Genomic DNA, 242,354 nt, shown 5'->3' with positions numbered 1-242,354 from the left:
GATTCTCAGCCATAGAACCTAGAAAGGTAGAGGGAAAATTCTTTTTCCTGCCCTACAGTCTGGTTCTAAAGGCACAATACTCATTATAATTGTGAAAGATGAAATGTTTGAATGGATGGATGACACTAAAAACAAAGTAATAAAAAAGCAGTTGATTCATTGCTAGTGGCGAAACACTTGTCTCTAGGCCAGTGAACATTGACCAGGGATGATTTTTTCTCCCCAGGTAAGACTGCCAGATCTAGCAAATAAAAATACAGGGCACTCTCTGGAGACATTTTTGGTTGTCACAACCAGGTGTGGGCATGATACTGGCATCTAGCAGATGGATGCCAGGGATGCTGCTAAACGTCCTACAGTGTACAGGGCAGCCTCTCACAGACAAGAATTATCCTGCCCAAAGTAGTGCTAAGGTAGAAAAAACCTCTTCTAGGCCAACAGGAGAATTAAAGGTGAAGAAAGAGGACTTGGATCACTTATACTGTGAGAATGGAATATAGTCATAGAGGAGGAAAGAAAACCTTTTTCTTCCTACCCTTCTAGGTTCTTGCTGGGGTTCAACAAAAGACAGACCAACAAGAGAACAGCAAAGGGGAGTTTGTTAGCATATATATCTTATATATACATGAGAGAAACTCAGGGGATGTGGAACTCCAAGAGGTGTTTAGAATTTACGACTAGATACCATCTTAGGCTAAAGGAAAGGTGTTTGGGGCTTCTGGGGAAGGTTGGAAGGGGAGCAGAGGCAAGTTATGGAGAGGTGGCAGGAAAAGTGAGGTAAACAAGGGTTGAATAATAAAGTTTGTCAGGCAGATTTAAGTCAATGCCCCCTTTATTGCCACAAGTTGTTCAGTGTCTTCCACTAATGTCAATTTCCTTTATAGATATAAATTTCCTTTACAAAAGGAAAACTTGTACCCTGTTTTTAAATCTTGTCTTGCATCTGCTGGTTCTCAATGGTCTTTGGCTCAAAAAAATAATCCATATGCCAAAGAGGCATATTTGGGGTTAGCGTGTTCTCATACCCCTCATGGTGAAACACTGTCCTAATGAGGTCTGAGAAACAGATAATTTTTTTAAATTGTTTAAGTTTCGCTAGATGTCAAACTGAGCCATAATTACAAAAACAGAAAAGAAAAAGTTCTAGGAAACTATTTTCACACATGAACATCTATCAAGAAATAATATTTGAGTCAGACACTACAGGCTTAAAATTAAAGACGTCCATTTCCTATGGCTGTGTTTATAGCCAACCCCAGCTGACCAGCACCTAACTCCCTGTGAGGGAAAAGAGGCTCCTTCAAGGTGTAGCCCAAAGACTTGACCCCCAAGAGAGGTTCAGTAGAGCATACCTAGGGATCTTAACTCACCACATTGTCTAATGGCTCCCACTAGAAGCATCTGATTAAAGGAGTGTCATGATCAGAATTTCATTTATATAATAAAGCCAATACTCTGGCCAATGTGTGGAGAGTGGATTTGAGACAAGAGAGAAAACAGCAAGACCAGTTAGGAGGCTACTGCATTAGGTCAACTGAGAGATTATGGTACCAAACAAAGGCAGAAGAGCAGCAGTGGGGATGGAGAGAAAAGGAGGAACTCTGAAGGACGTAGGGTGCCACGTCAGCAAACCCAAACTTACATAACTTTCATGTCCTTGTAAATGCTCTGCTTGACCAGAAACACAGTATTTCCAGCCAGTCAGTCCTCAAAACACCAAGAATCTGTTCTGATATCCTTGTTCTAAATAAGGTCAGATATGCAACCCCAGGGTAATCAATTTAAGACAAATACATTTTCCTTATGCCCTAATTGACCTGGTAGCCTTATGAAGAACTCTCCAACCTCCTAACCAATCATGCCCTATTTCTGTGTTGCTGCTTCTAACAACCTATACAACTCACTCCTGCCCAAACATCCTTGGAAAGAGTACTCCACTGCTTCTGAGGCACTGTACTCCTCCAATCCATTGATTGTTTCCCCTTAAATAAAGGACATAAAACTAAACGGTTTTATTTTCGTCATTTGACAGCTACTCTCTCCCAACACCAAACACGCTTGTTTATATTTTGTTCTGTGATGCTGACACTAGCTCTCTGTGGACTATATTTCTTTTCTCCCCACTGACCTCATGTTAGGTTCTCCCAATAGGGAGCCCTCAAGGGAGACTACAGGCTAAGGAAGGAGAAAGAGAGCCTCTCATTCCATGTTTGCTGATCCTATCAGTTTAAGCCCAGCAATAGTTTTTCACCCTAGAAACAGCCATTGGTCCAACTTTTGGTTTTTTTTAGATATTTTGGCCCAGTCACATGCTGCATGTGGAATCTCAGTTCTCCGATCAGGGATGGAACCCGTGCCCCCTGCAGTGGAAGCGTGGAGTCTTAACCACTGGACCACCAGGGAAATCCCTTGGTCCAGCTTCGTTTCACACTGCCTGAACCGGCCTAATCATCCCCCGAGAGGCCCCAGCACCAGCTGTCTCCCCTCCCACTGCCAACTTGATGCAACTCCTCTGCTGAGCTCCTGCAGCATTAGCGACAGCCAGACAGTGGCCCCTCTTCAAGCCTGGGTCCCAAGAATTTCAGGGTCCTTCCCCCAAGTTCCTAAATTCTGATAACCCCAACCTCTGCTCTCTGTTTCTCCAGTCCAAGAAGTGGTGGCTGCCCCCTGCAATCCTCTCTCCGCTACCTCGAGGTTCTCTCTTTCCCTTTTCAACCTTCCAACACCCACCGAACTGAGTCCTTATATTAAATCTTTCTGTTGAAATAACTAGTGTGGTTTTTCTTACTGGACCCTGGCTGATATAATATTCTAGAGATGTTTAGACATTAGAAATAGCAGGAATTCTTACTCTGACATAAGATACATGGGAAATAGCATATCAAGGATGACATGCATGTTTGCTCCTTGGGAAATCTGGTAGATTTTGATACCTTTCACTGAAAGTCAAAACACTGGAAGAGGAGTCAGACTAAGGAAGGGCTGGGGAGAGATGATTTGTTCCAGTTTGCATAAGTTGTGAGTAAGGGATACAAGTGTAGCACAGGTAAGGAGAGATATCCAAAAGTAAGTTTGTTATGTGGTTTCAGAACTTTGGAGTAAGAGTTGTTCTAGAGATAAAGATTTTGAGAATTATTAGCATATCAACCAGTAGTTTTCAGTGTAAGAAATGAGAGAGTTTAGATACCTTATTTTAGACTTTTTTTCTCATCTACAGCCTGTATAAATTCCTCGGTTGTATGGGGTTATTTCTTCTTTAAATAACGCAAGGACATTGGCTTTTCATTTGAGCACCTTTTTAATGCTAAGAATTGCTATTTAATCATATAAGTACTTTTGCTAATCAGAATGTTTGTGTTTCTGAGTTTTATGCGTTGGAGCCCTGCCATCTCATTCTGTAATTCTCTCTTGTTCTGTCAGTGCTTTTTATATCATTTGTTCACTTAAAATTAAGTCCAGGATTCAGAAGCCAAACAGCAGTAATACTTCTTGTTTTGTACTAATATAGGGTTTTTACTTCAAAAATTTAAAAATATTGTCAGATTTGAAATCACTTTTGAATTTTCCAGTAAATACAGAAATTTATGGTAATGGAGAAGGAAATGGGGTCAGCCAACCCTTAAAATAAAAAAAAATACTGGCACTGCAAGTTTAAATTTAAAATAGGTTATTTAACGGTTTAGCTCTTACGCAATGATTAATTCCACAGTGTGTTCTATTTCTGTGTCATCCTTTACCATGTGCTTACAGAATTAGTTATTATCATGTGCTTTAATGGAAACACAAAGAGTAAATATCATGCTCGTGGTCCCATAGTCATTGGAATGCTGAGATTTTTGTTTCTTAATTTTGTTAGATAATTTAACATATCTGAGACAAGAGAGTTAATTTTTATTTCTTGATAAAAACAGAAAATAAAACTAGGAAGTAAATATATTGCTCACAAATCCTGTTACACTGGATGGCTGTTTCAAGATACAGCCACCTACTTCTGCAAACTTTCCACTCTTTCTCCACTGACTCAAGAAACTGCTGGATGACTTAAATTGTAAGTCTCTTTCAATTTCGCAGTAAAACCAGTTGCACACTGTGAGACAAGGTATACACTTCAGGGTGTGTTTACTACTCTGACCCACGATGAAGAATGTAGCCCACTTAACTGTGTGACCTATAATTTTCTTTTATTCCTGACGTCTTCGGGGCTTAAAAAAGAGATGATTTATGTCTACTCCCTTATGAGATCCTAATGTTCATTGGATTAGATTCAGCTCCAAGCCTATGAAATGCAGTCTCAAGTTTTTATGGGATTTTGTTTGGTTGGCTCTAGTTTATAATAAAGTGTTTTTCTGGTATATACCCTTCAATCTTCTTCCTATGGAAGTGTACACTATTTATTTGAAAAAAATGAGATTTTTGGCATGATTTTTTTGCATCTTTTTTTTTTTTTTTTTTTTTTTTTGCGGTACGGGGGCCTCTCACCTCTGTGGCCTCTCCCATCGCGGAGCACAGGCTCCGGACGCGCAGGCCCAGTGGCTATGACTCACAGGCCCAGCCGCTCCATGGCATGTGGGATCTTCGCGGACCGGGGCACGAACCCACGTCCCCTACATCGGCAGGCGGACTCTCAACCAGTGCGCCACCCGGGAAGCCCATTTTTTTGCATCTTATGTTTGCCCTTCAACAGTACATATTGACACCCTTCCATGTTACTAAATAGTCTTTAATATCATTTTTAGTGACTACCTAGCATTTCCTTGATATCAAAGATAACAGCTCTCATTTATTTAGCACTTACCATGGATTGAGCCCACTGTCAGCTGCTTATCATATATTGTCAAGTTCAATCCCTGTAGTGATCCCTTGAGATAATAATAAAAAATAACGGCTAGCCTTTATTGAGTGCTTACTGGGCAGACCTCAAGAACCTCATCCACCTTACCTCACTCAGTGCTCTTTTACAATAACCCTATGAGGTTAGTAGTATTATCACCATTTTTACTGATGAGGGAACTAAGACTTTGAGAGGTAGGGTTACCTGCTCAAAGCCAGCAGCCGGCAAGTGGTTGAGCATAGCCAAAAGCCTTCCCTTGAGCTACTGTGCACTCCTGCTACCTCTGAGAGACTGTAGTGCATTTGATTTTAACGTGCTTTAGACCTCAGAGGCAAGTAGACTTCTTGCCGTTACGACAGTTTTTTGGTTTACAGATGTTTGTGAGCAAACATCTGTTCAGATCCCCAGACACCACTAGACCACAGAAACTCCATATTGCTTGTCATGAGCCTGGATTCCCTGAACTTTTAAGAATCCAACTCGGGGACTTCCCTCATGGCTCAGTGCTTAAGAATCTGCCTGCCAATGCAGGGGACACTGGTTCGAGCCCTGGTCCAGGAAGACCCCACATGCCGCGGAGCAACTAAGCCTGTGTACCACAACTACAGAGCCCGCGCTCTAGAGCCCATGAGCCACAACTTCTGAGCCCGTGCGCCTAGAGCCCGCGTGCTCCGCAACAAGAGAAGCCACCACAATGAGAAGCCCGCTCGCTGCAACTAGAGAAAGCCCACGCTCAGCGACGAAGACCCAATGCAGCCAAAAATAAACAAATTAAATTAAAAAAAAAAAGAATCCAACTCAACCAGCTATTGTCCTGTTGCATTTCAACACAGGCCTTATTAACTCTGACCAAATAAATGGTCAGAAGAGAAATCCACAACTCTTAGAATGTTCCCCTCTCAGAGCAGGCCCTCCTGACGTGAGCTCCGAGGCTAACAGCCTCATTTTCAGGTGGTCAAACAGAAGGCTGAATTAGCTAGGAGCTAGGGTCAGGTTTCCTATACAATTTCCCAGCCCCTCGCCTCACGGCTCCTCTTCTCCCTGTAGCTCCTTGTCACATAGGGCGGATGAGAAATGTCTATTGGTTCACTTCTGCCTCCTGCATGACTGAGCACATCTTGGAGCCCAACAGTTGGCAGCCCCTAACACTCAGACGAGAGAATGGGGAAATGCAGCCAACACAGCTGGACAGTCTGGTGAGCTCACACAGCAGGCACTGCTATGGGCTTCCAACCCCTAAGGACAGTGCTGGACCTTGGCTTGGACCGTGGTATGAAATGTTAGGACACCAGATTTCCAGTTCCTGCTCTGATTTTCTATGTGAATTTGAACATACTTAGACTTCACTTTCCTCATCTGTGAAGTGAAGGGGCTAGACACGATTATTTCTCAAGTCTCTGAGTTCAGAGTTGTTTAAGTTTATGCCGAAATGGTGTCCTAACTAAATATTTCAAAAGTGAGAGATGCTGTGGTATAATTGAAATGAACTCGGGCTTTGGGATCTAAGCAACAGAGGTTCTATTCCTGGCTTTGTTACTAAAAGGCTGATGACTTCAGACAACTTTTCTGACTACTGGTTTCTTCATCAGAGGATTGAAAAGGTAATCATCAAAATTAAATGAGCTAATGATTAGAAGTGTCTGAATCATAGCAAACGTAGGAAATTGTAAAGACAGTCATCAGTCCCTCCCATTCCTGTGCACGCATATTGCTCTTCCCATCAATATGGGACAACCCTGTGATTTGTTTGACTAACAGGATGTGACAGAAGGGATGCTATGCCGATTCTGTACCTAGGCCAGTTTATTTTTCACCTTCTCTTGGGATCTAGCCATGTTTAAAAAACGTAGGCTAGGGCTTCCCTGGTGGCGCAGTGGTTGAGAGTCCGCCTGCCGATGCAGGGGACACGCTTTCGTGTCCTGGTCCGGGAAGATCCCACATGCCGCGGAGCGGCTGGGCCCGTGAACCATGGCCGCTGAGCCTGCGCGTCCGGAGCCTGTGCTCCGCAACGGGAGAGGCCACAACAGTGAGAGGCCCGTGTACCGCAAAGAAAAACAACAAAAAAAACCCAACAACGTAGACTAGACTACCACATGATGGGGCGCCGCAGAGAGCATCCCACCCAACCTCCGGTAGCTTCAGCTACCCAGCTGAGGCACCAGACATTTGAGTTACAGTATCTTGGATGTTCCAGTGCCAGGAGCTCCCAGCTGAATGCAACCACATGAGTGATCCCAGCAAACACAATGTGAGATAAAGGCACCTCCTAGCAGAGCTCAGCCAACTCTCAGAATCATGAGATAAGTTTTTTTGATTCACTAAGTAAATTTTGGAGTGGTTTGTTACACTGTAAGAGATAACTGAAACAATGAACACAATTCATAGCTGATATGAATATTAGTTAATATGTTTTGATCTCTAATTCTTTGCTACTTTGTTTTCACTGGAAATTCATGTTTTTTAAGCTGACTGCTTCCACTGATTAGTATTCTCTGTCCTCCCACTTCTCCCCTTATAATCAGACTACATAACATAGGAATATGACTGCAGTGTATATAGCCAGAGTTTCTCCACAGATAGAATTTCGCCTGGAAACAAAGGGAGAATGCAAGATGGCAAAATGCACTTAATATGAGCTCTCTGGACTCCAGAAGAGGATAGGCCTGGCTTGATTTAGAAGAAACCAGTTTTGGGCAGGGTAACTCATGGACCCTAAATGTTCCTTCCAGCTCCTGATACTCTGATTCCTTACATCAAGAGCTGGGTTAGTTATACGGTGTAGCCAGAATATTAGATGCTGGGTCAGATATGCTTGTTGGAATGACTGGTGATACATTTGCATCAAAAATATCAGGGATCAAAAGATTGAGGAAAACATTTGGACTCCTCTTTTGATAAATCTTACCTCCCTCCAACCTCCTTTCATCTCTGGGTTCAGTAGCTCTTTTTGCATCTTGCCATCGGTAGAGCCTTACAGTGACATGCAGTTAGTGTGCTCACTGAATGGAGTGCATCTCTTTTCAGTAGTAAAAGTTAAGAGCACATGCTCTGGACTCAGAGATGGATTGACTTGCTCAAAAAACCTTCATATTACTTTTATTTATTTAGTCAATAAATATATATTGATTACCTACCATGTGCAAGGTGCTATTTTATTTTATTTTAAGAAATTTATTTAGTTATTTATTTTTGGCTTCATTGGGTATTTGTTGCTGCGCCTGGGTTTTCTCTAGTTGCGATGAGCAGGGGCTATTCTTCGTTGCGGTGCGCAGGCTTCTCACTGCGGTGTCCTCTCTTGTTGTAGAGCACGAGCTCTAGGCACGCGGGCTTCAGTAGTTGTGGCACAGGGGCTCAGTAGTTATGGCTCACGGGCTCCAGAGCACAGGCTCAGTAGTTGTGGCGCATGGGCTTCGTTGCTCCATGGCATGTGGGGATCTTCCCGGACCAGGGCTCGAACCCACGTCCCCTACATTGGCAGGCGGATTCTTAACTACTGCGTCACCAGGGAAGTCCCAAGGCACTATTTTAAATGCTCAAAACCAGTAGCAGAAAAGAAAGATAATGTCTCTGGCCTCATGGAATTTATTCCTCTATTTCTTCACCTATAAAATGGAGGTTTTAATAGTTCGTACCTCAGAGGGTTACTCTGGGATTAATAAAACATTATGTATATAAATAACATTTACCTACATTCCATCCAAAATTCTGTTAACGACTCAAAGACATTTGATGATCCAAGATGGAAGATTCTATACAGCTTCAGAGCTTGATGTCCCTCAAAGTTTAGCCCCAGTGCAGGTGGGAGTATAAATTGCTATAGCCCCTCCGTAAAATTGTCTGGAAGTATTTATTAAAATTCTGCACATGACTATCCCATGACCAGTAAATGCTACTCTTAGGTATATACTTAAGCAAAATGTAAGTACCAAAGACATACAAAGATGTTCAAGCAGCATTATTTATAATAGACAAAAGTTGGACTCAACTCAAATTCCATCAACTATAGAATGGATAAATAAAATTTGATATGGTAATATAATGGAATACTACACAGCAATAAAAAGGAACAGACTATTGTTACATGCAAAAACATGGATAAATCACACAAAAATAATGTTGAACAAAGAAGTCAGACACAAAAGTATATATACTTATAATTCCATTTTTATAAAATTCAAAAGAGCAAGCTAATATATGATGTCAGGATCAGAATAATGTTTACCTTTGGGGAAGAGAAAGGGAGTGACTTGGAAGGCACTTGAGAGAATTTCTGGGGTATTTGCAATGTTCTATTTCTTGATCTGGGTTATGATTTCACAGATATATTTGCTTTAGGATAATTAATTGAGCTTATGATCTGCACATGTTTCTGTATGTATGCTACTCTAAAATTAAAAATAAAACACACATACATACAGCAAGGTCAAGGCTTCTACATGATAAAGGGACTTAACGAATATGATCTTCTAGGACCCTCTCCCCCAGTGCTGCTTGCCCACTCCTAGCAACTCGCTGTTCTCTTAGAGAATCTTCCCATCTTCAGTCTTGCCTCTTTCCTTGTTATCCCAAGTGGTGGTGACTGGCTTCCACCTATGGTTCTGGCAGGCCTTGGTCACCTGTAACTTGCCTCATCCTAGCCCTGAATAATCCATGGCTCCATAGGAAACCATCTTATTTGAGATATATGAAAGGAAACACTGGAATTTGGCCATATCTCTCTTCTTCTCTTGGAAGGATTCTGGTGTATCCCGGCTTGCCTTTCTATGAACAAGTCATAAAACAAACAAAAACAAAACAAAAAATCCCCCAAATCATCCAAAACAGCTCGAAGAAAGCAGAAGTATCATTACCACTTAGAGTGCCATCTGGTGTATTTTTTGCCATGTGTCATAAACATCACTGCCAAGAGCCATGGAATTTAAAGCCTTTCCCTGAGGGATATTATAGACCTCTTTCTTTAGATCTAACCATGGACAGAGTCCTAAGAATTCCTGCTATGTATCAATTTGAGAAATATAGAATAACTACTGATGTAGTGAACACTTGTCTGTACTTTTTCCTGTGTTCCTAAAAGCTATGTTTGGAGACTTTCCCTCTGTGGAAACTGTAGAAAGACAAATATTGGATTTCCTGGACTCCTGTTCACCTCAGACATGGACATATGACCTAGGGTCCACTGATTAGAAGCAACTGTCACCTGAGCTTAGAATTGGAAGTTTGGAAGAGAAAAAAGGCTGAGACTGCCATTTCCATTCTAGTGGTGGCCTACAGTTTCTTAAGACAGCAATGGGAGTAATTCTAGCAGCAAGGTGCAAAAACTGATGGGTATGAGGTTTTGCCCTACTTTAATAGGTTCACGTGCCACAGTTGGGTGGATGCTAGCAGAAGACACTAAACCCTTGGTCAAAGACAAAGGACTCTATTAATCATGGCACATCAAGCTGGATGAATATTAGCATAGGCACTTGATCCTAATTTTCATGGGAGCAATGCAAATGGGCCAGATAGATGCCTGAACACGCAGTGGTTGTGTTACAGGAGAAGAACCTGGATCTTTTATAATGGGCAGTGAGCATGTCTACTCTTTGCTCTGGAGGGAAATACTATCTCTTCTAAGGCTTCTGCTGTGCAAACATCCTTGAAAGATAATCTGAAACGAAGGCAACCAGTGCCTCTGCTTGCAAGACACGCAGAAATGCAAGACGCCAATGAAGAAGTGTCTTCTAACACTTCAAGGACCAGTGTTGATGGAACTGGGGGTGTTAATTGCAGTGACTCAGCTGAACAATGGTGTCAGTGGTACCTTTACCAGACCAGTTCTGCAGCATTATTTTCAGCACTGGCCCAGGCTGCACTGTCTCCAAATCTGATTCTTGGACCCATCTGGGGTTAGTGAGCTCTGGCCGATATTTTCTGCTTGATTTCTTTCACTCACACCTATCAATGCGGACTGATATATTAAAGAAGTGGTGAGAAAATGCCCATACACAACCATTTCTTGTCCTTTATTTTGGTTGGTTCATTTAGTCTCTTAGGTGTTGGGTAAATCATCTGCCTTCTCATCCCCCAAAGCAGGTATAAGCTCTCTCCTCGGTCCAGTCTTAAAGAAAAAAGGAAGTGGTATCTGTATCACCTCAAGATCCTGGACCTGAGTTAAAATCCCCGGATAATACAGTTTCTGAAGGTGCTGGATCTCTGGCCTGCAAATTGCTAGAACCCTAGAGATTTTGTCTTAATCAAGAATATAGAGAAACTCAGCTTCATGAGGGCCATTGATGAGTTTTTTCAATTGTTCTCTTTCTCCACAGCAATGCTGCCTAGGATAGTGTTTCATGGTTCTTGCAAGATGTAATTTTTGTTTATTGATTGTTGAATAATGGTCTTAGTTTTAGTATTTCTTGATTAGCATACACTATCATTGCTGAGAATCATAAAAAAAAACTTAGGCTTGAAGGTTTACTTCTCAAACAGTTCACAATTTGATATTGACTTTCTTATCTAAAAAAGTTATTCAAAGTTTCACTATTGTCTTGATAGTGAAAAATACTTTTCTAACAGTTTTCCAAGAAGGATTATGTATATTGCATCATCTTCCCTCCAAGACCAGCTACTTTGATTATATTCCAACTCTACATTTCAAGTTAATTAAATGTCACATAATACTCCCTCTTAATTTAAAGAATCATGGACTGATAGAGAAGGAAGGGGCCTTAGAAGTCATCTTCTGGTTTACTGCTTAATTTTAAAAGAAGGAGGGAATCCTACCTGCTATAAATTTTAATACCATTTCTATTTCTTTTAAAAACATACCATTTGCTATATTTCATTTGAAGCAATAAAGTAATACTTGCTTATTTTTTTTAGTTGGAAAATAAAGAAACCAGTTTTTTACAAGTCACCCAGAGAAAATTCATTATCAGTGTCTACATGCATTTTTCCCAAGCTCTTTAGTTCTCCCTGTATGTATATTTTCACACACCTTAAATTACAGTGTGTATTTCATTTACATCTTGGTTATTTTTCCACTAGTTCACATCACTTTTTTCTTAAAGTGCCAGTGCTTCTTAAAGATGTCCTACCTTTTTGCCCAAATGATGAGGAAAGTTAACAGTTTTATGAAACAGTTTTCAGATACTAAGTTGATTTCTAATTTATTTTTCATTTTATATACATAGTCTGTTGTTAAAATAATCTCTTCCCAAAAGTAATTTTGAATTGAAGGGCTTCTTTAGGTTTAAATGGGATGGTAAACTGTAGAGTGTACGTGGCTATGATAAAATGTAAAGGTAGATTTATGTGCCCTGATGTAAGTGAAGACTGTGCTGGTTCTTTCTAAACCAACATGGGCACTTATGTATCCTGGAACTATATGGCCCCGAAGAAGAGAAAAGAATGTGGGAATTCCTGCTGGGAAATGGAACAGCTGTGCAAGATCAGGATAACAGATGTCATTGAAAAGTGTGGTCAGAACAAGCTAAATAACATTATTAATAATGGTAATAATGTTATTTTATATTGGCTGAGAGTTTGCTATACACTAGGAACCATACCTTAATGGCATTGTCTTACTTAATCATCACACAAACATCAAAGTAGATATTATTATCATTACTATTTTAGAGATCTGAAAATTGAGGCATAGAGAGGTTCAGTAACTTATCTAAGGGTGAAGAGTTTGTAAGTGACAGAACCAGGACTCTTGAAGCATCTCTTTTGGTGCTAGGCATTTAGAAGTCAACCAGTAGGGCTTCCCTGGTGGCGCAGTGGTTAAGAATCCACCTGCCAATGCAGGGGACATGGGTTCGAGCCCTGGTCCGGTATGACCCCACATGCCACGGAGCAACTAAGCCTGTGTGCCACAACTACTGAGCCTGCACTCTAGATCCCACGAGCCACAACTACTGAAGCCCACGCGACTAGAGAGAAGCCCGTGCTCCCCAACAAGAGAAGCCACCGAAATGAGAAGTCTGCGCACCGCAATGAAGAGTAGCCCTTGCTCGCCGCGACTAGAGAAAGCCCGCACGCAGCAACGAAGACCCAACGCAGCCAAAAATAAATAAAAATAAAATAAGTGTAACATTAAAAAAATATATTAAAAAAAGTCATCCAGTAATGATCTGTTGAGCTGACATAGTTGGATGTAAACATTATATTTTAGGAATATATTTAAAGATGTAGGGGGAATTCCAGTTGTTAGGACTCTGTGCTTTCACTGCCATGGTTCTGGGTTTGATCCCTGGTCGGGGAACTAAGATCCCTCAAGTCACGTGGCACTGCCAAAAAAAACACAGATGTGGGAAAATGTTCACAATATGTCAAGAAGAAAAGGTTATTTAAAATACTCTAATGTATATTCTAATACTAATTTGGTAAAATAAGTATATAGAGTGATATATGGAGTGTATATATGCACGTACACGTGTGTGTGTGTATAGATGAATCTGAGAACAAAGACAACAACGTGTTGGTTTTTTCTGGGTGGTTAGATCACCAGTGATTTTTATTTTCCTCTTTGAGGTCTCTATTTTAGAAATAGTCTAGTTTTATTATAATAAGAAGCAGATCGTGTGCAGTTTGCCTCAAAATGTTGGTTGAGTCATTGGTTAAATGGTATATTAGTCAAAGTTTTCCAGAGAGATGGAATCAATGAGGTAAATATAGAGATATGTATATAGAGAGATGTATTATGGGGAGGGTTTGCTCCCACTGTTATGGAGGCTGAGAAGTCCCATGATATGCCATCTGTAAGCTACAGGCCCAGGAATGCTGATGGTGTAGTCCCAGTCTAAGCCCAAAGGCCTAAGAACTGGGATCACCTACCTATGTTTGAGGGCGGGAGAAGGTGAACGTACCATTTCAAACAGAGGGAGCAATTTTGCCCTTCCACTGCCTTTTTGGTCTCTCCATGCTCTCTTTGAATTGGATAATGCCCACTTACATTGGTGAAGGTGATCTTCTTTACTCAAGCTACCAATTCAAATGCCATCTCTTCCAGAAACATCCTCGCAGACACATCCAGAAATAATGTTTTCCCAACTATCTGAGCATCTCTAAGCCTCATCAACTTAACACATAACATTAGCCATCACAAATTGTATCCTACCAAGCCTGGGGTAAGAGGGGAGGAATGTGTTATCGTCATAAACAGGCCAGTATGCAAGCAGATGTGGATACCAAGGGTATCTAAGCCAAGTCTCAGAGTCTCATCCTAGATTTACTCTATAAAGCACCCACTGGGAGTTCTTAGTTTAAGGCAGGGCCTCTGGGGCACAGCCTAGATACCCTCAGCAGAAGACTCACTGGAGGCCTTAGCTTTTATAAAACCTTCCGATCAACCAGGTCTGTCTCCTGAAACAAAGGCTATATCCCAGTCTCACCCTCCACCCTCAACCCCTCTGGCAGCTTCAGATATCCCTGTCCTTCAGTGACAGATTTTCTTTTCCATTACCAGGAAGACAAAGAAAAAAAAAAAAAAAAGGAAAGAACATATTGGGGATAAATCCAAAGTTTTCCATCTTACTCACAGATGCTTACCTTCAAGCCCTCTCCTCTCCAAACCATTTTATTTTTCTTTTTTTTGGGCCACTCTGCTTGGCTTGTGGGATCTTATTTCCCCAAGCAGGGATCGAACCTGGCCCCGTCAGTGAAAGCACCGAGTCCTAACCACTGGACCGCCAGGGAATTCCTTCCAAACCATCTTGAACAGAGTGGCCCGATTCCCCTTTCAAACTGGTTTTTCACACTGGTGTGTTTAGTGAGAGAGATGTATTTCCTTAATACCTTTTAAAAATTTATTATTATACTTGTAATAGGTGTTCTTGGCAGAAATACTGAAAAAATAGAAAAATCATACAATTAGAAAAACTACAAAAAAAGAAGAAACTAAAAATCGCATATAAATCCATCCCCTGTCATCCAAGAGCTTCCAGAATTCAAATCATTCTCTAGGCACTAACACAATGCTAGAGTAGTTATTCCTATTGCAACAGCTTCCTTAGGCTAAGTCTATACCGATTTTAATCAAGTTGAATCAGATCTTAATGAAACATCTGCTGACAGATGCATTTTGTCTCTTTAGTCTAGCCTGCATTGCAGATATCTCTTTTGGGCTCAGATATCAGGGCTGAAAGAGTATCCAAATGCTTACAAGTAGAGCACACCACTTTCCAGGAAAGTAAGCTTAGATATTTGCATGCTAAATGGCCTGTAGGTAGATAGGCAGACTCTGTGCCCCCAGCCCTCAGACCCCACTCCATACACACACTATTCTGTGGCTGAAGAACTTGCAGGATGGCTCAGGGATGTCTCTCCTTCTGACTCCGCCCATCTGACTGCCCTGCTAACCGGGACTCCTCTTTCACTACTATTGGTGACTATTGAGGGCCCACAGGGTGCTGATCACTGTGCTAAGTACTTTACTACAACAGCTCAGTGAATAGTTACAAACTCCCTTTGAAGTATATTATTATCCCTGTTTTATAGATGAGGAAACTAACATTCAGAGAAGTTAATTCACGGCTCAAAGGTCACACAGCTGCAAAGTGGCAGCATTAAGATTCAAACCCAGGTCTGCTGACTCCAAAGCCCTTTCTCTTAATCATTGCAGTAAATGTCCTCACTTTTTGCAGACATGGTCCATGTTCATGGTTCTCATGATCCAAGTACGGAGGAAAATGCTGAACCAAGATGTGTAAAGGGTCTTCCACTCAAACCTTAACTCCTTAGATCCCACCTGGAAACCTAAAATTGAACACTCAGGGGTCAGTAATTACTGCATGGCTGATGTCTGTTCCTATCTCCCTGAAGCGCCTCTACCTGATGGGATGTTAAATCAAAGAACTTTGTTTTGGGATGGATACCACAGGCCTTCGACCCTATACTTTTCTTTTCATCCTTTCCTTCTGCCACAGATGACTTGCTTGTGACAAGAATACATGTTCATATATGTTCTCAATTTTCCGCTCTCTTCTTGGACTTGGAGAGGTAGCAGGAGGCGGTGAGAGGCTTCTTGCTTATAGGTTAATTCCTGGTCTCTCCTTGTAGGGAATCTGAATAATGTGAGAATAAGTCATTGGAAAGAGTCTAGGAAGCTATGTAGATTTCACAATAAAGACAAGGGGCTTGGAGTAGAAAAGGAACACAACAAAAACCCTGGCGTAACTGCCATTAACAAGATACTAATTAATGAGGGAAAAAAAAACCCATTTAGCCATGAAAACAAGTCCTTTGGCATCTTTGGGTCACACAGCAAAGTTTTAACTTGCTATCTAAAGCCTGGATGCTGAATGGATGTTTCTTTGAATACAAGAGTGTGCTAAGAAAGAGTTCCAAGGCAGTAGAACATGGGAAGTTTTCTTCTCTTGTTCTGAAAACAAGTCCTCCCGCCTGCATTACTGATCCCACCCTTCAGGATCTTACTGTCTTCATTAACTTTTTCCATATTCCAGTCTTCTATCTTCCTTTTGCCACCAGCTTCCCTGCCTGGAGGAAGAAGCTACTGGGCTTTTGTTAACCCCCTGATTACCAGTCTAGTCCTTGCTTTCCTTTGGGGTAACTGGTGCACAGCTGGCTCCCCATTCCTTTCCCGATACCCCCTCTTCACTTCCCTGTAACATGGTGGATGTGCCCACCCCTCTTCTGAAAATGTACTCTTCACGACCAGTGACATAAACGGGAAAATCCAATTGCCTTCTTTCAGACTTTGTTCTCCTTGCCATCTCTGCAGCATGTGGCCCTGTTCACCACCCCTTACTTCTTGAGATCCTCTGTCCCTGTGGTTCAGAGTGCCAGCTCTCATCATGGCTGCATCACTCCATATTCTCACCTGGAAATAAAGAAGGTGATGATATGACCTACCTTGCTGGGTTGTGTGGATAAAGTGAGGTGATGTAAGCAAATCACTCAGCACAGGGCCTGGCTCAGAGAAGGGCCAGTAAAGGGTGGCGGTTTTGTAATTAATATTCCCCACACTCAGTTACGCCTGGCTCTCTTCTAAGATTGCCCTTTTCTGGCTCTTCTTCCTTCTGCAGCCCAGTACATGTGGACATTTGTTAAGGTTCAATCCGTGGTGCCCAGGCCTTCCCCATTCATCCTTGAGGCTTTCATCCATTTTCTGGCTTTTATTTATTACCACTCAGCAAATGTCCTCCAAATCTACACGTTAAGGTTAACTTCCCAGGATTACTAGGCATTTCCACTTGACTGCTCTTCATCATCTCCAACACATCACCGTCTCATATAGCCTATATTATTGCTTGATTTTTTTTCTAGCAATAATAATGTGAAAAATAATAAAGGGAAATCTCACAAAAATTGAATTGAGGGGCCAGAAGAGCGAGCTCTCCCACACATACCACTTGCCATCAATACAGATTCCAACAGGGACTTCCCTGGTGGTGCGGTGGTTAAGGCTCCGTGCTCCCAATGCAGGGGACCCAGGTTTGATCCCTGGTCAGGGAACTATGATCCCACATGTATGCCTCGACTAAGAGTTTGCATGCCACAACTAAGGAGCCCACGTGCTGCAACTAAGCAGACTGCTACCACTAAGGGCCAGTGCAAATAAATAAATATTTAAAAAAAAAATACAGATTCCAACAGAAAGAGGCGTACCTTGCACCTCTGGCGGGAAAAGACACTACTTTACTACCACCAGCAGGAGGAAGGAAAATTTTCTCCTTGCCTGGTAATAGCTCAGCTAATGAGAGACTGTCACAACTCAGCCAATGAAAAGCCACTGTACTTTGAACTCCTCCCAGTCTCTTCCACTGGACTTTTGTTTTGTTTTGTTTTGTTTTTGCGGTACGCGGGCCTCTCACTGTCGTGGCCTATCCCGTTGCTGAGCACAGGCTCCGGACGCGCAGGTTCAGCGGCCATGGCTCACGGGCCCAGCCGCTCCGTGGCATGTGGGATCTTCCCGGACCGGGGCACGAAAGCGTGTCCCCCGCATCGGCAGGCGGACTCTCAACCACTGCACCACCAGGGAAGCCCTGGACTTCTTTTTTTATAACAGCCCCTCCCACCTTCCCAGTCTCCTCTATAAAAGTAGAGTTTCCTCTCTTTTGCTTCATCAGACTTGCATGTGGTTTGCCATAGCTGCATGTCCTGAATTGCAATTCTTTGCTGCTCCCAAGTAAACCCGTTTTGCCATAAAAATAACTGGCTATTTTATTGCTTTAGGTTAACAATAACACCATTCTTTTTGTAGTCCAGGCTTCAAAACCTCCTTCAACCCCTTCCTGCCTTACACATAGTGCTAGATGCTTTAAAGATCTGATTTTATTTACTCTTCGTGAGAATTCCATTGGGACTTCCCTGGCTGTCCAGTGATTAAGACTTTGTGCTTCCACTGCAGGGGGTGCGGGTTCAATCCCTGGTCTGGGAACTAAGATCCCACATGCCTTGTGGTGCAGCCAAAAAAGAAAAAAAAAATTCTATTGTATTTATTACCCATCAAGAAACTGAGGCTTAGAGAAATTAACCAACTTGCCTTTGATTACAATTTGTCCAACTAAAAGTACCCATTTTTTGTGCTCAACTACCCTGCCACTTCATATCCAATTTCACAAATTCATTTATCCTTTATACTATGTAACAGATACCCATTTGTTTCTATGTGGCATTTGCGTTCCACTTTAATTCTGACCCTTATTGTCATATGTTTTGCAGATTTGCAGTCTTCTGTCCTCCACACTTTTAGATTGTACCCCTTCTAGAAGCATAACCCTTTACCCTCTGGCCTCACATATGGCCTTCTGGTTTCACAGGGTTAAGAGAACCAATTGACATCATGTCTGGGAAAGGAATGTACAGTCGGTAAAGGTAAAATCTACCAACAATAGCTAGTGGCGAGCTAACCATGTTTCCTGACTGTAATGGAACAGACTCAAGACGCGGCTGTGGTGCTGCAGTCTACAGTGACCTTGACAAGTCGACGTCACTTTCACGATCTCAGTTTCCTCCTCTGTGAAGTAAGAATGTTGGACTAGGTGATATGTGTGGTAACTTCTGATTCTCAAATTTGAAAACTCTGCTTCTTCAGGAAAATGTACCCTATTTTCCACCTCAAAGAACGATAAAGATCTTTCTGAGTAAAAACACATGACGAAGTCAAAGAAAGGCAATAGCAACAACCTCTTAGAATTTCTCCCTTCACTTTTTGGAGGGCAGAGTGTGTTTTGTGTTTATTCGAGTCTCTGAAAACATAATGGATTATGACAGAGTGACCTGTGATGGCAAAGTTTGACATTTAGTCAGAGAAACTGAATAAATGAGTGTATGACAATGGCAGAGTCATGATTATTTTGTGCCTTGGAGTCAAAGAACCCTGCAGTTTTTATGAGACTTGTATGGAACTATGTGGCTTCATTCAAGGTCTATTTTGGACTTACTTCAAATGGCAAATAGGTTGCTAGCAACTGAATTGGGTCTCCCCAGATGTGACTCAATATGACCGTACTTAAAGACAGGACTTTTAGGGAGTGATTAAGGTTAAATAAGGTCATAACTGTAGGGTCCTAATCCTACAGGACTGGTGGTCTTATAAGAAGAGGAAGACAGAGAGAGATCTCTTTCTCCCCTCTACCCCCATATGAGGACACAGTGAGAAGGTGGGTGTCTGCAAGCCAGGAAGAGAGCTCTCACCAGCAACCCAGTCGGCCAGAACCTTGATATGAACTTCCCAGTTCCCAGAACTATGAGAAAAAGTTCTGTTGTTAAGCCACCCAGTCTGTGGTATTTTGTCACAGCAGCCCGAGCAGACAAAGATATTAGTGTTTATCTACATTATGATCCTAAGCTTTAAGCCCAGCAGCACATGCCTAAATGTATATTTAGAGATCTGCTATTTTTACTATTTGTCCTTGGAAAAGGTCATGTCTTTGCTTACATAGCAATAGATAAGTTTAATAGTTGTATTTTAGGAAGGTATTATTCAGTCCAGTGAAAACTCCAGTGGGCACATTTTTCTATAAACAGAAGGTACTCTTTTTCTGTTGACCAAAGACATTTTAAATTTAAATAACAAGCACAGTGCTATCTTGTGTGTTTTGCACTGTTTCTGCTCAAACCTACTGAATAGCTGTTAAATAATAGTCAAAGCTTACCACAGAAGGATTTCTATTGCATGAAGTAGCCCCAGGGGAGATGTGACCAATCACAGCATATGTTTTGACAGTGAGGGCGAGGGTCAGATGCTTTTCTACCACCTCCTTCCCGCTCTCGCTCCACCTGTCTGTCCCTCCCCACACATCCTTTTTATCTGTAAGTCAGACTGCAAAAAAAGGTCTTTAGAAAAAGATCTATTGCTCCAAACACTACTACTATTTGTTCCGCATTTATCAATATCTTATGTACCTAAATCCAAGAGATTAAATAATGTCAGCTGAAGAGAGAGTTCACATTTTCATCAAATGTCTGTCTGGATGTTGAAATGTTAAGTAGTAGTAAGCCTTATATCTGTAAAGCACATTGTAATTTCCAAAATGCTTTCTTATTTATCAGCTTCATAACTACCTTAAGAGCTTCCCAGCTACCTTTGTAACATGGCCAACATTCCCATGTTTTGATGGAAACACTAGGCTCAGTGGGATGAGGTTCCAGGAATTCTGAAACCTCACCTCATATCCAGTATGCTGGATATGAGAACATAATGGACATAGAATTCTCCAAGCCTAAGTAATTAACAGGAAGAGAGCAGCAAAATAAATCTCAGGAGTGGAAAAGGTCAAACGTACCTGCACTTTCCATTTTTGAAGCACTTGCTTCCTGCATTTGCTGACACAGGCTAGTTGCCACAGTTATAATTCCTCAACGAGGTTTGAGGAAAAAATAGGTTATTCAGAGCTTATTAGTTCCTTAATGGCACAGATTAGTGGTTTTTGCAAACTTTTCAGTCTCAGGATTCTATACAGTCTTTTTCTTTTTTTTAATTATTATTATTTGTGTGTGTGTGTGTGGTACGCGAGGCTCTCACTGTTGTGGCCTCTCCCGTTGCGGAGCATAGGCTCCGGACGCACAGGCTCAGCGGCCATGGCTCACGGGCCCAGCCGCTCCGCGGCATGTGGGATCCTCCCGGACCGGGGCATGAACCCGCGTCCCCTGCATCGGCAGGCGGACTCTCAACCACTGCGCCACCAGGGAAGCCCCCAGTCTTTTTCTTTTAAATTTATTTTTTATTGAAGTATAGTTGATTTACAGTGTTGTGTTAGTTTCAGGTGTGCACCTATACAGTCTTAATCTTAAAAACTATCATGGACTCTAGAGAGCTTTCATTTAAGTGAGTTATATCTATCCATTTTTTACTATACTAGAAAATAATATAGAGAAACTTAAAATATTTATCAATCTATTAAAAATAATAAACTGATTACACGTTAAACTAAACATCTCATTTTCATTACAATGTAATGATATTTTTCCCAGACACAACAAAAACTAGTGAGAAAATTGGCACTGTTTTATATTATTACAAATCTCTTTCACATCTGGCTTCATAAGAGATGAGTGGATTCTCACACTTGCACCTGCATTCTAGCTGTGGCAACGTCATCCATGTAGCTCTGGAAAAGTCCACTGCAAACTCATGAGAGAATGAAAAAAAAAGTCAAAGAATGGATTTGTGTTTTCATGAAAACAGTTTTGACCTTGCTGAGTAGACTGGATAGTTTTGACTGTCTGAAAAGATTTCAAGGGTCACTTCCATACTTTGAGAATTATTGGTATAAACGAAAGCAAACCCCAGAGTTTTAAGAACACATGTTTTTAAGAATATAGTAATTTCTGAGGTACATGCTTTTAAGTACACAACCTATGAGATGAATTTTTCTTCTAATAGAATGAGTTGGGTATTTTAATTCATTCTCCCCCTTGATTTTTTTTTTTTTTTTTTTTTTTTTTTTTTTGTAGGTACGCGGGCCTCTCACTGTTGTGGCCTCTCCCGTTGCGGAGCACAGCCTCCGGACGCGCAGGCTCAGCGGCCATGGCTCACGGGCCCAGCTGCTCCGCGGCATGTGGTATCTTCCCGGACCGGCGCAAGAACCCGCGTCCCCTGCATTGGCAGGCGGACTCTCAACCACTGCGCCACCAGGGAAGCCCTTCTCCCTTGATTTTAAAGATAATCCAGAGCCAGGAAACTCTAAATCTGTGAAACAAAGAACAAGAACTCCAGTCCATCTGGTCTCAGCAAGGACCTCCTGTAAGGGCGATTATTTCCCCAAGGAGCACCATTTTATGTGCAAACACCAAACAATTACAGGAGGGTACAAATTAATTTCAGTTCCTCAATCAATGTAAATTCAACACTGCCCACTTTCTCCTGGTACTGTCAGTTCCAACAAATAAGATTCTCTTAGGATGTCGACTGATGGGGAGAATAAAGACTACTCCAAACTCGTGGACTTTTGGGTGCCCCAAGGAGAGTGGCAGACCTCCATGTGATGGCCAATCAGAGGCAAGAGGTTGCCTCTTTTTCTTGAATACCAGCACCCTGTGCTCATCCAGCTTCTCTGAACAGATCTATCTCTGATGTTGTGGAACGGGAGAGAATTTTGAGTGCTGACTCCCTGTTACTTATACAGTGAGAAAGGTATTAATGTTTTGCCACTTATCGCATTTGGGAAATACTCAAATGCAGCATTACTTAATAAAGCAATTTAGAATGTAATGTCTTGTTTCTATATGTACCATCAACTAAACAAAAGACAGGGGAGTCCCTTAATTCATCACTCTTCTTTGTGAAATAGTGTGTCCTTCATTTTTTCCTCTCTCTCTTCTTTATTCCTACCTTTGTCCTTTTCTCAAACATTTATTATGTACCTATTTTGAATGAGGCACTGTGATAGATACAACCTTATATTTTTCTGGCTTCCAATATTGTTTATTTTTAATTATGAAATCTTTTTTTCCTTAAAGAAGATGAAATCATGCCCTTTATAGAAAATTTAAATTACAGTAAAGTATAAAGAAGGCAATTATAATTGCCTATAACTAATCTCTAGGGATAATTTTAATAAATTCTCCTAGATGTTTCCCTGTGTTTTTACCTATTTGAGATTATATGTTTTTGCAGTTTTGTATCATTCTTATTTATTTAACATTGTATCATAAGCAGCTTCATCATAAACATAACTCTAATGCCCAAAGTTGGTGATAAATATCCCAGTGGAAAAATCTGATTCCTCATTTCAGATTTCCTTAGGATACATTGCTTCCTGGAAGTGAAATTACTTTGGGCAAAGGGATGTGTGTATTTTACAGCTTCTGTTAACATACTGATAAATTCCTTCCCTGGCAGCGTATCCAAATTATACCACCAGATGAGGGGGCTCATTTCATTGCATCCTCACCAGTATTGATGGGCAATGTTTATTTATATACAATCTTTGTTAATATAATTGATAAAGGCAAAAAAAATCTATCTTTTAAAGGGATTTATATTGAAATAGAATCTTTAAAAGTGCAAGCAAAATTATAGAACACTTTAAAATTCTCTAAGATAAAAGATGTATAAATATTTCTGTGCCCACTTTTCACTAATTCAGTTAATGAAAGGGAGGCAGAGCTTGGATCAACCCAACCTCACTGTGTCAGAGTTCTCATGGCAAACACTAAAACCAATTCTGGTTAACTTAAGCAGAAGAGAAATGTCTTGGAAGGCCATTACATAGAATACCAAAGAGACAGAAAGGTTGGAGAATCCGGCTCATGAAACAGGCAGGGCAGCTTGGTAGCTGGAATCAGAACAGGCCACACCACCCAAGCAGCCCACTTAGGACACCACTGGTACTGCCATTGGACAGTCCCACCTCTGACTGCTGGCACTGCTGTCTATGGGCACGAAAGCTACTCCACAGATAATGGTATTATTTCTAAAATGTCCCTTTGAATCAGACTGCAGATTCAGAGACTTGGGTAGGAGACTCTGATTGGCTGAACTTAGGTCCCATGATGCTTGCTGCTAAGGGGAGGAGACAGTGAGTGCTGAGCTATTTTGCCTTTTATGAGAGTTTGGGATTCTAGGCAACAAGACTATGATCAATGACCACTATAAACATTTATGTGCATTCTTTGTTTCATAATACTTTTTAGGAATCTGATTAATCTTTTTTTTTTTGGCTGCCTGTGGTCTTAGTTGCTGCACGCGGGATCTTCATTGCTGCACGTGGGACCTTTCGTTGCAGCACACAGGCTTCTCTCTAGTTGTGGCATGCGGGTTTTTCTCTCTCTAGTTGTGGCACACAGGCTCCAGAGCATGTGGACTCTGTAGTTTTGCAGCACGTGGTCTCTCTAGTTGAGGCGTGCAGGCTCAGTAGTTGTGGCATGCAGGCTTAGTTGCCCTGCAGCATGTGGGACCTTAGTTCCCCAACCAGGGATCTAACTTGCCTCCCTTGCATTGGAAGGTGGATTCTTTACCACTGGGCCACTGGGGAAGCCCCTGATTAATCTTCTTAATTATCACTGAATTTTAGATTGTCTAGTAGGTCATGAGATTATCTAGTTCTGAACTACACACTCAAATGTCTACCATATCCTCAATGTCAGGGGATGGGGCATATAGGAGTGGTGGGGACTGGGGAAAACTGAAGAGCATCTTCCCAGTCTAAAGGATACACCTACTACTTAGTTCTAGCTGATGGCTGCTAGAACCCACCATGAAGCAAAAGTTGCCAGTCCTTCCAACTTTCCAGCACATGCCCAAAGTCTGAATTTTTGTTAAAATTTAGACTCAAATTCAAAATTAGAAAAAACAATGATACCACTGCTTCTTAAAAATCAAGGCTGCAGGCTGCCTGTAATAGTCAGACCTCTCCATTTCAAAAGCCAGTGCAGGGAGATGAGGCCTAAGAGGGTGAAATGCCTTAAGCCAAACAGCTCATTTGATGACAGAACCAGGGCTAGAAGTTTGGTCTCCTGAAGAAAAGCAGGTTAGAAAAAGTTCATGTTCCATTTCCTCTCTCTGCAGTCACTTCCCTCTCTTGGAAGTAACCTCCCAACCAAACTCAGAAAAAGTAAAAAAATGTCTGTATTTCACTCAGAAGTAGTAGTGTTTGTATAATGTTTACACATTCAGAGATTTACACATTAAAAGCCAATAGGAATAGCCTTTGGTGTCTGATCAGAATTTAAATCTTAACTTCTACAACTTTCCAGGTGGGTCACCTGGGACAAATTACCTTGCTCCTCTGTGCCTCAGTCATGGGAAAAGTAAGAGTACCCTTTATAAGGGCTGTGGAGGGGATGAAATAAGATTTCATGTAGAGTGCCTGGCTCAGTGCCAGGACCATACTAAAAACACTGCACATGATAATAATATAATATCCCAAAGATATCATAATAGCCTGCATTACCCCAGGACACAGAGCGGGGAGAGGGGAAGAGGACTAAACTGTTTCACGGTGTGTGGGGGGGGTTATGGATAAATCTCAAGGTGGAATTCCTAATACGGTGTAAGTGGGATTTTCACGAAAACCCTATCCTTCCTCTGACTGCGATGCGAGTTCACGGTCAAATCCAGCTGTATCACCTCACGTGTGCACTTAAAAGGCACCCACTCTGGTCCCCCTCAGTGAAACTGATGGTGGAGCGAAATGAGAGTTCACGTGGTTCTGGGCTGAGAAGGGGACGGGCAGGGTTTCAGAAGAGAAAGTCGCACCCGATTGTTTCACATTCGCTCTAGGCCGAACCGCGGGGACCTGCTTCCACCCGCGAGCGTTTTCTGCGGAACACGGGAGGCCGCCGCCGAGGAAGGGGCGGAGGCAGAGGCGGAGGCGGCACCCAGGGGCCGGGGCAGAGGAGGCCGGGACCATCGCAGTGACAGTTTATTTTCCTGCGGCGGCGGCGGCGGCATCAGGGACGGCTGCTGCAGGCTCGGGATCGCCAGGCCTGCGCGTGGGTTTTCGAGGGAGCTCTCTGCGCTGGGCGCTGGGGAGCTACGGCAGCGAAGGGAGGAGGAAGAGAGGAACGCACAGAAGCCAAACGAGTGAAGGTAGCAAAGCTCCATCAGTCCGCAGAGAAGCGGAGGAGGGTCGGCAGAGTGAAGGGAGCGGGCGCCTGCTCGCTGGGTGCCCTATCACCCTACTGCAGTGCCTTCTAGCAAAAGCCACCGCGGCCCGGGCTGCAGCGGCCAGACGGATGCCAAGGCCACACGGCAGGCGCGGGGACAGCCGCTGCAGTCGCCATCCCACGCGGGCTCCAGACATCAGGGGCTGCTGGTGAGTAGGCGCGCGCGCGCGTGTGTGTGTGTCTGTGCGTGTGTGCGCGCACCGGCACAGGCAAGTGTGCACGGCGGACGCGTGTGCCCGGTGGCCTGGCGCGCGCCGGCCCCTCTTCCGCTGGCGACGTCCTGTCCCGGGCTTGCTCCGCGGGAGGAAAATGCGCTTTGCGGCCGCTCACTTCCTTCCTGCGAGTCCTGCGGTCGGCTGCCTCAACCTGCGTTGCCTCTGTCCGCCCCGCAGCGGGCTCCGAGGGGTTAGTTTCACCTTGATGGGGAAAGCAGGAAGCCGTGGCTCCTGGGGGCAGGGTGGGACGCCCGCAGTGATCTACCTCCACGCGGGTGTTTCTGGTTTAGGCTTGGGGCGCGGCCTCGGAGATGGTGTCGGCGTTCAGAGAGACCCCCCGCATTGTCTTTGGGGGTGCGTGGTGTGGGGAGGGAAGGGGCGGCGGTTGGAAAAACAGGCGTCCTTGCAGGACCGTGTGTCATGCCTTTCTAGATGATGCTTACTGTTACGCCGTTTATGAGCCACTGTTACGCCGTTTATGAGCCACTCATAAGGCATTTTCCCTCACCTGAATAATTTATAAGCCTTAACGGAGAGCCTTTAATGAAACACACAAAGAAGTGGAATGTCACTAAAACATAATTTTCCAGAACTCTCTGAAACAAGCCACACCGCTGATAGCCAAGAGCCTAAGGTGCTGTAATTACTGAAATTTGAAAATAAATAAATAAACAATAAGTAATTCAGGAAACAGAACCTGATCGAGAGGATTGAAGAAAATCTTAAGTGTCTGGGTGGCTTGGGGGTGGCCTTCTGGAAATCGGTGTTCGAATCTTTGAATCTTTCAAAGTAAGCCCCAGAGAGCACAGTGCTTTCCAAACATCCTGCTAATCACTGAGAATAAAATGAAGTCTTAGGTTTTAAGGCATTTCTAAGTTTATAATGGATATCACCAGGATGCTGATTTATGATCTCATGATTCAAGGCCCTGTCAAGGTCAATATGGCAGATTTGTTCCAGCCGTTCAATTACATGTGAATGTTTGATTTTCTGTTTCAAGTTTCGGGGAGTAGTTTTCTATGGTTGTTTTACACAGAGTTTAAGCCACTATCTTCTATGCTTTTCCAGATCTTGTTTCAGTTGGCAGTCTTATGTTTGTGGGATGGATGCTAAATTGAACTTCAAAAAGGTACTCTGTTTTAAAATATATACGTATAAAAAATGTACTCTGTGACTCTATTATTGTAGACATTTTATAGCTACACTGTAAATATCTATGTTTCTTTTTAATACTGAGTCAATGCCTTTGGGAAGGCACTGGGAAGTAGGTACCTCTTGTTTACCGTTTGCTCCATTACATCTTCATTCAAAGGCATGAAATGTTATTAGAATCTCCCTGGAAAATGAACAGGCTGCTTGTTTTCTGTTCAAGCATGTGTACAGCAAATTGCTTGCCTCTTGGGAATCTGCTCTTGAACATACTACTTCACCTGTAATTTATGTATTAGCTGGTTCTTGGGAATTTTAAGAAGAAACGTGTTTTCTTACAGTCTTTTGTAACATAAGCACCATTTAAATCAGCAGGCAGAGAATCCAAGTCCTTTACCCATATTGTGGTCTTTAGGGCCAGTTTGTTGCATACTTTTGCTCTGTTTTATAGGACTCATTCCCATTGAAAGGCTTGGAGGGAGAAGTGGGAGCATCGTGGTCCCAAGGGTGTCCTCAGCAGAGAGATTATTTCCTGGAGAGGAGACTGTTTTGGGGATTAGCTTCTGAGAAGGACTGATAAAAAATAAAGAATTGTTAGTAATAGTTACCTCTGTTTACTTTCGGCACAAAGGTCTTAACACAGTTCGATCACATTCCTCCTTCAAGGACTCTTCCCAAGACTACTTACAGCTACAATCCAGAGAGCGAGGTTGCCTTTTATAGAGAAGCAAAACCTGGTAATTCTTGCTCAGGATCGGAGGGGTAGAAGAAATAGTAGATGCTGCCCAGAAAATGCCATGTGCCTTCAGGGAGGATACATTTACCAATTAGACACACTTATAAACCACTGGGTTTGTGATTCTGTCTAATCCTAGCATTTTTTTCTCTCCCCTGTGAAAGATTTAGGAGTAGCTTCAATTGAAACTACGGGAAATGACTCATGGTCATCCTTGAAAATGTGAGAGTCAGTTCTCTACCCCTGAGGGCTAATGGATCTCAGCTGCCCATTAAATATTTGTTAAATGAATACCAATTCTAGAATCTTCCCAACCTTACTACATCACCTCTTCTAGTATTGATTATTTTTAGCCATAACTTTATATGAATCATCAAACATCAAACATTAAATTGGAGCCAATTGATAGTCAACTAAGACCAACTTCCTCAACTGAAGGAACAATAACGATCCCGCTAAAACAAAACCAAACCAAACAAAGAAAAAACCACTGTATTGGTACTTACTGACTTGCTTATTTCAGCTATCTGAACATGTGAATTGTCCAGTTGGATGTGTTGAGTGTACATTCAGAAATCCTGAGTTGACATCGTAATGTTCAACTCAGGAATGATCTAGATGTAGCTGCATCTGGATATGCCTTTTGTCAGAAATTAGTTGCATTTCTAAGCAAATTAGATGAACTTCTAGTACAATCCTTCATCTCCTCATGTTGAGTAGAAAAGCCAGTTAAACTTTTGGCAAATTGCTAAGTCTTCAAAGTTCATATTTGATTTTCTTTCTAAATTTTAAATTAAATCCATGTTATGTTTGTCCATTGATGTGGTTGGCTTACAGACATTAATTCAGACCACTGGCTACTGAGTAACTTGTATTTATTAAAAGCAGCCCCTTGATATAAACACCAGTAATTCGTATGTTTTGATTAACTCTAGCTAGCCTTTCAAAATAAATGAGTGCATTGTATGATCTTGAATATGAAGAGTGTTATGCCTTCCGTTTTTTTTTTTTTTTTAAATAGCTCTGACTTAACGTCCCCAGTCATTGGAGGTTTACCCTGTGATTATGATTCATGATCTAATTTCAGGATGAACGATTAGAAAGCTGACTGAAATTTGTCTGGATATTAACATTATGGTGCATATAATAATGCAGATTTTTCTCTGATATTCTTCCCTTTTTGTCCTCCAATCAAGCTTGTTTCATCCTGAATAAAAATCAAATGAGATCCTTAAACATTTCAAAAGGTTTTCCTGTTGGGCTGTGTCCAAAATAAATAAAATTTAAAAATTGCTTATTACTGTTGTGAAGTAACACAAACACTACTGCTATTCTCTGCATAATGAAACATGGCCATTCTTATCAAGTATTCATTTGATAAGTAGGCACCTGAGCCCTTGAACTAGAGTTAAAGGCATGTTCCTTCCATGTCTCATTAAGTCCCTTGAAAGCAAGGGGGTGGAATTTTGATTTAGATCAAGTAGCCAATTCAAGGTAGGTTCCTTGAAAGGAGTATGTAATGAAAGCATCTTTTTGGAAGAGCACTTGGGCAGTTGGATGGGGAGTGAGTGGGTTAACAGAAGGAGAGAGTGGAGGTGAAATGTGATGTCAGATAATGACAGCCTGACATAAGATCCCAGAGACACTGAGATGAAGAAGTGAAAACTTCAGACAGCCAGACATCAGGATTCTTTGTTTTATGTGGAAGAGGAATCGTAAACCTGGGGCATAGTGTGATCACACACGTATTCCACATCCACGGAACACCTCACCAGTTGATCACAGCATTCTTTCCTGCCGAGCCCTGGTGTAACCTCAGAATCTTGCAAACGTTTGACAAATACTTATTAATAAATACTAGTTATTAAACATGTGCTATATGCCAGGCACTGTACTCAGCCTTTACATTTGTTATCTCAAGGATGATGGAGTGGTTGGGAACATGAATTCTTTTTGCCATTTACGAGTTGTGGGTCCTTGATTAAGTTACTAACTTCTCTGAGCTTCAGTTTCTTCATCTTTCAATTGGGATATTAGTTTCTGTCTCATAAGGTTTGGGGAAGGATTAAATGAATAAATAGGTATAAACGAAAAGTACTGAGAAGTGTCTGGCACAAGGTTAACTGCTACATGTATTAGTTGTTACTATTGTTATTAATTCATAAAACAACCTTATGGAATAGGTGCCATTTTGCAGATTAAAAAATTGAGGCACAAAAAGGCCAGGTAATTCACTCGGGGCCATAGGCTGGGATAGAGTGATAGAGCTGGGCATCAAACCCAGACAATCCGACTCCGGTGTTTGCTTGCCTAACTTGTGTGTATCCCTGATCACATGCCAGGTGCTGGGGACACTGACTGGGGAGAGAAAAGTGGGGGCTTGTCCTAATGAGATCCAGGGCTCCAGTCATTTCCACTGCAGAGTTTGTCATCTCCTACATAGATAGAATTAGTACCCAGATTATTGTACAAAACGTTTGCTGTTTTTCCTTGATGTTTGGGTATTTTGTAAATGTGTTTCATTAAATACTTTAAGAAGGGGTCCAATTTGTGTTTTCACATATGCTTTAAAGATAGGTTATTTTTTGTTTTTGCCTAACAGTTGACATATGCAATACATATTATATTCATTTGTAATATCTTTCCTTGTACCTAGTGATCCTTCGCTGGAGGCAGCAGGATATGTCTCCCTAATATAATGTACAATATATACATTATATGTTTTATATATATTGTGTGATGTAATATTATTTAGCTATATAATATATATTAGATGCATTTTATACAGTGTATGTCGTGTATACATAATATAATGTATACATTATATATAAGGTATGTATTATAAAATATATACATTATACTACATATTATATGTAATATAATACATACTGTATAACACATATTAGGGAGACATTTACATTAGATGTAAAGAATCACTGGAGAAGAGAGATGTTATGAATGAGTATGTGTACATTATATTATTGGAAAGGTATCAGTATTCTGAAAAACTTCTATGCCATCCACCTTTGTCCACACTCTCAGAGTCTTATATATCTCCCATTCAGAAGCCATGGTGAAGTTATGATGACATTTCATAACCATTTTTATTCAGAATATTTTATAGAGTAAAAGCAGAGTAAATTTTAGCTGTTCTTTGACTTGACATAATTACGTGTAATTATAAAAGGCCAGGCGTTTTTATTATTGGACCTGCCATTAACATTATATTATACTTCGACTATACCTCAATTAAAAAAAAAAAAAAAGAGAGGCCAGATTTTAATTATAGGTGGGAAGACTGCTGCAGCAACAAAGAATCAAACATTCTGCATGCCTCCAGCACTTCCTTAGCAAGGTGTGTGTCATCACTGATTTCAATATTTTAACATTGCATTAGTCCCTATAATTCTTGATTCTCATAAATAAAGTTCAGAAATCTGTAACTAGTATTGTTTTTTTCTAAGGAGGCAAAACCTTTTCTTGGTCTTGTGTAAAGTTCACAGATACTGTTTAGTTGAGGAAGATTTTTTAAATCTCATTTTTAAAAACACAGTCTGATTTTACCCTTTTGTGCAAATTACATAATTATTTAACTAAAGTCCAGTTTCTTTTAAAGGAACTATTTTAAGATTTTGTGAGTTTAAACTTGATTAAGTTTGAGTTTTGGTGAATTCGGTCTTTTGATTTTAAATTTTTGCTACACTTAGGTTTCAGTGCTTTCACCGTAAATGAACCAAAGATTCAGCCCAGCCTCATACAAGAGATAGCTGTTCAGGGACTCATCACAAATTATTCCTTTTGGTTGCTTGACTTGATTTGACCCTAGTTTATTGGAAACAGGAGGCCAGTGATGACTCATTTTTAACCCTTCCAGTCCCCAGTTAACGCTGCCTGCCTGTTTTGCCTTTGCAGGTACTGGGGGAAACTCCACTGTGGGTCTTTTTTGGGAGTGTTACTTCAAACTTGAGTGGCTAGGACAGTAATCAACTGTGCACCTTTTCATTAAAGGCATAAAGAAAACTGCAGTCAGTGATGGTGATCAAGTTTAAATTCAGCTCATCTAAGGACCGTATAATTTTATTTAACCTGTTGCTGGAGCCCTGTCTTTTAACACCGGAAGTATGCATTTCAACCACTGAGAAGAAATATGGAGAGGCCTTTATGCCTGTGGGTTCATGCTTCAGTCTTCTGACAGATTGACTTCAGTTCCTTTTCCAATCTGTTTTGTCCTTGATAGGTTGGTTTACAAACTGTTCCACAGCATAAATTTTCTTTAACAAGAGGAACAATTGGAAGTGGTAGATGGAATGAGATTAGGAAAGAGAAGCCTGGAATAAATCCTTCATACGTTCCTGTTTTTGTAAAAATGGGGCAGAGAAACTGCTTACTGAATCAATATAGTACTTTAAGGAAAAAAAAAAAGATGAAAATCACTTACAATCATTGGTGGGTGTGGAACTTTTTTTTGTCCAAGTATTGAAAAGTTCAAGAAATTCAAATGTGGCTTTTGAAAGAAATGTAAATGACCATCACATTCTTATGGCATCAAGGTTCTTTGTCTTTTGTCAAGTGTAATATTATTGAAAGACTTAGAAAGGTAACTAGGGCAGTGCATCGCAAACTAGTCTCAAAAAACCAGAATCACTTCCGTGCCACCCCCGTAGGTTATTATTCAGTAAGTTTGGGCGGGGCCTGGGAGCCTTCTTCTAACAGCCTTTCCAGAGGATTCTGATGCAGGTGGTCAATAAACCATACTTAGAGAAAAACCTATTTAGGAGCTAAATCTAATTTTATATGCAAATTTGTGCTTCTGTTTTTAAGTTTTATGCATTTATTCCTCTGATTTTCATATACATTTTTATGGAATGACATAGCCATCAAGGCTGCCTTGGAGTTTTTATAATGGCACCCAACACTGTGTTTAATTTTCTTATTAATACCTGTTTTCAGGTGGACGAAATCAGAAAACCACAGAGTTGGCAGGAAAGAATGTTGCACCTCCTTCTGAACGACAGATGTTGGGATAGGGCAGAGAGGGTTTGATCAAAAAGAAAAGTAGGGCAAGTCTTCTATATTGGGAAGCAGTGGAAAGCAAAGTCTAATAGTACACAGCACTGAGGGCCAGCAAGGGTGTTTAGACCTCTTCGGGTAGACACTAGGTTATCAGTTGCTTTTTTGAGCAGGGGACTAACCTGATGCAAACAAGCCTTACTCTTGTGCTAGGGACACATGGTACGTGGTCCAGAAGAGAGGATTAAGGAAAGGCAGAAGGGAGCAGGGTGAGCACTTGGGGCTTTGAATTTGGCAGGACTGACTGAAGGGTTCATGCAGCAGTGTTCTCCTGTGCTGTTTTCCTGAAGGTCTATAGCCAATAAACTGCTCTCCAGCAGCTGCATGTTATGGTGTGACACCAAGGCTGCCCAGTCATCAGGCCAGATAGCCTTTCTGGGTTTAGAAAGCCCTTGAATAACTGTTTCAACTACCACTACCTTCATAACGTTGTGAGGCAAGGGTCTCACGTTAGACAAGGGAAACAGACTCAGGGAGTCATTGATCAAAATCCACACATCTAGAAACTGGCAGGGCTAGGCTTCAAATCTGGAGCTACCTACTGAGAATGTATAGGCTTTAAAAACAGTATAATTTGTCATAATGAAGTGATACATACTTGTAACAAATTGTACCGAAATGAAGAAGTTAAATATGAAATCCTTCATGATTTCATCCTTGAGAGAACAGCTGAGAAAAATCCAGTGCATGTTGTTCAGATACCTTTCTTGCAAATGCCAACATACATTAAATACATATGTGGGAGTCATACGTTATATGCTTTTTACAACTTGCTTTTTTTTTTCACTTAATGCTGTAATGCGGACAACTTCCTGGTTCAGCACGTATAGATGTAAGTCTTTTCTAGTGGCTTCATTTCCTGTACAGATTCTTTTAACCTCCTTTTGATGGCTGTGTATTTTAATTTCCAAAATTGTAATATTTTTAAGCCATGCTACAGTGGGAGCAAGTGTGTGTGTGAGAGAGTGTGTGTGTGTGTGTGTGTGTGTGTGTGTGTATTAGTGTATTATTTGGGCAGGACAGTCTATGGGGGAAACTTAGAATTGCTTGGTCAACAGGAATGTGTATTATTTTTTTAATTGCCAATTTCTCTTCCAGTCTTCATCCATATTAAGTATGACCAATCATGTAAATTTTATCAATCAAATAAGTGGAAATACCATTTCAAATCCATAGTTTCTTAATTACTAGTGAAATTAATATTTTTCACGTGCTGCTTAGCCATTTATATTTCTCTCATGACGTGTTCATTCCATTTGCCGATTTTTATTCAACTTTGTATCTCTTTCTTACTGTTCTGCAAATATGCCCTATAGTTTAGACATAATCAATATTATATATGTTGCATATGATGCAAACTTTTTTCTTTTTGTTGTCATTTTACTTGTTGAAGGGATCGTTAAGGTACTAATTGAACATTTTAAAAATATTTAATTTTAAAATAATTTCAGAATTCCAGAAAATTGCAAAAATAGTACACAGAATTTCTGTGTATCCTTTTTACCCATTTCCCCAAATATTAACAGTTAATATAATCACGGTAGTTATCAAAATCAGGATACTAACATTGTTACAATACTATATTGTCTCATCTACAGATCTTATTCACATTTCACCAGTGTCCTTCTTCTGGTCCAGGATCCCATACAGGATCACACATGGCATTTTTTGTCATGTCTCCTGAGTCCCTTTTGATCTGAAACATTCCTTCAGTCTTTCTGTCTTTCATCATCTTGACACTTTTTAAGAACACTGGCCAGTTCTTTTTGTAGAAAATCCCTCAGTTTGGGTTTGTATGATATGTCTTCATGAGTATATGACCAAGAGTGTGACTTAGTTTGGAAGTGGTCAAAAATATCTGCCTGAGGAAGAGAAGCTTAAACTAACACTGGAAAGATACAGAGGAAGTAGAAGTGTGAAATGAGGGTGAATAGAAGGCTGGTGGGTTGGCAGCTGGATCAGACCCAGCTTTGTGGGACCTATTAAAGATGCATGATATTGACAGTGATGGAAAGCTATTAAAGGGTTTTAAGTGAAGAAATGACAATATCTGAATAGCATACGTGTTGTATATAGAATTAAACAAAGGGGAGCATGATGGAAACAAATAGACCAATTAGAAGGCTATTCGAGCGATGCAGACAGAGTAAAGGGTGACACAGATTGGGTACTGTAAGGAAAGATGGTGAGAAAATGCAGATTTGAGAGACATCTTGGAGGGTGACTCAGCAACTATAAGTGGTAGAATGGATGTGGAGTTGAGGGAGGGAGACAATGCATGGTGACTGTTTCCAAGTTTTGCCAGGTTGTGTGTAATTGGGTGTTGATGCCATTCACTGAGATACAGGAGAAGTTTTCTCTTGAAGTCAGAAGCATCACCATCTCCACTTCCCTTAGATGCCAACATTTGCAGTATCTTTGCCTACTTACGCTCCTATATCCCTGTCTGTCCACTTAACTTCCAGGTTCTATGTTTTTTTTTCCCTCAGAATCGCTCCCAATAGCTATTTATCCTTCTACATTCTTTTTACCACTCTCAGTCCAGTCCTGGGGTATCTCAAACACAGTTGCATACTTGCCTCCTCTCTGAATTGCCGATATCTCTTCTCTATGTAAGTTTATCCATCACTCCCAGACTTTTATTTTTCAGCTTCATTGAGGTATAATTAACAGAGACTACTTCAATTTAATAAATATGTACTTAGTTCCTAGTTTGGGCAGATCACCTTATTGAGCAGAGTTGAGAATTAAATAAGAAGCTAAGCAAAGTTGAAGAGATTCAGGGTCTTTTTGCCTAATGATAAAAAGAATCTGTATCCTTGTCATACTACTTACATAAAAATAAATTCCACACAGATCAACGGTATTTATTCAAAAATAACTAACCATAAAATTACTAGGAGAAAAGATTGGTAGACATATTTAAAAAAAATTTTTATCATCAGTCAGTTTGAAGACCTTTTAAAGAATGATGAAAAATCCAGATATCATAAAAGAAAAAAATAGATCCATTTGACAGCCTAAAATTTTAAAATTTTGTACAAAAAATTAAACAACCTTCAACAAAAACTCCAACTAAACTAATAAATATAGAAAGAAGGATAGAAATAGAAAATTCACCATTTTCAAACACCACAGTAATAATCACTTCAGAAAAGAATAATCTTTGGATGCTAAAATGAATGGGCAAAAGTATACTTGCATATTGGCAAAGTAATTCCCTATAAGACACTTTGTAATTACAAAAGGAAAAATAGTATCTTTACAGGGGAGAAACATGGCAGACATAACTTAGGTGATCAGAGTAAACATCGCTGATAACAGGGCAAATCAGTGTCTCCTGATGTACTGAGAAGGACACACCACCACTTCTGAGATATTTTTGCCAAAAAATGCATAACCACCTCTGTTGTATTTCGTATTTGTAGCACTTACCGCAGTTTTAATGATATATTTGTGCAGTTAGTTGTTTAGTATCTTAGTACCTCTGTGCTCAACCTCCTGCCTCTAGCAGAAGGTAAATTTCAAAAGATCAATATCCTCCGTGTCTTTGCTCACTAGTTCCTAGCAGGAAGTAGGAGCTTCATAAATAATGTTGAATAAATGAATGAATGAATGAATTTACTTGGAGCTGATACTTGTGGGAAAGATATACAGTAGTTATTAGCCTTGGAACTACTGAGTGAGAAATCACAGTCTGATACCCTGGTGAAAGTGGATGGAGTGTAGACACAGTGCTCAGATTAAGCCTTAAATGAAGCCTTGAAAGAAATGTGTCCCATGGAATAAAAGTATGTTACAAGACAGAAAAGTAATAGGTAAGATGCAAGGTGAGGGAAGTGGGAGGAAAAAGGAAATGCCTCTACTTCATTTAGAGCAAAGCAGGAGTTTGTTCTAAAGTAGGCACTGTTCAGCTGATCAAGGCAGGTATTTAGGGGGTTATTTGTAACTGTCTTAGAGCAGTTTTATCTGATGCAGTGAGTCTCAAGTTTCAATGTGCATAAAGATCTCCTAGGCTGCTTGATAAAAATAGAGCTCTGTGGGGCACCCTTGACAGAAATTCTGACTTGATGGGGCATAGAAATCTGTTTCTTATTAACAACCACCCTCCTCCTCCACTGAGTAATTATGGTGCAGGTGGCCCAGGAACCACACTCAGAGGAAACTTTACATCAGAGTAGAGGGGTATAAGCTGCAGTAAAGAAAAATAAGAAGGAAGTGAGTGGGGCGAACAAAGAGAAACAGTGGATGGCCACTTGCTAACGACTTTGGCAGTATAGGGAGGGGGCTCTTTAAACATTTAAAAGTAACCTGCCAGGGAAAGTTATGAAGGGACACAGCCTGTTTTGGTTTTGTCCACCTCGTTGAAGAGATTGTCTAGTTCAAAACCAAAAATGTGACTGCAGCTGTCTATTGAAATATGTTGAACAGTTAGAATATTTCCTTTGGTTGAGGAACACTGGACAAGCAGCGTATGAGAGGTATTCTGGGACAGCTTTTGCTTTTGAAAGTAGTGCTGGGGCTTCCCTGGTGGCGCAGTGGTTGAGAGTCCGCCTGCCGATGCAGGGGACACGGGTTCGTGCCCCGGTCCGGCAAGATCCCACATGCCGCGGAGCGGCTGGGCTCGTGAGCCATGGCCGCTGAGCCTGTGTGTCCAGAGCCTGTGCCCCGCAACGGGAGAGGCCACAACAGTGAGAGGCCCGCGTAACGCAAAAAAAAAAAAAAAAAAAAAAGAAAGAAAGAAAGTAGTGCTGGACTAAATTCATGCCTTTCAAGCACTGCCCTTAGGAAATTTATGAAAATTAAATAAAATTGATTAATAATGCCCAAGGACTGACCTCATCTCTGGGCTTCAGGCATCTGGCAGGCAAGAAGATGATGTTATTTAAAAAATGTATTTCTGACTCATTGTGCTTCATTGAATTAGATAACTTGTGGATAGTATTTTCTTTTCTTTTTTAACATCTTTATTGGAGTATAATTGCTTTACAGTGGTGTGTTAGTTTCTGCTTTATAACAAAGTAAATCAGCTATACATATACATATATCCCCACATCCCCTCCCTCTTGAGTCTCCCTCCCACCCTCCCTATCCCACCCCTCTAGGTGGTCACAAAGCACCGAGCTGATCTCCCTGTGCTATGTGGCTGCTTCCCACTAGCTATCTATTTTACATTTGGTAGTATATATATGTCCATGCCACTCTCTCACTTCGTCCCATCTTACCCTTACCCCTCCCCATTTTCTAAAGTCCATTCTCTACCTCTGCATCTTTATTCCTGTCCTACCCCTAGGTTCTTCAGAACCTTTTTTTTTTTTAGATTCCATATATATGTGTTAGCATACGGTATTTGTTTTTCTCTTTCTGACTTACTTCACTCTGTATGACAGACTGTAGGTCCATCCACCTCACTACAAATAACTCAATTTCATTTCTCTTTATGGCTGAGTAATATTCCATTGTATATATGTACCACATCTTTATCTATTCATCTGTCGATGGACACCTTAGGTTGCTTCCATGTCCTGTCTATTGTAAATAGAGCTGCAATGAACATTGTGGTACATGACTCTTTTTGAATTATGGTTTTCTCAGGGTACATGCCCAGTAGTGGGATTGCTGGGTCATATGGTAGTTCTATTTTTAGTTTTTTAAGGAACCTCCATACTGTTCTCCATAGTGGCTGTATCAATTTACATTCCCACCAACAGTGCCAGAGTGTTACCTTGGATAGTATTTTCTTAAAAGCAAATTGCAATAAAAAGGGAAGTATGTTCAAGTGGATGTTAGAGTTTAGTGGCTTATGGGTGGCTTATTTTTAGAATGTATAATTTCCATGAAATTTTAGTATTTCAGCAGCAAGATAACACAATTAAGCTCATATGAATCTATCTTGGCAAATTAACTGAATTTCTCCCCAACACTTCAAATTCATTTTCCAAATGTTTTATGAATTTTTAATTGTTTTATGAAGATATTAATTGAATCACCTCATTTAAAAAGTACAACAGAATCATAAATTAGTATACTTGTGAGCATATGAAATGCCTTTTGAATACCAGAATTTATTTTATTTTTTTATTGAAGTATAGTTGATTTACAATATTGTGTCAGTTTCAGGTGTACAGCAAACTGATTCAGTTATACATATATATATATATTTTTTTTCCAATTCTTTTCCATTATAGGTTATTACAAGACATTGGCTATAGTTCCCTGTGCTATACAGTAAATACATGTTGTTTAGCTATTTTATATATAGTAGCATATAATGTTAATCCCATACTCCTAATTTATCCCTCTCCCCCATTCCCCCTTCAGTAACCATAACTTTGTTTTCTATGTCTGTGAGTCTGTTTCTGTTTTGGTTTTTTTTTTTGTGGTACGTGGGCCCCTCACTGCTGTGGCCTTTCCCGTTGCGGAGCACAGGCTCAGCGGCCATGGCTCACGGGCCCAACCGCTCCGCGGCATGTGGGATCTTCCCGGACCGGGGCACGAACCCGTGTCCCCTGCATCGGCAGGCGGATTCTCAACCACTGCGCCACCAGGGAAGCCCTGTTTCTGTTTTATAAATAAGTTCATTTGTATTATGTTTTAGATTCCACATAAGTGATATATGTTATTTGTCTTTGGCTTACTTCACTCAGTGTGATAATCTCTAGGTCCATCCATGTAGCTACAGAGACATTTATTTCATTCTTTTTTATGGCCAAGTAATTTGAGTACCACAATTTAGAAGTTACATTAAAAACCAGCACATATTTTGAATTAAACTGTGTCTTGTTCGAATAATTATGCATTTGAATTTCTTCACTACATATTCCAGGTGGTCAGTCCACAGACATCGCATCACTCTGCCTAAGAAACAAGTGGAGGGAATGGATGCCCTTTTATTTCTTTGGCCGGAAGACTATGAAACAGATGTAATGCTGAACTGAAGTCTCATTTCTGCAATAAATCCTATCACTCTTGTCCAAAGTCCAAGAATTTGACCTTCCCCTGATTTCACCATCAGCTATTAAATATTAATTGCGAGTATCGCTGTGTGACTACGAGTATGAACTCTGGGATATTACACACCTAATTTTGAGTCCTTGCTCCACCACTTACTTAAGTTGCTTGTCTAGTCTAGGCTCAAGTTTCCTCCCCTGTAAAATGGAGATAATGGTCATTATCATTTGCTGAGTGCTTCCTGACACCAAGCATCTCGCTGTTGGTTTCACAAGCATTTTCTCACTTCACCTTCTCAACAGGTCTTTCCTTAGTTACTGTTATCAACCCCACTTTGCAGTCTGGGTAGTTGTGATTCTGCAGTTATTGCTTGGAGTCAGGCTTTGAACCCATGTGGTCTGACCCTGGGGGCTGCATGTCTAATCTCTAGACTCAACTGCTTCCTATTTGATAAGGCGGTTGTGGGGGCTGAGAATGGAGGTCAATGCATTACTTCAGGGAAGTACCAGGGAAGGAAAGCTTTTGGTTAGTATATAATTAGTAACCCATTACTATAATATGATATTATATTATCATTATAATATAATTATTATTACGATAGCTCTTTTGCTGAATTAAAGGTGATATACATAGTCCTACCTCACCTGCCCAGAACTCAACTTGCTCTTATGTAGAAGACAGTAGAGGAAAGAAAAGGTGAGAAAAATGATTTTTGAGCAGCCAAGTTAGAAATCAGGTAGCAGTCACTGTAATCAGCATATAGTTTATTCACAGGAGATCCTTTCAGACCCATGTCCAGTTAAACTTTAATTTTACAAATAAATTTAAATTATTTTATCAGTAATCAAGATAGACTAAAAGGAGAGAAAGACTGAAGTCAGAGAAGTTTAGTAAAGAAGTTGTTTTTTAAGTGATTTTCTAGATGAAAGCAAATTAGAACTGGAGGGAAGCATTGCTGTTGGCAGGTACATTGAAATAAAACTGTGAATCATGAAGAAAGAGTTAAATAATATTTATATTTTAATCAAAGAAGAATGTAATATTATAGAAATATTTCCTTCAAAAATTGTTAAATCTCACAAACTTCTTCCCCTTCTTCTTCTTCTTCTTAATATTAGTGTTAGTATTCAGAATTACCACTTTCACCATTGGATTCACATAGGTAAACATTTCCTTATGTTGCCAGAGGAATCCTGTATCAATTAGGCAGCAGATTACAGAATCCTAAGAGTGCCTTAAACAATGGTACTTATGTCTTACACAATAACAGTTCAGAGGAGAATGGTTTCAAGGTAAGCTCAGCAGCTCAACAGTGTCTGCAAGGAGCCAGGCTCCCTCTACCCTCCACCTCTGCCGTCCAGCTGGGTCTTAGGCTTGACCCGTCTGGGTTGCAAGACGGCAGCTGCATTTCAAGTCTTACATGAAGACACATGTGCAGCTGATGAAAAGGCACATATTCTCCAGACTATCTCTTTGTGTTAGAGATGAAAATATCTCAGAGTCCTCTCAATAGATTTCTCCCTTCTGGTCCCATTGTCCAAGATTTGGTCACTTGCCAACTAGTCAAGTCCTGAGTGCCAGGGAGTCTGGAAACGTGAATATCTCTAGTGAGGCTGGGCCCTGCTGGCAGGAAGAAGCGGGGGTGGGGAGAGTGGGCGACTGTTGGATAGACAACTGACAGCGACTGTCAAAGACTAATTGCAATGAAGCAAGTAGTTAAACATTAGTCATCTCTGCTATGTATAATAGAAGCCTACGTACATCATCTTACTTTTCTAACCATTTGATGTGAAAAGGGACTGATTTTCTTTGAGTTTTCTACTGCATGCCAGGAACTGTAATAGAATTTGTGTGTGTGTGTTTTAATGATCTTTATTTAATTTGGTCATGCTGCGTGGCATGCGGGATCTTAGTTCCCCAACTGGGGATGGAAGTGGACGCCCCCTGCAGTGGAAGCGTAGAGTCCTAACCACTGGACCGCCAGGAAATTCTCTTTTTTGTGTGTTTTTTTTTTTTAACCTCATGTAAGCTTCCACTGAGTTCTTCTGGAAGGGTGTTATTTCCCCCCATTTAATAGATGAAGATAAAGTACACAAAAGGGTTAAATAAGACACCATAGCACTCCCACCTCACAAGTGGTAGAAGCTGGTTTCTCCTACACATATACAGCCCCAAACCCCGAGCTGCTGGGTTAAGGGCGCCCAACCATCTCATTCTGGTGTCAGAATAAAAATTGTACTGCACTATGAGAAATAATTCTTTTCTGGCCCAAAGAGCAACTTGATTGCCCTCAGGGTAGCCTAGACTTACCTAAAAGTAATTTAAAACGTATATTGGGGGCTTCCCTGGTGGCGCAGTGGTTGAGAGTCCGCCTGCCGATGCAGGGGACAGGGTTCGTGCCCCGGTCCGGGAAGATCCCACATGCCGCCGAGTGGCTGGGCCCGTGAGCCATGGCCGCTGAGCCTGCGCGTCCGGAGCCTGTGCTCCACAACGGGAGAGGCCACAACAGTGAGAGGCCCACGTATCGCAAAAAAAAAAACAACAAATACAAAACCTATATTGGGCATGGTGTTTTACTTAATAATCTTTCCTGTAGCAACTGCATTCTTGCTGATTGATCTAATCTTAACCACACTGCTGAGGTATGTTTAACTTGGGATATCCTTCTAGGAATAAGAGACAAATGCCTGATACCTAGCAGGTACTCACATGTAGTACTTACAAGTATATAAAAAAGACAATAAAAGCTATTTCTAATATTCGGATCAAGGTTCATATTTATCAATATTTTAGTACAAATAATGTTATCATCTGGGTCACAGCAGATGATAATTTCTGATTTACAAATATTGTATAAAAATAATCTCTTGAGTATAAAAAATAATCTTTGGTTTTAACATCTGAATCCTTCCAAATGACAAGCAAGGATGGGCTTAGGTCATTTTTTTTTTCCTGAAGCAGGTCCCAATCTGTAAGCCTCCTGTGACTCAGGAGATACTCCTTTCTGCCTCTGTCATTTAATTTTATTTATTTATTTATTTATTTATTATTTATGGCTGTGTTGGGTCTTTGTTTCTGTGTGAGGGCTTTCTGTAGTTGCGGCGAGCGGAGGCCACTCTTCATTGCGGTGTGCGGCCTCTCTTGTTGCAGAGCACAGGCTCCAGATGCGCAGGCTCAGTAGTTGTGGCTCACGGGCCTAGTCGCTCCGCGGCATGTGGGATCTTCCCAGACCAGGGCTCGAACCCGTGTCCCCTGCATTGGCAGGCAGACTCTCAACCACTGCGCCACCAGGGAAGCCCCCTGCCTCTGTCATTTAAAGCGTGGGAGTGACCCTTTAACCTCCTTTTATCTAAATCAGATTAGGTCACTGCAGCCCACAGTCTAGGTTATGATCATTTGCTTTATCTCCAACTAAGTAAATTGCACCATGTTCTTCCAGGAAAACCTGAACTCTAACCCAGTGGGGAGAAGAAAGGCTGCTTTTGGCCAATTAGAAATGAGACTACAGCGTGTGGCATGAGGTGTTCTGGCCTCTCTCATCTGCCGCCCCTGCTTATCCAGTTCCCTACAGCACTCAGCCTGAAAGGAGTACCAGTGAGAAAACGACACGTTTAGGCGATGGTCTCACTGGCTGTCCTGTGTGCCCGGTCTCTCAGGAGACTCTTTCCTGCCTGCTTAGTCTTTTGTATTCTGGAAAATCTGGCTCTGTGTATGCAAGTAAGTCAGGATTCTGAGCTTAGCACCCCTGCCCCCCCAAAAAAAAAGTATTTAAGAAAAAAAAAAGAAAGAGAAGGAAAATTAAGGGAATTAATAATTTAGGCTAAAAAGGTCACAAAAGAAACACTGTGTTAACAGATTTGATATTGTTCTTGGCATTACTTGCTGCTGGTTTTAAAGGGCAGAATCGTAGAGCTGCTTCCATATTTCCTTGGGGGCAGTTGAGGCATAGAGACATCCAGGCTATGTATCAACTAAAAATTTATATTTTTATATTAGAAAAAGAGAATGGGTATTGCAGATTATATAGCAGTCTGCCACATTTGCTCTTGTGGGTCTTGGGTTCTGTGAGGTAAGGTATCTCTTATTGTGCCCTCAGTGTTCTAATTATTTTAGTGAGACCTTAGTAGTACAAATGGAAGGTGATACTTGACCATTATTTTTTCATCTTTTAGATTCTCATGGCCCACTATATTTCTGGTTAGATTGAAGTAGCATGGCGAGGTTTTGTTTTGTTTGTTTGCGTAGTTGATCTGGAGCAGCGGGTTTTCAAACTTTTTGGTCATGAGACCACTTTACACTCTTAAAAATTACTAAGGGCACTAAAAAGCTTTGTTTCTGTGGGTTATATCTATTTATATTTATCATATTAAAAATTGTAGCAGACATTTACAAGAAGATACAAGTGAGCATAGCCATTAACTTGTACCCTATGGAACTCTCCACTATACAGATGGATGGTAAAAAAAGCAAATAATGTTTTAGTAATATTACGAAAATAATGTTGACCTTGCAGACCCCTTGGGGATGCTGTATCACACTTTGACATCTACTGGTCTTGAGAACATAACCTGTTTATGCTGACATTGGTAATTGTTTATATTGCAGGGGATAAGTGCTAGGACTGCAGATTGAAAAATAAAGGAATTAAGGTAGGACCACTGCCACTGAGTAGTTAATGGTCCAAAAAGAAGCAGTTAACTGACCAATGTATGAACGTCTTTCTTATTAGATTTGAGGGGAGTTGGTTTCTGTTTCTGAATTATAAATAAATTTGTGTGTGGGAGTTAATAGAGTTAAAGAGAGATTTAACTATTGGTTTTCATCTATAGGAATTTAATAAATTCTGGTGTTCAAGATATACTGAATTAAGCATTTTGTATGTCTAGAAGCTCATTGTGGAAAAGTTTGATTTTTCTGTGCACTTACCATTGTTTTTGGCCGCCCAGCCCTGAATCTACCTTTTCTCACCTGGCACATCCCACTTTGCCTCCTATGGAAGTGTGAAGTGCTAGATATTTGCGTTTTGCGTTTTTAACCACCTTTGCAGCCTGGCTGCAGGCGTGTGACCTAGGTTCTGCCAGTCAAGCACCTCCATCTCATATTTTGAAATAGAAACTAGTGACATGAAAAAATATGTGGCATCTCCACAGGTGGTTTCCCAGACAGCAGCTGGTGTCGGTGATGGAAGCCACTGGCTCCCCCGCCCATCAGTGACAGGCAGCAGACCAGTGCTGCTGTGTGATTTGGGGTCATGTTGCTGGGTATGTAGCCTCCAGGCCCAATTTCTCTGGCCTTCTTGGAAATTTGTGACCTTTCCATTATCATTCTGTGGATTCAAGAGTCAGTGCCTTTGCTTGCAACTAAGAATCCTGCTTGATACATTCTCAGATGCAGTGTCTTTCAAAGCGTTGTTTGGAAGTCTCATGTATGAAAATCACCTGCACCACATCCTAACAATGCTATTGGTGGGCTTAAAACTAGGGGATCCAAAATCCTTTTGAGTTCCAGGAATCTGCATTTTAAACAAGTCTCAGGGTTATATGATTTTAGAAGTGCTGTGCTAATGTTTCCAACTTTTTAAATTATTTGTGCTCTGTTTAAGGATCTGAGTAACCCCTAAAAGAATTCATCTTTGGCTTTTAGGAGACCCTAATCAATGAGTACCTAGTATTTCCTTGTCCTGTTCTCTCCCCACCCAGCCTCAAATTCTCCATAAGCCTCTTTGTTCTGTCTCCTTAACTCTTTTAACGTCTTTTTTTTTTTTCCGTTTTATTCTCACCGAGAAGTGGTAATTCCCCCAAAGGGATTGCCTACATTCAGTGGTCCCAGGATTAATTTGGATTTTAAAACTACACTGTGACTGGGGCTCTCTGTAGGTCCTTTCTTTCTTGGGCATTTCTGCAACCTGCAGGCCGACAGCTTGATGTGTACTCCAGGGATCACTGGAGAGGATGAAGGGGAAAGATCAGAACACACTAAGTGACTTTCCTTGGAAGGATTGTCCAGCCATGGATTCAGGTCAGAAAATAGCACGGAAGGATTGAATAATCTACTTCTGAAGTTTTTGAGAATCACAGAATGTTGTAACTTGAAAGAGTGTAGCTTAACCCCCTCATTTCATGAATGAGGAACTGAGGAGAAAATATGTGTTCAGAGTCGCATAAGTGATTAGTGGAATATATAAGCCGACATAAATTTAGAAGTGGGAAGTGATCATGCAGAGCTCGACCTAAACTAGCATACAAAGGAAGGAGACTAACATTTATCGAGTGATTATTTGAACTTGGGTACATTCACTTAACATCCCTGAACCTCAGTTTCCTCAACTGCAAAATCAAGATTCTAGTAATAGTGGACATTGATATGATACTGACTATGTGCTGGAAACTGTTCTAAGCACTTTATGTGCTAAGTCATTTAATCCTTACCACAATGACATGACATAGGTACTCTTATTTTCCCCCTTTATTCAGGTGCACAGAAAGGTTAGATATTTACCTGCAGTCACCCAGCTAGAGTATTCATTTTCTATTGCTGCACTGCAAATCACCCCAAGCTTCATGTGTTAAGACAACATACATTTGTTATCTCACAGTTTTGTGGGTCAGGAGTCTAGGCACAGCACAACTGGGTCCGCTGCTCGGGGTCTCACAAGGCAGCAATGGAGGCGTTGACCAGGGTAAGGATCTGATCTGAGGCTTGGAGTCCTCTTCCAAGAGCACGTCATTCTTGGCAGAATTCATCTCCCTACTGCTGTGGAACTCAGGATGGCTGAGTCTTCCAGGTCAGCAAGAGAGGTCTCCCACTCAGGATAATCTCCCTTCTGATTAATCATTGAACCTCAAATGATTAGGGGCCTTAATATATCTGCAGAATCTCTTCGTCTTTGCCATGTGACAGAATATAATAGACATGGGAGTAATCTCCCATCACCTTTGCTATGTTCTGCTGAGATGAGAAGCCAGTTATAGGTCTTGGCCACACTCAAGGGGAGGGGATTACACAAACCTGTGGATCCCAAGGGGCGGGAATCACAGCACTCTCTTAGAATTCTACCTACCACAGCCAGTAAGACTTAGTTTAAGCCCAGATGGGCTCCAGGTCTGAGTCCATGCTCTCAATCACAATGACCTTCTTTCTCCTTTCGAAGCAAGTAAATCCACTTTATAACCTTGCATAGTATTCTAAGTAAGATAACACCCAGCAGATTCATACTGGGTACTAGGCAATAACTAATTCTCTTCACACTTCCTGTTTTAAAAGTCTGCTTCAAGAAACCTTATAACCACCTGCAGTTTTGTATTTTCAGGAAGAGATTTCCAGTAGTCTCAGATAATATAAGTTATTTCAATTTGTTCATACTTTTTCTGAGGCAGAAATAAGCCTGGCATTTGGGATTTGAGACTTGAGTTCTCAAGAAATAACCTTAGCTCTGCTTTTTGTCTTTGAAACAGATGAAGTGATTGAGAAGAAACAATAAACACCATCATTTTGTAGACAGGACAACATGGATCAGCCGTTAACGGTGAATTCCCTGGTAGGTGGCACCAACCAATATTTTACATGTGGTCTGAAAACCCAAAAAGAAGAACAGAAACACACTGAATGTGAAATGAGTCACAATTCAAGAAGTTGAGCATTTGCCGTTTTCAACCATCTGCGTGGTCCTCTCCTTTGAGGAAGTGATTAATAAACCCATCTTTGCTAGAATTAAAAATAATGCTTTTTTTTCCATGGAAGTGTGAAATGTTAATTTATCTGGTTCGATTCCAGGAGTGTAGACCTTTAGCACAACACTGGGCAGAAGAATTTCACAGATGACATTGTAGCAGGTACTTCAACTTCTTTGTGCCTCAGCTTCTTCCCAGATAAAAATTAGAGGCTTACCTTGTGTGGTAATGACCGAGGAAATAACTTTCTATTTAACACCTAGATGCTGCTCTGGGATCTTTGTGTAAATGTGTGAATACTTGAAACTCTCATCCTTTTCATCTTTTCCCCTTACAGCCAACATAGTACACACCTTCTTGAGCTACATCTTAGAAGAAATAACGTGCTGGAGAGGAAATAACAGGGGCCTTGGGATCCCATGAGCTTATTGTGTGTCCCAGATCAGTCTCTGAATGTGAATATAGGAACGTTATATAATCTCCATGGCCCTGTTTTTGTACTTTGTGCCTTACAACTTTTGGAAACCGTAGTTTTAATGTTGCCAGCCTGTCCTTGGGACTTGCTAAACGAAAGCTGTCATTACCCTCCCCTTCCTCCTGATGACCCTCCCAAACCCACTCACTACCCCTGTAGCCCTGGGAGCAGCGGTATACCGAATACCCTACACACACAAAGCTTAGCACCAGGACATAAAGAAATAGAGCCTGGTTCTTGCTCTGAAATAGGTTAGTGTTCTCTCTCTGAGGAAACGTCCTTCACAGATGCTCAGTTGCTTTTGAGAGTATGTTTGAGGAGCAGAAACTTGTAGGAACTTTTCACTTTCTGACCCCATATTGTCAAGGCACTGTGGGATAATAAAGGCTGACCCATTTCCACCTCTGCAGAGGAAGGAGTCATCCTTATGGAGTGCCTTGTGTGTTTTTCTAGAACATTATGTAGGAATAACTAAAATTTTAGTGGACATGTCAATGTAAAAATGAACACTAAGGCTTTTTCCTCTGGAAAATTTATTTACATCTAAGAAGTTCATATGCAAATGAAACACTACAGATTGATGAAGAGTTTAGGCTATTTCCCAGTTTATCTCTGAAATCAATTTTAAACTTAGGAAAGGCAGCACCATTCCCATAAAGGGAAAATAAATCTTATTTTTTTCCTTCAGATAAAAAGATAATCTAATTATAATCATATTGCTCCCTGTCTCTCTTCCTCCTTTATTTGATACATTTATTGGTTATCATCTGTGTTGCAGGGAATATACTACATTCCAGAGGACAGAGATGAGTGTAAAATGATTCCTTTCCCTCATGGAGTTCATAAGGAGTCAAAAATACTTGTATACAGGGCTTCCCTGGTGGCGCAGTGGTTGAGAGTCTGCCTGCCGATGCAGGGGACATGGGTTTGTGCCCCGGTCTGGGAAGATCCCACATGCTGCAGAGCGGCTGGGCCCGTGAGCCATGGCCACTGAGCCTGCGCGTCTGGAGCCTGTGCTCCGCAACAGGAGAGGCCACAACAGTGAGAGGCCCGCGTACCGTAAAACAAACAAACAAACAAACTTGTATACAAATAATTATAATTCAGGGTAGACTGTATAGTAATAAAAAACGGACGAGTTACTTTTGTGCACACAGGAGGCTAGAAGTTTGCTTTAGAAAATGTCCTAATTTCCATAGATTTTTTTTTTCCAGTAACTTTATGATGTCATTGAAACATTTACCTGTGGTCAAATAACAATATTTTTGGAACACAGTCAGGATTATTTGTTTACGTGGGGTTATGGCTGCTTTCACACCAGCGGGGCTGAGTAGCTGCCATGGAGACTATATGTCCCACTGAGGCTAAGAAACTGCCTTTAAGAGAAAAAATTTGGCTTTTTCACCTTTCAGAAGCACTGACTTTTTATTGAAGAATTGAATAATTATCCTGAATGTATATGTTCCATGTTTTTCAGATGTGTATAAATGTTGTTTTTATTAATAAAATACAAATATATTAATATCACAGACATTTTTTTAGTAATCATTATTATTTTCTCAGTCAGGGAATAATTAATGGTGTAGTTACTATTATGTCAAGCTCTGAGAGTGTCTTTATGTTAAAAAAGGGGTGGGGGGAATGGCCATATGTTTGAAAAGGTTTTTCCTGGAATTACTGGTGGGGTTTTATTCACTTGGTAAAGATACAGGGAGGCCCTGAAAGCTACTTATAAAACCAGTTGTGTTTTGGAATAGAATTGAATCCTGATAGTAACTTCGAATCCAAGCCATCTCTTGGAGGCCCTTCAAGTATAATGACATGATCCCTACCCTGGTAGGAATCCATCTCTTGGTTTGCTTCCATGAGGATATAAGGGTCAATGATATTTTACCTAAAGTGACCTAAAACATTTGCATACCCAGAAACTGCCACATAATTGTAGCTGAAACCTATAAGAGGTCTTAGTCCAAAAGAGTGTATGTTTACCCTGGAGATGTGTATCTTTTTGGTGTGTAGACCACACGTTTAAGCAAAAAGAATTATTTTTATCGTACCATTAACTTTTATGAAAAACTTTCCTTAGGTATTGATGTCAGGTATTTAGTACAGAAAATACATGTATAATTTCAGTCATGTTCATTTCTTCTTATAACCAGAGATTCAAATTTGACTTTGCAGAAAAAGTTAGCTGCCATGCCGGACCACAGGGATGTTTCCCTCAGCCCGGAAGAGCGAGTCCGCGCCCTAAGCAAGCTGGGTTGTAATATCACCATCAATGAAGATATCACTCCGCGCCGCTACTTTAGATCCGGAGTAGAAATGGAGAGAATGGCGTCCGTGTATTTGGAAGAAGGAAATTTGGAAAATGCTTTTGTTCTTTATAATAAATTTATAACGTAAGTGTTTTATTTTGGAGGTCTTCAAAATGAGAAAATTGGGGAAAATATTTACATGGTATTTTGGTGAGACCGCTTAGATGCCGGCATGTTTTCATATTCAGACTGAATTTACAATCTCCCAAAGCATGAGATGTCCAGGTTTTTAAGTTACCAAGTAATGTACTCAAAGGCGGCCTTACACCATCTCTGAGGCTTAGGGATGAATGATCAGGGATGGAGCGAAGCTTAGGGATGTCAGACACCTTTCAACAGGCCAGCGCAGTAACCAGCATGCCCCTTCCCTCTCTTCACAAATAAAATTTCTTGTTTTGTGTCATTCTTCCTTCACAGGAATGCAAGCTTTATGAAAGCAGACATCATATTGTAGCTCCATCTACAATACCTGGAATGTGCCATTAACATTTTAAATATTTAATTTGATGGGTTGCGACTAGGGGATAAATTGACGATCCTAGGAAGGAACTGATTCCGGGACAGAGTGTAGTAGTTGGTTTCACATTGTAGTTAGTATTTTTTTTAAGGCAATTATTTAGCTGTGTAAGAATTGTATGTATAAAAGAGCTTCCAAAATATTGAGTGAAAGTGGCTCCATCAAAACAGCCATGTAAAAATATCACACTTCACCGGGCTTCCCTGGTGGCGCAGTGGTTGAGAGTCCGCCTGCCGATGCAGGGGACGCGGGTTCGGGCCCCGGTCCGGGAAGATCCCACATGCCGCGGAGCGGCTGGGCCCGTGAGCCATGGCCGCTGAGCCTGCGCGTCCGGAGCCTGTGCTCCACAACGCGAGAGGCCACAACAGTGAGAGGCCCGCGTACCGCAAAAAAAAAAAAAAAAAAAAAAATCACACTTCACATTAGATAGATATTTGTTAGTAAGATATCCTAGTTTGAACTAAAAGAAATGGGATTTGGGTTTTCTATACCAGTTTGCCAGCTTACTGATTGGGAGGATCTCCTGTTACCAAAAATTATTTCATCTGAGCTGAACCCCTTATTTTTGTTTTAGCTGGAAATCACACATTGATTAATTGTATTAGTTTAGTTGGGGACTTAACCTGAGAACATTTGAGAAGCTGAAAAGATCAACTGTTTTAAATACTGCATCCATGATTCTACCATGGGCGAAATTAAAGGCAGTTAATATGGTGTGCAAAGTGGGCTCTGCACTTTATTCAAGTTAATTAACTTGTTGGAAATTTAGAGAATGGTTGGCAACATTCATCCTACCTGGGAAAAATCAAGTTTCTATAAAGTTAAGCAATAACCATGAAATTGGACGTTATAAACTGTCATTGATAGCACACATTTTCCATTTTAGTTTCTGAACTATAAGTTACTAATTGATAATATTTTTTTCACCTTCTTCTGGGTTTTGCACACACACACGTAAGTGTGGTAAAGGGCCACTACACTCTCTGAGTTACTGAGTAATCAGAATATTTGAATTCTCTCCTGTCATTAACGATATAACCATAGGTAATTCAGTTTTCCTCTGTGAGTTCAGTTCCTCATCTACGTAAATGAAAGACTTATGGGTGAAAATCTCTGAGGTCTCTTCAACTCTAAATGTCTACGACTTTATGCTACTTACAAAAGCCCTAGGCAACTGACACACCTTATGTAATTTCTTTAGGCTTTAATTTTCTTATTTGAGAGATAAGAGTTATAATACCATTCCTCTGTATTCTATAGATGAGATGATGAGTGTATGTGTGATTTGTAAACAACAGAACATCAGTAGTTATAACATATTAGTTGATCAAAAACAGTATTTGCTCTAAGAGCTTTTCATTCATTTAACAAATATTTATTGAACATTCATTACGAGAGGGGCACCATTCTACAAGCTAAGAATACATCAATAAGGAGAAAACAAAAACAGAACTTCCTGCCCTCGTGGAAGTAATATCTTCACTTTACCTGGAAGCAACGTATCTGGTTTGCTATACTGATTTCCCTTCATTTTTATTGTCCCTTGTTCCTCAAAAGGTGATGAAAAATAATTAACTCTTAATTAGCACCTCCTAGTCCATTAAGGATTCTGGCTGACATTTCTCTGAGTTATGAATTTTCATTTAAGACTTTTTAATATAGACATCATGGCCACTACTGATTCATCAGTGGCCCCTTGAGTCTTTCAATGGTGAGAAGGGGTTACATCCATCTTTCCAAACTCTTACATTTTCACGTGATCCTCGGTGTTGCCAGCACTACACATAAGTAAAATGATGCTCAAGTGGGATACAGTGCCAAAGACCCGAGAAAAACCAAAGTGATGTGGTCTCTTCAGGGAGCATCCCAACTTTAACTCTCTTAACCTCAGTGCTTACAGTTAACTACCCTGTAATGCCAAAATCATACTTGGGCCAACCTTTGATGGAAAGGCAAATGGAAAGAATAGAGGTTAAATAATGTTATTAACCATGTCCTTTGTGAAAAGGAGGCTCATTCTCAAATTAGAAGCCATCATTGAGCTTTTTCTGTCATTTAATGCTAAGGACGTGTTTTCTTTTTCTGCAGTTTGTTTGTAGAAAAGCTTCCTAACCATCGAGATTACCAGCAATGTGCAGTACCCGAAAAGCAGGATATTATGAAGGTATTGTGGGATAGACTCTCCCCCGGGGGGTTCAAATGTTCCACAAGTATCCATTATTGATTCATCCCCTTCCTCTCCTCCTCTGTCTCATCCTCTCAAGAGTTTAAGCACAAAAGATTCATTCCATTAGCTATGATGTTTCGATCTCTTCCTAGACCTTTAATCATCATTACTGTGGGATGTCTACTTGAAACGAGAAAAAAAAAAAAAAAGAAAAAGATCAAGAATGTACTTAATCATATTAAGACGTGAAGAAGGAATTATTTTATATTCCTCCCAGAAATTGAGAGAATGGTTGTCTATTTCCCCATACTTATTTGAGACAGTCATTTTGGCTGGTTTTGATTATTCCATACAACTCTGAACCCAAAACCTATTTGAATATCAGTGTTGATTATTAAGGCAGCCACAAAGTTCTAGTCATTTTCTTCTTATAGTACTAGCCTATGAGACAACAAAGTGTTTAGTGAGTGGCCTGAAATATTCCAAAGGAAAAAGAAGGTTGTTGAAATGTATTTATTTACCATCAACATTTGCTGCATATATAGTTCCAAATATCATTAGCTAAGAATATATCCTTTTAGATAACATTTTTAAATGTTTTCCATTTGTCTTAAGTAGTTTGGATTGATTTTATATGATGGAAGGTCAGTCACAGTATGAAATTTTAAATTACTCTCAAAAAATATTTTACCACATAACAGAATAAAAGCTTTCTTGGGCTTCCCTGGTGGCGCAGTGGTTGAGAGTCCGCCTGCCGATGCAGGGGACACTGGTTCGTGCCCCGGTCCTGGAAGATCCCACATGCCGCGGAGCGGCTGGGCCCGTGAGCCATGGCCGCTGGGCCTGCGTGTCCGGAGCCTGTGCTCCACGGCGGGAGAGGCCACAACAGTGAGAGGCCCGCGTACCGCAAAAAAAAAAAAAAAAAAAAAAAAAGCTTTCTTACCAGCTATGTCAGGCCTGGGGGTGCCTGTAAGCAGAACACAAATTTTTGTCAAATGGTCATCTACATTTTAAAATTTCTGTACACTATCTGAAGGGTCATTCATTATCAGGCCTTTGAGTAGCATTTCCCCTCAATTCTCTTGTTCACGTAAACTCAGAAAATTCTGTATGGAAACCAAGGTCTTAGGCTGCCAAGGTGTATCTTTTACTCTAATTTAGGGTTATCCTTATTTTTACTTGTAGGGAAAGAATTCTCCAAAAGCATATACATTTTCTGTTTGTGCTTGAATAAATGGATGGATGGATAGATGGATGGATGGATGACAAAAGATTGGCTAGAGTTAGGAGTTTTAGTCCTAATGAGGCCATTAGCTAGTTGTATGACATTGGACAAGTCTTTCAATCCCTCTAGGCCTTTGTTTCCTCATCTCTACAAAGGCGGGACTGGTGGGTGCTTGGACTGTATCAGATTTTCCTAAATTATGATCACTGGGAAATTGTTTGAGATCCAGATCCCAATCCCTTCTCTAAACATGTTGTCTCAGTAGGTCTTGGGTTAGGCCTGGGAATCTATATTTTTATAAAAAGTGCCTGAGTTCCTTTTTTACAGTCTGTTAAGACTAGGGATCCCTACTTACGGTGTTCTCTGAGGTCCCTTCTAACTATGATGCCATAAAATTTACCTACCATGGAATGTGCGGTTACAAACCCACTACCTAAAAATGAGGTACCTACTAAACAAAATGCTTATCTAACCAGTGAAGTCGATAAAGGTCTTACAAAGGGGATAATTTTTTCTCTTCTGTACTGAAAAGTTATATTTTGGAGCCCTAGAAAAGATTGATTTTTCCGCGATCATCTTTGGTTACTTGTATCTTGATTTCTAATGCACATACCAGCTGTTTTTCTTTCTCAGCTGATGATCTGAAAGCTGACTATACTGAAAATCCCACTAATCAATATGTATATATATATTTTTTAAAAGAAACTGAAGGAGATTGCATTCCCAAGGACAGATGAATTGAAAAAGGACCTTTTAAAGAAATATAACGTAGAATACCAAGAATATTTGCAAAGCGAAGTAAGTTCAGTTGTTACAGTTATTGCATGACTGTTTTCTGTGCAAATATTTTTTGAATTTCATTTTAATGAGTTTTTCAAATGTCGTATGCATTCAAATTAAAAATTAAAAATACAATGACGTAAAACCCATAAAAAATTCATGTTGATATCCTGGTTAAGCACTTGCACCAAGGATGTGGTATTTTTATTTCCTGTCAACATCTAATAAAGTGAAGCATTAGGAAATAGATTCTTACAGTGATTTAAGCAGAGCTTTTTGACCAACTCTTGCCAATGTAATCTTGAGCCAGATGGCTGCGTTTTAGCAATGAAAGGAGACAGTAAGAGCGGTAGGGCGAACAGTATATAGTTTCTGATGTGTCTAATTACGTATGCCTTGGAAGTGTGAATTTGATTCTTAAATATTGTAATCAGTATCACATCAGATGGAATAATGGCTAACCATATGAGTGAAATGTAATCATATCACCAAGGGGTGATGGCTCCTGGATTCCTATTAAATAGAGAGTGAAAATGAAAATGACGTCTGAGACTGAAGGGCATTGAAAGAAGCAGCTGACCAGTCAGTCTATAAGATACTCCAGTTCAACACTTGAACTCTTAATGTTTACAGCATAATGATAAAGGTTGTTTTGCTTTTTTGTTTGGCTATGTGTTTATGTGCTTTGGAAGTTGTCACTTTTACTGACTCTCAGTTCAGTCCAATCTTGTTACCTCGGAGTGTGGTCACAGGCCTTCTCTGCTTCCTTTGGTATAGCTAGAAGGCAGGTTTGAGTGAGCTGTTTGCACTGAGTGACAGAAGGAATGTTGAAATGAGAAGATTTCCTCCAGTGTGGTTACTGATGATTTGATTTGAACTATGAAAGATAAAAGTGATTTTGGCAGCTTGGACAGAACAGCAGGAAGGGATTTAATTTAACAGCCCAGTTAAGCTCCCTTCCCTACTCAGCAATGTGCATGCTGGTCCTCTCAGGAGCGCTCTGGGAGGAGCGGCCTCAGCAGTTGTTACCTGGTCTGCCTTTGGTGACACCAGTTACTTCCTAGTCCACAGTAGGATCCCAAGTATATGACATGTAGAAATCTTTGGGGGATGGAATGGCAGGCTTTATGCCTTGGACAGATGAACAGACACACTGATAAGCCTTTGCTACAGGCAACACGCACATCACCGGGGAGCCTGTTGGAATGCAGATTCTCAGGCCCCACCCCAGACCCGCTGAAGGGCAGTCTGCTCTATAACAAGACCCAGAGTGCATATCAAAGTGTAAGCTGTTTTGATGTAAGCTTACACTGCTGTAAGCTCTGTCCCCCACCTCACCCCTGCCTTATAGTAGCTCCCAGAGTCTAGTTTTCATCAGAATTATTTGGGAAGCTTGTTAAAGATTTATTCTTTGACCTAATAATGCCTGGATATTTTTGTTAAGACTGGGGAGCTTGGGAATCTTCATTTTTAACAAAACTCCTAGTAGTTTGTTTTGATAGAGTTGATTGGACCACATTCTGAGAACCATTTGTTAGTGATTCCCCCTTCTCCATAAAGTTCCAGCAGTATGAGTTATAGAGTCTAATGCAAACGCTTCTAGGGTGGCACTGTCCCACAGAACTTTGTATGATGATGGAAATGCTCTATTTGGCACTCTCTGATATGGGAGGCACTAGCCCGTGGTACTTTACGTGTGGCTAGTGAGAACTGAGGAGTTGAATTTCTAATTTCATTTCATTTGAATTAAACTTAGGTAGTCACATGTAGCTAGTGGCTACTATATTGGACAGTGCAGTCCAGGGTGATATAACTATTTCTGAGGTATGGTCTGATCAGTCAGGCTGTGCAGACAATCCTGACTTTGATTACTAATATTTAAAAGCACAGGAGGGTGGAGGGAACTTGATTGTCCTGGCCCGTCTCTGGTAAAATATGAGTGGATTTAGAACTGCTCCTGTAATCAGATTAAGGGGCTTTTGCCACGATGTTACATATTTTCCTGGCAGTCTCAGGAGTGTCCCTGTGGGCATATCGCAGTATCTAGCTGTGTCTCTCCGTCTGCTAGAAGATTGAAACTGTCTAATCCCAGTTTGATGCTTTTGCCTTGGAAACTAACCTTTTCTTCTGGCAACCACATTTTTTTAGAACAAATATAAAGCTGAAATTCTCAAAAAACTGGAGCATCAGAGATTGATAGAGGCAGAAAGGAAGCGGATCGCTCAGATGCGCCAGCAGCAGCTAGAATCGGAGCAGTTCTTGTTTTTCGAAGATCAGCTCAAGAAGCAAGAATTAGCCCGGAGTCAGATGCGAAGCCAGGAAACTCCAGCGCAGTCAGAGCAGATTGATGGGAGTGCTTTGTCCTGCTTTTCCACACACCAGAACAATTCCTTGCTGAATGTATTTGCAGATCAGCCTAATAAAAGTGATGCAACCAATTACGCTGGCCACTCGCCTCCCGTAAACAGGGCCTTAAAGCCAGCTGCAACTCTAAGTGCTGTTCAGAGTAAGTGAGGAAATGCACCCCACAAGACGTGGAATCTCCTCTAATGGAACCATATTTCTGTGACATCTGGGAGGGGTCCCCTCATTTTATTGTTAGTTGTGGTAGTTCCCCTACATGATGTGGTGTGAATGACAATATCACCTGACTTTTGCTATATGTAACCTCAGAATTCCGGAAACGTGATTTACCCCCTGGTAGAACAGAGGCTCCATGATAAACAGCACTGTATTTGATCGTGGTACAGAGATCTTAAGAGAGAAAAATTCCAAGCAATTTTTTTTCCTTTCACGTATTTTGACCAAGAAGCACTGAATCCTAAAGGTAAACACACTGGAGAGGAAAGGAGATGCTGGAAAACTTGTTTGTTCAGAACCTTGTTCAGTCATTAAATTTAAATATTTAGCGTTTCCCTGGCCCAGGAGGATCTGTACACATGGGTGTTAACCTCCAAAGGGGTTATGTGTTTCTGCCAAAAGTTAGTGCTGCCTGGACTGCTACATCAGTGCTGGCAGCTTTCCAAAACCAAACGGGAAAATTTCCCAGCAGACACTGTTAAGTGGAATTTATATTTCCATTTATTTTGAAAGAGTTATGATAAGCAACCATTTTATAAATTACTCTACTGCCAATTGTCTCAAAAAACATGGTGCTCTTACCTAATGATCACCAACTTTCATAAGATATAAGTAACACATGGCAAACACACAAAAAGACTAATCATACCACTTATAGAATATGAGATGTATACTATGCAGCCTGTGCACTTTGTGCCAAAAGAAAACACACACATACATGTAAATAGTTGATATAAGGCACAAAGATGTAAACGTGCTCGCACCTTCCCACTTGTAGATAAATAATTTATATGCAAGGGGTAATTTTACCTTCCTTCTAGTCAATGTTCACTTTTACAAGTTTTAAAATGAAATACAGAAAGTGGAGCATCTGATTGTTTCATTTTTGAAATTTATATTTACCTGCAGTCACTTGCTAAAAACAGTTTTGAAGGATGGGATGTAAGGTTTCTTCTTTTTGTCTTTTCTCCCTTTTCTGTTTCTTAGATTTAGTGGTTGAAGGACTGAGATACGTCGTTTTATCAAGAGATCTTTGCCACAGATTTCTGCTCCTGGCAGAATCTAATACAGTGAGAGGAATAGAAACCTGTGGAATACTCTGTGGGAAACTGGTATGGTGTTTGTTTCATATCTTCCCTGCACAGGATACTTTCAGTAGAGCTGGCTTTCTTGTGATAAGCTGAGCAGAACAAGAGCATCCTAAGTTTCGTAAACATTATGAAATTAACTTAATATAGATTAATTTCATAAAACTACTGTCATTATTAATGGAATTATCCTTCTAGAAAATGGATTGTAAAATTTCAGAGATACTATGAAAGTTTATTGTAAAGAACTAACTAATCAAACCATAAGTTAAATCTTTGTTTAGAAAAAGGGTGGCTTTCAGATTTCCAGAACCATCTAGTTTCCTGAATCAAATTTCCGTTGCAATTGTTAGTTTCACATATATTCCTATGATTAACTCAACCTGCTTTTGTCTGTGGTAGGTATAATCTCGCCACCCTTTTTCAGATACATGCAGAATAAAGCTAGGGTTTTGTTGTTTTCTTTAACGCAGTAGTTTCAACAAACTGCAGTCTTATAGCACAGGTCATATTTAAGTATGGAAGATTTTATCAGAAATAAGTGATGAAAGACAATATCAAACTAGAAGGAGATAAAAGAGAGAAGATACATTTAATTTCCTACTTCAAGAAAGAGGAACAATGTTTCTTTGGAAGTGCCTTTGTACCCTCTGTGGGGTATCAGTTTATGTTTCTAAGTCCAGACACATTTTCATCCCTAAACATTTACTTGGAAACTGTTATTTAACTGAATAGGATGTTTCATTCAACACACATTCTCCTACTGTATTCCAGTGTTGCATCATCACGTTTCCCCCAGGGCAGAAGAAACACAGGAGACAAGCAAAGGAGAGTGACCTGCCATCTCCTCCCCACAGCCACCTTCTTTGCCCTGCAAGGGGCAGTATACTATGGACGCTTCTTCCCCAACACCACATTTTGTACTTAGTTTGATTCACTCATTCATTGATTCATTCTTCATTCATTCCTTCATCAGACAGGCATTCAGTCACCTACGACAGCCTCAGTCTTTGCCATGTGATGCTTATAAAGAACCAGAGAGATGATTAATTATAAATGGAGCTGGGTGCTCTCAGTGGAAGTGCAGGGTATCATGGGAAGGTGTACCTGGGAAACCCTGCCTGGGAGGGTCAAGAAGGGGTTCCTTGAAAGCCGATGTTTATACTACATACGTTTAGAATACATAAAGTTAGCCATGAAAGGAGGAGCTGGGATGGAGAGAAGTGTTGTAATCAAGGCCAAAGGAATAGGGCCCAGTTTGCCGAAGTGCCCTAAGACTAGAGACAAGATGGCGCTGGGCAAGGATGGACAGCTCCTCAGCACACAAACTTCTTTTTTCTGAGGATCCTATCACTACTTTACAGCCCTCTTCCTTTCAACTCTTATCTTTTACCTAAGAGGGGCAATTTGTTTTTCCTTTCTCTTTATCTAATTGCCAATCCAAAACATTACCTTGATTATGGAAAATCCCAGTGAATTCTACGCCCCCCCACTATAGTAGAAGAAAGTCGTAAATCTTCACGCGAAATTAAATAACAATAAACTAAAAACAAGACCATCAACCTTCACAAACCTTAGAAATGTCCTTCAATAAAACCACAAAATTATTTACTTAGCATCTCCCCGCCAAATAAACCTGCTACTGTTTTGTTCTGATTTTTTCCACTGCAGATGTAATATAACACACCATTATTTACTAGCTAAACTTCCAGGGACCAGCCCAGGATGCTAATTCCTATTTATGATACATTTTATATTGTGAAAATGGGTTTCAGGCTCCAAACAACTGACTCTCAAATTTTGGGCAGATGATCCGTGTTCAGGTGTGGGGCTTTGCTTTTGAATTGTGATGGGTCGGGGTGAGAGGATGATGATGTAAGTGGTGGGCACTTTCTAGTCTTGTTAAAACATTATACTTCTTACTCAGGCTTTTTTTTTTCCTGTCAGATGCTTATTATTCTCTTTGCTATTTGTTTTTCAGACGCATAATGAATTTACTATTACCCACTTAATCGTGCCAAAACAGTCTGCAGGACCAGACTATTGTGACGTGGAGAATGTAGAAGAATTATTCGGTGTTCAGGATCAACACAATCTCCTCACTCTGGGATGGATCCATGTATGTTTCACATTTGGGGTTTCAGTTTATTTATTTTTTTTTTGGCGGGCTGTTCTCCTTCTGGAGGAAGTTTAGCTTAAGAAATAGTTTCTTATTTTAAAATTTTTCAAGTGTTATAAATGTCATCATTTTAAAGCATTTTCTTCAATGTTAGGCCGTGTCTACAGCTGTCAAATCCAGATTTGGAGAGGGCTATAGTATGCTCTTTCCTACCATCCCAAGTTGGAAAAGAGATAAACATTTGGAAATCAGCTGACTTGTTTTGATGATTTTATATAGTCTAATGGAGACCTAGGCAGATTTTTAACTAATATGATTAGACAATTATTAACATTCTCTTTCCCATGGCTGTGGGTCTAAAGTAAATTATTTTAAGAAAATTTCTGAAAAGGTCTCTTTTAAAAACGTGTTTGTACATATCAAATAGGGACCTTACCCTCCACTTCACCTCCCCTACAGGCCAAGGATGTATGCGTCGCTGTATAAACAGCCACGGAGTAGGGCCAAAAACATTGGGTTCCAACATCCACCAGGCCACCATAGGAGCAGGAAAGGGCTTACAAATCAAAAGACATGAGTTTAAGTATCAGCTCTGCTAGGAATTCACTATAGGAATGTTGGCAAGTTATTTAAGCCATCTGAGCATCAGCTTATCATCCATAAAATGGGGACCATAATGGACTTCATGTGATAGTGAGATAATGTCAGTGAACTTAGCACATTTTTTCTAGGAACTCAGAATATTGTAGCTGATGATATTTGGTGATGATAGTGTACTTTTCCTATCCATGGTTTCATCTATCCGGGGACATTTTTCCATTCAGTCTCACGCATCTGGGCCTGGGGTAGGAACAAGTCATCTCACGGCATGAGATGCTAGTCAGGGTTTCCAGGGCACATCCTAGGGACCTCCAAGGGCCTCTGAAGAGTGAGAAGGAGGCATTTTTTATTTTACTTGCTTTATAGAGAAGTATTGAGGAGGGGCAGGACACACATCCTCACCCACACCTCAACACACACACACACACACACACACACACACACACACAATCACCAAGCGTTTGGTGTTTTGTAATTCAGGAGGGCAGAGGAGACTAGTCCTATCTCCACCTGCAAATTACTGTGTGCCTGTACAGTCCTTCGATCAGGACTCTTAGTGTCCTGTTTCCAGGTTCCCTCATTGATCCAGTAGAGCTAATGAATGCCTTCTCTCCCTCACCGATTTGTGTGAGCTGTAAGCAACATACTAGATGTGAAAGCCCTTTGAAAACTATAAATCACCTCTCAAATACAAGAAATTATTTATAATGAAGACTTTGCAAAAATTTTCTGTATGTCTGTTTGTTTTCCTTACCAGTATGCGCCTTACCGTTTGCTTAGAAATTGGGTCATTTTAAAGGCATTATTTAGTTTGATGTAACAAGAATGCATTTTAAAGGAAAACAAATTGTAGCAAAGCAATTGTAACATAAACTGAGAAAGAATGACAGTTAAATTACGCTTATGTTGAAAAGTCAGTGTTAGTTTATCTCATAAAACATTTCCCAGATCAGAAACAAAAGATTTTCCCTTATGACATGTACATATAATGTATGCAACAATGAAGTCATTTAAATAATGAATTTAGCATAATTTTAGAATCCTAAGACTTTGCTTTTTTTAAATTTTACCAGGTCAGATTGTTGTGGTTCAATGAAATCAGTAACATGTTGTATTTCTAAACTCAGTGGTTGTAATGACTTTTTGTGATGGTCTTTATTGGCATAACGATAGCAACAAATTCCAGAGCTAACATTTTTTGGATATAAATTGGTCATCGGAAAGAAAGGTCGAATCAGAATCAGACGGATCTGGATTTCAATTTAGGCGTCTCAGCTTAACTAGTTCTATGCCCTTAAGCATGTTATTTACTCTTCTGCTTAGCTCAGTTTCCTCATCTGGTAAAATGGGGATAATAACAGCACTCATCTCATCTTGTAAAATTAATTCATGGAAAAGTGATTAGTTCAGTGCCTGGCATGTTATTCAATTGTGATAAATGGAATCAGCTGCTGAAGTTGTCATCATCGTCATTACCATCATCATCATCATTTTTATCTCCATAGAATGGGGGCATGGGATTGGAGCACCATTCTCCCATGGGCGAGCTGTCCTTATTGGAGCTGGAGTGATTCCTCTTGGCAGAAATGAAGGACTCAGAATATCTTAAGGTGCAACACAAAGACACAAAACAGAAACAATGAAAACAAAACAAAAACAAACAACAGAACGTCTTAACAGTGTGCATTCAGTCTGGAAATAAGTTGAAGGGAAAGTGATTTGTCTGTTTGACAATCTGCTTGCTGCCTCCATAGCACTAGAGCTTCTTTGAACACTTCTTACTTTTTCATCAAGGCATAGAAGGCTCTATGTATGAATCAGGTAACAGGCAGTCAGACCCTCCCACTCATGCCCTCACTAAAGGTTTGGGCTTTAAAAGTTAATTTCTATTCTTCAGTTGATCTAGGTCTATGCAGACCAATAGTTATTTTTTCCCTGCCAGACATTTATCTTTCTATAAATAGGTATCAATGGATTTTACCTTCATTTTATTAAATAAAGTAGAAAGGGGTTTTGAAATCTTGCATTTCTTCAACAGATCATAGTTCTGTGTAAAGGCATGAAGCGGTTTCTATGCACCTATGCCCTCTAGTTAATAATGACAACATTAGACAGTCTCTTCAATAAGACGTGCTGGCAAAAGTGTAAAACAGCTACATGTAGAAGAATGAAATTAGAACACTCTGTAACACCATACACAAAAATAAACTCAATATGGATTAAAGACCTAAATGTAAGATGGGATACTATAAAACTCTTAGAGGAAAACATAGGCAGAACCCTCTCTGACATAAATTACAGCAAGATCTTTTTCGATCCACCACTTAGAGTAATGAAAAAAAAAAAAAGATAATAAATAAATAAATAGTAAACAAATGGGACCTAATTAAACTTAAAAGCTTTTGCACAACAAAGGAAACCATAAACAAAAGGAAAGACAACCCACAGAATGGAAGAAAATTTTTGCAAATGAAGCAACTGACAAGAGATTAATCTCTAAAATATACAAACAGCTCATGTAGCTTAATATCAAGAAAACAAGCAACCTAATCAAAAAATGGGCAGAAGATCTAAATAGACATTTCTCCAATGAAGACATACAGATGGCCAAAAGCACATGAAAAGATGTTTAACATCGCTAAATTAGAGAAATGCGAGTCAAAGCTACAATGCAGTATCATCTCACACCAGTCAGAACGGGCATCATCAGAAAGTCTACAAACAGTAAATGCTAGAGAGGGTGTGGAGACAGGGAGCCCTCCTGCACTGTTGGTGGGAATGTAAATTGGTACAACTGCTATGGAGAACAGTATGGAGGTTCCTTAAAAACCTACAAATAGAACTACCATATGATCTAGCAGTCCCACTCCTGGGCATATATCTGGAGAAAACCATAATTCAAAAAGATACATGCACCCCAATGTTCATTGCAGCTCTATTTACAGTAGCCAGGACATGGAAGCAACCTAAATGTCCATCGACAGAGGAATAGATAAAGAAGATGTGGTTCATATATACAATGGAATATTACTCAGCCATGAAAAAGAATGAAATAATGCCATTTACAGCAACATGGATGGACCTAGACATTATCATACTAAGTGAAGTAAGCCAGACAGAGAAAGACAAATATCATATGATATCACATACATGGAATCTAAAAGAAAATGATACAAATGAACTTATATACAAAATAGAAATAGACCCACGGACATAGAAAACAAACTTATGGTTACTAAAGGGGAAAGGGGGAGAGGGATAAACTTGGAATTTGGGATTAACATATACATACTACTATATATAAAATAATCAACAAGGACCTACTGTATAGCACAGGGAACTCTCCTCAATATTCTGTAATGACCTATATAGGAAAAGAATTTGAAAAAGAATGGATATCTGTATATGTATAACTGAATCACTTTGTTGTACATCTGAAACTAACACAACATTGTAAATCAACTATATTTTGATATAAAATAAAACTTAAATTAAAAAATGACAACATTACAATAAAAACAGCAATAACAACAGCAATCATAAAAGCTAATGATTTTGATTCCTATCTCTGTGCTAGGCACTGTTTTAAGAATTTTACATGGATTGTCTCATTTAAGTTTCATAACAATCCCATGAAGAAAATGATTATTATCCTTATTTTACAATTGCTGAAATAGGCATGAGGAGGTTATGGAATCTTTGCAGTGTCATACAACTAGGGAGTGATGGAGCCAGGACCCAGCATGACGGGGATGTTGGAAACATGATTTAAGTGGTTGCACCCCTTTTTCAAGGGTGGTTGGGGTTTACTGTGAATTACAAATCATGTGGGTGCATGTGTTTGTCTCTCCTAAACACAGGTCTGTATATAGCCCCAAACCTGGAAGACAGCTCTTTTAATTTATAGTCTCCCCTTCCCTACCGTCCTGCGAGATGAGTCCCAAACATCTTCAACACCTTGGAGAGCTCTGTTCCCTCATCTGTAGGGAATGGGGATCCATGAAGGGATACCAGCATAGTGTGGAATATTCAGCGAAACTTTTCCTTTTATGTCCGCGGTGTTGTATATAAGTGTCTCTGGGTTTCCAGTCACAGTTGTGCTCCTTGCAAGCAAGTTCCTTAAAGGAGTCTCAGGATCCTTGTACGTAAAACTGAGACACTAAATATCTCCCAGATGAGTTGTGATGATTAAATGAAGATCTATGTAAAGGCTTTGGCAAGTTTTCAGTTTTATGTTATCCTAATAAGCAGAAAGTACATAAACGCTCCCAAGAGCCTCTTCTCAAAGTTGTAGTTATTCTATAGATGCATAAAGGGAAGGATTATGTCAGCAAGACATTTTCAGAATCCTCATTTGATTAATGACGGTAAAAAAGAAAAAGCAAATAACTAGAGTTGTTTCTTGGCATGGGCTCTGACTTTGGCCAGCACTCAGCTATTGATTGTCCAATAGGATTGTCCAATAAGAGTGTCCTCTTTTCTTTTTATAGACACATCCAACCCAAACTGCGTTCTTATCCAGTGTTGACCTCCACACTCACTGTTCTTATCAGCTCATGTTGCCAGAGGCCATTGCCATTGTCTGTTCACCGAAGCATAAAGAGTAAGTGTGGCTATTGAGAGGGTTCAGGTAAGGCTTTGTCTGGGTCTGCTAGGTTCAGGTGTGTCCACACACCAGGTTGTAGCACTTGGATAAGTAGGCAAACCATGCCCTTGGGAAAAAGAGACTGGTGCCTGCTGGCTTCCATAACTTGTAGGTCTGCCATCTTTTGCTTTTAAAGGTCCTTTCCGTGGTAGAATTACTGGTTTTCCTTCTTTACATGACCTTGAAGTGGATAAAGCAGATGTTATTCCAGTTTGCCGTCTGAGATCTTAGTTCTATTGTATGATTTCTGCTGTGAGAAAATTTCCAGCCTTGGAGACTTCCCTAGCGGTCCAGTGGTTAGGACTCTGCGCTTCCATTGCAGGGGGCACAGGTTCCATCCCTGGTCCGGGAACTGAGATCCCACATGCTGAATCGTTCGGCGCCCCCCCCCCCCCAAAAAAAAAAAAAAAAGAGAGAGAAGAAAATTCCCAGCCTTAGCTTAATTATCTCCAAAACTTTCCTAAATGTGGAGGACAGTGACTATCATAGCACGATTATGAGCAGAGGAATCAGACAAACTGATACTGGAATCCCGGTTTGATACCTGACCACTGTGACCCTCAGTCTCTTCATCCCTGATACTTATCCATCACAGATTGATGTGAAGGTGAAACTAGATGATAGTCTACATAAAGGGCTTAGCATAGTGCCTGGCACTACAGCCAGCACTCAGTAAATATTTGCTGCAGCTATAAATACTATTTATTTCTCAGAAATATTGCAGGTTCAGTTCCAGATCACCACAATAAAGCAACTGACACAATAAAGTGAGTCACATGAATGTTTTGGTTCCCCAGTGCATATGAAAGTTATGTTTACATTGCAGACTATTAAGTGTGCAGTAGCATTATGTCTAAAAAAACAATGTACATACCTTAATTTAAAAATACTTTATTGCTCAGAAATGAGAATTATCATCTGAGTCTTCAGCGAGTCATAGATCACTGATCACACTTTACCATAACAAATATAATAATGGAAAAGTTTGATATATTGTGAGAATTACCAAAATGTGACAAAGAGATGTGAAGTGAGCAAATACTAGAAAATGGCTCCAGTAGACTTGCTTAATGCAGTGTTGCCACAAACCTTCAATTTGTAAAAATGCAGTATCTTCGAAGTGCAATAAAGTGAAGTACAATAAAATGAGATATGCATGTATTAGAGAAATTAGAAATATCCATCACCTGCAATTTCCTCCTATGGGGTCTCAGCTTTTCTCCCAAGGTCTCACACAGCAGTTCAGGCACTTGGCAGTAGCATTGGTCTCTTCAGTCTTCCTCTAGGCCGTCAGCACAACACTAGTTTAAAAAAATCACTGTAAAATTTTTAGTGTGTCGTTTCTTTCTCCATTCCATTTGAAGAATATGTATGCTTGTGCCATTCAAATGAAAGCATCTGGAAAGCCCAAATGATCCTTAATTTTTGTACCTTTTTTTCACTCTGAAACTTAGCACCGGCATCTTCAGGCTCACCAGTGCTGGCATGCTTGAGGTTTCCGCTTGTAAAAAGAAGGGCTTTCATCCACACACCAAGGACCCCAGGCTGTTCAGTGTGAGTAGACAATGTTGGTTATTTTTTGCACATAGTGTTTATTTTTCACCCCCTCCTTTTTGTTTTGATTGAAAATAGTTGATGTAATATGTTACTTTCAGGTATACAATATAGTGACATTTTCATACCTTATGAAATGATCACCATGGTAAGTCTAGTAACCATCTGTCCCCATACTAAGTTATTAAAATATTATTGACCATATTCCTTACGCTATATATTACACCCCTGTGGCTTAAAAAGATGTGAGATATATACGTACACACAATGAAATATTAACCATAAGAAAATGAAATCTTGCCATTTGCAACAACGTGGATGAATCTAGAGGGTATTATGTTAAGTGAAATAAGTCAGACAGAGAAAGACAAATACCATATGATTTCACTTATATGTAGAATCTAAAAAACAAAACAAAACAGAGTCATAAATAGAACAAATGCGTGGTTGCCAGAGGGAAGGGGGTTTGCAGGTGAAATAGGTGAAGGAGATTAAGAGGTAGAGACTTCCAGCTATAAAACACATAAGCCTCTTTTTTTTTTTTTTTAAGGAGAGAAATAGTAGCAATATAATATAGGATAAAACACTTTATTGCTTACTTTGGAATTTTCTTATCTCATAAAATTAAGCAATCTTTGTATTTTCTTCTGATTTCTTGTCATTACTATTTACTTACAAAAGAATGACAGTATTTCTGTAACAGAGTTGATTATACATAAAGTTTCCTTTCCATTTACATATCTGTGTGATACTTAAACAATTAACAGTTTTCTCCAGGGTCCCAGCAAGCAAACGATTATTAAAGAAAATGATATTAAATGTGTCCTGAATTATTTCTGCTTGATATGGCCAAATTAGTTTTTCATAACAGTTCAATGAAAACTGTAATCCTATTTTTTTGATTAGCTTTGTATAGCCCCAAAGTAACGTTATTTGAGTCCTTTTCTGTTTGCTTGGCTGTTCCCTGGCTGTGACGTCAGAGAAAGTATTTTGAACTTAGAATTTATTTAAAATGAAAATTACTTGCACCTTTTGTAAACATTTTCTTCTTGTTGAAAATGAATACATACGATTGTATTTGTTCTGAGTGGAAATATTTTTTAAATTAGAAACATTTTAAATTAGGAAATCCATACTCCCTCCCTAAAGAGAATCATGTTAAACATCATGAGGTAAAGCCAATTTTTTCTTTCCTAGATATGCAAACATGTGTTGGTAAAAGACATAAAAATAATCGTACTGGATCTGAGGTGATATGTTCCGAAGATTAGCACCGTCCACGCCAGACACTTACCCATGGACCTGTGGTTGCTGGATTTTCTTAAGATGTTTCCAGAAATGACTGACATTTTATATTTATACATTTTAGATCAGAAAGTTTGATATTTATTACTTTTGCACATTTTGAAGCTTTCTTTTTGGGTTGCTTTGTCTCAAGAGAGGTTACAATGGAGTTAAATCAATACCTATTAATGTGCCCAAATACTATGACCAGATAATAAATTGTGCCACAAACAACAATATGTCTGGAATTTTTAAACTTTTTTTTTGACGTATAGTGGGTGTACAATATTATATAAGTTCTAAGTGTACAACGTAGTGATTCACAATTTTTAAAAGTTATACTGTTGTATTTTTAGAGGTCTCTGCATGTGTTTTCAGAGCTTTAGATGTTTTGCTGTATTATTTTTATTCCTGTAAAATGTAGTTCCACATAAGAAATTCTGAGTACCAGGGGGTTTCCAAGACAGGCCATATGTTTCTGAGACTTTTCCCTGCGGTGGTCAAAGAAGGATGTGAGAAGAAACACAGCTGCAGACAGCTGAGCCCATCGTGTGTTTTCAGTGTCAGCGAATCCTGGCTCAGAGTCTGTAGTCAATCTTAGTGTAGGAGACCAGAGCCCTGAGCTTCTACTCAGGGATCAGGTGTCAGAGGACCTGAGATAGCCGATGATTCATTAACTTGATTTAGAGGACTAAAAGCAGAGACACTTGAGAGAGGAATAAAAAAAGGCTCAGATGGAAATGTAAAGCCTATTTCTGTGAAAATCAATAGGGATGACAGGGAGAAAAAATGAGGTATAGGAAATACTGATAATTCTCAACCAAAAAGAATAAATAAAATCATTTGGAAATAACATTCATAATTAAAGTATCTATATAAACCAAGGCACAGGGAATAGGAAGAAAAATGTATTTAAACTGAATAGGGTATCATGAATACCGAGTTATAATATGACCAAGGCTTGGAATGGAATTTGTGACTGGTACCCAGATAATAAAGGCATTTACCTGGATCAAAAGATAATAGATTAATAGAAGGAATGGGGGACTGACGGAGTATGTTGGCAAGTTGAATTGGTAGGAAAACATTATGAAGAAAATGTAGCCCCAATAAAAGGAGAGAATGGAAGTCAATCTGATCCGATCTAACCTTCTCTCTTCCCAATGTTTTTTGTGCCAACCTCAGCTTTCCCAGACTTTGCTGTCCTCCTGGCATTATATCTGAGTTGCCTAAATGATCTTGTTTGCATGTACTAGCATCCACTTTTTAGTTCAAGGATTTCTGTATTCCTAGGAGGAATATTCCCTGCACTCTGTGCTTGGACGAGATAACATTCCGCCCCCACTTGTCTCTTCCCTAATATAGGTATCATGTCACCTAGCTTCTACTCTAGTTCTCATTCATAAAGAGCCTACTGTGGGCAGCTCAGTGACTCGTTTCTGCCTATGACAACTTGTAGGCTTGGAGAGTTCAGGTCCCAGACTCCAGAAGCAAGAGCTTTGCTTGCCCAATGCACGGGGACTTGAGTCTATAGTCTTCCACAGCTAAGGGCATATTAGCTCCGCGAGCCTGGCTCCACGGACAGCCCACTTTCCCCCGAGTGATGCTGTCCTCGACGTCTTAGCATTTAAGGACAGCATGATATTCTGACATACTTGATCACAGGAAAAGATTATGTAATTTATTCAAGTAACAATGACTGTTGGGACTAGGGAGAGTTGAGAAATGAATGATATCCTGAGAGCGGAAACCAAAGATACAGTAGTAGACCAAGAGGGTGTCCAATGAGAGGTGTCTGATGAAAAAACGATGCATTGAATGGTACCTAGAGATAGAAAGGACTCAATTGAAAGCCAAGAACATTTGGCTTCTTAGATTTCTGGAGAGAATAGAAAGAGCTACTCTGAGCATTCAGAGCCAATTATATCGCTTCTGAACAGCAAATTAGAAGGGAACTCATTTTTCATTAAAAAGATATATCATATTCCCTAAGGGAGTGGGGCATTCTTGGCATTTTTATTCCCTTGCAAGGGGACGCAGAATCTCAGGCCTGAGACGAAGTTTGAAAAGCTGCTCTTGAAGGGCGTATGGTTTTCTTATTGCCAGGTGCAAACCCAACTAACCAAACTTCCCAGGAGGACCTTGTCACAGAGCTGAAGGACTCCTGGAGGCTGCAAACCTATGACTCGCCCTGCGTGGAAGAATGAGTTCCTGATGTTCTGTGTCTGAAAGAGGAACCATCAGAGATGTGGCCACGCCGCGGAGGGCTGGGCTGGCCGGGAGCAGAGCCCACGTGAGTCACCGTGGAGGCCCGTATGAGTGTGAGTGTGTGTGTGTGTGTGTGTGTGCGCGCGTGAGTGGGTGGGTGTGTGACCATTGACGTTCCCTGGAAGAGCTTCCTCTGGAAGATCTCATTCCCAGCAGGCAGTGCAGCTCCCTCTTTTGAATATGAATCCATTCCAGAGCCCCATTTGCCACTTCCTTACCTTCAAAGGCAAAGCTAGTTCATTTCTTTTCAGATTTGTGCTTCTGTAGAAAATGAACCAATTACGCCTGAGCTTCCTTTGTATTTTTTTATAATTTTTATTGGACTATAGCTGATTACGATGTTGTGTTAGTTTCTGCTGTACAGCAAAGTGTATCAGTTATATATATATATATATATATATATATATATATATATATATATCCCCACTCTTTTTTAGATTCTTTTCCCATATAGGTCATTACAGAGTATTGAGAATTTCCTTTGGTTTTGAATGCTGGTCTGTTTGTACTCAGTGCCTGACACCTGGTACGTACTTGTTATGGGCTGAGTTGTGTCCCCCCGCAGAATTCACGTGTTGAAGTCCCAACCCCCAGTACCTCAGAATGTGAATGTATTTGGAGAAAGAACCTTTAGAGAAGTAATTGAATTAAAATTTGGCCACTAGAGGGGGCCCTAATCCAATGTGACTGGTGTCCTTACAAGAAGAAGAGATCAGGACACAGACACAGAGGGAAGACCCTGTGATGACACAGGGAGAAGATGGCCGTCTACGGGGAGAGAGGCCTTAGAGGAAACCAAATCTGCCAACACCTTGATCTCTTACTTCCAGCCTCCAGAACTGTGAGAAAATAAATTTCTGTTGTTTAAGCCAACCAGTCTGTGGTATTTTGTTATGGCCACCCTAGCAAACTAATATAATCCTCAAAAAATATTTACTGAATTTGTTTTCTTTTTTTCTCAGAGATGGAATGGAAATGACTTTCTTTGTTTCATGCAGAAATCATTCTCTTCTCCATAGACCTTGGAGCAAAGCAGGATGTCTGTGGATTATTCTCAGCTACTGAAGTTATTCTTGGTTTCTTTTTAGTAGAATTTTACTTGTGGAAAAAGTGGCATTATATTTGAGATACAGTATCAGTTAAGGCCACATCCTAGAATTGGTTCAGTATTTTTCCCCCCAATTCATCCTCTGCTGCACCCACTTCGGTCGTGCTGGAAACTGCCTTATTATAATGGTTTGGACTTATATCGAAATTTCTGTTGCAAAACCAGCTACAGTTGTCCCAAATGTGGAAAGCAGATGTTTCTCTTCCAGCATGTCTTGCAGAATTTTCTAGCAGGCGAATGTCTTCTGTGAAAAGGATGCTTGAGAAATGTCATGTTTTTGGCAGAGATAAAGGAAGAAAGGTAAACTTTCAGCTCCTTATTCTTAGAAGACATTAGCTTGTTATTTATTGTGAAGACACCAATATGCAAAGAACTCTTCTGTTTTTTTAAGAAACTTGTTTCCTTTTCTAGCATCTTGGCTTTTCACGAGGCAAGAATATATTTTTCTTGGGGGCAGCTGACAAAAATATTAGTTTAGTTAGTCTGGGGAGATGCAGAGGATGAGGGAGAGAAAACAGGAAAATGGAGAAGGACCCTGGAGGAGAGAGGGTAGAATTAGAATACTGTAGACCGCAGACCGGCTTTACTTAATTTGTTTGAAGTCAATGTCTTGAGCATTATCTAGACCAAAAGACATTCTAAAACCAAATGGAGACAAATAGTTTAGTTTAGTTTTGTCTTGTTTTACCTCTGTCAAGGAGGATTAACTATTCATCTGCATCGAGTTAACCAGCATTGACTGTGAAAAACTAAAATTGTGTACTCAAATTAGTCATGATCTGGGTGCGTCCCAGATGTGTCTGTGTAATGAGTGGTGAATCTGTATTCTTGAGTCCCAAGAGGATGTTTAAAATTCCTCTCTTCAATTTTTCAAGGAAAAACATTTATAGGTTGTTCAAAAAATAAGCTCCATTTTGTGTCCTCCTAATATAAAGGCTGATGAACAAGAAAAACAAACAACCAGAAGGAATTTACTCTATTCTTGACTTTGGGCAAGGTTTCATTACCTACAGAAATGAGGTGTGTGAATTAACCGATGTAGCAGGTTTTTTTCAGGAATAAAGCTTTGTACTTACTGACATTTTTTCCAGGGCAATACATAATCTTAATTTTTTTATTAAAAAGTAATTTATTGGGGTGAAATTCACATAACATAAAATTAACCATTTTAAAGTGAACAATTCAGTGACATTTAGGACATTCACAGTGTTGTACAACCATCATCTCTTTTTTTTTTTGCGGTAAGCAGGCCTCACTGCTGTGGCCTCTCCCGTTGCGGAGCACAGGCTCCGGACGCACAGGCTCAGCGGCCATGGCTCACGGGCCCAGCCGCTCCGCGGCACGTGGGATCTTCCCAGACCGGGGCACGAACCCGTGTCCCCTGCATCGGCAGGCGGACTCTCAACCACTGCGCCACCAGGGAAGCCCCATCACCTCTTTCTTGTTCCAAAACATTTCCATCTCGCCAAAGTAAAACCTCTTACCCATTAAGCCATTTATCCCCATTCCCCTACCCCACCCCCTGGCTATCATCAATCTGCATTCTGTTTCTATGAGTTTTTCTATCTAGAGATTTCATATAATTGAAATCGTAAAATATGTGAACTTTTGAGTCTGGCTTCTTTCACTTAACGTAAACTTTTACAGGTCTATCCACATTTTAACATATATATCAGTGCATTCCTTTTCATCCACTGTATGTGTATACAACAATTTGTTTATCCATTCATTCATCAATGGACATTTGGGTTGTTTCCACCTTTTGGCTATTGTGAATAGCACTGCTGTAAGCATGCATGTACTTATTTGTTTGTACAAGTGCAAACGTGTACTTGTTTCAGTGTATGTTTTCAATTCTGCTGGGTATATATTTAGCGGTAGAATTGCAGGGTCACACGGTAGTTCTACGCTTACCTTTTCCACAACAGCTAAACCATTTTATATTCCCACCAACAATGTACAAAGTTCCAATTTCTTCACATCCTGGCCAACACTTATTTTTTTTATTATTATAGCCATCCTAGTAGGTGTGATGTGATATCTCATTGTAGTTTTGACAGAGCAATACATTATTAAGTTAATTCTTTTAAAGCCAACTTTTAATAATAAAATCAGAGGTGATGATGAAGGCGCCTGAGGTTTCTAGAATGCACTCTCATCACAGTCTTATTGTTGTGGGTGACCAGTCCCAGGCCTTTATCAAGTTCACTAGAACCAAATTCAGAAGCAGAATTTTATTTTATCAAGGATGGTCAACTATTTGGGCTGCAACCAACTAGAGCCACAGTGATAGCGCTCTAAAATACTACTTTTGCTTTTCATTAAATGCAGTGGTGTATGAATTCACAAGAATATTACATCAGAACATCCATCTGAAATCACAACTTCTTCTGTTTTTAAGGATGAGGGCTAGTTCTAAATTTGGAGGATACAATTCACCTGCTTAATATATTAGGTGATGCCATTTTGTAAAGGAAGGTTGAAGTTAAATGATTTTAGCCCATTTCTTAAGGAGTTTTACTTTGTAGCAGATGCAGAGAGATCTAAAGTGGGGGAGGAAAGAAGTGATCCAAGGAGAGGACTGAGGAATAAGGTTCAAAAACTGAATGAGGAGGGAAAGAAATAGAAGACGGGATCTAAGAGGAATATGAGAATGTGAAAAGGACATCTTTTAATTTGGTGTGACTACAGTGCTTTTTCTCCAACAAGAGGAAATCTGCTTAAGGACCCCTGAGCTTTAGGCCACTGAAAACTGTCATGAACTATACTACAGAGGAGCCTGTGTCATCATCTGTTTTCCTTGAAGATAACATGTTACAAAACCAATCAGGCAAGTGGTAATCATTTATATTCCCTTCCATCTTTAAGGGGCATGAAGTTGCCACGTAAAGAACAGTCAGGAATAGCTGGAGCCATCAGGAACAAATCAGAGTGAGAGATGGTGGTTTTAGGGTGTTTGTTTCCCAGATACATTTCTGAAATTGAGATGAGGAATTGATTTAACCTGTAAGAAAATGCTCGGGAATGGCAAGCGAATCAGAGATAACAAAGTTCTCACTCAGCGTTGCCTTAATAGCTTGTAATCGGTGTCTGATTTCAAGACAGATATTTCACAGAGAAAATGTTATGAACTCTACTTTGGAAAATTATAGTCAAGTATAGTCGTACTTCTAAAGTCTATGTGTGGGTTCAATTCTTTGTGTTCTCTTTTCTGCAGCACCCTGTCCCATCTCTGGGCCTCTGCCTGGAACACATTCCCTATATGCCCTACTTCCTCTTGTCCAGCCTCAATCCTCTCACTCCCCGCCCCCCCCCCCCGCTTTTTTTCCTAGTTATCTGTAAACCTCTGCTTAAGCACTACTTCCTCAGGGAGGCCTCCCCTGAGGTCATAAGAGCTCCTACCCCGTCTATTTCCACTTTTGTAATCCTCACCATGCACCCTAGCTACTTGTTTAATGTCCATTTTCCCCACAGATTGTAAGTCCCATACAGACAGAACCTTGTTCTTTGTATCTCTAGTATATGCCCTTCAAACATTACCTGAATTGACTTGGTTGTCCCAGGAATAAACATTACTTAAACATCTGGTTTTCCTACTCTGATGCAGAAGAACCACGTCCCCAGCTGTCCCATCTCCTTCTCTCTTTTTTTTTGTCCGATCTTTTTTTTTTTTAAACATATTTATTGGGGTATAATTGCTTTACAATGGTGTGTTAGTTTCTGCTTTATAACAAAGTGAATCAGTCATACATAAACTTATGTTCCCATATGTCTTCCCTCTTGTGTCCGATCTTTTTGAATAAGCTTAGTTGCAGTCAGTGACTGTGTTGGCCCACACAGCCCCCTTCCTTGCAGGAACTGCAGATTCTTTTCCAGGCTGTTCTTTGTTTGAAATCCTGCTAAAAGTACTCAAGCTCGGCCTGACTACACAAATGATGCCACACAGACAACGGAGAATTATTCGTTTTTAAAAAATAGTGCTTCCTTTTGCTCATATGCTCGCAGCAAAGGTTGCCTGATGTGGATCAATGTTATTAAAAACTCATGTCATCTTCAGGGGCTCTATGGGCCCGTTCTGGGAAAATTGGTGGTCATAGGAGAAGTGTCAGATAGAGTTTGGTTTGCTATTGTTAGGGGAGAGAAGAGGACTCATGAAGCAGCCAAACCTGTCTGTTGCTGGGTTTACCTCCTCTGGAGATTCATGTGAGGCTCATCGAGAGATGCTGCCACCTGTCCAGTCCTCCAAGTCATGGGCATCTGTGGCATGAAGGGGAGGAGTCACTGATCTATGACTGGGAGAAGGTGCTTAGGCACTGCGGTTGGGTGCTCACAAGGAAAGAACATTTCACTAATGCACATTCGGTGGGTGGTTCAGGTTTTCCTGATTTTTGCCTCGGGCCACGCCAGTTTCCAGATGAGAGTGTTCGAAACGTCCTTTTCTTTACCGGAGAGCTCGCGCCCTCTGGTGGTGAATGTGAAGTACAACACTACAGTCAACTTGGTTCGCTTTACCTAAAACCCTGCAGGGACTACAACGGGAATGCTTGGTGATCTTTGCCTCAATTTTGAAAGTAATCTGTTTCCAAGTATTTGTACACTAATCCTTAAGTTTCAATTTAGTGGGCATGGAGTGCCTTGCCTGGTAAGCATAAACTTGCAACTGGAAAATTTCAATCATAGCACGTTAACAGTGGTTCTCAAATTTTGACGTGCAGAAGAATCACCAGAGAAATCTGATTAGAGCTCAAGTTCCCAGCCACAGCTTCAGACCTCCTAGTTTGGCAGGCTTTGGGTTTCCCAGAAATCTGTCCATTTAAAATGAGGTCCCGATGAGGTTGACCTCTGTGACCTGCTCTGAGAAATGCTGGCTTCAAGGCTAAGAGTATGGATTTGGAAGCAAGCCCAAGTCCCATCTCTGCCAGTAGTATAACATTGGGTATGTTCCTTAACCACTCGTAGCCTCGGTTGCTCCGTCCGTAAAAAGGCCGTGAGACTATCCAATCCATACGGCTGTTGTAGGATAAAATGGGATCCTAATATAAAAGGCTTGGCAGGATCTGGTCATGACAGTTACTCAGCACATGCCAGCTCTTATTATTTGTAGTATTAATCTTAATTGGCTGAAGCTACAGGGAAGAGGAGACCAGGGGAAGCTTGGATTTTCTGGACCAAACAGGCATTAAATCTTTGACTCTGAGGTCTCTGCAGTGAGATGCTTCCATGGAGATCCACCTCCTAACTCCCAAGGACAGCCAGTGGCTGCTGACCGCACTCAGATATTTACACCCAGGAGGACAAGTGGCACCCAGCCGGGGAGCTGCGAGGATGCTAAACAGCCTGGGCAGAAAAGTGCTTTGAGACAAAGACGCTTTAGGGCAGGGAAAGTATTTTTATACATCTTTGTACCTCCTGGGCCAGTTGGGTAAAAGAGAAGTTGGCAGCTCTCCTATATAATGATATTAAGGGAACGCTTCTGTTTCTTCCTCTATAAAATGTTTGGGATTAACATATACACACTGTTATATAACAAATAGATAACCGGGACTTCCCTGGTGGTCCAGTGGTTAACACTTCACACTTCCACTGCAGGGGCCACAGGTTCCATCCCTGGTCGTGGAACCTAGATACTGCATGCCGCGTGGTGCGTCCGGGAAAAAAAAAAAAAAGATAACCCACAAGGACCTACTGTATAGCACAGGGATCTCTACTCAGTATTTTGTAATAACCTATAAGGGAAAAGAATCTGAAAAAATAAATATGTATGTGTGTATAACTGAATCACTTTTCTGTACACATGAAACTAACACAGCATTGTAAATCTATACTTCAATAAAAAATTAATGTCAAAATAAAGTAAAATAAAATGGACATGATAATAATATTTTCCCCAAAGTGTTCTGAAGAACAAATGAGTGAAGATATGTGTGAATCCCTTAGTGGTGATGATTGACACCAGTGGTCCTTGGAAAGTATTGTTATTTTTCCCATCCCTTCTGGTGTGAAAGTAACTGTAGTATCATTTTCAGAGACAGATATTGATTAGGAGAAGGGAAACAGATGATTTAGATGTGTAGTGAGATTTTAGGGCACTGTTTCTGTTTTTTAAAAATCTATGTTTCCTCTGGTAAACTTAAGTCATACTTTCTTTTAATATATATTTAAGTTTAATATGTTATATATAAAAAGTCATATATATGTGCATGTATAATATATGTGTGTATGTGTGTGTACAAGCACACACATACACACACAGAGTTGTTGTTGTTTTATTTTCACCCACCAGGCTACCAGTCAGGAAGTTATAGAGAGCAACGTTATATAATGACTCAGCAAGTTGTGAGTCAGTGTGGATTATCTTGTTGATACACTTTAACCCATGTTTATGTTTATCTCCTGTGTGTTTCCAAATTCTTCCCACTTACGGCATTGGTTGGCACTTCCCGTGTTAATGTGGTTCCAACCTTTCCTGGGAAGCTTACACATCCTGGTTGTCATGTCCTCGGCCGTACCACTAGAGGGAGCCACTCTGTAATGGGTGAGGTCAGCCTAACAGAAATAACGTGATCAGCCCGGTGCTGATCAGAGGCCAAGGCGACAGGTTACAGGTAACATATTTCAGGTTTATTAAAAAACACATAGGTAACAAGTCAGAGCTTTGGCTAGGAATGATCTGGAAAAGAATTGAAGGCATTATTCCACAAAACATTCACAGTGTGTGCTACAGACAGAGAGCAGGGAAGTGTTCTAGAAGCATTTGCGGTGGACGATGGAGGGCCCGGCCTCGTCGTACTCCTGTTTGCTGATCCACATCTGCTGGAAGGTGGACAGAGAGGCCAGGATGGAGCCGCCAATCCAGACAGAGTATTTGCGCTCGGGAGGGGCAATGATCTGTTGGTCAGGATGAGGAAGAAGGGCCGTTAATGCACTAGAACGGGGCCTGGGCATTCCAGCACGGTCCGAATTTGGTGACCCCTGCTGAAGCTTCATGGGCAACAGGGACAGTCTTGGCTGTTAGATGCTGAACCCGAACCTGAACCCTAACCCATGGGGTGTGAATAAGTTGTGGATTTAAATATTCTTCAATGAGCACATTTCGTTTCCCAGCTTCTTTTTACACAATCTATTCCAAAGCATCTATGACACCCCTGCTGCATTCAGTCTAATACTGGGCAAACTGAAAGTTGGCCCCAAATCCTGCACGGCCTCCACTTAAGCCCTGACAATGTCCCCGACTTTCATAAGCTGTTCTTCAGCACTCAGCACGACACATACGCTCTGTGGACACAAACACCAGCAACTTCGAGGAGAAGTTTTGATTGTGCCAGAGCTTACCACACAGGAACTTACTGTAGACCTGATTAAGCACACTGAGATGCACTGTTTACCACAGAGGGACCCGAGCGTCCCCCACTGGGATGAACATTCCCCTGGGATAGGTCCGGGTTAGGCTGCATTGGCTGGCCCTACCCACTGCATAGGCCTGACATGTAAGGACATGTGGACATTTCTTAAATCAATGAATGGTTTAGGCTCAGAGAGCAGGGTATGTCTCCCTACAGCAACTCTAAACATAGCTATAGTTGAGTAATTCCAAATTCCACATCAGACTTGGATACTTGGGTAGAAATGAATATGGACACTTCGGCCAACAGATAAGGTATTTCTGAAACGGTGGTGAAAGGGTTTAATTTCTGTTTATCCCTTGAGCTCTGGTTGAACATTTATTTTTAGTACAAGTACGTGATCTTTACCGAGCACTTACCATGTGCTGAGCACATGTACTATCTCATTTAATCCTCATAACCACTTTGAAGAGTAAGTACTGAATTACTCCCATATTCCAAAGGAGGACACAGAGGCTGAGAGAGGTTTAAGTAATTGACCTTGATCACACCGGTTGGTACGTATCAGACCCAGTATGCAAACCTGGACCTCTCCCAGGTATGTTTTTGTTTTGTTTTAGAAATAACTTTTCATTTTTGTATAATTTTGGTTTTACAGAAAAGTGGTAAAGACAGTACAGAGAGTTCCTATAGACCACCCCCACCCCCATTCAGTGTCAGTTTCCCCTAATGTCACCATCTTACTGTGCCAGGTTTTTAATGGTTTGCTCTCATCACACTGGAGCTCAAAGTTCTACATTCATTTCTATTCAACACTCCAAGTTTGAAGAACTAGAAACTACCCATCTCTAGCTGGGTGTCTGTCATATACCCCCAACCTAGGTTGCTTTGTCAGCAACCCTAGCAGCTGGTTTCATGTCCCTCCCTCTGGGGTGGGAAGATGAGGTGGTAAGTGCCCATCGGAGGGGCATCCGAGAATCACAGATCCTCAGAACACAGTCTCTCTCCTCTTAACCCGCAGAATTCCGAGCCTCTAAGGTGAAGAGAGAGCAGGCTTCCGTCTATCCCTCCCTGTCATGTTAGCTGCAGACCCTTTCAAAAAAGGCGTGCAAATCACAGAGAACTTGTCTGAACACCTCTCGTGTGTGTGAACTGCCCCCAGGGGGCCGCTTCTCCTGCTCCCTGGGATGTGGATCAGAAGGTCCCAGCCTGGCCTCCTGATTTCAGAGTGATAACAGCCTTTGAGAAGTCACCAGCCACATGTAAGTTTGCCTCCAAAGAATGATGGCCTTTTAATCTGAGTTTCTTTGACTGTCACTCAAAACTCACACAGTGTAGGGGCTCTGAGGCTCAAGGACTGAGCTTGGTCATCCTGGGGTCATGCTGCGCTTTTGAGCACTTGTATCAAAGGGTATGTCAGACAGAGAGTTGAAGATAAAATTCTAACTCCTGGCCACTGAGATGGAGTCACATTTAGTACCAGAGGAGGAGTATACACTATTGAATCTAAAGGGTTTACACCTCTTCAGAAATAAGTCTGGCTCATCTGTAATATTTGTAATGCTCTACACATGACATGCACTATTTTTGTGATGAGGAAAAACAACAAAATGTGTATTTTAGTGAGATATGGACACATGGGGGGCTCTATGGACCTTCACTGCAGCTGCTGAAAGTAGGTGATTGACAAGGATAAGTACAGATTAAATTTTGTACAAGATAATTCAACTTCTTTATGAACTGAACTGACCTATATCGTTTAAAGTATGGGACTTGTGGACTTTTAACCACTGCCTAGCTCTAAAACCCGTGAGTGCGTGTGACCAAGATGCAGCCTCTGAAGAGTCCTTCACCTCTTGGCTGTAGGGCTGGCATTGCCAGCAGCATACATGGGTCCGTCACTGAACTGTACCTTGATCTTCATGGTGCTGGGCGCCAGGGCCGTGATCTCCTTCTGCATGCGGTCGGCAATGCCGGGGTACATGGTGGTGCCCCCGGACAGGACGTTGTTAGCATAGAGGTCCTTCCTGATGTCAATATCGCATTTCATGATGCTGTTGTAGGTGGTTTCATGGATGCCAGCAGACTCCATCCCTGGAAAAGAGACACAGGCCATGGTCCTTGGGTGGTGAATAAAGCCCAGGTTGACGTGGAAGACGATGCGAGCAACTGGATGATCTTACACTGGACCGAAGCTAGGCAGGCATGATGCTCTGGGAACCAGCCATCTCAGGACCGAAAGGTCCTCGAATGCCCCATGTCCTCCTACCTCTTGTCTAGGGAGGAAGCCCTGCCTCAGCATCTCTGGGAGGGTGGGGGGCTACAACATCATATCCCTAATTTTTAATAGACTCACTACTATAAATGATTCAAATAAGAAGCCAAGTCTTCAGATTGCCAGCAGAAGCTTCCATGCTGAGCCAATGTTGCAGCCGTTGCTCAGAACTTTCCCCAAGTCTCTCTTTGGCTGCTGCCTTGTTTTTACTCCTCAAAGCTTTATGATGCTGAATCATCCAAAAAAAAAAAAGCTTCATTTTATTCAGACAAAGACTCGCTTTTCTTCAATCTTTGCAGTTTTGTGATGCAATACTAATAACGCTTAGTGATTAATTACAGCCAATATCTAATAAGCATTGAATGCTCATTTCGGCCAAGTCCTGGGCTAAGTGCCCCCCCCCCCCACAGCTCGTGTAATCCTCACAGCCACCCTATGAAATATGGATGACAGTCCTCTATGACAGCCCTCATTTTACAGAGGAGGACCCTGAGACTTCAGGGTCCAAGGTCATGAATAGAGAATTAAGACTCAAACCCAGGCTCACCCCTCCCAGAGCCTGCCCTCTGTAAACATCTATGCTAACCCATCTCCCAAGGTCAGTGCTAACGTAGGATTGGGCATTTCCATTTTTCTCTCCCCCTGTTATTCCCAAACTCAGCATTCAACCTATCCTTCCCATCCATCCATCGGGCGGCTCCACTGTGTCCTAAGCACAGAGAGTATCTGATTCTTTCACTGTAAACCACACACCAAGAATGCTCTGGGCTTGACTACAACATAGACAATGTTTTCTTAAAAAGAAAACTCCTTTTCTGGTCTCCTTAACTCTTAAAAATGTGACATTCTTTCCTTTGCCCTGGTTTAGAAATGCACTTGGTTTTGTGGCCCCTGTCACATGTCCCCACACGCAGAAGGGTGCTGGGGGCTGAGGGTTGGCTGGGTGCAGGAGGAGAGGGTGGTCTCCCCAGAAGCAGGAGCAGGGTGTGCTGCCTACCGATGAACGAGGGCTGGAACAGGGTCTCTGGGCAGCGGAACCGCTCGTTACCGATGGTGATCACCTGCCCGTCAGGCAGCTCGTAGCTCTTCTCGAGGGAAGAGGAGGATGCAGCAGTGGCCATCTCGTTTTCAAAGTCCAGGGCTACATAGCACAGTTTCTCCTTGATGTCCCGGACAATCTCACGCTCAGCTGTCAGCGAGATACAAACATGGTTTGCACAGGCGGTAAAAATCCACCTGCCCGGGCTTCCCTGGTGGCTCAGTGGTTGAGAGTCCGCCTGCCGTTGCAGGGGACACGGGTTCGTGCCCCGGTCTGGGAAAATCCCACATGCCGCGGAGTGGGTGGGCCCGTGAGCCATGGCCGCTGAGCCTGCGCGTCTGGAGCCTGTGCTCCGCAACGGGAGAAGCCACAACAGTGAGAGGCCCGCATACCACACACACAAAAAAAATCCACCTGCCCTACTGCAGGCTCTCCTACAATACAGGCTCCATCCACAAAGTGTATAAGTTCGACATTACATTCCGCACCCCCAAATCCATCAGGGCAATTAAATTACAAATCCACTATTGAACCGCTTCTGTTCCCAGCGGAGTGCCTCACACAGAAGGTTCTTAGCAAATATTGTCTGGAAAGTTCAGGACAGGATGAAAATGAGCTGGCTAGAAACAGGCAAAGAGCAGGAAAGCCTTAATACATTAACTTTTTTGCACGATTAACTAATGAATCTCCATTATAAGTGCTTTATAACAATTTGTTATATTGGATTTTCAGTTGACCAGGAAGATGCGTGCCGAAGCCCCCCCTTAGAGGCCCCTACAGTTTCAAAAGCTCCAGAGACCCGTGTCATCTGGGCCAGGTAGATTCTAGCTCAAACCCTTGGAAAATTCATCACCTTCCAGAAAGAGGCAGGCCCTGGCTCAGGACAAGACCCAGTTGAGAAGGCCCCAGTGGTGCCTGGAAGAAGTGGGCAGGCAGACCACTTTCAGACCCCTGCCCTGTGAAGTTATAAGCTATTGGTTCCATCTGGGCCCCTGGGAACCTTCTGGAAGCATCTTGGAATTCTTCATAGGGAGTAGAGGAGGAACAGAAGTCACTCAACTGCCTACTGCAAAAGGAGATTTTAACATCTTCAGGGCTCAAACTTGGAGTCTAGAATAAGCCTCAGGGATGTCCAGAAACCTAAGCATTTGGACAAGACCAAACTGGCCAAGGGAGGGCAGGCGGCCAGGGTCAAGAGCACTGAGGACGTCCCGACATCTCTAGTATAGTCTGCCTCTGGGCAGCAGAACACCAGTTTATAGTCTGAAGACAAATGTGTCGCTGCCTGCGGGTTGATATTAATAGTCACTAACAAGTGCTGCATGCTTCCTCAGGGCCAGGAATTCGACGTGCATGATCTCATTTACTACTCACAACATCCTTGTGACAAAGGGTCTATGATTACTCCCATTTTACAGATGAAGAGGCTATGGCTTAGTGAACTTGGGCATCTAGTCCAAGGTCACACAGCTAGTGAGTGGCAGAATTGGGACCCAAGTCCTACTGAGATGTCTCCAAAGACTGCCCATCACCACGCCATACCAACTTCAGTCTCTATGTGTGAATGGAAGGGACTAAAAAATGTTCAAGTAGTGCAGCTCTGACTAGCTCATTATACCAGATGGGTATAACTGTTCTTCTTGAAGAAATAGTGTAATCGTTTAGCGATTTCACATAGCAAAATATGCACTGCTTTGCCCTGGGCATTAGAATCAGGCCTTGACACCTGCAAGGCTGCCTCCCATTGTTTCCTTGGATAATCACCAAGTTCCGGAAGAACACCCCGCCCTTACACCCCCTCCCTTTATCTCCCGTAGGCCTCACCTGTGGTCACGAAGGAATAGCCTCGCTCGGTCAGGATCTTCATGAGGTAGTCGGTGAGATCTCGGCCAGCCAGGTCCAGACGCATGATGGCGTGGGGCAGGGCATAGCCCTCATAGATGGGCACATTGTGGGTAACACCATCTCCAGAGTCCAGCACAATGCCTGGGGGACAGTTGTACACAATAAAAGTCACCAGGGCAGCTGGTATGTGATCACTTACTGGTCTAGTAGAAGGGGAATCTTTAAGCCTCTTATTTGAAAGGAAGGAAGGCATTTGATAGGAGAAGTGGGGCAGGGCTGGATAAAGAAAAAAAAAGAAAAGAACAGGAAGAGGGAAACAATAGGAGAAGTCTTCCTGGAAATACAAGTTAAAGGGCTTAATTTTAAAGGTGAGAAGAAGACCTCTGAGGGCTGGAATTAACCCTGTCAATTTGAACTAAACCCCAATCCATCACAACCCGCATGTTTATGAACCATTAAATCCTGTAACTGATGGTGTATTCAACTGAGGCTCTCACCCCTCCCAACCACTTACCAGTTGTACGTCCAGAGGCGTAGAGGGACAGCACCGCCTGAATAGCCACGTACATGGCTGGGACATTGAAAGTCTCAAACATGATCTGCAAAGCAATTCAAAGAGCTGAGTTAGTGATGCTGCCAGTCTTACCAAGAATGCACAAGACAGCATCTTGTTGAGGAATGCAGAGGGCCCACGTGGTTCTGGGTAGAGGAAACTAAGGTAAAGGAGGGCCAGGGCAGCCTTGGTTACTAGTCAAGGAGAAATGAAGGTGTAAATGAAGAAACCATTATACCAGAGGCCTGATGGCATGGAGAGGGGGATACATGACCAGACAGGTATAAGGAGGGTCTAGCTTCTGGCCCTGGCCCTGGCCCTGAGTTGAACATGACCTGGGAGAATTCACCAAACTAACAGCTGAATAACGTGGGCTTCATTCCAGGTCTCTTGATTACAAATGGAGGAGGAGTTTGGATGAGAAGCGTTCTAAGTGTCCTCCAGTGTGAACAGCACAGGACTTAATACTGTTATCAAAGCCAAAAGAAACAAAAGACAGCATTTATACTTCTCTGGTGTATGAAAGAGCTCCCTTTTTTTTTTTTTTTTTTTTGGCCACGCGGCTTGCAGATCTTAGTTCCCTGACCAGGGATTGAACCCAGGCCCTCTGCAGTGAAAACTCAAGAGTCCTAACCACTGGACCGCCAGGGAATTCCCGAAAAAGGCCTTTTAAACCTGAAGCTCAGACTGGTTGAATGAGCCCTGTTCTGTGGTCTGAGGTTCGTTTAATCTGTTCCACTTTTTTATGTAGTTGCAGCCCTAGAATCTGAGGCCACTCTGGCTGCAGTGAAGGAGCCCTGATTCCTGGAAGAAAAGAACCACCTGCTGGTAACAGAGAACCAAGCATGAATGTCAATGTGGCAGCTCATGCAGTCTAGGGACACGATTAGAACGAGAGTCCCTCCGGGTCAAGCATTAGAAATCTGTGCCCACGGAGATGCCCACAGACCATGATTTCTCCATCTGCAAAACCCTCCCTGGTCTATTCACCAGAGTGAATATCTAGCATCATTTGCTAGATGGCCATAATTCCCAACTATATTTTTCACCATTCACAGGAAAAATAGCCCCCATAAGAAACAACATCTCTTGCTACATGAGCACTTCCCAGGCACACAGACGTTCCCCTGTAGAGAACAGCTGCTAGTGTGTTGGTGTAGCGCCTAGAACTCTTCCGAGAAAAAGACCCTGCAGTATTTACATTTATTATTCTCCGAGGTCAAAAGATCATGGGCCAAATCCAAGCTCTGCCACTTCTAGCTGTGTGACCTTGGGACAATCACCTAATGTCCTTGAGCCTCGATTTCTTCATTTATATGATCAGCATACGAATAGCTCCTGCTTTACGTCGTTAAGATTTAAAGAGACAATGCGTATAAAATGCTTAGCCCAGGGCCTAACCATAGCAAGCATGAAATTGACACTAGGTGTATTTATTTAGCAGCTCATCCAAACTGGAAATCTTGTCTGGCTGGTGGAATGGATGGTCTCCTGATCCAAAACTTTTGAGCTTCAGACAAGTGACAATAATGACAATAATAACTATTTGTTGAAGGTTATCATACCAGGTACCATGAAACACATTTAGCATTTACCTCATTCATCTTCACATCAATCCTTTGAAAAATAATAGTACTAATATTATTCCCAACATATGGACAAGGAAACTGAGGCTCTGAGAAACTAAGTGGATTCTTTAAAGTCACATAACTGATTAAGGGACAGATCGAGTTTTCAAACCGGGATCTGTTGGACTCCAGAACCAAAATTCCCCATTTTATGTTATCCTGCCCTTTGAAATGACTTCTCCTTAGAAGGTTTTAACCTAAACATGTCACCTTTTCAGTTAAATCTTGGAAATTTCCTGTTGCTCTTGGAACCAAGGGGCTGTTCCTGCAGTAAGGATGTCAGTGCCACCAGGATACTCCTGGCCTTTGGAATTCTGGAAAGTTATCAGCCTGTGAGTGGATTGTTTGGTGGGCCTTCTCGCTGCTGTCCTGCACAACCCCTTTAACACAGGACTTTCCCCAGACACCAAAGTGCTGGGCCCTGGAGTGCATATTTACCTGGGTCATTTTCTCCCGGTTGGCTTTGGGGTTCAGGGGTGCCTCGGTGAGCAGGGTTGGATGCTCTTCAGGGGCAACGCGAAGCTCATTGTAGAAAGAGTGGTGCCAGATCTAGCAGGGGGACCGAGGAAAAGCACAATGATGTGACGCTGTAGGGGCGCTGCAGTCCTCAAAACGCAATCAAAATGGGCTAAGGAAACCAGGTTCAAATAAAATGCTAGAAGTACTCATTATGTGTCCACAGCTTTACAGATGCAGAGACTGAAACTCAAGGACTGTAAATAACTTGCTGAGGATTCACAGCTAGTAGGTGAATGAGCAAAAACGCAAACCCAGGCCTATGAGGCAGGATGGAGTAGTGGTTAAGGGTACAGGCTCTGGCATCAAACCTGGGTTCAAATCCTGGCTTAACCACTTCTTGGTTATGTGAGCTTAGGCAAATTTTAACCCTTCTCAGCCACAATCTCTCCATGGGTAATATAAAAATAATTTGTGGGCTTCCCTGGTGGCGCAGTGGTTGAGAGTCCGCCTGCCGATGCAGGGGACACGGGTTCGTGTCCCAGTCCGGGAAGATCCCACATGCCGCGGAGCGGCTGGGCCCGTGAGCCATGGCCGCTGAGCCTGTGCGTCCGGAGCCTGTGCTCCGCAACGGGAGAGGCCACAACAATGAGAGGCCCGCATACCGAAAAAAAAAAAAAATTTGTATGTCTTTGTGAGACTTAAGTCAGGGAACCCTAGAGTTGCTACTTAGCCCAGAGTAAATGTTACTATTATTCAACAATATCTTCTTTACCCGCTATTTCCACTTTAGTTAATATTCATGGGCAAATGACTTAGAGTAGCAAGTAAAAGGACAAATGAATGAATATATGAAAGGATGAATGAAGCTGACCTAATTGCCTAATTGCCACTTTTAATATTGGAGGGAAATTTTGCTCTGCTCCATTCCCCTCTTTGTTCCCCAGGGCTGAGAGAAGCCTGCCTTGGTCAGCACACTCTGGACTTTTCGTTCATGGGCAGACATTTGGCCTTCAGGTGTTTCCAAAAAAAGCCAGTGTCTATTTCTAGCATGTCCGTGCGATGTACTTTGGACATACTTGTGTTTGCTTCATGGTTGAGCATCCTCTTTATTTTTTTATTTTTGAGCTGTTTCTTTTTTTAATTTAATTTTTATTTTCTATTGGAGTATAGTTGATTCACAACGTTGTGTTCGTTTCAGGTGTGCAGCAAAGTGATTCAGTTATACATATACGTATATCCATACTTTTTCAGCTTCTTTTCCCATATAGGTTATTACAGAGTATTAAGTAGAGTTCCCTGTGAGCATCCTCTTTAATCCCTGGATGCCATAAAGAGCAAACCACTGTGAAAAAGGTTCAGTTAACTAGTTATTTTTAAAAGCCTGAAAATTCTCCCCTAGCACCAGAAATATTAAATTCATTCAGAATTAAAACAAAATAAAACAAGAACTGCTAGCGAAAGCTCATACACTAATAAAAGCTAGATCGACTTTAAAGAGTGTTTATCTTATCGCAGTTACTTTGGTTTTGAATTTGTTGTTTCTAGAAAGGAAATGAGACTCCTGAAAGTTCTATTCCTTTGATGGAGTAAAAGCAGCACAGTGTTCAAGAAATCAAAAAAAAAAAAAAGTGAAGAAAAGAAATTCTACCGATCATATTATATACTACGGATACTCTGAAGCATCGTTTAAAAACCAACCAATCCCTCTCTCTCTCTCTCTCTCTCTTATTCTTCTCTCTCTCTCTCTCTTATTCTTCTCTCTCTCTCTCTCTCTCTCTCTCTTATTCTTCTCTCTCTCTCTCTCTCTCTTATTCTTCTCTCTCTCTCTCTCTCTTATTCTTCTCTCTCTCTCTCTCTCTCTCTCTCTCTCTCTCTCTCTCTCAGACCCTTTGAATTTAAATTTTAAAAATTATGGAATGCTTTATTTGTTCCAAGGATCTTTCTCCAGGTGCGTCCCTCTGAGACGCTGCCAGCTCCATGGAGAATCTCTTAAAAGAGTATTTTCCTCCTATTAATATCTTCTTCACAGTGAAAACTGCAGTCTTAACCAAATCCAGAATCTTAGACTCAGTAAACCTAAGGAAACACAATTTTTGTAGAGAAGCAGAAGTTTCAGCATTATTACTGATAAATCCTAGCAACACTATTTTCTTTTACACTAGAGGAGAGAGAGAGAGAGAGTGTGTGTGTGTGTGTGTGTGTGTGTGTGTGTGTGTGTGTATGGAGCTGAGAGATATATAAAAGTCCAGATGTTCTGGTTCTAATATATTTGCTGCATTTTAAAAATTTAAGTCACTTTCTCATTATTTCTTCTGCTTTTTCTCTGATCACTTGTGTTTCCATAATGCCTAATAACAAACATCAAAATCCTAGGATTTAACTCTTCTCCTCATTAGCTCTTCTATATGGGTCTGGGAGATAAAGACTTCACTTAAGGCAACACAGGGAGATACTTTTAAAAATGTTTATTTAAAAATTTTTGTCATGTGCTTGGGCTTCAATATGTTGAGGAACATTCAGGAATGTATGAATGTATAGCTTTCTATAGTGCAAACTAAAAAATATATATATATATTTTAAATGTTCAGGGTGAGTTAATGAAAAACTTTCAAGAATGGGTGGGTGAAGGCAACCCTTTGTTCTCCTGGCTGCTACTCATATAATGCTTGTCCTCGGAGGGCAAGCCAGTGGACTGAGCAAGTCTATTAATACCCACCATTGTCTAAGGGCTACTGTTCTCATCTGCAGAGCTAGCTCACTCTAATTGGTTTATAAACCCTGATAGGCAAAGGATTTGCTTTTTCTTTTTTATTTAAAGAAACAGTTCAGGATTTTCTTTTTTCCAGTTAGTAATAATCTAGAAGGAACATCAACAAGTAAAAGTACAATTGGGCAAAGTGAGCCAGTTCTTTTCCCCAGCAGTAGCAAGATGTTTGGAAACAGGAGCCCCAGGAATTATGCATGAATCTCCCGGTACCTTCTCCATGTCGTCCCAGTTGGTGATGATGCCGTGTTCTATCGGGTACTTCAGGGTCAGGATTCCTCTTTTGCTTTGTGCTTCATCACCCACGTAGCTGTCTTTTTGTCCCATTCCCACCATCACCCCCTAAAAAAGGTTCAACACATCACGAGCCAGCCTCTCTCAGAACTTGTGAACTGATTACAGTCCAAACACAAAGGGTTAAATCACTGCGCTAGAAAGTTCCTTTGGGTACCAACAATGATTTGCTGAATCCTACTGTCACTAAGTTCTTACGAAACAGCCTTAGTTGATTGGAAACAGGCCTGACTAGTTCTCTCAAATAGCAGAGAACCCTGGGGGTAAGGCAACTTTGTGTCATTTATCTTCTACATCCCTTGATGAGCTCTCTTAGGGCAAAGATTGTATCTGTCTTGTTCTCCACTATGACAAATTGCCTGGCACACATTCGGCACTCAATCATTATTTGTTGAATGGATATGTAAAGTTTTACATATTAGTTAAATGGCATTTTGCCCCTTATAAATCCTTTAAATTGTACTTTTGAACTTGCCACCTACCCAAGAGTATATCTAACCATTATAAGCAAAGACATTATTTCTACAAATGATCACTCTGTGCTTGATTTCTCATAGATAAATTCATACCAATCAACACTGACATCTGCCTAAAGTAGTGGGATGTATCTTTTAATCATTATGGTGAAGCTTTAAAAAAGAGAGAATTCTCATTATTAAAATTTAAAATTGCACTGGAGTGACTTAAAATTGCAAAACAGTCGTGGCTACTATAGTTCCATAAGTAGTGATTTATGCAAAATATCTCCATCCCAGAAGTTCAACAAAGGGACAGAGTTCATTCATGGGGAGAGGCTTCTATTATTTGCTCTTGTGAATCTATGCCAAATTGAAAGCTTAAATATCAATCAGATAGGCTCCATGTGCAAAATACATTTCTGCTGTGAAGGAGAATTTCTGAGATGAAACTCTCAGTTTTTACCCTGTGGCTGCCATCAACATTTTGTTTCTACATAATGCTATGTAAAATTACCGTGTGGCTGTCCACATGTGTTTTGTTGACAGCTAACAGATGGAAAATTACATTTGGTAACAATGCTGATTTTCATCTAACATTAGGTTCTGTGAGAGTGAGTGACCTGGGCTTTTATTTTAGTTTCTTTCCAAAGAGTAGCTATGGAATACATCAGATAACTCATAAACTCATAAATATTTCTGATGCTGATGACAATGATTACATTTAGACAAAAAGGATTTATGAAAAAGGGTCAGTCTTTGTATCTGATAGACACCCAATAGATAATCTATCAACATCGTGTATTAAATTGGCACTTATTTCTAGACATCAATCATCAGAGGTACATTTTTAACATGGTTACATAATTCCCGGGCAGAGAGCAACAGACAATCTATGAATACCCATAGCGGGTACCAGAGACATAGAGGGACCAAATCTATAGCCTTGTTTCTCTCTGTTCCAGAGAAAATTTTCCTCACCTGATGTCTGGGACGTCCCACAATGGACGGGAAAACAGCCCTGGGAGCATCGTCCCCAGCAAAGCCAGCCTTACAGAGCCCAGAGCCATTGTCACACACCAGGGCGGTGCTGTCCTCTTCTTCACACATCTTGGCTGGAGCTGCGACACAGGGTCCTGCAGGGAACAGGGAGGAAACCACCCCGCTGTTATCCAACAGTCTTGGCACTTAACCTGACCACTCCCACCTTCCAGGCTGGGTTGAGACCCCTCCTGTGCACTCCTAGAGCGCCTTCTGCTGATTCTTATCTAACACAGCATTTATCTCAAAGTACTTTCATTAGACTGAAAACTTTTTATACTAAAACTCTGATGTCCACGTTCATACAACAGGTCTCTAGCACCGTGGCTGGCACGTCACACGTGCTCACAAGCACTTTAAAGACTGACTAAGTAAGTGAATGAATGAACTACTGCAGAGCACATATGGAATATCAGACCATGAGATCAGATATTCACAGGGACAAGTCATTTGTTAAAGAAGTATCTGGAATTTGCTGTCTGTATCCAACCATCTTCACATTTTTCTAGGTATGTTATAACTTCAAATTTTTTTCAAAAACGTAGATTTTGAGGAATGGGCAGCATGTGAAAATTTGGATATATTGAGACATTTAATGTAAAATGTTTAAAAGAAAATTCTCTTTTGGATCCTGAAGACTTTAAATTTTACCCTTGGAAAAACATTAGAACCAATCAAAACTTTCTAAGAAGGTGCTTTAAATTTTAGGGACCACAGTTATTCCATTAATAAAAACCACTGCTACCCCGTAAGTCCAACAAGCCAGGGTGAATCCAAAACCTTACACATCATGCAGTAGAATGCTTTGTTGCCATTAAAAAAGATAAATAAAAGGATAAGTTACAGGTATATTCTTATGTGATACTAGGTTAGAGAAATTAACATTGTACGATCCCATTAAAAATGTATTTTTATGCACTAGAAGAAGATTAATCATATTTACCATGATGTTGATGGGGATTATTTGTGAAGTGGTGGGTTTTCTGGGTGTTTTAAATGATCATCCCTGGGTTCTGTAATATTTTCTAAATAAATTGAGCGTGTATTCTTTTAGTAAGAAAGCAATATTTCAAATATCCCATTGTTAAGCTTGTATCCTACGGCAAAATTTGGAAGGCTGGAGCACAAGTAACAACTTAGAGATCTGGGAAATCGAAGGCTTATTAGAGAACGTTTTCATTTAATGCCCTCGTTTCTCAAATGAGAAAACTCAGGGGAAGTGATTTGCTCAAGGGCACACAGGGCCTTACAGGCAAAGTTGAACCAGAGATCAGGTCCCCTTGGCTACCCTTCAGCTTTCAATCTAGACCCCTTCCATTTTCTAAGCAGAATTAGGTGAAAAATAGTTTTTAAAGAGAAGGACACCCAGAGTTCTCTGCCTGACTTTGAGATGATAGGATTTAAGGTTCAGGAAGAGTCTTCTAAGTTGGTGAACTCATTGCACCCCCAGGCCTAGATATAAAAGGTAACTCTTTTAAGGAAATTTCTGGGACCTAAGAAAAGAAAAAAAAGCTATTACAGTTTGAGTTGCACCAGACCATTCCCATGAAACCAATGCTCTGTCTTTCCAAATGCCTAGAACTTCCATGGCAGTGTCTCATACAACATAACCCTTTGCAAAGAGCATGAACCTCAACTGAGAGAACATATCTTAAAATCGAGGACATGTACTATTATCGCCAACTGACAAACCAGGGAATCAAGACTCAAGTTGGAACGATTTGTCCAAGATCCCAAAACTGGCAGAGTTAGGACTAAAAATCACAGCACGTGAGGATTATGGGCTTGGATCCTGGAGTCTCACTCTGGACTTGAGTGTGGCCTTCACCGCTTAGAAGCCATGTGACTTAGTCAGTTATGTAACATCTCTAAATCAGTTTCTTTATCTATGAAACAGCGGTAAAATCTGTATGTAGCCCATAGAGTTCTTATGGGGATTAGATTTTCTAACAGGCATTAAAAATAATTTATGGTGGCATATACATTATGAATAAATATTATTTTAAAATTTTTAGCATCATTATGTGATGATTATCATTCTCCAGATCTTTTTACTTCCAGTCTTTGCTTTCTCTCCACACTCCCTCTAGGCCTACCACAGAAACCTTCAACTTGTGGATTCTACTTGTAAGAATGGAAAATGAGGTTTATCAATGGCCTACTCTTTCTTTTCCCACCCTTCCCTTCCCTTTCCAGACACTGAATTCTGTTTGGCAGTCATGTGATTTGGCTTCCTTCCTAGCAGATTAAGAAGCAAAAAGAGAGATGAGAAATGTAAGACAGAGAAGGCGGAAAAGCAGTCGGCGTCGGAGGCATGTGTCAGAGGCTGTCAGCACTGGACCAGCAGCCTCTCTGGATGTGCTAAGCAGACTTGCCAAGACAAAAGTAAGGGCTGAAAACAGGATAAAATATTTGGAATTAGAAGGCTCTAAAAATGTGATGGTGTGGTCACTATGAATACACATGTCCTTAGTAACCCTTTCCTGGGACAGGAAGGGTTTGGGGGAGTGTTAGAATGCACTGCAGACAAAGTAGACTTAACGCTCAGATCAGCAAGCCTGCAGAAAATAAAAAGATCTCAACATTTGGTAAATGTGTTTTTATTTGGCAAAAAAAGAAAGAAAGAAAACGTCCAGGAAGAATTTTAAAATCTCTTAAAGGAGCACTGTCATTAGAGAAATCTGTGTCCCCAGAAAGGACCCAGCTCAGTGGTTTGCAACTCTTACTTAACCTGATGAGCAGCTGGGTTTGGAGCAAAGCATTTCCTAATTAGGTAAAACACACTCGAATGTCTGCTTTTGGAACAGCACCCGGGTCAGGGGGTTTGCTCTAACCGACTCGGGTGCATCTTGTGCCAAAAATGAGGAGTTAGTGGGAGGGGAACGCTCCAGGTCCCAGCTCGACAGTCTTGAAACACAAACCATATTTAGTCATGAATCACAAAATGGAAGGAAAATCTCAGTGTGAAAACTCCAGTCCGGGCTGAAGCTGCCAACTGTTGATTTACAGCAAAGAGCAGCCTGTGGTGGCAGGGCTGGCTCCCAGGTCCCGCCCGGCTGAGAAATGCAAACCAGACATTGCACAGGCTGAGACGCAAACAGCTGTCAGACGCACACCCGGCTCCCTCTCTCTTTATTCACAAAGATTCAGCGGGGCGCCTGCTGCGCTCTGCTGCAGATGACCAACCAACCGAGACGCATATATCTTTTTTTTTTAACATCTTTATTGGAGTATAATTGCTTTACAATGGTGTGTTAGTTTCTGCTTTATAACAAAGTGAAGCAGTTATACATCTACATATGTTCCCATATCTCTTCTCTCCTGCATCTCCCTCCCTCCCACCCTCCCTATCCCACCCCTCTAGGTGGTCACAGAGCACCGAGCTGATCTCCCCGTGCCATGCGGCTGCTTCCCACTAGCTATCTATTTTACGTTTGGTAGTGTATATATGTCCATGCCACTCTCTCACTTTGTCCCAGCTTACCCTTCCCACTCCCCGTGTCCTCAAGTCCATTCTCTAGTAGGTCTGTGTCTTTATTCCCGTCTTACCCCTAGGTTCTTCATGACCTTTTTTTTTTCTTAGATTCCATATATATATGTGTTAGCATACGGTATTTGTTTTTCTCTTTCTGACTTACTTCACTGAGATGCGTATATCTTGAAGTGTAAGCTCACAGTTACACTCAAGAGACTTTCCCACAGAAGATACTACCAATGAGAGCCAGAGGAGCCCAGATGCAAATACACAAAGAGCCAATATCAAAGGCTAGGCAACCTCGGTTCAATTCTAAAATCCACATCCAGACACCGTAGCTGCACCAAAAGTACAGTCCAGTGAGAAATCCCCACACCAAATCTGAACCACAAGCAGATACTGGAGTTTCCAGTGCCTAAATATAAATCATCATGTAACTTACTGCAGACAGCTTGACTGCGTCTCTGAAATGCACTGCAAGACCCGGGCAGTTGGTTTAGTATAAACAGATGTTGCAGGTGACACACATAGATTTCATTCCATCTTGCTCTCCCCACCCTTTCCCACACCAGGCTGCGTCTTAGCTTGGATTTTAAGGTTAGATAATTAGAGCTAAAAGCTACAATCGTGTTAGTAGTACAACCTTCATTCAAAACTTTCAGAGTGTGTGAGCCTGGCCAAAATCCCCAGAGATGACATCTGATTATGCTGGGGAATGTCAGAGCCGCTGGAATCTAAGTCACATCCCTGGGCCGGTGCCACTTACCCTGAAAGTGCTCGGCTGGGCTCCTCTCCTCTGGCTGGTGTTCGGGGAAGCTGAACGCTGAAGGGTTATATAGCTCCTTGGTCTGCTCCCCTCCCACTTGCTTCCCAAACAAGGAACAAAGACAGACTTCAGCCCTCCGTTCAGTCTAACACAACCATATAGGGACCTCAGCACAAAACTCTCTAATCTGGGTGGCCGGAGGTCTGGGTCTCTTCCACCGCATTCCACTGCTCTGCTCATGAAAAGGCAGGCAGCTCAGCTGCCTGTGGGAGATAAACACCCCAAGCCTTCAGAACAATTGCTGAAATGCCCAGAGATATTGAGTGAGCCTCATGGGGCAGATGCCGGCACGGTTCGCACATTCCTCAGGAGATGCCAGCCGGCTGTCTTGCTAGCATTTCGGGTCATGTCCTCATGAACTGAGCACAGAAAGAAGCTGCCTCTGAGGAGGAGGGACTTTTAAAAATTCCCCTAAAAACAGGGTCTGCAATGAAGAAAGAGATGCTGCAATGGTCCATAAGTTTAGAGAGGGAGTGAGAACTTTGTGGTCGTCAATGCTGGGTTTATGAATCAAGTCTGGGGCGGGGTGGGGGGTGATGGAAGTAGGAATTGAAGTGGAGACAGGTTTGAAGGCCCGTGTTTTCACAGAGGCGCTTGGAAGTCAGCACGACCTTGAGCATTTTGGTGCCCTGGTTCACTAGCTGTGTCTGCTAATTTGTCCTGAGCGATGTAGCAGCGTGATAGGGGCTGTCCTTCAAGCAGAGTCCATGCAGGCACCTGTCACAGAAGCAGTCTGAGAGCAAAGGGCGTATTTAAGGGAAGCCTCTCTGAGCCTCCTCTTGCCCCGCTGATGCACCTGACAGGTGACAGATAACAGGTGACCCAGGCATTCCTCAGAGGAAGGTAGTGAGTAAACACCAGTCTGACCTTAAGCTCTCATTCCCAGGTGACAACAAATAACTTCAATGGTTTTACATTTGCCTGTTCCTCTTTGCCAAGCCAAGGTTCTAACTAAATTCATGGTAGAAATATTTTTGACAGCTACCATGAGCATTTCTGCTGACATATGAGAAAAATCCCAGGATGAATGTCTCTGTTTTACAGCTGTGGCCAGCCCTTCACTCATGTTACTGTGTCTGACCCATTTGATTTATGGTACACACACACGCGCACACACACACACATTTATCTTTGAGAAATTGCACCATTGATGATTATGTAATTTTATATGGCTTAAGACTAAATGATAACAGATTGCTCTGTATTTTTCAAGGATTTGTCAACCGTTTCTAGTTTTTGTCAACCAGAAAACACAATTGTGTGAATGTTCAAACTTGAAGACTATGCAATTATACATAAAGTTGGGCATTTGGAATTAATCTAGTGGTTTTTATCACAGGGAACACGTGAAGCAAAAATTCCATTATTTTCTTCATTGGGAGGGCAGTTTGAGCCGAGGTAGGATCCTGCCTCCTCCCACTTCTGTCTCAAGCAGTGTCTGTGTAGTCCCTGACAGTTTATGTAGTGAATGTTTCTTTAAATACCGAAAATAAGAGTTTTGTTGTTCACCTTCCTGATTCTTCTGTCATTTTCTCCCTTGATTCTACAAGTGTGCATTCACAGCCCTGATAGCAATCAGACTATGACGACACGAACAGACATACAAGACGATGATTCAGGTTCAGTTTTTCTTACAAGTTTTTTTTCCTTTTTCCTTCCTTCCTTCCTTCTTTCCTTCCTTCTTCTTTTTTTTTTTTTTTTTTTTTTTTTTCCGGTACGCGGGCCTCTCACTGTTGTGGCCTGTCCCGTTGCGGAGCACAGGCTCCGGACGCGCAGGCTCAGCGGCCATGGCTCACGGGCCCAGCCGCTCCGCGGCATGTGGGATCTTCCCGGACCGGGGCACGAACCCGTGTCCCCTGCATCGGCAGGCGGACTCTCAACCACTGCGCCACCAAGGAAGGCCCTTTCCTTCTTTTTTAAAATTTATGACACTAACCAGGGAGGACCTGTAACTGAAAATAAATTTCTGAACCAGTGATTAAATGGTCTCATTGTCTGGGTTTGAGATTTATACTTTCATATCCCATCCAAGTCTCCTCAGTGAGAGAAAACAGCACTGGATGAGTATGTGTGTGTGTACAGAGACATCTCCAGTCAAGTGGCCAGATATCTTCTGGAGCTCTCAGTCATGTATCCAAGAAGTTATGGAGCAATTAGAAAAACAGTAGTGTCTGATGACTTGGTTGCCATTCAGGAAAACTATAAAATAAATTCCAGGCTATAAGCACATTCAAGAATCATACCCAGACGTGTGCTTCTACAACAGCACACACCATCTTGGTAGCATTATCCAATGATGATTTATTGTAAATTCCTAGAGATCTGGGACAATTTTAATCTCAGTCCAGAGCTGAGTAAGCAGTGAGTGCTCACTAATTGCCTAATGATTTCTTGATTAATCTTTACCCCCAGTACCATGTGGATTTCACTTGGCCATGTCAGTATTGGCAAACAGCCATATAATATGGATGTCTGGCAAGGAAAATGATTTTCTGCTGCAGCTGAAAATTTGGGCTGTAGAAATTGTTTTCTCTAGACTGATCACACTCATTAACTATTTTGTTCAGCTCATAGAAATCATTTTGCCTGAGGAGACTCAGTGAGAGCAAGGCATCCTTTCTGTTTCTAATTCTCAGAATTCTCCAGAATCAAAGGCTGAGTTCTCCTAAGACAGCCCCAGCAGACAAACTCACCCAGCCCATGCTGGCACAATGGCCATTCCAGCCACATCTGCAGGGATTTGCTGGACTCTGTTCTGTTCTTTGCTTGAGCAAAGCAGAAGTTTTTTATTGCTAATTTGATCTGACACCTCCTATGGGAAGGTAAATGCAGGTATTTGGGGGATATGCTAATACTCAGTAGATGGTGTTTATTTTCACAGTGCTCTTATTTATTTCAAAATCTGAGAAGTTTGAAGGAATGTCCCATAAGAGAAGACACTTGGCACACTAAATGTGAGAGAAACAACCTGAAGCATAAGGAGGAAATGCAGTGAAAATCAGCCTTCAGTCCTTGTCTTTGTACAAAGGCAAAAAATTTTAGAGCAATACACAAGGGATTTTGATTCAGAGTTCAAGTTCTAGAGCTACCACTAGCTCTGTGTCCTCTCTCTCTCTCTCCCTTTTTAAAAACCTTTTTATTATATACTGGAGTACAGTTGATTAACAATGTTATGTCAGTTTCAGGTGTACAACCAAGTGATTCAGTTATACATATACATGTGTCTATTCTTTTTCAAATTCTTTTCCCAGTTAGGTTGTTACAGAATACTAGGCAGAGTTCCCTGTGCTATACAGTAGATCCTTGTTGACTATCCATTTTAAATACAGCAGTGTGTACATGTCAATCTCAAACTCCCTAACTATCCCTCCCCCCCCCCCCACCAGCTTTCCCCCCTGGTAACCATAACGTGTCCTCGCTCTGACTCTTAGATTTCTTATATGAAAATAGGGTTAATAATCATATCTTATCACAAGGTGGTAGTGGGATGTGAAGAGTTAATACATGAGAAGTGCCTGGAATACTGCCTCGCCCGTGGAGAACACTATGGGATTAGTAGCTATTATTATCATCCAGTGTTCTATGAGCGAAAGTTAGATCTAGAGGCGAGGCAGTTTCTCAGACAAAAAAAAAGCACAGACTTAAACGTTTAACCAAAAGAATGTGACACTCTGTGTTAGTTTCCTTTTGCTGCTTTACCAAATTGCAACAAACCTGCTACAAACAACAAAATTTATTATATTACACTTCTTGAGGTCAGAAGTCCAAAATAGGTTTCACTGGTTTAAAATCAAGATAGTTATCTTTCTTCTGGAAGCTCTGGGGGAGAATGTGTTTTCTTGTCGTTTCTATTCTAGGGGCCGCTGCATTTCTTGGCTCGTCGCCCCTTCCCCTATCTTCAAAGCCAGCTTTGTAGCATCTTCAAATCTCTCTTTCTGACTCTGACCATCCTGCCTCCCTCTTAGAAGGACCTTTGTGATTACATTGGGCCCTGCTGGATAATCCAGGGTAATCTTCATATTTTAAGATGATTAACTTAATCACATCTGCAAATTCACAGGTTTGGGGGATTAGGATATGGACGTGTTGGGGAGGCCATTATTCTGCATATCATATATGTTTATTCAATCACACACAAATGTATTTCCTGTTGCACATCAATACATTTGTAACAGTTTCTCAGATAGAAAGAAAATTTCCACCAATGGCGTTGACATTAGATATACTGACTAACATCCAACAGACGTTTAGAGATAATGCACAAGTCCTGTGTTAGGAAAGGGATCAGAAAACCCTAAAGCTGTCTGTCCACAATGCCATAAAGGCCAACTAGGAAAGTGGAATAAACTTGTGCACTCCTTAAAGCTTTTCAGAGTGTCTAGACTATGTAATGTATTTCAAGATGTATTCCAGTGCTTTACTATATTTTATTTTATTTGTAAAAGAAGAAAATGCATTCTGGCTTGCAGAATAACACCCTGTTAGATTTTGGAGGCAGAACAGCTTTTAATATTCTCGCTGTCACCAAAAGATAACTTGGGAAATTAGGGTTAATCATGAAGGATCGAGAGCTCCACAAGCTGAGTTGAATTCCTGGAGCAGAAGGACACTAATATCCCTCTGTTAACAGCACTTGTGTTTTGCCTGTATCTTCCACCTTATCTACCCCCACTCAGAAGTAGTATGCTCCAACATTGCCCCAATAATCCTGAACAATGGACTTTTCCACTAACAAATCAGACTAGCTCACAGCTTAGGATCTCTGCTCTTGCTGTTCCTCTGCCTGGAACAGTTTTTCCCCATTTACCACTCTAACTCCTCCCACACATCCAGTTCTTCTTCTACGCGACCTCCTCAACTCAGCTAGGTGTCACTAAGCCCCATTTTGCTTAAGTGCCCCTCCTCTGTTTGCCCATACCATACCATGTTCACCTTTCCTCTGGGACCCACAGCATTGCTCTTCTATAGTGAACCTAAATTCCAGGCTAGAGGGCAAAGACTAAATGCATTTGAGGGCAAAGACTAAACTGGTTTCATCTTTGTATTCCTAGAGTCTAAAACATGCAGTAAATGTTTCTTGTTTTTGTTTTTTTGTTTTGTTTTGTTTTGAGGTACGCAGGCCTCTCACTGTTGTGACCTCTCCCGTTGTGGAGCACAGGCTCAGAGGCCATGGTTCACGGGCCCAGCCGCTCCGCGGCATGTGGGATCTTCCCGGACCGGGGCACGAACCCGTGTTCCCTGCATCGGCAGGCGGACTCTCAACCACTGTGCCACCAGGGAAGCCCATGAAATCTATTTTTGATAGGACCTCCAATGATGCTTATCCAAACCTAAATTTGGGAATCACTGGGCCGAAGGGCAGAATCACCTGATGTCCTGGGGTTCCTTCCAGCTTGATGACTCTCTGATTGTCTGAGTGTGGATGACATGGTGGACGGTTGGATTTGCTGGACTTCTGTGGAGACTGACTGATAGTCACTTATTTAGTCTAGAAACCGAGTCTTGGATCCTCTAGACACAAAACAGTGGATAAACATAGAATTGTTGATATTACCAGTGTGGAGTGTTTTGGAATTGGAACCCAGCATGCTGGAGGAGAAGAAAGCCATACCAAGGAGAATATATACAGCGCTTTGGATGGGAGTGCTGGACACTGCTGAGGAGTCAGCTAAAGAAGAGGAAGTATCAGCTATGTCAACCAGAGGAATGGTGTCATGGGGGCCCAGGATCCTGGGCTATATAAGGCTGTGGGAAGAGGGTCACGTGGCACACGAGCAATACAGGGCACCTCAGAGCTACAATAGCATTAACAACAACCATGACGGACATTTATTAAGCTACTGGCATGTATCAGGCTTCAGTTGTACTACTAATATATCCATTCTTTAAATTAGGAAACTGCAGCTGAGCTTAACCCAAGGTCACACCATTACTGAGTGACGGACGGATTTAGGATTCAAATACAAGTGTGTATGACTTTGGACCTGAGGTTAAAACAAAGGATTAGGTAAGCTGTATTCTTAGAGGAAGGAGTCATTCCCGAAGTCATCTGAAGGCCGTAGTACACATACAACAGGTGAGAAGCAACCATGCTCCTACTTGGGAAGTACGTCTATGAAAGTCGCTGACTTCGGAAAAACTATACAGGGAAGGCAAGCTGAAGATGAAACCAATAGCAAGAGTTTGGGCACATGAACTGTTGAGAGAGTTTATGGTGTAAAAGGTAATTCAGAGACTCATTTGTCCTTAACAGAAGCCTTGAACTAGTAACAAACTGCTACCCCAAGGGGAAAGTCTTTTATTATTGCTGTTTATAAACCAGAGAAAGTCTCTGCAACCTGGATCCCAGTTTGGCTTTAGCAAACTGCAGTTAGAGACTCAACCTGTTGGTTTCTCAAGGCATTGATCGGCAGAGTGTTACATGTAAATTATCAAGGAAATGGCCGGTGAGAGTCCTCATGATGGTGAGAATTGTGAGTGACCCAGAAGCCTGGCCACAGACAGGAATGGCTCTGAGTACCCAAGAAGGCTTAGTCAAGAGAAAGGATCTTGGGGAGACGTGAGGTTTGCCTAACGGCCTGAAGTGATATCAGGGAGGAGAGTGGGTGTCTACATGTTTCTTGAGAAAATATAACTAGCAACTATGGGTCACATCTACGGGAAAACAGATTTCATTCCCCCTTACCTAGAAACTTAGGTTAAAATTTCTAACAACCCAATAACACGGAGGACAAATTGCCTTACGGGGTAGAGAACACCTTGTCCATTGAATGAATTAATTGGAAGCCAGATGGTTTCAGGGCTATTGTAGAATGGATTCCTGTACTATGTGGGAAATTTGAAGAGATTTTTAAGTACCCATTTACTGTTTGGCTCTCCAGTCTTTCGCTGCAGGATGAGTGACACCATACTAAGTTTCTTGGATGAATGACACTGTCCACCTCTGTTCCTTAAAAAATGAGAAAGATCAATAATAATATCTCCTGTTACAAATATGCAACATGCAGCTCTTAGAGTGGTTGATTTACACACTTCAGAAGAAAACTTAGTGCAGGCAAGCCGGGAGTAGCCACAGTGCAAAAGAAAGACCTCTGATATGGGAATTCCACAGTTCTGAATCTGCCACCAAAAAGCTACTGTGACTGGGGACAAGATCTCTGCATCGCCGAATCTCAAGAACTTATTTCTGAAATGAAAGTTTGAGCTCCTTTGCCTCTCGGTTTTCTTCTAGTTCTGACATTCTCTTCCATATCCTCTTTGCCTTTATCTTTAGACAGTGTTTGCTAAATCTCAGTGAGAAAGTACTAGGCATTACCAGTCCATAAAAATCACAAGCTTTGAGACTAGGTTTTACTGATGATGCTGCAGAAGGTATGAACAACAGAATTAACAACAGAACAACTTCTGCATTGATTGACCTCTCTACTTCCTAATTTTTTTAGGTGTGCACAATCTTATATATGACATTTTTGCCATGTGTCGGTCATCTATGTCCCAAAATCTACAGCAAGTTTTGCAAATCTAAATGCCTAGAGAGGCAAAAATGACTGAAAAAGTCAAGTGATAACTTTGATGAACAGGGAACCCAGGTATCCTGTAAAGGGGTCCTCCCCCATTCAACTCTCATCTGTTGTTGATATGCTAGTTCAGAGTTGCTTGGTTTTCCACTTTTTAAGAGAAGGCAAATTGCAATTTTTATGGACAATCCCCTGATTTTTCAACGATGGCAATTAATTCACATTAAAAAATTTAAGGAGGTTAAGTCCTTTCTGGGGGACTTCAGTTTGTAAACTGAGGTACAAAATAATAACAACCAGTCCAATCACAATTCCAGTGCTCCCTGGGACTCCATCCTACAGTATTTCAATAGATTATTAATTTTAAAAGGGGAGGAGCAGAAGTGTGGATTGCTATCAAGGGTTTGTTTAAAACAATACTTTACACGATACACAGAAGAGCAGGAAAAAGGGCAACAAATCCAGTGAAGGAGGTGGTCTCAATTAGGAATATTTCATATATACGTATAGTATCTATATATCTTGTACCAATAGACCTCTTTCCTTCTATGTTGCTGTAAGAATTCAACTATCAGGAGAGCGAGAACATTCAAAGGAGGCTTCCTTCCACACCTCCCATTTGCTGCCCCCTTGCAATTTCCACTTCAAGCTTTACAAACATTTTTAATGTCCTGAGTTTCCCCTTTCCTTCAAATTTAGACCGTTCTGCCTCAGAGCCCTCATGCATCCAATTTCCAGAGCCTGAGATACCTTCCTACTTCTTATTCTGCTAAATCAGGTTCCTGCCTTATTTCAAAAGCCTGCTCAAATAAAGCTTCTTAGATTAATTTTTCCACGTGGAGAATGTTCTATCACTCCAGTGATTCCCTCATTACATTTCCTTGTTATAAGCCTCTACATTTTCTCATGTGTGCCCTGCGCCCACCATTAGGTTGCCAACTTTTACAGGCAGCCTGTGTGTTCGTTATTCCCTGAGGGCACAGAGCCCTTCCACACAGAGTGGGAACTCAGGAATGCAGTTAAGCAACTTCCTATTTCTCCCAAACCTTAAAAGAGCTGCAATGACCATCTCAGACATTGAAAATAACATTGTTATTTTCAGAAAGTTTTCCTAATGTATTTTAAGAAAAGAACAGATAAGATGCATACGATAAGGAAGTGCTCTGGCTCTAGGCTTTCTTTAGCACATTTCAGGGTTATTACAACATTCTAGCATTGCCCTCCTTCTCTTAAACAGTGTGGCTGTCTAGTATCGAAGCCTTAGGAGGTCAGGCACACTAGCTGCATCAGTATACACCCGCTGCTGAAAACCAATGCCCAGAACAGAGCCCTCGGCCAAGCAGGCTGGACCACACAGTTTGGGAGGTCAGGTTACTCAGCAAAGCAGCCAAGGGTGGCCGTTAGGCTTCTCTTTGCACTTCTGCTGCAAGGGGCAGATTTTCCCAGGATTTCTGAGCAGAGGAACTTTTTACTAAAGGAACAACAGACTCATTGGAGGAGTCTCTATTTTATGATACACCACTGGTTTGGGTTGACTTTCTGCTAACCGATTACTGATCACCATTATAACTGGTCTCTGGGACAGCCTTACAAAAAGTAAGGCTTAAATGTAGTTAACCAATGCATTTCCCAACCCAATCCTTGAAAATAGTGAGTTAGAGCAGAGTTTCTTAAAGCGTGGCCTAAGTTTATAAAACCTTAGCCATTGGAATTACTCATTAGTTTCTCAAAATGAACATTCCTGGGGTTCACCTGAAACAGATTCTTTGGGGTGGGGCTTGAAGATGTGCATTTAAACAAGAGCAACCCAGAAGCACTGGAGCAGAGTGTAGGGAGATAATGTGACATAGAACTATCAAAAGTATAGGAAAATTGTGTAGTTCGGTTCATTATTATCATTATCATCTCTAGTTAGATTACAGGTCCCAGGCACATGTCTCCAGAGAGCAGACACAGAGACAGGGGAAGGCAACTAGGCAAGACCCGAAGGCTTTGCTCTATTTTAGGCTCTGTCACTAAGTGTCTGTGTGGCTTTGAACAGTTCACTAACCCCTGTGGCCTTGGTTTTGTCATCCATAACTATAAGTGTGTGGGCCTATATATTTTAATGTCCTTTTTACTTCCACTTATCTCTGATTGAAATATTAAATCTGAAAATATATAGTATAAACTGGCCTGATGGCATCTATGAGGTAATAGGCTAAAGAGGTTGATAGTTTTCACAGAAGGAAAGTGTGACCCAGATACAGTGGCTGAAATTCTGCCCCAAGACCTGGTACCTTATTATCCACTGGCTGTGTATGACTTGCACCCCAGTCTCCTCATTTGCAAAATGACAACGATACTGGCTCAACCACTGCACCGGGTTCCTGAGCTGGTAGAATTTACAGAAAGACATAAACTACTCGAGTGTCTTGAAAACTATAAAATGCCAATCCAGGGGGCATATTATAAGCTATCACCTAAAGGAGGATTAATTCAGCTGAATATCAGGTGTCGGGAGATGCTTAAATGTTTGTTGTCCAGAGTGCCATGGGAAGCTTTGGAAACTTAGGGTTCTGTTAGATGATGCTAAGGTTTGAGTGAGATGATTCCATAGAGAGCAAATGTGGCCTGATTGGCATTGAGGTAGGGCAGGCTGTGTGCCGAGATCGGCCGGGAGCTTACACAACACTCTCTCTCTAGCATCAGACACACTTTTAGGTCCCTAGAAAAGAAAGTGAACAGGAAGGGTCCCATGAGATATCTTTGGATGCTTCAAGAAGTCTAAATGCTACAATTTGGAATTCAAGGCATTCACTTCCTTTTCCAACAAAATTGAGACCCTATAGGGTAATTTCAGGCTGAGGAACTCCCAATTCTTTAAAACCTGATTGGAATTTGAGATAGTTGGAACAGGCCAAAACTCTCACTGTATGTGATGAAAAGCTTCATAAAGTAGGAGAAAGCACATGGGCTTCGGAATTAAGTTGGATTCAAACACCAGTCAGTTGTGACTCAAACTCAACCTAATTTGAGTCATTGGGCAAATTATCCAGCATCTCAGCTCCTCAGTTTTCTCATCTGTAAAACAGTAATATTATAACATCTACTCCATCAAATTGTTGTGAGTACTGACAGGAGAACGCAGTGGAATAGTGAATTCTGGTGACTTGCTATAGAATGTTCCTCAGCACTGTTCCATTCTTACATGCATTTGATCACACTCCACATTACCTGAACCCAAATTGCAAATGCAGCACATCTTGGCAACCTTCAAACACAAACAAAAATAAGCCTAAGAACCCTTGTATCTTAAACTTTCAAAGATTAAAGATAAATGTATAAAGTAGAACAAATTGTTTCATAGTTTTCTTATCATAGGCCATGTCTTGTAAAGGCCAATAAAAAAAAAAACCGGCTGAATCTCTGTGAATACTTCAGCCAGTCCAGAAGCCATGAAGTTCACATCCCTGAATCCAGTTTATTTTATTTTTCTGGTGATATATCTGATTACCTTATGCATTTATTCTTTTTCTTTTATTAAAGTATAATTGATGTACAATGTTCTGTAAGTTATAGGTGTGCAACATAGTGATTCACAATTTTTAAAGGTTATACTCTGAACCCATTTTAATCATCACTAAATTAAAAAATAAGAAGATGGTTGACAAGTCTTCCCCCATCCCCTAACTTGGGACCTTACTAGAAATAAATATAAATTTGAGGTTTTTAAATGAATCTCAAGATTTTGTTGGTATTATCATCATACTGCAATCTTATATTTTATCCAGAATTCAAACTATAGTGTCCAAATAACAATTTTTTTTTTTGGTGTAACATATAACAATAATTGAGATTTTTCACTTGTGACCTGAAGGTGTGGCATGGTCCTGACAGTTCTTCAGAAATAAAGTATTCAATTCAGTAGGGTTGTATAGATAATTATTTGTGGACAGCTTGCATGTTGTATAATAAATCTATATGTAAGTCTTTGAAAACTTATAACTCAGATATGTTAGATTTAGCAACTCTCATTTATCCAGACTATCTGACTAATCACAATATTTAATTATGTTTCCATAATGGTCCCACCTATGCATTAATGAAATTCTTTATTTTGCAGTAATTTTCTTATATGTAATGTAGGTGATTCCTCACAGGCACAGGAACCCAGGAAGACTTCAGGCAGGGTCTTTGGTCACCTTGGGTTTAAAATTCATAATAGAGCAATAAAACATGTTTGTTTTCCTGAACCCATGACAACGAAGACTTTACCCAAAAACCAGCTGCGGATGCTGGTATTACAGGCACTCCGCTGACCTGAAAGAATGCAGGCAGGATCTGTATCTTGCGCACATATTTGTTGATGGAGTACTTTTTTGGTAGAGAGGAACAAAAAATTCTGGCTTCTTCAGAGAACTGGATGCAGGCAACCCCTCCTCCAAAAGTAGTCAAAATACCACTCGGGAGAACCTTGACTTTATAAGGGAAGGCAGCTTCTGAGTCACAAAGTCTTTTCCTGCTTAATTCTCACTGGCTGGCCTGGAATGAGGCTCTGCTAAAAATGTTTCAGGCAACTGCTGATTTAGGAATTTCTGTCCTCTTTTCTAGTAACGAAATGTGTATGTGTTGTGGAAATTCTACAGACCCCTATACCTCATTCACCCCTTTTAAAGTCTTTTTCTTGGAAAGTGGATGTGGATGGAAGATTTCCCAGACATACAGAAGGAAAAGTTTCTGTCCATCAGAACTTTATATGGGTTTGGCATTTGGTGGTAAAACACCACATTGTTTTATTTTTTTCCCAGACTACATACAGATGGAAAATGTGTCTGGGTAGAAGATCCTTCTGAATAAAAAGAAACATCCCAGAAAACATAAAGGTTTAGGGGCTTGGAAAATTACTATCTACGTTGCATTAAGATCTTTTCCCTCACATTGAATGGTACTCAAGACAATTTAAAAGTAGGATCTTTTTTTTTTTTTTTTTTTTTTTTGGCGGTACGCGGGCCTCTCACTGTTGTGGCCTCTCCCGTTGCGGAGCACAGGCTCCGGACGCGCAGGCTCAGCGGCCATGGCTCACGGGCCCAGCCGCTCCGCGGCATGTGGGATCTTCCCGGACCAGGGCACGAACCCGTGTGCCCCTGCCTCGGCAGGCGGACTCTCAACCACTGCACCACCAGGGAAGATCCCTAAAAGTAGGATCTTGATGGTTGAACCAACAAGTGTAATCCTAAGTGATGGGAGTGGGGGAAATTGGGACACATTATTTCCATAAAATTAAAATAGCTTTTTCCAATGTCTTGTTTGCCCTGCCACTTCTCTCATCTCCCGAAAAACTTTCTTGACTTTAGTGTCAATATTCCATCTTTTTTTAAACAAAAAAACTGCTTTGTAAGAAACAAATATTTCCACATTCTGGTATGTTTGGGGCATCAACTGTGCCTAAACACATGTTGTAACCTGAGCGTCACTCTGCCTTGATATGACTTTGATGTCTCTATTTGAAGGGAAACAACCCGCCCAGAATGGCGTATTGTCTTATTGTGCAAAGGAAACTTTCAGATCTTTTGGTTTCATCTCTCATCATTCTTTTCTGGCTGGTTTACTCCCACTCAGAATTTTCAGATCTCTGAGATGATCAACTTCTTGGAAGCCTTTCCTGAACACCACACTCCCTCCCAACTAGATCTCAGTATGTAATTTAAGAGCACTCAAACTTCACCTCGTAGTACTTATCAGTATTTGTGATAGTGTATGATTCTTTCATTATACGCACCTTTCTCACTAGGCTAGGGCAGGGACCCTGACTGTTCACCACGGTATCTCCAGTGTCTATTAAGTGCCAAGGGCATAGCAGGTGCTCAGTAAACGTCTCTTACGTGAATATTGGTAAATGATCAACTCTGCCTGGATTTTGATGATGAATGAATGCCTCTAATCCTTCAGGAAATAGGCACTTTTTGCAAAATATGCTGATAGCAGACCACACTTATAACTAAAGAAAGATGAATTTAAATGCATTTCTAGTGATAGAACAGTGTTTTCAATATTCAGGGAATCCATAAATTCCTCACGTTTAATGTTAAACTGCAGGATACGATGCTTAAGAAAAATTTTTACTTTTATGTAAAAAAGTAAAGCTTGCAGCTTACCAGCTCTTTCTCCACTCACAGGCAAAGTCACCACTCCATTCAAGTAGATCTATTTCTCCAAGAAGCATCACTCCAATCTCCACATCCTATTCCACTCTCCAGAAACACTCTGAAATCCCAGAAAAGTCTTGCTGACCTGACTGTCCTCTCCTCTGAGTTCCCTTTTGAATGCAGCAAATTGCTGAGTGTTCTCTCACTTCCATCCCCACTTTTATCCCAAGGTTTCCTTGGAGCTCAGGCCCCTGCTCCTAAGAGAGGGCATTCAGTTAGGAATGCGGAGACCATCTGAATAGAGCTATTTCCAGCTAAAAACAACTCAGCCCTAGCAGTGAGTAGTAGGGGGTGGGAAGAAGGACATCATACCAGAATATTAATATTGCATTTAGATAGTCCTGAAATTAGACACTTTGTGCAGCTTTAGAATTTTCCACTTGGTATTTATGAATCCAAAAATCTGACAAAGAGATATGTCTGAATTTGTGTCTGACACTGCGATTTTACCACCAAAACACAGCAAAATGTAATGACAAACTTTGTCTTCGCTTACTCTTATCCATAAAAGGGACAAATAGTAGACATATTCCAGAGTGATGGAGTCTGATTTTTAAGCTCTTCTCAGACAACTGTGGATTGGGGCAGGAAAGGGTTTTCCAGAGCCCCTAAGCTGGAGAAGGCAGGCTCCAACCAAAGGACATAGACTTGCTGAATGGATACAGAAACAAGACCCATATATATGCTGTCTATAAGACTCCCACTTCAGAGCTAGGGACACATACAGACTGAAAGTGAGGGGATGGAAAAAGATATTCCATGCAAATGGAAATCAAAAGAAAGCGGGAGTAGCAATTCTTATATCAGACAAAATAGACTTTAACATAAAGACTATTACAAGAGACAAAGAGGACACTACACAATGATCAAGGGATCAATCCAAGAAGAAGATATAACAATTGTAAATATTTATGCACCCAATATAGGAGCACCTCAATACATAAGGCAAACGTTAACAGCCATAAAAGGGGAAATCGACAGTAACACAATAATAGTAGGGGACTTTAACACCTCACTTTCACGAATGGATAGATCACCCAAAATGAAAACAAATAAGGAAACGCAAGCTTTAAGTGACACATTAGAAAAGATAGACTTAATTGATATTTATAGGACATTCTATCAAAAACAACAGAATACACTTTCTTCTTAAGTCCTCATGGAACATTCTCCAGGATAGATCATATCTTGGGTCAAAAATCAAGCCTTGGTAAATTTAAGAAAATTCAAATTGTATCAAGTATCTTTTCTGACCACAACACTATGAGACTACATATCAATTACAGGGAAAAATCTGTAAAAAATATAAACACACGGAGACTAAACAATACGCTACTAAATAACCAAGAGATCACTGAAGAAATCAAAAAGGAAATCAAAAAATACCTAGAAATAAATGACAATGAAAACACGATGACCCAAAACCTATGGGATGCAGCAAAAGCAGTTCTAAGAAGGAAGTTTATAGCAATACAATCCTACCTCAAGAAACAAGAAAAATCTCAAATAAACAATCTAACCTTACACCTAAAGCAAATAGAGAAAGAAGAAGAACAACAACAAAAAACCCCCCAAAGTTAGCAGAAGGAAGGAAATCATAAAGATCAGATCAGAAATAAGTGAAAAAGAAATGAAGGAAACAATAGCAAAGATCAAAAAAACTAAAAGCTGGTTCTTTGAGAAGATAAACAAAATTGATAAACCAATAGCCAGACTCATCAAGAAAAAAAGGGAGAAGACTCAAATCAACAGAATTAGAAATGAAAAAGGAGAAGTAACAACTGATGTTGCAGAAATACAAAGGATCATGAGAGATTTCTACAAACAACTATATGCCAATAAAATGGACAACCTGGAAGAAATGGACCAATTCTTAGAAAAGCACAACCTTCCGAGACTGAACCAGGAAGAAATAGAAAATATAAACAGACGAATCACAAGCACTGAAATTGAAACTGTGATTAAAAATCTTCCAACAAACAAAAGCCCAGGACCAGATGGCTTCACAGGCGAATTCTATCAAACATTTAGAGGAGAGCTAACACCTATCTTTCTCAAACTCTTCCAAAACGTAGCAGAGGGAGGAACACTCCCAAACTCATTCTACAAGGCCACCATCACCCTGATACCAAAACCAGACAAAGATGTCACAAAGAAAGAAAACTACAGGCCAATATCACTGATGAACATAGATGCAAAAATCCTCAACAAAATGCTAGCAAACAGAATCCAACAGCACATTAAAAGGATCATACACCATGATCAAGTGGGATTTATCCCAGGAATGCAAGGATTCTTCAATATACGCAAATCAATCAATGTGATACACCATATTAACAAATTGAAGGATAAAAACCATATTATAATCTCAATAGATGCAGAAAAAGCTTTTGACAAAATTCAACACCCATTTATGATAAAAACTCTCCAGAAGGTGGGCATAGAGGGAACCTCCCTCACCATACTAAAGGCCATATATGACAAACCCACAGCCAACATTGTTCTCAATGGTGAAAAACTGAAACCATTTCCACTAAGATCAGGAAGAAGACAAGTTTGCCCACTCTCACCACTACTATTCAACATAGTTTTGGAAGTTTTAGCCACAGCAATCAAAGAAGAAAAAGAAATAAAAGGAATTGAAATTGGAAAAGAAGACAGTAAGGCTGTCACTGTTTGCAGATGACATGATATTGTACACAGAGAATCCTAAAGACATTACCAGAAAACTAAAATAGCTAATCAATGAATTTGGTAAAGTAGCAGGATACATAATTAATGCACAGAAATCTCTTGCATTCCTTTACACTAATGATGAAAAATCTGAAAGAGAAATTAAAGAAACACTCCCTCTTACCACTGCAACAAAAAGAATAAAATACCTAGGAATAAACCTACCTAAGGAGACAAAAGACCTGTATGCAGAAAACTATGACACTGATGAAGGAAATTAAAGAAGATACAAACAGATGGAGTGATAGACCATGTTCTTGGATTGGAAGAATCAACATTGTGAAAATGACTATACTACCCAAAGCTATCTACAGATTCAATGCAATCCCTATCAAACTACCAATGGCATTTTTCACAAAAATAGAACAAAAAATTTCACAATTTGTATGGAAACACAAAAGACCCCGAATAGCCAAAGCAATCTTGAGAAAGAAAAACGGAGCTGAAGGAATCAGGTTCCCTGACTTCAGACTATACTACAGAGCTACAGTAATCAAGACAGTATGGTACTGGCACAAAAACAGAAATATAGATCAATGGGACAGGATAGAAAGCCCAGAGATAAACCCATGCACATATGGTCACTTTATCTTTGATAAAGGAGGCAAGAATATACCATGGAGAAAAGAAAGCCTCTTCAATAATTAGTGCTGGGAAAGCTACATGCAAAAGAATGAAATGAGAACACTCCATAACACCATATACAAAAATAAACTCAAAATGGATTAAAGACCTAAATGTAAGGCCAGACACTATAAAAATCTTAGAAGAAAACATAGGCAGAATACTCTATGACATAAATCACAGCATGATCCTTTTGACCCACCTCCTTGAAAAATGGAAATAAAAATAAACAAATGGGACCAATGAATCTTAAAAACTTTTGCACAGCAAAGGAAACCATAAAGAAGACAAAAGACAAGCCTCAGAATGGGAGAAAATATTTGCAAATGAAGCAATTGACAAAGGATTAATCTCCAAAATATACAAACAGCTCATGCAGCTCAATATCAAAAAAACAACCCAATCCAAAAATGGGCAGAAGACCTAAGTAGACATTTCTCCAAAGAAGATACACAAACTGCCAACAAACACATGAACAGATGCTCATCATCACTAATCATTAGAGAAATGAAAATCAAAATTAGAACGAGGTATCACCTCACACCAGTCAGAATGACCATCATCAAAAAATCTACAAACAATAAATGCAGAAGAGGGTGTGGAGAAAAGGGAACCCTCTTGCACTGTTGGTGGGAATGTAAATTGGTACAGTCACTATGGAGAACAGTATGGAGTTTCCTTAAAAAACTAAAAATAGAACTACCATATGACCCAGCAATCCCACTACTGGGCATATACCCTGAGAAAACCATAATTCAAAAAGAGTCATGTACTACAATGTTCATTGCAGCACTGTTTACAATAGTCAGGACATGGAAGCAACCCAAGCGTCCATCGACAGATGAATGGATAAAGATGTGGCACATATACACAATGGAATATTACTCAGCCATAAAAAGAAATGAAATTGAATTACCTGTAGTGAGGTGGATGGACCTAGAGTCTGTCGTACAGAGTGAAGTAAGTCAGAAGGAGAAAAACAAATATTGTATGCTAACACATAAATATGGCATCTAAAAAAAAATGGTTCTGATGAACCTAGGGGCAGGACAGGAATAAAGACGCAGACGTAGAGAATGGACTTGAGGACACGGGGAGGGGGAAGGGTAAGCTGGGACGAAGTGAGAAAGTGGCATGGACATATATACACTACCAAATGTAAAATAGATAGCTAGTGGGAAGCAGCTGCATGGCACAGGGAGATCAGCTCGGTGCTTTGCGACCACCTGGAGGGGTGGGATAAGGAGGGTGGGATGGAGGGAGACGCAAGAGGGAGGGGATATGGGGCTATATGTATGCATATAGCTGATTCATTTTGTTATACAGCAGAAACTAACACAACACTGTAAAGCAATTATACTCCAATAAAGATGTTAAAAATAAATAAATAAAACGATGAAAAAGAAAAGAAAGTGCTGAGAAAGTTCTACATTTGGAAAGGTCCCAATGGGGTGAAGCAAGTCAGGGAAGGCTACGAGTTTTCAATTTTGTCTTATGTGAGAAGTGGGATTTGGATTGTCAAAGTGGAGGAAGAGAGTCCTTCCAGAGGGGCAGTTTGATGACAGGGTGGGGAGAGGGTGTGGGGAGGCCAACTGCCAGGAAGTCAGCAAAAGCAAAGGGCAAAAGACAATACACCATCAAAGAGGGAGTGGGGTCAGTTGACAGAGGGGTAAGACAGGTGGTCCAGCCCAGCTCTAACATACACTGGCGTGCGATACTCAGGCAAGTTACTTAAATTCACCACACCTAAGGTTCTTAACCTGTAAAATGAGGATAATCTTAAATAGTAAGATATTAGGATCAAATGAGATTGTGCATAAAGTGCTTTCTAGTGCAGTTAAACTCTTCATAAATGTTAGTAATGTGTCAATCATTGGGCTGAGAGAGGAAATGCTTCTTTTGAAGAAATTGGCCAATGCTTTATCCTTCATCATTGTGGTTTATGAACTTTCGCTCTACTGACAAACATGAAAAGAAGATAGGAAATTCTATTTTGCATGAGGGCTAGACTAGTATCTAAGGAAAAGAAAGCAAGATGAAGAGAGGCAATCCCACACTGTGGGGAAGCCCCAAGCGAAAGCAAGGGAGGGATATTTTCCAATTCCATCCAATGTCTACTTTGTCAATAAGGCCACAAAGAGGTAGATGGGCAGAGATGAGAGACATGAGGTCATAGGAAGAGGGAACTGTGAGAGAGGTAGGAAAGGTGAGGTGGGGAAAAGGGTAGGAAAAACTTAGGCAAGGTATTTTAGACCCTTTCAGAAAGAGTCCCAGAACCAGATAATATATGTTCTAGTCTGTGCTCTGGTGTATGCAAAGGTTTCCGATTGGCCCTACATTAACAACAACAACAACAAAAAGCAAGAGGCAAACTCTCATTCACTAAAAAGCTGGTAGATATCAAGATATTGTGCAAAGAGCACAGGATTTAGAGTCAGACAGACCTGGGTCCCTTACTTGACTTGAGAATTTGATCAAGGTACCTGCTTATGTGAATAAGAAAAGAATGAATATATGTATATGTATAACTGAATCACTTTGCTGTACACCTGAAACTAACACAACATTGTAAATCAACTATACTCCAATACAATAAAAGTAAATAAATCAAAATTTTTTAAAAAGTTAGTCTTTCCTTGTAGATGTGGGTAGAATTAAATGAGATAATATATGGAAAAGGGTCTGATGCATAGCAAATGCTCAGTTAGCTAGTATGTGCTGGCTCAGGAAGAGGGCAGCACACTGTTAAATGTAAGAAGCAATTGTTTGGTTCATATTCCAGCTCTACAATTTACTCACTATGTGACAAGTGCAAGATCCTTAACCACTTGGGGCCTCACTTTACTGCACCTATATGATGGGTATAAGAAAGACCTCTCTCGGGATTTTTATTAGCATTAAATGACATGATATTTATAAAACTCTTAGAATAGTACCTGGCTCATATTAAATGCTCTAAATGCGTTAGATATTATCATTAAAAGGTAATCAAAAGCTGCATGTGTACTAAGTTTAACATAAAAAAATTTTTACATGGGAGATCCAATGTGGGTTTTTTGTTTTTTGTTTTTTTTTTGAGAAGGGGAAAGTAAGACATAAAAGGCAGAGTATGTGGCACCGAACTGTGAGATACATGTCCCCATGACAGAAATAAAGAAGGCAGAGATTCACTGAGGGGGGAATTTATGGACATTTATGGTCATATTATTCTGATTGGCTGAGGGGATCAGCAGGCTTCTCGCCAGTTTTCTTTCTGTTCACGGAAGTAAAAGCTCAGTGTGTTTGAAAATGAACTAAGTTTTTTTTTTCCCTTCTTTCTCTTGATAGAAAGGATTTATTTATGTAGTCAGGGCAGACTTGTTTCTGCTAAGTGAAAATTTGGCCTAGGGAGTATAAGAATAAGCTAAATGGAAACCGGATAAAAATACGTTTATTATGACATTATTTGGTTCGTTGACTTCCCTACATTCCCTACCTAACACCATGAAAGAAATCCTCAAATAATAATACACCTGGTCAAAATGTTAAAAGTGGAGTCAGCTTGTTTGTATCTGTATGAGATCAGACAACTGGACTGATGGCTGGTTTCCCTGAGCTGATTACCTTGCCAATGCAAGGGTCCTCTCCAGCTGTACCATCTACATCTTGTGGGAGCTTGTGAGAAATGCAGAATCTCATGCTCCTCTTCAGACCTACTGCATCAGAATCTGAATTTTAATAAAATCACCAGGAGATTTATCTCCATATGAAGGTTTGGAAAGCATTGAGTTCGAGTGTGGAGTTATGGCCACACAATCTTAATCATCACAGTCTTCATTTCAATCCAATTGACATGGACAAGAGCTATGATTCTTAGAAGGGGCGAATGGATATAAAGACAGCAAAATTTCTTACTTGGTAGAATCGCTCAGTACAATAAAGAGTACCCTTAACTCATGAAGTCTTAGGAAATAAAGCCTGAAATTGAAGAAAATAAAATGATAAAAGTATGACATTAATCAATGGGAAACCATGTGTTCAACGGAACCACAAAACAATCAGGTTCTGTACTTGCTTAGAGAGTTTAGGTCTTGATCATAAGGCCATTGATGTAACTTGTTTGAAGAGGAAGTAGATTCAGCATGGACTTCAGAACTTCACCTCGGCTACCACATAACCGTGTGACTTTGGGTAAGTTGCTATAACAAGTTTCTTGTCTATGAAGTGGGATGGTAACAGGACCTACTTCATGGGGTAGTTATGAGGCTTAGATGAGTTAATAGGAAGGTGAAGAACGCACAAATGTCTGTTTAAGATTAGTTATTATTAAGCGTTAGACATTACTATTAACATCTGTTTATGTATAGCTGATTCACTTTGTTATACAGCAGAAACTAACACACCATTGTAAAGCAATTATACTCCAATAAAGATGTTAAAAAAGTCTAATTAACATTATTGGATATTATTATGAATAATACCTTAGTTTTGTTGGATTTCACATTCCTTTCTCCTTAAACAATTCTCCCCAACATATTTTCATGGTTTAAATAAAAATAAGTTTGAAGAAAAATTTTAAAGCCCCTTGGATGACTTGGAAATTCCAAGATTTCAAAGCCAGGTGAGTGGGCGATGCCTGCTTTGTATCTTTGCTCAGTCTCAGCCTCTCCAAACCCAGCATACTCATACCCACTACAACAATTGGGAGAGTCTTCTAGAGAACCATCCTTCCTAGAAGGTGGTGTGTATATGGGAGGAGAGGATGCTTAGAAATTTAAAACAATTTTAAATCATATATCCATGACACCCTCCCTTTTTGGGCATTTCTCATTATGGGTTTGAACAACTTTGTAATAATCACTGAGGCACATCACAAAGCAAGTTATTAAGATCTTTGTTCTTTGTCAGTACCCATTTGGTGGACTTGAACCAGCAAATGAACCACAGACATAGCACAAACTGGGCATGCAATTTGCATTTAGTTCTTCATGAAACCTTTGGGCCTGTCTAAATGGTCAAGTCACATATGAAGAGAGAGACCTGATCAGAGCCAACAACAGATGATCATGAGAACGAGGAGCCTGAGCCAATGATTTCTTTTTATTTCTTTTCCAAAAAGTTTAAAATATACTGTTTCCTTTGTGGAGAAGCCAAGATGAGGGGCTGCAGGCAATGTTTATGCTCTCTGACCTGGTGAAGAAGGAAAAGCAGTACAGATAAATAAAAGGGCAGCAATGTTGGTAACTTTGGGCCAAGGCCACATAGGTTGTTACCTACGAAAGGTGTTGGTGATCACGTAGTCTTGAGAGGACATTTGCACATTGCAAAGATTAAAATAATATTACAAAATACAAGACCAACTCCCAGACAAATCATTATCACTGCAAGCACTTAGGTTTGCCAGGTGAGAAAACTGAGGCCGAACGAGGTTAAATATTATGCAAAGCTTCTCACAGCTAGTGAAGTAACTGAACTAGGATTTAAATCCACGGGTCTATCCTCCTGACTCTTCTGTATTAGTTGACTAAGGCCATCCTCTGCAGAAAACCATCTACTTCTTCCTTCTCTCCAGGTGCTCTGTGCTCTAAATTAGCCTCCTGTTCCCCTATCACCTCTCCTCTAATACCTCACTCTGCATTTTCTCTCTAGCTTTACAGGACTTGCTGTAACCCTCCCCTCTTCCGCATCCATCATCTCCCTCGATCTGTCACTCAGCCTGTTCTAATAGGGAAAGGTTTGTGCCCTGGTGGAGGGTTGCCCCCAGTCACACTCCTCCAGCACTAGATGGGGCTTAACAGGCAATGACTGTCCCTAACCCCATGCTGCTCTGACATCTCTTGCTGTTGACATTACCTAGAGATGGGCCTGAGGTCTAGGTTTGCTGGTCTTTTCTCTGGCTGTCATTCTGGAGGCAGAGAGGAAGGCTAAAGCAGAGACTTTCATGTCTTAGGCCAACCTTTCCAGAAGTGTAGTGGTACCCTTACCACAGGTGGTTTGGGAAACTTTTTTTTTTTTTTTTTTTTTTTTTTTTTGCAGTACGCGGGCCCCTCACTGCTGTGGCCTCTCCCGCTGCGGAGCACAGGCTCCGGACGCGCAGGCTCAGCAGCCATGGCTCACGGGCCCAGCCGCTCCGCGGCATGTGGGACCTTCCCAGACCGGGGCACGAACCCGTGTCCCCTGCATCGGCAGGCAGACTCCCAACCACTGTGCCACCAGGGAAGCCCGGGAAACTTTTTTAGTGGTACGCAGGCAAATATTTTGTTTCAATGGTTGTGTATTTATTTTTATGGATACCTTCTATCTTTGGTAAGGAATGCTGATTTTCCATTTATAGTTACAAAGTAATGCTTTGCTTTTAAAAATAAATTACTGAAGAAACAAAGCAAGTTGACTTAAACATATATATTAGTTAAATGAAAGTACAAGTGGACCACAGATATGGCAAAATGTGGACTGAGGCTTAAGAAATACAGCCTTAAAATAAGCCTTAAATCTCATCTGCCCCAGATTAGCACTTCTTGCAAAGTGGTCCTACCTTTTCGTGTGTCGGTTCTGAACACCTTGGGTGGGCCCAGGCCCACTTTTCGCGTGTGGATTCATAGAAAATCTGTGCTTTCGGGGCACTCAGGGGAGGAGTGCCAACTGGATTACAAAGTCAGGCCCTACAGAAGAGCTGTTTTCTCCAATTACTTGCTTCTCGGGGTGCTCTCTGCGTCCTAGCCGCTGCAGTCTAAATGCTCTCTAATCCATTGTCTTTTTCAGGTTCTTGCTAAAGAGGTAGGTTAATATACCAGTTTTCACGGTGGAAGACTTTGGGAGATTGAGTAACTTGCTCCACATCCCAGGGCCAAGCTTTCCAGCTTCTGTCAGCCAGGCTCCAAGCACGTTTCCTTGGAGAAAAAGGAAAAGTACCTTCCTGTACCTTTGGGCCCGTGAACACACTCATATAGGAAATAATACAGGAAAGCGGTTGTAAGCTACTAAACTTGTCTTTCTTTCTACCTGAACTGTGACCCCGGTTAGCAACCTGTCCTGTGACGGCACCTCATTTAGGAAGAGCAGTGCCAAAGTAGTAAGTAGTATTTATTGAGTGTGCTAGGTGCTTTGGATACGTCATTTCTTTAACCCTGAGAGAAATAAGATCTTCTTTGGGAGATGAAAATGTCTCAGTGATCAGGTTCACAGATTACATACCCAAATCAAAACATTCCCTCTTCTTTCTTCCATTTCCCAAGAACTCAAATATATTTCTATTCATGGATGGAAACAGTATTCAATTTTCTTCATCACTTGGCTGATGTGGTATCTGGTGCCCTCTAGCTATAGAAAAATTCTTTGGTAGAAGTGATGCGCTAGACCTTCGGCCATCTATCTCTACAGGCTTATTTAGGCCTTTATCCTTACTTGAGCCTGAAACTGCAACAGTCCATTTGTAACAACTAATTTTGATAACAGAGAGTTTCTTACACTGATTATAAGCTCTGATGACATAGTAGTTAAGATTCTTTTAGCTGTAAGAAGCAAACACTGAGAATGTACTGAGCCAGGTAACTGTGGGTAGTCTAGGTTTCAATTTCAGGACTACATCAATCCAGGACTCAGGCGACACTCCTAGGCTCAGCCTCTCAGGGTGGTTTTCTCTCAGCGTGGGTTGACTCCGTCTCCAGCTCTGGCAGGAACCACCTCACCAGTTCCACACTTCAAATATTCCCACTTCAAATGCAGTGGAGAAAGAAAAAAAAGAGTTTGTGTCCCACTGTTTCCAGGAAAGCTCATGACAGAATGTGATATGCTGGTTGCCTTAACCAACTGGGATTCCCTGTCTTCCTCTCCCCTCACTACATACACACACAGGCCCTGGGATTGGTGTCAATGCCACTGTGATGGTTAATCCTATGTTGACACATAGGATGATGTGTCACTCTGACTAGGCCACAGTACCCAAACAGTTGGTACTATCTGAGGTGTTTCTAGGTGTATTTCTTGAATGGGATTAATATTTAAATCAATAGACTTTGAGTAAAGCAGGTGCCCTCCATAGTGTGGGTAGGCCTCATCCAGTCAATGGAAGGCCTTAAGAAAAGGAGTGACCTCTCTTGAGAGAAAGGGAATTCTGCCAGCAGATGGTCTTTGGACGAGAACTGCAATTCTTCCCTGGGTTTCCAGCCTGCTTAAACTGCCCTGCACATTTTGGACTTGCCAGCCTACATAATCAAATAAAACAATGCCTTACATCTTTCTCTCTATATATATACATAGGTCTATCTATCTATCTATAGGTAGATAGATAAATAGATAGATCTAGCTATATAGATCTTGATATCTGTCTGTATATATCCTATTGTGTTTGTTTTTCTAGAGAATCCTGACAAGTACAACCACCCACATCAAATAGCTAAGAAGCGGGAAGAGGAACAAAGGCAACTTAGAGATGCTGTTACCAGGGAGAAGGGGAAAGATGTAGGATAAACAGTCATGAACGTGCACTGCAAGTGGGGATTATTAAAATCAATGTGTTGCCATTTAGTGAGAGCAGTTTTTTTGATAACAATTTTTAAAACATTCGTGGAGAAGAAATAAAAGTAGTCTTGATGGTAAAAAGGTATTGGCGGTTTTCTTCCTCCCAGCTTTTTAAAATAGGCAGATGTGTGTTTAAATGTTATTCAGAAGGAAATGTTCAACGGCAAGGATCTCTTTAGAGTAGAACAGGCTTTAACTCATATGGTGTGGTTTCAGGAAAATCAGGACGGTTGTCCAGAGTATCTCCCACATCTGGTAGAGTGCCAGAAATTCTGTTACTAAAATTGTATTTCTTTGCCCTTGAAGGCTTGGAGGCCCGTAGGAATCCACTGTTAAATAAAAATAACCATTAGAGATGTCTGAACTGTTTCTCGCAGAACACCAGCGTTCCTAAGGTGGCCATTCAGAAGGTGTTCTTCAAAGGACTCTATAAAGAAGACAGAGGCTGAGGAACAGTATATATCATAGCCCCCTCTTAGACAGTCACAGTGCATATTAGCATATTGAAGGCTCTGAGAAGTCTTGGATTAAGAGACCTGTTTAAATTAACCCAGAATTTTCTAAAATCATTTGATCATGAAACACATTCCTCCCCACAAAGCATCTATAATTATTTCATTGAACTTGAGGGTAATTGGGTGGAGGGGGGCAGAGCGGGTTAGAAAGAGCAGGGCCTCAGGAACAAGAATATCGAAGTTTAATTCCTGGATCTGCTATTTATTAACTACCCAAATGGCCAATGTTGCTTAAACTTTTTTGGCTACAGTTCTTTATTTATAAAGTAAGTTTAATAATCACCTACCTCACTGGGTTAAAATGGTAAATATTAAGTAAGGAAGAACCATTTGTAAAAGTTGCTGGCTCATGATTCACTCATGAGATGCTGATTTTGTCAACTGTTCTCTCTGTCTCTCTCTCTTTCTCTCTATCCTCCCTCCCTTCCTCCCTCCTTTCTTCCCTTCCTTCCTTTTATGATTCTTTTTTAATTTCAATAAACTTTTAAATTTCAGAACAGTTTTAGGTTTACAGAAAAGTTGCAAAGATAATACACAGTCTCTCCACATCCCACACACACCCCCAACTTCCTGGCTCCAGCCCCCCACCATTCACGTCTTTTTGTGTCTGTTTTGGGCTGGGAACTGTAGGAACCGGACTGGCCAGCCAGGGTCTTCTTCACAGCACTATCAATCTGCAGGGAGATGAGCAGAGACAGATAAATCCATACCTACAAGACTGGGCCATGAGGGCAGTGCAAAACACCAGGTGAGTGAAAGCATTTAGGAGGGTGACCTCACCCAGACTTGGGAGCCTGGAAAGGCTACCAGAAGAAAATGTCCACAGAGAGGGCGTCTGATGGATGAGGAATGAGCCAGGCAAAGGGAGGGAAAGGAGAGTGTTCCTAATGGGATACAGCCATCTGGGAAGGAAGAAGAGTACCTGAGTGAGGGTGTAAAGCTTAGTGAAGGATGCCGAGGAAATACCGCTTCACTGGTGCCCAGCCTAGGAACTACTTTCAGAGTCATGCTGCTTGATGATGTCATTATACAAACTTTCTTCTGTAAAATTCTTGCAGAACTGGCTAAACAGACAGATCAACTTTTCCAAAACAACAGTGACTTCGAGCTGTTAACCAAAGCACTAAAGTACTACTTTTTTTTTTTAAGAAAATTCGCCAGGAAATAATGAGTAACAAAGGAGGGGAAGTAATTGTGAACTTCTAACACAGCTGGAGCTGTGTGATTCGGCTTGGGAGTTAGCTTTGTACTCCTCTTGAGAAATAAAAGGCAAGGGGTCCGTCCTCTTCGGAATCCCCACAGCACAATATCTGAAACTTTTCGTTCGGTAACTCTCACTACATACACTAGTCCGGGGACTCCTGTGAGCCTCTCAGGTCACCACCACAACACGTGGAGCTGAGGGAAGACTGGGTCTTTTCTGAGAATCCCAGCAGTTAGCCGAGGCTTCTGCACGGAGGCAGGATGTCTGCGCTCTGCACCCCAGTCCTCCCCAGCCTTCCCAGTTTAAACTGCGGAAGAGTTTAGAAAGGACATCAAGCCCGCTCTCAAGATCCTCACCTGAGCTAGGCATGCCAGCCGACTGCGGAAACGCCCGCCACGGGGAATGCCCGTTTGTGTAACAAATCCCCACTCCCGGCTCTACAACCCCGTCACCCCCCCACCCCGCCCCGTGCGCGCGCAGGCTGAATCGACGGCGCCCTCCCCCACCCAGGCGTTCCGCAGCAAAGCTTCCTCCTCCAACCTCGGCTCCCCCCGCCCCCGGGCCCGGGGACCTTTCTTTAAGTCTTTTCGGGTCTCTTAGAAGAGACACGCAGGTGCTCGGAGACGCTGCTGGAGAAAGAGAAAAGCGCTACCGGAGTAACTGTGCGTGAGCGCCCCGGGGCGGGTCCCGGCGGGAACACTGTCTCAGGCTGGCTGGAGCGCGGGGAGGGGCCCGGCGGGGCTGTGACTTCTCACGGGGCGTGTGACCCGCTCGGGTGCCAGTTGGAGAGGCTCCTTCACTTTGGCGATTGCTCCACAGCCATGTCCGAGATCTGGGTTCTCTGGCCACTGGTGAGTGTTTTCCTGCCCGGGCGGGAGCCTCTCCCAGCTCGGCCACTGGGCGGGCGCGGTGCGGGCGGGCGCGGTGCGGGCGGGAGCTGGACTAGCTCCGGGGGCGTCAGGGGGACGCGCGCGTGGGCGGCGGGCTTGTCCGGCCTCTGACAGGCTGGCTCACCAGAGCTGCCAGGACTTTCCCTGAGGGCGGGATCTCAGGAAACCGGGGAACTCGTTTTTCTTGGGGCTGGATATAGAGCGGTAAGCCCGCGGGGCAGGCGGAACAGCTCCGGGTGCTCCCCGGGGACGCTGTTCGCGGCCCAGAGAGGGGTGGGCGCGGGGGGCGGGCCGGGGCGTGCGAGATTTGAGTGTCGCTGGAGGGACCGGAGACTGGAGGGGATCTTCTGGACAAGTCCTTACAAGTCACGCCGAAGCACCGCTGCTGTGCTGGTGGATGTGCGCGCCGCGGGGCGGTGAGAACCTGCACTCCCTGCACTGGTAATACAGGTTTTCCGGCAGTTCCCAACTTTAGGGAATAAATCAGCCCCGAGGCGGTGGTTAAACCTGAGGCTTTGGACTGCGCCGTTTCTTTCTTGAAAAAGTTATCTTGGGGCTGAATGCGCCTTAAGAGACTTGTTTACCTTCTTATCGCTACACAGAAAAAGAAACTGTTTTGTTTCCCTTCCGGTAATCCCTCTCCTTAAGACCGTGAGTCACTATCTCAGGTTTGGTCTTTTTTTTTTTTTTTTTTTTTTTTAATTTTCTTCTCTCCATTTTCTTTCTTGTTATCTTTCATTGCTTGCTGAACTCCGGGGCGGTAGGGAACCTGGGCCTCACTGCTCAGGCGGTGGTACCTGCTGCCACCGCGCACGCGCTGGGGAGCCTGTACTTGGCCTAGAAGCCTAAGCAGCGGCCACCTCTTTTGGAGAGTCCCTGCCTCAGCAATGCCAGCGTGGTGATGGCTGATCGAAGACACTGGGCCTCCAGAGGTTCATGTGAGTTCCGAATTCTCTGAAAGCCAACGGATTCTTACTTTGTTGGTCCCCATCAAAGTGCCAGGCACTGTGATCAGAATGTCTACGAATGTGATCTCAGTTCATTCGCAGCTGCACAGGAAGGAAGATGTCCTCATCTCCATTTTACAGATGGCGAAATGGGGTTCAGAAAGCTTAAGTAATTAGACCGAGTCCAAACAGTAAGCGGCAGGGCTGGGATTTAATTTAGATCCAGTTCCAAAGCCCGGGCGGTTCGTTGATTGCACCTGATGTCCAGATGACAAGAGTTGAAAGGAAGAAAGCACTGATGTCTGGAACAATCTTATGATTGGAAAAAAAAAATTTCCCTGATCCTTTCAGAAATAATGTACAATATTTGGGCTCCTTTAGGAATTTTCTTCGAGAAAATTTAGGATTCAAAATTGAGAAACCATTTATACAACCTCAGATCACACTCTTCTCTTCCTTATCATTAACCACTGCCTTATTGCAGTGTTAGTTGCTTTGACAATCTCTTAGCTCTTGGAACAACAATACTAATAAGTGTAGCAAAATTATCAAGGCCCAGAGCTATGCTTGACTTTTATACTATAGCATCTTTACCAGAGGTGCATGTTTAAAGCACCAAGGAAACTGCTTTTCTGAAAGAATGCACACACATTCATACACACACATATATGCATGTATATATACATACACATTTATTTATATATACATGTTATAATATCTATAATATATATTAAACATAATTTGCTTATTACTGTTATATATGATATGTGGCCTAAGAAATTAACATTTATCAAATAAAATTTATCAATACAGAGGTGTAAAAAGAAAAAATCTGACATAACCCTATCACCTAGATAATCATTGTTTGCATTTTGTAGTATATCCTCTATTTCTCTTTTCTAATATGACTTTTAAATTTAGTTACACAGAATGCTGCCCTGCCCCCATCACTGGCACAATATCACGCCTCTATTCTTAAAGAAGTTTCCACACCATTATGTCACCTTGTGTGTCTCTAGAAAATGCTTGCTTTTATGACTTCGCACTTAGTAGGGCTTTATTTACTAGTGTGCAAATAAATTAAATGGGGGCTCGAGTGCTAATTACATGCAACGCAGAAGCAAATTTGGTTTAATCGTGTCAGTGGGCTGGAAGTGGATGGGAGGGAGCGGCCATATTTTCTCTTTTCCTCTTTCTTCCTCTAGTCCTCTTGTGTCTAGCGCAATCTATGGTCAGCAAATATCCCATCCTTTACCTCTTCTTTACCTTGCTTCTCCTCCCTTTTTCTTCCCTCTTGGAGTTAGTTTTCTCTCCCCTAGTTTCTGGGTGTCATTTCCATGGGACCTACGATAAGTAAGTTTGAAAGCCCCAAACAATTCACAAGTGTCTAAAGGATACAGAAAAAGAGGCAAACTTACTTTAGAAATTTGTGTGAGAAATAGCTGTGAGGACTGCTGCTGCTTCTTTTAATAGCACATAGTCCTCATAGGCTTTGTCTTGTACTGTTTAGGTCTATGGTTAGGCAGTTACTAGATTAGCCATTTTCCTCTCCTTTATTTCTTAGAGCACTTCTCAAAATTATGGTCGAGGACAAGGAGAGGGCCGCTGAAAAAGAAGTCGGTGTATTTATAAGTAATCATACAGAAGAGTTTCAGGGACAAAATAAAAGACAGTTGTTTAGTTTATAATTTAATAATTTTTCTTAAACCAGCCTAAGAGACATGAAATAGGTTGCAATGTGTTTGTTTATTGTTGTTTTTAACAGGTTTTCCTTAAATCATAAAAAACTTGAAAATTCTTACGAATAAAATAAATTATGAAATGTAATTTAAAACATTAACAACCAGGATGGAAAAACAGAAATTTATAAAAGATGGCAAGATTGAAAAAAAAAAAAAAAAGATGGCAAGATTGGAAAGGAAAAATGAAACTGATATATGGAAATCTTTGGTTCCTTCATGACTAGCTACAATTGGGTGAATGAAAAATCTTCTATTGTCTGTCTCCATAATACAATTACCACCCTTGGTGGCAAAATTAGAGTTTAATTTAGAAAAAGCAATTTTTATTCTTGCGTTGAGACAAAGAGGACTCAGGATTTGGATGTTGTCTCTAAGTAAGTTTCTTTGGGACACTAAACAAGTAATTTACTTCTAAATAGTTCTTAATGGTGGAAATGTCAGTAGTTCAAAGGAATCTCTCTGAAGGCTACCACAACTGCCAAGGACAGAGTAATGATTTTCTAAGAGATGATCAAAAACCTGAATAAGGAAATCCCCCACTTGAAAACCCCTAGTGAGTTAAGTGCCTTTTGGTGAATTATCTTAGGTTCCAAAAGTCCCTTAAATGAGCACATGTTTTGTAATAGGTACTAAAGACTTATTGACTTATGATGAAAAATAATAAGTAATAATGTAAAGATAATACCATATATAGCTTATTACCAAAAAATTATTTGTAGGACCATTGTAAGTACCTTAATGGATAGTATTGTATTCTTTTTGCTGTGTGTGTGTATCTATTCACAAAAGTGGGAAAACAGCATTTAACTACCTAATAAGTCCTTTCATTTTCTGGAAGACCCTTGCTTTAAAATGAAAGAAATAAAATGAATAAATAAATAAACAAAATGAAATAAAATAATGTATCTTTAGCTTTTTATGTAGTTGGACTCCTAACACCAATTAACTATCTTCCATTCAGTCTTAAACAGGAACAAATAATTCAAAAGTACTTGCCTACTTGCATACTATTTTCTTTGAAGTGAGACTATGAGTTGTAAGGCCCAAATTAGAAAGTTGATCATTGTAAGATTGTTAACTTCACCTTCCTCAGAAGGAAATGGGCTAGTTCTCCTCTTTGATCACAGCTCCCTTTCTGATTTGGAATGAGCTTTTGTGCAACCAAGCCATCCCCATCTTTGGGCAGTTAGAAACAGCAGCCATTGCTCTCTTGGACACCTGGCCCGAGATCCACTAAGTGCGGGATGATAGCGACTTTCGTATGAAATCGTACATTTTGAGTAAGGCCAATCTTGTAAGTTAGCAAATCTGACTACAAATTCAATCGTCAGAGGTACTCAGCCCAGCAAGGCAAGCAAGCCTACCGCAGGTAGGTTTTGTTAAGCTGCGAACTGGGATAAACTTGGAAAATTAGAATAAACTTTGCTTCGGAGTCATTAACGTCAGTCTGTCCTACAGTCAAGTGATGCAGCATTCTGGATTTAGTCTCCTCTGTGTTCTGGGAGGCCATAAAAATATAAGATGTGAGAAACATCAACACTTTTGATTTCTGAGGTCAGAGATCTTAGAAAAAAGAGAGGGGAGACAGAGAGAGAAAATGAACTCAGAACACGTGGTGTAAGTCTCTTGCCCCTTGCTGAGGATTGAGCTATGGTTTTTAGCCATCGTCACAAAAGGATCCTTGTTCCTCATGGACTGTTTTTTCACATGGATGTCTGTGTGGATTTAGGCCTGATTTCAAAAATTGGGCTTACACTGCCCCAGGCTATGTTTTGTCTACCCTGCACAGTACTGACACATACAGTATGTATGTGTGCAGGTATATATTTTTAATATTAGCTGCCACCACTTAAATGTTGGAAGATTTTGGTTTCTCTTGAAAACTGGAAGATCTGGACCCACATGCCACCTGACCCCCACTCCCCTGGATCAAATGGCTGCCCCTTTGGTCCACGTGCACCTCTCCATTTGACCAGCCCCTCCTACACTTTGTTGTCTGTTCCACCTGGATGCTTTACTCCTGTGATAGCCCTTCGGACCCCTCTGGGCATTAAAGGACTCTAGGGTTCTAGTTTAGGACTTGGTAGCCCTCCCATCACCCATTTCCTCCACCAAAGATGACTTCTTTTCTTTTCGGGCTTATTTTTAGAAGGGTCATTATTTCTCCATGAAAAGTCAAATTCTGATTTGCAAGTGCAGAGCACAGATGCTGTTACTCTGTAACACTCTTATCTTCTCACATGTAAATGTAGTCGCCTGCTAACCTCAAACTGTGCTTCCTCCAGTTGGTCTTCAGCTGGGAGGAGCATCAAAATAACCACCAGGGTTATTAAATATTAAGTAACAGGGTTGAACATAATCATAAGGAGACCCCATTCTCAGAGATCCAGATTCTTTAGGTCTGTGTTGGGACCTAAGCATTTTTTAAATTTTTAATCCATCACTACATGATTCTAATGTCTTTCAGGGTTTTGAAAATGATTTTTCTAACTCTAGCACTAAACTCAAAATCTAATCCCAGATGAAATTCTCTGGGTTTCCTCATTTTGTTTTATTTATGGCTTGATTCAGTCAGGGGTCTAACCAGTCCTGTACTCCCACTGCCTCAGCTATCTCTCTCCTGGTCTTCCCAAGAAACTAGCCTTAAGAAAGAATGAAAACATTACTGGAATAAGATTACCTTGTGTAATTTTATTTACTCATTTTGAAAAAAGTAAGAACGAATGGGATCTTCACTTATCTCTTTAATATAGAAAATTTTCTTTTATTTGTTTTTATTTCAGTTTTTCAATAATGCACCTACTACAAAATGTCATTACTATTTCCTTACCCTTTACACAAATATATTCGAGATGCATTACACAATCGGAAATGGTGAACTATTAATGGTCTTTTTAGAATTCCTTTTTCCTAAAGTATTGATAAGTAATTAAAAGGCTAAAGAGCGAATGACCAGACTAGCCTGTTGTTGTAGTTGTGTCCTGGACAGTAGGGGACAGTGAGATTTCAACCCCCTAGTGGGGCCTGTAAGACTGGGAAGAAGTTCAGGTTACTAGGGGCCCCTGATGATTCCGGTTCTGAAGACTGTTTGCAATCTCTTGTCTATTTAGTTCAGTGATAGTTCAAGATGGGAAATCCTAGTGCTCAGCTATGAGGAGTTCCCAAGTGTGTATGCACCACTGACCTCCCTCAAATCCAGAATCTGAGGGAATCAAGAGATGGTGGTTTGGGCCTGTATTCATTTCCCGTGGCTGCCGTAACACAGCACCACAGACTGGGTGGCTTAAACAACAGAAATTTATTTTCTCTCAGTTCTGGAGGCTAGAAGGAGCCTAGACTCTGAGGCAATGATCTCTTCCTCGCCTTTCTCCTTGGCTTGTCAATGGCCCTGTGTCTTCACGTCATCTTCCCCTTGTCTGTGCCTGTGTCCAAGTTTCTTCTTATAGGGACACCAGTCATATCGGATTAAGGTGCACCCAAGGACCTCATTTTAACTAATTTCCTCTTTAAAGACCCTATCTCCAAACATGGTGACATTCTGGGCTACTTGGGGTTAGGACTTCACCATAGGAATATAGATGTGAGGGAGATACAGTTCAGCCCATAGGAGTCTGAATCTCTTGAGCTAGCTGTGTGACATGGACCAGTCACCCCACCACCAGTTTGGGGCATAGCTTCTCCTATAAGGCGAAGGGCTTGGGTCATCTCTAAAACTCTTCACCATGATTACTGGAGAGCTTCTAGTCAGCTTGAATATCTATAATCAGCCTGAAGTGTGTGCTCAGTATTGAAAAATCTCGCTGACTGTTAGAGATGTCTACTTATTCTTGCTGCCATTTTTCACCACCAGACACCTTTTTTTTTTTTTTTTTGCCTCTGCTTTTTAAAATTCTTTTCCTGTTTGCTTTGAACTTCACTAAGAACAGAAAAAAAGGTGATTTTTTAAACTTCCTTTTCAAACCCTAGCTCATCTCTTAGGGCCAATTGCCGCACTGCTTCTTTGAAGTAATGCTAATGGGATTCTCAGTTTCTTCCAGTAGTTTGTTTAATTCAGTCACTGCAATGTTACTCTATTTGTAATTGCCATGTTAAATCTTGGGTGTTTATGATTCCTGGGAAAGTGTGGAGAGCTTGTCAAAGTGAAGTGATATACCTCAAGGGTGGCCATCAGTTTCTGGGTCTGGCCATTCCTGCTTTGTTTCTTCTACGTAGTAACCAGGTTGACTATGAAAAGTGATTCATCACTGCTGCAGATAATTAATAAAAATCCAGCTGTTCTCTCAGTTTCTCATCATCTGATACAAGGGACAAAGTCTCACGTCACCCTGTTTCTGAGAGTTTCAAATGGAGCAAATGCAAAGATTGGAGGATAGGAAGACTTCTGATTCCTATTTGTGCATTGCAGATCCCCACCCCTGCAAGGGACTCACAGTGGGTGTGATGGCACTCAGGCTGGAGGAAGGGAAACCTAAACTCCCCTTCCTTTCAAGCTGCAGACCAGGGATGGGAAGTTTCACCTTCCCTGCCAGCCAGAACCCTAACCTGGACAGTCCTGCTACAGTTTTCCCAGACTAGAGGGCAGGGGACTGACTTCTGGGTTCCAGGAAGTTCCTGCCAGACTGCCTCCACCTTCAACATGCATTTGCTTTGAAGGTTCATTGTATAATTAACACACAGGCATCTTGCGAACAATTGTCTGAAAACAAATTGAGTTGTTCGTGTGCCTACGTGGAGAAAGCAACTAGGAACCTGAAACAGCCCAGAGGTGTTTGGGCCAGAGTTGTCGAGTCCTCCCTTGGCCAGTCCTAACTGTGGGTTATTGGACGAGTCATTTCATATACTCTGTGCTCAGCTTCCTCGGCTATAAAATAAGGCCGTAATAATTCCTCATGTGTAGATTTACTGCAATGACCATGAGGTGATGTGTGTGAATGAACTTTGTAAAAAGCTAGGCAAATGTCTAGGGTTTGGTTTCCTGACTTAACATTTTCACAAACAATTCAGAAGGAGAGAGAGAAGCAAATTTTCTGATTTGCACAAAGTATTAAAATCCTGTAGATAATCAAAGATGCAAGGAGATCCATTTTTAAAATCTATATTGAAGCTGAGCAGATGCTCATATGGTCCCTTTCTGCTTTGACGTTCCAGGATGCTACGAGATTGCAGCGTCTATGGTTATGATTGGCTGTATGATCCCACTGTGGCTTCAGTGGTCAACATGTTAATTACCAGTGTGATTCAGGAGACATTTACCTTTAACTCTCTTAATAGCTAGCTGCTAATATGCTGTTGCTGAGGTCCTCAGGTATGTCCCCATTTGGGCTAAGCCAAGTTCCTCTAGGTGTGACCTGCCTGGAAAGCCCTTCCCAGCTAGTCATCCACTTGCAACAAGTCACTGCCCAAATGGCTTCTTATTCTGTGGCCTTCCCAGACCACTCTTCCTAAAACATCACTACCTCACCCTTCAAACTCTCCATGCCCCCAAGCTTGCTTTATTCCTTTAAATAGCACTTATTCCTCCTTGACATATTTCTTTGTTTCTTTATCATTTCCCTCCACATGATGCTTAATATTATGTGTCGACATGACTGGACCATGGCACCTAGATATTTGCTCAAACATTATTCTGGATGTTTCTGCGACAGTTTTGCTTGTTTTTTTGTTTTGGTTGATTTGCACATTTAAATTGGTAAGCTTTGAGTAAGTTAGATACCCTCTGTAAGTGAGTGGGCCTCATTCAGTCAGTTGAATGCCTTAATAGAATGAAGACTGAGATTCCCTAAGGAAGAAGGAGTTCTGCCAGACTGCCTCTGGACTTGAGCTGCAGCTCTTCCCTGACTCCTCAGCATACTGGCCTACCCCATCAGCAGAATTTGGACTTGCCAAGCCTTTACAGTTGTGTGAGCCAATTCCTTAAAATAAATCAATCTCTCTCTCTTCACACACACACACACACACACACACACACACACGTGTGTGCGCACACACACAAGCACTATTGGTCCTGTTTCTCTGAAGAACCCTAATACAGTACACTTCATTTACATATAAATTCTATGAGAGCTAAGTTTTTATCTGTTTATTGCTCTGTTCTTGGATGTCTGTCTGGCACATAGTAGGTACTCAACAAAGTATTTACTCATTTAGGTAATTGATTAATGTGTTAGCTAATATTATTCCCAGCAGAATATAAAATTGAGGTCTCTCTGACTTTTGCATCTTTGTCATGATGGAAATTTTAAATTAATTTTATTTCTTTTTTTCCCATTTGGTTATCATTTGCCTTAGTTTATCCACTTTTCACATCTTTGATTTAACTGATTTTCTGGCCTTTTCAGCTTTTTGAAAAAAAATTTTTTTGAACATTCTGATCACTTAGTTCTTTGTGGGTTTCCTGCCTTGTCACAGTCAAAAACACCCCAGTTTCTGCCTGGAAAGTTTGGGTTAAATCTTTGCATACTACAAACTTGAGCTAATGCAAAAACTTAAAAAAACACAAGCTGTGTGGAACACTGCTTACATAATATCTTGTAAGAGTTAGAACATGCTCTTTAGACCCATCTTTCTTTTTTTATCCTTGACATAATTCTTTGATGCTGAACTAAGTAGGAAATGTTCCCAGAAATTCAGCTCTGTGAAGCAGGTGTGATCAAATATGAGATGAGTTTGGCGCTGGTATCTGCTCCACGGCCAGTGATGTTTATGTCTTTCACTGTTCTACTCCAAGATTCACATTTCTCAAATTCTGAATGTATTTTTGAACAGTGGGTTTTGATTTCCAGTCAAAAACTTCAAAACTAAAGCAAAATCAGAAAGTACATTTCTCTTAGACATCTCCAGAACGTTTAGTATATGCACAGTTTTTTTTAGAAATAACACTAAGGTAACAATTCATAAATGTTACATTACATAAATGTTAAGCACTCTCCGAGTGCTTGATCATTTAAACCAGGAATTGTGGACCTGCTTGTAATATTGTCACATGACTGCTGGATGAAATTAGCTTACCAAGGAAAGGATGGGACCTATAGCTGTAGGGGACACACACACACACATCCACACACTATTGGGTATCAACTTTGAGCACCTTTGACTTGTCAATTTTGGCTACCCAATTTTGACTCAGATCTCTTTGAGTTTAAATCTGTGTCATTTTCTTCAGTTTCTGGTGAGAAACCAGAATTGAAAGAGAAGGAGAGCAAGTAACATCTCACTGTTAACTCCCTCTTCCCAGCAACAGAGGTGGCTGATAACAGAAAGGAGTTGCTTCTACTCAGTTTGGTTGCCTAGATTCTGTTTTCCATTATCTCTTGCAAAAAGGACTTACTGATTTCTTCTAGCTACAGAGATTTTTACATTTGTTTGAGAATTTTCATGTGCTGGCAATGTCTGGAATGTTACATGGTTAGTATATTTAATTTCTGACTGTCAAATAGAACAAAGTTTGTTATAGAATAAGGATCCTAAAAGGTGAATGACTTTCATTTGAAAGCCCTTCCCATCTTAGCAGTTAACCCTTTGGTGTGATTTCAATCACACTATTATTTCCTAAAGTGCCCAATTCAGTTACTGTTCATTAGCTATTGATGCTCTGATCTAGAAGAGGGACTAATATTAACAAGATGACAGGATGACCTTCTGTAGAAAAGGTAAGAAGTGGGGAACTGTCATCTTGAAAAGAGAAATTGATACTAATAAATACTTTTTGTTCAAAGCTGCTTTAGAAGCAGATCATAGATTCAAATGTGTTTTAAAAAGTAAGAGTCATGCAAATATAACATTAAAAAATCCCCCAATGATTAATATATTACAAATAATACGCCCATGTGCAAATCTGCTTTTGGAAACTTAACATTCATTTTCAATTATAATCAATGTTACTTGTCTCTGTGTTCACAGAACCTGGCACATAGAAGGTGCTAATGAAATGTCTGTTGGGTTAAAAAGGCAGTGGTTTGATAGTGAAGCCAGTACATTTAGGCATAATTCCTCTGATCTGTTTACCATTTCCAATTATTCTTTACATAGAATTGTTCATATAGAGAAAGTAAGCTGTATTTTATGGTGAGTGGGTGTAGGGGAAAAAACACTGTAATAAGAGTGAGGAGACTCAAACAAGTCCTAGCTCTCTGCCTTTTGCTCATGAGTGACCCTGGATAAGTCAGGTATTTTCTTGATATTTTGGTGTGATATTCCCTCCTGGAGTCTGGATGTTAGAAATGTATTTTTCAATACATCAATACATCCATCCCAGGAGGAAAAGATGGCAACCGCATCTCCTTCGTCCCTCCTTCCTTGGAGGTCCCATGGTATCTTGTGACTTAGAAGGGATGCAGGCTTTGGTGACAAAGGGGGAAGGGCTAAAAGGGAAGATGTGGGGACTCCTGTGGCAGTGATTTATACGTGAAGAATATTTAGTTCCCTTGACCCAGTAGTTGCCATAAAGTAGAAGGAAAAAAGTATACCATGAAAACTATGAAAAATGACCTTGAGGGAAAAATCCTCAGAACCAGTAGTTTAAAATTTTTTGATGCTTAGCAATGAATTTACATATTCCACATAAGATGAAAAATTATGTGTATTTGTGTTTAGAGAGACAAACAATAAATGTTTAGAAAACCTGAGAAAGGAATCAAACAGACATTACCTCCAAATGTTTCCATACATTTTAGAGGCTCATTTTTCTAAGGAGCTCAAGCCTAACTAAGATGAATTTGACACAGTGTCACTTGGACCTATGGGTTTTGTCTCCAGAAAAAAGGAACAAATAATAAAGATTGGTTCTCTATTAAGAGAAGTTCATTTTTCCTGAATAAAAGTGAAGAAAATCCTGTTGGATTTATTGTATGGTTAGATAACCAGGAAGGAGTTCATCAAAACTGTAGATTCTATTGCTATATATAAAAAAGGAAGAAACAGAACATGCTGTAAGCTAAGTACCAGGATTGGGAGAAATTATCACTTTTTATCCTCACAATAACCCTTCAAGACAGAAAATACTGTTGTCACTTACAGATCAGGAAACTGAGGATCAGTGAGGCCCTTTAACTTGCCCAAAGTCAGTGTTGGCAGCAGAGCTGGGATTCAAACCACAGTCATTTTGAAATTTCATGTTTTTTCCTACTCTGCTATGTTGTCCCTCACTGGAACTTAATAATAATACTGCTTACCAGCCACCTATTTATTATGTGTGAGGAATTGTGCTAAGAACTTGAAGTGCATTATTTTATTTAATCATCACAGCAAACCTATGAAGAAGAGATTATGTCCACCTTATAGATAACAAAACAGAGACGTGGAGAATTTAAGTGACTTTCCCCTCAATCATAGGGCTGCTAAGTGGGAGCCGTGACTTTTGAGCCCAGAGCTGTGGCTCCTACCATCCGTGATGCTGTTTCTCGGGTAGTTTGGAGAACCCAAGATCTGGACTGTCATGCAATTGATCTGCTCCTTTTTTGGAGATGAGTCAGTGGAAGGATGGAACCCACGTTGATTTTGCCTGTGCATGGCAAATAAAATACAGCCATTTGGGGCGACTTACACCTGTTTACCAAGTTGCTTAGTTCAGAAGTCAGTAAAATTCTCTTCATGTTTTTCATTTACAGATATTTACCTCCATTGCTGGACCATTGTCTAAAGGTGATAATTCCCATGTGGCTGATAGCAACTCTGAGATGCTGAAATTGAGTAAGAATATTACTAAAAGGGAGAGCTGTGGTGAAGGCCTGTATCGTGAGCACGAATTTTGTTGTCAGCCGTGTCCTCCTGGTATGTTATACAAAAAAAATCTAGCGATCAGAATGAAAATCAGGGTGAGGAGTAGCATATAATAATAATGAAGAGAGTGTTTTTATAGCGTTTAGTTCTCCTGCATTATGGCCTGACTGGGAAGGAAAAAAAATATGACATTATTTTCCGAAGACCAGCTTATGTCATCTTTATCACACTGGTTTGATGTGAGAATAAGTAAATATAATTTATAAATGACATGTACCTCAGAAATGAGAGGATTTATTTATTTAGCTCCATTTTTCAATAGCAAAAGCAGACTAATTTGTGGATATTAAAACTTAGCACATCAGACTGGTGAGAATATATCATAATAATTGTGGAGCTCTGAAAGCAAGGGACTTCTATCCTTAAGAGATGTCTCAACACTTCCCTTCGATCAGAAAGTCTCTGAGAAAGCTGTTTGTCCTAGCACTGAAGCCTGCAAAATACATTTGCATTTTACAACCAAATAACTAGATAAGCTAGCAAAGCAATGGAGAAAAACCAACCATTTTTTAAAATCAGTATTTTTGAAATGAAAACCAATTTCAGATTGGAAATCCTTCAAACAGTAGCAAATTGGAAGCTAAGCAAAATGCAATTGGGCAGACTTTTTTTTCAACATGGAGTAGAGTTGACTACTATTTTATACAGATATGGATCTCCCAGTTGCATTGTGAAGGAAAACAGGAAGATAAAGGAAAACAACACATGGGCATATGCGATAGATTAATAGAACCATAAAGGACGGTGGTAAGTTTCATGTTTGGCTCTCCAGGCCTCCAGCACTCTAGCTGCTAAACAGGCATGGGCCCTGTTTATAAAAAGATTCTAACAGTCCATCTTGGCCTTCTCTCCAGGTTTTAATAACCCTTATGGAAAATCTCTCATAATCTAACCCATTTACATTTAAGCATATTCACATTTACTCTTTTCCAAATGAGAATGAAGAATGGCTTTCTGGCTTTTTTGTAACTTGCTAAACACCATCTATTTTTCCTGTGAATTGAGACCTTTACTCCTATATTTAAAACCTAAAATGCAAATTAAAATGAAGATAATAAGCTTTGAATATCAAACTGTTAAGGACTTTGTTTGCTTTTTGTTTGTTTTGCTTTGTTTTATTTTCGTTTTAGAAGTGATCTCAGTCCTGGTGAGTTTGCTTGTGAGATAACTCTCATATGTCATTCTTGGAATGTAAATTGTTAAAAAACCTTTTAAGAAGGAAATTTGGATATGTGGATCAAAACTTTGAAAATACACTGATACAGTAATAGGTTTATAGAAAAATGTCTTAAGAAAATAGTCAAAAATAAAAGAAAATATTGTATGCATGACATTTCACTATGATACCCAATGATGTAAGATTAAGTAAATTTTGGAGTATTCAAAGACTGGAATATTATGTATCAATCAAAGTCATGTTTTCTGATATATTTCTGATATAAGCCTCAATGTATATAAATTCCCTTAAGAGATTTCTAACTGATCCGCTGGCTGGATTAACTGATTCTCTCTGCTCCATCTCTAAAAGATCCTGGATGGTGTCCAATATATACTAAACACTCTTTCTACTTCTATTCCTTTTTTTTTTTAATTTTAAGCTTATCAATATTCAGATTGCTTCCAAATTTGTTTATGCTCATTGGTGTTGTGATATTAATATGTAATTTAATTAAATATTACATAAACCAATATATGAATACACAGAAAAAACAGATTTTATTTCTATGAAAATTATTTTGAATGCTTTGGAGAATTTCAGTAAAGTCGGGTTACTAAAAAAAATGTTAATGTATTAGGTGGAGGCAAAATACATGGAAAAATCACAAAAATGTTAACGCCTTTCATACAGATTATTGGTGTCTTTAAGTTTTCTTTCCATCAAAGAGAAAGGAAGAAAGAAAAGAAAGAAGGAGGAGAAAAGAAAGAAAGAAAGGGAGAAAGGAAATCAGGGACTTCCCTGGTAGTCGAGTGGTTAAGAATCCGCCTTCCAATGCAGAGGACTCGGGTTTGATCCCTGGTCGGGAAATTAAAATCCCACATGCCACGGGGCAACTAAGCCCCCATGCCGCAACTACGGAGCCCACGCATCTCAACTAGAGAGCCCATGTGCTGCAAACTACAGAGCCTGTGCACTGCAACAAAGATTCCCATGTGCTGCAACTAAGACCCAACGCAGCCAAAGATAAATAGATAAATAAAATAAAGATGAAGTCAGATTTTGCCCCCAAAAAAGAAAAAGGAAATCATAGGCGATGCATTTTGGATGTGACTTAAGTGAGAAAGACTGTAGAATTCTAATAACTTGTTTCTACATCACAAGAGTGGCAAATAATTATATAGTTATATTTTATAAATTGAAATATTGACAGTATTTTTTTCAATGATCCCTTATGTGAACTGACATTTTTAATCAAAAAAGTCCTCATCACATCACCATATCCAATAAGAAGGATTCTATGGTACACTGCATACATTTTATATATATATATATATATATATATATATATATATATATATGTATATACACATACACACATATATATGCACACACACACATATACTCACATGTATATATGTGTGTGTTTATATGCATAGGAATGCACCAAAATGAAAACAGTATCTCAGAGCGGTTGATGTATAGGTGCTTTTTACACTTTCCTAAATTTTCCAAATTTTCTACAATGAGCATATGTACTATTATACTCAGAAACAAATATATTTTAAAATATTATTTTCAAGAAAACAACTACTTTTTAAATATTTTGATAAATTTAGGTTGTATACATTGGAAAAAAGAAAGAACTTGTGATATTGTATCCCTGTCATGCTGTAGGCCTTGTGCCAGGCACATTCTGCAAGGTAATTCATTAAAGAGGCCAATTCATTTAGAAAGCAGTATAATTCCACTGACAAGCAATTAAAGTTGTACTTTGGCTTGGTTTTCTTAAACATACTGCTGCAATGGTATAGAACCCTTATGCACTGTATTTAAATTTGGTTCTGAGTTTCCACAATGTATTTTTTTTTCTATTGACCTATCATTGCCTTTGTTTACTAAAATATTGTATATGTTTAAATTTCATAATTTGTTTATGTAGTATTTTGTTTTATCAAAAAGAATGCTATGAAATCATTAAGAAAGTCATGTTCCTAGGAGAGGCAGCTTACATTATTTTTGCTGTTCATGCACATACAGCAGATGAAACTTTAGACTTAAACTGCACACCGGCTCTGGGAAACATCCTGACATCCTGGAAGGTATTACTGGACACTTCTGCTAACATCCCATTGGCTGGGACTTAGTCACATGGCCATGCAAAGAAGGCTGGGAGATGTAGTCTTGACTCAGGGCAGCCATGTCCCCTGGTAAATATCCTATTCCTATGGGAGAAGGGAAAATGGATATTGGGTGACAATCAGGGATCTCTGCCACATTGACTAATCCTTTTCAAAGTCCTAAATTAGGGAAAACGTAAAGACATTGTAATGTGCTGAACTGTGTACTAATCACCATTTGCAGTTAGGTTTTTGGCATCCAGAGTGGGCATACCAAGTAAATAATTCCTCCATAGAGTGATCCCAGGAAGGCAAATGGGGAAGCTTTGACTTCAGAGAGAGAGTTATGGGACAGTTTTAAAAAGGAAAAGGCAAAGCAAGTGAAGAAGCATGTCCCAGGGCACACATTCTCCAGTGCAGCAGACAAGCCATGGGGACTGTGAGATGAAGGCAGAGAAACAGGACAGAGCCCCTGACTTCAGGGAGCTTCCAGTCTTGGAATGTAAACTCCTACACTTTACCAGCTGTGGTAACACTTCAAAAGTTTTGTCTTAGTTTGTAACATGGTAGCTGAAATCTTTACCAAGCAGATATTGAATAATGTTTAATAGCTCAAGTTCTGGCATCAGTCCCTGCTTTCAAATCCTCCATCTGACACTTAGAGGATGACCAACATATTTTGGTTTGCCTGAGACGTCCCCAATTTTAGCACTAAAAGTCCCACATCCTGGGCAAACAGGGATGGTTGGTCCTCCTAGCTATTAACAAGCTTCATGTCCTTTGGCAAGTTACTTGACATCTTTGAGTCTGGTTCTTTAACTGTAAAATGGACATAATAATAGTTCTGACCTTTTATGATTATTGTGAACATTAAATGGAAATGTGTTAATAGTGTTTAGCAGAGTCCTTGGCTTAATAAGTGTTAATGTTATCATTTATTGTTCCCATTATAAGAATTGTTATGGATCTGACGGGCGCACGTACATTTTACTTGCATTCTTCTGGACGGAAACTACATGCTGAACTGGAATAAGTGAAATTGAGTATTTGTGTTGGTCTTATAACATATTGCTCATGAATGGCAAGGAGCTACTGTTACTGAGGAATTTTCTTTTCAAATTTAATCTAGATCTCCAGTGTTCCTTCTTTCACCTTCTCTGTATACTAATCTTTTTTGTTGTTGTTCTACTAATCTTTTTTTGTTGTTGTCATGGGATCTAAAATGAGAATATTTTCTGAACAGTCATGTAAAGTAATTGTCTGAAATGTTACAGTAAATTTTCTTTTAAAAGACACAAAAAAAAGAATGCTATGAGGTTATTAAGAAAGTCATGTACCTGGGGAAAGAGCATAAATTATTTTTGCTGTACATGCGAGGGGGGCAGATTAGATTTTGCCTATTCTTTTAAATTAGTTATAACATAATAATTACAGTCACTAGTCAGGCTTTTCTCTTAGATTTCCCTTTATATTTTCTATCTCTTTCATCTTCATTCTCTATTCACTTGCCCTAAACTAGCTTTCCCCACAGCACTAATCACCACTTGCCGTCTTGTATTTATTTGTTCATTGCCTGCTTCTACCTTGACAATGTGAAGCCTTTGGAGACCAGGCTTTGTCTTATTTCCTGCAGTATCTCCAGCTCCTAGAAAGTGCCTGGCACACAATAGGTATTTAATAAACGCTTCTTAAATAAATGAATTTTCCAGAAGGCATTGTTGTATAATGCTTACTAATAGAAATCCAATGACTCATTTTATTTTTAAAGTAAATAAAAGTAAATGCGAATATGATTTAAACTTTTGCGTATTAAGATAGCAAACCTGGTAATAAATTTTGTTGTAAATACGTTCATGCCTGCACATCATAACATATTCTGTCCCTTAACGGCAAAGGAATAGAAAGAAAGGGGAGTGAAAAGGGAACTGTGAGCAATTACTAGGCAGGTCCTGTGCAGTAATGTTAGCCAGGCAAGAGAAGTATGATTATCTCCATCATAGGCATGAGGAAGTTAGGCTTAGAGAGATTAAGCACTTATTTTTGTTTGTTTTCTTTTGTTTTATTTGGCTGTGTTGGGTCTTAGTTGAGGCACGTGGGATCTTTTGTTGCAGTGCACTGACTTCTCTCTAGTTGTGGCACATGGGCTCAGTAGTTGCAGCACAAGGGCTCTGTAGTTGCGGCATGCAGGCTCTCTAGTTGTAGTGCTCAGGCTCAGTAGTTGTGGCACGCAGACTTAGTTGCCCTACTGCATGTGGGATCTTAGTTCCCTGACCAGGGATCGAACCTGCATCCCCTGCATTGGAAGGTGGATTCTCAACCACTGGATCACCAGGGAAGTCCCAGATTAAGCACTTTGTTAAAGATATTGTTGCTATTAAATATTTGACCAAAGTCTTTAGAACTTCAAATGTTCTCTTCCTTAAACAGTACTGTCCTTGTCAGGATTTGTGGACTTTGGAAAGTAAAATAAGTCAGAGAAACAAGAATTAACTAGGTAACCTCAGTGGCCAGTGGCAGTCATCTCTACCATGAATATATACCTAGCAACCTTCTTTTCTCCTCCCCCCAAAGTTGGTAAAGGCGTCTCTTCTAGTGCTTTTTTGGTCATTCTAACCTCTGTTTTATATGCTCCTATTTTTAATCATCCTACTTCTGTAGGCATATTCCTTAGTGACTCTTTTAGCTTTTGTCTTGGGAGAAATTCTATCTCTTGCCACGAGTTTTACAACAACTTTCTCCCCTACTATATTTATATTTCATTAGCTTAGCCCCTCCACTCCTGTTTTATTATCATCCCTCAGACTTCCCTTGCTGTTGCATGACTACCTTGCATTTAAACACTTGCTCCATTTCTTTTCTTGGGCAGGCAAACGGAAAAGTGATGATTGCAAAATTGATGGAGGTGAACCAGAATGTGTACTCTGTGCAGAGGGGGTGGAGTACACAGACAAGAACCATCATTCTTTTAACTGCAGAAGATGTAGAGTTTGTGATGGAGAACATGGTAAGTTTCTTAATAAACAATCAAAAGGGACCAATCATGGTACTGCATGTATCACCATGTATAATACAGTCTGAAATTGGGACCTATTCTGGCACTATGTCAGCATACAGGAGGGACAGGATGGGCCTGGCTGGGGTGAAGCAGGACCAGGTACTGAGTGACATTTATGAGTCAAGTCTAGGCAATTCTCCCAGATGTAGGAGAATGACTAAACGTAAACATGGTGAACAGGGTCCATGAGCTCCAATCAAAACTGCGGGGACTTTTTTTTTCCTGCTTTGATTTATGCTTGTATAATGGCTTTTGTTCTTAGCCAGAAAGAGCTCAGACTCCTTCAGATACAAGGACAGAGGAACCCAAGAGGTGGGTGGTTTGCTCCCCCTTCTTTGGGGATCTGGTTTGTCCAGATAATTCCAGTTGGGGACCTGAATTTTCATGGATATCCCAATCTATCTTGAGGGTTCAGATTAAAATAAAACGGAAGTATTCCCAGTTTTGTTAGACATCAAGAACTCTCTGGATGTAAAGCTTTTCTTCTCCCTATTTAGGCTCTAAAGCAGTGTTTCTCAACCCTAGCTGTACATTAGAATCAAACAGGAAGCTCCGAAAAATGCCAACACCTAGGTCCCGTCTCAGAGCAATAAAATCAGAATCTCTAAGTGAGGGTTTTGGCATTGGTCTGATTGAGTAGGTCTGGGTCAGGGCCTGACACTCTGCATTCCTAACAAGCTCCCAGGTGATACTGATGTTGCTGGTCTCTAAGCCATACTTGGAGTAGCCAGGCTCTAGATGAGGAAAAGGGAGCCATTTAAGTACAGGTGGGGTTGTCTAGGTTACTGGATTGTCTGTCTACTTAAAATTCTGCTAAATGATTTCAACTCTTTCAACCTGGGGTTGTGTATTTGGCATTTAAATGCTAGTTGTGTTACTAAAGGTGTGATGGTGTGACTGCTAATAAGAGCTGGAACTCAAAAATCCATGCAGCTCCTGCCCATCCTTTTCATGTCCATTTATAACTAGCTACTCTAATTAATAGTCTGCAAATTGTTTTTCTAGGCCTAGAAGTGGAAAAAAACTGTACCCGGACCCAGAATACCAAGTGCAGATGTAAACCAAACTTTTTTTGTAACGTATCTCTGTGCGAACACTGTAACCCTTGTACCACGTAAGTTTTAGTCTTTCTCTGGTTAAAACACTAGGTATATCTTGAGAGAGAATGATTTCCTAAAGGGAAGCCTCCAAGCAACTAGATAACCATTTCTTCACCCAAACATCCTATATCTAAACATTTATTGAACACCTCCTATGTGCCTGATACTGTGCTGGCTGCTCAAGCCAACGATATGAGCAGACACGGGCCAGGCTTTGAAGGTCTAAGGCTAGAGGCAGAGAGTGTCAAGAAAAGCAGTGGTTATTGTGTTCACACCACGTGGCAAGAAGAGACTTGTACTCAGGGTGTTGAATTATATAGGAAAAGCTTTCAACTCTGCCTGGGGAGATGGGTAAAGATATGACACATGGCTTGAGTCTTGAAGGAAAGAAAGAGCCTTACCAGGTGTACACGGATGGAAGGGACATTCCAGGCAGGGGAACAGCCACTGCAAAGAGATAAAAGGAAGCTCTGGAGAACAGACGACCTGGCTGGAGTGTAGGAAAGACTGAGAAGGAGCCAGGATCAGATCGTGAAAGACCTGTCTTTCATGCTAAAAGAGCTTGGTTTTGACCCAAAGATAGAACACCTGATTATAGATTTCACTTTTCTTCTGATTAATTGGGTGATTTTGAGCAAATCACTTAACCTCTCTGAGCTTCAGTTTCCTCATTCATAGATGCAGATAATATTCATTTGTCTTATCAGCCTAATTTCTGTGAAGATCAGACTGGGTAATATGTGTTGTAAAAACAGCTTTCGCTTTGTAAGATGTTGTTTTGTATAAATATAAATATTTAGGATTATATTCATGTGCCTCTCCTTAAACTTGTAATTCACCTTGGGAAATTTTTAGGAGTTCACTTAGTAGACTTGAAAAGTAGGGACACAATGCCTTATGTCTCTTATTTACTAGAAAATGTTAAATTATGTGCAGTTAACCTAGACTCTCCTTTCTAGCCTAAGTGTCTGAGAGTACGGTCATGGTGACAGTGTAAGTGGGGATTGGGAGGGGAACTAATGTAGTAAAATAATGATAATAATAATAATAATTCTAAATACCTCATAATCTTGATTTAATTTTCTTTTCGCAGTAACCCTTTGAGGCAAGTAATATTATCTCCTTGTTATTGATGAGAAAACAGGCTCATGGTGGTTAAGTGACTTGCCCAAGCTCACCTAGTTAAGTAATAGGCAGAGCCAGGTTATAGTTCAGACAATTTGTCAGTGTTTGGCTGTCTGAAGAAAATCCCACAGGAACCTCTTGAGTGCTGTAATCACCACTTGATGCTAAAATGGGTAACCTTTAAGGACCACCTAGGTAGACTCCCTAAGCAGCAGCCTGGGCAGTAGCTATTGTCTGTCCATTTTATTGTTCTATGGGACAGTTTGGAAATTGCTTTTGGAAATTTATGATTTTAAGAGCACAGTTTATGACCAAATTAAACTTTATTTTTGTGTCTATTTCATCCTTTTTCTTCTATGTTGATGTTTTAATACCTTCTTTTACCTCAAGGCATTTTAAACCATAGTCATTCTTTGGGATATTTTTCATCTAAACAACCAGATTATGTTATGAATTTGTACCAGTGTAGATGCTAATTTAGAAATATTTGAGGGAATATGTTTGCCCAAAATGCAGAAATGAATAAAATGGCCCTGGATTTATAGTGTGTCATTGAAAACGATCAAGGAATCAGTCCACCAGGCTTTCTGAATTCCCTCTGTATTTTTTTCTAGGTGTGAACATGGAATCATTGAGAAATGCACACCGACCAGCAACACCAAATGCAGAGAGGGTAATTATTTCTTTTTATGATCATATTCTCCTTTCTTCCACCCCCACTGTAAAATATGAAGAAAAGCCAATCCAAAACTTTTGATTCTTTGAGAGTACTTCATTTTAATCTTAAAAATTGCTTACTTTGATTTACCATGTCCAGTGTTCCAATCTACAGGATCCAGATCTAACTTACACGGGTTATGGCTCCTCCTGATCCTTCCAATATCTGTACCAATATACTGCGGTAAGTTCTTACTTTGTTCAAACTGTCGATTGAAGTAACTTGGGAAGTAGTTGTTCACAAGAATTCCCTCCTGTCTCCTACCTACCAGGAGAAAGAAAGCTCCTACCCGGTAGGCATCTCTGGTATGGTGTTAAAATTCCTGTTTCTAAATGCACCCCTGAGAGCTGGTAAGAACAGATGATGTTATCTCTCAGCTACTGTTTTTGAGCAACCATTCTGGGGCACTGATTGGGTGTTCCCACCCTCCCCATGAACAAGGGTATTTGTATTTAGGCAGTAGCTGAGTTGGCCAAGAATCGGAAGTAGTCCTTCAGTCTACATTGAGATCATCCCATGCACAAAGAGAATTCAAGGAGCGAAGGCATTGCAGGGGACACTTGATAAATTCACCCCTGTCTGTGCCTCCTTTCTCTTGTCCAGACTCCATGCTTTTTGATTATTTCTCCACCTTAATTTAAAATACTGTGGCAATACCTTTTATGCGAGGGTTACTTAGTAAAGTCAGCACGTAAACCAAAATTGGCTATAATTATAATTACTCTAGAAAAATCCCTTTAGATCATTCATACAACACATGGTGGTGCCAACTTTCAATAACTCTGAAACATCCAATTTTTCTTTTTCTGTTGGAACAAATCACTGTTTCTCCAGGTCAGCTGAAGATAAAGAGATTGCCTTGCCATTAGAGATTGTTTAACTAAAAATATAAACACTTAAATTGTGCTTGGAGACTTCTAGATTTCTTTCTTCCACCTCATACTGACTTCAAGGCATACACTTATTGAGTATATATATTTGAATTATTTGTGAGTGTGTGTACTTGAGTTTTGGGGCATTGAATGCCACTTCATGGCAAACTGATGTCGACTTTCCATAGCCTATGGCTTCTGTGCCCAGCTTCAAGCCAGAGAGAGGGAGTGGTGATGGCCATACAATAAGTCAAAAGCCAGCTTCAGGCTAGGCCAGTGTGTGGTAACTGGATGGCTCCATTAAGGTGTGGCATATCTCTAGACCACTTGACTCGGTGGGATGGAATTTTCAAAATCAGGATGAATCTGCCTCTATGGTGCTCGGTTGCTTTAAATTTCAATGAATGAGTTTCTCCTTTCTTCTCACACTTCTCTTAGTCTGAGAGTATATTCTCACATGCTTCCTACAAGGCTGAGACCTGAGTCTGATAGAAATTTCTTGGATCTTTCAGTGGTGAAAAGACGGCGCAGGAATAGAAAGAATAGTCACCAGAAATCTATCGCCTCAAATACTGTAAGTGTTGAAACATGCATCAGCCTTCTTAAAAAAATAGAGAAGGTAGTCCTTCAGCTTTTTACTTTTACTTTTTTAAAAACAAACATTTATGATGCCTGTGTGTACATGGGTTAGAGGGGCATCAAAAATGAATTAAGATATGGTTCCCAGTTGATAAGAAGCTTCTATACAAATAACAAGAATTAATTCTTAGTAATAAATTCTCACACAAAGGGAGTTGAGAAAAGGATGTGGCCAAGCTTCCATGTTCCATGTTGGTATTATCCTGAAGAGAAATGCAGAGAGACATCCTTTACCAGAGCAGGGATTCCGTATCCAAGTCCAGGCACAGAGATAACACTTAAAGCCATTGTAAAGGTACAACTCAGCTCTCTGCAGACACTTGTTACCTTATCTGTCACCATATCTTTTTACAACATGGAATCAAAGCATTTCAAATAGCAAAAGAGGGAGTTCCCTGGTAGCCTAGTGGCTTTCACTGCCGTGGCCAGGATTCAATCCCTGGTCGGGGAACTGAGATCCCACAAGCCACACACAGAGCGGCCAAAAAAAAAAAAAAAAAACCCCACACACATATAGCAAAAGATACACTGGGGAGAGTAACCAGTTCACTTGATGAATAACGATTTTCTCATTTGGGGCCAGTGAGGCTTAGGGTTCTTTAAATCAATATGGTACAAAATCATTTCAACTTAAACTATGTTGTCGTGTCAAAAATTAGAATAGTTACAGTAAAGAAAATTTTAGAATGATTATGGTTATTATGTCTATTTTCATGAGTCTATATAAAGAATAATCTCAGCATATTCCACAAATTACTTAGGTTCCTTGCCTCCTTAAAAAAAAAAAAAAAAAAAAAGCCAATATTCCTTAGTTTCTGGTTAGGCTGGAAACTTTCAGAATAAAAATTTGAATGGTGAAAGAATCCTCCTTAGTCACTTAGTCTAAATTTATACATTTAGAGTATTTTATTACGTTTAGAGTATTCTATTATATTTAGAGTATTCTAAATATATTTTATTTCTCCTTCCCTCCATTTTTTTTTCTCCCCAGGAAATGATGCCACTGAATTTCACAGGTAAAACTTTTATCGTTTTATTTCATCGAGTTGGCTTCCTTAGGAGTCACAGGCTCATCTTAGAGTTAAATAATTTTGTGAATTTCAGTAACGTATAGTGGGGTCTTGCCGTTTCTTGAGGTTCCAGTTCTTCCTGCTCACCAAAAAGGGTTTATTAAGCAGTTTGTTTAAATGTATAACCAATACTCAGGTAACATAAGATGCTGTATTCTGAAGGCTTAATTTTCCTTCACAAGCAGTTAGGTGTAGTATAGAACTCCTGCCTACATTGACTCGGAGGCTAATCTGAATTGTAGACTCAGTTATTATTGGTGTATCCTAGTTCCGTAACAACATTCATGATTCTATTCTGTTCTGTTCTTCGACCTGTGAGTCAGTGATAAGATGGTCATATAAACTCTTGGCCAGCCTTTTAGATGTGTGGGTCATTGATCATCAAATACATACGGACGTTAGAGGTGATCTTTTCCAGCCCTCTTACTTTATAGATGAGAAAAGAAGGCACAGAGATGTTATGTATCTTGCCCAGGTAATAGAGCAAATTACTGGGGACACAGGAGGAATTGGGATTAGAACTCAAGGTTGTTTCTGTTTTTGTTTTTCCCTGACTGGCTCTTTAGATCTCTAGGACTTACCCATATTCTTAAGTACTGTAAGAGGAGAAATAAACATGGTTTTCAGAAGTGGGAATTTTGTTTAGAAAAACAAATTTTCAGAGACTATTCTCTATTTTTCAGACATTGACTTGGGAAAACATATCATTAGTATTGCTGAACAAATGAAAATAACTGAAGTTAAAGAATTTGTTCGGAAGAATGGTATGGAGGAAACTAAAATAGATGAGATCAAGCACGACAATCCCCAAGATACAGCTGAACAGAAAGTCCAACTGCTCCGTAATTGGTATCAAAGTCATGGGAAGAAAGATGCATATTGCACTTTGATTAAAAGTCTCAAAAAAGCCAAACTTCATGCTCTTGCAGAGAAAATTCAAGATATAGTCCAGAAGGACATTACTAGTGCACATGAAAATGCAGACTTGCAAAATGAAAATGAAAGCTTGGCTTAAAGTGAAAAACAACTAACTCAGTTCTAAGAATATACTAAAGAAAGATTAATGTTCGAATAAGTTCTGGGTAGCTGCAAGCTATAAATATTGCTTGGCTTTTTTTTTTTTTACTGGGTGTGTTTTCTTTTTTCATTTATTAGATTTGTAGAGCTAATATGTTTACAGGCGTTGAGCATCTCATGGTTCTGCCTTCAAGGATGTTTAAAATCTAGCTGGGAAGACGGACACAGTTAAGAGTAAATACAGGGGCATGTCAAGTGCGCAGAAAAGAACATATGCAAAGGACAAAAGAGTTCAGATCATGTTCAAGTATCTAACATATGATTCTGTAAGTGTGAATGTAATTAACATATGTAAATACAAATGCCTATCCACAGGCTGACCTCATTCCATAAATCAGTAGATGTGATCTTTTGTTGTCCTGTCACAATCAACTGGCTCTAAATTACCTCCCCAGCTCCACTGATAATTCTAGAGATTTTACCATATTTGTAAATTTTGTTTAGTTTTGAGAGGAGCGTACTCAGGGAAAACTTACACATACATCTGAATGTAGAATATAATAAAGTTCTACCTCAAAGGTCTTTGCACAGATTATTGGCATTTCATGGTGAAATATTTCAATTTTGAATTCACATAGAAAATGCAGACTCAGTTATAATGTTTGGCTATTTTATATTTGTTTGTCACTTTGGATCAAAATAATCCACTTCTTTCTCAGGTGTCAAAACATTTTGATCAGGAAAGAATTACTAGATCATTGGCACCTCTCCATTTTCTCCTTGATGTGCGTCTTGGTGGCCTGTGCACCCCCAGACTTGGAAGGACTGCCTAAGAAACACTTAACTGATGCATGCAAAGCTGGGACTGCCCTTGGAAACACCTAGCTTAGTTTGGAGAGACTAACTGGTCTTACGGAAGGTAGCTTTGTGGCATAGCACGAACCCATGTCTACCACCAAAGCTGATAAGGTAGATTCTTATTTTGCTCCACCCGCCACAAAATGTTCAGTAACTCCCCATGTGTTCTCTCTTGATGCAAAGGCAGCTTATACAGAGCAAAAGTGAAATCATGTCAGGTTTCAGGAATTGCTCTTGTTATTTCCTGTAGCTTCTTAGACAAACAAGCCCCTTTCCCCACTACCACTTCCTTACTTTTACATTAAACACTTTCGAAAGTTTATACTAAATGTGAATGTTAATAAATACTATTAATATTTATATAGTTGTAAGCTGAAGACAGTTATAAGCTGAAACAGATACTCAGAACTACCTAAAGAGCTTCCATTGATGGAAGGTGTTTTCCTCTTATGTTTGGAAATAGAAAATATAGGTAAAACTATTTAATTAAAATCATGTTTTTGGTATCTGTGGTTATCTCTTTTTTTGGTGGGGCCTTGCTTTTTGTTTTTGTTTTCTTTTTTCCATCTGTTGCTAAATGTAACCTGTTTATAAATCTTTCATCCTTCCTTTGGTCTCTTAGGAGGTATTTCCTTTTTAAAGCCCTTTAGTAGTTAAATAATTTCCTCCATAGGATGTTACTCTCAAAAATACCCCTCTCCTAAACACATAATTAGTTATTATGTGAGGATTTACTATAACAGGATTATATATCAGGCACTGAACGTGTGGTTAAGAAAGTAAATATTTCAAAGGGTTGGTTTTACTGGTAAGAAAGCTAAATGGGGATTTAGAAATAATCCTTCCTGCATACTTTCCATTTCTGGCTACATAGTGACCACTGGACTAGCTCTCTTTTTTAAAACTTAATTTTAATAATATATTTTGTTTAACCCATCATTTCCCAAATATTATCATTTCAAATGTAAGCAGTATAAAAACTATTAATGATATAATTTACATTTTTTTTTCATAGTAAAGCCCACAAAATCTGGTTTGTATTTTATTTATACTTACAAGCACATCTCAGTTTGGACTGGTTACGGCATTGTTAGTTCAGGTCTATATCTTTGTTAGGGCAGATCTGGCAACCTTGACTCTATGGCTGGTTTAGCCCTACTACTAAAGTCCAGTACTCTCTGTGGCTTTTCAACGGGATCTCTTCACTCTGGTTGGTTGGAGCATCAACAGTCTCCTACTCCTATGTCAGCTTTGGGAATTGTTCTGCTTACAGCACCCGTAGCTGTTCTTTGCTGGTCTTGGAGTCTTATCCCTGCATGTGCGCGTAGTATCATCCAAAGACTCCAGAGAATCTCTGTACCGATTTCTGGAACTCTTTTTCTGTGTAGCTTCCTTCTTTTCAGTATTCTGTTCCGAAAAGCCTGGCAGCCTCCGCCTCCTAAACTTAACCTTCTGCCCCTCAACTTGACAAGATGACTGTTCTCTGCTTAGAGTTCCTCCTGTACTAGGATCGGGAAAGGGCTTGTGGGCAGGAAGGCTGAGTGGTCATAGAGATCACCTCCTTAGTTTCTCTTCTCTGAGGGATAGTCCGCACTATCTGTTACCTGGTTTTCTGGTTCTAGACAGCAGGGGGGCAAGTCTGATACTAGTTAATCTTCACGGCCAGAAGCGGAAGTCCTACAGGCACACCTCATTTTATTGTGCTTCGCCTTATTGCATTTCACAGATACTGTGTTTTTTACAAACAGGTTTTGTGGCAACCTTGCATCGAGCAAGTCTATCAGCGCCATTTTTTTTTCCATCTGCTTACTTCATGCACATTTTGGTAATTCTCGCAATCTTTCAGACTTTCTCATTATGATTATATTTGTTATGGTGATCTGTGATCAGTGATCTTTGATGTTACTGTTGCAAAAAAAATTACAACTTGCTGAAGGTTCAGATGATGGTTAGAATTTTTTAGCACTAAAGCATTTTTAAATTAAGGTATGTACATTTTTTTGACATAACGCTATTACACACTAAATAGACTGCAGTATAGTATAAACATAACTTTTATATGCAGCGGGCGACCAAAAAATTTGTGTGACTCGCTTTATTGCGATATTTGCTTTATTGCGGTGGTCTAGAACAGAATCCACAGTATCTTCACCTTGTACTTTGCAAGGTGAAGTTGAGTTAGAGAACATCCTGTACCTATTCTGGTGAGTTCCAATCCGAGAATTTCAGGTTCCTTTGGGAGGACGAGGGAAGTTGAGAAGGTCTTGGGACTTGGTGGTATGGCTTTTTCCCTCATAGTTTCACTTGAGTGTGACTGTTCCCAATAATCACAGCCATGATCCAGAGCTTGAGGTGGCCCTTGGTTCAAGATCACCCTTATTGTGGTGAACCTGGTCTGGTCCTCTTTGTGGCGGACATCCTGGGTAAGAGTGTCACCCGTGAGCTGTAGAAAAAAGGTTATTTGTAGAAAGAGGTCGTGGATCATATGGTGAGACTTGCTTACTCAGACATCTTGGTCTTCCTCATTGGTTTGCATACGGAGTTCTCCCAACGTCGATTTGATCAGAAACTTTTTAGCTATTGAATCATCAGTTTCTGTAGAGCTGTCTGGATAAGGTATATAATCAATGCAACTTAGAATTTTGTCCGTCCTCGCTCCTGAAAGGTAATGTATCTGAGTATAGAATTTTATGCCAGAATACTTGCAGTTTTCCCTCATCACTTTGAAAATGTTCATCTACTGTCTTCTTACATTTATCGCTGCTGATGGAATGTCTGCTGTTGGTCTAAATATCATTCCTTCAAAGGTAATGTTTATTTTTAAATTCTGATACGTTTTAAAGTTTCCCCTACCTTTTATTTGGTGTTCTGCTGTTTCACTACAACGAGCTTTGATGTAGATTTGTTTTTACTGAACTTATTTAATAAGAGTAAATTTTTAATCAGAAAGATAGGGCTGTAGCTTCTGTCCTGTCTGGAAAATTCTCAGCTATTTTCTCTTTCAGAAGAGTTTCTTTTGAAACTCTTAGTATTATCTGGTGAAGCTTCTTGGCTTATTCTTCAGGTCTCTTACTTCTACTTTTTTAATTTTTTAGTATAATTGTCTCTATATATTGCATTTGGGGGAATTCCTCTTCATTCTCTTCAAATTAACCCTTTTCTTTCTTACTAATCAGGCTGGAGTATTACATCCACTGAGGTATATAGTTTGTTGTCTACATTTTTCATTCTTAACATTTCTAAGGGCTTCTTTCACACTTTCACTTGTACCTGTTTCATTTCTGCTTGTTTTTCACTGGCAATTTATTAGAGTTCAATAGATTTTATTCTACCATCTATCTCTTTCAGGATCTTACAGTTATTTTAAAGTCTCTTTTAGAATTGCTTTGTTATCTTAACCTTAACTGCAATGATTTCATGCTGATTTTATAGTGTGGCTTTTCTGGTGTGATTTTCTTCTTGTATTTTTGAGCTCTGTAGGTTCATCTTGAATAACAGATTTGGGTTTTTTCTTATTTCTCTTCACTCACCTCTATCTAGTAGTTTTGTGGCTTCTTTTACCAGGGCTTTCAGAGTCCCCAGTTCTGAGCCTGGATTTACAGATGCGTTTTGCAACTCACAGCCCTTGGTGACACTGGGGCTGTCACATATTCAGTCATGTATCTGGGGGCAGCTTGGCTCAGTTCCATGTCATGAGGTTGTGCCTAGGTCTTCCCAGATCCCAAGCCCCACAGCATCATATAAGCCATAGTCCCAGGCAGTGTTTGGCAGAAGTTCTGTTTAGCTGTCTTTCACCAGTCAGAAAGCTCTGCCTCAGTCCCCGATTTTAAGAAGGGAGCCTGGCTCTTGTCCTCTGCCTCAGGTGGGCCCATTTATTCTTGGCTAAACCCAGGAGCAAACTCTGCTTTCCTTCCAGGCATTGATCTCACGAGGCTTTGGCTTCTGTCCAGGTCATTAATTATCTTGCTGTTGTTTTCCATTCTTCTAGCAAGGAAGGATTTCTTATTCTTTAGCCTGGCTGTGCCTTTTAGTTTTTCTTTTAAAATGTGTTGTGTGTCACTGCCGTTTGGTCAGATGGAGAGGGGGTGGCCCTCAAGAAGTGCACTTACAATTCTATATTAACCCCAAGGCCCCAATTTTGTCATTAGATGATCAGAAACAATGTTTTGTTTTGTTTTACATTTTTAAGTTACAACTAGCACTCAAGTTGTTTTCAGTTACATAGAGGATTAATTAATTAATTAATTCAAATAAAATAAAATAAGTAAATAACAAGGCTACACTTTGCTCTCAGTTGGCCACAAGATGGCAGTGTTTCTCCTAGTACTAACTGCCCTCCTTGTATAAAAGACTTATCCCTACCAAAACATATCCCAGTCATCTCATATTTTGATTCTTTTTTTTTTTTTTTTCTAGTAGAGGCCAAGCACAGCCTGGAGTAGTAGGTCAAGACGCAGTCTGGAATCAGGCAAATCCAAGTTCAATTTCTGGCTCTGCCACAAACTAACTTACAGCCTTGAATTGAACATCTCCAAGTTTCTGTTTCCTCATCTAGAAGATGAAAGACACATCTGGCTTACCCTTCTTGTGACTTGGAGAGGAACAAGAAGAAAATACATGGGCAAGTGTAATAAATTATAATGTACTATGGAACGAGTTGTTAACTATTAATGTGCATAAGAATCACCTGAGGAAATTTTGAAACTGCATATTTCCCAGGTCTTGCTCCCGGAGATGTTCCGTAGATCCAGGGCCGTGCCTGGGAATGTGCATATTACCAAGCACCCTTGATAATCATCATGCTGAAGGCCCTTGGACCGTAATTTAAGAAACCGCATTATACAAATACATACGAGTAGGAAGAGAGATTAAGGCACAGAAGTTATTCTTAACTCCCTTTGTAATGGCACGTATTATTTTCTATTTTGAATAAAATTTTATGAAATCCCCTCTCCTCATAGATTAATCAAAGCAGAAATATGCATTTTGTTCATCCTTTCATGTTCACAGCAAGTATTTGGAAATATTTATTGTGTGATAATCAGATCTAGGACAGTCTGTAGAGCATCCCTAAAAGTTTTACCCCATTTATGGGTATATTTGGGTAACAGGACTTGACAGACTCAACAGAATTGTCTTAGCTTTGCTTTTGGACTCCCATGGGCTTATCTTTGCTTCCAAATAACTGACCCAGTGCCTTCTGGTAATGGCTGGATCATGGGCTTCACCCTGCCGAGAGAAGCAGATGTGCCGGAAGTTTAGCAATGAAGTTTCAGGAATCTCCTGGAGTGCTCTATCACTATGACTATCACAGACCACCAGGATTTTTTGACCAGTACTGGCAGCATTTTCACAATTTCTACGCAAAGCCTCGGCCCCCCTACTCTTCCAAGGATACTCCTCCAGTGGGCTGTTGCCCCAGCAGAGAAGGTCCCACTCAACGGATGAACAGAGCAGGAGAGCTATGCAGTCTGGCCTCTTGGGTGCGGGGCTAGGGTGGGATAGCTCAGACATGACAACCCCAGCACCTGGACGTGGGTGTTTCTAGTTTCACCTTAGGCAACAGGAGATAGCGAAGTTTTCCGAAAGGGCTATAGAATTTTGCTTCACTTGGACCTTGTTCAGACTTCACACTGCTACAGAAAGGAACGTGCTTAAACAGAACTACAGAATTTTTAGTCTTCTAGAAAATCCTTGTTGAGCAACTGTTTTTGAGCCAGCACCATTTTAAGCCTTTCACTAAAATGTTAATAAAATATCCAGAGACTCTGGAGCTGAGATTCTAACAACAGGAGACACACAATTAACAATAAGTGGACTTGGTTGCACTTGGTCTTTGTAAGGACCATTTGTTGAATTGGTGGAACCCTGAATCAGTAAATGAGGGGGGATCTCAACGCAGCACTTTCCACACCCCATCCCGCCAAGTCCTTGTGCAGAGTACACTCTGCCCTTGGGCATTTTCTTCACTCTGCCAGCTGTTCTAGGGATTGACCTATGCCTCACACCTTAGTCATCTTTTCACTGAGACAGGACTTCTTAAGAACACAGCATTTGGAAAGTCCCTTTCTTCACCCCTCCCTTTTTGTTTTTAATTGAGATGAAATTCACATAAGATTACCCACTTGAAAGTGTACAGTTCAATGGCATCTAGTATATTTGCAGTGTTGTGCAAGCACCCCCTCTATCTAGTTCCAAAACAGTTTCATCACTCCCAAAGAAAACCCTGTATCCATTAAGGGGTCACTTCTCCCCGTCTTCTCCCTCCAGCCTCTGGAAACCACCAATCTGATTTCTGTCTCTAAGGATTTAACTTTTCTGGACATTTCATATAAATGGAAACATATAATGTGTGGTCTTTTATGTCCAGCTTCTTTCGTGAAGCAGTATTTCCAAAAACATTCAAGTGAAGCTGCATATTTTAATTCTGCACAGTCAGAAAAGGAAGTGTAATGCCAGCTAGTTCTTATCTGATAGTAACAATCAAAGGCTTTTCTGATTTCTTCAGCTTCAGAAGGTGACATATACAATGATTGTCAGACTTCTATTTTCTGGGGCGAGTTTTCTTTGGGTAAAGATCTAGAATAACACCTGAAACTAACACAACATTGTAAATCAACTATACTCCAGTAAAAAATTTTTTTTTAAAATCCGGAATAAGGTGACAATGGTAATAGCTTTGATAGATCATTTCATAGCCTTACCTCAATTTCTGCCCTTACTGTCAATAAGAGCAAATGTTTCAGTAGGGAAGTTCAGTGAAATGTTTTCTTGCAGGGAGTGAGGATGGAGGGTCTCAGATGTGGAGAGCTTCGAGGTAGTCTTACTCTTCTATTTATGGAGAAATATCAATGGGCCCCTCAAGAATCCTTTTCAGTTTTAACTCCATCAATGCATATTATTCCCAGACTTTGAGGTAGGTATTATTACACCCATTTTAAGGATGAAGAAACTGAGGCTTTAAGAAGATAAAGCTTTGTACAACTTTACACATCTTTCTGCTGACAACTGAGACTGAGTTTTTATACTCTAGAGAAAGTTCTAAAATAATGAGCAGTGTCATTTCCTGGAACTCTTAGTACCCTCACCAGAAGCCTAATGAACTTTCATTGAAAACCAACATGGGTCTGACATAAGATTTAGAGTTAGATGAGAGGGTGCCTGCCCCCACCTAGAGAAGGCTCTCAGTGACACTCAGTAAAGATGACCAGACCAGGCTCAATTCAGCCAGGTATCCTCTATGCCTCATACTGCTTTTCACAAACTCTGTGTGTGTGTGTGTGTGTGTGTGTGTGTGTGTGTGAGAGTGTGTGTGTATGTGTGAATTCCCTATTCTGTTTCAAGTCTACCAGAGGCAGTGGTTCCTAATGAGAGCTATAGTAGCATTCTTTGTTTCCATGTGATGCTTTCATGATTGCTCCTGACAAAATGTTTGAGATGGCAGCTAACTGGCTTTAGAAGCACACACATACACACAGACCTTTAATATTACCCCTTGTTAACTCAAGAAATATATATATTTCAGGAATATATATATATTCTTGAGTTTATCTCATGGGGGAAATATATAGCAGAAACATCTATACTAATTAACTAAATAATTTCTTCTCTAATGAGGGATATCAAGAAAAAAGTACAGGTGCTATGAATTGGTGTAGCAGGGAAACCTAATCTAGACTGGGATGGGGCTAGAAGATTAGGGAAGGGCTTCTCAAGGAAATGATGTCAGACTGTGTATTTTTCCATATCTAAATGTATCTCTATATAGATACGAACAGATATTCATGAAAAATTAAAACATGATTACCTCCGGGCAGTGAGCATTGGAATGATGTGGGATTATTCTTTTGCACACACACACATATATGAAACAAAAGTTATTTTTTAAGGCATTTCCTATGCAGATAAAGCACATACACATTTGTTGAAAGTTAGGTTTAAGCACAATCAAATCAAAAGCTGGTTTAATCTCTGCTGATTTTGTATCTTTGACTTTGTAACTTTTACTAAATAAGGAGCTATTTGATGTTCATAGAGAAACTTAGGAAATCTCATGTTTTATGTTTCCGAGAATTGGATTGCAAAATAGGTATTACAAACTCAAATAATGACAGTGTCTGCTGGACCCTAACTGAAGCCATCACACGGGGCTAATTTTCCTGTAACACCAGGCAGTGAGCCTTCTTTGTGACGAACTCACTCAGGTCACAGCACCTTTGCTGGGTGGGTCTGTGAAGGAGGCTACTGGGCAGAGTTTCCAGTACTCGGGAGCTTGCTGTCTTGTGGGAAAGACAAGCCAATCACATAAAAGCACATTCTGAGTGCACGTGGGCTGCATTCTCTTATTCCTGCAAATAACCCAAAATGTCAGGCAGGACATATTGACTGTGGTCATTTAATCTGTATGGTAATGAGGGCACATGAATCACCTTGTGGGGTAAGTTTAAAACGTAGAGGACTGTTCTCGTGTAGATTCTAATGCAGAGGAGCAGAGCTGACATCTGAATTCCTAACATGGTTCCCCATTAGTGAATTCCAGTGAAGACCCCCTGAGAAATACTGACCTAGAGGACCTGTAGATGGGCTTCAAGGAGCCTTGAATCCTCTAAAATTATGTATTAAATTGAGGTTGCGTGTAAATTTGTCTAGGAAACAGCCCATCCTGTTCATCATCGTCTCTAAAATCCACGCTGAAAATGGGTTACAAATCACCTCCTTGAAGAGTATCGATTGCCGTGCACTTCTCAAGGGCAAGATGCTCATCAGGCATTTCACTTCACTCCAACAAAAACGTATGGACTGGGGGCTTCCCTGGTGGCGCAGTGGTTGAGAGTCCGCCTGCCGATGCAGGGGACACGGGTTCGTGCCCCAGCCCGGGAAGATCCCACATGCCGCGGAGCGGCTGGGCCCGTGAGCCATGGCCGCTGAGCCTGCACGTCCGGAGCCTGTGCTCCGCAACGGGAGAGGCCACGGCAGTGAGAGGCCCAAGTACCGCAAAACAAAAAAAACAAAAAAACGTATGGACTAAGTATTTTACAAATGACGAAACTGAAGCTCAGAGAAGTTAACTGTTCCCTCCACCTCCTCAACACCCCTGTACAATTCACCCATTTAAAGTGTATAGTTCAGGGAGGGTGGGAGGGAGACACAAGAAGGAGGGGATATGGGGATATATGTATATGTAAAACTGATTCACTTTGTTATAAAGCAGAAACTAACACACCACTGTAAAGCAATTATACTCCAATAAAGATGTTAAAAAAAATAAAGTGTGTAGTTCAGTAGTTTTTAAAATATTCATGGAATTGTGCAGCCATCACTATAATCTAAATTTAGAACATTTTCATCACCTCACCAAAAAAAACCCATACCCATTACCAATGAGTCCACATTTCCCCACCTCCAGCCCTAGGTAACCACTAATCTACTTTCTGTCTCTATATTCTGGACCTTGGATGTCAATGGAATCATGCAATATGTTACCTTTTGTGACTGGCTTCTTTCCACTTAGCATAATATTTTCAAAGTTCATCCATGTTATACTATGTACCAGTACTTCACTCTGTTTCACAGGTGAATACTGTATACAATATACATTGTATAGATGTATCACAGTTTATTTATCAGTGGATGGATATTTGGGTGGCTTAAACTTCTTGGCTATTATAAATAATGCTGCTATGCACATTCGTGTACTAGTTTTTGTGTGGACATATGTTGTTATTTCTCTTGGGTATATACCTAGAATTGCTGGATCGTATGGTAACTCTATGGTTTACATTTGGATGAACTGTCAAACTTTTCTGCAAAGTGGCTATGCCACTTTACATTTTCAGCTGCAATGAGTGTGGGCTCCAATTTCTCCACATTGTCTCTAGTACTTGTTACTGTCTGCCTTTTTGATTATAGCCATCCCACGGGGATGTGAAATGATATCGCACTGTGGTTTTGATTTGCAACTCAGTAATGACTAATGATGTCGACTTATAATTTATGAGCCTATAGGCCATTTGTACATCTTCTGTGGAGATATGGCTATTCATATCCACTGCCCCTTTTTTTTGGCTTATTTGTCTTTTTTATTACTGAATTGTTAGTGTTCTTTATACATTCTGGATACAAGTCCCTTATCAGATATACGATTTGCAATATTTCTCCTGTTCTTTGGGTTGACTTTTCACTTTCTTAATGATATCATTTGCGGTCCAAAACTTTTTAATTTTAATACAGTCCACTTTATCTATCTTATCTTGTCACTTGTGCTTTTGGTATTATATCTATGAACCCATTGTTTAACCCAATGTCACAAAGATTTATACTTATGTTTTCCTCTAACAATTTCATAGTTTTATACCTTTAGGTTTATGTCTATTTCAAGATAATTTTGTTATATGGTGTGAGATAGGCGCCCAACTTGATTTATTGGCATGTGGATACCCAGTTGTCCCAGAACCATTTGTTGAGGAGACTGTTCTTCCCCCATTGAACTGCCTTGGCACCCTTGTCAAAAATCAACTGACGATAAATATAAGCGTTTATATATGAACCCTTAATTCTACTCCATCAATCCATATATCTATCCTTATGCCAGGACGTTTTGAAACAAGAAAATACGAGTTCTAGCTTTATTCTTTCTTTTCAAGATTGCGTTGGCTATTTGAGGTCTCTTGCATTTCCATATAAATTTTAGGATCAGTTTTTACATTTGTGAGAAATAAAAAAGCCATGTAACTGCAAACCACATTTTATACGTTATCTCCCTCTTCTTTCTTTTTTTTTTTTTGTGGTACGCGGGCCTCTCACTGTTGTGGCCTCTCCCGTTGCGGAGCACAGGCTCTGAACACCCAGGCTCAGCTCAGCGGCCATGGCTCACGGGCTCAGCCGCTCCGCGGCATGTGGGATCTTCCCGGACCGGGGCACGAACCCCTGCATCGGCAACCACTGCGCCACCAGGGAAGCCCCTCCCTCTTCTTTCTTGATATTAGACCCAGAATATATATGTCATTGGCAGACATATATACTATTCAAGATGCTGTGTTATTAAATAATGTTTCCATATTCAATTTTCACCAAACTATCATCAAACACAAACTTAATTATAGCTGTCAAAGAAGGAAAACCCAAACTATCTGTAATATTATGGGCTTTCAAAGCTATGGGATCTTAATAACTTACTAAGTGTTGTGCTTCAAAGGCTTTTATACTGTTGATGACTGATTACTATATAGGAGTTAAGGTTACATGCTTAAAGTATAACATTTGAGATAAAGAAAATCTGCTGGTATATTGTTAAAATTTAACAATTTGTTTCTAAATGATGAGATGGGGATTCCATTCTGCTCTAGGTGAGCACTTTTCCATAAATAATATACTGTAGGTGAGAGAAGTATTCCTACCAATGAAAATTCACGTTGTATATAATTAAAACTCTCTTTTTTTTTCTTCTAAACTATATTTTTCGGCATTCAAAAAGGGCCCAGAATCCTATGATTTTGAAAAATTACATAACAGGAAAGTTAAGGAGAAAGAATTGCAAATATAATACTTTTTCTAGTAATGAGTGTCTTGTTTATTAAATTCATTTAAGCAATGCTAACTGAACACGTACCATCTGTGGCAACAGAACAGACAAGGTCTCAACTTCACGACACTGATAGTCAAGTGCAGGAAGCTTTCCTCCAAGCCTGCCAGTTTAGTACTGTGACCCGTAAATTCCTTCCAAATCGTTCTGCATTTCTAGCAGTGTGGCCTTGGCCAACACATGTAACCTCTCTGGATCTTAATTTCCTCACCTGTAAAATGTCTATAAGGTTAAAAAGATTAGATGATGTGAACAGAGCACTTAGTGTGCAGCAATGACATAGATAAGAAGAATAGGTTATGTATGGAGCACAAATCTTCTGAGCCCTTTCAGATTCCTTCAACTCCGCCTATCTCCCAGGGCCCCAACTACTACCCCACCTATCAAGTACAGTCCCCTAAACTCTGCTTATCCCTGTCATCTGCCGCCTAAGGCCACCCAGTAACTCGCACTGAGTGTGTTGACTCAGCCTTGACTGACCACCCGCGCTCTTGGCATTTCTGGTTCTGATCATCATTTCTGGGTTTAGACAGAATGCCCCATATCAGGGTTTGGAGTCTAGCATCCCAAGAGGTTACTGAAAAGACTAGATGACACAACCCAGAAGTACAGGGGCATTTTCTCTTTGTGGGGAAAATTTTGACCATTGAAAAACATCCATTGGGAGGAATCTAGGCAGATAAATCCTCTCTCCCTCCTCTTTCCTCAAAGGATAGTTTCTCCTTGCCACTCAATTGGAGAACATCCAAGTAGACAGAGATGCCTGCTGAGCAACTCTCTGTGTCTTTTCATGACTTGTCATGGAGCAGTAGACAGCATCATTTCTGATGGCTTCACATCCTTCCTTGCCAGGAATTCTCAGATACACATTTCAGCAGAGTTCAGTTCTAAATTTTATTGCCATTTCTTCCTTTTTTGGTGTAAGAATTTTCTTTTAAGAATTTTTTTCATGTAGATTTTGAGTAAGAAATATCTAAGAGCTATGACACAATCATTGATGAACTAGTAGAAAACTCGTGCCCTGAACATAAGTTCCTGGAAGACTTTTGCAGATCAGGTTCTCTGGAAAAGTCGGAAATGATAACAATAGAAAGGAAACATTCCAGCTGTTCTGTCTTAAGGAGAAATCATTTAAGCTTTAAAACTCAAGCATCGTCATCTTCTTTTTCTCCCTCACTTCCCACAGCCTATCTATCTCCCATGCGAGTCAATGGAACTTATTACTAATTTTTTAACGATGTCCTTGGTCTTTGTCCCATTATCAATTTACTCAGCCTCTACTCACCACACTTCTAGACAAAATCCTCAGAGTTGCTGGTTAGCCAGCCTCCAGTCTCACCCTACTTGAACCCATTTTCCAAATTGCCACCAGATCCATCTTTCTTTCTTTTCTTTTAAACACTGTGTTTTTAATATTTATTTATTTCATTTAAAAATTTTCCTTATTTTTTTTTTGGCTGCGTCGGGTCTTAGTTGCGGCACACGGGATCTTCGTTGAGGCATGCAGGATCTCCTGTTACGGCGCGTGGTCTCTTCGTTGCAGTGCTCGGGCTTCTCTCTGGTTGTGGAGTGAGGTTTTCTCTCTCTAGTTGTGGTGTGAGGGCTCCAGGGCGCATGGGCTCTGTAGTTTGCAGCACACAGGCTCTCTCGTTGAGGCGCGCGAGCTCAACAGTGGTGGCACGCAGACTTAGTTGTCCCACGGCATGTGGGATCTTAGTTTCCCATCCAGGGATCAAACCCAATGCCCCTGCACTGGAAGGTGGATTCTTTACCACTGGACCACCAGGGAAGTCCCCAGATCAGTCTTTCTAAAATATAAGGCAGATTGCTTTGCTCTTCTGCTCACAAATCCTCAATAATTCCTCACCGTCTTTTAGAGAAAGCCTTCAGGTTAAACTCATTGTGTGACCACCTGCCCACCAGTATGGAGTAATTACAAGAGTATTATAAATATTGAGGAGGGAAATACTAAGTGCTATGAGAACAGGAAAACAATCTTACACGCTGGTTGGGATAGTGGGCAACGTTTTAAGAAATGTGTTGATATTTGAGCAATGTTTTTTTGGAAACTAGATTTAAAAAGTGTCTAACCATTGACTCTTTACCGTTCTTTCTCCTACATAAGGATGTTCACTCTGGCAGATCACATCATTGTCCAGAGTGTTCCCCACTCCTCCCTGTGAAAGGGTGATGCATGCAGGCCCCAGTGTGGCTGGACATACAACTTCTGCTCCTTCTTGCAGGAGGATCACCCTTTCCTGCCCCATTTGAAACGTTGTCAGTCTGGGCCACTTGATTTCTTTGCCCAATGACGTGTGAGTGGAAATATGTGCCTCTTCTGAGTAGCAGCTTTAAGAGCCCTAGTGTTGTTCCTTCATTTCCTTTTTGCCCTTTACTATGACATCATTATGCTGCAGATTGAGGTTGCTCTTTCATCTGGGTCCAGAGCAAGGATTATTTGGAGTAGAACGGCAGCTGACCCACAATGGACAAGTGAAATGAGCGAGAAGTAAACTTTTGCTGTTACTAAGTCTCTGGGATTTGGGGAGTTGTTCCTGTAGTAAAACCTAGTCTAAGCTGATCCACGTGTTCACAGACAAGGTGTTTCAGTTATCAGTTGTTGTTGATAAGCCTAAAATTAATGGCTTAAAACAGCAATAATCATTTTGTTTTCTTACAAATCTACAACTTAGGTGGAGCTTGGGGCTAGGGAGAGTTGAGTAGTGTCTTTCTGTCCCCTGCAGTATAAACTAGTGCAGTTCAGTGGCTGAGGGCTGGAACCACAAGATGGCTCACTCGCTCCCTCCCTCTCTCCCTCCTGTGTCTGGTGGTTGAGGTTGGCTACCACCTGGGATCTCAGCTGGACTCTGGTCAGAACACCAACATGCAGTTTTTTGATTTACCGTCCTCACAGCATGGTCACTGGCTCTCAACAGCAAGCACTCCAAAAGAAGCAAGGAGAAGTTCCATCGCCTTTATAACCTATAGCCTTATCAATCATATAGAGTCATTTCTACATCGCACTTCATATCCTAAACAAAACAAAACACAAAATAAAACCAAAAAATTGTATTTGTCATACATAGTTCTCCACAGAAACAGAACCAACAAGATATATATAATGAGAGAGAGTTTTAAGGGATTGGCTCATGCAATCATGGGGCTGACATGCCTGCAATTTGCAGGGCAGGTAGGCAGGAATCTACATTACAGTTTTGAGTCTGAAGGTGGTCTAGAGGCAGAATTCTGTCAGATTTAAATCAGATGTTACAAATTCCCCAGGAGAAACACAGCTCTAACCACATGAGAGAGATTATCAGTTCTTTTTGTGATTCAAGACAACAACATATATTCATGGACACTAGTGAAAAGTAGCTATTTTACAAAAAATTTCATAGGGCAGAGGAGGTTAATAATGCACATGCAATTTAAGATATTCTAATTACAATGAAAAAAATCAAATCAATTTAATGGGAAAGGAAAAATTCTGAATGTAGAGGTGAAAAAGAAATGATTTGAAAGAGTGAATAAAAGGAGAAGATGACAAATATTTGTCATTAAAATGACTTTAGAGTTGTGGTTAATATACTCAAGCATTAAATAGATTTATGGATTTATTTCATCCAATTAATTAATAAAACAACCTAGGAAGGGTTTACAGAGTATCATCTAACCATATCATGTGACAAATTTGAAAGAACCCAGAGGTCAGGGTTTTAAAACTAATCTCATAAAATGAGTATTAACTTGGAATCTCCCATTGCCTTCATAAAAACTCAAAAAGAATGTGTGTGTAGGCAGGTGGAGTGGGAGGGTGTTAGTGTTTCTGTCTGTGGCTCAAGAAGACTCATCTTAGAATTATGTAGCCTCCAGTTCTTCATACTGGTCCCAAGCTTTTGACTGACACATAATCGTATTCAAGTTATCAATTGTCAACCCAGAAACCAAAAGCAATTGCAAATTTTGAAGTATTTAACAAGAAAATTGAATATAAAAATTATAAATGCATTTAAAATGTCACATAATTTAATTTACTAAGTTTGTAGATAATTTAATATGTTTGAAATGAGGTTATCGAACCTTAATCAAAACCTCCCCCGGAAATAATAGCTCTTTTGTTTTACATAACCTGTACTCAATTAGTAAATATACAAGATTGACAAAAGATGTATAAAGTCTTAAAGAAAACTAGGTTTCTAAATTTTTACTTTAATAAGTCAACCAGTACAATTGGAATCAAAGTAATATCGCACATGACTAAATTAAACATATTAATAAAATTTAGTGGATAAAGAGCTGAAATGTAGGACTAGCAGTGTTTGGAAGTTTCTTTTCTATTTCTACTTTATTCTCAGTACTGAAATGTGTTTCTGGCACCACATTCTTCGTTCCATTAATTAGTTTGAATCCCTCACCATTTTTTGAGTATAACATAATAATCCTAGTGGTAAGAGTCTATTAAGTAGCGCTATACCAACAATGGCTTAGTTCTATATATAACCTCAGGTACTGATCTGTATGAATTACAAAGAAGAAGCTCATAATTTTAATTGCCAAGGAACTTGCAAAATTATTTTTATGACAAAAAAGTTACATTGATTTGAGTCCTTTATCATTCTATTCCTTTTTTAATTGGGAAGAAACTAGTAAACTATTCAGGGACAAAAATTCTCTTTCATCAAGAAGTTTTCCATATTGTATTCTTCTGAAGGCCAAAGAATGTGTTAAGTAAGCTTAAGTTATCAGTAAGATCTCTAAATATTCATATAAACATATAAATTTAAATGCTAAAACTTTTAACTCTGAGTGCTATATTCTGTGTGATTAGCTTCCTATGCACTTTGTATTGTTAAAATTATCTCTCATAAATATATCTAATTAGAACAAATTTTTTTAAATTTAAATGACATACACAATGTTCTAAATACCAAATAAGATAGTCATACTTACATAAGAATATGTGACCACAGGGAACCAACAGAAAGAGCTCTCAATGGCCGAAGCTGGAACAGTTTGAGCAACAAAATAACATAGTATTGGATTATAACCCAAAGTATAAAAGAAATATCCACAAGTCCATACTGATATAAACAAATGATTGATTAAATTAACAAAGAAGGGAGAAGAGACAAGTCTTCCATGCAGAAAACTTCCAAATAATTGATGCAGATACTCCCTAATCTCTACGTGTGAGCTGTTTAGGGTGACTTCCTTCCAAAGAGTAGGATATGGGGCTTCCCTGGTGGTGCAGTGGTTGAGAGTCCGCCTGCCAATGCAGGGGACACAGGTTCGTGCCCCGGTCTGGGAAGATCCCGCATGCCGCGGAGCGGCTGGGCCCATGAGCCATGGCCGCTGAGCCTGCGCGTCCGGAGCCTGTGCTCCACAGCGGGAGAGGCCACGGCAGTGAGAGGCCCGCGTATCGCAAAAAAAAAAAAAAAAAAATGTTAATAGGATTTAGTGATGGTCTCAGGAATAGAGGGCATTTGCTAAGGTTACACAATGCAACCTTCATTGAGGTTTTCAATGAAGTTGAAAAATGCAAACAAACCACTAATTATACACATTAAAAATACCAGTTCACTCAAGCAAGCAGCATGTGCTTGTTGAAGATTTACAAGGTGCACAACTTCTCAAGTCACTGAGCTCGGGGACTCCAAAATCATAACACCAAGCTCTTGTTAAAGAATTTACAGTCCAGGACTTCCCGGGTGGCTTCCCAGTGGTTAAGACTCTGCCTGCGAATGCAGGGGACATGGGTTCGAGCCCTGGTCCAGGAAGATCCCACATGATCCCACATGATCCGAGGCTCCACATGCCTTGGAGCAACTAAGCCCGTGTGCCACAACTACTAAACCTGTTCTCTAGAGCCTGTGAGCCACAACTGCTGAGCCCGCGAGCCACAACTACTGAAGCCCAGGTGCCTAGAGCCTGTGCTCCGCAACAAGAGAAGCCACTGAATTGAGAAGCCCGCTCACCGCAATGAAGAGTAGCCCCCACTCACTGCAACTAGGTAAAACCTGCGCACAGCAATGAAGACCCAACACAGCCAAACATAAATAAAATAAATAAATTTTTAAAAAAAGAATTTACAATCCACTTGGGGAGATAAGTTATAAAATTATAAACAAAATGATTAGTGATAAGAACTAACAGCATTATGGAGTTATGTAATAGATCACTCAACTGTCTAAATCAAGGAATATGATAGCAGATGATAAGGTGATGGTTGTTTAGACCGTAAGAGGCAAAGAAATTAGAAATAAAGTAAATCTGACCTCTCAGTGATTTTGGAAGTTCCAGAAAGAAAAAACCCTGAGACAAATTAGTGTGTGTGTGTGTATGTGTGTGTACATGATTGTATTTTTCCAGGAAAGATAAACTCAAGGTTGTGTTTTAGTCTTTCTGTATCTTTTTTTTTTCCTTTTTCCCTTCTGTATCCTTTTTGAAGTAAGTTACTTCCTGACACTATAAGAGGAAACTTGTGATATTTTCCCCCTCCTCTTAAGGGTACAGATTTCTATTAATGTCCTATTTCTCAGAACTTAGTACTGTACTTTTCATTTTTCTCTTGCTGAGGCTGTACATCTTAACTTCCTACTATATTCAAGGTACAATACAGAATTCTTAGAATGGAATTTTTGTAGTTTTTATAGTTTTTTCCTGGGCATATATTTTTAATTTTTTTCTTTTATTAAAATATTTGAAACAGTTATAAGAACTGTTATTTGTTACACTTAGGTAGTGAGTACATGAATGTTTTATTATTGTATCACACTGTGTAATATTGTATTATATTTATCTGTACCATATATATTGCATTATACTATATTTAAATTTTTCAAAATAGAAACAAATGTTTTGCCCAGTTACAGTACTCCCAAATTCTTGGCACTAGGAATACAGCTCACTGCTACCATCCAACATCCAGCATCAACAAATGAGGCAAACCCCAGCATAACTTAAGTCCAACACAGCAAGAAGGAGGAAGGTGGAAAAGATTAGCTTGGGCTGACAGATACAAAACTGTTTTAATACAAAGGGGAAGGCGAAGCTCTAACTTCAGTTTTACGAAATCAAATTGTGATAGAGGTAAAACGCACCACCCAGAGAACAAAAAAAGAAATGGTATAATTCCACATTTTTCACTATCCTTCTTCTCTACCTCCCTCTAAGGCTTCCAAACACACAAGGTATTTATATCTCAAATTAAGAAAAGGCCTTAGGAACTCAAGAAATGAAGTGACTGGCTCGTTGCATAATAGTTTGGGGGCACAGGCCTCCTGGGAGTCACTCTCAAATCATAGCACATAAGTTTTCCAGTTGGACCTGGACTTCCATCAGAATAGTTGGTGGAAGTGTTTCCATTTTTGAAAGTTTTGTGTTTGGAAGACAGTGAATTTTTTTTAATGGACTTTGTTTTCTAGAACAGAGTTAGAGGTTTACAGAAAAATTGAGATGATGATACAGGGCGTTTCCATATACCTAGCACCCCATTTCCCCTATTTTTTAATTGAGGCAACATTGGTTTATGACATTATATGTTTCATGTGTACAACATTATATTTCAACTTCTGTATACATTTTCCACCCATCATGTTAACAGTTGAATTTCTTTACCCATTTTGCCTTCCCCCTTCCACCTCGCCCACCCTGGTAACCACTACTCTTTTCTCTGTATCTATGTGTTTGGTTTTGTTTGTTAATTTATTTATTTGTTTTATATTTCATATATGAATGAAATCATACGGTATTTGTCTTTCTCCATCTGATTTATTTCACTTTGCGTAATATTTTCAAGGTCCATCCATGTTTTTGCAAATGGAAAGATTTTATCTTTTTTATCACTGAGTAGTATTCTACTCTGTGTGTGTGTGTGTGTGTGTGTGTGTGTGTGTGTGTGTGTGTACTAACTACATCTTCTGTATTCATTTATCCATGGGCACTTAAGTTGTTTCCATCTCTTGGCTATTGTAACAAGGCTGCAATGGACATAGGGGTGTGTATGTTGTTTTGAACTAGTGTTTTTGTATTCTTCAGATAAATACCCAGAGGTGGATATTAATTGGCTGGATCATATGGTAGTTCTATTCTTAATCTTTTGAGGAATCTCCATACTGTTTTCCACAGTGGCTGTACCAATTTACAATCCCAGCAACAGTGTATAAGTGTGCTTTTTTCTCCACATTCTCTCCAACATTTGCTATTTCTATTCTTTTTGACAATAGCCTTTATAATTTTAATTATAGATTTGATTTGCATTTCCCTAATACAGTAACATTGAACATCTTTTCATGTGCCTGTCGGCCATCTGTATGTCTTCTTTAGAAAAATGTCTATTCAAATCTTCTGCCCATTTTTAATTGGGTTGTTTGGGTTTTTGTTGTTAAGTTGTTTGAATTCTTTACATAGTTGAATATTAATCCCTTATTGGATATATGATGTGCAAATATCTTCTCCCATTCAGTAGGTTGCCTTTTCATTTTGTTGGTAGTTTCCTTTGCTGTGCAGAAGCTTTTTAGTTCGATGTCGTTCCATTTGTTTATTTTTGCTTTGTCTCCCTTGCCTGAGGAGACAGATCCAAAAAACTATTTCTCCTTTATATCTGAATGATAACTTTGCTGGTTAGAGTATTCTTGGCAGACAGTTCTTATCTTTCAGTATTTTAAGTATGTCATTCCACTGTCTCCTGGCCTGTAAAGTTTCTGCTGAGAAGTCTGCTGATTGCCTAATGGGGTTTCCTTTGCAGGTTACTGCCTTTTTTCCCTGTCTGCCTTCAACATTCTTTCTTTGTCATTGACTTTTGATAGAAAGTGGCGAGTACATGAATGTTTTATTACAGTTCTTATAGGGGAATAACTCATATTTTAGTTTATATAGTACATTATACTTACATTTAAGTGATATTGTAACTTACATTTTCACGTTTATACTTTGGCACATGCTATGAGCAATTTGACTAGAGATCACAGAAAGTCTGCATCTTGAAGTCAGAGGCCAGACACAAACTGGTTATAGGACCCTAATCATACAGGTTATATGATGCCACGCCTGGAGGGTGCTCCATAAACGTTTGTGGAATAAATTAAATAACCCTCCTGCTCTCAGTTTTTTCATCTATCAAACGGGTGTAATTGGATCTAACCTAGAAGAATTATTGTAAGGACTAAAAACATGTGTTAAATGTAACCATATATAACAGAAAATGTATATTTCAGGAATATCATTGGCATTTGCCTGCCTTTTGGTTTCCCATAGACGTAGTGTGTTTTCTTTACATTTTTTCTTTGCCTTTGAAGGAAAACAAGCCCAGTTCATCTTTTATTCCTTCTCTCACTGTACTCCACTTATTTCATTCACAGCACTGATTATGATGCATGTTTTTTGGTGTGCCCGCCGCCTTATTTTTAGTATCTCCAGACCTCCAAGCGCACCATGCATTGTTCACCTCTATGACCTATGTGTGCCTTGCACTGAGCCTGACTACCCATTTGGAACTTCTTCTGAGGATTATCAAGTCTGAGCTGCATAACACAGGGTACACTCACTTGTGTGAGTCACCCTCAGGACAAAAGGAAACAATCTCTGCTCCCACTCTGCCCCTAATAATGAGCTAGGAGAATAAATTTATCCTTTCCTCTGAGGGATGTTGGAGGCACACTGGCAGGAATAGGTGGGAAATTTCTCCCTTGGGCTGGGAAGTGCATTGGCTCCTGAAGGAGGTCTATTAACTCCTTCAAGACAAAATGACTCATTTCCTAAGGACTTTCTTAAGCAGGAATTTTCTAATATTCTAGTGCATAAAAATATTCAAGTGTATAAAAATATTTGAGTGCATAAATATCACCAAAGGAGTTTATTAAAAATGCAGATTTCCCAGGTCTCATCTGCTGGGAGACTAATTTGTTAGGGGTAGTGCCCAGAAATCTGCATTTATCAGTCACGACTCTCCCCCCTCCCCATTATATTGATGCAGATGGTCTTCTGGCCCCAATTCAGGAAAGATTGTTAGGCTCCCAAAATTTCTTTTCTCCAGATTGGTCAGCACCTTCCTTGGCAGGGCCAGGTTTGTCCAAAAGCCCCATATAATACCAATTGGGCTGATAGGATGATACCTTTACCGCTCAGTTGGTTGCTTTGGCAACATGAATTCTAGTAGAACCAGAAGCAATCAATGGAGTTAGTCATTTAGATACTCAGCAGTTCAAAAGATGAACTCAGGACCCCAAAATTCTGTCCAGTTCCAGATGATACACTCTTAGAGTGTTCTGAGATATGTCCAGAAAAAGATTAAGTTGGGGAAGAGTTTAAAAACCATGACATATGTGGGGTGGCTGAAAGACCTGAGGATGCTGAAGGCTTTGGGGAAGGAGCTGTCTTCAGATAGCTGTAACACTGCTGTCATAATCTGGGGTGAGTGGAGGGGCGTTTATTCTGTGTGGCTCCAGAAGGTAAAATATATTTATCCCAGCAGATTGTATCCTGATCTGTACCCCACCCCTCAGTGCATTCAACTCAATGATCTGTCTCACAAACATACCTGGGATCATGATTACATCAATTTAGAGCAAAAATAAATTTAAATAGTGATCAAAATTTGATTAAATCTTTGAAGCTGAGAAAAATACTTTAGTCCCTAGTCATTGGAAATTGTCCTGGTACTTTCCTCATCCCATCTCCAGGTCTTTGCTCCAGGTCTTTGCTCACTCAGTTTCCACTCTCTGAAGTGTCTTTTCTCTTACTTCTCTGCCTGGTGACCTCCTATTTATTGTTAAAATTAGACAACTCTTCTAGGAAGCTCTCCTTGATTTCCAGGCAGAGCTAATTCTCCATGGGTCTCTTGTGATTCTGCATGTCTTGTGAGTGGGACACAAAGCGTCCTTTTGTTTCTGGCTGTCTTTTTAAGGATATTTATACAGCAAGCAGCCTTGGAAGATAGATACAATGTCTCCCTCTGAGGAGGAGGGAGTAGTACTTTCATACTAGATTCAGGTTCCCTAAACTCAAGGGGACCTCAGCTATGAAGCAAGCAGCCAGATGGGTCTCTCCCAGTCACCTCTGTGGGAATTGCTGGGCAAGAGGAAGTGACACAAACATGAAATTCACAGTTTCCATGAAACTGTGTTAGACTAATTTGTTAGCTTGCAAGGAGGGTGAAAGCTCTGATCCATCACAGTTCTTGATAAGTGGCCTCCCTGTTAACTCTTTTTATCATAGTATTAGTCATCTCCAATACTCAGTTTATATTGTGATAACCCCACTGGAAGTAAGTGACCGTTTTTGTGTTTTTGCTTGTATATGTACCTCATGTGATTCAGTGAAACAATTATCATTAGAGGAATTTGGTGGCCCTCAACTGAACTGAAGACTTAATATGTTGCACTGAATTGAATTCAATTACTATTATTTGCAAATCTTCCTGCTAAAGGAACTTTTTTTTGCGGGTACGCGGGCCTCTCACTGCTGTGGCCTCTCCCGTTGCGGAGCACAGGCTCCGGACGCGCAGGCTCAGCGGCCATGGCTCACGGGCCCAGCCGCTCCGCGGCACGTGGGATCCTCCCGGACCGGGGCACGAACCCGTGTCCCCTGCATCGGCAGGCGGACTCTCAACCACTGCGCCACCAGGGAAGCCCTAAAGGAACTTTTTGAAGGAAAAAAAACTTCTTAGAAGAGAGGAGAGTAGAGGTGAAAGTGAGAGTGAAGTTATGAAAAAATCAGGAGCAATTTAAGGACACATAGTTAGGGCTGGGAGAAAAGCCCTCTCACAGGATGAGAAATGGGTTGGTTCAGGGAAACATTATTTAGACCCATCAGCCAAGGTGCCAATCAGGAGCTCTCTGCTGATACTTTTCAACTAATTTTTACCTCTAGTTGTTTCCTAATGGTCATTATCAGCAGCCTCCTGTACCTTCCCTAATTTAACATCCTAAGCAATGAGAACATAGACTCAGAAATATACTCCCCCCAACACACACATTCCTAATGAATATTGGTAAACTATTCTAGCATTCTTTTCTTCTAAACTAGGAATCTGTTTCTCCACCTAGTTCTCCAGTTACCCATTACCAAACAAGAGGAATTGATACAGGCATTAAACCTATATGCCATTACAGACAAATCTCTCTGGAATGATTTTTCACAATGGCATATAAATAAATGGTAAATCACTCCCAGAAGAGTAGTGCTGAACAAATGATAAGCCTTGTCACCCTAGCCCTGATGAAGGGCAACCAGAAAAGTAACTTCTAGGATCAAGAATCAAACTCCCACAGAGATGAACACCAGATTCTATGCAAAACCAGACACACTTGACCACAGCAGTTGTAGGACTTGGCTTGCCCACTTCCTTTGCCCTCTCCACTGCTTTTTCCTCCTCAAAGGAGGAGAGGCATAAAGAAGAGAGGAAGGGTGGGGGGGAAGTTCCTATAGTATGAGAAACACACCGGGGGGGAAAACTCACTGTGAAGCAATGTCTTCTAAATGTCCTCTGGGGCTCTGTGCATACCACTTCTGGAGGTTCTGAGGGCATTGGAGAAAGGCACCAGATATCTCGGTGGGAAACTACCAAATGTGGTTTAATACCATTTGGTGTCAGTGAAGACAGGAGAAGTGGGGGATGGGTTGCCTGCCAGATATCCTCGGCGGCCTCCCACATCATGCGGTCCTGCCCATCAGCACCACAGTCTTTACATGCAGGGGCGTGTGGTTTGGCTATGCCTGCTTGTAGCCCACATTTTCTGCTCCCACAATGAAGCATTTTGGATAATCATCCAATACATGGATGATCTTAAGGAAGCAGTTGGATTCCCAGGTCATGCTGTCTTCCCTGGGCAAACTGGTGGTGCATCAGAGATTGTCATGTAGGGTTTAAAGATGATTTCATTCTCATGAGGACACCTGGCAAGAGGGACCCCAACAGTTTCATAGAATCCTAGAGTCAGGCATAAAACCAAATATTAATTTACAAGAATGTTTGCTCCAGTATGATTCAGAACAGAGAAAGAATCCAAAGACACCTGAAATTACCAATGATAATGGTTCTGTTAAATTGTTTATTTGATGCCAATATGTTGGAAGAGTACTGTTTAATTATTTTTAAAGTCATAGAAATTTATCATATATAATAATTTTTTATTATATATAAATGTATTATATAATATATAGAAATTTATTCAAGTGAGAAAATATCTCTGAAATATGTTAGGAGACAAAGGAAGATAGAAAAGATTATATATAGCATGGTCCTCATTTTATGGCATATATGGAAGATATTTACATGAAAATATTCACAGTGATTTTACCAGAAGGTAGAAATCATGAATGAATTATTGATTTTCTCTCCCCTTTTTTGTAGTTGAACATTTTTTGTACATTGAATAATTATTATGTAGGTAATCAGAAAACTGTATATTAATGAAATAGTGATAAACAAAAAATAAAATCTTGTGAGAAGGACGGTGTGGTCTTTTTGAGAAATATAAATAAGTTTGAGAGAAAGCTGAAGGCCTAAAAAACAGGCACTGAAATCATGTTAATGGATAAAGTGACTCACTGCTGTAAAAATGTCACTTCTCCCCAAAGTGATCTATAAATTTAATGCAAATCCAGTCAAATTCCAAGCAAGTCGGTGTGTGTGTGGACATGTAGAAATTAATAAGATGTCTGTATAATTTATATGAGAAGTGAAAAGATCCAAGAATAACTAAGTCAATATTGCAGAAGAAACATAAACCTGAAGGTCTTAAACTACTAGATACAAAGACTTGTTATAGAGCAGTTAATCAGTTTCAGCGGGGCACTGGTGCAAGAACAGACAAATAGACCAGTGGAACAGAAAGGAGAGTCCAGAAACAAATCACATATGGTCACTTGATTACTGCAGTGCACTGGGGAAAGGTTGGTCTTAATAAATGACGCTGTGTCAAGTGGATAGCCGTATGACAAAAAATTTCACCCCTACTTCTCACTGTAAACAAAATTAATTCCAGATAGACAGATGTTATGACAGATAAAATAATTAAAGCTTCAAGCTTAAAGTATAGAAGAATGTCTTTATGACTTTGAAGTAGGCAAAGATTTCCTAAATAAAATAAGTTAAAAAGCACTTACCATAAAAAAAAAAAACCAGATACATTGGACTACATTATAATTTAAAATATCAGTTCATCAAAAGACATCACTAGTGAAAAGACGAGCTTCAGAATGGGAGAAGATACCTGCAAAACAGGTATCACGAAAGGGTTCATATACAGAATACATATATTTTTAAAACTCATAGGGAAAAAAGCAAATAATGTAATAGGAAAAAGTGGACAAGAGACATGAAAAAATGCTTTTTAAAAGGGAATACTCAAATGGCCAATCAACATAAGAAATGGTGCTCAACTTTACAGGTTATTAGGGAAATGCTAATTAAAAACAATTTAAGTACCAATTCACAATTACATGAATGGCTAAAATGAAAAAGACAAGGAAACCAACTCAAATGCACATCTAATAGAATGAATATATAAATTATGGTGTTTTCATACAACAGCAGTAAAACAAGGCTACGTGCAACAATGTGTGATTTTCACAAATATAATATTGAACCAAAAAAGCCAGTATGTACTGCGTGATTCCAGTTACATATTAATTACAAAACAAGAAAAAGTCATCTATGTGTTATGTAAGGTTAGCGGTTAGCCTTAGAAGAATAATGTCTGTGAAGACCATGAAGGTGTTGGTAATGTTTTATTTTTTGATCTGGATGCTGATTACATGGTATGTTCACTTAGAAAAAGAAGTCCTTAAACTGCACGCTTGTATGTGTTCCGCTTTCATAAAATGTATACTTTAAGAAAAATTGCTAAAGAAACCATTTCTACGTCATATTAAGTTATTTGGTGGAAAGGTGTTAGAATATGATTTTTTTTTTTAAAGATTAAAGGTAAGCCACCCAACCTGGCCTCAAGTTTATGTGTGCTCAAGTCTTGAAACCTAGGCAGGACACAGGTTCCAAACATGTTTTCCTCTTTGAGTTTCCTGAGCTCTGACTTGGCTCTTCCAGTAAGGGCTGGACTTGGCCCCTCTTGGCTGCTCTCTGATCTTTGCGCTCCAATTCACAGCTTCCTGTCAGCCTCCAACTCGGCTCAGCTCCACACGTGAGCCCAGGTCCTCACGCCATGGACTGGCTTCATTCATGTCCTGTCTATGACTCCATCTCCTTGATTTTCACCCCTACGTCAGCAGTCTCTGATAAGCTTACAGCTTGAGTTTATCACTATTCAGATATACACTGATAGGAAAAAAAAAATACTAAAGATTTATTTTACAGAAAACAACAGTTCTCCCTCTCTCTCTTCTGGCTTTCGTAAAGCTCTGAGAAACGAAAAGCGTGGAATCTCCATCACAGAAAAGAGACAGTAAGACAAGAGTTGTAAAATCAAATACCCGAAGGGGCCAGGCAGATTAAAAATGATTAAAGTTCTGTAAAGAACCTCGTTTTCCTATTAAGAGAAAAACACGTGCTCATTTCCATTTTTCTAAAATTATACAGCTCTCAGTCTAAATTTGTGGTACAGGGAAATACGCATTTACTACACATTTGGAGATTAACAGAGCAAATACAATCATTCAGGGCAACTCCTCTTAGGTCAGACATGTACTGTAGCGAAGTGTAGGGCTCATGCCTTGTCTAAAACAGGTAGTGAGTGATATTCTGATCCACCATGTGATGCTGCAAGAGATATAGACATACTGCAAGAAGAGGTAGAACCTGTATTTTTAGGTAAAATCTCCCAATTCCTAAATTTTAATTAAAAAAAAAAAGACTGTGTAAGTCAGATAAAAAGTGTTTTGGGGCTGGATTTGGCTAATGGATTGTTATTTTGTTACCCTTCTTATGAGCTGGTTGCATATTCATTAAATTCATCCCTTCATTGAAGAAATTTCAGAGAAATACTCATGATGAAAATAACTAGAGATCTGGGTGCTGCATACAAGTTTTCGACAAAGAATTAAGGGTCAATGTCAAGCCTTCTTTCTCAGTTCCAGAGACAGAACCAGGTTTAGGTAGGTAAGGCAGTTCATTCATTTATTCATTCACACAGTGAGTAGTTAATGGGCGGCTACTCCCCAGATGTACTTCAATTTGGCTCAATTAGAATTATTTAATTATTTTGAAGTAGACAACCAAATATAAGCAAAGGCACAAACCAGAAAAACTTTTGGTCAGATGATAGGCCTGGACTTAAAATTCAGAAACCGTGACCCCTCTCTGGGAAAGCTTTTTGGCATCAGCTTTTATGGTAGTTACTTAGAGGTTAGTCCTAGAGTCTAGAAGGACTCTAAAAGCCTCTTGAAGGCTGACCTTTCAAACCAAAGTCTAGCCACTGCTCAATTCAAATTCAAAAGAGCGAAACAGAAGATAGAGAAAAGTTTCACTAGACACACAGTTAAATAAGTTAATTCACGCAGAATGATATTTCAAAGCGGAAATAGCAGTTAGAGCTACTATTCTAAGAGCTAAGGAGAGATCAAGGGCAAAATGACACAGTACCTCAGTGATCCTGCTGTTCCACGTCCCAGTTTATTTCTTTTAAAGAAAAAGGCATAAAGAATAAAATGTCTGTCATCCCAATGGCCTTTTTTTTCTTCTTTCTCTAATAGGAGGAGAGTTGAGATCACTACTCTTTTTTTTTTGTTATTGTTACTGTCTCCGGGGTCTAGTTTTTCCTTACATACACAAGCCAGTCTTTAATAAATATTTTGCTTCTCACAATACCACCCGAGGACTCAAACATTAATTAATTCAAATGACAGAAATTACTCTTTTATGTAACATCAGTTCTCCAAGCTACTCAGGGGCTTCCCAAAGATGTTGCAGCTGCCAATTCAACCCTGATTGAATGCAGACCCGAAGTGAATTCTTTCCTGGAACCAAACGGCGTCGTCTTTCTGAACTTTGTTTACAGAATTTAATTTCTTCTCCCTTTAGTTCCAAGAGAGCTTGTGACCGAGGAATATGAACACATTCTTTAGCAATTACAAGGTCAAGACCATAGGACAAAAGGGGCCCCGTGGTTTGTTCCTTCTTAACATTTTGTGCAGAAGAGAAAGGATTTTTAGATTCCCCTGCATTAAGGTAGTCAAAATCATGTCTGAGTCGGGAAAAGAACAAACAAAAAAAACCTTGCATTGGATTTTGTTTGCCTAGACCTCATCCTCAATAGAAAGGAATGGAAATGCTTGGCAAATTCTGTCTGCCCATATTCCTTCCCAGGCCCATATTCCTTTCTCCATACCTGCTTCTTCTAGCCTAACATATGCTGATTTACGGGCATAGGATGGTGCCTTGGTGAGCACAGCATAAGGCTTCTTGTCTCCTAGACTTCTCAGCAGTGACAGTCTCTAGAAGAAGACAATCTCTGAGGGTCACTAGTAGGATGGAAAAGTCTTACATTTGGAGTCAGAATTCTAGCTGGACGAGACAATTTCAATGGCTTCTGTTTTCTTACTTGTATAATGGGAATAAATATCTATATCCATATCTGTAGTTGCAGTAAAAATTAAATGAAGAATATGAAATATCCAGAATGGTATCTTGTGGCAATTGAATTTGAACTCCTAAGAAAAATGGCATCTTGAACATTGATCACAATATTGTATATTATTCACAAAACCCTAAGAGAATGGTCAACCTGAATTATTTATCAATATATGTCTCTTTTATTGGTTTGAAAAAGCCCAAATACTCTAGAATTTTACTAAACTAATCACGTATATTTTTCAGAACATACACAGTCTCCAAATTATGCTGCTAGGAACACTAGCACGTAACAAATCAAACACATTTTTTCCCCACAAATGAACACATAAAAGTTTGCAATTCCAAATCCAACTATCCAGAAAATTAATATAAAGGTCAAAACAGGACAATTTTTCTAGTTGAAAATCCTGTTTAGTTTTTAATCTAAACATTTTACAAATCTGAAAAGTACGTTGGTTATATTTTAAATGCTCACTTTTGGTTTATTTTGGTCTATTTGGTTAAAGGGTTATGGGATCTGGCCAGGCATTTTTTTTCCCCAGAATCAAGAGTCATTCTCCGAGGAAGATCAAACCCACTCACTGTCTTGAAACACTGAACATCTGTACTATTCACCAGACTATGCAGGGAAACTGCATGGGTGTAATTCGTTTTTTTAAAAAATCTTTATTGACATACAACGTACCTACAAAAAAGTGTGTACATCATAAGGGTATAGCTCAGCTGAATTTAATAAACTGATTACACCCGTGCAGCCAGCACCCAAATTAAAAAACAAAACAAAACCAGCATGTCAGAAACCCCCTGGTGCCCCCACCACAGCTCTGCCCATCCAAGGGTAACCTGATAGCACACAGAAATTTTGCCAGTTTTTATACATTATACAAAATGACTCATATAGTATATATGCTTTTTTTGGTCTGGCTTCTTTTACTCAACATTATGTTTGTGAGATTGATTCATATTTTTGCACATATCCGTAGATCAATGTAGTATTTCATTGTGTGAATATATCACAGTTGGTTTGCCTACTGTGCTGATGGATATTTGGGGGTTTTTTTCCTTCTAGTTTTTGGCTTTTACAAATAGTGCTGTAAAAAGCTTTCTAGTGCTTGCATTTTGGGGAACATATGTATGTATTTCTGTTGTTTATATACCTAGAAGTAATATTTAAAAATTAAAAAATAAGCATATCTTTATCTTTGTAGATAATGCCAAACAGCCATCCAAAATGGCGGTGCCAAAATCTACTCTCATCAGCAGTATATGGGAATTCTGATTGACCCACATCCTCATCAACACTTGGTATTGTCAACCTTTTTATATTAGGCATTCTTCTGAGTGTGTAGTTATTATATGGAAATCACATGTGTATTTAGAAACAAATTGATTTCTATAAAGGAAAATGATATATCATCCTGGCCCTGAAGAAGTATAGTTGGAGAAGTAATTTTTAGGATCAAGAATCACACTTCCACAGAGATGAGCTGCCTACATATTCTTCACAAAGTACATTTGACCATAGTATAGTTGTGCGCTATTGGTCATAGCTTACAGTTTTTGAGACCAAGGCTCAGATGTATTGAAGCCACAAATGAGCTGGGTAGCTTTCCCAAAGTAATACTCTTCCTGTCCAGAAGTGGCACACTTAATGTTTGCTAGCAACTTTGTACATAGATGTTGGTCATTCCCAAGGGCAATGAAAAAGAGTGAGTGGATGGATCACCACAAAGCCTTTAGGGAGATCAGAAAAGCTCAAATTTATGGGCTTTTCCAATGGTACCTCTAAAAATTTATCATTACTTGATAAAAAAATTGCTTTTACTATATTGAGGTACTTGTTAAGCATAGAGTCTGGAACCAGGCTGCAAGGATCTGACTCCTGATTCTCCTATTTACTAGCTGTCTCACCTTGCCCAAGTGTTTTAGCCTCCCTGTTCCCCAGTTTCCTCATATGGAAAATGTGGAAATAATAGTATATACTAACAGTGTAGTCATGAAGATTATATGAGTTAAATGAGTTAATGAAGTGCTTAGAACAGTGCTTAGCACATGGTAGGCATTATGCAAATATTTGCCATTATTTCATAGTATTATGTCATGAAACTGTGCCCCATCACCTAAGATAACCCTCCAATAGTTCTTAAAACCTGGCATCATACGTGGACAGATTCTCCTTCTAGAGTAGTCCATGGCCAAAGAGGAGAAGTTACCAGCCTTAGACCAAGTCAGGAGTCATGAATTATCAAGTCAACCATGCTGATCAATATGACTTTTGGGATCTCTTGCATCTGTTAGATTCTCTAGTTCTGAAACGGGGCCAAGAAGTAAGTATTGAAATAAGAGATGTCTTAATATTTGAGCTTGCTAATCTTTTAATCTTGAAACTTCTTGCCTATTTCAAGGATGAAATAGGCAAGATAGAGAAGATCAATACCCTAAGTACCTTAGAGGAACTTATCTAGAAGTCAATCAAGAAATAAAGGTTAGTCTAGCTAAGAAGCTGTGTGTGTTAGGATGCATTGTTGATAACAATAAAAAACCAACTTAAAACTGCCCAATGATAAAGGAACATTCAGTGTGTGTGGATAGTCAGGTTTCAGGCACATTGTTTCAGCAATGCCTTCCTCCATGCCTTAAGATGACTGCCAGCAGAATCACAGCTACATGCTTTCTGGTTCACATACAAAGACAGAGAGAGGATCTCTTCCCCACATCATTACACCAAAGTCCTAGGCAGTACCACAACTGGACCTGAGAGACTGACTCTGAGGCAAGAGCTATGCTGAAGAGGATAGCAATGATCTAATTGATCTAGTACAACCAGAGTACAGTCCGGAATTTGGTATAAGGTAAACCATCCCAAAATCTCAAAGCTGCTATGTTTGGGGAGGTGTGGAATAAATATGGGTATAGGTGGAGATAAAATGATGTTCACATAATCAAAGGAGGCCATATTATTAATTTGGCCATGGGAATTGAGAAGGGAAGGTACGATGGAATCACATGATGGAAAAAGCAAGGAAATGTCTTAGCAACAAGAAATAAAGAGAAGGGTAAGAATTGGAGTCCCATAAAGATCATACCCGAGGCCAGTTTTATTTAACCTGTTCATAAAATAATTTGGAGGAGAGAACGAAGATTGAAGAGTGGAGGAACCCTCCAATCTGCTGACTATGAACTTATTCTCGTTGTAAAACACATAGGTTGAGAATAAACTGTATGTAGAAAGACTGCTATATTGACGAGTAGGTAAAAACATTGCAGATTTGTTTAAAAATAGGCATTGACTCTAATGCTAAGCATTAACTCTAATCGCTTTTGGAGTTAAATAAACATAACTCAAAGTATCCTGAGTATGCCAGACCCTTTCTAGGCTCTCTGCCTTTATACATGGAGTGCCCTGTGTCCAGAATGCCCTCCCCTCCACCTTTCCTCATAGCAAACTCTCATGCATCCTTTAACACCCAATTTAAATGTCATCACTTATATAAAACCTTTCCTGATTTTTTCCCCAGAAGAGTCACTTCTGCCTGTTTCGTAGCAATCTCTATATACCTCTAATATAGCACTTAATTTACTGTATTAAGATTGTTTATATATTGTCTCTGTGGCCTAGATTTGTACTATTACATGAGGCTACTTAAAGTTAAATTGACATTTAAACTTCAGTCCTTTAGTCATGCTGGTCCCATTTCACGTGTTCAATAGCTGCATGTATCTAGAGACTACTGTAGCAGGCAGTGCAGGTATACACTATTTCCTTCACTGCAGAAAGTGCTACTGGATAGCACTTCTAGACTAAAAAATCCACAAGGGTGTTAGTATTCTTTTATTCATCTCTGTCTACACAAGGCTTAGCGCCACATCTTGCACATGGCATATTCCTGGCATATCCCGACTACATATCTGATTGATTGATTGATAATGAACATAAAGATATTATTTAATATTGTTAAGTACTAACTATACGCTAGGCACTGTGCTAGTCTAAAAAAGACAAACTTTTATTTTGGAAAGATAAAGCCTGAGTATAGTATGACTTTGGTCAAAAACCATGACAGAAAAACTACTTTAAAAAATAATGTACATATATATATATGTATAACTGAATCACTTGGCTGTACAACAGAAATTAACACAACATTGTGAATCAACTATACTCTAATAAAAAAAACCATAACAGACTAGATAATGAAGAGACTCCATTGCACTAAATAAATCTTCAAATATTAGCCCAAGGCTGTGTGAAATCAGAATTTCAAAGAACTATTCGTGAGCGACCAAAAAACCCAGATGAAAGAACATGGATGACGCAGTTGAAATTAACCACATCATTAGACAAATCACTCAAAACCTTGTCAAAGAGGAGAGTTAGACATTTTTTATAAGATATAATACTAGTCATTTGGGACAAATAAAAGAAAGGACAACTTGTCACAGCAGGCAGTATATACAAGGAGTCTGTTACACTCAAGGGATAGAAAAGAAAAGAGAAGAAGAAACAAAGAATGAATTAATGAATAAGTAAATAGGTTTAAAAGTATAAATACATTCAAAAATCACCCTTGGAAAATTGGAAAGTCTGGGGTATCCCTTGTACTTAGTATCTGGTCTACATTTAGGACTGGATGAATCAGCACCTTCAACCATTGTGATACTTCTTTTTCTTCTTTCTTTTGCTTTCTTTTCCTTTTTCTTTCTCTCTTTTTGTCATTATAAGATATTTAACATAGGGTATGTTAACTTTATTTATTTATTTCTCTATCTTTTAATTTTTGACATATAGTTGACTTACAATATTATATTAGTTTCAGGTGTACAATATAGTGATTCAATACTTTTATAGATTACATACCATACAAAGCTCATACCGTATTATCGACTGTATTCCCTGTGCTTTGCGTCACACCCCTGTGACTTATTTTTTTTATAATGGTAGTTTGTACCTCTTAATCCCCTTCACCTATTTTTTTTTTTTTTTTTTTTTTTTTTTTTCAGTATGCGGGCCTCTCAATGTTGTGGCCTCTCCCGTCACTCCGGACGCGCAGGCTCCGCGGCCATGGCTCACGGGCTCAGCCGCTCCGCGGCACGTGGGATCCTCCCAGACCGGGGCACGAACCCGTGTCCCCTGCATCGGCAGGCGGACTCTCAACCACTGCGCCACCAGGGAAGCCCCCCTTCACCTATTTGACCCACCTCCCTCCCCCTTGGCGACCACTAGTTAGTTCTCTGTATCTGTGAGCCTGTTTCTGTTTTGTTAAATCTGTTCATTTGTTTTGTGTTTTAGAATCCACCTATATGTGAAAATATACAGTATTTGTTTTTCTCAGTCTGACTTTATTTCACATAGCATAATACCTTCTAGGTCCATTTATTTTGTCATTTCTTTTGATTAATTCCAATTCAATCATTTAGAAGCTATATGACCCTGGTCTCCTTACCTGTAAAATGATGGCTATAATACCTCTCCACTGGGCTGTGAGGATTAAACATGAGTGTTATAAATGATTAAAACAACACCTTTTTTACTTTCGTAGGTAAGGAAAAATTGATAGTCTGGGTGTGTTGCTTCTGTTTGACAGTGCATAGAAATAATGTAGCTAAAATCTGCTTTGAATCCAAGCCTCAGAAAAGACAAATAATTTGCACAAAGGAAAACTCTTTGAAATGGTTAAAGAATGTATCTTCAACACCTGCCTGGAAGTTGGAAATGCTCAACTTTAGAAAGGTTGGTCCCCAGACGACAGAGAGCTGATGAATAAGCACGAACTCATTCCCAATCTAACAAAGACTCATTTGATTCTCATCAGACATTACTGTTTGACCAAAAGAGACTATTTCTTAATATTTTGATAATAATTCCATAACCTCATGAAGATTTTCTACTTTTACAAATAAAACTTCTAAATAATTCTGGAACCCTGCCCCTTCTTTAAATCTGCATTTGGTCAACTGTATTTGTTGAGATAAAAAAAAAAAAAAAGGTCAATTTCTATCACAAATGATTCTAAAAAAATCTCAGTTACAGACCTTCCTGCTCTTAATTTGCTGATACAGTCAATGAAAGAAGCCTGATAAGTCTGATTAAAAGGTAAACCTTAAAGTGTGAAATAGATGCATCTCATGCAGTGTTCAAGGAGAAATTTACTGTTGCTTATTGAAAGAGATCCCTTCAAACATGTCTGAATTCTTAGGATGCACACGTAATGGGACTTCCCTGTGGGAAACTCAATAATTCACTTGTAATTTGTAAGTTCACTGAAGGTAAATTTGTTGAATGAGACTGAAAGTGCCACCATTTCAGTCTGAGCTGTTTTCGGCCATGATTAAACAAATCACCTTAGTAAATTTAACATTGAGTTATTTAACCAGCAATTAAAAGACCAGTTGTAGACTCCATGTAGTATAGCTGCTTAAACAGCTGCACTACCTTACTGGTTATTTTCAGACCAGATTGCTTACATTTTAGTCTCATTTATAAACCTTTTTTAAGGTCTCAATTTGTATTAAAGACAATACTCATTCTATTTAGTACTCTAGCCAACAGAAGATATTGCAAGGATAGATTCAATTTCAGCTAAAAGGGCTTTAATTACTACATAAGGAATGACCATGTTGAGTGTACAATTTAAGCTTGAATTTTGTAGCCAAATTTCCATGAAAATCATGAGTAATATTAAAGCAGCAAATAAGTGCCAATTTTTCTTTATTGAGCCAATATTTAAAATTTGTTTTGAAGGCATCCACGTTTTGTTTTAAGCACCACTTCATCTGTCTTTGCAGCTGTTAATACAAGAATATAATTCATGACAAGCTCCCTTTGGATCACTGCTCCTTCTATCCTTTCTCTTCTTACCCACCTTTTTCTCCTACTGTCTCCTCCACCAGCCCCTCATAGCTTTTCTCATCTTCAATATGTAGGATGGGTCCTACTTATTAGCATTTTCAAATTGATTAAAATAAAAGCCATCCATATTTCAAACAGTCTATGTTATAAACTGTCCACTCGAAAAGACTATGTTCAGGAAATGGAATGTTAGCTAAAATATAGCTTCATTAATATGCTATTCTTCATAGTTAGGATGAGAGCTAGGACTCTGGCCAGAATGTAAGCTCCCATGAGAACAAGGAGTTATTTCTTACTACTTAATAGATACTTGAATTTTCCCCTATAATTCAAATATTATTACTATGGACTTTAATGACTATACAGCAAACATTAACAAGTCATTCTAGAACATTCTATGTGCCAGGCAACACATATTACATTTCTAAAATTACAATGATAATCCTTTTATGAGTGGAGGGACAACGCCAAAATAAAGTTGGGGGCTGGCACATGTGGAAAGAAAACAAGCTTGAGGGGATATGGTGGTCTACTTAATTTGGGTAAATATTTTCAAATTCACGAAGGAGAATATGGTACAACCTTGAAGGGCTGACGCCAATGTGAACAATTTGAATTCATCTAGGAAGAACATAATATGACTCCAAGCAGTAAGCAACTCCAAGGTGAGTCTAGTAAGGTTCCAAGGTTGGAGGTCGTAAGAACCAGTAAAGGTATAGTGGAAAACCAAGGAGTAGGAAATGAAAGAGCAAGGGGCCCGTTTTCCTAGATGGTTCTTTCTGAAAGGCTTCCCAAGGCTGGCTTGATCTCACCCTTCAGATGTCAGGCTTTGACCAGCTTTCCAGTCCAAGTTCTCTCTCCCCTCCCACCATTGACCTTTGTCCTGTCACACTGTTTACATCAGCCATAGCACTTACCATGATGTGAATTTATTATTTACGTCTTTTACTTCTCCTCACTGGGTTGCCAACTCCATGAGGGCAGAAACCCTGTCGATCTTTTTCATCACTCTAATCCTCAAAGAGGTGCCCAGCACGTAATTGTTGAATGATAGATTGATTAGTTGACTGAAGGAATGAAAAACTGAAAGAATTGATTTGCTTCAGGGGAGAAGCAATAGAACATAATGAATGAGGTACTGGTATGAAAACAGAAATATAGATCAAGGGCATAGGATAGAAAGCCCAGAGATAAACCCACGCACCTATGGTCAACTAATCTATGAAAAAGGAAGCAAGGATATACAATGGAGAAAAGACAGTCTCTTCAGTAAGTGATGCTGGGGAAACTGGACAGCTACATGGAAAAAAATGAAATTAGAACACTCCCTAACACCATACACAAAAATAAACTCAAAATGGATTAGAGACCTAAATGTAAGACTGGACACTATAAAACTCTTAGAGGAAAACATAGTTAGAACACTCTTTGACATAAATCACAGAAAGATCTTTTTTGACCCACCTTCTAGAGTAATGGAAATAAAAACAAAAATAAACAAATGGGACCTAATGAAACTTAAAAGCTCCTGCACAGCAAAGGAAACCATAAACAAGATGAAAAGACAATCCTCAGAACTGGAGAAAATAACTGCAAATGAATCAATGGACAATGGATTAACCTCCAAAATATACAAACAGCTCATGCAGCTCAATATCAAAAAAACAAACAACCCAATCCAAAAATGGGTGGAAGGCTTAAATAGACATTTCTCCACAGAAGACATACAGATGGCCAAGAAGCACATGAAAAGCTGCTCAATGTCACTAATTATTAGAGAAATGCAAATCAAAACTAGAATGAGGTATCACCTCACACCGGTCAGAATGGCCATCATCAAAAAATCTACAAACAGTAAATGCTGGAGAGGGTATGAAGAAAAGGGAACCCTCTTGCACTGTTGGTGCGAATGTAAATTGATAGAGCCACTATGGAGAACAGTATGGAGGTTCCTTAAAAAACTAAAAATAGAATTACCATATGACCCAGTAATCTCACTCCTGGGCATATACCCAGAGAAAACCATAACTCAAAAAGGCACATGCACCCTGATGTTCATTGCAACACTATTTACAATAGCCAGGACATGGAAGCAACCTAAATGCCCATCGACAGACAAAAGGATAAAGAAGATGGGGTACATATATACAATGGAATATCACTCAGCCATAAAAAGGAACAAAATCGGGTCATTTGTAGAGACTTGGATGGACCTAGAGACTATCATAAAGAGTGAAGTAAGTCAGAAAGAGAAAAACAAATATTGTATATTAACATGTATATGTGGAATCTAGAAAAATGGTACAGATAAAACTGTTGGCAAGGCAAAATAGAGAGACAGCCGTAGAGAACAAACGTATGGACACCAAGGGGGAAAGGGGAGGATGGGATGCATTGGGAGATTGGGATTAACATATATACACCAATATATATAAAATAGATAACTAATGGGAACCTGCTGTATAGCACAGGGGACTCCACTTCGCTGTACAATAGAAACTAACACAACATTGTAAAACAAATATATCCCAATTAAAAAAAAAAAGAAAGAAAGAACATAATGGATGATACAGCAGACTGGAAGATTTGTATTCAGATGTGGTGTCCAACAAGTACTGGCTATGTGTGGTCAAGTGACTCAATTTCTCTGACCCTCCATTGCCTCATCTATAAATTGGGTACCCTTTTCAGTGGTTGTGAAGATAAAGGAGATATTTTGTGTGGCGTGATTATCATAGTATTTGTATTAGTTACCTATTGCTATGTAACAAATTACAGCTGATTCTTGAATAACACATGTTTGAACTGCATGAGTCCCCTTATACATGGATTTTTTTTTTTTTTTTTTTTTTTTTTTTTTTTTTTTTTTTTTGCTGTACACAGACCTCTCACTGTTGTGGCCTCTCCCGTTGTGGAGCACAGGCCCCGGACGCGCAGGCTCAGCGGCCATATATGTGGATTTTTTTTTCCCCACTAAATATGTGCTACAGCACCACATGATCTGTGGATATGGAAGAACCATGGATAAGGAGGACTATTAATTATACTCGGGTTTTCCAATGAGCAGAAAGTAGATGCCACTAACCCCCAGTGATGTTCCAGGGTCACTGTATCCCAAAACATGACAACTGGAAACAAGGAACATATATTATTTCACCAGTTCTGTGGATCAGGAATCTGGGAAGTGCTAAGCCAGGTCTCTTACAAGGCTGCGATTGAGATGTTAGCAAAGGCTGCAACCACCTCCAGGCTCATCTTGGGGGTTTCACTTCCAAGCTCACCCATGAACCTCTCTGAGGGCCGTCTCATAACATGGCAGCTGGCATCCCTCACAGTGAGCAATCCAAGAGAAAGCTAGAGAGAGCTCAGGACAAGTCACAGTCTTTTTTTTTTTTTTTTTTTTTTGCGGTACGCGGGCCTCTCACTGTTGTGGCCTCTCCCGTTGCGGAGCACAGGCTCCGGACGCGCAGGCTCAGCGGCCATGGCTCACGGGCCCAGCCACTCCACAGCATGTGGGATCTTCCCAGACCGGGACACCAACCCGTGTCCCCTGCATCGGCAGGCGGACTCTCAACCACTGCGCCACCAGGGAAGCCCCACAGTCTTTTTATAATCTAATTTCAGAAGTGATATACCATCACTTAGCCATATTCTGTTTGTTAGAAGTGAGTTATTGGGTCCATCTCACGCTCAAGAGGAGGAGATTTCATAAGGGCATAAAGGTGGGGAGACAGGGATCAGTGGGGCCGTCTTAGAGGCTGCCTACCACAGTGCCTGAATATGGTAATAATAATACGCTAACGTTAAACATGGTTTACTGCCCGCCAGTAAAATACTTTATATGTATTATGTATTCAATTCTCACACAGTACTTTGAGGGAAATAGAATTATTAGCCTCATTTAGTAGATGAGGAAACTGTGGCAGAGTCCCAACATTACTGTGTAGCATCCTCAGCCCTTGAAACATGATAATCTGAACCCAAGACCATGATCTTAACCTCCAGTGCTAAACTCTTCCAGAGAAGAGTTTAATGAATGGTAGCTATTGTCATTAAATTCAAGGACAGCAAGTGTTACAGATCATTCAAAGAGCAGAGTAGGGGAAAGACCCAGAAGATGGGTAGCTGGACTCAAGAAACTGAAAAAAAAAGGAAATGAAATGTCACATCCGGAAGAAAACGCAATGATTTCTTGTGGGTTAAGTCCAAGGCTTAGGGCCATCAGGAGAGCATCTTGGTGGTTAAAAGGCATGAGTCTGACTCAAATAAAAAAGAGCCTTGCCAAAGAGAGCGTCATAGCCTTATGATATTGGACAGCATCGTAGACACGGATGCCTGGGCAAGATTTTTAGAACCTTAAACATTTGCCACAATATCGTGATTTTTTTCCTAATGCAGGGGTATTCAGGGTAAAAGTTTTGGCCTGGGACTTCCACACTAAGTTATTGTTTGGGGTTAGAGGAAAGAAAAAGAATATTTACTGAAATGACATGTACCCTTTCATCTGTTTGCCTAAATTTAAAAATATTGTTTTAAAAAAGATACATGATTCAAGAGCCAAGTTTGCATCACATCCCTGGAAAGGAGACAACGACTCTGCACATGACACCTGGCAAACTGTCTCACGAACCTTGGGAACACTTGCTATGATCCTAGCAAAAATGCATTATTAACGAGTGAAACAGCAGCTTTTCCCTTCTAAGCTAAACACATGGTCAAAACATTTGGTTAGAGGACAGGAAACAGAAGATAAGGGTAATTTCGTTTGGACTCATACTTGCTATAGTTACATCCAAAAAGTTTCAAAGGAAGCCACAGCTGGTGTTCAGATAATCATCCAGTAGTGCTAGCAAAGACATAGAAAAAAGGGACATGGGCCAATGAATTTTTCAGGGAAAGAGAAGAAAATGATTCCTTGATCACTTCTAACTCTGGCCAGAATGTGATGCAGGGAAGTATGAATAACATGTAAAAAGTTCTCTTGCAAACTGTGAGTTACTTTAAGAAATGCAGTGTGAAATTTTTCAGTTGGAGAATAAACGATTTTGAGAGTGACTCTCTACTGCATTCATAAGCATTGTTTCATTTAGGAAAGGATTCTGCTAAGACTTCAGAGTTTCTGTTTTTCAGAAGTTTGCTTGGAATTGTGGCATTGTAAATTTTTGGAGCTGGAGAGGACGGTGGAGGTCAGAGTAGATCTGGAAGTGTTGCTTGAGGGATAGTGACCAGGGAAGGAGATCACATGGCTGCTAGTAAAATTAAGTTTTCCCTTATATTTCTGAATGAGACAAGGAAGGACTGAATGTATCATGGGATTTGCTTCTTTCCCGAATGAATGGTTGTGTTTTGGAAGAAAGATGCACAAGAAAAGCCTCTTTCAGGGGTCCTCACGGTGTATTTATTGCATTTCCCTTGTCCCAAAGAAGTTTCAGTGAGCTCTTTATACCTCAAGAGAATCTGAACCAAAATTCTTGTAAAGGAGTGGGATCTCAGAGGTATTGAAAACTATGGAACTCTATGGTGTTCTCTGAGTACTATTATATCACTAGTCCACACTTCACCACCTAAGTCAGTATAAAACATCTAAATATAAACCCTTTGAAGGCAGAGTTCAGTCTGCATTATCTTTGCATTCCCTGCTCTGCCCAAGGTGCTCAGTGAGTTGCCATAAATGTTGAAAGGTAATTGATAACATTGATAACATGTAGTTCGGCGCAGTGATGTCTCCGATCAGCACGTTCACGTCCTGATACCTACACCCTCCACTTCTCACAACCAGAGCAAATCATACCCAAATTCAGGGGCCAGAAGCATCCAGAGAAGGTTCTTTGGGAATCCTGGTCCATTCATGAAAGCAGGTGTCTATTATTTAATTAAGTAATTTGCTGAGCATCTTCATGTTAGTGTCCCAGGTGTTGAGGATCAAAAGATAAACAAGGCACAACATCTTTGCAAAACGGGCATTTTTCTTTTACACTAAAAACATGACTCATTTCATAACATTTCTGTGTACATTTTACTTGCCAGGAATATATCTGTTCCTTACAGCTCTGTACCTCTAGAGTCAAACAAACAAACAAAAAGCACTCAGAACCTATCACTTACCTGTGCAGAGAGTATGTCTTACCTTTGCAAATGAAGTTGAGCACACATAAATAGGCAGATGATAAATACAGCCACTTTCCAAAAAAGACTTGAAGACTGAAGCTCCAGTTCTATTTTCTCACTTGCTAGACACATAAACGTGGGCAAGTCATCTGTAAAAGGAGTGAATGAAATTTGCCCCGCATTTTAGTCTCAGCACTCATACTATAGTAAATTAACAATAACTATTTCTTAAATAGATTACTGAATAAATATGTATCTCATCTACGTTATAAAATGTCTTCTTATTCTGTTAGACTATAAAAAGCCCTGGGAGATCATCCTTTGGAATAATGCACGTGAAGCTGCTTTCACTCAAATACTTTTTGAGCACCTATTATATGCCAGAGCCTGCGCCGGGCTCTGTGGATCCAGTGGTGAGCAGACAAACTCACTTTGGAGGAAGGCAAATTATGAGATTATTTCCGAAATGTAAGTGATATCTGGAGCATTGTCATTTATTTTAAAAAGACAACAAACGATATGCAGTCTGGCTCTGGAATTGCATGACCCCTTTTCCTCATGAGTGGGAAATAGTGAGAGCTCCAACTTTGGAAATGATCCCTTTTACATCTATAATAATTCTGCTTCTCTTTCTTCTAATCCTCTTTGTATTTTCTCTCTCTCTATTTTTGGTCAAGTCATGTGCATTGAAATAATTCTTTTCAAGGATAACATTCAAATATGTTTTACAACCAGCATAGTTCAGGCAACAACCTGACACAGGTCGTGGTGCTGAAGCCCAGATCTGGGTGTCCCTTGTTATTCTGGATGTAATCTCTTTAGACACTGGATTATGAAGAAATTCTGAGAAAGGTCCTGGGGAGGGGGCTGCAGGGGCGGGATGATGGGAGGATTCAGGTTCAGGACAGTATCTACCTACCCAAGCTATAAAGGTAGTATTTCAATGCTTCCACAAATGACACAGCCATGCCAGATGCGAAATAAAGCATCTGCATGCTTAGTGTCTGGCTACAGCAGAGTTTCATGTGATGCTAAGCTTTAAGAATGTTTATTCTGCTTCCATATACTCTGCAAAATGAAAATGATCACCATTATAACCACATTTCAAAGCAGCCATGCGTGGACTTGCATACAAGCTCTTGGCTTTTTAATAAAATGGCAATTTCTAGTTTGTGTCATACCTAAAATTGGGTAGGAATCACAGAGTCTTTGCTGGTTTCCCATTCTCCCTGGAAATATTAGTTTAAGCGTTTTATGCCTCCTTTCATATTGGTTACACCCATGACCTAGTCACATGGATTCCCAAAATGGCAGGTTGCGCACTAAAAGTTCTAGGAAGCTGACATCTCAGTTACTGTTATACCTTGCTTATGTAAATTGTTACTTATTTTAAAAAATAGTCTGGCTTGCTTCTGGTTGTTTGGAGTAGGAGAAAGAATGAAGGAAAACAGGGAATAAACTTGTTCGCCTTTCGTTCAAAAGAGGAAGCTCAGTTCTCTGTAAAGGATTGGGAAATAGCAGAGTATTCAAGGGGAAGCCCCCTGGGAAGGTGGCTGTTCCTGAGACAGAGAAAAGACAAACACCAAGGGCAATAAGGCCTCTCCATGAAGATAAGCAGCCTGGTGGGTGGTGGAGGGAAAGTCCGCTGAACACTCAACTGAAAAAGAACAGGAGGATGAGAAATAATTCTGAGGAAAAATAGTGCAGAAAATGATCTTGGCTCACTTGGACGTCTGGTTTTGCTCCAGATTAATGGTCAGTTGTAATACTGATTCCTGAAGCACAATGGAAAGGTTTCTGTGATGCGGATGAAATGAAGAAAGTGGGAATTTTGACCTATTGAAATAAAGCCATTGCTCCTTTCTCTCTCCCTCTGCCCTTCTGTGGTTTTCTTCCTTCTTCTCTCCCCACTCCCTCCCTCCTCTTATCCTTCTTCTTTCCCTTTTTCCTCTTTCTTCTCCCTCCTTTGTCTTTCCTCTGAAGGAAGGAAAGGGCTGTGTTCAGTTGACTCCCACCAGGCTTAACTCACAAGTCCATCTGTGTTCCCTAGAAATTAAATCTCATTGGGAGCCAATGTGTCTCTACCGCAGATAACGAATGCATTGGAACAGATAAACTGCAATATTTGGAAAGATTTTCCCATTTGCCAGCTCTACCCATGCCCCATTCCCCAACTCCTACCCCAACACAAACGCGAAGACAACCTTCGGGTATAAAGTTAAGCCAATAAGAACTCCATGACCTGCTGATTTTTAGATTATAACAGATCATCAATGCACTCACCATTGTTTTCCCACTTTCTAGTGTAATATCTATCACAGAGGAGGCATCCAGAGGAAAAAAATCTTGAATAAATTATGACAAATTCATAAATAGAGTCTAAACGTAGAGTCTAAATGTGGACTTTTTGCAGCGTCATATTTCCATGGAGTAGCTTTGGTTTCCTGGGCAGTTTCACAACAAGGTTAATTGCTTTTATCAAGTTTTCTCTTTCACCCCATCACCATTTTCATAACAGGTCGTTTATTTGTTGACAAGAGTTAATAGTGATGAGTAGTGAGCAGAGAGTGAGATTCATTCACTTTTCTTTCCAACAAGCATTTATCGTGTCAAACCCTGTGTTGGTGCCAGGGATACAACTGTAACCAAGATAGAATCCGTCTGTGCCCTGGAAGAACTTACCTTCTATTGGATATTTAAGCTGCTCAGATTGTGAAATGGGCCAGGCTCTCCAGAGCTGAGTGACCATATTATTCAAAATTTTCATTCCTACACGTTGTGGATAGTCATTGTCTCTGGCTGAAAACCAGAGGTGAAAGTCATGACCGCTAAACTTAGACTACATGCACATCTAAGCAATTAGCACGTCTAAAACATCTAGGAAGATGGTCTTCTCTTCCTCCCAGAATCAATGTCACTTCCTTATATTGGGGAGGTGCTTTTATGTGCATCTTAACTTTTTAGCCCCTAAAAAATAATTTCAAGCTTATAATTTACTCCTTTTTTTTCCTTTAGCAATAATTAAAGAAAACTCCAAAGTTCAGACACTGACCTATATTCAGTAGTGTGCATGCTATGACTTATTTTTCCCAGAAGTGGACATAAATTTGCACTTTTTTTTACCACACTCATAGGTTCAGTTTTCTCTGTTAAACAATAGCTAACATGTGAAAGTCAGTTCATGGGTGTGGTTCATGCCCTGGAACATGGTCAAGGAGCTGCCCCCATGGAGCTGAAAATGATTTGTGGTGGGCCTGGAAGCACAGTTCAATCTATTCCTGGGCCCACCCCAGGGCAGGCCTTGCCCATGGAACTGTCTGTGTGTGCAACACACAAGGAGGAATTGAGACAGGCTGGCACCTGAGACCTGGGACCCTTTGCTGCGATGCTTGCACCTGGACAAATATCTCCTCAAGCTACAAAATACAATGACACTACAAGGGACTAAAAATAACTGCGTGCATGCGCAGTTGGGGCAAATTCTGGACAAAAGGTACAAAAAGACCAAAAAACCCAAATGCCACTTCTGAAGAGCTGGGAGCAAAAACTGAGTGCTGGGAGCAAAAGCAGGGTACTGTGCATGCCCCCTGCCCTCAACACCACCAGAGGGGTGGGCAGACCACCTAAGCCCCCTCCGGCCCCACCCCTGGACACACCCCTACCCTCACTCCCTGTGAGGAAGCAGCTGGACCCACCGACCTCAGGGAGTGATCAAGGGAACCTGTTACTTGTATTTGCTCCCTTCTGTGGCTGTAGGACCCCCAGTTAAGCCTTGGCTGAATTTCTTGTCTGGCCTCTAGTCAATTTCTATTGATTGGGGAAGGCCAAGAACCCTGGTTGGCATCAGAATGGCTTCAGGTCAGACCAAAACAAACAAATGATCGAAAATCATTATGGCTAGATTTTTAAATGAAATTATTGAACCGAAAAAGGACATCCAAGATCAAGAAGCTGGGACCATCGAGGCCAAAAATTTTAAATAAATAAATAATAAGGGGGAGGGGGCACAAGGGAAAGTCTCCAAAAGCAGAGCTGGGAACCAATCCTGCCAACAAAAAGTGGCCCGGGTGCATCGATGCAAAGTCAGAACTACAGACGTCCTATCTTCTCCCCTTCCTAAAGTAAGTTATACCCTTTTGGAATTCACCCATTTCCTTAAAAGTTATCTGTTTTACCTGTAAAAAATAAATGAATAAAAAATAAAAAAATAAAGTAAGTTATACCCACTGTAATCATGAAGAAGGCTCTGAATACATTTTTGTCCCTTTTTCTTGGGCTCTGAATATAATTTGAAATAGTGGTAAAAGGACAGAATAACCTGAATAATTGTGACTACCCATGGGGTGGAGCTCAATAGTGAGTGCTCTCAACCATCCAGATGCTTAAATAAATCTAGATTTTGCTCTCCATGCCAAGAAAAGATCGAGATAATTTAGTGCATTTCCCACTTTCCCTCTACATGTGTGGAATCATGTAAACATTATTTGAGCAGATTAATCGAATTCTTTTTGAAGAAATGGAAAAAAAAAATGTATCCCCCTTCAACAAGATTCCCAAGATGTCTAACCCCTAAGCCTAATTTTAAATTTAACTTCAATTTCCAGGTTCCCAGGGAAAAGTCTACTCCAAATAAATTTGTTCAAAAAATGTCTTCTGACATTCCATCCATTTAGAGAGGCTTATGAGGAAGCTTGACGGAGCAAACTTTAAATACACAAGGCACCTTCACTCTCTGACAAAGACCCAAATCAACGAACCACCAAATCAATCAATAAAAAGGAAGATAAATCTGCATTAGGTGAATCAGCAGCCCCTAGTCTTACCCTTGAGTGTGCCTGTTAATCTTGAAGCTTGACGTAATATGTAGCATGGGGTGAGTGTTAGGAGACGTAAGTTAAAAACATCATTGTAAATGTTTCCTGGTTCCCTCAGTAATATTCCAGTTGGGTTTCTCTCATGCCTCTCTTATAGCACGTGTCACTTTGTCTTACAGCTATTTGCACATGTGGCAGAAATTTATTCCAGAGTACTTAATAGATGTATGCCCCACTTCCTACACCCCCTCCCCTTCAAAGTCTGAGGTTGGCCCAGCCCTTTCCTTGTTCAGGAAACCATTTATGTGTCAGCCATTTCCTGAGGGGAAGGTCTCAGGGCAAAACCACCAAAGAAGTCTCTGGGCTGTGAACTTAAAAACTGAGAGGAAGCGGTGAAACGGAAAGATTTGGAAAATAGAGGAATTGTTTTCTCCTTCTCCTATAATCTCCCAGACCAAGAAAATCCTCTATGGACTGGGGAAAGAGGAGAGGAAAGACATGCTAGGAAATGAGAATAAAGGAATAAATAGAGAAGAGTGAGGTCAACGTGAGACATAATTCACCATCATATGGGGAGAAAAGGAACTGGCAGAAGAAATAGCAGTCTCGATTAAAGTGGGAGTGAGTCAGGGAGTGAAAGGAAAAGGAGGCTGTGATCAGAGAATGGCACACTCATTTCTGCCATAGAACATTCCCAGTTGGTGTAAAGGACAGGTATGACCACAGGTACATAGAGCAAGGTGGAAACAAAGGCCACTGCATAGAGAATATCAAGGAGTTTTGAAGTGAGGGAGCTGCCTGAGTAATTGCATTGCCATCTTATCTACACAAAGCAAAAGGGTCTCCACCCTGCCTACAAGCAGAACGTAAGCTACCAGCTGATGGCACAGAGTAGCAGAATGGACTTGTCTCAGTGACATAGACAGCATCCTCCCCATAAACCAATAAGATGATATAATGCAAAGAGAGTGGAGTGGGAGCTGAGAGGCTGGTGCATCTTCAACCCTCATGAATGAGGAAAGCTAATGATGTTGTCAAGGACGCAGGTAGAGCAGCTGAGCACAGCTGAGAGCACAGAAGTGAGTCATCGTAACGCTTCATAAAAGACCTCCAGGATCTCGCCACCTGCCCTCAGCTGGGGCTGGTGGAAGTTCTAAAAGCATCCGAGAAGGGACACAGCTCTGAAGACAGCCTCTCTCCCTAAGTGTTTCTGGAAATGTGGGAACAAACATCTTCTCTGGCCTCCGGAAGAACGTTCTAAGACTAAACTGCTTTCATCTTGGGAGAGGCTGGCATCAGAGACTCTGACTTTCTCCAGTCATTAGAGTTCATTGAAGTCAGGGCAAGCTTTTTGTTAAGCTTTTCCAGTTTCTTCAAATGTGGGAGATCAAATCTCTCCCACACGCCTGTCTCCACCCAGCTATACCAGGCAGCCCTCAGGGGCGGATGCTGTCAGTTTCCATTTGTTAGCATCAATATTCATCAGCAAAATTCCTTTTGTTGCATAATGTAATTTATTCACAGATTCCAAGGATTAGAGCACAAACACCTTGCATTGGGGCAGGCATTATTTTATCTACCACAGTCAGCTTCCTTTATCTGTAAAATGAGAATAATAATACTACCTACCTTGCAGAGTTAATACATATACATCTCTTAGAACAGTGTTTGGCATTCTCTTAAAGTTACAGCCTGTTGCTGCAGAGCACACCAGCTATAAATCCAGGTAAGATACAGCAGCAGAGAGAGGATGGAAGAGAAGACCGTATTTTATGGCTCAGTGCAATGGAAAGGTTGTGAAGCCGGGAGCCAGGTCAATCTGAATTTGAATCCTGGCTTTGTCACTGACAGCTTCATCACCTTAGAAAATGAACCTTTTTTGAGCCTCAATTTCTTCATCTGGAAAAAGGAGACAATAATATCAACTTTACACAGTCTATGGCAGGATTAATTATGATGACATGTATAAAACTTGGTGAATAGTAGTACATGATCAGGTAATAAGTTCACTTGTTCCCCCTTATCACCTTTTTTAATTACATAAGTGCCATGTCCTGGGGTCTGTGACAGTGCAGAACGTAATGTGTCATCTTATATTCTGCTATTGAATTCCTAAGACTGCAATAAACTCGTAATTTTTTCCTGCAAGTTGGCTTTTATACTCTTCCACTGTTACTTTTTTCCAATGAGTTCTACCTCCTTGCATTATTCTGGATTCCATCTCCTGTCATTAGATGGTATTTACTGTGGAAAGACAAACTCTTTGGAATACTAGATTCTGGAACCCCTAATAAGAACGCTAGATATTAAATCATGGTCAAACTCATACACTGCACACCCAAGCATTTTTGAATCATTCACTCTTTTGAAATTACCCTTCACATGCATAGATTAACTCAATACAAAGGTAGATATATATAAGACTGGTTCCTTAAAGGATCATGTAATCTCATTCCTTTAGAAATCCAAGCATGATGTACCCAAAAAAGATATTTACTTATTATGATTAATTATCCTCCAAATATTCTTCATTTATGCATTAAAAATCTAGTAGGACAGTAGTTCTCAAATTTTGCCTCCCACTGGTATTACTTGGGAGTCTTAAAAAAAAAATCCAGGCTTTTCTTTGCCACTTCCAGACGTTACGACTTAATTGATACAGGATTTGACCTGAGCCTGGGGTTTTTCCCGGATGATTCTAATGTACAGCAAAGTTTGGAAACTGCTGTTCGAGGCTAGTATCTACCCAAGAGCCATTACAGAAAAGAAGTTTGTTTATATTAATGTTATTCCGCTTGAGTTCACTGATTCATTCAGTAAATATTTGTATAAGACATTGGGAGACAGAACATTGTTAAAATGTATTGATTTTAGTAGTACTAATTTATTTGTATTTTCTTTTATAATTAGGATGAGCGCCTCAACTCAAGATGAAGCATGGAATTTGTTAGTCAAATGAATTTTTTTTTTCAGTGAAAGGTAAACCTCACAAACTATAGGACAGAATAGCCTGTATCACTTTCTCTTTTATTTTTTTTTTTTTTTTATTTTTTTTGCTGCACGCGGGCCTCTCACCGCTGTGGCCCCTCCCGCTGCAGAGCACAGGCTCCGGACGCGCAGGCCCAGCAGCCATGGCCCACGGGCCCAGCCGCTCCGCGGCACGTGGGATCCTCCCGGACCGGGGCACGAACCCGCGCCCCCTGCATCAGCAGGCGGACTCCCAACCACTGCGGCACCAGGGAAGCCCTCTCTTTTATTTTGCTTTTCTCTCTCAGGACACTCTGCTTCCAGCCACGCACAAAAGTATAAAAGCAAGCCGAGTGGAGGGCTGTGTGCATGTGTGTGTGCATGTGTGTGCATGCTTGTGTCTTCACATATGTATGTGTGTACACATTTTTGTCACGGGAGAGCCAGGCTTACTTATGGCTTGTGAAAGTCACATGACACAATTCTGTCTCCTCATTCCCTACACCCCTTTCTACGTTCGCCTCATCTGCTGCTCACCCCAATCCCTTTTTACCCTCCATTTCTCTCTTCCTCATCTCTACTCTTTGTAGAAATAGCAGACACTCATCACTCAGGGGGTTATGGAATTTTTTTTTTCAGACTTATTTATTTGCTGAGGTGTGGTGGAATACATCTAATATGGGCTTTGCAGCCCAAAAAACCCTGTTAATATAAATATTTACCTTTAGCATTAGCTGGCTACCTGTCTACTTAGGGGAATCACTTGAAGAACTTTAAAAAACAAAAATTCAACAAAACGAATGCCAATGCCAGGGCGCCAGCTCCCTAGATTCTGGTTCAGTCGGTTTGGGTGAAGTCCAAATTTAGGGCATTCATGTTTTGCCTTCTCCTTCTCCTTCTTCTTATTCTTTTTCTCCCCCTTCTTCTTCCTCCTCTTCTTCTTCAAAGCTCCTAAGGTAATGCTCATATAGAACTTGAGATAAGCGCTGGAAGAAAAAGGTAATATATTTCCAGGCAGAGATGGGTCAAGGAATAACATAACATTAGTAAATACATATGAATGCAAAAACCTGCACGGAAATAGCATAAAACAATTGAAAGTGCATTCATTTAATTAAATCATACGAAATCATTGCTTCTGCGTACCATCAATTCAAACCAATGGTTACTGAGTCAGCATCTACTATGTCCCTTGGTGATGCTACGTGGCTCTTTGTTAATACCTCCACTCTAGCTGTCCACTCAGTTGATTGTAACTCTTTCCCAACATGTTTGCTGCTCCCAGGACTGGGAATTCTTTTTTTTTTTTTCCGGTGCGCGGGCCTCTCACCGCTGTGGCCCCTCCCGCTGCGGAGCACAGGCTCCGGATGCGCAGGCTCAGCAGCCATGGCTCACGGGCCCAGCCTATCCGTGGCATGTGGGATCCTCCCGGACCGGGGCACGAACCCGCGCCTCCTGCATCGGCAGGCGGACCCCCAACCACTGCGGCACCAGGGAAGCCCGATGACTGGGAATTCTTGATGCAGACATCCCCAGCTTTTTTGTGCTCTCAGGGCCTGACCAATAGAGTCTCACACGTAGCTGGTGCTCACTGATGTTTTGTCGATTGAATGCAGAAGTGGGAAAGTAAATGAAATGCGGAGTGTCATGAAACATTCAGGAAAAGATACAGTCTGACTCCCGCATTCATGGCATTTATAAGCTCGTGTGAGAGTCGCATGATATAGATCCATGGCACAATTAGAAAATAACATGGGACATCCTCCCTCAAAAAAATTTAACGAGATGCAAGAGGGAGGAGATATGGGGATATATGTATACATATGGCTGATTCACTTTGTTGTGGAGCAGAAGCTAACACACCATTGGAAAGCAATTATACTCCAATAAAGGTGTTAAAACAATTAATGGCTAAAGCAGTTGTTAATGCAGTTGAGGGGAGAGATCTTTGAGTGGTCAAGAAGAGGAAAAATAAACATAGGACTAAGGTGTTAGGACGAAGGCTTCGAGAGAGAAATCAAACTTAAATTCAGTGTGTAAGTGGTGGCAGAATTTGAAGGATAAGAACAGGAGCAGGCATTGTGTAAAGTGAGAACTAAAGTGTGGAAATGTAATGATGGAGGCCCAGTGCAACATCTGAATAAGGATCTTGTTGTCTGTGCAATTGACAACAGTAACATAGATTTTTGAGTAAATCATGTGACAATAAACTCTGGATGAATGGAACTTGTTCACCACTATAGTCTTAGTTCCTAGAAGAATGTGTTGCCTACAGTAGGCTCTTAAATATTTGTTGAATAACTGGTTAATGAATAAGTGACTAAATGAAAACATGCAGGAAGGCATGAAGAATCAGTATTCATCAGACATTTATTTATTGCTCAACATTTATTAAGCTCCAACTGCATGCCTGGTTACATGCTAGAAACTAGGGACACAAAAATGAATATAAATGTAGTCTTTATTGTTCTTATAGTATATTCCAGTGGTTCTCAAATTTTCATTTGCCTAAGAATCACCTAAGGAGCTTAGTAAAAATGCAGATTCTTGGGATTCACTCTCTAGAGATCCCAGAGATTCTGACTGAAAATGTTGGGAGTGGGGCTTAGGAATAGGTGACTTGCTCCAGTCACCGGATATTCTGATGCCTCTGATCCAAGAATTATACTTTGAGAAATTCTTGCCTAGAAGAAAATATCTAACAGCCAACTCACCAAAAGAAATCCCTCAATAACTGTGAATATCAGGTAATAGGTGTCATACCAGAGACTCCTTCAGGGAATGACAGGGGTGGTATCGCTCGAACCGACTCCTGAGGAATGAGTCAGCTTCTAGAGAGTCGGCGTGAGAAGAGAGAAGACATTCCTTGCAGAAGGAACAGCCGGGAGATGTGAAAAAACATAGAATATTCAGGAAACCGCAATTGGTTTGATACAAGGATTTGAGGTATTTGGGGATGCACCGATTTCTGTCAGTACTTGGCTGCTTGGTCTGGTATTGTTAGGAAAGAAAGGACAAGCAATGCTTAAATCAGATGAACCAATTAAGAACTTAGGAACGTCATGAAACAGAGAGACCATCACCAGATGGCTGTGATCATGTTTCTAAGAGTCTAACTCTGGTCCACTGCTTGATTTAAGTTCACATATTTTACAATTAGTTTGATGCTTAGTTCCCTAATTACAGGACCTTCAGTTCTCCGGTACTGGAAAAACTGGACTCGAAATAGCAGAACAAAACACTTTCTTAGTACCTATTTCCTCTGTACCAAGAATGTTCTTTTGTTTTTTCAAGGAAATGTGGCATGTTGCCTTATCAAGAAAGGAGCAAATGATTTTCCAACTAAATACAAATCATTTAGATATACTTCTTAAAGGAGGAGTTTGGGCTGTTTATACAAAGCAGTCGAACACAACCTTTTGTCCATCCAGGTAAACCTGTAGGTTAATCTCTAACTTTACTGTCCGGAAAGAACACACAGAAAATGATCCTAACAACAATATCTAGTTGATTTTTTTATATCGATGGTCCTGATTCTCCCTTTTACCTATGGGAGAAGAATTCTGTGAATTGGACAGAAAACAAGATTCAGCTTGAGTCTACAAGACACATCCACCTGCATAATTTAGATGTTTCAGCTCAGACAGGCTTGGTAATTCCTCAAATACGAGACAAGCCTGAGTAAAAGACCATCAACCATAAATTGGGGGGATGCTAAGGACATAAGCTCCCAGGCTACCCATCTCTGAAAATAATTATTAATTTAAAACTTAGACATCCTCTGGGGTTTCTACAACTGTAGAACATTTGGAAGGGCCATTCTCTCACTCAGCCTTGTGGCTTGGACGGGGGCACAGTATCTCCTCGGCTTCCTGAAGTGGGTCACCACCACTCTAACCTAGCCACACATGGGGCTGACGGCACCAGTGCATGTTAGTGGGGCCCCTCAGAGGCTGAGGAGTGGGGAGTTGTTATTTCATCAATTGAGGTAGAAGAGGTTCCCAAGTGACCTAAAGGCAGGTTGAATTTCTTCTGCCACATTTATATCCTCACAGCCAAGGCCCTGCTGTGGGCCACTGACCCTCGTATCTGGAAGAAGCATCGTTTAGGGGTGGCCCTCCCTACCTCAGCTCCTCTCTCGTGGGGATGCAGTTACTCCCACCCCCTGCAGCATTTCATGGTCTTTTTTTGAGGGACAAAATAGTTTCTTTCACATATACAACCTGCCACAAGATGCTATTCCTTTTAACAACCAGAACAGTTGGGTAAATGTTTCTACCTCATTCAGTGCTCTTTTTTTTTTTTTTTTTAACTGTCTGCTGTTTCCACACCAAACATACTGGGCTTTACTGTGCTGGAGAGTGCACTGTTCCTGTTTATCCCTTTGAATTTGGAAGCAAATTAAAAGGCATGAGTTCTGACTTATTTTGGTGCCCGTGACCAAAAGTGGGGTCTCCATCTCCCATCCCTAGGATCCTATTTGGGAATGCCCCAACTCGAAGAGTTGAGTCGCACTCACAGGAGCCTCCGGTCACCGGATTGAAACAGGCATCTCCGAACCTGACTTCCCTCTTTGGTCTTTTTCTCTGACATTGCTTCATTTTTTCTCTCTTCTTCCTCTTGAAGTATTTTTATTTATAGCCAAATCACTGGCACGTTGAAGGGAGAAGTAGCCATATGATCCTTTCAAGTGCCAGTTGGGTCTGATTTCCCAAACTGCACCTCGTAGCATTTCGTGGTATGTTTCTTCACAGAAGTTTTAACAATTGTGTAAGGCTTTCCCTTTCCTCTGCATATGTGGCCAGCATACAAATCCCAGTAACTATATACATCACCAACCACCAATAACCTTTGCAGTGCTACCAGGTTTTATCCCAGAAAGGCACAGTCATTTACACTGTCACGACGACTTATAATTCTTAAGGCTGGACCGGAAAAGTCATGGAGTAATTGACAGCCTTTGTTTCTCGATCTCCAAGGCCAGGTACCCTATGGCAGATGCTATCTGTACATTGCTCCTCATGAAGGACCCCTGCAGACAGTTTCCATTCAGAGCAATGGTTTCCTGAAGCTTTATACCTTAGAGCATCTGTTCAACTTATATTCAGCCCGTGCTTAGAATAGGCAGGAAATGCCAAATAGTAAGGTGTCAGGAAGGATTCTTGCCTATTGAGGAAGGAAAGATTCCTTGTCCCTCTTTGGACAATTCTGAAGTGTGTTCTGCACAGTTTCTCAGAGGGTGCCCTATGGGATTGAACCCCAGTGACCCTTAGCCATCACCTGATGATGAACTCACCCTTCACTGGTTTTTCTCCCTACCCTGTCTGCCTTCCTCATGTTGTTGGCATGCTTTCTGGAATCACCTTCAAAATAAATTTACACTGAAATCCTTATCTCTGGGTTTGCTCTAAAGAGTACTCAAACGAAGACAGATCCCAGGCAAGTCTGGGACCTGTCCTAACCACAACCCAAATCATTCTCCTTAGGATCAGGAACTACAATACCCAGCGGTCTATGGTTTCTGGCAGCATGTAGCCTTGACTAGGGTTTCCAGTGAATGACTGAGAGCACTCTCTATACCAGTGGTTCACCCGATCACCAGTAATTCCTATTTTGTCAGGCAAAACAAAAAGACCATGAACCAGCACAAGCGTACCTGCCTTCAACCAAGAAAGGTTCCAGGTCCTTAATAAAAGGTTTGTGCGCGAAGGCTGGAAAGAATGCCCACTTCTGGCCTTTTCTCTCACGAGTTTCTTAGACATTCTTCTTATTCTCATGTGAGGCTGCATTTACCTTATTCTGATGCTTCCCTCAAGGGCTGTACTGCCTATTGCAGAGTACCTTCCACAACTTCTGTCCATCACTGATGCAGTGTTTGGGGAGTCCAGCCAGAGACGATAATCCCACGTGTGGTCCTTCAGGCCCTAAACCTCAGATGATGATGAAGCTCTGCATGGCAGGCCTCCTGGGGGTAGCCGTCCTCCCCACACTAGATGAGGTGCTCAGCCAACGCACTGCAGTTTTCTGAAGGGAGTTGCAGTCAAGGACTCAGGCCTCGCCCCTTACCCCCAGGGCAACCACGTTTATACTCACATCTGCAACCCCAGCCCAGACGTCTCCTTACTGGGGCCTCGGCCGAGGCACTTCCTAGGTGCCTTCCTTATCCGGGCACTTTTCTCCACTCTGATCCAGTAATTTCTCCACTCCTATCTCTTCCCCATTTTCCTACCCCTGACCCCCAGGTTCATGAAGAGAAGAACCCCTTAGTTTAGGGTCCTTCAGCAGTGAGACAACTCTTCTCATCTGTACTACATGTCATGTCACCTGATCCGTGCCCAGTACCGTTCCTGGAAAAAAAAAGAAAAACTGGGAAGCCAGTGCTTCTCTTTTGGGCCTCTTGCTTGTGCTATCACAGTAAGTGTCTAAAGCCTTGTCACTTTCAGTTTGGTTCTTTGCCCTAAGTGACCACCTTGACAGCTAGAAGCTCTATAACAATCTGCAGACCATCACAGCCCATGTTGGACCCTCAGGTCCAACACTTTGGCTGTCATGGTGAAGGCATACACATACACTGTGTGATGAAATGTTGTCACCAGAGATGTGGCAAGGAAATGCACCTCTGTTTAAATATCAAAGCCATGATTCCAAAAGACAACCCTGGGATCACCCAAGAACTCCTTAGCCTTTAGTGTTTTTTTTGTTTTTGTTTTTGTTTTGTTTTGTTTTGTTTTGTGGTACGTGGGCCTCTCACTGTTGTGGCCTCTCCCGTTGTGGAGCACAGGCTCCGGATGTGCAGGTTCAGCGGCCGTGGCTCACGAGCCCAGCTGCTTCCTGGCATGTGGGATCTTCCTGGACCGGGGCACAAACCCAGCAGGCGGACTCTCAACCACTGCGCCACCAGGGAAGCCCGAAATTCTGATCTTAATAATCATGTCATTTCCTTCTCTGGGCCTCATATTCCTATTCTGTAAAACAGAGCTTAAAACATGTATTCACAGAATTATTGAGAAGATGTTTACCAAGCAATTAATATAGTAGCCCTTTCATTCCATTTAGCTATCAAGTGTCCCATGAGGAAGAATGCTAAGTGGAAGGATTCATCCAAATCTTACTTTAACCTTAATCTCTAGCCCCTAAATCTCTAACTATCCATTCTTCACTGCCAATGCTCTCTTCAGTTCAATGATCATTTTTGAAGGCCTTCTTCATGTCTGGTCTTAGGATATGAAGATTAATAACACATCCATTCTGTCACTGAGGAGCTTCAAGTTCTTTCCCTGAAAGTTGTCCCTGTAGTCATATAGCATTTTATTTATATCTCTAGGGTATAACTCTTTATTAATATCTTACAAAAATAATTGTCCCACTGAACTTGGGGGAGAATTACCCTCATACCACCAGACTGCAAGCTTTCTTAAAGTGATGTCTATCCATGTCTTATTCAATTTTATATCCTCAACCTTGTAATAATGTCTGCCATAAAATCATGCCCAATAATTGCTTTTGTTGTTGTTTATTTGTTTGTTTTTACTGAATTGAAAATAATCAGAAAAATAATATTGAATACAAAAATCATTGGATTTAGGGCTTCCCTGGTGGCGCAGTGGTTGGGAGTCCGCCTGCCGATGCAGGGGACGCGGGTTCATGCCCCGGTCTGGGAGGATCCCACGTGCCGCGGAGCGGCTGGGCCCGTGGGCCATGGCCACTGGGCCTGCGCGTCCGGAGCCTATGCTCCGCGACGGGAGAGGCAGCAGCGGTGAGAGGCCCGCATACCGCAAAAAAAACAAACAAACAAAAAAAAAAAAACATAGGATTTAAGTCTCTGTAGTTCTAGTATTCCTAGAATTTTTTGTTTTATTCCCAACATACACACAGATACACAAATTGGTTCATGTAGGATAGTTATCATCATTAAAGGATTCCCTGCTATACCTTGCATTTGTTTAATTGATGTGGTAGATTGTTCATCAGATTAGGATATCACTCCTATTTCCCTTCTGCCTTTCCACACCTAATTCCTTAGAATTAGCAGTCTCACAACAAACTATCCTTTCTTTCCTATAAAGAAAGAGTCATGATTTGTTTCTACCGGTTCCTTTTCCTGACATGAACCCATTCCTAATATAATAGGTCTTCTGCTAGTCCTGGACAAAGCCCTTCAAGTCTTTAAACTCCCAAGATGTAAAAGTGTGAAACTTCAAAAATAATTCTAAATATAATTAATTAATACCATACATATGAAACTTCATCTAGAAATTCAAAAGGGAAATCTGGCTATGAGTCATGTGCCTTTGCCCTAAGAGAGAATTCCTTTTCATGTATTTCAGTTATAGAAAGTGGAAAAAATTCTTTTATTAGCGCCAATGTATTCGAATTTAAATTTAATTCTTTAATTTAAAGTAATTTTTAAAGCAGAAAGTAAACTGAGGATACTAAAAGGATATAATGTTTAATGGAGGAAATTACTTTTGTCTAAAAAAAATGTAATTCCAATGGCACAGGATGTTTAATTCTCCAAAAGGATAACTTTTATGAAAACCTACAGGAAATGAAATTTTTTTCCTCTGGTAATGAAAATTCAAATGAAGTATTCTATGCACGAGCGTTGTGTAGAGGCTGGAATGTGATAGACATTCAATAAACTTTCATTTCTAACCCTCTGCTCTGCCTAAATTTGACTAAGATAATGGTAAATAATTTTTGGGTATTTACACAGTGCCAGGCATTGTCCTATGCTCTTTACATAAATAATCTCATTAAATCCTTACCAGAACTCCATGAAATTAGTACTAGGTTATTTCTATTTTAGAGATGTGAAAACTGAAGCATGTAGAGATTTGTAATTTATCCTTAGTCACACAATTAGTGAGTGGCAGAGTAAAATTTTGAACTCAAGTCTGTCTAGCTCCAGAATGTGTGCTCTTAATCTATATATTATGTCTCCTAACCCCCATGTTATTATTCCAGCTAATTAGAGAGGTAAAATCTTCTGGAAGAGGAAGAGCATAAGTTAGGTGTGTCCACCAAGCCTATGGCTACACCAAAACATTGGTTTGAACATCAGAAAACTCAACGAGTAAGGCTTGTTGGAAGACATCCAGCTTCCTGCCAGAAACTCAGTCTTTATACTGCTAAGCATTGGATAGACATTGCCTAAATTTCCAAACTGGAGTATAAAACCTTGGCTAATGGATCTCCATCTGACTCTGACAGAAGCTGTACCTGAGAAAATAACATAGACTTTTCAAGGGATAAAGAACCCTATTTAACATTATCATCTTCAGAAGATGAAAGGGTAAGAGTAAACTTAAGCCCTCCTCAAATTCAACACCGCTTTTCATCTGGAAGCAGTATTATATGTGCAGTTGCCTAGGGTGCAGTTGGGTAACAGAACAAATCTAACTAGATGTTCTATATTCATCAAACATCTACTCATCACTAACACAGATCAAAGCTCTGTGTTTGGGGAGAGACAGGCTACAAAGGTAAATTAAATAGATCTGTGTGCTACACAAGAAGTTTACAATCTTAAATTTATAATAAAGTGAGTTCACCGATGACAGGAATCCAGGGCAGTATGGTAGGTTCATTGATGTGTTGGTAATAGTCACAAAAGGAGTACAAGGAGCGATAGGAGTTCAAAGAAGGAAGAGAGACCACCTATATTTGGAGTGATCAAGGAAGGATCTAGATGCACTTGAGCTGCACATTGAAGAAATTTCTACTATTTGGAGAGGAGCTATCGGAATGAAAATCCAGGCTTTAAGGGATAACGCAAACAAAGATCTTTCCGTAAATAAGTACCAAGACTTAACTGAACCCTAATATGCCCATATTAAACTTTCACTATTTTTTCACCAATTTACTCCGCCAATTTTTTAACAAATGTAACAGATAGATCTCTACCAAATGTGTCTGAATGTTTATGAAATTTATTCATTCAGTTAACTCTTCCTACTTTGTGTTGGGAACTGTGCCAGGCTCTAGAAACAGGGAGATGAAAGCCTACCGCCTGTCCTCAAGGAAATTGGTTTAGTTACTGGGGAAGACAGATAAGTAAATATGTTGCTAATCACACACACAATAGCACAATTTGAAATTTTCTGGACTTGGGAATAAAAAGCCATGTCAAGTCTGAAAGGAAATGATTTTTAATGACCCCCCCCCAAAGAATCTATTAATCTTCAAGATTAAAATAAAAAATTTTAAATCTAGAATAGAGAACAATTGGGGTGAAGGGCAAAGGAACTCAAATGTCTGGAGTGAGAGGAGAAGGAAAATGAGTCAGAAAATAGTATTGAAAGAATATGGGGTGAGTCTTGTTTTGACAAGAGTAGCACTTAAAAATAAAGAGAAGCCCTGGGATCCAGACAATGAAACGATTAGTATCCAGAAAGCTGGAAAGAGCTCAATCAAATGAAATAAGTGTGTATCCCAAGACTATGTATTCCAGGACTTGGCAAGCATGCATACCTTGTTTTGACATACCTTTTAATATACCTTTGAGTGTATTCAGGCTGGTCTGATCCATCTTACCGCTGACTTTTTCGACTAAGATATCCAATAAACCCTTACAAAATTGTTTTTCTCGAGCCTAGTTTAAATTGAGTTTCTGTCACTTATAAGCAAGAGGCTTAACAGAGGTCCACATGCAAAACTCTGGAACTCCCTCTGTCCCTTCCTTCCATCCTCAAATCCAGTGACACAGACACACCCGCTCAGCTCTCCGTGAGAGCAGTCCCTCTGTAGGTGAGTAAAGGGGCCCCTTGAGATTGGGCTGCCTTTCGTCATTCCATCTCCGAATGGCTAGACTGTTCATCTTCTCATTTGCTCTTTAAACACAGGAATTGTTTTGAATCAAATGCAACATTTTTTGCCTTCTAAAGAAGTCAGAATCATTTTAACTAATTAAAACCTTTGGCTTCCTTTGTATATGCTTTTTGAAGATGACTGATCCAATCAGGTCAGAACTGGAGAGTTTTGTTTCACCATAAGAGGCACACTTCTGCAGTTATTCCTCTTTTAAGAGACAGTAGGATCCCAAATGGTGATAGCTGACGTTGAGCAAAGACATTCGGTAAGTCACATAGAGGAAGTGTTTCGTGTAAGAATTTTGAGGTAGTCAGCAGGGACTGTTACCAACGCCTCCACTGCATTTATTTTTACTCTGTTGAAAAATAATTCTATTATAAGGATTCATCCGTCAACAGTAAAGTATTAGGTTCATGCCTCACATCTGCAAACGTCGGATTTCAAGGAAAATACTGATGAGATATAAATAAAGAATGCGGAACATGATACTTGACTTTCCTGAGAAACAGAGATAAAGAGGGAGAGAGAAAGAGAAAGAGAGAAATACTTATGCAAGTATATTCAGAACATCATTCCAAATAAGGAAAATGCTACTTACAGAAGCAAAATCAGTTGGCGCTATTTTGCAAGTCAACACTAAACCAGATTAGGATTACCACTCAGTTTTAGGGAGATAACAAGCCTGATGCAATCAATTCAGACAGAATAGAGAACAAATACTTTTGGTGGCACAGTGTGTACAGAATTGGTGCATGCCTTTGGACTTCCCATGTTATCAAGCTAGCCAGAAACTCACAGCCTGGGCCACCACTCAGAATCATATACAAGAATCAAAATTCTTTAAACCATATACTTACTTTTGTGACGTGATGGATTTAGAAAGCACAATACTTAGTTTTATGACATTTGAAGTTTTAACAATTTGATAGGCTCTAAGGCTCAACAAGGACCCCAAAACCAAGGTTTGACAGCTCAACTCACTCAGAAGAATGATTAAGGCAACAAGTGTTTTTTTGAGTTTGATTGTTTATCTAGCTCTGTAGCAAAGGAGTTGTAAGAGAATAATAAGGCCTGTGTCCTATCCCTCTCACATAGTTTTGGTTATCAAATATCAAACTGCATAGAATAGTTATAAGTGATCAGTAACAGAGGGTGAAATAGGAAAGGCTTTTGGGAACAGATATGAGGCTGGAAGAACTGGTAGAATTTGGTTATTTGGATGTGTAAAGAGAAGGAAACTATTCGGGAACGGGCTCTCTCTCTCTCTCTCTCTCTCTCTGTGTGTGTGGTGTGTTTTCATGTATTGTGTTCTATGGGTTTTAGAGGTACCATAATGGCACTGATTTGACTAGAAGAAATAAATAGTGCTCAGGCTTTTATAGAGAGGTAGGTTCAGATGAAAGAGGCCCTGGGAGACAAGGCAGAAGGCTCGGCACTTGGTAAGGGAGGGAGCAATGAGTCAGTATAATTCACTGGGTAGGAGAAAGATATGATGTGTTACCTTCCGATGGCTGCTGTAACAAATTACCACAAACACAGTGGCTTTAAAACAACACAACTTTATGATCTTACAGCTCTAGAAATTACTAATCCCAAATGGGGCATACTGGGCTAAATCAAGGTTTACACAGTGCTGTATTCTTTCTGGAGGCTCTAGGAAAGAATCCATTTCTTTGCCTTCTCCAGCTTCTAGAGGCTGCCTACATTCCTTGGCTTGTTGCCCCTTCTTCCATCTTCAAAACCAGCAATCATATCACTCCAACCTCTACTTCCACCCCTACATCTCCTTCTCTGACTCTTCTGCCTTTATCTTCCACCTTTTAAAGGTCTGTGTGATTAGAGTAAGTCCCCCACATACAAATGAGTTCCATTCCGAGAGACTGTTTATAAGTCCAGTTTGTTCGTTAAGTCCAACAACATTAGCCTAGGTACTCAACTAAAACAATTGGCTATACAGTACTGTACTGTAATGGGTTTATAATACTTTTCACACAAATAACACATAAAAAAAAAACACAAAAATAAAGAAAACATTTTTAATTTTACAGTACAGTACCTTGAAAAATACAATAGTACAGTACAACAGGTGGCATACAGGGGCTGGCATCAAGTGAACAGGCAAGAAGAGTTACTGACTAGAGTGAGGAGAGGAGACGGGAGGTGGTGGAGCTGAAGGATTGTCGGCAGTGGGAGACGGAGGACGAGCTGCAATTTCACTCACGCCTGACGTGGATGGCACAGGTTCTGGTTCCTGGCCGGATTCAATTCTATCTACCCTTTGGAAAACCAATCCAGTGATGTCCGGGTAGTCTCTTTTTTTCTCATCATAGATAACATGGTAGCACAGGATTGCGTTTTGAAAGGCTACTGCATCCTTCATGTACTGTTTTACATTCAGGTTCTGTGCCTCAAAAACTAACAGTGCCTCCTCAGATAAAGAAAATCCCTTGCCATTTCCTGCATTGTGAATCTCTTTGGCACTTCAGTTACTTCTTCTTCCTCTTGTCTCTCTTTGTCCTTCCTCTGGGCCTCGAATTCCATCAGGTCTTCATTAGTAAGCTCCTCATGTTGCATAGCAAGGAGTTCAATGAAGTCGTTCTCTTGAAGATCTAGCTGGAAATAAAGATACTGTACTACTGTACTCTATACAGTACTATACAGTAAAGTACACAGAAGCACAACCACTTGCAGAGGATGCAGGCAAGTGACAATGTACACCAGACACGTGAACTTACGTGATTGGACATGTGAACACATGTTCACATCTTTGAAAGCTCACAACTTGAAGGTTCGTATGTAGGGGACTTACTGTATCCTGGGCTCATCTGGATAATCCAGAATACTTTCCCTATTTTAAGACCCTTAACTTTATCACATATGCACAGCCCCTTTTACCATGAAAGGTAGCATATTTGTAGGTTCTGTGGATAGGATGTGAACACTTTGGGGGGAGCATTAGTCTGCCTACCACATATGGAACAGTGACTTAATCCTAGCCCTGAATCAGTAAATCACTGTCAGCTTTTAAAATTTGATGATAAAGTAAAGATGTTAAACAGGAAAATATAACAGGCTTCATTCCTTATAATGACTGCTTTTGGTACATCTCTGTGTTTCTGATACACATATCAACTCTAGAAACCAGCAACCTAGAAGAGAATACCATGGGCCCACCAAAGGCAATTCAGACTGGTCTAGCACTTAGAAATTCTGCAGGTGTAAATAACCTGGAAGGGGTAGGAGTGCCAGTGAATGGAAAACTGAAGTACTTTGTTCAGAATGGAAAACTGAGACTTTAGGAAATGGTACAGACATATCTACAGTAAGTGACCACAGAAGGAACTGGATCATGTTAACAAATGCACTGAGTGCTTAATTTCACTTCTGCTTTTACATGAGTGGGTTTTTTTTATTTCCTTCATAAATTCTCAATGTAAGTTGTCAGTTTGGTCACATGGATGAAGAAAATGTCTATGGATATATTTCATTGCAGTGAGAAGTAATGATATTTTTAAATTACTTCGTAATGGCTGACTCAATCATTCTTTCAACAAATAGATATTGCAGACCAACTTCGTGCCAGGTGCTAAGGACAGAAAAATGACATTTAATCCATAGTGTCAAGGATGTCGTGGTCAAGTAATCTTCACAATAATTATGTGAGTTAGATGGACCCTTACCAACTTTTAGGTAAAAGAATAAAGTCTCAAAAAGGTTGAATAACTCATCCCAAGTCATTCAGCTAAGAAATGACAGGGCAGGCATTTGAATGCACATCCATCTAAGGGTAAGACCTATTTTTCTTTCCACTATGTGGTTTTCCTCTGGACTCAAACACTTTTATAAAAAATACTTTATACCTTGCCATTTTTTGCTCATATTCTATCAAATTTTATATTCACTAAAATAAAAAGGGCTCATGACTGCAAAAATTTACAAGTTTGTTATTTCCATCAGTCTTAGGTAATATGGCCCTGTAATTCTGAAATTCACTGGCTCTCCTGTCAATTGTGGTTGTGGTGTGCTCTTTCCACCTTACACTGATGCATATAGTTAACAATTTTAAAAATACACAAGATGGGCTTCCCTGGTGGCACAGTGGTTGAGAGTCCGCCTGCCGATGCAGGGGACGCGGGTTCGTGCCCCGGTCCGGGAAGATCCCACATGCCGCGGAGCGGCTGGGCCCGTGAGCCATGGCCGCTGAGCCTGCGCGTCCGGAGCCTGTGCTCCGCAACGGGAGAGGCCACAACAGTGAGAGGCCCGCGTACCGCAAAAAAAAAATACACAAGATGGACTTCCCTGGTGGCGCAGTGCTTAAGAATCCGCCTGCCAATGCAGGGGACACGGGATCAATCCCTGGTCTGGGAAGATCCCACATGCCGCGGAGCAACTAAGCCAGAGCACCACAACTACTGAGCCTGCACTCTAGAGCCCGTGAGCCACAACTACTGAGCCCGTGAGCCACAACTACTGGAGCCCCCGTGCCACAACTACTGAAGCCTGCGCGCCTAGAGCCCGTGCTCTGCAACAAGAGAAGCCACTGCAATGAGAAGCTCACTCACTGCAACAAAGAGTTGCCCCCGCTCACCGCAACTAGAGAAAGCCCACGCACAGCAACAAAGACCCAACGCAGCCAAAAATAAATAAATAAATAAATTTTTAAAAATATGCAAGAGAATTTACAGGTAGTAAATGTTACAGAAGCTCAGAGAGGGCAGATAGAACCATGGTCTGAAGGAGGTCAGATTTAAACCGAGTCTTAAGGGATGGCTGGATTTGGAAAGGCAGATAGGGTAAGAGAAGCCAGGTCAAAGGAAGGGTAAAAAACATGAAAGATAAGAAGCCCGTAGCGTTTTCTGAGGCAGTGAGACAACTAATTTGGAAAGAAAGAGTGTTATGCAAATGTGGAAGCCACCCTAAAGGTTCTATGAAACCTCTTCTCCCTCTTTCCGGATATTTTTTCCATATTTCTGTTTTAGCCTTTAACTTTGCATCATAATTATATGTTTGCGATACCTTATTGACTATTAAATCTGTGGCACAGGGCTCACAGTAGGAGAAACTATTGATTAACTGACTGAATGACTACCTCTCTCATTAGCTGTGGAGTCTGTGGCCGAGGCTGTGTCTTCCTCAGCCCTGTAGCTCCGACTCTGAACCAATACTTGTAGGTTTTCAGTAAATGTTTATAAAAATGATTTATTCAGTCAAACTCCTACTCATTCTTCAAGGATCTCCCATGCTACACTTCCACCTTTTCCCCCTTTTGAAGTCTTTCCTATTCACTAGCCAGACAAATGTAGAACACACCCCTACCCTCTGCACCGTGCACAAGGGTACTATTTACAATGGTGTGCTGGAGTCATCTCATACCAGATCCTGAAAGCCCATTACAAAATGTTCAGGAACTTAGCAAGTCAGCTGTTAAACTTGAGTAAATTACATAAACTTGAAATTAAATAAATTATAGTAAAAATAAAGATAATAAACTTGAAACTCATCACTTCCTAATTATTTTACTGTATGTTTTGATTATCCATGCCCTTGAAATTCTTTATGTCAATTTTAACTGTACAGTACAAGTATTATATAATCATGTGCCACTACTGTGCATCTCTTCCCAGCTCCACGTTCAGTGATGTCACGTTGGAAGCTTGAAATGAGCCTTCGAGTGTTACAACATGGAAATTGGCAAACACTACAGAACAGTGTGTGATTTGCTGTTTTGCTGATTGTCTAGACTAGAGGTCAGTGACCCTTTTCTGTGAAGAGCCAGATTATAAACACTTTAGACTTTATGAGCCATCCCAGTCACAGCTAATCAACTCAGGCTACAGCTTAAAAGCAGCCGTACACAACATGGAAACAAATGAGTATGCTTGTGTTCCAGTTAAATATTCTTTTAAGTAACATCAAGGTGTTTGGGGATGGTGGAGTAGATTTGGTTGCTTGGTCTAGACTTAGGAAAACAATGGAGAAATGTTAACATTGCAAATTCAACTTAAAAGTTTAAACAGCATCATAACGGTTATATGATGCGTAGTATCAAAATTTAAGGATTATTCTTCTAGTGTTCTAAAACTATTATCCAATTCAGCAATGAGATCAATCACGTAACTGATGAATGAGTGAGGTTCCAATGTTTGTCTTTGCTGCTTCATTTTCACCTTACTCGTTAACACCTATGAAAGTATCAATAAGCATCCCTATCAGAACTACATTACTTTGTCAGTTGTAACTATAGTTGGACTAGAGTTACGAGAGTTCAGCCAAAATCATTGAAGGCATTCTTTGAGAATCAATTGCTTATGTAGAATTGACAATGGAATAGAATCTGAAAAAAATATATAACTGAATCACTTTGCTGTACACCCGAGAAAAAGGGTATTGTATATTTTATTGTTATTTGTAAATTGTGTGCTACATATCCTTTATATCACTAAGATTTATAATAAATGTTTGTACGTAGAAGGGCTATGCCCTTGGTCCTCAACTGTAATTCGATCTCTGTTACTCAGAAGCTAGGCTTTAGTTATATCTGAGTCTTCTAGTCAAATGACATCCCACGGGCCCCAATCTCAAATCAATATCTGAAAAACAAGTTTTATGAAAGCAACCTTATACCTCATACGGATACTCCAAGGAGAGTTAAACTAAATTCTGTGGAGAATTATAAATTGTTTATGTAATAGCTTGTCTTTAAATAAAGTCCTTCTAGACAAGTTTTATTACTGTTTGGTCTGTTATACTTAATACAGTTATCTTTTATTATGTGGAAGCACAACTGGCTTGATTAAACTCCACTCGTAGAGTGGGTTGAAAGCCAAAAGACAACATCCTGGAATGAGATGGTCTAGAAAGGGAGAGAGAGCATTTGGTCACAGACCCTCCTCCTCTGCTTTAAGAAGTCATTATCCCTGCCAGAAAAGACATTGCTAGTTTGTTTAAAGTATCTAAGATTAAAAAATTAGATAATGGTTTAGAACTGCAATGTGGTTCTGATGAAAACACAGTGGGGGAAGAAAAATCCCCTCCAGATATAGATAATAGGAAAAAAGGTAGGTAATAGGAAAAAAGAAAAGTATACTGACTGCAGCTCAGCTTCAGCACTCAAATTAGCGTGTGGGGTGAGATCAGTGTGATCAGATCAGTCTTTACCACCTCTGAACAGGCGTCCATGGGAAACTTCAGTGACGCTGCCAAAGAAACTCAGGGTACATTCCCGTCGCTCCATTGTGTCAGAAAAAGACGCTGGTCTGGCAGATACCATCTTGTATTGCCATTGTTTTCCTGTCTATTGTTCCATTTGTGAACAACTTGGCAGTAAGGGTGGGGACCTATTTATCTTTGTAATCCAGTTTCTAAAATAGTGGCTGATAGTGTATATATGTCGATGCCAAATGTAAAATCAATAGCTAGTGGGAAGCAGCCGCATAGCACAGGGAGATCAGCTCGGTGCTTTGTGACCGCCTGGAGGGGTGGGATAGGGAGGGTGGGAGGGAGGGAGACACAAGAGGGAGGAGATATGGGGATATATGTATATGTATAGCTGATTCACTTTGTTATACAGCAGAAACTAACACACCATTGTAAAGCAATTATACTCCAATAAAGATGTTAAAATAAATAAATAAATAAAATAAAATAAAGTAGTGGCTGAGGCGTAGTCAATGTTCCATAAAGGTACACCACCTGGCTGCATGAAATTGAATTAGGGAGCTTCTGAGAGGGTTGGGTGTCCTGTAACCAGTTTCATGTTTTGTTATAATTTAAAAGTCTCATCCAACAATACTATGAGAGCAGTAAGGCAGAAATGATTAAAATAATTCTCCCGATTTAAAAAAAATGGAAACTTTTTTTTTTTTTTTTTTTTGCGGTACGCGGGCCTCTCACTGCTGTGGCCTCTCCCGTTGCGGAGCACAGGCTCCGGACGCGCAGGCTCAGCGGCCACGGCTCACGGGCCCCGCCGCTCCGCGGCATGTGGGATCTTCCCGGACCGGGGCACGAACCCGTGTGCCCTGCATCGGCAGGCAGACTCTCAACCACTGTGCCACCAGGGAAGCCTGGAAACTTTTTTTTTAAAAGCAACATTTTTTTTTAAAAGAGGGAGGTTAAGTGTTTGCCCAAACTCATAAAAATGGTGGGTGGAAGATTCAAGAATAAACTCCCAAGTCTGAAGCAAATTTGAGAACCCTAATCATAACATAGACTCAGGAAGTTTAGGAAAGCAAATAGAGTATCATTTCAGTAATCAATGGATCTCAGAAGTTGCAGATATAAGAAGGTTGGCTTTAAAAGAATAATCAGTTCTTCCATTTTGAAGAAAATAATAATGAGTAGTTTTGTTTTGGTTGCCTCAAGCCAGTTAGATGCCTAAAATTCCAATAATTAGTCTTATTCCATAGGGATCATATTAAGGAACAGTTTCCCTTTGCTCCACGCAAGGCAAAATGTTTATTTCATCCTATTATTTGATGACCATAGCCCATTGTTAACATGTCCATTGGCCATGGAATGCAGGCCAGGCATACAGAGAACAGGGCTAGAAAGTTGTGGCTCTGTCTGGGAGAATAGTTTCAGCCTTGGCTGGATCAAATCACCTGAGGAATTTCTAATAACACAGATTCCCAGGCCACAAGCCAGAGCATTTTTATCAGAATCTTTGGGAGTGCCACCCAGGCATCAGTATTTCTGAAAGCTCTTTGGGTGACATAAATGTGCAGCCAAAATTGAAAACCTCATTAGTGGATCTTTTTTATTTTTTTTTTTGTGGTACGCGGGCCTCTCACTGTTGTGGCCTCTCCTGTTGCGGAGCACAGGCTCCGGACGCGCAGGCCCAGCGGCCATGGCTCACAGGCCCAGCTGCTCTGCGGCATGTGGGATCTTCCCGGACCGGGGCACGAACCCGTGTCCCCTGCATCGGCAGGCAGACTCCCAACCACTGCGCCACCAGGGAAGACCCTCTAATGTATTTTTATTTATAGATCTTACTTATTATTTCCCTCCCTTGCCTTGAATGTAAGCTCTGAGAGGCAAGTGTTTCTGTTTGCTTTGTTCTCTACTATATCCCTCATGTCTAAAATAGTGCATAGCATATAGTTGTTGTTCAATAATCACTGAATGAATGTCTGCTACCATTTTCTAGTTGAAGGAACAGGAATTCAGGAACACAAGTTCCCATGGTCACAGAGCTAGTAAACTGCAAAGCTGTGCTGAATGCTAGTCTATCCAACACTATCTCTTACCAATGGTAAGAGATTTCTCTTATTATTAATCAATGTCATAGACTGCTTCTTTTTGAAAGAGTTTTATATGATCGCTTTAATTCTTCAGCTTTCATTTTGGTAATTGATGTGTCTGGGGGGACTCAGTGCTCTCCTCCTGAACAGGACTGCATTCTCTACCAAGATATGTTAAAACGTAGTCAAACAATAAGGAAGTGTCAGGATGACATCTTGCGTGAGGCGTTGTGCTTCCAAGGGGTCCTGTTTCAGAGAATTTGATTCAGAGCTAAAAGGGAAATGTGTACTACTTCTGCTTCATTCCTTCCTGCCACCCCCTCCTTCCTCTGCCTCCACAGTTTGAGGACAGTCTTCCCACGGGACGAGCATAGGAAGTAAAGCCTTATCACGTTCCATGCCTCCCCTAAAAAATAAGGTCTGGTTTAGAATATCAGGAAACACGCTTGATTCTTTTCTCTGACTAGACAGTTAGAAGTCAATGTCCTTGCCTCTCCCGTCCCTGTAGCCACAGGACTAGGGCTGGTGAACGGGAGCGGAATTTATGCAAAAGTATTACTCTTAGCTCTGCCATTTTCCCGTGTTCAATCAGAACTTCTCTGAGTTTCACTTTTCTTATCTCTAAAACAGAAATAACAGCACTAATTGAGAGGGCTCCTGCGAGTATTAGCGATAATACACCCGGGTGCTTAGGGCACAGCTTACAAGCCTTTATGACAGGCTACTTGTTTCTGACTGCGGTAAAAGAAATCTTCTTTGTGGGACTATGGCGGCTTATTCACTCCAGTAGTAAAGCACATGGATTGGCTTCCCTGGGGAAGAAGAAAAGAGCTCTGATGTGGGCCAAGTGGCACACATTATCAGTGACTCTGTAAGGTAAGTGAAATTAGCTCCATCTCAGAGATGTGGAAACTCAGGTTCAGAGATGGTAAAGGAAAGGCTCTGACTTGTATAATCAGTAAGCAGCAGAATGAGGATTCCAGTGCAAGCCCGACTCCAAAAAGCCCATCATTTGTACCAGAACCGCACATCCACAGGCCCCCCCAAACCCTCCCCTCACCATACAGTATCCTTATGAATTTTATGGCATGCTAACCACGAACTTAACTGTGAATATTCCTGGCATTCTTTGAAGTCTATTCTTATGTGAGGACCAAAACCAAGAAGGACCAAAACAAGAGAAGAAGAGGACACCTCAGGAGGAGAAGGAGCAGGAGCCACAATGCTCCTTGCTTTTGTCTCTTCTGGATTTCCTTCTCCATCTCTGTTCTAATCCCTCCAGCTTTTCCCTGTGCCTTGGGTGATAACGGCATAATGGGCAAGAGATGGATTTGGCATCAGACTTGGGTGTAAATGCACCTTCCCTAATGAGTTGCCGGGGTCTTGGGAAATTTGTTTAACTGAATCTCAGGGCTCTCTTCTAGAGAACTGGAATAATAATAGCGACCTGGTATTGAGATGAAGGATGGAAATAGCTTAATCCTGTTTCTCTCACTTAGTATGCCTGCACCAAGTGTAATTTGACAGAATAATTTATATAAATTTGCTGTGTGCTTTGATACAGATGCCAAAGGAGATTTAGAAGGAAGATTCTTCCCCACTCTGCAGTCCAAAAGCTTACGGCCTTCTGAACATCTCTGAGCATTTTCCCTCCCTTTACTCTTAGGTTTCTCTTTCTTCTGGGAAGGGAAGGGATCCTCTATTTACACTGTTCAAATCCAAATGTTTAGACTTAGATGCTTTCTCTCATGGACATTTCACTCACATTTTCTAACAGTTTTCATGCAGTTTGGGGTTGACTCTGTTTCTAATCCATCTATCAAAAGTAGTTGAAAGCAAGAGTCTCGTTAGTTATTGCTTGAACTATTAATCAGTATTACCGATGGAAGGGTGGTTGGACCATCCCTACAAAGCAATAATTCTTAAACTTTGTTCACTGTTGCATCCCCATCACCTAGGAAATACTGACACACAGCAGGAGTTCAATAATGAATAAATGGACAAATGCACTTTTTGACAGTGTGCCTCTATGGGTAAAAGCATTTGAGCAAACACCCCTAGTATATATACCTGAGCATATTTAGTTATTATATCTGTATACCATTTTATTACTATATATTATGTACACTAGAAAACACACACCAAAACAGAAACGAAAAAGACTGAGATGAAAAAGCTACTAAGAATAAAAGTTTTAATATTGTTTTCTCATGTTCCAACAGTTCTCTCCTAGGACTTCAGACAGAGCAGAGGCAAGGGTAAGAGAAATACCAGCAGTGACCCCAAACCATCATTCAGTTTCTCATCAATCTGTGCCCAGAAGTTTAAGCTCCCACAGTCACTAGTCCTTTCATTCTCTTCTTCTTGCCCCCAATAAGGAACCCGAAGTCCTCTGCAGAAGTAGGTTGGCCCTGCACTCCTAGGAAACACACAGTATTTCTTTGGCAGATCAAGAAGGAGGAAATGGTTATGTACCTTCCAGAGAATACACATAGAATTCTGTTTGTTTCCTCCAAAGCGCCAAGAAAATAGTCAAAAAGTTTATTACACACATGTTATTTTCAGGTACTAAAAATTAAAGAATCACTACAGCCTCACATGCCCCAGCTTCTTCTAAAACTACAACCTCCAGGAGAGACGGAGGAGCCATCTTTCTCTCTGCTTCCTACATCTTCCTCTCTTCCACCCTGAGAATCTTCTAAATCAAGGATGTCTTAACTTAGAAGTCTGAGATGATCAGGTAACAGGGGAAGGAGGGCAACTTTTAGGGTAAAAAATAAATGAAAGAGAGAGATGCAGGGCAGGAAGTCAAGAACCATGCAGGGCTGGGTTTGGAGGAAGTTTTTATTGAAGTGAAATTGAAAGGTAAACAGAGAATCTCCATGGTGGTGATAGGTTGACAGAGACCTTGAGAGCAAGAGAGATGAGAAACAAGAATTTTATGAAGGAATGGGAAATGAGAATCTTACCACAGGATATAAATTGAGTCCTCATAGATGTTCTACAGGAAGTTCTAATAAACATTTGAAATGCTTCGAATCACTTTCATTTGGCAGACTATTTCTTTGAGTGAGATTCTATACTAGACATTGTGAATCCTCCCCCCCTGCCCCTCCCTAGCTTTTTTTTTGTTTTTGTTTTTGTTTTGCGGTACGCGGGCCTCTCACTGTTGTGGCCTCTCCTGTTGCAGAGCACAGGCTCTGGACCCGCAGGCTCAGCGGCCATGGCTCACGGGCCCAGCCGCTCCGCGGCATGTGGGATCCTCCCGGACCGAGGCACGAACCCGTGTCCCCTGCATCGGCAGGCGGACCCTCAACCACTGCGCCATCAGGGAAGCCCCCTCCCTGGCTTTTATTCATTTTATATGAGTAGTATCGAGGCCCAAATCTTTTTTCAGTCTCTCGAATAGCCTAATGAAATGATACATCAACCTTCAAAAAGGGTCTGAGACAGATTCAAATATTAGATATCCTCACTTTGAATCATAGTAACTCAGTGCAACCACACTTGTACCCTCATGCGGCTCAAATGACGGATATATTTCTCTATCTGTGGTAAATACTTACAAAATAAAATGTATTGATTAATAAATGCTATGTGGGGGCCAAAAGGAAATCTTTTAAGTTCTGAGGTCCATAGTTAGGAAGCGCATTGGTGGTAAACAAGTTTGGAGCCATACGGTTACATCTTTTAAACCCCGTGGCACCATGGAACAGATTAGTAAATTAAGAAGCACAGAATCTGGCTGTTGAAATTCTGTTTCTGTGTTTACAATAAAAAGGATGACCCACTTGCTACCTCAAGGAGAACTTCCTAAGGGCCAAATAGCAGAGGAGACACACAGAACTGGAAGACCCTCAAAGCCAGACTGAAAAATGTTGAACCCATATAGGACACTCTTAGACAAAGAGAATTTCAAAGTATCACTCACCTTACCACCACTATCTCAAGCTTAAATCTCCAATTTTCCAGTTGGAAAAATAAAAGAGTGGACCCAATATTGACTACTCTAACCCCATGCTATGCACTGATTCTATTGGAATAATACCTAACTTATTTCTAACTCGTTTCCTTACATAAACATTTGCTTTCAAAAATAAAATGTTTAATATTCTCACATAAGCCAAGAGGCATGTGCAGGTATTACAGGATTTATAATAGCAAGAAATAAATAGATAAGTTAGAGAGAGAGAGGAATGGAAAAGGTAAATAAATGATCTATACTAAAGAATTTTACTTGCAGTTAAAAAGAATAGGGTAGAGCTACATGCATGGACCTAGAAGATCTCCAGGATCTATGTGAAAAATTGCAATAAAATATGTATAGTATGAAATGATTCTATTAATGTTTTTTTAATCCACAAAATATTACTCTACACCTCCGTGTGTGTCTATGTGTGTGTGTATATATACATATATCTAGAGAAAGAGAGAGAGAGAGAGAAGGGTACATCATATAAAATTGCTGATATTCAACCATCTGTGTTCTACAAAACAAAAACAAAAAAACAATTTCATATGATCCAACCTAGTAATTGTAGAAGAAAAGATATGGAAGGATACATATCAACTAATAACAATGGTTACCTCTGGGAATGGGAGTGAGACTAGGGATCAGTGCTCAAGGGGACTTTTTTTTTCCAAAGGGACCTTCTGATTATCTGAATTATTTGAATTTATATCATGTAAATTCTATAGGAATTACTTATATAATTAAAAGTAAGGTGAAATTTACATTTAGTAATAAAGCAAGGAAAGAAGACAGGCAGGGAGGAAGGAAAACATCATGCTGGAGGCCAGAACAACTGGAGAGCAATGGAAAGTAAGTAAAAGGAGACTTCTGAAAACAGACTTTGAGGGTGCGAGGGATGACTCAAGAAAACTTTAAGGAAATATCGCCTGATCATTCGTGTGTCCGAGCACACCTCAGATATTTTCTTGCGATTAAGCAAGTATTTAAATTTTGTTCAATTGATAAGAAAGAAAGGAACGAAGGAAGGAAGGAAGGAAGGATTCACTTATTAATCATCTCCAGCATTCATTCCAACCAAATTCCATTAACTTTTTCCATTTCATAGGCTACTTTTAACATCTTGAACTTAATGATGAGATAGTTTTTAATGACTTCCGTTTAGGAATCCCATGAGTGCCCCTGTGGCCAGTGTGAATGATAGCCCCGCTGTTATCAGAACCTCCTATCCCAGCTGATGACCATCCAGCCCAAAGTTGATCAAATTCTGTTGTCTTTTAATGAACAACATTATCTACTTAAAAAGGCACAACTCTTCTGTCTCAGGCTTGGCAGTTAAAACTTGGGAGCTGCTCACAAGAACTGGGATTTCCTTTGGGAGTTAATGAAGGTGAAGAATTAGAGCCGTGGTCCTGTGTGTAAACAGCAGCCTCAGCACTGAGGGTGGCGGCTGTGTGTGCAGTGAGAACAAAGGTGCTGCTTACACTTGGTTACCTCTCCAAGCCAATAGACAGGTCCACATCACCACTTAGATAGAACAGTCTTTTTCTTTCCTCCAGGGGGAAAAAATCCAGAAAGAACCACTGAAATCCTCAGAAAGAAAAAGAAAACAATCTTGAGAGATTCCCCAAAATAGCTACAGCAGAATGAAAGTGACCATCCAACCATCATCCTTAGAATAAAATCACATTTTGGTCAGTTGGGTCTTAAATAAATAATCTCTTTTTGTACTTTATGAGATGACTAAATGTTTTATTTCTGACTTGTCTCAAACTTTTGAAGAAATACATGTGTGTGTGTGTGTGTGTGTGTGTTGAAAATTTAAACAATACAAAAGTAGATACTGAAGCTTCTTCTTTCTATTTCCTAGAGGTAACTGTTACTAATATTTGAGTACTTATGTCTCAGCTATTTTTCTGTGTATACAGAGATACAGTTTTATAAAACAAATGAAATAATACTGTTCAACAATGTGCTTTCCTATTTTATAACAAATCATACCCTTCTTATCAGAATATATAGGTCAACATTTTTTTAATAACTGCAAAGTCCATCATATGGTAACACCTGCATTCTTCCTGAAGAACCTGTTTCCACTAAATTACATGGACAGTAGTTAGTTTTTTCTATTTTTCTCTATTTCATGAAATGTAATATTTAAGTTTCATACCTGAATTTTTGCACAGATGTGGAAATATTTGTTAGGATACATCTTAGAACTAAAAGAGATCAAGAAATGAAACAGTTAAAATTATAATACCTTTTTAATATTTGACAAATTGTTGGTATTTATTTGTGTTTGACATTTGATTGAATTTTTTTAATTTGAAAATATTTAAGAAATAATAATTACAGTTTTGATTTGCTATTTAATGATCAGTAAAGTTAATCTTACCGTGACAGTTATATTCATATTATTAATCTATTTATTTTTCCACTTGTTTTCTTTATTTGGTTTATTGATTTCTTTATAGACCTCTACTCTTTGTTACCTAGATTACAAATTTTTTTCTCAGTTGTTTCCTTTTTAACTTTGTTTGTGTTTTCTTTTGCCCTAACAACATTTTAAATTAGTCCTATCAGTCTTTACTTTCTTTTATAAATTATGGGCTGATGCCATACTTAGCAAAGCCTTCTCCACCCTTAATAATATAAAAATACTTTCTACATTTTATCTTTTCATGGAGTTTTGTATTTTTTATTTAGATATTTTACCTACCTGGAATTTATTCATGAATGGTCTGAGAGTCTAATTCTTTCCAAAATTGGTTCATCAATCATTTTATTTTTAGATAAATGCTTTATTGTGTGATGGTTAATAGCACAAGGGTTTTTGGTCACAAGGATCTTTACTGGAGATCCAACTCAGTCTTTCTGGTACAGTGAGACTCCTGGCTGGTTATTTTCTAACTCTTAATTCTTGCATCTGTAAAATGTGAATATTCCACTGCATACCTGGAAGAGTTATGAAGAATAAATGAGGGCATCCAGGAAAGCAGTTAGCACAGGACTGGGACATGAGAAGAACTGAATAAATATCAGCTACTCTCATTATTATTATTTTATTTTGAAATGTGTCACTGCAATCAATTTCTGTAATGTTAGAAACCTCTTGCTGTTTAATTATTTTATGTTTGTTGGTTGATGGATTTGCTGTTGAGTTAGTTGCTTTGCTTGTTTGGTTTGAATTGGATTGATTTTCATTTCCTTTTTGAGAAGATTAAGGCAGAACAAATTATTATCTATGGGACAACTCTTTCAACTTTTCTGGTATGTATCATAAAACCCATTATGTAATAGCTCCAATTTTCTACTAAGAAATGGATGCTAAAATGTTTTCTTTCTTGCTTATATTAAAAACTGCTGATTTCCAGTATTGTACCACACATAGGGTTAAGTGATGGCAGGAACTAACATAGCGTCCTGTTTATTTTCTTAGTTTTTATTGTAATTATAGCATTATTTGTAAGATTATCTGTAGAATTTTTGTCTCCTCCACTAGAATAACTATAAGCATTCTAAGGACAGAGACTCCATCCCTAATATAGTGTCTGGCTCACTGTAGATGCTCAATAAATATTCCATAAATAATGAATAGAATTTCTGTTGTACATCTAACGTATACTTTGAAATAATTTAATTTTTTAGCACAATCTTGCAAGATAAGTGGTAATATTCTCATTTCAAAGATGAAGAAATTGAGTCCAGAGTTGATGAACTGAAGACTGAAGATATGCATGACCTAAACCAGAGCCTTGATATCTTTAGTGCTGATAGCAGATGCATGACTGGCCCTGGGAGAGGTATATGTAGTAAGTGAGGGTCACAGCTTGGCACTACTCAGGGGCAACCACCCAGGATGCTTTCTAGTAAGTCCAATCTTAGTGGTTTCCTTTACATAAATTAGACAACAAACTATGTGTGGCCTTGAGAAGCTAAAATCGACACTCGTCTTCCCTCTGTGCAAGTAATCAAGACTTACTCTCTGCAAATTGGATCGGAATTGCAATCTGGCTGGTGGTCAACTCTCCAATAGGTTGACAAATAGGTTCTAACCTAGGTGCAGAAAGGAAAAAGTGAGTAGGTGTCTGAAAAACTAACACCACCTGCAAGATGAGTTATATTTTCCTGTGTGTGCTGGCTTTCTGCTTATCCTGGCTCCCTGCTGTGCATTTGTACCAGCTGGGCAGCAAAACAAGACTTGTCAGGAAGTGGAAACTTGCAACCAAACGAGAGAGGCCGCTCACCAGATAGCATGTTCCAACATTGCTCTGTCAGCTTCCCAACATACATAATTGCCTAGCTTTGCACAGACATGAATTGGAATCAGTAGCAATGTTAAGTTTGGTTTCATGTCATCTATTCAAACATTCTAGATTGGAAATTCTACCTGTGGTTTTTCCAGTAACTTTGTGGTATTAGGAGTCTTTTAACTTCTCTGGGAATAATATGTCTGCAAAGCCAACCTTAAAGAGAGTTTAAGGAAAAAATAAATTTTGTCTATGTGAGAGGGAAGGGTATGGTGGAAAGGAGGCATCATGGCTACTCAAGGTGATTAGAAGGGGCAGAGGGCTGCCCGTGACTCTCAAGGAGGCATCCCAGAAAGTACAGGAGGCAGAGGACAGGTGTGGGCACCAGCCAAGTAGAACCTGGTGGAGAGAAGAACTAACTGTTAAGAGCCATTGCAGCCAGCGCATAACAGATGGGAGTTGGGGGCTGAGTTGAGCCATCTGAGCCTAGGATAGTTTTCCCTGGATTATGCCAGGGATTGGTGACTTCTATAAATGAATACCAGAAATAGAAGAAGAATGGAAAAAAAAAATTTAACAGGGAAATGCAGGAGAAGAGTTTTAAAAGAAAAGGAGAGAAGGGGGAAAAAAAGGAGAGAAAGAAGATTCTGGTCATTATATCTTCTGTGTTACAGGATAAAGAAGGGGCTATATGATCTAGGCTGAGGATGGTGGTGTGGAGAACTTTAAGGGTCACTCATGGAGAAGGAGGTTATCAGTGGAAGAAATTCTAGGAAGTCACCACAGAAAGAAATCACTGGGAAGCATTTATCGAATGAAAACGAATAGAGTTAGAAACATCCTCCCGCTGCAGATGTCCGTCTGCTAAGGCACAGAACAAGGGACATAAAGACAGTGCATTTGAGTTCTTAACATAAAGATGCAAGCCTAATACGATAAATATCAATAATCAATACTATTTTATTAAATGGAATTCACACTCAAAATGCAATAATAGAAGAAGAATATTCCTTTTTCAGAAGCATTGGTCTGATGAGGATTGTTGCAGGCCAGTTGCAAAGGTTGCTGCTTGTTTTATTTAGAAGGGGACTCCTTCCCCCAGGGCTGGCTGCTATCTCCACTGAATAAGACACTGTCATAGACCACCCCTTACTGCCAAGAAATCTAATTGTTCAGCTGGTCTCATTTCAGCTCTGAAAAAAAAAATTATTATCGTAGTAAAGGAGGATAAGGAGGGGAATTCCCTGGCAGTCCAGCAGTTAGGACTCTGCGCTTCCACTGCAGGGGGCCGGGGCTGGATCCCTGCTCCGGGAACTAAGATCCCACAATCCTCGCGACTAGGCAGACAAACTGAGTATCATGATAGGAATTAACATTTTAAATAAAATCTTATAATTATTATTTAGTAATTAAATTGAATTTTTTTCTCTATGAAAAACTGTATTTAAAAATATATAATTAAAATATACCGTGATTTTTAACACTGTATTCTTATTTTTTATCATTTTTAAATAATCGGTTAACTTCAAAAATACTTTAATGGCTTGGGCCTCTCTCAATCTCTGAAAGATGTTGGTGCTGATATAAAGATGGTAAATTATAAATGTTTGTAGACCTAGAAGAAATGCATAAATCTGATGGTGGGGAATTAGAGAAAATGGGAAAGTATAGAAATAATGATTAGTGAATAAGTTCTAGAATTCCCACTTACTAGACAAAGGACATAAAAGTGTATTCCTGACAAAGATAACTAAATCAGCACAGAATGAAATATAGTAGCAACAGAAAACCTCTCCTATCTGGATATCTGATTAAATTAGCCAAAATCAGAGAACTGAATACATTGTGACCTTAGTTTTGAAGCTTAGTTTCAGCTTCAAAGAAAGTAAAACTAAAGAAAGTGAAAGCTATTTCCAGGTTGAATTATCCACAAAGGGGAAACAGACGCACATAAATATAGTTAACTAACCTTTGACAAGGGAACAAAAGTAATACAATGAAGAAAAGATGGTCTTTTCAACAATTGGTGCTAGAACAATTGGACATCCACCTAGCAAAAAACAGTGAATCCGCATACAGACTTTACACGCTTCACAAATTTTAATTCCAAATAGATCATAGACCTAAATGTCAAATGTAAAAATATAAAACCCCTAGGTTTTAGAGGAGAAATCTAGATAATCTTGGGGATGGTGATGGTATTTCAGTACAACACCAAAGGCACAATCCCGGAAAGAAATCATTGGTAAGATGGACTTCATTAAAATTTTAAAACTTCTGCTCTGCAAAAACACTATCCAGAGAATGGGAAGACAAGTCATAGACACTGGAAGAAAATATTTGCAGAAGACATATCTGATAAAGGACTGTTACCTAAATATACCAAAAACTCATAAAACTCAACAATAAGAGAACAAACAACCTGATTAAAGAATGAACAAAAGACCTGAATAGACACTCCACCAAAGAATTTATACAGATGGCAATTAAGTACATGAAAAGATGCTCAACATCATATTTCATTAGGGAATTGCAAATATAATAATAATGAGATACCACTACACACCTTTTAAAATGGTCAAAATCCAAAACACTGACAACACCAAATGCTGATGGGGATGTAGAGCAAAAAGAACTAATTGCTAGTGAGAATGCAAAATGGTACAGCCACTTGGGAAGATAGTTTGGCTGTTTCTTACAAAACTAAACATACTCATGCCCCTTCATGTTTACCCAAATAAGCTGAAAACTTATGTCCACACAAAAACCTAAACTGGATGCTTACAGCAGCTTTATTCATAATTACCAAAACTTGGAAGCATGAAGATACCCTTCAGTAAGTGAATGGATAAATAAACTGTGGTACATTCAGACAACAGAATACTATTCAGCACTAGAAAGAAATGAGTTAGAAAGCCATGAAAAAACATGGAGGAACCTCAATTTCATATTTCTAAGTGAGAGAAACCAATCTGAAAGGCTACATATTTTATGTTTCCAACTCTATTACATTCTGGAAAAGCCAAAATTATGGAGACCATTAAAGGATCAGGGATTACCATGGGGTGTGGGGGGAGGGAAGGATGAATAGGCAGAGCAGAGAGGATTTTTAGACCAATGAAACTACTCTGTATGATACTATAATGGTGGACGCATGTCATTATACAGTTGTCAAAACCCATAGAATGTACAACACCAAGAGTGCACGTAATGCAAACTACAGAATTTGGGTGATCATGATGTGTCAGCGTAGATCACTGATTGTAACAAATGTACCACTCTGGCGTGGGATGTTGATGGACGGGGAGACTGGGTGAGGGGGCAGGGAGTATATGGGAATGCTCTTGTACTTTTCTCTCAGTTGTGCTGTGAACTAAAACTGTTCTAAAAGATAAAGTGTGTTTTTTAAAAAAGCCAAAAAATAAAGTGGGAAAGAAAGATAGGGAAATCTCATGACCTGAGAATCTGAAATGTAAGCTGTTCTAGCAAGACGGAACATTCTTAAGGGAATTCAGACAATAAAGTCATGTGAGAAATAACGGAGAAGGCAGCTAAAGAAAGCTCTGGGGTTAGATAGGAAGCTCTTTACTATGTTCTTATTTTAGAGGGCAGGTAGAAAATACGAAAGGAAAATGCATGTCAAAGGTACATAATGGACTTCTTAAGAAGAGTCTCAAAAAGCTAAAGCTCAGGAAAAAAAAAGAAATTTCTTTTTAAAAATAAATTTTGAAACAAATTTTATTAATTGTAAAGTAATACAAGTTCTTCATAGAAAATTTTGAATATGCATATAAGCAAAATGGAAAACAAAATTATCTCACACTCCTATAGCCCATCAATAATCACAGTGAACATTTAGATGTCTCTCTTACAAGTTTTCTTTCTATGTACGTTTTTTTTTTTTTTTTTTTTTTGCGGTACGCGGGCCTCTCACTGCTGTGGCCTCTCCCGTTGTGGAGCACAGGCTCCGGACGCACAGGCTCAGCGGCCATGGCTCACGGGCCCAGCCGCTCCGCGGCATGTGGGATCTTCCCGGACCGGGGCACGAACCCGTGTCCCCTGCATCGGCAGGCGGACTCTCAACCACTGCGCCACCAGGGAAGCCGTCTATGTACGTTTTTACAAATAATGTAATTTTATTCTAAATAGCTTTTCAAGTTCTTTTTCATCCAGTAACACATTGTATATCTTACCTTTTGTCATCAAGTATCAAAGTGAATTTAAATTACTGATCATTATTATGTTATGGCTTTACCATATTAATTAACAAATATCATACTATTGAACTTTTGAATTGTTTGTAATTTTTTAATATTATACGTAACGCTGCAATGAACATCCTTGAAGTGAAAGCTTGTCACATGTGTGATTATCTCATTGACCAACATTTGAAGTGATATTGTTTGATCAAAGGGTATATCACACTTGAAGTGCCAAAATATATTCCAGAAAGTTTCTGTCCTCAAATGAGCCTTTAAAGTTGTATTTAGAACAAGAAGATACTAAAAAAAAAAGTGTAAGCCTCTCAGCTGGAGACACATGGCAAATGGGAAAAGATTATAAAGTGACCATGAAACTACTGACACTGATTTTACTTATCTCTTTCAAAGAGAAGGATTTTTAGGCAAGGAAAATAGAAGAAAAATGGCTAAAGAGAGGTTTAAGGCCTTTAGAAAGCACATAAATATTCAAAATGAGCCAAGTTTTCTAACGGAGTTGAAATAGGTCCCAGGATGCTAAAAGAAAATATAGATGTAATTATTGAACTGGTGTTTATACACTATTGAGAAATTATGGAGAATGGAAGAAGTGCTACAAGAATGGAGGATGGACAAGGTAAATTCTAAAAACTCAATGTTGAATCTGAAATTGAGCAGATCACACCCTCAGAAGAGTTTGAGGGACAATGAGGTTTGAAGGGAGGAAACTTAAGGAGCTAGAGGACCAATATGGCAGCTGGTGACCTAGGTTGGAATCCTAGCTCCCTCACTTACATACCAAGTGGGCTTTAGCAAATTATTGCATTTCCTGTAGCCTCAGTTTCCCTGCCTATAAAGTAGTCATAATAACACATTTTTCTTTAGGTTGTAACTTTAGGTTTAGATGCTATTAGATAACATCAATTAGCATAAAGCTTCCAGACCAGTAGGCTCCTAGCATGTAGCAGTCACTCAACAAACATCTGTTCGCTTTCTCCCTCTTGGTTGCACAGAGGGTTTATTTTTCTTATTTTTTTTTTCAGACAGCTGGGAATCAAGAAGAACGAACTGGGAGGGAACGGTTTCTCTACAGATGTAGGAGAATTGAGGAGCCCTATCACTGACACTTGTCCATTACTGGGACCTGTCCTCCTTGCTATCCTGTTTTACACTTCTTCTCCACTGACTAATATGCAGTCAGAGAGAACCTGCCTATCAAAATGTACAGGAGACAAAAAGCCAAGTTGAGTAGAATCCAAAAAGATCCTAGTCCACTGGAGGAAAAGGTCAAATTTAAGGAATATAATATAAAAGAGTAAGTGTAAGCTCGCTCCCACACTTGGTTCCAACAACTCAAGTGTGTAAAGACAAACATCATACTTCAATGGAAGAGACTAACCTATCACTCTATTCTGCACCTAAGGAGAACATACTTCTAAGGTCCTTTTCTAGTCCTCCATTTACATACAGAAAGAGCTTTACATTCATGTTTGCTGAGTTTAAGTTGAAAATTGTATTTTTAATATGGTTTAGCCTAATTTGTATGTAACATGAACCCTTAGGCAAGTGAAACTCTATGAACTTTGGCACCTTAGCTTGAGTTTAAATTTATGGGAAAAAAGTCTGTGCTTGAATGACTCAGATAGATGAAATAGACTCTTTCATTTTCTCCAAATGTCTTCAGGCTGTTCTAACACAACATGGCCAACATGACTCAGAGGATAGAGCAGCATGTCCTATTCTCCTACGTGAATCTCATATTCCTGAGAAAGGCTTTCTTATAAGCATGAAAGATACTAAGAATCAAGACTTGAAATCCTGAAAAAAAAAAAACCTGAGAACAATTATAATAAATGAGGAAGCAATTAGCATTTTTGCTATGATAGAGCCAAGAAACAAACCATATAAGTAAAGGTCTCTGCTTAATGCCAAAAATGAAGAACATTGGTGGTTTCTTCAGGGTGATTTTAGAGATACGTGAATGCAAAAATTTCATCCTCCCCAAGGACTAGGAAATAAGGGAAATTAAGTTGCCCTTTGAGGATGAACTTCACTTTTAAGATGAAGGAAAAACAATATTCTAAGTCGTAAAAATAACTACTTCTGTGGGAACGGCTATCTTGATGAAGGAGGGATTACAATTCAAGTAAAGCAAGAATGTAACAACTAATGGGCTGGAAAATTTAGAGAAGTGCAGTTTGGAGAAGCACAGATGAGGCAAGGAGGCTCATTAGGGTCAATGTAGCTAAGGGGGCTCAGAATTAAACAAGCAACCACCTGGCACCTAGGTCAGCTCCCTAGATACCAAAATACTGGAAACTGCATCCTGGGCAAGGGATGTCCCCCGCTTGTTAAATAAAAAGTTGGCTACTTAATCCATGGGGGTTGTCAGTAAAGCTAAGAGTCTGGGTATACAGTTTAAGACCAGAGTCTGGGCTGCATATTGGATGCCATGAGATGGTGACTCACTTTGACTTGGCAAAAATTTGACTTGGCAAATACAAGTATTGTATTTCCAGCATCATGGCAGGTTCTGAGAACAGTGATGGACAAGACAAAGATCCTGTTCTCATGGAGCCTGCAATTCAATGTTATCCTGTAGGATTTCTTCGTAGGCAGCCAGTTGCCTCCCCAAACAACCTTGATAGACCAAACATCTTTCAGACCCCCCAAAAGTGTTAAGTATGTTTAAAATTCCCAGGGCACTGACAACCCATTAGAGGTCAGTCATAAGAAGCCAGATTACACTCTCCTACTTCACAGAGAGCTCTTTTATATGGCAGGTGGTAAGTTTATGATATTTTATAGCCCTAAGCCACTGGCACAAGAAAAAAGATAACTTCCTTCGAGAAGAGATTGGAGGAAATAAATGTATTAACCCTGATCGCAGTTGATGAGTCTACAAGAAGCTCCTGCGGTGAGGTGGGATGGGGGTTGAGGGAGAAACAGCAGCTTCCTTTGGTGGTTGATTTCAAGAAACACAGTGTATCTTCTCTTTAAACATCTCTTGGGACTTCCCTGGTGGTCCAGAGGTTAAGACTCTGTGCTTCCACTGCAGGGGGAGCGGGTTTGATCCCTGGTTAGGGAACTAAGATCCCACAGGCCACATCTCTTAATGCAGAGAAATGGAATATGGGACTGGATACACCAGGGATTGTCAATAGGGGCTTACTCACATTTCACACAAAATAAAAGATGACGGCATGCTTTCCTGGTGAGATTGTATCAGAAATTTTGTCAGAAGTCTTGCTTTATACTTGTTGAACTGAACAGAATTTTTGGATAATGTTTAAACATTACTTTTCATACTTGAAATAAACATTTATTTTCACAAATAAAATTGGCATGAAAGCATGCCATCATCCTTTATTTTGTGTAATGAAAATAGTAAAATAAAAATAACTAGAAGTTACTGCTTGTGGATGTATTGGACATATAAAGAATGCGGAGGCATAAAAAAAGAGTTTGCAAACTAGGGATAGACCATGAGTCTCACTGGTAACAGAACTCTTAAGTTTTAGGAAGGTAGCAGAGTATAGTGTAAAGTGAAATAAACTTTGGAATTAAAAGTCCTGGCTTAAGACCCAGGTACAACATTATTAACTGTGGCATTATAGCTTTTGTGGAGGATGTATTTCTTCATCTGCAAATACCTTGTACTTAAACTTAAATAGCCATTTTACTTACACAAGAATAACAGTAAATCTTCTTCTCTGTTAGGATAATTACTGTGAGAATGAGTCTGGACAGTTGCATGGGGTTGAGATAAGGAGAGAGGTAGATTACCATGGCCTCAAGCAAAACTCTTTCAATTCAAAGACCTTCCCCACGCTTCCCTCAAGTTAATCACAGGAGTCAAACATGAACAGCAATCTATACTTGGAAAGAAAGCCTTAGAGGCTGCTGTTACTGAAGAAAAGATGCCTTCTCAGTGCACTTGTGGAAGGAGCCTGTAATGACTCCTGACTGGACCAGACCAGAGCCTCAGAACTCTCAGCTAGGAAAACTGGGACTAGCACCCGCCATAGGGAGAGACAAGAAATCTGTTCAACGCCTGGCATCGCATGACTTCTCTCCAAATAATGTTTAGTCGGAATTGTAACTGGATCAAGGGCAGGGAAGTCTAGAAGCAGAAATAAATCAGAAACTGGTGTAGGAACATTATTTGCCAAGAAATGTTAATAGATACCCTATGTAAAAACGGTTTTCTGGTCCAATAAACTTGAGAAATATTGCAAACGAAATCACCCCTTTTGAACACTCACATTGCACAGGAGTGCCTTAAGGCTCTTCCTTCAATTACTACTCTTGACTCACAATGGCCTTCGTTCTGTTCTTTACCCACACCAACATATCTTAGGTTGTTGAAGGAGTGATTCCTTCTGCCCAGAATCCTCTTCTTTCTAATCATCACATGACTGCCTCCTTCTTGTTCCTAGGATCTCAGGTTAAATGAAGCTTTTTCAGAGAAACTTTCCTGACCACCAAATTTAAACCAGCCATCAGCCCTCTCTATCATATTTTAATGACACATTTTAATTTTCCTTGTATTACATAAGCTCCACGCAAGCATGAACTTTTCTTCCTGTTCATCATTGAATCCCTAGTGCATTGAAGTGTCTGGTGCAAATTTAACACTCAGTAAGTGCTTGTGAATAAATTGTTGAAACAACGTCTCTTGTGGCATGTTTGGAATATAATACCCAGTTTCAACATTTTCTTGGATAGTGAGAAAATGTTTCCCCGCAGATGTACACTGGCTTGCCAAGTCATGGCATTCACTGTAAGCACAAGGAAAAGCAAGATAGACCTAGATCCCAGAATGAGGAAGGAATCAACATGTACTGAGTGTCCCCTATGTGCTTTTTAGTGTTAAAGCACGACTTAGAACAACAACTCTGCAAGAGGGGTCTTATCACATGCGTTTCTTCAGATGAGGAAACCAGGGCTCAAGGCAGGACTTCAATTTGAACCCACATCCAAGGCAGCCCAAAGCTCAGGACATTATACTGCACCACCCCTGACTTTGTACCATGGCCTTAATCATCCGTGGTAAAGAGAGGAAGCACACCCTAACCAAGCGGACTTCAAATGCCCTCTTACAGGCACAGAAGTCCAAGGGCAGGGCATGCACAGGAACAAGCTGCTGAATTAAACCTTCTTCAGCACTGCCTTTCAAACCTGGACCCAAACCTGGCATCAGTATTAGGCAGCAGATGGGACCCCAGGGCCTTCGACTTGAAGGGTTTCTACTGCGGGGAACAAGGCGGGTCATCCTGAATACTTAACAACAGAAGGCGACTTGGAGCAAAGAAGCTGAAAACCCTCTACAGATATTCCAGCTTAATTATTCATTCAGTTGACACGTAACCTAGGGGCAGGACAGGAATAAAGACGCAGACGTAGAGAATGGACTTGGAGACATGGGGAGGGGGCAGGGTAAGCTGGGACGAAGTGAGAGTGGCGTGGACATATATACACTACCAAATGTAAAATAGATAGCTAGTGGGAAGCAGCCGCATAGCACAGGGAGATCAGCTCGGTGCTTTGTGACCACATAGAGGGGTGGGATAGGGAGGGTGGGAGGGAGACGCAAGAGGGAGGGGATATATGTATATGTATAGCTGATTCACTCTGTTATACAGCAGAAACTAATACGACAATGTAAAGCAATTATACACCAGTAAATATGTTAAAAAAAAGATGTCTATCATTCAGTCAACAAAAACTCCATGAATGTTTGCCACATCCCAGGCACTGTGTTACATGCTGGCGATACAGTGGTGAACAGGACAGAGAGAGTCCCTGCCCTATTCAGTAAATGTTTCAAGCATGAATGAATGAATGTAAGAATTAATGAATACAGCTAAAGACGTGCAGGGCCTAAAGGGCTGCTGGCTCTGGTTCAAGAGATGTGCACTTTGGCAAAAACAAACAAACATATATATATTTCTGGGAAAAAGCATTTGATTACCTCATTATTTCCCATCTAAGTGTCCATTTACCTCCGGTAAATTTGGTTTTGAGTTCTGCTCCAAAGGAAGCTATTCTATCATGCCTCTGTCTAATGGGGCAGGTCTAATCAAGCAGCAGTTACCACCTGCTTCTACTTACCCCCGGTAAACTGACACCTGAGAAATTTATCTAACCAACTTTGATTTAAAAGCCTTTTTCACTTTCAAGAAAAGATGTGATCATGGTGTATGATCCTTTTAATGTGCTGTTGGATTCTGTTTGCAGCCTCTTCAATAAGTGGTGCTGGGAAAACTGGACAGGTACATGTAAAAGTATGAGATTAGATCACTCCCTAACACCATACACAAAAATAAGCTCAAAATGGATTAAAGACCTAAATGTAAGGCCAGAAACTATCAAACTCTTAGAGGAAAACATAGGCAGAACACTCTATGACATAAATCACAGCAAGATCCTTTCTGACCCACCTCCTAGAGTAATGGAAATAAAAACAAAAATAAACAAATGGGACCTAATGAAACTTCAAAGCTTTTGCACAGCAAAGGAAACCATAAACAGGACCAAAAGACAACCCTCAGAATGGGAGAAAATATTTGCAAATGAAGCAACCGACAAAGGATTAATCTCCAAAATTTACAAGCAGCTCATGCAGCTCAATAACAAGAAAACAAACAACCCAATCCAAAAATGGGCAGAAGACCTAAATAGACATTTCTCCAAAGAAGATATACAGATTGCCAACAAACACATGAAAGGATGCTCAACATCATTAATCATTAGAGAAATGCAAATCAAAACTACAATGAGATATCATCTCACACCAGTCAGAATGGCCATCATCAAAAAATCTAGAAACAATAAATGCTGGAGAGGGTGTGGAGAAAAGGGAACACTCTTGCACTGCTGGTGGGAATGTGAATTGGTTCAGCCACTATGGAGAACAGTATGGAGGTTCCTTAAAAAACTACAAATAGAACTACCATATGACCCAGCAATCCCACTACTGGGCATATACCCTGAGAAAACCAAAATTCAAAAAGAGTCATGTACCAAAATGTTCATTGTAGCTCTATTTACAATAGCCCGGAGATGGAAACAACCTAAGTGCCCATCATCGGATGAATGGATAAAGAAGATGTGGCACATATATACAATGGAATATTACTCAGCCATAAAAAGAAACGAAATTGAGCTATTTGTAATGAGGTGGATAGACCTAGAGTCTGTCATACAGAGTGAAGTAAGTCAGAAAGAAAAAGACAAATACCATATGCTAACACATATATATGGAATTTAAGAAAAAAAATGTCATGAAGAACCTAGGGGTAAAGCAGGAATAAAGACGCAGACCTCCTAGAGAACGGACTTGAGGTTATGGGGAGGGAGAAGGGTGAGCTGTGACAGGGCGAGAGAGAGTCATGGGCATATACACACTAACAAATGTAGTAAGGTAGATAGCTAGTGGGAAGCAGCCGCATGGCACAGGGATATTGGCTCGGTGCTTTGTGACAGCCTGGAGGGGTGGGATAGGGAGGGTGGGAGGGAGGTAGACGCAACAGGGAAGACATATAGGAACATATGTTTATGTATGACTGATTCACTTTGTTATAAAGCAGAAACTAACACACCATTGTAAAGCAATTATACCCCAATAAAGATGTTAAAAAAAAAAAAAAAAAAGAAAAGATGTGATATGACCTCTGCATCAGTCAGGGTTCTCCAGAGAAACAGAACCAACAGGATACAGGTTTCCCCTGCTCTCTGAAAGCAGAGCATTCCTGTGAAACCTTTTGTGAGTCAAAATGGCATACAGTGAAGAAGCAATTACCTTAGGACACATCTTGTTAACAGATGCACAAAATAAATCGAGATAAAGCACAGATGTTCACAGAGTTCAAAGCTATGGTGGCTGTATGCTGAGATGCTGAGTGTAGTTCCTGGGAAAGGAGCTTGGTGACACCACTCCCACTGCCCTGCCCGTGCACTGCCTCTCCAAAATAACTGGAAAACAAACGCTGAACACTATTTTTACTTTTTGCCTTTTTTCTGAAAAGCAAAAATTTTTCGATTTCGTTTGAACCTACAGGTTCTAATGTAGGTCTTCCACAAGAGCAAAGTGGCATCAAGCAAACTTTTGAAAAGCAGGAGCTACCTGTATGTAGGTATTTATAGAGAGAGCTTTGTTTTAAGGAATTGGTTCATGTGATTGTAGACACTACCAAGTTTTAAACCTGTAAGGCAAGCTGGCTGTCTGGAAACTCAGGCAAGATTTCTATGTTACAGAATTCCTTCTCTGAGAAATCTGTTTTTGCTCTGAGGCCTTCAGCTGATTGGATGAGGCCCACCCACACTATGGAGGGAAATCTCCTTCACCTGAAGTCAAGTGATGGTAGTAATCACATCTGCGAAACACCTTGAACAGCAACAGCTCGACCAAACAACTGGGCACCATAGCCATTGGCTTATAAAATTAACTATCACCATTGGCTTATAAAATTAACTATCATCACCATTGGCTTATAAAATTAACTATCACAACCTCTTAAGTAGCCAGAGCTTTCTGTGTGACTTAACTGAAGTCTTTGGTTACATTATTGTTTTACATTTTTCAGCAGTAGTTCCAAACAAAGTCAAATATCCCTCAGGGACTTTTTCAGTAAAATGTAACAAGTGAAGTTAGCCAGAAAAAAGAAACAGAACAAAAGTTATGTTTTTACTGTTTGCAGAGACACTGCTCAAAACTCTACTGATCTTCAGAGGATTGATTGCGTGATATTCACTGAAGTAAACAACACTCCAGACAGCCTAATTATTGCTGTCACCATAATAGGCAGGATGCCAGCAAAGATGGTGAATTTTCACAGGATGCTGGCTCCTTCAGCAAAATCAGACCCAAAGAAACTATATATTCTTCTATAGAAGAATATATAGACTTTAGGAATTAAAGAGGAGAAAGAAGGAGGCTAAAAAGGAAGAGGAGATGAAGAAAAAGGAGGAAGAGAGGGGAGGGGAATAGAGGAGGAAGAAAGGGGGAGGAGCAGAGCAGAAGAGAAGAAACCCCTTGCGAGATGGAAGACTATTTTGAACTGGTGTGTGTGTGTGTGTGTGTGTGTGTGTGTGTGTGTGTGTGTGTGTGTGTGTTTTGGCCAATGCACTGAGTAATGGCTACAGCCTCGGTGCAGGGTGGCTGGCACTGTGAAAAGATCAGTTGGAGAAAAGCAGAGTAAGTTCTGCTCTTGCCTTTCCCCCTCCATTATCTTAGGACAATCATTGCCTGTGGGATTCCTCTCT

General features: G+C 40.3%; 3 protein-coding genes across 6 annotated transcripts; 2 read left to right on the top strand and 1 right to left on the bottom strand.

Annotated features, from left to right (window-relative positions):
- The first annotated feature begins 25,679 nt into the window (after positions 1-25,679).
- Positions 25,680-69,257, top strand: STAMBPL1 (STAM binding protein like 1). Of its 3 annotated transcripts, XM_082854056.1 has the most exons (11): positions 25,680-26,040; positions 47,467-47,549; positions 50,339-50,556; positions 53,078-53,153; positions 55,084-55,179; positions 57,310-57,667; positions 58,729-58,853; positions 60,811-60,948; positions 66,039-66,151; positions 67,648-67,747; positions 68,945-69,257. In XM_082854056.1, exons 2-11 carry the CDS (start codon positions 47,520-47,522, stop codon positions 68,999-69,001), a joined length of 1,311 nt encoding a protein of 436 aa, XP_082710182.1. In that variant the 5' UTR covers positions 25,680-26,040; positions 47,467-47,519; the 3' UTR covers positions 69,002-69,257. The 3 variants fall into 3 exon arrangements, with proteins under 3 accessions (XP_082710182.1, XP_082710184.1, XP_082710183.1); XM_082854057.1 differs by lacking the exon at positions 25,680-26,040 and having other exon boundaries at positions 47,052-47,549; XM_082854058.1 differs by lacking the exons at positions 66,039-66,151; positions 67,648-67,747; positions 68,945-69,257 and adding an exon at positions 63,054-63,156.
- Positions 69,258-79,006: 9,749 nt separating this feature from the next.
- Positions 79,007-96,373, bottom strand: ACTA2 (actin alpha 2, smooth muscle). 2 transcript variants are annotated; one of them, XM_082854008.1, is made up of 9 exons: positions 96,345-96,373; positions 92,044-92,198; positions 90,527-90,655; positions 87,529-87,639; positions 85,424-85,508; positions 84,889-85,050; positions 83,023-83,214; positions 81,663-81,844; positions 79,007-79,295 (listed from the first exon to the last, which is right to left on the bottom strand). In XM_082854008.1, exons 2-9 carry the CDS (start codon positions 92,170-92,172, stop codon positions 79,152-79,154), a joined length of 1,134 nt encoding a protein of 377 aa, XP_082710134.1. In that variant the 5' UTR covers positions 92,173-92,198; positions 96,345-96,373; the 3' UTR covers positions 79,007-79,151. The 2 variants fall into 2 exon arrangements, with proteins under 2 accessions (XP_082710134.1, XP_082710135.1); XM_082854009.1 differs by having other exon boundaries at positions 79,007-79,217.
- A 28,012-nt stretch (positions 96,374-124,385) lies between these two features.
- FAS (Fas cell surface death receptor) lies at positions 124,386-155,175 on the top strand. The gene is made up of 9 exons (XM_082854954.1): positions 124,386-124,535; positions 136,869-137,031; positions 143,183-143,320; positions 144,377-144,485; positions 146,211-146,269; positions 146,414-146,497; positions 147,699-147,760; positions 148,817-148,841; positions 149,579-155,175. The coding sequence occupies exons 1-9, from the start codon at positions 124,506-124,508 to the stop codon at positions 149,908-149,910; spliced, it is 1,002 nt and encodes a 333-aa protein (XP_082711080.1). The 5' UTR covers positions 124,386-124,505; the 3' UTR covers positions 149,911-155,175.
- Positions 155,176-242,354: the final 87,179 nt, after the last annotated feature.

This window comes from Leucopleurus acutus (assembly GCF_964270905.1).
Source record: "Leucopleurus acutus genome assembly, chromosome: 14".
In the NCBI taxonomy this organism is placed as follows: domain Eukaryota; kingdom Metazoa; phylum Chordata; class Mammalia; order Artiodactyla; family Delphinidae; genus Leucopleurus; species Leucopleurus acutus.
This window is presented reverse-complemented; position numbering and strand designations above follow the sequence as displayed.

Coding starts and splice junctions, on each gene's coding strand:
- STAMBPL1 (XM_082854056.1), top strand. CDS start 47,520: ATGGATCAGCCGTTAACGGTGAATTCCCTG. Junction 58,854..60,810: donor GAATACTCTGTGGGAAACTG/GTATGGTGTTTG, acceptor TTTGTTTTTCAG/ACGCATAATGAATTTACTAT. Junction 67,748..68,944: donor AGGACCCCAGGCTGTTCAGT/GTGAGTAGACAA, acceptor TTTCTTTCCTAG/ATATGCAAACATGTGTTGGT.
- ACTA2 (XM_082854008.1), bottom strand. CDS start 92,172: ATGTGTGAAGAAGAGGACAGCACCGCCCTGGTGTGTGACAATGGCTCT. Junction 81,845..83,022: donor GTTCCAGCCCTCGTTCATCG/GTAGGCAGCACA, acceptor TCTCTTTTCCAG/GGATGGAGTCTGCTGGCATC. Junction 79,296..81,662: donor CCAGCACCATGAAGATCAAG/GTACAGTTCAGT, acceptor CCTGACCAACAG/ATCATTGCCCCTCCCGAGCG.
- FAS (XM_082854954.1), top strand. CDS start 124,506: ATGTCCGAGATCTGGGTTCTCTGGCCACTG. Junction 143,321..144,376: donor AGTTTGTGATGGAGAACATG/GTAAGTTTCTTA, acceptor TTGTTTTTCTAG/GCCTAGAAGTGGAAAAAAAC. Junction 146,270..146,413: donor CAACACCAAATGCAGAGAGG/GTAATTATTTCT, acceptor TACCATGTCCAG/TGTTCCAATCTACAGGATCC.